Raw genomic sequence first — 238,628 nt, forward strand, 5'->3', positions numbered from 1 at the left:
AGTCAGATCCAGCAGTTAAATCAGCTTACACTCTTGTGAATAGCAGCTATCAGGATGAATTACATAAATGATAAACGTTTGATTTTCAATGGTTGTGTCATTGACAACTTTTTTGATAATCAGTTGTTTAAAGGCCCTGACACATCAAGCCGATAGTCGGCCGTTAGTCAATGCTGGGCCGTCGCTGAGCATCTTGTTGCCCTAGTTTTCGTTGTGTATCCCACACTGTTGCCACTAGTCGGCCATTGTCTGCTTTTCTTCAACATGTTGAGATGGCGTTGTACGTGGTGGAGCCCGCTGGTGAATGAAATCACTCTGGAATGGATGTGAGGAAAGTAAACAAACAGCTAAAGTTAAGAGTCAAATTGTTATATTTGGTTAAAAAAATGCCATTGAGCTCATAATTGTTTGAATAATTGCTTGCATGGTAAATATACCTTGATCTTTCAACATTGGGTTGTGTTGTTAGTGTGCTAACTGGCTAACTAGCATCTTGAATCTGTCCTATTGGTTTCCCTTGTTTAATTATGAATACAGACTTTTGCCGCCTGCTGGTATGGAGAGTTACCTCCTCTCATGCAAGTGTACGTGCAACTTGTTGGCCAAGGCACAGGTAATATGAGGCAAGGCAACAGTCAGCCCCTCACCTCTGATTCTTTGATGCCTATTTTGTGTGTCTGAGGTTTAAAGGTGCAGTATGTCAAATTTTGTTCTATTTAGCAGTGAGGTTGCAGCTTACAACCAACTGAACCCCCTCTATATGGTGAACCTACGGTGGTCTCCAGGGTAAAGTAAAAATGCAAATGGCCCTATCTAGAGCCAGTGTGACTCTGTAAAAGAGGACCGGAGGTCTCATTACAGAATATTATTAGACATTGACATCTTTACAGATGACACCATAGACCTGAAGAGAAATACACATTATTTTCTGATTTATAAACTAAACCATACATTTATTATTAAAAGACATCAATAAAATAATAAACAAAGAAAAATAATAATTACACATCACAGAAATATAAACCTTACACCATGGGAGGTTAAGAGTTAACTTTTTAAGGTATGAGGGACCTCGAGTGTCTCAGCGAACAGTTAAAGATCAGTGAGTTGTATTAAATCATCTGTGTGTGTTTGTGTGGGAGTGCAGCGGGGAGATACTGTACCTTAGCTACGACCAGATAGCCGACGCCTTTGCCGTCCGTTTCCACAGCAAAAACTTCATCATCATCGCCAGCAGTGATGTGGAACTCGATAAGGGAGCTGCCGCTGTCTGGGTCATCAGCGTCTGTTGCTCTTATGGTGAGCACTGTGTGTCCCACAGCAGTGTCCTCTGCCAGAGTGTGACTGCCGTACTGCACACGACACAGGAACATGAAGAAAATCAGCCAAACATCACGAGAAAGAAGAGACAGGAAGTGGTTCACATACTCACATCATTCTTCTCAAACAGCGGCATCTCGTTGTTGACATCGATCACCTTGACGACAACCTTGCATTCTGTGCTGAAAACTGTGAGACAGGGGAGTTAAAACTGACCCACCTCTAGTTACAGGTGTATTACATCGTACAGTTTCGTATGTGTTACCTGGGTCGTTGACTCTGACGTTGAGGTTATACACCTGGTGGTCTTTCCGCTGCAGCGAGCGCAGTGCCTGGATTCTTCCCGAATCACCGTCGATGGCGAAGGCAGTGGGTTCGGTGGGTGGATTCTGGGACAGGATGGTGAAAGTCAGCTGAGAGTTCAGTGTCCCTTCTTGATCGTCATCATGGGCCAACAGCTGTCCAATCAGGCTGCCTGGAACCACAAGAAACACAACTTGAGAATAAAAATTGATCTTAAATTTAAGGGCCTCCAAAGTCTTTTAGGCTTGTTACAGCAGAGTAAATCCTACTGTCAATACAAGTCTTTTATCCATCCATCCATCCATCCATTTTCAGACGCTTATCTCAGGTCAGGTCTCAGGGACAGCAGGCTGAGCAAAGCACCCCAGACGTCCCTCTCCCTAGCAATGCTTTCAGCTCCTCCTGGGGGACCCCAAGGTGTTCCCAGGCCAGATGAGATATGTAATCCCTCTAGCGTGTTCTGGGTCTGCACCGGGGCCTCCTACCAGTGGGACGTGCCCGAAACACCTCCAACTGGAGGCTTGTCAAATCTTTCACCCACCTCCAAAATCAGTTTACATTACCCCCCAAATGATCTGTTCCACAACCTAAGAATAAGGCACTACACTAAAAGTCAGAAAGAGATTAAAAAAGACCCAACACCTATCTAGCAGCCTTTTATCATGGCAATAGAAAAACACTTGCCAAATAGATGTCATATCTTCTACATCTGGAGATTGTTAACAGCTGACATGGCTGAAAATCCCCTCCATGTGAAAGAGAAATTGCAGTTAGAATTAAATTTAACAACTTAATGGTTCATCTACAGTCTCTCGTCACAGCTCAGGAAAGCACATTGCGTTATCGGTGGAACTTGGCTCTGATGGTGATCGATGAATGCCCAGCCTCCACCAGTAACACAGGGATGTACAACCCTGACTTTAGAGTGTTCTCAAGTGTAAATCTCAGAAATGTGATAAATATGGATCCAAAAAATAAACAGGATGCAAACCAACAGAAGAAGCAACAGTGAGTGATCAAATACAAAGCAAGAGAAGCAAAGTTTAGGAAATTCTTTGGCTGAATCCCAGCTTTGAAGCATGTGTAACACTCTACGCCATTAATGGCTTATGCGCTAACCACACACATCTTACCTACAGGTTCGTCCTCCTGCACCTCAAACACACTTTCCTCTTTTGCACACACTGGAGTGTTGTCATTAACATCCTCCACCAAGACTTGAATCTCCATGGGTGGATCCACCTGTTTGTCGTCGTTATCCACTGCGAACACCACCAGGATGTACTGAAACAGAGCCAACACAAGATCAAGAGTCAACCCTGAAAGCAGGTTTTGATTTCTACATGAGAAAACAGAGATTTATAAAGCAAACTGTGTTGTGTACCATGTCTTTGTCCTCTCTGTCCAGCTCCTCTGTCAGAAGTATTCTTCCATCTTCTGTGATCTGGAAGGGGAATTTCAGCTCTCGCTCTTTCTGCACTAACTTGTAGATGGCGCTGGGATCATTAGACTGGACCTGGATAGAAAGGGCCAGAGAGGGATGGTTAGTCACTGCATATAGAGAGTGTACTTTAACGTGTATGCATTTGTGAGATCTGTGGGGAGTTGGCATTCCACCACACCTTTGCGATATCCATAGGGTAAGTTTCCTTTAAATGCTCTCTGATAGTAATAGGTCCAGGATTGACCCACAGGTTTTGCTGCACGACAATTCGCACTCTGGCGTTTCCACTCAGCGCTGTGTCCAACGCTCCGCCCAGATCCTGCACACGCACAGACAGGGTGTAGTCTGGGTCCTCCAGGGGGTCCACATTCCTCCTCCTCAATTCTGACAAAACAAAGGATGACAAAGGCTGCAATTAGAGCCATTGTTTTTATCGTTTCCCAGTGTAAACCTTGTGTTTCATATATTTTTATATTTAGAAATGTGACCAGAGGAAAGTCCAGGTATGTACGAGGAGAAAAAGAGATTAATAAAGTCAAGGTAAAGGTAAAGTTCCACTGATTGTCACACACCTGAATGTGTGAAATTTGTTCTCCGCATTTGACCCACCCCCTGAGGGAGCGGTGAGGGTGCCGCGTTCGGGAATCATGTGGTGATCTAACCCCCCAATTCCAACCCCTGATGCTGAGTGCCAAGCAGGGAGGCAATGGGTCCCATTTTTATAGTCTTTGGTATGACCCGGCAGGGGATCGAACCCACGACCTCCCAGTCTCAGGGCGGACACTCTACCACAAGGCCACTGAGCTGGTCCTTATAAAATAAATAAATAGATAAATGAAAAAACAGAAATAATATTGATAAGTCAATTAAGTTTCTTCACAAATAAATAAATAAATAGTAATAATATTAATAAATCAGCTCAGTATTATCACAAATAAGGAGGACCTCGCACGCTACCCTGGAGTCCACCCTTTTTATTTTTATCTTCCTTTTTGTCTCCTTGTATTTAGCCGTCTTATCTTTCTTCTCACAGGTGTCATTACATGGGCAACAAAAAGTAAAAGTCTGGTGGTTGAATGTCACAAAAACATTTCAGCAGATCTCTAATTTTGGACAGCTGAGTCACATGGATACAATCTTGGTGATTGGTGGTGGCTTAACCACTCTCCCCGGCTGAACTCATCAACTCCGCACCCAATAAATCACAGCACCAGCACTAATCGCTGTCTTCATTGCAGTCTGTGTTTATCTACATTGACACCATCCATCACTCTCAAACGCTCTAGCTTTTACACACCACAAATCCCTTGGCTGGGATCACTCATGACTTTTAAGATTTGAGAAACACATATGTGTCAAACTAAACAAAAGTTTGTGTACACAGTTTTGTGCTGCAGGATTAGTTCTCAGCTCTTCTTGTTTTTTTTTTTATTCTGGATACAAACCTGCTCTCTCCACACAGGTGAAGAAGGGGTTGTCTTCATAGGGGACATTCTGCACTGGACAGTAGTCGTTGAACTTTGTCTTCAGAGCGTCAATACTCTGATCTTCTCCCCTGCCATAATGGATGCCTTCTCTTGCCTTAAGCATCTTTTCCCCTGTTAAAAAACACACAAACACATCAAATACTGTTCAGTACAGTCAGCTGAGAGATAAAAACAGGCATCTTCAAACACAGACCCATTCACATGCTCACACACACTCAAAGTAATCAGCGATCAACATCACGCGACACATTTAGGCAATCTGCCTCCAATCAGCGTTAATCTTGAGCACACAAGATGAGCTGTTTAATCTGGATTTACAGTGGCACTATACTGCCAGATTACAGGCAGGAATGGACAGATTACTGACTTTCCCATGGAACGTGTTCCTAGTTCTGAACGCTGATGTCTGGGTTCATGTCTGTGCGTTATTACCTGCTTCTGTGGTGGAGATCTCTCCTGTGTTTGGGTCGATCTGGAACAGGAGGATGTTTTGTTTGTTGGGGATCTGGCTGACCAGACTGTAGCTCAGTTGAGCGTTGGGAGTCTGCGGGTCGTCCCGATCCAGTGCAAACACGCGGGTAAATGGGACACCTTGAAGAACGAAAAACTGATGTTAAAGTCTTAGCACAGTAAGATGCCAGCTCGAGTGTTTCGACACAGAGAACTATAGAGACTGGATGTCAGTGAACATATAGAAAAACTGTTTAACCCATATGCATGCCAGGAAAACTACCATAATGGTACTTTAAATGCTAAAACCTATGAACACCAAACATATTCAAAAGCATAGCAGTTTGTTGGTTTTATAGAAGAGGTTTTCCACATTTAAGACAGCTACTGTTTTCCTTTCATTTTAGTACAGATTGAAAATCACTCCACAGAGACTGCAGACTTGCTTGAGCTTCCCATCTCATTCCACATTAAGCAGCTTTAATCTCTTTGTTAAAGTAGTGTTGTCATGGCTAAGTAATACGGCTGTAATGAGGGACATTTTTTCTTGTTGATCATCCTAGAAAGCACCTACATCCAATACATAAGAGTCCACTGCCAAATAGCAACTGCATATGTCCTTGTTTTCTCCTTTAATGTCCTTAAATCAGAGGTAGGCAGTTTTATTTTTGGCATCACTGGGCAAAATTCCACAATAAATTTTAAACATGTTGTAATTCAAGAGGACTGAGGCAAAACTGGACTTCTGTACCTTCTCTTGGGTCTGCTTTTAGGCTTTAGAAAATCTACCCTGTGATAGGAGACTTATGATAATCACAGGCCAAGGGCGTTCATATTGGCTGTTCTACAAATGCAGATGTGTGAGCATGTCCCTTAGGTGAAAGCATGATTTAATGTTGGAGAATCCTGCAGAAAAAGTTGTTATTCCAGCATTGGCAACAACTGCCTGCACTGCAAGAGTCTGACAATAAATGAATAAAACATGCCAACATCAACGAAGCATTTCAGTGATGGAGAGAAAATGTTGCCAATAGATTAGCCTTCTACTAGCCAAGGCCAAAAGCTCACAGCTGCAGGTCCATGTTTATGTAGCTAACATAAGCTAGAGCCTTGAATCACAGTGTCCTTTGCCTCACTCCCCACCTACAGCCCCCCTCGCTGGGAGGAGAGCAGGCAGCAGCTCTGGGGACAGACCCCCACTTAGCAACCACAGCAACCCAAATCCAGCCACTGCAAACTCTAGCTCAAGGAGACCGGAAAGACCAGAGTCCCTGCTGGATGAGCAAACTTTCTGTGGCTGCCGCTACACAGGTTAGACCAGGCGCTGCAGTCGGCCACCAGCCCACTGTGACACCCGGTGCTGGAGGGCTTGAACTGGGCGAATTTGAGCCGCAACAGCCAACTACTGCAAGGTCTAGACAGGCAGGGAGTGAAGCGGAGAGACGGTGGGGTGGTGAACAAGCTAATTCTTTTATTTCTCATGTGTGATCTCATAAACAGAAAGAGAGGAGCAAGAAGGGGCTGAGTGAGCTGCATGTAACTGTCGATGAAATAGGATTAAATAAATCAGTGGCTAGGAAACAGGTTTACTGTATGAAGCATGTGCATGTGCCTATGGTGGTCTGGTGGGAGGGCTTTAGGACAGAGAGGGGGCAGCTATAGGAGGGTGTATTTCCTAATTATGCCGGTTTTTTGCCTTTGCCAGATTTCTGCCAACTTTAAGGTTGGAAAAACAATCTTATTCCATGTTATGTGGCAGTATTTATAATGTGTAAATGCTTGTTCTAACTTTACATTGAAACCCTACACTGTTGGCTGTTGGCACTGTTTTCTAACATCTCCACTTGAAATTGAAATAACAAAAACTGAGGGTCTGAGCAAAGTTCGGATGCACAGATTGAGTCTGTAATGAACTGAGGGTATAGTTTTGAAATGCAATGCTTTTTGGGATGCAGACACGCGTGCATGTGGGTGAAGCAATACACAGTCCTGAAAGTGGTTTCACACATTTCCTCTGATCCACAGGTGAAATGGTGCATTACCCTGGCAAAGGTGGGGTGGAAAAACCTGATTAAACCTGGACATTTAATCACATTCAAAGTACAAAAGGTCCCATTACGGTCACCTGTGATGGATTACATATACTGAATATTTACAGCTTCATGTGTGAACGACCTGTAAAGCAATACCAAGTGTTCCTAGGCCACTGTGTGCATTTACATCTAAGCCACTGCAGGTTTTGACTTTTTTTGTATTAGTAATGTTTCTTCTCCTCTTATTTATGAAACACACCTGCTGGATTGTTTTCTCTGACCAGTGCTGTGTAGTCACTCTGGTTGAAGTACGGAGCGTTGTTGTTGACGTCCAACACATTTATTGTCACATAAACTGGACCATCCACAACTTCATCATCTGCCAGTGCCTCCACCTGGATAAAGCCGCGCACACACACAAACACAAGTATGTTTAAATACATGTTTTATAGCTACTACAATGCAGAGGTATAACTTTCTGTGTGCTTATGAGAGGAGGAAGGACCCTGTTACCGCGAGTATGTAATGGTCCTCTCGTGACCAGTCCAGAGGCTTCTCCAGGAACAGCCACCCATCCTTGGAAATCCTAATGTCGTCCTTACCTTCTCCATTCAGCCTGAAATTATTAACACCTGCATGGGTCACCTGAAACTGTAGAGGGGAAACAACAGATTTGTTGACAGCCGTTTGACACTTTATATTATCATACACAAGAGGAAACAAAAGAAAAAATAGAAAAATTGCTGTACAAAAGGAATAAAATGCTAAAAATGCATACATAAGAGGCAACATAACTGTCAGGTACACAGCTCACACATTCAGAGACACGACACACACAGGGACACGTCAGGGAAAACCACATCAGGGGGACTCAAACGCTAATGAATAAAAGTAGGTTTTGAGTCTGGACTTAAATGAGTCAGTGGAGGAGGCAGATCTGATTGGGAGGGGAATGCTGTTCCACTGTTTGGGGGCAGACAAAACAAAGGCACAATCACCCCTGAGCTTAAGTCTGGAGCATGGGACAGCCAGGAGCCCCAGGTCAGCTGACCTGAGGGACCTGGGCATAGAGTAGGGGGTTAGAAGGTCTGCGAGATAGGATATGAGCTTGCTGGTTAGCATGCTCATTTCAGTAGATATCTCTGCAACCATAGACTGTATAAGTCATGGACGTAGCTACTATTGGTTTGACCATGGTTGGACAAGAGGTTGGAGCTGTGGAGGAGCGAGTGGTGCATCTGACTCAGATTGTAGAGACGCCTCAGACAGCCTGTCACTCAAGCAGCCCACCCTTAAATATGCATAACTTTAAGTATCAAGTCCAAGAAACTCAAAACAATAATTGTACTGCCATGTGTGTACTACCTGATACATGGGATATGGCACCGGCGTCCCCTCTGGCACATCCAGCTCCGTGTTCTGAAACGGGCCCTTCTTCTCCTCCAGATCCTTCCCACCAGCCTATCAGAGCGCAGAAACAGAGGTCAAAGGTCACTGAGTGTAGTACAGGAGGAAGTAAAACTGAACCTCTCCCACTCTACGCCCACATTTGCCCTTTCCGCTTTACTCCGTACTGTAACTGAATGTAGTCGGGCATTAAGGACAGGCCAGTTATTTATTGAACCAAAATTACATGTCAAGTGGGAAAACTCTTCCACTGCAGGACAGGAGAGCAAAGTCTACAGAGAAAGGACTGACACTCAGTTTAGTAACAAGTCACACTTATTTTCTAGTGTTTTAAATGAGTTACCAAGGGTTCTCTTGTACACATTTATTAACACTTGTCATCAATGTTTCTTTTGCACAGGATGCTTTAATGACATAAAAAATTATCAGCCACATGCATGAGTCTCTGTAGTCATCTTGAGTCTCTCTGTAGTCATTGTGAGTCTCTGTAGTCATCTTGAGTGTCTCTGTAGTCATTGTGAGTCTCTGTAGTCATCTCGAGTCTCTCTGTAGTCATTGTGAGTCTCTGTAGTCATCTTGAGTCTCTTTGTAGTCATTGTGAGTCTCTGTAGTCATCTTGAGTCTGTCTGTAGTCATTGTGAGTCTCTGTAGTCATCTTGAGTCTCTGTAGCCATCTTGAGTCTCTCTGTAGTCATCTCGAGTCTCTGTAGTCATCTTGAGTCTCTGTAGCCATCTTGAGTCTCTGTAGTCATCTTGGGTCTCTCTGTAGTCATTGTGAGTCTCTGTAGTCATCTTGAGTCTCTTTGTAATATTTTTAAGTCTCTTTGTAGCCATCTTGAGTCTCTGTAGCCATCTTGAGTCTCTCTGTAGTCATCTCGAGTCTCTGTAGTCATCTTGAGTCTCTCTGTAGTCATCTCGAGTCTCTGTAGTCATCTTGAGTCTCTCTGTAGTCATCTTGAGTCTTTTTGTAATATTTTTAAGTCTCTTTATAGCCATCTTGAGTCTCTGTAGCCATCTTGAGTCTCTCTGTAGTCATCTTGAGTATCTTTGTAATATTTTTAAGTCTCTTTGTAGCCATCTTGAGTCTCTGTAGCCATCTTGAGTCTCTGTAGTCATCTTGAGTCTCTCTCTGTAGTCATCTTGAGTCTCTTTGTAGTCATCTCGAGTCTCTCTGTAGTCATCTTGAGTCTTTGTAGTCATCTTGAGTATCTTTGTAATATTTTTAAGTCTCTTTGTAGTCATCTCGAGTCTCTGTAGTCATCTTGAGTCTCTCTGTGGTCATCTTGAGTCTCTGTGTAGTCATCTCGAGTCTCTCTGTAGTCATCTTGAGTCTCTTTGTAGTCATCTCGAGTCTCTCTGTAGTCATCTTGAGTCTTTGTAGTCATCTTGAGTATCTTTGTAATATTTTTAAGTCTCTTTGTAGCCATCTTGAGTCTCTCTGTAGTCATCTTGAGTCTCTGTAGTCATCTTGAGTCACTGTAGCCACCTTGAGTCTCTCTGTAGTCATTTTGTGTCTCTTTGTAATAATTTTGTGTCTCTTTGTAATCTTTTTGAGTCTCTTTGTAGTCATCTTGAGTCTCTGTAGTCATCTTGAGTCTCTTTGTAATATGTTGAGTATCTTTGTAATCTTTTTAAGTCTCTTTGTAGTCATCTTGAGTCTCTGTAGTCATCTGGAGTATCTTTGTAATATTTTTAAGTCTCTTTAAAGCCATCTTGAGTCTCTCTGTAGTCATTTTGAGTCTCTTTGTAATAATTTGTTTCTCTTTGTATTCATCTTGACTCTCTTTGTAGTCATTTGTTTATCTTTGTAGTCGTCTTAAGTCTCTTTGTAGCTATTTTGTGTCTCTTTGTAGTCACCATGAATTTCTTTGTAGTCATTTTGAGTCGCTTTGTAGTTATCTTGAGTCTCTTTATGGTCAGCTTGAGTCACTTTGTAGTCATTTGCATATCTTTCTAGTCATCTTTAGTCCCTTTGTGGTCATTTTGAGTCTCTTTGTTGTCACCTTGCGTCTCTCTATAGTCATCTTGAGTCACTTTGTGGTTGTTTGTAACATTTTGTAGGTGAAGGCGAGGGGGCCCCTGGGCCTGCACCTGGTAGGCCCATTCAGTATTCCATCCATGCACACAAGCACTTCCTACGCATCAATACTGTCCCATAAACTATTCATTAAATCTAAGCATTAATCCACACTGACTGTTTCACACACATTTTTAACGGGGTAATGTATTTGTGCATTTACTATGAATATGTATTGAAGGACAGGAGCAGCAGTTGGCAGTATTATGTACTCACAATGCTGAGCAGGAGCGGGAGCAACAACAGATGCATCATGGGTGTCATGATCACAGTCTGGGAAGGAAGGGGAGAAGAGGAGTAGGAGATATGGGAGATAGGATTATATACAGTGGTGAGGGAAAAAGCAGGAGGTTGAGGAGGCAGAGAGGTGACATGAGGAGGAGGATTTAAGTAACATGGTTAAAATTTACAGAGCATAATATTCACTGTGATCTGCTGTTAAATTCACATCTCACACTTGTAGGAATAATGGAAACTGATGTTGTCCAGAAACAATTAACCGCAGTGTGCCTCACTCTGTTCAGCACACCGAGTTATTGATTCATAAAGACAAAGTAAATCTGTCCTTGGATATCCACACATGTACATGCTATCTCTACGTGTGTGGCACCACCTACACAACCATGTGAATTACCCACCTCGGCACATGGGAGAAACTGAAAGTCAGAGCTTACACGCAACGCACGACTCGAGCAATTTTCACAGTGGGTGTCAATATGACGCAGGTGGCCAAAGGTCATTATGGAGCGTTTAACCTTAGCAACTTTACAGTAGCCTCAGAGTGACATAACAGCCTTCACTGTGTGTTTGTGTGTGCGGGTGTGGCTTTTTTGTTTAAAAAGAATTGACACGTTTTACTGTCTCTCTGCGTGGTTGGATTATAAGACAAAGTCCCCACCACCTCTCCTACGCTGGGGCAAGACACAGACACTGTGTTTTTGCCTCTATTTTGTTGTTGTTTTTCATCTTTTTGCAGTCATAATGCAAAATGATGCAATTTCTTTCTGCATTTGCGTGGTTTTGTGTCTCTTTGAGGTCATCTTCTGTCATTCTTTGGTCGTTTTGTGTCTCTTTGCAGTTGTTTTGTATCTTTTTTGCAGTTGTTTTGTATCTTTTTTGCAGTTCCTTTGCATCTCGTTGTGGTCATTTATGTCTATTCCTGGTCAGTACATTATACAATAATTTGAGTAACATTTTGGGGATGACAGCCAAGGGGGGCCCTGACACTTTGGGCCACAGGGCCTGTGCAGTAATCCATCCATGTCTCTCTGACATCCAAAAGTTACATATGAAGTTTAAATGATAATTCCATGTCATACAGTGTGTCTCAAAGAAGCTGTGAACCCAGATGGAGTTAACTTACTCTAACACCAGTTTGAGTTATGACAGAAAAAAAGTATTCATCATTATCAAACAAGACTAACATAACATGCATAATTGTGCTTAGCAAATATATCTAGGATGTATTGATAAATGACCACGTTCGAGATCTGTTGACTTGTAAAGTGCAGGCGAGAGAGAAGGCTGCCGCAAGAAAGTGAAGGTGACATTGAGTCATGGCCAATGACCTTTTTGTAGCACAGCACACTTTTAATGTCACCGCCCCAGTCACACTCATAATGAACAGGACTTTAACTCTTCTTTGATTTAATTATTATTTAATTACTTTAATTTGTATGTCTGTCTACATGTTGACCACTACTTCTGCTGACTACCATATTTTACTTTTTAGAAAAGCCCACTTTGATTTCTCTGACTTTCAGTGAGGAAAATATTCTGTTAATTGAAATTTTCACTGTATGTGCTCAACAAAACTTTGATGGACGAAGTGACAAAGCTGTAATGACTTGTCTGTTGCAGGCCCTAACTTTCTTCCTTTAGCGCAATGACTGTATGACCTCTGTCAGTCTACATTTCAGCTGCTATGACACCAAATCTAGTGTCCCACACATACACTAATATCCCCCCAAAGCTCGGCTCTGGCAACAACCCAGGAAGCCACAAAGAAGCAGAGGTCAATTGTCAGATATGCCAACACCAGATGCAAAGGCCCTGTCAAAGTCAAGTGAAGATCACAGCACTTCTATAACAAACTAAAAGCATCCAACACATCAAACTCAGCCTGTTAAAAAGCAGAAGCAGTCCAGTTGAGTGTCCTACTCACACCCCAAAATCTACTCCAAATACTCAACATGTCCAAAGCTGGGAGACAGAAGAGCGAGGAGACTTACCTTGGCGGAGAGATCGAGCGAGTCACTCCTCAGACCTCAGAGTGATCTGAGCAGCCCCATCCTGTCTGGTCAAACGTTAACCAGGTGTTAACCAGCAATGTTTTATTGGATCTAATGATTGTCTAATCACCCTGCCCTCATGTTGAGTTAGCCAATGGGGGCGTAGCTGAGGAGCAAGAAGGAGACAGGAAGAATGGAACAATGATACATACAATACTGTGAAAGACAAATCCATTAGCACTTAGTATTAGCCACTGATTTGATATAATGGTTATAGATTATAGAGGGTTACAGAGTCCTGTTGGTGGGTTTAAGTTGCCTAACGTTACTCACAATAGTAGTTTTTAGTCTGCAGGTGTGTTGTTTTGTGAACAAAAAGAGAAAAACTGAAGCAAAAGTAATAAATAATGGGGGAAAATTTCTTTAGGAATCTGCTGTTCAGCGTTAGAGTTTCTAATTTCCCCTCAGACTTTGACCTCTGCACCTCTGCATCGTTTCCTGTCAGATTTTCCATTGCTAGCAGTGCCTGATAAGGAGTTGTGTGTAGACAATAGGACCAACAGATTACACTAACAATGCAATGCATCATAAGAATGCAAACCCACGGGGTCATCTGGTGTTATTCAGCAGGTCAAGGCACCTACTATAAAACTGTTAAATAGCAGGTTTGATTCCAGCTCATGGCCTTGACTCTCGCTGAACTTTCCCACCTCTATAAAAGTGTATAAATGAATGCTCAAGAGAAATGCCTCAAAGCTCCTCATTGATTTATGCCTTATCTATGACCCAACCTCTCATATAGCTGTGACTGTCTCCAAAACATCCCAATGCACACCCTGAGCTTTACACGCTGCAGAAAGCTGCTCAGCAACAAGGTAGAGATTTGTGTGAATCCGCAATTGTAGAAAAGCAGGCTGTGAAGTGAGTCACCATTTCACAGCACTGTTATTTAACCAGAACCTGTGACTGCCGTGTTGATGGTTCAGCAGATGAAGCCATTAATTCAGATGGAGGTGACTCTGTTATGTAAAGCATGGGTCTGCCTTGTGATAGATATTCTGGGCCAACTTGCACCAACACCATCTGCCTGATGCTCCCTGGACCGAACATACAAGCACATACACACACTTCCCGGGTTCCTCTGAATGTTACCTTGGCAACACATCTACTGCTTTTCTGACAAAACGGAGTTTGGGATCTGAGCAGGCGGTGTCTGAGCAGGATGTTCGGTGTCACACTGTGACCCAAATCTCTGATCAGTCCCTGAGCAGTCAGATCACTGCACTCAATCATCTGTCTCTCTCTCTCGCACACACACACTCATACACACATACAGGGGGACTAATTTTGTTTCTGAAAGTTCAGCTTTAATGTCACCTGACTCATCTTTTGTCAGCTCAGTTGTGTAAGTGTGTCCCTTTTGTGTCAAAGCTGAGTCACCCATCGTATTTTCTCATCGGTAAGGTTGAGATGACAGACCATAGGTGGAAATTTCAGGGTGGCGGGGGCGGAGGGGACACGTCCCCCTCACGATATAGGACATGTGCATTAGCCAACCCTCCTACAATAAAAAAAAACATGAAAGTAGCAGAGGATTTACTTCGACAAAATCACAGAGATTCATACAGTCATTATCCGTAACTGCTTGTCCTATTTAGGATCACAGGGGGCTGGAGCCTATCCCAACTGACTTTGGAGTCTGGAGGCGTGGTATACCCTGGATAGGTCCCTGACTATCACAGGGCTGACACATAGAGACAGACAACCATTCACGCTCACGCAATTACATCTACGGGCAATTTAAAGTCACCAGTTAACCTAACTTGCACGTCTTTGGGCTGTGGAAGAAGCTGGAGAACCCACACTGACACATAAGGGCCCCAACCAGCCGGCGGGTTTGAACCAGGAACCCTCTTGTTGTGAGATGACAGTGCTAAAAACTGCACCACGGTGCTGCCCAAAATAAAGACATGTACACCATAAATTGATGCAGAAAAGGCACAAAATGGTGCATAAAAAAAAATCACCAGAATGCAGTAAATTAACCTCCCCATGTGTCCCCTGTCATGCAGAGACCAAACCTACTCCCATGTGACAGACAAAAGCCACATTTTTTTAATCTCAAAACTGGATGATGTCACTTTATTTCAATAAGCAACACTGAAACATACAAGTAGCAAAATACAATACATTATATCAATCTGTTTTTTATTTACAGTAAGTGCAAAACACAACAAGTTATAAATAAATTTAAAGTAACAACAAAATGATCATCGCAAATCATCATAATTCATCGTCAACAGCTTACAACTGGTTATGTTAGCACTTGGGGAATTGACAGACCACACATTTGGCAAAAGGACAAGGAAAGTGAGGAGACAGGAGAGAAGAGGCTAATATTAATGTAACACAAAAAATGTCCTTCTCTCAGTTTCCATCAGTTGATCACTAACTTCCAACATTTATGACACAAGATGCTTCATTTGCAGATTGTCCAGTCCATTACAGAGGCTAACAAACTGAGCTCAGTCCACTGTCTGCTTTAGACTGCAACACATGGATGGCAGTGCAGAAACGTTGCAAACACCTCTCATGTGCACCATGCTGGCTCAGTGTGAACACAGGACTGAGGCTTGAACCGTTTAGCCCTTCAGAACGAGGCTTCCCTCCAGCCCATGTTCAAATGCTCTGATCTCCAGTTCACCTGCTCAAAGGTTTGTTGCAGGGTTAAAAACACAGGAGTCTGTCAGGCTCCTACAGCACAGAGAGATCATGACAGGACTTCGATTTCAGCCAGAATGCCACACTGGGATTGTTCTTTGCCACCACCTTGTCCAGGAAGCGTTTGGCCTTCATAGGGAGGCTTTCTCGGCGTGCACTACAGCTTATGTGCCTGCGACGCTTGTTGGCTTCCTTGGAGTCTCTGCGTAGACGCAGCTGTCGCACTATGCCGTGGAAAGCCTCCCAGACATTGTGCTGCATGGCGGCTGAGGTTTCGATGAACTTGCAGTCAAACACAGCAGCACATGCACGACCCTCTGAAACAGGAAGTCAGTGATCAGTACTTGCACATAGAAAAAAAACCTCACAGTGAACACAAACAGACAGGGATTTGGTCTCCTCACCGCTGACTGACACCTCTCTGCGTCGCACCAGGTCACATTTGTTCCCCACCAGGATGATCGGTGTGTGCTGGGCAGGCCGGAAGCGGCGAAGGGTGATCCGGAGCTCGGAGGCTCGCAGGAACGAGGCCCGGTCGGTCACAGAGTACAGCAACAGGTAGGCATCACCTGTCTGCATGTAGTGTTCCCGAGCCCATTCGTTATCAGTCTGCAAAGACAAACATGCACCGTTAGATGAAGGATTCACAGTGTGGCATGTATAGTGTGCCCTCCTCAGATTCACACAAGGCAATGCAGCTGTTTTTCCACCTCACCTCTGCATCCCATGTGTCGAGAAGAGTTATGGTTGCAGGCTCTCCGTCCACTTCAATTTCCTTTTCACACACTTCATCTGAAATGATTGGGAAAATCATGGACTTATAGTCATTTTGTTGACGGAAATGTGTTGGACATAATCATACCATCAAAATAACTGCAGCATTACGATATTATTATAAAAAAAAAATCAACAAGTGCATGTTGCTTAATAAACATTACAATGGCCTTTTCACATATTATTTTCTCTGTATTTTATAATGTGCAAGTTTGAAATTTCTATATAGGGCTTTAGTTTGCTTTAGTTCGTTTCCTTTTAAAATGTATTATAAAACTAAGACAGATCTGTTTGTCAATAATCACAACACAATATATTTCAGCATCTTTTCCTCACCTCCACACAGCTCACAGTCATCGCTGTCCATGCTGTCCGCTGCCCCTGCGAAGATGCTGGCAAAAGCCGTCTTGCCGACCCCGCTGGCCCCTAAAAGCACCACCCGATAGGGGCCCCCGGGTTCTAACGGCTCTCCGGCCGAGTCGGTGGAGATGACCGAGTCTGAGGACGACCAGCTCCCGCGGCTCACGTCCGACTCCCCGGTGGAGCTGGTGCAGGACTTGGAGCGAGAGATGCAGGCGGGGACGCGGGCCAGGAGGCTGTCTGTGAGCAGGTGGCTGCCCGGGTCGCAGATGCTCCACCGGTGGAGCTCGGTCTGCAGGCGGAGGCTGTGCCGGCGCACACTGGACAGCATGTTGCTGGAGCAGCGATAAAATCAGGATGAAAACACCCCCCAAAAAACAAAGTTGAACGAGTCGGTTTCTTCCTTAAAAGTCGCTTTTACAGCTTCCTATCCTTCAGATACATAAATGTCCATTTGTTTCAAAGAGACTGACTTAAGATAAGGGGAGCATAAACTGTCCTAAAATGATGAAAAAGACAATAAAGTAAGTATAAATATGCTCTGCTGCAAGTATACTCAACAATAAATTACTGCACCCTCAATGAGGCTGATAAAACGCATGAAACTATTTCTATAATCTCGACTTCAGATGCAAAGACGTGCATCCCGCATTAAAAACAAACTTTAACTCGAGCATCGCAAAAACATTTGGTTGGCAAATCCCGGAGCGACATTCACAGCTGGCTTCTTCTCCGTGTGTCTGCAGCAGTCTGTCAGTAATCTCCATCTGAGAGTGTCTCTAATGCTGCGATGGGGTTTCCCTGGTTTATAAAGACGAAGAGGAGGAGGGATCACACAAGTGGAGCATGAGTGTTTACTGTGGTGTGGTGGGTATTTACTGTTCTGACTCACTCTCACACTGTCAGGATGGGCTACTGCTGCCCAGATTATGTTTACACCAAAGGGGCATTGAATTGTGCAACATGAAAGTAAAAATGAATTAAAAAATGTCTTTGCGGAATTTATAGATGAGGTTTTCTGGAGATGAATAGATCTCTCTTATATCCCCCTGAGCCCTGAACTTTTGTTTGGTATGCATTTTTAATTTCTCCTAGCTATATGGGATCAGCAGGAGCTGATAACTATAAAAAAATAATTATTGTCAACGATAATTAAGTCCTAATATCCTCAAATGAGACAACAATAAAGTCCCAAAGTCCTCAAACGAGTACTTCCTAATAAACAGCGTATGAGCTTGTTACTGTTGCTAAAATTGGTCAAATTTGTTGCCATATCAAACTACAAACATTATTAATCATAATTAAACAAGTTTCAACCATAAAATGTGATCAGGTTTTGGACCTGGTCTATTTTGAGTCGGGATCGGCTGCAGACTGACTTGGCAGAGATGGCTGCCGTCTTGTTTCTACATGGATTAGTGTATTGTGCTCTCACTACCACTAGATGGCACAAAAAAGTGTCCACGAATGAGGACGACAGGTCTAAGTTAAGTGGAATGAAGTATAAGGTCAAGTAAACCCAAAATGTGATGTCCTCCTATGAAGACACAGGGTGTCAGGATGTTAAGACATGGGCTGGAGTGGTGGAATGTAACTAGAGGTACTTTTATTAAAGTGCTGTACTTAAAGCGGGTTTATGTAAGTTTTAAGAGAAGAACTAACATTTTTCTGCTTTGAAATTGAACACTGACACACCTTTGCTTAACTCAGTGCACTCATGGGTTTTCTCGCTACAGCCTTTGTTGGTGTGATATGACCAGTAGGGTGGCTAATGTTTGCAACTACACATCACCAGAAAAAAAGGCATTATATGTTTCTGCAAACCACGGATCCGTCACATTTGCACGTAATTATGTAGCAGATACGTTAAAAATTGGGAAGAAAACCCACGCTGACAAGGAGAGAACATGCAAACGTCACTCAGAAGGGCTCCCCCATCTTGGGTTCAAACCAGGAACCATCTTGCTGTGAGACGACAATGCTAACCACTGTACCTTACCAGGGCAGGATGTTGGTGCAGTGGTTGGCATTGTCACCCCACAGCAAGAGGGTTCCTGGTCTAAACCCAGGGTGGGAGGTTCGAATCCCAGGGTGGGGGAGTGTTAGTTAAATTATCTTAAATGCCGCTAACATCAATTAAAAATATGGCCGTGGATGCTTTGACTTATCAGAAGCCTAATTCAATTTGTTGCACAGAAATATTCTTCCTCTACCTTTTAAAATCGGCAGATAGGAGGGAAGGAGACACTTGAAATAGATTTAAGTGTCTAATTTCATACAGAATCCTCGAATATTCTGATGTACAGATGTAATGATTGGTACATTTTAAATCTGCTAACTAAATCTGCTAAATGTGTAAAAGGAGGTGAGATGACTATTTAATTATAGTTTATTAATGATTTTACACTGGAACTATGATTAAAAACATAAATTCAGAAAGACTCAGTAAATGTATGTACTGCATTCTGGATGTGTTTACATTAATTTGTGGTGTCTAAGCTGATGCAGGCTGGGCGGAGCTGTATGGATAATAAAAACTCCATGATTATTGTCAAAACAGTGCATTAAATCTGACTTGATCAGAGAAAAATGTCAGAGAGAAGGAGAAAGAAATACAGAGGAAGTGAGAGGACAGTCCTTAACATTGTGTTCTGTTTTCTGACATTAGAAGGCAGCTTTAACTCTGCGGGAAAAACATCTATTCTGTTCATGCTGTATTAAAAAACAGTTTTTGTAAAACATTATTAGATAGGGAATCTGGTGTGAAATGAGGAGAAAGAGGGGGGATGACATGCAGCAAAAGGGCCAGAGTTGGAAATGAACCTGCAGCCGCTGCCGCAAGAACATAGCCTTTGTACATGGGGCGCCCGCTCTACCAGGTGAGCTTTTGTGGGTACCAAGTCCAGTGTACTTTTTTAAATTCTTTGTAATGGGGCCTCCCTATGCTACAAATGACAGCATCTATTCTGAGTGTGTATTCTGTGCTGAGCTCTGTATGTTTGACATTTTGTCTCTGAGCACCACGAGTTACATACCACAAAGACCAACCATCACATCTAAATGTTCAACTACAATGGAGGAAAACTATGTCAATATCCTAAAGGCTAATTATTAATATGTTTCCTCTCATGAACCCACACAGACCAACATGTCCACCCTCTCTCCCTACGTGCCTCAACCTTCCCTTCATCCAGAGCGAGTAGCAACATTTTTCTTGTGCAGCTATTACGTATCACAGCAACCCGATGCAACCAAAGCATCTCAGCTGAAAAGACGCTGCGTCTCCAAAGTGCTCTCAAACACTCCCAGCTGGGCATTTCCTGAGGAGTGCCTGACGAGAAACACTCTGGTGGACACAGGGCCTTAGTGTAACTTCTTTCCATACTAACAAAATAAACTCAATGAACTCAGGGAAGGTTTTCTCCAGACTCAACATTTGTCTGGCAATGTTCAGCACAGAGTGTAACACGAGGATGTCGAGGGGAATTTTGTGGGGAATCAAAGTATCAAACATCACGGCCTGCAGAGGTGGTGTTTAATGGTTTGTGAGGTGGAATTTTCACTTTCTTCTAACCTAGAACTGCAACATTAACAGATCACTGCTCTGATAAACTCTTTCAAGGCATTTTCAAACAAAGATGTCAAACATTTCCCACTTATCTGCTTATCTTTGTCTAACATGACAGTGAGCAGAATATCTTAAGGTTTCGTCTGCTCAAATTAGAACTGATTTAGTTTGTATATGAATCATTCAATAATTAATGTCTTGTAAGAATTGAATTTATTTATAAATGGAGGTTTGTGTAGGCGCCAACATGAATAATTGATTCAAACCTCTGCTGCTGCCTGTCCAACCTAACAGATGATTAACAGACATGCTAGACTACAACATGAGCTAATAAAGAAAGCATCAATTATTCCAAAATCCTATTTGCTTCAATCTTGTACTCAACAGCTGCGAAAGATCACGTATTAGGAAGCAGTTTTTGGCAGGTTATTTTGATTCACAAAACTGTCCCTCGCTCAGATGAATCATCTTAACACTTCAGTCATGAGTATTACCGGAAAGGTCAAATAAATACAAGTTATTCAAGGCACAATTTCCGGGAGCATCTTGACAAAAACACACGTGTTGTTGTCTCATTAACACCAACAACAAAGTGAAAGACGGAAGATCAGACAGACATTGTAAAGTAAGAGACACAAGATGTGGCTCAAAACTGATAACCGAGGTTTATATCAAATGACTAAACACACCCTGGGTTCATCATAGGGCAGATTTATCAGCTGCATTTCTGTGACTGTTGGTAGTGAAAACAATGAAACCTTCTGCAGTGTCTTTTCAGTATCAGAGAATTTCTGAACATAGCGTCCTATCAAGAGTTACTGAATAGAAGCTTTGCGAAGAGGCTTAGCATGTAAGCCTGAGATCCACTGCCAGCAGCACCAGCATATTGTTAATGGGCTGGAAACCACCGGTTGGTATTTTGTGAATGATCCATCTAGCAACATACACAAATGTCCAGAGAAAGCGCGCATCACATCACTCTCAACTCGTAAACATCAGATTTTCATTTGCCAAAGCACTTTGTGTGTGAGAGAAAGAACAGCCGGGAGTCGAGGGAGTTATTACAGTAATTGTGGGATTACGCTGCTTTTTCGTCTGTTGTTTTTCAGGACTTCTGTATCGGGTTGTGGCCTCATCTGCGGGACCTGCTGCTGTGTATTACAGCGCTGATCTGATCTGCCTGACAGATGATTGGGCGACATTAAATCCTTGTTAAGTGCTGGAGCACGACCAGGATGAGGGTGGAGGGGGAGCTGTGCTCAGGCTGGCTGCAGACTGGCAGGGTCATGGTGATGGCTATAGATGGGAGCTGAGCATGGAGTGACCTCTTTCTTTCGATCTTTCAGTCACTTCATAGAAAACATACTCTGTCTCATAGAGTCAGACAGTTGAGATACGCACAGAACAGCCTAAACACAAGGAAAATGAGCATATTTTTGCTTTCATAAAGACGTAGCATAAAATCAGTGGACACAAGTTCAACCAAAAATACCTTCCTGATTTTGTCAGTAATATTAAGTATGGAGCCTGAGCTTTTCTTACTGGGTTGTTACCCAAAGGAACACATGCATGTATGGTGCACTGCGCTCATATGACGGTTACTGTTGATATTGGGACGATGGTGTTATGGAAAAGCAGCGCCCATCTTGCAGTTCCCCGCCTGGTAAATAGCGTTATCTTAACCAACAGCACTGTTGCTATTGTTCAGTGCTGTTTATGGAGTTAGCACAGTTAAGCGGGATTTATGTTTCTGCTTGAATGGACGCCATATCTATGGACTCACACCGTAGACTGTCGTGCACCTCCGAAACCATTTCTCTCAATGGAAACGAAGCTTTTATTTACTTTTATTTCACAGGTAAGAAACAATAACGTGTGAAGACAATAAAGCCTCCACAAAAACAGGATTTTAAGTCTTGTGTGTGATTTATCTTGGCTTCATGCGAGTAGAAGAAATCTCTGCTATTTGGCTTGCTATAGGCTTGTGCTAATAACATTAGCATGTTATATTTGTTTGGAAAACGTGTTTAGAATAAGAGTTGTTTTGTCAGTGAATCTTGTGAGTTGTAATGGAACCGAATTTTGTAACGTTACCTTTGTTAAATGTTGCTGTTGTCCCTGGTGTCATATGAGCAGAGAAGGTTGCTAGCTGTTAGGCTGATTTATACAATGTAAAATGCTGTAGGCTTGTGCTAATAACGTTAGCATGTTGTATTTGTGGGGAAAATGTGTCCAGATAAAGACAAGTGCTTTGTTTATGAATCTTGCGAGTTATAGTGAAGCTGTTTTGTGTACTTGTGTTTGAAATTGTCTCTATTAAGCCATGTTTAATATGTTTAATGTGTGTTTCTAATCAACTAAACTTTACAGCACTTCACAGAAACCCCACTTCAGCCACCTCCATGTTGAGAACCGTGTCCAGACAACTCATACGTAGTCTGGTTTTTGCATAGAGCCCCTTTAATGTATTTTCTATTATCATTCTTTTTGTCTTGTGTATGTTTGTACACTAATATATATTGCTTATGTTCTTGGGCATCTAATAAAGTGTGATGCTTCTGTGTCATGTTTTTGTTTATTCTTCATTTTGTCCATTTCCTGTTAGTTGATTTTGTTAATCTCTGTCTCATATGATTTCAGGTTCCCACATCCTGTCAAGTTTCCTGTGCGATTACCTGGCCTGCCCTAATGTGTTTCAGCTGTGTCTGATTGCCACACCTGTGTCTCATTATCCTATTCTCCCCTTGTGTATGAGCTTGGTGTTCTGTTCCTCCTGTGCCAGTTCATGTTTGCCTCAGGCCAAAATTGAACCCAGGGTTGCCGCCACAAAGACACAGCCTTCACATGTGGGCTGCCCACTCTACCTACTGAGCCACTGGGCACCCTGTGCCTGTTAGTTTTAGACTGTTTTTTGACTCTGCTGTTGCTTTGCCCTTTTTGGATTTGTTTGCCTTGCTGACTGATTACTTGTGTACTGAACCTGTTTTTGTGATTAAAGACTTCGATTATCACTTACCTGATGTGGCTCTGAGTCGTGCATGTGGGTCTATTCCCTGTGAGCCTGATATAAAGAAAGTGTAAAAAAAAAAAAAAACAAAACTGGCAGTTGTATGTCTCTGTGCACTGGGCAAGTTGCAGTTACAGTTTACATCCATGTCTGTGAAAACATGGATGCTTCACAGACACTCTTTCCCCCCACAGCAGCAGTGATGATCTATACAATCAGCACAGTTTTAAGATGGACACCCAGGATTAGTGTCATCAATTCAGTATCTGACCAAATGTCTCACCTTATGTTCCTGAGATATGATGTTTTGTAATGACCAGAAAAGTTTTCTTTTTTTTTTTTTTTTTTTTACAGAATATTATGATGTCACAGCAAATTTGACTTTTGGATAAAATGTACATATGATATAAAATCAGCTACCTCTGCTTCAGTTCTACTTAGTTGTGGCCACTTCAAAGGGTTCAGAGGTTTACAACACAACAATCAAACCAAGTTACTGCACACACAATAATCTGTACCTGTTCAATATAATAGACTTCTCAAAGCTTGGTATGAAAACAAGTGACTCAAGAGAGACCCCACTGCTGAAATAATCTTAGGTCGGCACAAATCTTTGACATTAGGCTACAGAAAAGAATTTAGTCAATAGACTGTACTCAGAGTTCAGCTTTACAGGACACAGTCCATCCGTCATTAAAATGCACTGCAATGCAAGATGCTTCTTTCTGTCTTAACAGTCTAGAACAGTACAACACCACAGGGTGATCAGAATTTATATTTTGCCTTACAATTATTCATTCAATTCATGAGCAGTCGGTAGTAGTAGTTAGTGTACTGAATAAGTAAAATTTCCACCAATGTTAAGAAAAATAAAAACCTGTAAGTCATTTTAATGAGAAACCTTCTCAAAATATTTACTTAGAATCTGGAAATTATGAGTCAGTATTTTGAGAAAGTCATTCATTTTAGATACAAAGTCATTATTTTGGGATACTAAGTCATAGTGATGGGAATTGATAGGATTTTATTGATATCAATGCCATTATCAATTCTGCTTATTGATCCGATTCTTTATCGATTCCTCCTGTGAATTTTCTGAGTAGAAAAAGTAGACCTTACAGGTTTTTGGTGTCAACAACATAAATTTTATTGAGTTTCTATTCTAAACAAGAGATAAGTGCTAAGTAAGTAAGTAAACAAAATATGAAATTGGTCCACTGCAATCATCTAAAATGGAACAAATGAAAGAATATTTGTACAGCATTTGTTTTCATCTACATCAAATAACGTTACAGAATCTGTTAGTGTTGTCACGGTACCAAAATTGGACCCACGGTACGATACCAGTGAAAGTATCACAGTTCTGAGTAGTATCACAATACCACAGCAAAAGTGAGGCAGATGTGCCTTTTGTCATTTATAAAAAGATAAATCACTTTTCTATAATACAGCAATGATATTTCAATGGAATAAATTACTTATTGACTTATTCATACTTCAAAAACAGCATCAATAAGTGATTAACATAGGGGGGATCAAAATAAAATAAATAAATAAAATAAAAATCAACCAGCCACCCTCCTCCCCTGACAAGTAAAGAACAGTCCCTAAAGTGCGGTGAGGTTTGTGGAAAGGTGAACGGCTCATTTCTACTCTGACACGTCACATACCTGTGTGCCGCCACGACTCAGCTGTTCAGGTACTTTTGGGAAGTCATGACACCAAGAAGAGGAAATTATTGGAGCCGGGCTTCTCAGTTGCCGGTAAGCCTTTATCTTGCGCCGTGGAGCACTATGGCCACCGTATTTGACAGGAATACGTATTCCTGTCCGTGTCTGTGTCTGTGACCCACAACAGGCAGGATTCACCTTTCGTTTCTGCTGCTGGTTGAAATCTGTACTCGCACAGCGTGCTGAATGATTTATTTTGCTCACACAAAACTATTTTAAGTCGCAAATGCGAGTAACGTTAAAATGCTCGCACAGTAGAGCCCTGTAGTGGAAAACAAATCACTGTAGCATTGGTGGTGTTTCCGCCCTTGCATGTAATTACAGTGCTGCATAAATTGCACGTCATGCTGTTGTGATGAGTGAATGTCATGAGTCTTTTTTGGTGAAGTGAAGCCAAGCTTTCGACCGACGACCGCTTCTGTCTCTCCACCATTACTTCTTCTTTGTTGTTGAGTGTACTGCTGACTGACGAGCGTGACGTGCATCATCGACGTAAAGATTCAGCGTAATAAAAAGAATCGATAAGGGAATCGTTAAGTATAAAGGCTAATGATGTTGATGAATTGAACCAGTTGGAACCGGTTCTTAACAGGAACCGGTTCTCGATTCCCATCCCTACTAAGTCATAATTTTGAGAAACTAAGCCATTATTTGGGGATACTAAGTCATTATTTGGGGATACTAAATCATTATTTTCAGAAAGATTCTTGTTATTTCAGTAAAGTCCCTCTTTATAATAACTTCTCCCTTTTATCATCACATTGGCAGAAATGGATGTCTGTACTGTAAGTGAAGGCTGTTGTAAGATGAGAGGAAGCAGGAGATCATTATGTTTTGGCCTTGAGGTTTTAGCTGCAGTGACCTGGTTTCAGATTTTTTTTCTTGTATCTTTTAGCTCAGATGTGGGCCAAGGTGGTAATTGCGCAATCAAAGCGCTGGCTGAGGCTCCCTTTTTAACAGAACAATTACTAATAGCACTGTAGAGCAAGGTCAGGAAGGACAAATCCAATCTAAGTGCCTACCTACATTACTTCCGTCTTCATGGTTTAACACATTTGTGCACACATTTAGTTGGTCTTTTTGATGTGGATCTAGTGAACTGCTTATCACACATGTAACAGTATTTATCTAAATTTTTCAGTATTATAATGTAGTTGCTGCACATTTCAGGCAATAGATTGAACTTATTAACCACCACAGCGCCAACACCTAACCTCACACTGCCTCATGTGTATCAAAAATATCAAAGCAAAGTGAAAAATATTCTGCCTGTGTTCGCTACAACTAATTATTACACTATGAATGTATCTCATATAACTGATTGATCACTGGTCTATAGAAAATCTGAAAAAAGGAGCCAAAGTGACAAATTGCGTTTTTTTGTCCAACCACCAAATCTGTGTGTGAGTACTAAGTAGTAGGAGAAAGAGAAACAAAATAAAGGGAGAACAATCTTCCTGGTGTGTGGTCTCTGTCATCACAAAGAGGTAACAGCATCACGTCTCACACCTTAACATTAAATTTCAGCCCAACTTCAAATGTCTAATCTTATTTTGCGTGAGCACTTATCACTTCATCCGATTTTAAAATGAAATGGAGGTAGAAGGTGTTGTGTATGAGCCACACTGCTTGTGGCTATAGTTGCTGCAGCAAGCACGGCAGTTTTACGACAGTCTGCCAGAAATAAGGTTGCAGCGGGAGAAGTCAAGAAGTGTCTTGAGGTTCTCACGCCCAGCGCACAATAATATTAGCAATAAGTTGAAGCTGCGGTCCGCAAGTTATTGAACATGATGCAAGGCTTTAAAGTAAATTTGGTTAACATTTTGTGGCTTCTTCGACCTCTCGCTTTCTATTTTGTTAATTGGAATTTTCAGGGAATACGCAAATCTATAGTTCAGTGTCTAAGTTTCATTAGTGATTTCTGGACAAGAAAATTTACACATGTAAATACCTTTATACATGGATTGATAGAGAGATATTAACAGTGATGACAAAAATAATAGTACTAGTAGTAGCAATAGCAGTCACAGTTGTAGTCATATTACTTTTACTATTAGTAATAGTAGTTTGTTGTTGTAGTCGTTTAGTGTCTAAGTTTAATGCCAATTTCCAGACAAGTAAATATGTACAGGTAAATATCTTTATACCTGGAGAGACAGAGAGATGTTCACTGTGATGATGAAAATAATAATAGTAATATAAGTAGTATTAATAGTAGTAGTATAAATAATAGTAATTGTAGCATTAGAGGTCATAGTAACAGTATTAGTAGTAGTTTGTTGTTTGTAAATTATTACATAAAACTTTGAATTAAAAACTAATAGATAAAATTGAAATTATATTGAGATATAATAGTGGGAAAAAAATCGAAGTAAAAATTAATTAATAAAAATTGATTCATTCATTTTCCATAATCACTTATGGTAACAGGGTCACGGCAGGGGCTGGAGCCTATCCCAGCTTTCACTGGGCGGCAGAGGTGTGGTACACCGTGGACAGGTCGCCACACTATCATAGGGCTGACACACAGAGACAAACAACCTAACCTGCATGTCTTTGAATTGTGGAAGGAAGCCAAAAAACCCAGAGAAAGTCCACACCGACACGGGGAGAATATACAAACTCAACAAGGAAGGGCCCCGGCTGGTGGATTCGAACCTGGAACCCTCTCGCTGTGAGGCCACAGTGCTAAACAATGCACCACTGTGCAATCAAAAAAAAAAAAACACAATTTACAGTTAAAAAAATAACAATAAAGGAGAAGAGAACTGTACAAAAACACACAACAACAAAAGAAAGAGGGAACTATGCCCTATGTCTCTAAATGTCTATAAAGAGAGAGCAGTGCAAAAGAGAATATGAGGCAGCATATCATGAGTGGGGTAATCAATACTACTATTCCAGCAAACTGAGCCTGAACTATTTCAAAGGACGTTGAGCTGTTCTACCATGTTGACATGAAAACCCCAGTGCTGCTGGGGATATTCACTCTTTGTCACTGATAAATGACGAGATTAGTCTCTTTAAACTCAAGTGCATCCAGTCTGCTGCCATCAATCTTGGAGACTACATCTTTAGATCGGACGGCTGAAGGCCTGTGCAGTATAAAATGTATCTACTGATGTATCTTAATGTCTCCTCTAGAGCCACGTGCAGCCTGAAGGTGAATGATTCTCGGACTGATGATGAATGAAATACAAGAATTGTGACCTCAGTGTGGGTTAATACCCGAGACTTGGCCATCCAGCCTCCTACAGAACATTCAGATCTTCCACAGAGGTCCTGGGATCACAGGGAATAAACTTCCAATCTGTGATTCAGTCTCTCCATCAAAACAACTGCATCGCTTTCTCCCTGCCTCCAGCCGTGGAAAGTCATTCATTCGATCCATACGCCAGGTCTTTGAGCAAGAGTCTGGCTGGAACGCATGGCTTAAAAGAGGGATTGGCAATGCGGCCAGCAGCGGCTAGTAAGAGCTTTATACAGACAGACAGACAAATTCCAGCTCATGCACACACCAGCACATGGCCTCCGAGACTGTTGGAGGAGTGATTTGGATCAATATCCTGCTTGGACGTGTGACACTCATCTGCCGAACACGTGTCCAGTAGCAAAGTGCTGAATGTGATGGCTCTGAAACAACAAACAGTATCTTACATTGCGACAGCCAGGCCAGGGCAGTAGCTGTAGTTAGCTGCTCAGGTGACAGTTGCTATGCCGGCACTGGTTTCTGTCTGAGGCTCAAACATGGACTTCTTGTTATTGTAAAGTTACAGATCATTTTTAGCAATGCTAGAGGAAATGTTGGTCCACCAATTTGGTCCAGACTGAAATTCCTCAACAGCTATTGGAGCTTCTTAAAACTGATCTGATTGATGTATCGATTTGATGATTAATGATCTAATATCATTAATGCAAACTGAAAACACTGATACAAATCCTCATCTTTAGGATATGCCTTTATTTTGAAATTCCCACTGCAAGTCTGTGTCACCATTCACGTCCAAGCACACCTCCTTCCTAAACATTCAAACAGTGCTAGTGGCCGAGCACCAGGCAAAAAATGGTGAGCGGCCATGAAAAAGACAATGAGGATATTAACAGATATTGTCTCATATTGATCGAAGGCCCCAGAATTGAATTGCAATCCATATTGTGCTAGGGTTTAGTAACAAGACTGTTAACTAAACACTGAGTCACAACTCAAATTTCAGTGCCAGAGTGTGTGTGAGTAGCTAGTGAGATCACGTATATGTCATGGTGATGAGAGTATGAAGTTGAACGTAGCAGGGCAGTGTGTGAACAGTTCAGGCTACTTGTCGGTAGGGTTGGGATCTGGATCGGTTCTTTTTTGGAACCGGGTACAAAGTTCCGGTTCCGGAACCGGTTCCATCACATTTGGCGTAATGGTTCCTGCAAACGGTTCCTAGATTGTACAAAAAATAAATAAATAAATAAATAAATAAACCGTCACGTGCATTTCCATTAGAGTGCGGCACGGGCATATTTCTGTCGAACCCGACCGAGCCCGACATTATCTAATCACTAAAGCACTGAGTTTGTGTCACACAGTTGTCATGGTTACAGGCTATTTAACAGGCCGGGCGTGCGCCAGGTGCTCAGCGGAGAGAGACCTCCATGGTTGAGACGGGAGCGGGCGATGGGAGCGGGCGGTGGGAGGTCTGACGCTTCCAGCGAGGGGAGCGGTAGAAATATAACAAAATATGATAAAACAGGAGACACCTGTCTCCCTCTTTTATTTAATTTTTAGCATTTAATCAAGGCGGAGGCTAGCGGCGGGAGGTCCGCTTCCAGCGAGAGGAGAGGTAGAAACAAACAGCCAATGTGTGTCTGTGTGTGTTATGTTCAGGTGTTGTCACGTAAATAACAGTGCCCAAGCATGAATGCATATAAGTATTTTTTATTACATTGTTGTGGTTAATTTTAATAGTGTTACTGTAGAAATCAGAGAATCACTTTTTGTTGTTATTTATTCTCAGGGAGATGATACAAGCTCTAAATCTGAAATACACACCACACACAAATGTGTATTTTCATCTAATTGTACTGGGCAACAGTTAGAATAAAGTTTTGGTATTTGTATGATTGCATTTGTGTTTATTATATACTTGTTTAAGTATAGCAAGTATAATGAATATAATGTAGGAATCGGTAAGAGGAATCGGTAAGGAATCGGAATCGTTAAAATCCTAACGATTCTCAACCCTACTTGTCGGTGAACAAAAATATTAAGTTTCTGTTTGTAGCTTCTGATTAATTTGAAGGGGGTTAGCCCTGAAGTTGGCGAGCGAAGTTAGCCTCCCATTGGAATCTGACATGGCTCACTTAAGGTGGACTGTTAAGGTGCTGACAATAACAGCCACTCCTAAACAGATAATGCAGACATGCCTGACTGCCGAGTCTCTCCTGAGTTAGCTGGACAATCATTGATCTGAACTCAACATTAATTTTGCTGTTATCATTACTGTAACTGTTATTTAAATGATTGTAGGGTCAGATTTTATTTATTATGGGACTTTGCTATGAGAATTTGTTAATACAGAGTTAGTTTGAGTTAAACAAAAAGGCAGTTCTTAATGTTTTTGACCGTTGTTTTGTACTTTATTTTCTCAAAAAGTATCAGGTACCATTTAGGTCAGTGGTTCCCAACTGGTCCAGCCACAGGGTCCAGATTTCTCCTTAGTCATTAGTTCAAGGTCCACACAGTTTAATACAATCAGTGTCATACTTGAATTTGGTCATGTCATTGAGCTAGTTCGTTGTGGAACTAGGACCCGCAACCCACTTTTGGATCACGACCCACCAGTTGGGAACCACTGATTTAGGCAATGGTACTGTTTTAGCACTGAAATTGAAAAAAATAAAGAAACAAAATAACAAAACAAACAAGCAATACCCAACCCTAATCGTGGCAGCAAATACCATACCATTGACCAAAGAACTGATACATAGTCCAGTGATGAAACTTGTGATTTACGCCCCTAATTCTTAGCCTTCTTTGACTGTCCCAAACTGATGAGCTTCTGGAGGCCTTCACTGGAGTCCTCAGTCTCCACAGACTACATAATAAATATATGCAATACGTAAACTTTTGATTCTGGTGTTTGACAGGCACCAACAGTTTAAATTCACACTGTGGCCACAGAGAAACAGCAGGTGTCTGCATAATCGCCACGCTGCCTCCAGCACGCCAAACATACACTGACAGGCCACAAAGCTACAACTGTCATATGCATAAAGGAAAAGCTGAACATCCCACAGACCCATTTATTATACAACAACATTGCTTAACAATCACGCAGAGTGGGGAACATCCAATAAATAATAATAATAATTACCCTTTTTATGTAAAGACGCATTGTATTGGACCTCCGTCAATCTGACAGACCCGAACACAAGTCATATGTGAATTCAGGGCGCACAAACACACACACACACAAACACACAACTACATAACTCCCACGCAGCAGCTTTGTGGTTGGAAAGCATGAACAGAACGGAGTTATGCAAAATAACAGACGTAACAGATCGGACTATGGCCCACATCAAAACCCCCCACTGACATTTCATGAACAAGTGGTCACTACATTCAATAAACTGTGACTTTGTAGCACAAAAACCTCAGACTAAAGACTTCTTTGTTTGCCTTAAGTGTTCAGGAAATTCTGTTTTAAATGGCACTCCTTCTGCACAGACAGCCATGAACTAGATTATTTTCAATGGATAGTTGTGTACACATTATCATCACATCACCAAAGCTTCTATGTCACCTAAACACGTCCTAGAACAACATAAATCCTCTAATTAACAAAATAAATGTCACGCTAATGGACACAGGGCACCTCTCTTACATGCTTGCATCATTCATACGTGTATCTAAGGCCCTGTTCACACCTGGTATTAACCTGAGTCTTGGCTGATAGGATCAAAGCAGACGGCTTTAAGTACAGGAGTGAATGCACCCAATACGTCCTCAATGTGCATATGGCTGCATTATTTGAGCAGTGTGTCCACTAATGTGCCCAGGGACATACTGAGGGGACGCTTACTCAACTGACATCATCGCCAACTCCTCGCCAGATTAGCAAACTTTCCTGTGCTGGCTGCTAACAGCTGCAGCAGTGACAGACCGTCCCTGAAGCCCTCCGCTTACCGGATCCATGAACGGTTAGTTCAATGTCTGCCCTGTGAGCACCAGCTAACATAGATGCAGCTGTTAAACATCCCAACAAACTCACAGACGCTAAAGCAGCTCTCCTTTATCATTAAACCCGTAAATAAGCATTCGTCATGTGATGCTAATAGCCCTGTCACTGTGTGTGCGCAGGCGGACTCTCACCAACTGCCCCCAGCAAAGAGCAATAGGCGGAGGGACCACGAGTTGCACCTGTCTTATGATAAAGAGAGCAACAGAATGACAGCGGGGCAAGGAGGGCTGAGCCAATCAATAAAATGAGATTTTATCATCATCAGATAACTTTTTGTTTGCTTTCATGGTTTGTGTGCTAATTTCTCCAATAATTTAAAAGCCAGACGTCCGGTGAATAAAACCCTTGTTTAAAAATGTCCACTATTTGCAGAATGTTTCAAAGGAGAACTGAAAACCGGGTAAAACAGTTTATGGAGGAGCTGTGTTGACACTGATCAGGTGACTGTCAATTCAGATGCAGAAATCACAGAGGCCTGAAAGAAAGAGGAGAAACAAAACTCGGCAGAAATGGTGTTGTTGATTGTTAAATGATAAGGTGAGACAATTCGATTACAGCTGGCAGCTTCTTGCCCAAAAACTGGGCCCGCTCCCAAGATCAGGCGTGGGTGGGTTTGCGCTGGTGAGGTTTCTCTCACAGGCATATAGCAGGGGTCAGGCGGTTACTCTGTTAACTTTAAATCCAAGTGTCCGATGACTAAAGTCCTTTGTCCATTAAGAAGACATAGATAAAAACAACCACAATCTAAAAGGTGTACGGTTAAAAAGGGCTTAAAAATTGCATAAAAAGTTGATTAATGACAGAGACTGTCAGGGAACACACAGGCGCCTTTTAAATGTTAATGGCTGTAAGTGTGTGTAGCGCAAAGAAAAAAAAAAAAAAACCAGCAGTTAAAAACAACGCATTTGGTTTTCGAAAAGGGGAAATAATATGCCACTCTCTGCCCTTGTCTTGCAATTGCATTTGACACTGCGGCTACCTGAGGAGGGTAAGCTGTCCTCCCTTTCACTGTCACTTCCTCTCTGTCTTTGTGTGGTTCTCATCCTCTATTACATCCTCCTCCTCCTCCTCATCATCATCCACCTGAATATTACTATCTGACCTGCTGAAAGTAGGCCATCTGAGTTATGAAATGATACTGCGTGTCCTGTTCCTCTCTCTTGTTTGCAGATCTGTCCTGCAGGGTGTGCCACATTTTCTTAACTGCTTCAAGGTCAAACCACAGCCTAGGTTTTTGAGGGATGGGAAAATCTGCAAAAAAATTGAATCTTTTCCCAAACCTGGGTCTGTGTGTGAACATGATTGACACAACATGAGGTCTTATTTATTTTTAAACATGCGACAATTTCGGATGGAAAAACAGACTTGGTGTGCAAAGGCTTTTAGAGCTGTCCACCTATGATCCGATCACCCAAGACACGTTATTACCAGGTGCACACAGGGACTCTAAAATGCTCTGCCTTCCCCAGGAAGAATTTTTCAGTCAATAACAAATGTTTAACTTCTTAAAAGCTTTTTTATTACACATATTCCTTTGTAATTTCATTTATTTGATGACGTTTAACAGTAAATTTCCTTGAATAAATTAAGAAGATGTCGAGAACAAAACACAGAATCTCACAAACATCACGTATTGCTGTTGTTGGCAGCAACTGTTGAGTGCTTTGTAATATGATGTAGCCAGACTGCTGACAAAGCCCAGAAGCCTGAAGACAAACACGTAGAAGACGAAGACACATATGTGTATATGTGTGTGTTTGAGTCATCTGTATCGAGAGTGCAATCTGGTGCGCTTCTGTTTACGGAGCTGTGTGAGAGATGGTGGTCTGGAAGGCGAAGGTGATGTGGTTTCGTGCAAGATCAAGATAAGGGTCTGAGAAGGTGTGTGTGTCACCAGAGAAATGTCTCCACTGCATCAGCTCGGACATGCTGAGATGCTTCTGTTGCGCCCCTCCGCGGTCGCCTTGACGACCGAGCTGGCAAGGCCTATCAGACACCTGCTCCTCTTCCTCTATGACAACTGAGGATGAAGAAAGACAATATGAGGAATTAAGTCAAATACTGGTGTCAGTATATGTGGGGCTTTAGTGGAAGAAGTATTCAGATTGTTTACTTCAGTAAAAGTTCTAATACCAAAGTGTAAAAATACCCAACTACATGTAAAAGTCCTGCATTTAAAACCTTACTTAACTAAAAGTACAGGAGTATTATCAGCAAAATGTTATTAAAGTATCTAAAGTAAAAGTATTAAATGTGCATTAAAATGTTCCCTGACAGTTCAGTTCCCTGATGTTTTAAGGTTAATATTACTGCTTTATTAAAGTGTACGTTCAGTTTTTTTTAACCTGGACTCTGTTTTTGTCATATTTTTGTGTCTAAGTCACTTCTGGGATCAACAATGTTCAGACTAGTCCAGTATTGAGAGAGACAGCTGCAGCAAAACAGGCTGCAAGGTAACCACTTGGGGCAATTCTGCGCCACCAATTTACGGCCACTAAAAGTGTTTATTTTTGCCACTGACAGGCTCAGATTGTTATTTAAAGTATCTGACAACATTTTGGAAAGGATCCCTACAGAGATATATCTTTTTGCTTAAGAGTAAGATCCCTTTTGTTTACCCGCAAAGTAACAGCCCTAAAGTTGTCACCGTCAAAGCCACCAGGCTCCATTTAAATAAAGAATAATTTTAGCATCATAAAACACACTTCATTTAAAGTCGACAGAAACAAAGTAAAACTCACAAAAGCCATCTTGGTTTGTTTTTCTGCTGTTCCAACAATTACCGGTGGAGTAAAGGTTTGAAGTTGCAGAAAATTGAAGTACTTAAATCAAGTAAAACTACCTCAAATTTGTACTTGAGTACAGTACTGATGTAAATATACTTAGTTACATTCCATCACTGGTGTGGGGCGTCAGCTATGTGCCTACCCTGGACTGAGCCGTCCATGCTGCAGCTGCAGTTCAGCAGGTCGTGTGTTAGAGACAGCGTGTCTGTCAAGCTAAAAAGATCTCGCAGTTCACTGGTGGAGAAACTGGTGTGTTCTGCCTTCTTGCCCAGGTCAACCACTGTCCCAGAGAGCCCCTGTTTGGACACCTGTCTCTGGAATATGCGCTCCTCGATAGTCCCTGCGAGGACGTAACAGACACCAGGACATAAAGCTTCACATCAGTCTGGTTCATGATGTACTGAACATTCAGGCTCATTGTGTGTTTTCTCTGACCTGCAGTGAGGAGGCGATAGATGTGCACAGTCTTCTTCTGTCCATCTCTCCACACTCGAGCCATAGCCTGGACACAGGACGGAGAGAGGGAAAAGTTGTAGGGGAAAATTACATAAAAGTGCACAGCGCCATCTAGTGGATATGTAAGTGAGTGTGACAGAGTATGGGGTGCTGCTTTGCTGGACTGCAACTTTTTCTGAGGATGACAATCAGCTCAGGTAAAAAAACAAGGACACGAGAGGCGCCTTTTACAAGAATATCACCGGGCTGGCGGATCACTTTTTGATGAACTGCCAAAAGAAACCGAGTATGACACAAACACAACACATCTCTGTTTAACTCCTTTTCAGTTTCTATTGAAAATCCCCCACTGACAAGGTCACCCATGTATTTGTTATTATGGTTACCAAATAATTTGCACACATACTGTATACAGTACAGTGCTTATACAGATTATGTGAGACGGCTTCATTAACAGCAGCTGATTTTATAATCATATATCTACTATCAAGAAATGCTGTGATGTGTCTGCTTTCAGAGCGCACACTACAGGGTAGCTGCACATTTTTTAATTACAAATTTGATGACTTTAAAGATGTTTTTAATACCTCTCAAAGGAAAAACGAAAAGAGACAGAAAACAAAGAAAACAGTGTTACAGACTGAAAATGTTTTTTGGCAGGTCTGAGTGTGTGTGTCTCACCTGAATGTCATTAGCAGGGTTCCAGTCAATATCATACAGCACCAGGTGGGAAGCACCCACCAGATTGAGCCCCACCCCGCCTGCTTTGGAGCTCAGCAGAAACAGGAAGTTCTGAGAGTAGGGGCTGTTAAAAGCATCGACAAGCCGCTGCCTCTGGCCGGTGGGGGTGTGTCCGTCAAGTCGGCAGAAGGTGTAACCCAAGTGTACACACAAGTCCTGGAGCAAGTCAAGTGTCTGCGTATAGTTGGACACTACAACTACCCTGCAGGGGCACACATACTTTGTCAGTATATATGGACAAAAATGCAAACACATACACATACTCATCCACACACCTGTCTGAAGGGCTGATTTGTCTGATGGCGGCCAGCAGGTCCGACAGCACCAGAAGTTTTCCGGAGTCAGCGGTGTTGAATCCACCTGAAGAGTAGGATTCTGGGAAGAGCTCAGCCAGGCCCTCGTATAAAGTGCTCTCCACTGAACCACTGTCTGTTCTCTCCTAAAAAACAGAGCACAGTGCTCACAGTGAAGACTGGTAGTAGATCTGTAAACACTAACATAAATGCAGAATACGAATACGAATTCCAAGGGGCAAAGGGGCACTTGAACAAAAGCAGTAGGGGTATTAATAAGAAATGGGTTTGGGCCAAACTGATAGTTTTAGTTAAAGTACCTCATACAAACCCATTTAAAAAAATCTGAACAATCCCTTTAAGAGGCCAGATGCAGGTTTTACTACCCTACCAACTAACAAAGACCTTAACCTTGACAGTGCAATGGAGCAGACCAGGGTGGTTACACAGCTTCTTCAGTGCAGTGATGCAGGCCAGGTGTGTGTGCGTTTGCACGGAGCCCTGAAGGCAGGCTCTGAAGACTCTGTGGCAGAGGAGATGCTTGTACAGCTCTCGCTGCAGAGGGGACAGGTCGCAGAACAATGTCCAGTCGAGGCGAGGAGGCAGGTAGCAGTTGATGATCTCTTGTGTCCGTCTCAGGATGAACATGCCAGTCAGGCGAGAGAGCTCAGCTGCCCGCTCCTCTCCCAAAACGCGCTCCTCCTGTTAGCAGAGACAGATCAGGTTTAATGCCAGATTAAGTTGTTGATATACAAATTACTACATAGACAGGAGGAAGCAAGAGGGGCGGAGGTGGCACTACCTCTGTGCAGGAGGGCTGTCTGGAGTGTAGAATTGGCTCCTCATACACTTTCCTATATGCGGTGGACGTTCCAAGGATCCCCGGATTGACAAACTCTATAATAGCGTAGAACTCCTGCAGATCGTTCTGTACTGGGGTGCCTTCAAAACACACAGATAATTTATTATAAAACCTGTACCAAAAGGTGCAGCTCTCAGTTTGAAACACCTTAAAGTTTGCCTCCATGTTTCTCTGTCAGTGTACCTGTTAGTATGACTCTGCGACTACAGCTCAAGCCGCTGAGGGCTGAGGACGTTTTGATGTTGCTGTTCTTTAATCTGTGGCCTTCGTCGCAAATTACAAGACCAAACTCCACTTTCTGCACCTGAAAGTACAAGAAAATAATACTGTAGCAAAACAAGAAGATAATACAAGCTGATCTGTTTGTAACATGAGTATCTGACAGCAAGACACAAGGTAACATACCTGTTCCAGGCAGCGCAGCAGCATTTCATAGCTTATCACAAGAACGCTGTGCAGAGGGGACAACACGAACTGCTCTATCCTGTGGTCCTATGTCAACACAGTACGTATATTAATGACTTATTGCATTCTAGATTAAGGTAAATGAATGAATCTGATACTTTAAAGTGCTTTACAAAAAGACGCTAGACTAGGAAAAATTCTTGTCACCTTCTTTTGCTGTGAGCCTGAAATACTGAGCCTGAAACTTTTAGCTAACAGAGATCTTTCTATTTATGCTACAATCATGCTGCTTGAGCTCCTTGTAAAGTGACTCTCTCTATAAGAAAGAATTTCTCCACCTCTTCTCACCTGATCCACAGTGAAAACGCTGATCCTCTCACGGCCCAGCCACTTGTTAAACTCTGCGCCCCAGTTGTGCACTAGGCTGCCAGGGGTGACCACAAGGACACGCTTAGCGACGGGTTTTCCACCGTAAGGTCCTTGTTTAAGCAACGTCCAGGACAGTGCCACGCTCTGGAGGGTCTTCCCCAGACCCATCTCGTCAGCCAGGATAGCCCCGTAGCGACCTACAGCTCTGAAGCACAAACAATAAAACACACCAATGTAGGAATCTTGATCATGGCTTAGAGGTGCATGTGCATGTCCATCTGTATCTGTATTTGGATAGAAGACCAAAAGTGGGTGTGGTTTGTAACAGTCGTCAAGTTAATTCAGGCAAATGTTATATTTTCTAACCTAATATTCATTCGCAGTGCAAACATTTGTGCCCTTGATTTCATAATAGCATATAATTATGAAATATATTTACACACCCTCATACTATACTTTTTTATCTCAGTCTCACTTATTTTTTTTTATTTCTAACTGAACAATTTTTTATGAGCTGTCTATGTGTCTGTGTGCCTTTGAAAAACCTCCTTAAATTAATAACTGAGGAAATAAATATATACATATATAAATAAATCTATATCTGAATACATAAACGTGTCAGTACAGTTGAATAAATAAAAAGGTTTTAATTTTTTTAAGACTGACGTTTTACAAAGGACTACTTTTACTTATTTTGGAGGACTTTCATCGTGCCACATTTACTTACCAGCTCTTTTTATTTCCATCTGTTTAAAGTAACCATGAAATACTGGGTGTTAGTGGACACTAAGCTAAAATTCCCTTAAATTTGGCTGAAACATACAGCATGGTATAACAGATGAATATTGACTGAGACACAAAGTAAAATGGCTTTTTTGTTGGTTGATATTGCGACTGGGTATTTTAAATTAAAAAAAAAACACATACAGCTAAAAACTACAGGTTCTAAGCTTATTTCAGTGTATGATTTGTGACGGTTGCTCCAGCACATAACGCCTCCTCCCACTCAGGCAATCAGAATATAGTGACCATTATCTCTCCCATTTTCTGAAAGTGTAAAACAGACCTGGAAACTCTTTTCCACTACTTTTTGATCGCTAGATACTGGACTCACATAGCTCGTGAGTTATGCAGGATCTTTAGGACCACAATAAGAAAGAATCCAGGGCTATTTCTAGTTTGACCTCTAAAGAAGTAGCACTCCCCCATAATTGTTATAGATTACTAGACAATCTTTTGCTCTTTGCTTGTAAATGCATCCTGTTGAAATGGATCAAAGATACTCCACCCACAGTAACAGTCTGGCACAGGAGGATTTTTAGTGCCTTACCTCATGAAAGAATAAGTGCCATCCTTAGAGATGATGAGGACTCATTTCTTAAGATCTGGAGCCCTTTCCTAAATTATCTACACTTAAACAAACTTTGTTAGAAGGTAAATAACCTTCTGAGTGGAAGCAAACTAGGCCTAGAGCCACGTGACATTTCCTAAATGCTTAGTTTGTAATATTTTGGGATCATCTTTTGCCATATGCTGTTTGCTGAGAGGCACAGAACAATGTACTTCACTTTCTGGGATATCGTCATTGTCAGTACTAGTCCTATGCTGCATTTCTATCTTGTGGCCATCCATAATGACATGAATCGATTTGATGAGACATATTCCCCCCCGAATAATAGCAAGCAACTTAAATAAATGTCTGATTCTATTGCATTACTTGTGCTTTCCCAAATAACGTACCTAGATTTGGGTACATCCCTATAATGGCTGTGGTAACTTCTTCCGCTGTGAGGCTGAAACAGATTCATGTCTAAACAGCATCAGAGAGAATGTCACAGGAACAGGCTCCATTACCTCATGCCCATGACACACTCATAGAGAAACAGCAGGCCGTCTCTCTGGTGGGGTCGCAGCTGAGTCGTCAGGTACGGGTCGACGACAACATCAACCACAGGAAGCCCTGACTTGTTATTAGACCACTGGTGATTCGCGGAGGGACGAGGCATCACCAGTGCACCTGGAAAACACCCAGAGATCCTGAGTATGTACATACACAATGTGAGAAGTGTTCTCACAAACCAAAAGATGCCACAAAGTGTCAAAAATAACAATCATGACATATCTTTTAGAGTTCTACGTACCTGGAGCCAGTGGGTCATGGCGAGGTCTGCAGGTCTGTTCCTCCTCTGATTTGGCTCCTGGATGATCTGCTCTCCCCAGCAGCGTAGGGGGGCAGAAGGGTTTGGACGCCAAGCGACGAGCAGGAGGTGGAGCTGCCTTTGTTTGCAGCTCCTCTTTCTCTACCTGAACCTCTTGAAAACAACGTCCTCTGGCGAAGTCCTCCGCAGAAATGACCCCCATCACCTCCACCTCCTTCCCTCCGATCATCAGGGTCTCTCCCTCGGACAGGGAGGCCAGCTGGGACACTTTGTAACCACTTCCTGCACACAATCACGCACAAGCATACCCACTGAACTCATGACTGTGTATACTGAGAAAAATGATCTCCAGGGGTTTAAAGTGCTCGCTACATCTACTAAAATGTTATGTCAGCATTCAGAGGTTGTTTCCATTTTCCCCAAGTGGCCAACTGCCTTTGTGCAGCAGTAAAGAAGTGTACTCAAGATGTAGTCATGATATTCAAACATCTCTGTTTGGTGTGGTTACACGTGCACCAGAAAACTTGGTAAAATTGAGAAGAGACAATTCCCCCGGAACTGCACAGTGTAAGCGAGATTTGTAGGAAACCAATCTAAACGCTGATTGTGTCATTAGCCATTAAATTTATTATCATAACTTCAAGCAAAATCTTTCACTTTAAATCAGTACTATAACTGACTCATGTTGAAGATTTACTTAAATTTCAGAGGCCGCCTGGGCTGCGTTCACTTGCATTAAAACATGACAATAAGCAAAAGACTAAATGTAAACTGGGGTGTGTCTCTGTCTCACCCTTGCCAATGTCCTTGCCCTCCATATCTTTCAGTGTGGCTGTGCGTCCTCTTGTAAGCAGGACGGCATCGCCCTCCCATCGCTTGTGTTTCTTCTTACTGGCTTTACACCACACCACACTGAAGTAACGCACTCCGTCCTGACTGCAGCCAGAGTCTGAGCCTGCAGCTCCAGAAACACACACAGACCCCACTGGAGGCTGGGGGGGTTGAGAAGAGCCAGGAGTCAACTGAGGGCAACCGTTCCTTCCTGAAACACAAAGACATAAAACGAGGTGAAAAACCACTAGAAATATCTGAGACACAACTCACCAGCAGAGGTCACTGTTGCACTGAGGCGTCACATCGTACCAGATGTTCACACTTCAGATGAGACGAGACGCAACAACCCTTGATCATGTATTCCTTTGCTTATAAAAATGGTAACAATGATAAATATATGTAAACCCAGTTAACAAAAATCATATCATCATGAGAGCAGATGCCTGTTTGACATGTAATGAACACGAAACCAGCCAGTAGAATGTTAACCTCACTTTTTTTAATGGAAATGAGTGGACATATGGACAGAGTGTAAAAGAAACTGACAACACTTGTATACCAACATTACAATACAATCAATGTTGTAGTCACACACTTTAAATAACAGTAACATCGCAAAACCAATTCCACATCTCCCCTCTGTTGATCACATCACACAGCCAGCAGTTCAGCAACCACAGAGAACTTCTGACTTGAACAGATTTCTCTCACTTTCATGTAAATTCCACAATTCACAGAACAAGGTTGGTCATCATTAACATCTTGAGTTTAAGGCCTCCGGCAGTTTAACTTGCGCTTCAGTCCTGGATATCTGAACATCTCTCAGGTCTAAAACAGACTGTTTAGAGTAACTGATAACCAACAGAATTTTGAATAAGCATTCAGTTTGGTTACTTGAAAGTGCTACAAGGAAATGCCTTTATAATTTGTCACAATGTATTCTAATAGATGTCACATCAAGAGGAAATTTTCTTTACAAAAAAAATGCATCAAGCGCTTCACTATCCCCCTGATATGTCGGCAGACTCTTGCACTTGTGACACTCCAGTAAATCACTGTTGCTGGAATTTTTCTAATAAGATCATTAAATGGAAACTTTGGTATTTTTAAACCTGGACTCTGTTTTTCTGTGTTTTTGTGTCTGAGTTACTCGAGGGAACAACAATTCTTGAAATTGGTCGAGTATTGAGAGAGACACGGCTGCAGCTGTAGCGGCACTGTCAATTTACATCCAATAAAAGTGCTTGTTTTTGACACTGACAGCCTCAGATTGTTGTTATAAGTGTCTGACAACATTACAATAAGGAAGCAATGCAACATTTTTTCTTACCTTTCACTGGTCTGTTTGTTATTGTGACTAAGTCTTGCTCAAGGAGAAGTCTTGTTCTGAAATCTAGCAAGAGGCAACTTGTTGCAGGAAAAACAACAGTGGAGACGTTAGTGAGAGTTGGTGAGAGAGGTGCCAGGAAGAGTTTGTTGTGTTACATGTAGCTGATTCGAACAATGTGGAGAAGTTTATGAGATTTCAGAACGAGCTAGACTTGGTTACACACACTAACAAACAGACCGGACCAGTGAAAGGTGCAGAAAAACAATTCACTTCTCTGTTGGGTCTTTTTCAACATGTCATCAGACACTTATAATAACAGTCTGAGCCTATCAGACCTATCAAGCACTTTAAACATAAAGAAATTGTCGGTGCACAATTGCCCGCAGGAATTACATTGCAGCAGTCTCTTTCAATGCTGGACAAATTTCAAATATTGTTGTCTCCATTTGCCGCTTAGACACAAAAACATAGGGTCCAGGTTTAAAAAAAAAAAATACAAAGCTTTCCCTTAAACAAACACCCTTAAACACTACGCTAAAATTCCTATTGATACATACTGGTGGCAGATCTAGACAAGAACAGCTCCATCATGAAATGGTTCACTCAGTTCACAACTACCAATATTCCCTTCTAGAACCCGGACCTTCCCATTTATTTTACCTATACCGGCCTGCCAGTGTTTGTAATGTGAGCACATACAAGTTATGTTACTGCTTCTGCCAATGAGTACTAGAATGATGATACATTTTTAACACCGACAAGCATAAACACAGACCAATGGCAACACGAGTCAGCCTTTCCCTGCAATATGCAAACAGGCTTTCAGCATCTGTACGAGGCACTATGTTTCCAAAAGAAATTCAAGTTCTGACACAGTTCTAAAAAACAGATGAGTTTGATTGCTCCTCAGAGCCTCTCCCTTTCTAACACTGGACACAAATGTGCGTGTTCATGCTTGTTATAGAGGAATTGGCAGTCCGTGTCTCAGACGCGCAGCCTTTAGTTTCTCCACTTTGATCTTGGCTCTCAGAAGTTCCTCCTCCAGGTCCTGCTTCCTCTTCAGCCCCTCCCTTTTCTCCTCCAGGTACATGGCAACCTTCCTGTGATTGGCTAACACCAGCTCGTGCTCCTCTTTGGCCAGGTGCAGAGGGCGAAACCTGTCGGGCTCGTGGTGGGGGTAGATGTCGTTGGGGTAGAGGTCGTGGCGTAAGGGCAGCGGTGAAGTGGAGAGGGGGATATTAACAGACGAAGGGACGGGAGACAGGGATGCTTCGTAATCGTGGACGCTGCCCAAGTCCTGCTCCCCCTCCCGCTCCTGGCCTCCGTCCAGCCCTGGCCCTGTGTGTGTGGCGAGGATGGGGAGATCTGGCGGTGGTTTAACATCCTCTTCAGGGTCCAGCTGGACCACCTCATGGGGGATACTTGGGACAGCTGCTGAGTAATCCTGGAGTCCGGCCAGAGAGGAGCTGCTGCCAGGATGCTCTACAGGAGAGTTGTGCTTGCTGTATATTAATCTACAAATGGAATGAAGGATAAAAACAAGTGAAACTGGAGTGCTTAAACAGCGTTTATTGAGTTTATGTGGGGTGTGTGGAGACCTCTGTCGGTGACGATGCACACTAAATTAATCAATCAAAGGGTCAGTTGACTAATCAGAGTAGACGAGAGGAAATTAAGTGACTCACCAAAGTAAAAATAACAAACCTGTGCTCACTACAGCCTTACAGAGAATACGATGCCCTTGCTATTACACATAATTATGCATACTTAATTAATCTGCAATATGTGTTCTTGGGCAGGTATTTATCTATAAAAAACAACAGTTGCCCAGTAAAATGACACTAAATTATTCAAGTGTTTGTTGGCTTCTGCATCTTCTCCTGAGTCAATATTGATATATTCTACCTAGCCTTATTTCCCTTACTCTCTGTAGTAGTGGACCAAGTTCAAAAATTTATTTTGGGGCTCCATTTGAGATTGGCAATTAAATTAAATGTAAAAAAGAAAAAAACACTATGATTAACCTGAAACTAAATTGGCAGATTAATCAATATTAATAAAGCAGTTGAGTATTATCCATCTAAATAATAACGGCAGGACAAACTTTATATTCCTGTTGAGCCTGATGATGTACAGAGAGTGTAATCTGATTGGTTTTTGGAGCTGTGAGTTCAACCCCTCCCTTCCTTCCTCCGCTAAGAGTTGAATCAGTATTGTGACCACATACTGTTAATGATGTATGTGCTTGCTAAACCCTCACCTGTTCCTTCAGGACTGCATTAAAACGCGTGTTTGTGCTCGTGGGTGCAAATCAGACTGTACCTGCGCAGTGCCTGGTCCTTCTCATGGATGGGCACATGGTGAAACAGGTGAGGGATCATCTCCATAATTCTCCTGGTTGGCTCTGAGATGCTGGCTCTGTACTCCGGCTGGGCGTGTCTCCGCTGCATCACTTCCTGCTTGGCCGACTCCTTCAGCCTCTTGTAGAGGGTCCTGAGGCCCTGAGCGGTGCGATGGGGTCGGTCCCCTCCCAATGCGTTGTACTGCTCAGCGACAGTGTCCCAGCACTTGTTCTTGTCCACAATGACTGCATGCTTGTTGGTGTGCTCCTCCAGGATGCGGATGTGCGGACGGACCAGCTTCAACAGGTCCAGCTTCTCAGAGAGGGTGAAGTTGGAGGAGCGAGCTTTACCCACCATACTGGACAGAAACACAGAGCTGGATGCCATCTTATAGCATAGCGGACTCACACAGACCAAGTCAGGCCTATGGCGGTCACCCTCCAGCAGCCGCACTCAGGACTAAGGCTCCTCACTCTTTCCACCTGTCTTTTTGTGTCCCTGCTGCCGGCTTCTCTTGGTCCACCGTGATAAAGCTCACAGTGGTCTTACTCCCATGTATTTCCCATTTTCCTTCTAGTCTTCTTCTAGATCAAACATAAGCGATGTCTAACATGTGCATGGACTCATACACTACTCGTAGGTTCCTTCTCAGCCACGTTGCACAACAAAAACAGGCTGTGCTGCACACAATAAGAATCAGGCTTAACTAGGCCAGCCTCGTTTAGGCCCCCGCCTACCGCGGAGGGCTTTGGATGAATTCCTCCCAGCTTAGGCTGACGTAGCTAAGCCGCTTAAGCCCAGCCCGACCTACTTACAGCTCGGTCTCTCTAAACCCCAAACCAAGCACAGCACAGAGCACAGCACAGCCACACTGCCTCCACATTACAACACAGGCAGGGCAGCAGCAGCGCCTCTGTGCCCTGCACAAATGAGGGAAACAGTCTTTAAACAGTGTATTACAGGTTATTACGGGTCACGGGTCTATTTTCCAAAAGTGAGAGATAACGCTGGCTTAACTAACTGAAGGGGGGAGGGGTTTGTGAGCGCGCTGCGCATGCCCGCACACACAGATCGTTTATATCCATCTAATGCCGAGTGCGTAAAATAAACCAGAAACAGGGACTCGCATGATTGAGACACGTGTTCAGGGCGCGTGTGGAAACCGTGCCGGGAGTGTAAGCCGCGCGTGTACAGGGTGGAAAACAGCGGCACTAGTTGCTCTTGCAGGAGGAGGGAGCGGTGGCTCACTGATCCTGAGCACAGTCCTAATCTGCCCGGCGCTGCCGCTGCACTACCCCGCTAATTTGCATAATGCTGGACCTGCTGTCACTCAGCTTCAGCACGCCTGGTTTAACATCAGCATGTGTGTGCATGTGTGTGTGGGTGTTATTATTAGCCACAGAGACGAGACAGTGGGGCACTGCGGAATAAGAGAGCGCTGTGACTTAAGGCGTTGCACACGGTTTTTCATGTAGAAAGGACTGAAGCACAGCTGTACTGATTGATCTGCACGCCGGTGCGTAATTATCGTGTAGTTAAATCAACTGAAAGCATCGACCCTGTGTCGTTATGATGGTATAGGTCATGTTTAATATCATATATTAATATTTGTAAGACTAAAATTACGCGGAGAGAGCTGGACTGGGTGCTGTGTTTAAGCTTACAGGTGTTGTGAGTTAAAGCAGACTACATGCTGCCGCTGAAAAGGCAACTAGTTTCATGTGCATCACCTGATAAAAGATTTTGCAACCAAACCTGCACAGGAAGTCGCAGGTGTTTCGCAATAATTTGCCTCTGAACAAGAGATGCAGGCAGAGGATTCAAAATCATGTTCCCATCATTTTGATCATTTGATATTATTTTCCATCAGTGAACCTGGTAAACTAGTGTCAGCTAATGCTCTGCAAGCTGCTAGATCTTTGTGGTATATAATAAACATTGAAATAAGGAAGGCTGACATCTGACATGACTGAGAAGAGACAGCGTCAGTCAAATGTTTTAATTACCTTGTATTATGTTGTATACTGAGGTATTTCTTAATCAATTTTCATTTACATTCATTGTAAATAACCTTAAAAAAGAAAAATTGTATATATATATACATATATATATATATATATATACATATATATGGGGGCAGAGAATTTATAAGCTGTGAACCTTTTACCTTATAACCTTTTTCCATCAGCGATCTTCCAGATTCTGGTTGACTTTTTCCTTCACTACAACCATGCCTATGATATTAGCAATATTATCACAATCCCACTCAGAAAAAACTGCATTTAGCCAGGTTGTCTTCTCCTTTAGAGCATCTCATCAATGGAATTTAGTACCACGATCAATTAGAGATGGTTTATTGAGAACAGTAATGTCTACAATGATGCTACTTTTATCTAATTACTTTATTTTTACTGTACCTGTATCATCTATTTGGATTTTATCCACTCATGTTGTTTAACTGTGTTGTATGTGCATAAATACACGTATAACAGTATTGTATATGTCTTTTTACCACAATGTTGTATGTTTCTAATTAACGCCTATCCCAGTGAGGTTTTTTGTTGCACAATCGCCACATGACTATCCTTGCCCATAACAGGTACTGTCCCAGCCACAAATCTTTGTGTCTTACCTGCTGGTCTGTTGTCTTCTGTGGTCTCTTCCAAGCCAGTGGTATGATCTTCTGCCTCAGCCTTATTCTCCTTACTTTCCGCTGCACTAAGAACACGAGCCAGAGCCCTTGACAAGGCCGGAGCAGGCTGGGCAGCTTTGGGCTGGACATCACACTCTGTTTTTCTCGGAGCTGGTGCTGCTAAACTTCTCTGGACCTGCAGGATGTGAAGAAGAGAGGATTCATAATCTGAAGAAGTTGGATGATAAGAATCAAAAGAATACTGCGAGATCATCCTGAAGGTTAAATTATGTGAATAATTTACCTTTTCCAGTGCATTGCCTAAACCAGGTTTAGGGGTAAGGGGCTTGGATTCAGCCACAGGACGTGAAGTAGACGCTCCAGGGGGCACAAACCGAGGCTTTTTCACAGCATTGCCCAAGAGCTGGCTGGGAGCTCCTGAGCGTCGCATTCTGCTATCCACAATAATCTATATCCTAAAAGCAATTAATACAACACAACAATTAACCTAATACTGGCAACTACTTAGGTCCTATTCAGTATATTATGCTGTCAACTGATGCAGTGGGGCAGTAACACCCCAGGATTTTTCAAAACTATGACAAAATGAGAGTTTTTTTTGTTTTGTTTTTTTTGCCAGAATATACATTCACCAGCAAATGTGTGAGGGAGACTGTCTTTATGGTCCATCCCCACCTATCTCAATTTATTATTTAAGTCAGGGTTGATAAAACATATGGCCCAGGGGCCAGAACCGGCCTGGCAAAGGGTTCAATCTGGCCCACTGGGTGAATTTGCACACCTGATATTGATGCACCCGTGAAGGCTAAGAGGTGTCAGGTTCAAACAGTGAGTAGATACTTAATGTAAAATGCTGCCTCAGAGGCTTTTCCACCCCGACCAGAACACAGTTCTCTTAAAGAACAATGAATACTTACTGTGGTTGTATTTAAACATATTGAACATTTGAAAATATTGTCAACCAGCAGCTTCACTGCAAAAGAATCTGTATCAGACTTCTATCTTAAAACAGTGTGGGTGGAAACCTGTTGCTGAGGCACAGACAAAACCTCAGACTAAATGGTTTATAAGGCAGGAGATGACTTAACCTGCTTCTTTAATAGCTCCCACTCTGGTGGAAAATAATGAAAAACGTCACGTCGTGAAAGTGAGTGGTAGACTGACTGAGTGTGGACAAACTGTTGAATTTGCACATTTTTCTGTGGATATAGCAGGCTGTTCATCACTTGTTTTGTAAACAGATAGACGTTTTCAGAATGTACTTCTTTGGATGAAAGTTGTTAGTTATTATGTAATGGTTTTACTGGTCCAGTCCACTAGAGATCAAACTGGGCTGTATGAGGCCCCTGAACTAAAAGGAGTTTGACACCCCTGCTTTAAGTAGTTTAGTGTGGATGCCCTTGTTTGAAACAGGAAGGTTTAGTTACCAACATTTGGTGTTTAAATTTAGACCAGCTTAGACAGAGAGAACACAGACCCCATGATACTTATATCATGATAAACTAAATCATTAAAGATTTTATACACAATGAATCACTTTAACAACGTAGCAGACACATATACCAAAAACTGTGTCTACATTAATACAACTTTACAACAGGTTTCTGTCATGTCTGTAATGTTAGTTACATGAAGACACCACTTTGACTCTGGTTGCATGTGATGGACATGCAACATTTCATTAGCGCAATCAAAAAAATGATTTGAGGGCTATCAAGATAAAGGAAAAAACACGTGAAAGTAAGAGTTAAACTGTTCTATCATGAAATTAATCGACCATTGCAGCTCTGGTGACGAATTAAGAGAGAGGATGATTTGGCTAACGTTACATTAACCTGTTGCATCCACTGCATGTTAGCAAGCTAGCTAACGGTAACTAGCTGCAAACATCGCTAACCCGGTTGAAACTCGTCCGTAATGTCGTTTTTTATGACGTGTAACGACGTGTCATACATACCGGGACGACTTAAAGGTATCACGACAACATATAATATCACAAAATGTCGCTGAATTCAAACGAAATATATTCGTTTTATCTTTTCTTCCTAAAACTCTTGATTCTGTTCAGGTTCTCCCGCTGGATGATTTGAAGAACGTGATTGGTTGAACTCCGAAAGTGGGCGTGTTCAAAACAAGTGGGGTGCGTTTGATTTATAACACCGCAGTGGTAGTACTTTTCACATCCCTATTGAATTCCCGCAACCCGTCAGTCCCTGAGTAATAAATCGAGCACACCCGGTACCTATATGTGGTGACCTCAGTTCACCACTTTAATAACAGCAGGACAATAAAATATGACGCTTCTAGTAATATTTATCAATATTTATGTGCATATTATTGATTTTATCCTGTAGTATAGTCTCTTTTATCTTGTACCTACCGCCTGCTTTGATGTTGTCATGAATTTATTGTTTATTTTAATTTAGTTTATTAAGCTCCCCATTAGCTACTGCATTGCAGCAGCTATTCTTCCTGAGGTCCCCAACTTCACATTTGTGACTGTACACAAAACAACTCACATAATAAAAACGCAATAATTAACATATATGCATTTTCATGATCTCAGTTGATAAGGTTTGGGGCTAAATTTTGTTCTGATTACCTGATGATGCTCCATAACTGTAATATTAGAGCAAGTATTGACCTAATACTATACATCCACATTTGTATGTTACAATACACACACTACATGTGCATTAAAAGGAATACTTCCTCGGAAAAACAATGTTTTTACCCTGCATGAAGTTAATTACAGCATATGAATCATATAGGTCACCTTGTCGTCAGACCATTTAGTTGATTTAAACTAATTAAAATGAACTAGTAACTGATGTTAATACACCAGAACTGTACTTAAGTACAATTCTGAGATACTTGTACCTTATTTGAGTATTTAAAATTATGCATACTTTAATTTCAGACTGAAATGTTACACATTTCTTCTACTACACTCATTTGACAAATATAATGGGCTACTTTAAAGAATAACACATATAATGAACATATAGGCAGTATAAAAATATGTTAGCTTTACTCTATTACACTATGACAAGCAAAAATATTTAAATGTAGCCTTTATGTTAATGGATGGGTAATTACAAACCAATACATTTCATTATATAACACTGACAGGAGCCTTTTTACATGCACTAAAATCTGTGACCCATCAGATTCTGTGGCTCAGTTAATCTTTAAAATCTTTAAATTGTGTGAGTTGTTAAGTGGTAAGGGATATGATTTAGGGGCTAGGTCATAGATTATGGTGTCACACTGATGCATGATATGTATTTTAACTTTTGATACACAGAGTAGTCTACATTTTGCTGGAAAGACACATTCTTTACAGGTTTTACTTGTAATGGAGTATTTTTACATCATGTGGTATTAGTCTTTTTTTAAACTTAAGAAAAGCATTTGAATAGTTCTTCCACCACTGAGCGTGACAGAAATGTAAGTTCAAAGAACATAAAAAGGACTGGGATGAGTCCAGGGGTTTGGGTTGCTCTTTGAATTTTGTGTTCTGACAGTTTGTGTCATCTGACGTTGTGCAGTCTGTAATCCAATCAGGCAGAGAGAGAGAGAGAGTGTAATCCATGTTAATCCCACATCCAGAGAGCGAGAGAGAAACCTCAGATAGGATGGGTCATTAAAACAGTTGAAGGACAGCAGTAATCTCTGAAGGCACCGCAACCTTTAGCTTTACTGGTGAGGCGGTGAGGAAAACAACACTACTGCAGAATTTGCCTGTTTTATTGAGCGTCTCTCCTCCTGTAATTCTGTCTGTCTCTCTGATCTGATCTGATCTCGTCTGACAGCTGCCTGCCTGTGTCCCGAACCCTGGTTGTCAGGGATACCTCTCCATGGAGACGCAGTCCCAGAGGTAGGGGAGGGCTTTCAGGGAAAGGAGACCCTCACCTTGATGGAGCAACAAGTCAAGAGAGAGGATGAAGGCGGAAAGACTGTAGCAGAAGTGCAGAGATAAGAGGGGAGGTCACCTGTGGGGGAACAAGTGGAAATCAACAGAAGGAAAGAAGAAGAGTTGGATGAAGTGAAAGTTATTTTGTCAGGTAGGAATATTATTATCAGAGAAGAAGAAAATGAGCCAGCACTGTGGCAAGATTGAAGTTTTGTTCCCTTAACTTGCATCACGTTTAATTTTGTGGTTGTAGGATGGGCTATGATCTGGAGAGGTTTGTGGGCTATGTGAATGAGGGTCTTCTGTGCTGTGTGTGTCGAGACGTGTTGGAGCGCCCCCTCCAGGCACCCTGCGAACACGCCTACTGCAGCGCATGCATCAGCAGCTGGCTGGTCCATCACCCCTCCTGTCCCGAGGACAGACTTCCACTGGATGTGGGCAGTCTCAAGCCACTGTACAGGTCCGTCTCTGCACGTGTGTCTTTTATTATCATAGAAAAAATTGTAAATGTTTACTTTTAAAGGGGAACACCACCTAAATTAAGAATGCCAATGTTATTTCCATGGCCTAAAAAAGTAATAGTTGTGAACATGACCTTCTTGCTCTTAAAGTCAGAAACCAGAGAAGTAAGCCTCAAACTTATGATGTCATCAAGTATAAAGTCTGAAGATGCTCTATAGACAATGAATCAGAGCCTGTTTGTTTTCTTTAATTTATACCCAAATCAGCTTTACTCTGTTGTAGTTTTATCAGTTCTGAAACAGAAAATGTACCTGTACTCAGAACATTCACCTGCGCTACTCAGAGAGTTGTTTGTTTACTAATGATTTTTTACCGTCTAAAACCATAGGAGTAATATGTATGAATTTTGTAAATGGGTGAAGTTTCTCTTTAAGTTTTACAACCTCTCTCTATTCCATGGTGTCACACATGAATGCTGCTCTCTGTGCTCAGCCTCATTTCTCTGATGCTGTTTCTGGTCACAGGTACATGCGTAATGACCTGAACCGTCTGCAGATACGTTGTGTGAACGCAGGGCAGGGTTGCGAGGTGGTCTGCTCTCTGGAGAGCTTGCACACACATGAGGATGAGTGTGAGTTTGCCTTTGTGTCGTGCTCCAACACAGGTATGAAACCTCACACTGAGCTCTTCTAATGTGTCATTTGTTATGTTTATGTTATGTTTTATAGTTCTTAAACTGTTATTCATGTGGATGTGGGATATAAAGGTAATGTGACACCTATGTGTGTGTTGGGGAGAGCAACAGGTGGCTCTTTAGTTGTCATGGCTACCTCCCAAACGAGTGCACCTATGGGACTCGTGCAGCTCCCACAGACCTCACACAGAGTGCATTCAGGGTCAACTTTCCATCACTCTTTAATGAGAAAAGTGTGCATGTATATACAAGCATGTGTTCTTGTGCTGACAATGTGTCTGTGACCTGTCATTGGCAGGTGGAGAGTACATATGTTACCACTGTGGTAGGTATAGTTACAGAGTGTGTGCATGCAGTGTGGCTGTTTGCAGTGTTAACATGCACTTACAGCAACATCGAGTTTTACACAGGATTCATCCTGGTGTTTCTGTTGCTGTCTATGACTGCTGTGATCTGTGAGAAGTTATTAAATCTAATCTATAATGAGGCATAAGTGTAGCGAGGAGTGTGAAAGTTAGGGTGATCTAACCTATATCCTCAGGGATGGAAAACAATTATTTTTATACAACACCCTTTTCCTTAACTTCTGCTGTTTTAAGTGCATTGTAAAATTGGTAATTCTATCTTCACTTCAACAAAGTAAAAAGTAGATTTTTTTTAGGATTCATCATGTTACACAATGTTGTCACAAAATCAGGAGCATACTACATTTACATTTGCAATGAAATGAGACCTTTCGACCTTGTAAGGTCATCTGAGACGGCTTTCTCACAAAGACACAATGGGTTCAATGTTTGAAAGCACTACTGAAATGAAGATGATTGTTTGGGCATCTTTGTATTGCATGTATGACCAGATCTGACCTGTCTTCAAAATTAAGTTATTTACTTACAATAACTTTCAACACAAATAATTTGTAATATTAAAGTAGCTCTATATGACATTCAAACATTAATCTAGTTGCACATGTCAATTTGCTATTTAAAGACATAGTGGAGTGATGGTGTCCTGAGCAGAGAATGAAGTCACACTCAATTTGTGTGTGTTGTAATCCAAGTTTAGCTGTGGTTTGCTGTGGCAGACAGTCTGGCAGGTGGCACGTGCATGTGAACGCAGGTGAGTCCCTGTGTGTGTATTCCACTGGCTAGCTCATCGCTGCCACTCTGCACTCGCTCATATGGCGGATACCACTAATAACCACGTCCTAGCCAATGGTGGGACGGCGCTGTAGTGGAGGCGTAGCGCCCACCCTCCAGTTTCCCCGAGGTTAACACTGTTAGCTCTGTCAGCCTTGTTCCCGTTTTTAGCACTGTTCAAACATTTTGCACCGTTAGCGGCTAGCTGCCGGCTTGGCTACCTCCATGTTGAGAGCCATGTGCAGGCAAGTGTGACCAGACTCTGCAAGACTATTAAATATCGCATCATATCAGTCAGTATGTTTACATGACATTAGAGAAAATCCATTAATTGTGTTAGTCCAAATTACTCCTTTATACAGTCAATCTGACCCAAACTGGCCTCGACGCTCTGCGCATGCTCCACATTTTCCACCCTGGGCTTTGACCCAGAAGTCGAATAGCATTAAATGCGTAACAGAAGTGGAAGACCCATTCTTACAAACATTTTAGAGACAGGAAACTAACAATGCAGATGGTGAGGAGAAAGCCTGATTGTAGAAACTGGCAAACATATTTTGGTGCACGCCATTTTTGGCTTTTGTCCGTGAGTACATCTTCAGTATGGATCCTACACATTGTTTTATAGACGAGACCCCGGGTCTGTGTGGACACTATGCCTTTATTTTTAGCGCTGTCTGCTGTAACCCTTCAACAGCTCCAGTTAAACTGCACGTGTCATACCCCATAGCTGCCATGGGGTAATAGACAATGCTCCAGTGTTGATTTAATAGCCTTAAGACTCTGAATCATAGATGTGCTCAGAATGTCACTGAAGGCTCCTTTAAATGTCCTTTAGTAAAATGTTTTGAGAGATTGTCTTCCTGGTGTATGCATTTACATATAAACTGGTTGCTTCATGTCCTGTCAGGTTGCCCTGTGCAGGTGGAGAGGCGGGGTTTGGAAGCTCACCTGTCAGAATGCAACTTCCGCAGCAGGGAGTGTCCCAATGGCTGCGGCCACACCCTGCTCTCCAGTGACCAATCACAGCATAACTGTGTAGCAGAGCTGCGCACAGAGGTGGAGATGCTCAGGTAAACACAGACACGAGTGCTACAGTTGGTATTAGTTTTTTTTAGATCATCATTTTGTCTCACTAAATGTTTACGGCAGGGCAGAGATGCTGTGCAAGGTGGAGGAGGTGAGACGAGAAATGGAGTCTCGGCTGGACTCCCAGAGGAGACACATGGTTCAGAAAGAGTCGCAGCTGAAGAACGACGTGGAGGAGCTCAAGGTGACCTGTCAGTCCTTCTCGTGTATTTAACTCCTCAGTTTTTAAGGTAACAACATTAGTATAGATCTGAGGGACTTGCACATTACTTGAGATCAAGGGCGTAGAGTTCATTTCAACATTGAGGGGGACATATATGAAATTGGGGAGGTTGGGGAAATTTTGAGCATCAAAAAGCTCTCTGCATGTGTGGCATGTTGGAGAGGGGCTGTTGGCCCAGCACCTGCTGATGTGTACTCCCCTTTTTTGTCTGATAGCTTAAGATCCAGATGTTCAAGAGGTTTTTATTTGGAGCCGAAAAATCCAAACAGGTCTCTTCCGCTTCAAGACAAACAGACCCAGTATGCCGTGACACATGATGATGAGTGTTCAATCATCCTGTGTCCTCTCTGTGCAGGGTCAGCTGTCCCGTGTGATGTGTGACATGCGTGCCCTGTTAGGAGCAGAGCGCCTGAGACGACAGGAGCTGGCAGAAGCAGAGCTGGAGAAGAGGGAACTGTTGGAGCTCCTCAGAGACCTGCAGCCAACCAGGAATCAGCATCCCTTTGAACAGGCACCCAGGGAGCAGCATCATCAGGGAGCCCAGCAGACATCTGCGTGGGAGCTGAACACAGAGCTCACCAGACACCAGCAGAGGGAGGCGTCTTTACATGCCTCCAGTCTGTCACTGCATTCAGCTCAGGTCATGAATGTTTCTGGTCCACCTCAGTCCCCTCAGCTGGGAGAGGGGACGCGCAAGGGTGGTACCAGGAGCCTGACTCTGGACTGCATCAAGAGAAAAAGCCGGGAGGTGACGGTCATCTGAGTGGATCGGACTGCTGGGGGATTAGCCAAACCAGGAAAAACTGAATCTCTATTTTTGTAACATTTGGCTAACAGTTTAGTGATGAAAATATTGTCGAAACAGTTAAGTTGCGTAGTTTCTGGGATGAGTTTTAGATTTTTTTAACCAAATCAGTGTGAAACAACAGCTGAGAGAAAAACAGTCTTATGTAGAATCAACCAAATGATGTGTTTGAAAGGTCTTTTTGTGTAATTCTACAAACGCAAGTGATGTTTTGACTGTAGGCGTATATGAAAGTGAATAGACATTAATTTTGTAGACTCACCACTGATCTCATCTGTAAACAGATCGTCGTGTAATGTCTCTGGTTTTGTATCCCTCAGGTTTCAATTAAATAGTCACTTCGATTAATTTTAATGATTTCAGGCCCATGTTATTGCTTGTGTCCTCGTTAGCGATCCACCTGATGTAACATGTTCAGCTTAGAAAATGTTTGTTAAATGTTTTTTGAGAGTCCTGCAATAACTCGGTGACACAAGAACATCTAATTTCTTTTTAAAGTCTAAGCTAACCTAAAACATTGAGAAATGTGTCTTGACTTAGTGTGTAATCTTTTGAGGGATTTTGAGTCTAAAGCACAGTTACACAAAGGATAACCTGTGGACCAATGGCAGCCCTCAGAAACACTTCGTGGGACGTCCTCTAGCTCACCTGGTGGAGTGGGCGCCCTATGTGCGGGGGCCGTGTCCTTGCCACAGCGGCCATGGGTTTGATTCCAACCTGCAGCCCTTTGCTGCATGCCATCCCATCTCTCTCACCCTTTCATGCTCAGCCTGTCCTGTCTAATAAAAGCCAAAAAAGCCATAAAAATAACAATTTAAAAAAGAAACACTTTGTGCAGCCGCCCAAACTTGATATAAAATGCATCCATTATATTTTAATCAGTCCATTTCCATTCCATTACTCTTAATAAGTAAGGGATAATGCCCTACAAGGTGTCCATTATCACTTTTAAACGGCTGACAGGGAGACGTTAACTGTCCTTTAACTTTTTAAGTATGATAAAGGTGATGAGCGCTCTGAGAAAAGCTTGTTTGCTAAAACACATCTGACGTGTGCTTTAAAACAAAAGCGTCTGCTCAGTTACTATGACCTTTATTCTCTGAATACAACTCATGATAACAAAACATAAAACATCAACACAGGGTCTGTACGTCGTCGCGACAACATCATCCCACCACGTTTCCATGGAGACAGTATATTTAATATCCTGATTGGTCCGTGCGTTGCCATGAAAGGCTGCAGTCATTGCCCAGGTGAATTCACCTGGTGAAGGAGCGAACGTGTCTGCCCCTGCCACCTCCGCTCCCTCCCCCACCACCACTGAATTTGCTCCCCTGAGATCCTCTGCCTCCTCCACCTCCCCCACCGCCTCCTCCAGCACTGCCGCCCCCTCCTCCCCCGCTGAGCCATGACAGTCCAGCGCCTCCTCTTCCCCGCGGGGCTCGGTCCCGTGGAGCCAGCCTATATGCGCCTGGCAACAGAGAAGAGGACATTTTGAGTTCAGTGTTTAGAGATTTAAAGTGCAAAATAAAGTTCCGTGTGTGTGTGGGTGGAGGCTTCATACTTGCTGGGGGTTGTCTGGAGGGCAGCGGTCCACGTGTGAAGTTGCTCTGGCCTCCGCGAGGTTCGCTGTAGGTTCCTCTGTGAGTGACAGCTGGAACTTGGCCACTCCATGATGAACCACGGCCTCCTTCTCTGCGTGTGTAGTTACCTACAGAACCAATACAGAGGATTTAGCTCCCTCTACTGGCCAAAAACGGCTCTGACCTGCAGTATGGCCAAATTCAAAACTACCACTAATTACTGACCAGTATGTCAATGGTTTGTCAAAAAGTGAATACGGTGGGTGCCTACCCAAAAATCACACATGATGTCGTCAGCACTTACAAACAATTATGTAATACTTTCAATGATGCATGGCAGCAGGGGAAAGTGGACACATTTCAGCCCTTGGCTTTCCTTAACATGCTGCATCAGTTCAGTACAGCATAATGAGTCCAGGGCTGAAATGTGTCCGCTTTCTCCTGCTGCCGTGCATCAGTACGAGTTTTTGTGCCATTACCCACGGCGCTGTCACACAAATGAGTTGCATTATGAAAGATCAGTATCTGTCAGCATCAAAATCTGAGCTGAGCTGAGGCTTCAAGTCCTTTAACTACACTGATTGAGCAGATCATAAACACAGGTTTTTATCAAAATCAGCTGTGTGTGTCTCTGTACCTACCGGAGAGCAGTACACCTTTGGGTTGTGGTGGAGTGAAAAATCGTGTCTGGCTGTGGAAGGTGCCTCTGCCTCTGTTGCCAGTGAACAGTCCTCTGGTGGGGGGTTTGGGGGAGTTCTTTGGGGGCCGTTTGGGAGGCAAAAGTCCAAGGGGAGTTGTAATGTCTTTAAACTCCGCCGCCACAAAATCATCCACGTGCATACTGGGAGGACGGGAGGTGTTCTGTTTGCGCTGGCGAAAGATATCGTGGGGTCGGTTGAGATTCTGTCCAAACCCTCCTCGACCTCCGCGGCCACGAGGTGCAGCCATGATGTGGGCTCTCTTTGCAGGCTCAATGTAGTCTGATTTACCGCTGCAGAGACGAAAAGGAGATGACATTCAGTCAGTTGATTTAAAAAAGAATCAAGGTCAAAGTTCTCTGCAAAGACTAACAGAACAAATATGACAAATTTAAAATGCAACCAAACACTGCTAGTGTACCTTGATGTAATGAAGGTCTCGTGCTTGTGTTTGCCCAGTCGGAAGCCTTTTGGAGCCTTAGTGTGACCAGGAGAGGAGGGCTCGGACAGGAAGGAGCGCTCCAGTTCTGCCTTCAGGTCCAGTTCTGGACAACACTCCTGAGCCAGACCCACCAGATCCACCTTCACCTGCCCCACAGACAAAGTCACAATTATTGACAAAGTGTCCATTAATATAAAGACTACAGGCTGACATATTTTTTGGAAACGCGTGGGTCATGGGATTCCTGTGGAAAATGGCCAGAACTAACAACTAATGGAAGACTTTTGAAGCAATTATTTTTTCATTTTCAAAAAAAGATGCTTTTCAGTTATATTAAAGGTTGCTTCATACATTTATATGACTGAATTGCTCATTCAAAGATAGTGTAATGATGGACTGAATGACTTTAAAACAGTTTAGTTATTTTTTGTTTCTCTGGCACAAAAATGACAACCACATGCCAGAGTGTTCTGCAGGCGCATGTACACATACACACTAACCATATCGAGATCTGCTTCGATGTCATCAGTTTGGAAGGGAGAGAACCACAGAGTCTTCAGCTGCTCATCCAGAGTTTCAGACAGAATGAACACTGTCCTACAGATAACAAAGCACAGAGGCATGATGTACTTATTGTCACATCCAGTGTTTCCTTTCACTTTCCACAAAAGCAATGCATGAGTCCATTTTAGTACATCATTTGTAAAAGGTTTAGTTTTAGTTGAGGAGGAAGCTGTTGCGTATACACGTCATGTTGATACCATGTTGTCATTTTAATAACTACCTCCTTGTGATTGGTGATTGAATGAAGACAAAAAAAATCTTGATCTAAGTCATCTTGTATCATCCAGGGTCCGTACCTGTGATTAAACTGAGCCGCGAGCGTCTCCGGTGGTGGCAGAATGGGCTCAGTTTCAACTGCAGGAGGTGCATCTGTGGCCGTTTCCAGTGTCTGCCTCAGAACAATCACAGTCTCCAACATTGTCTCCAGTGAATCATCCTCCTTACACAGTTTCTGCAGGCACAGAGTTACAGAGTCAGTTAAATGCCAAGGCAGCATCATCCCTAACTGTGCAAAAACTATACACAGGTGTGCAAAATTTGTACCGTAATCTGTTTCTCTAAAGTAGGGAGCGGATGGGAGTCAGAGTCCTCCCACTGCAGTAGTCCTTTCATCTCGCAGCCTGACAGCAACCGTGGAGAAATGAACGCCGACTCCTCGCCAGACCCCTGGGCCTCATCTACACACTGGATTATAACACAGACAACAATAAAATCCAACTATCACATAATATGTGCAACTCGGCAAGAGGAGTCTTGCATAATTAGCAATTCAGATGCACCTCCCACATGCTTGGGAATTCATACTTGAAGTGGTCGCAAATGTCCAAGTTTAAACTGCTTCCAACAAACATTTTATGATTTCTACAATTACTTTGACAGCATGTACGCTCTCAGTACACATAGCATTAACTTCCGTGTGAAATGTGAAGTAGCTATAAAACCAGGTACTGACCATTGTTTCTGTGTTGACGATCTGTCTGAGGAAGTCAAGCAGAGCTGAGAGCAGATCTGCTGAGTCCTTGTTGAAGGCAAACACCAACCTCTTCAACAGCGTGTACAGACCACCACCATGTTTCTTCAGACCACTGAAACAAAGATAAAGAGGCATCAATGTCTTGTTTGATAAAGAAAAGGCCGACAGGAGAAGGAGAACTGATCATAAAGGGAGGCAGTCGTAATGCCAAGAGACAGAAAGAGAGCATTTACACTTTGAGGTGGAAGAGTCCATAGTCGTGTTCAGTGAGGAATGTCAGAGTCCTGATACAGGTGAGGAGGAGTGGAACACTGCTCTCTGAATTCCCCAAAACCTCCAACAAGGCGTTGCACACTGATGTCATCATCTCTCGCCCTGGGAGTGCATTGGCCAGCTGCTCGGCCTCTGACACACAGGTCTCACCAGGTGGAGAAACCACCAGAGAAATGTCCTGGTGAAAATGGAAATTCATATTTTTTAGGCTGTGTCCTTTACCTCGTTTGCCGCTATAAGAAATATATCAGTGGTTCTGGGCCTCAGAGTGCCACCTAGTGGTGCATGGAGGTACTGCCAATTGGTTAGATAAGATTAAAAATGCTGGTAATTCACTATGCTAGTTATTTTCATATGTACTTGGGAATTCACATAAATAATCAACAGCAAATTAAAATACAGAATTTCAATGACAAGTTACGTTTGAATGTCACCCTGTTAATCACTACACATTGTGTGGTAGGGACAAACATGTTTTGCCACTGTCGGCTTGCTAATGTTCCCTCAGATGAAGTGACATGAAATGGATTAAAAGTGAGTGGTGAGGAAATATGACCCTGAATGCATTCAATTTGGAGTCCTAATTTATTTTAGAAACAACACATATTTAGAGCTGTTTATTCTTCTTCTTTTTTCATGTATGTTTTTTGAGGCACTTGGACATTTTTAACAGAAGTGAGTTCGAAAGGTATAGTTTGGATCTATTGGGGTGGGATTGTGTGGGCTACTTATCCATAGTTGGTGTACTACCTACAGTAGAGGGTATTGGTGGTTGGCACACATCTAGTTTGGAGAAGCGCCAGGAGAACTAACACGGAAGCTACGCAATGTACAGCTGTGGACAGGGGCAGCGACAAAACCTGTTTTGGCCAACAAGTCCAACCTATAAAATTCTATAAACCCAATTTAAGTGTATAATATATTGAGAGTATTTTCACCTCTTTACCTTCCCATCAGACAGCCTGTTCTGGCAGGGACGCCATTAACAGCCTCAGTCCCCCATCTATGCTCTTGCTCCAGACTCCATTGACAAAAACACCAATCTTGGCTTCCTGAACATGGGATCTAGCTAGTTAGTGTTGCTGTGTGACTTTGGTGAATCCAAATTAACCATTTAAAACTCCAAAGTCACACAATACCACATACTAATTGATTGAGGCAGCAGAAGACCAGCAGCTCCCATGTTCAGCAATGTTAAATCACTGTTTTTCTCGATGGAGTCTGGCTTTGAAGACAGTGATATATGGGCTTTAGTTCCCCAATGGAAATTGTTGTGAAAAATATTATAAAAACAGTGACACTTAAACTGATACTGATATTTTTAGGTGGCTAAAATATGTTACATTGCTGCCCTGTCCATAGCAGTACATTTCTTAGCGTCCATGTCTGGCTTCTCCACACTGGAGGCCTGCCGACTGACATCTACTGTAGGTAATACACTGACTTTGGATAAGTACCTCATACAAACCCACTTGAAAAGATCCAAACTTTCCCTTCAAGTCATAAAAGGTTGAGAATTCCTGCACTGTACTACTTACCTGGTCACACAGTGACTGTAATATTGTCCCGACTATTTCGCTGCACTGCTGCTGCTGCTGTAAGGAGTGGTCAGCTGGAGGAACCAACAGAGACAGCAGCAAGGGGAACAGATCGGCCAGCTGTTCATCCCCGGACACAGACCCGGACAGCAGGTGCAGTGCTGCGCTCTTACAAGATTTCTGTGACACCAGAGCGTCCATCAAGGAAAGCAGACGCAGGACCTGGCCCCAGCACATGCCTTTCCCCTCCGCCCTGCAGTTAGCACATTGCATACACTTAAAACACAATTCACAGCATACACACAAACAACTGAGTGTGTGTGTTTTTTCACTCACGGCTGCAGCTCCTCCAGCAGCAGCTCCAGCGGCATCTTCATGATGAGTGTCGCAGTGGGTGAAGACAGGTCTGCCAGCTGAACACACATTCTCCTCAGCATGGCCAGGAGAGGAGGGCAGCTGGTGGCACATACACACCTCAACGCTTCGGAAAACACTTTCCACTGCGCCCGTATGTGCATGCTCCACAGCTTCCTTGTGTTTAAGGCTACGGCCACATCTTGGACTGATATCACCTATGGAGCCAATTTAAGGTCTATTAACACGAGTGTGTTGATAATTTGTAATCATCAGAGGGTGAAGGGAAGTACAGGACAGATGGGTGACCAGTAGGATAGACAGTTACCTGAGTGCTCTGCATTGGCAGTGGAAGAGGCAGGAGTTCAGACAGCAACGTCAGACCAGAGAACAGACCTTCAGGAGCTTTTAGCAGTGAGCTCAAAACCTCCTTTAGCATCAGAGACCAAGTGTTGCTGGCCAGAGTCTCCTCTGTATGAGTCACCTGCACCAAAACACACACACACACACACACACACACACACACACATAGACTCAGAATAATGATGACTAATAACACTTTGTGCACAATATTTCTTGGCCTTAACAAACATGCCTACTTTCTTGCTCATTCACACACCTCTTCATTGACACCCTGCGTGAAGGTGAGCAGTACATCAACGATAAGTGCCTGCACTCTTGTCTCCTCTCCGTCTAGACGTCCAGAAGCGGGGATGGAGCACACTATCATGTGGAGCGACACCAACACGCTGGCCACACGCGTGTCCCTGAATTGGAAAGCTCCCCCGCGCAGCAGCTCCATCAGCATGGTGCGCAGCAACCGCAGTGTGCTGATACATATACTGAGGATCATGCAGCGCTGGGGCGTGGGGCCCATGTGTCCGTGTACACGCCATGGCTGCAGCAACACGCTGCACAGCTTCTGTAGGACACGCACACACGTATCCAGACCCTCGCCAGAGAACAGTTGGACCCCTGCAAGACTCCACTTAAGATCCCTCTGCTGACCTGTAGAAAGAAGACACTGTGATGAACGTGTCCAATATTGAACAACAGCTCCCACTTCTATAACAGCCGACATTAACAAACACGGTAACCAGTTTTACAGCTTAAAGGTACCCTGTGGAGTTTTTGACCACTTGTAACTATGAGCACAGATTCTTGCTAATGGTCTCCTGCTATTCCATTGATCTACAGGTGGTGATAACACTATGAAATACAGCAATGTGCCAGCAAAAGCAGGGAGGAGGACATCTGCAAGCTTGTAATTGTGGATATAAACAATGCAAGATTTAAAATACTTATAAATCGTCTTCTCAAATGTTTTATGAGACAGGAAATCTATTAAACAGGTTTGTTACACACAATGTGCTTTGGTGAATTACACACAAAAGGACACCTCTACAGGAACAGTGTGTAGGATTTAGTGACATTTAGCAGCGAGGACTGCAGATTGGGAGAAACTTTGACCCATGCTTACCAACATTTTTGAGAAAGGAAATTGGGGACACAGATGGTGAGGTGGAAGCCTGATTGTAGAAACTGCTAGATATTTTTGCTGCATGCCATTTTAGGCTTTGTCTGTACGTACATGTTTACTCTGGGTCCTACCCACTGTTTTATAAACGAGACCCCCGGTAAAGACAGTGAATAAAGCAGTTTCACCCTAAAAATAAGTGATTCTCCAACACAGTTCAGCTCGTCCCAGGCAGGCTACCTGCACCTGCTAGTCTGTGCTCAATTTTTCTCTCTGATAACTTAAGATCCAGACGTTCAAGAGGTGTTTCATGGGGAGCCAAATTATTCACAGAGGTGTCCTCCTCCCAAAAACAAACAGACCAGGGGTCTCATTTATAAAACAATGCGTAGGATCCATACTAAAAATGTACTTAAAGGCAAAAGCCAAAAATGGTGTGCGCCGAAAGATATCCAACAATTTTTACAATCAGGCTTCCACCTCACCATCTGCGTCACCAATTTCCCATCTCCAAAATGTTCCTAAGCATGGGTCAAAGTTTCTCCCATCAATTCTGTTTTTATAAATCACAACTTTTGCGTGGGAGGTGGCGTACGCCTCTTTGAGGCCTCGCTTTGTGCATACGCAGTGTTTATAAATGAGACTCCAGATGATTTAAAGCTGTAAATACACTGAATAAGACAATTTCATGTTTAAAAATGGTGTTCTGTCGCTGCTAATTGCAGAGGGGCTGCTAACTATGGTGGCCAATGTAAAACCAAAATGGCCCTATCTAGAGACAGTGTTTGGTTTGGGCTACTGTAGAAAAATGGCAGTGCAATAAGATGGACCATGTGGACGGAACTTGCTCCCTATGTAGATATAAATGACTCATTCTAAGGTAACAAAAACACAACAGTTCTTATTTTCAGGTGATTATACACTAAAGAAAACATACTTCTTATATTATATTCCATTTCTGCCAATAGAGCCCCCTAAATCCTACACACTGGACCTTTAATATTCAAAAAATTAAACAAAAATCATGTTTAGTGTATTTACCCTCTACAGCAGGTGGAGCGGAGGCAATGTGACAAAGGACCCTGAGAGCAGTGACCAGTCCAGCTCCCTCAGCGGTCAAAACATTTTCCACATTCTGAAGTCAAGAGAGGACACATGTTTAAAATGAAACATAGTGCTGATATTTGCATACAGCCTTGACTCAAACATGCTATAGTGCAGTTACATGTGTGAGCAGTTCAGACTTGTCGGTGACATTCCAAGGAGATAAAGTGTTTATCTGACGGCTTAACGCTACAAAATTAGATGAAAAACATATAGTTGAGTGTGTAACTTAAAATAAAAAACTGTACTCTCAGAGTCCCGGTGGAATAGGGTAGGGTGAGAGATCTTGATTTCTTCACTAAAAGAGTGAATGGATTCACTGAATTAAATGTTATCGACAAATCATTGGCAGCTGCCCAAACACAACCAGCTCCAACTGAAGAGATTTATCACTCAATGCATTAACAGGACTCAGAAGTTATTAGGAGTGTCTGCGGGGTGATATAAAGAGATGAAAGCTCACACAGTTAATGAAAATGAAAATGTAGTGAAATATTGCTTTACTTCAGCAGTGCACATCGTGAGGGACAGATCCGTACCTGTTTGATGTAGTCTATGAGGGTGGGAATGCTGCCAATCTCAAAGCGGACTTTTTCCAGAGGCTCCAGCCATTTGCTGAGCTCTGAAGCACAGAGAAAGAACAAAATATTAACAATAAAAAACAAAAACACACCTACCAACAAGTCTAACATATGGCATGATAATTTACAGGGTTCCCACATATATTTTACCCATGATTTTTCAAAACATTTCCATTCATTTTACATTATGTTTAATCCGATTTCCATGACTTTAAGTAGTTTGAAATGGGTGGGCTTATAGTGCGATACAGCCATACATTATTAAACATGCTCGTCGCAGGTATCTGTGGATAAGCAAACTGCTAGCGCTTGCTTACTTTACTTGCTCATCAGATATTGTTGCCACCAACTAGCTGCATATAAGACCAAACTGGCAACAAAACATCAAGGAAGAAAACAAAAGATACTTTAGATGTCAATGCCATTTGATGTGTTTGGATTATAATTTTGACAAGTTTGTATGCATCTAGTTCTTGTTAAACAAACATTTGTTTTATAGACATGTCTGACAGTTCATTTGTGACCTTGTCTGAACCTGGGAGTTCAATATACCTTGATAAATAAAGGTTGTCCCTTCAGGCTTCCCCATCCAAGTGCATGAATGACCCGACATACTGGCTGGATATAATTTATAAGTAATATTTACCCTGCAACTTGGCATTTAGGTCATCAGCCTTGGCTATGGTGAGTAGTGGGGCAGCAAATTGTTCCATCATCCGCAGTTCATTAGAGGTCTGTACCACTAGTAACACCAGCATGCAGGCGTAGTTATATGTCACTGCTTTGCGAGCTTTGGCCTCACTACAAGAGAAGAAGACAAAAAAGTGAAAACATACCCAGAAATCACTGCACAGGTGCCTGAAATAAAACCAAATCATACAGAAAGAGACACGCAGAGAAGGAGAAGACGGCTGCTGTACCCCTGTCCGTCCTTGCTGTGGTGCTGAAGCAGTGTGACCAGACACGACAGGTTGTTATCCAAGCTGAAAACATGGGCCACAGCACTGCGACCAGTCTGTGTGAAGGTCATCAGGTAGAGCGCATGGAGCATGCCCAGTACCTCCGGGTTGTCACCTTCCTCTAGCCCAGCTCCTCCGTCTCCTCCCATGGCCACATGGCTCATGAGCTCTGACACGCCCTGCAGAGCATGCAGCGCCTGCATTAGCCACACGCCGAAGCCCTCTTCACCAAACCCTGGCCCTGTGACACCCCCCTCGCCCCCTGTAATGGTGGTCTCCTCGCTCTCAGCTTCTGCCATTGATGCCAGGAGACGCAGTAGCAGATTTGCGGGAGTGGGCTGGGCGAGAAGGAAGAGCAGGCCTGACTGGGTGAGCGACAGGAAACGTAGGAGCTCTCTAACAGCTTGGGTGACACCGAGGTGACCGGCTGCTGCAGCCGCTGACAACACCGCTGCTGTGCTCTCCAGGAAATGGCACGCATGCATATACCTGAGAAGTGCATAATAACAAATCCAATCAAAGACTCACAACCACATATAACTTTATATCTGAGTGTCTGGACTGTGTGAGGTTTGAGGTAACGTGTGTTTAAATGTGTACCTATACAGAGTTGGGTATGGATCGTCCCTCTCCTGGGGTCCTGTTACTCTTGCAGTCGTCGGAAAGGCTTTCCCAGGTGGCTGCACCATGCAGTGAGGGGCTGTTTCTAACAGGTGATGTAACTCTTCCAAAACTCCCGCCAGCCTATCAAGCTCTGCCTCGCTCACAGGGGAGGAGTTGATGGATGGTTCCTCCTCCATGGGGCTCTCAGCCTCTTCCATCTCCTCCTGAGATTGACAGTCAGTCAACGATTATCATGAAAAATGCACTTTGAAGTCTTTGAAGTTAGTAACATATGTGTGTGTGTGTGTGTGTGTGTGTGTGTGTGTGTGTGTGTGTGTGTGTGTGTCTACCTGCTGTGGTTCACTCAGTGCTGCTGCTGCACGCTGCAGGTCGACCAGTACCTCATACATGTGGCTTTTCTGTAATATGGCGTTGCCAGCTGTAATGACCCTCACTGTCTCTTCACGCAGGAACAGCTGGACTAAACGCTATAAAGGACATACAGCTTAGTGTCAGATAGTAATGAGGCAAAAATTCACCATGTTGTTCAAGTAGTGAGTGTTTCTAAGGGTGTTCTGTAAATGTAAAAAGTGGGCATAAATGTAGCAATAGTGTGTTGACAGAAAGAACATTTGAAAGTTTGTATACTTTATGATGCTAACCTGATAGCCACTCTTCTCTGATTCTCCTGCATGCAGGAAAGCCTCTGCACCAGCAGGAGCGCTGGTCAGAGCACCAAGCGCTTTCAGGATACTCAGCTTCAGTGTAGAGGAGACATGGTCGGCTTGGATCAGCTCCAGCAGCACACCCAGGGCCCCTTCTCGCAGCAGCACTGTGAGGCCCTGTGGGCACTCTGCAAGCTGTGAAGCTAGCTTGGCACCAGCTTTCAACTGTCTGAGGTTAAGAGCAATGGGTTGTGTGAGAGCAATCTCCATGCTCAGAGCTTGGAGCGCCCATTGGACTAAAACTCCGAGGGGTTCCTCCATCTCACTCTCTCCTTGTTTGACTAAATAAGCCAGCCCTTTGGCCAGTAGTGCAGGTGCCTCCTCCAGAGCAGTGACCCAGCGAGCATCTCTGTCATCTCCAATACTAGCTAGGAGCTCTTTAAGCTGGGCAACAGCCTCAGCTTCCTCTCCACCTGCTGGTTCTTCTGTTCCACCAGGGTCTCTGGGTTCCTCCACACTGGCCTTCTCAAACTGGGTATCAAAGCGAGTCTTGTATGGAGGAGTGAAGTAGAGCAGGGGCCTGAGTTCTCGCTCATATGGGTCATACTGGACTGGTGGGACAGATGCCAGGTCCTCAGGAGTGTAGTCCATGTCAAATGTGGGCAACTTGAAGCTACCGTTATCCAGATCATCCTCATCGCTGGAAATCTGCTCATAGCCGTCATCACCTGGAAGATTGGGAGGGATGAAAGAGAGAGAAATTTGACAAAAGTTAATGTTTGAATCGTTCAACCATTGTTAAAATATGTGTGTGAAAAAAAAACGAATGAAAATGGGGAGGCCAGCAACTTCTACATATTCCCTTGATCATTCACAAAATCATACACAGACAAACCTACTCACACACGGTGCCTCACTGCAAACATGCTGGGTTAGTTTGACATGCAGGATGTGACTACAGCACAAGCATCAGCCATGGCTGTGACAATGATCTCCACATGACAGCTTATGCATGTTGATCATAAGCCTTCAAAGCAGCTTGGGAGAAAGGCTAGTTGAGAGTTTGCAGCGCCTGGCGGTTGTAGATGGAGGCAGCATGCCACAGCACACACTCTCTCCAACTGTCACTCAGTCCCAAATGGACCCTGCTCCTGTGGCCCCCGGGGGAGTCTGACGAGTTTGCAGTACCAAGGGGTTCAGGGCCGGGCATCCATTTGGGATTGCAGACTATCCTACTCTCACAAATTAACTCCCCTACCTTCCTCCATCTCCTCTTCCTCGTCCTCACCCTCATCTTCCTCCTCCTCTTCTTCCTCCTCTTCGGGAATGCTCCCCTCAGTTCGCGCATCTTCTTCCTCCTCTTGCTCCTCCTCATCCTCCTCCTCATCGCCTTCTTCCTCTTGTTCAGCATCTGAGTATGTTTCATCAGCTGGCAGTGATCTTTCAGGAGACACGGCCTCCAGGTAGTCGTCACGGCCCTCACACGGCTCCTCTTTGACCACGCCCACTGTAAATGTCACAAGACAGACCGTAGGGCACAATGTTAGGCGAGCATCCCCACAGGGCACACATAAACATGCAAACTATACATTTATCTACACAAGAAGAGGCCTACTTAGGCAAAACAGCTTAAGGATCATACCTGCCATTTTGGATGTTCTTACACAATGCTTTTGCTGTACATTAATGTCAACCACTGTCAGAAGGATAACACTTTTCATATATGTTTTAGCGACTGACAGGCAGCCACTGCTTTTCATTCATTTCAGTACATTGTGAGAATCAGCATGCAGAGACTTGCTCAGGAACGCATTATCATGAACATTATGTGCCCTTCACTTGTACAAGAACACTTAGTTTTCAAATACACTTAAAACACGGCAGGGATTTGCATCTCCGGCTACCTGCTTGAAGGTGTGTCTTCAACTGATAACGCGCTTGTCGTGTGTCCATGACATTTTAAAGCAGCAGGCTGATCCACAGCTTTAAGGTCGTTATTTGGCTTCGAGTGTTTTTCCATCACACAGCACAGCAGGTAAAATAAGTTCACCTGCAGTAGGTGAGCTATTTGCAGAGGTGCAGTGAGAGCCTGTGGTCTGCAACTCTTCTGTTTCTGCTTGTACTCTTCCTCCCTGCAGTTGCTTGTTTTTATTGAGGAATACCTGGTAACAAAGTCTGGCTAATTTCATGACAAACACATTCTACTTCTTTTATATTTTTCAAAATAAAAGTCCTGTTATTTCACATTTAAAGCTTTTATTGTGAAGCAGCAACCTAAGGAAATGTTTTCATCCGCAGTAAGTTACATGACTCCTGTACAGCTGAAAGCGAGCATCAAACAGTAAAATAAAGCAGATGTCTAAAGTACAAACAGGGACGCAGTACTCAGAGCTAAAAACACAAAGACTTTTAAAACATCTTTCTGTCTGGTCTCCCGCAGAGAAATAAGGCGCATCTGCAACCCACGGTTGTTTAAGGGGGAGAATGGGGGATTATCGGGGAGCTACAGTCGATGGGACATCACTGCTACCCACTTGGAGGTGGTATGGTATTCTTTTGGCCCCGACTCGGGAGATGGTCCATCTCGGGCACGACTTGGTGTGTCTAGAAGGCAAACTCAGCGCAGCCAAAAGTGCCAATGGAAAAGCCCTATTACAACTGAATCACCATGCAATGATAAGGTTACTGTGAAAAATACAGGACGAGCAAGGTTCACCTCTGTGTGTTCATCTTCTTATTCCACTGAGCTAGAGGCCTGCTGTGATTGCATCAGTGTAACTGATGGTGAAAACACTGGCAACCCTCTGAGATTAACTGCCACATAACAGGGACGTTAAATGACTGTTGTTACGAGGTTATTGCATTGTTATTGCTTAGAAACGCTGCCCGACATGTATGTATTGGATTGGACACTGTTGTATTAGATGTCACACTTTTGCCTCTAGGATGCCGTAAGGCTATCTGAAATCATCATCATCTGAAAATGTGTTTGGTTCTGAATAAAAAAAAAAAGCCGGAGTAATGAAGGGTGTTAGCTGCAGCCCTGTCATAGGCTCTACAGTCACTTCGCTGTTCTCTGCTACTAACAAAGACAACAAGAGTCGCCATCGTCATGCTAAAACCTTTTTTATATGTATTGTTTAATAAAAACTGTAAATTTTATGCCCTCAATGTAAATTGGTACTGATAATGGTATTGAATATCGACATTTTTTCAAGGCATTGTATCAAAGTTAGAAGTTCCAGTATCTTGAGAACAGTATGTGACAGCAGAGTACAGATCTGCAGTTCTCACCTGTCACTGGGACCTGCTCTTCATCATCATCATCTGGGGGCGGAGGCCCAGGAGGAGTACGGGGCCCTCTGGGTGCTGGTCTGGGTGGGCTGCCATTGTACTGGTCATCTTTTTCCCACTCTAAGAAAACAAACCGTACAATAGATTGACAGTATAATAAGCAAGTGATGGAAAAAAGGAGATAACCTGGTCACTGGATGTTTCAGTTTCAAGAGGTGGGTGTGAAGGAGAGCAAATTCGCCAGTTTCGTTTTAATGATGCGCACCTTGTTTAATGATCCGCTTGGGCCCACTTGGCTGTTGAGGGGGTGGGGGTGGAGGAGGAGGGGGCGAGGCTTGGTCATGTCCATGTGAGCGCTCTGCTGTCCCGTACACTGCTATCGTCAGACTGGTGTACCAGCCACGTAGTACCAGGCCGTCAGTGTTCACCTGAACGCACAAACCCCATTTAATTATTCACAAAACAACATAAAAAAAACCCAATGATCTTATTTGTGGATTATTATTATTATTTACCTTTCCACTGGGTCTGAACACGATGGACTTGTTCTCATCATATTCCAGACTGAGGGCAGAGAGAAAGACAGGGCAGATTAAAACATCAGCTCAAATATACACCAAGGCTGAATGATTCTTGAACTTGTGTATGTTTGCTCATCATATTAGAGATTTTAGTGTAGAAAAATAGCGTGCGAATGCAACAAAGCTAAGCAGCAATCTGTTAAGTCCTAGATAAACCTCTTTCCAAACAGCACAAAATTGCTTTGTAATTATGTCTGAAAACCACTCCGTCATCATGCCGTACATCCTTATCTTTTTCTCCTCCGCTCTGTATTGCCCAATGGCCAATAAAGAGCATAACCTTTAAAGAGAAATGGCTTATTCAGGTTTCACTATGGTAAATTTAAAACTTTTAGAGGAAGCTGAATATAATGTGTTTCAAGACACTTAAAGACCTGCAGATACTTTGAGCAGAATTATGTTTTTCCCCTTCTAATTTAGTCTTTTCTTGTGACTTACAAGCACCTTGTTCTTTTACTGCTGTTTATGTGTATGTATGTTACGTGGCAATATTGTATCAACCATGGATGCCAAGTATGGATATTTGTTATTGTAAAACTTATTTATATTGCATGTACAAAATAAACATTTCTGCCTTCTAGAATAATAAAATTAGTTTCTTTTTTTAGTCAACGAGATACATTTTGCTGTAATAAAAATGGCTGAAGTGAGATGAACAGACTGAAACTTTACCTTGTTAGATAAAACAGGTGCTGCTTTAAGTCAAAGTCTCACTCATTGTCACACATCTGAGCGTGTGAAATTTGTTCTCCGCATTTGACCCATTGGTGAACAACAGCGGTGCCGCGCTCGGGAGTCATGTGGTGATATAACTCCCCAATTCCAGCCCCTGATGCTGAGTGCCAAGCAGGGAGGCAATGGGTCCCATTTTTATAGTCTTTGGTATGACCCGGCCGGGGATCGAACCCACGACCTCCAAGTCTCAGGGCGGACACTCTACCACTAGGCCATAATTTGCATTTGACAAAAGGTAATAAATCACAACATATCGAAATATACATTATCGCAATACTCAGCATAACGCAAAACATAATACTGTATCCTGACTTAATTATCGTGACATCATACTGTGGAGCCTCTGGTGCTTTGCACATATTTCAACACTCTGTTTAACCCACATCCCATCAACAGGAAGTGGGCGCCATATGGTTTTCCTGGATTATAAAACTGAGATCAAACAGTAAAACTAAGCAATGCTGATCAAATTTCAATCAGATTCAGTTACTGTGTTGCCTGTTTGATTTAAGAAACACGTTTTAGCTTAGTGTTTGACCGTAATTCAAGATCATTCGTTACCAGCCAGCCAACACTTTCTTTTTTGGACGGGCAACTCGTACTAAGTCACCTACCAGCAGGAGCATTAATTGGGCCGGTGCGGCACAGTACATTCTGGTATTTGAGCATTTTCTACCTCTTGAGCAAAAGCAAATGCCACAGCTCTTTTTCTCTGTTTTCTCTGGTCACGTAGCACCAATTTTTATAGAATTTGCATCTTTTTACTGCATAGACAGCCTTATTTTATTTAAGACCATTTTGCCAGCAGTGGAACCTCTAAAAATTATTCAGATAAAATAATCTGAGAGGAAAGATTCAGTGTTACATTGAACTGGTCACATTGCACTGGCAGAATGCAAATGGTCCCAAGCAGACATATCTGAGTTTTATTGGGTCACAAATCAAAAGGTTGGGAGCCACTAGTCCTAATCAAACATCATGTAACTGTCATGGATTGGGTGCAATCAGGACCAGGAGGCTTTGCAACATGGTAGATAACACACCTATACTGTCATATTTCATGTCACAAAAAGGCAAAATGTCATGAAAAACTCATCTGTAAAAAACAGTATTATCGGGGTTATCTGGATCACCCAGATCCTGATTATCACCTCAGCTGACAAAAGGATTCTTGTGTCAAAGACATGTCGGTAAAATTTGTCTTTGACATTTAGAAGATACTTTAATAGCAAACAGACAGGTAAAAGATCTACTCCAAACTTTCCCAGCAGAGATAATAACTCGGGTGCGTCGTATTTACAGTTTTAAACAATCCTTACACAACGGAAGACTCTAAATACAAGTTCACGCTGTGCTGCTGCTGTGCACACTTCAGTTGTTATGACAGTGCAATAAAAAGGTTGGACTCAATCATTCCACTATTCATCTATTCCATCGGCACCTGTTAGTTTTTGCGTCACTTTCAGCTACTGTGTGGGTGGGGTTGAGTTTCTGGACAGACCAGTTGGCCAGCATAGGAACAAAGGGACTTGAATAAGGGTGGGTGCACAGACATAAACACACCCATCGCTCCAGCCTGTGAGAACAGGGCTCAGATGCTACCATGACTGGTTCTACAGGTGAGACAGACACCTGCATTTTAAGCACTTTTGAGATTTGACCAGGTTAAGAAGAAATAAAGGAAAGTCTCGGAGCAAACCCAAAACAAAACGAGAGTGATTCTGACCTGCCCAGTCTGTGGAACACGGGGTTGTTGGGTTTGGTGACATTATTAAAGAACAGCTCCAACTGGAAGGCGTGAGGAGATGTCTCCCTGGAAACACAGAAACATACACATGCACATTACTATGGCAGTCAGGTCCTGATTCAGTCCTGTTCTATACAGCAGGTTTTACTGATTATTACATTATACATCAACACAGGAGTGGGCAATATGACAGTATAGACTCAGCGGCCATTTTGTTAGGTACATTTATACAATCTATCCCAATTCAATACAACAGCTCTGCCATAAATTCAACTTTTTTTAAGTCTATAATGTTCTGTTTTTGTTGATACTGTTTGACATGTGTCAACTGAATTAAAAGTCTATTGTTGTGGTATAGTTTAAAGGTTTAAATTTTAAAGTTCTGCAATGACAGCACCACATATTTATGCTATGCTACAAACAGCAGCGGCGCTACAAGGTGCTAAGTGTCAATTCTGTGTTGAGCGATGCCCGTTTTTCCCCCTGTGCACCAAGAGTTGAAAAATGCTCAGCGCCAGGTAGAATGCTGTACTTGTCATTTTCACACTGTCACTTTTGACCCAGCTGTTCATTCACAGTGGAGGAGGGACAAATACCACAAAGACCAAATGTCACATCTTACATGTACTCGTGCTAAACAACAAAAACAATGGAAGAGAAATATGTTAACATACTGTAGGCTACATAAATTTCCTCTCATGAGCCTACATAGACCGGCGGGTCTGTCATCTCTGCCTACATGCTTTAGCCGTCCATTCATTCATACATTTTTACTGTCGCAGAATTTCTGTATCATAGCAACCAGATGAAACCAAAGCATCTCTGCTGTAAGACGGCATCGTCAAAGCGCTCTCAAGCACACCCAGCTGGGTGATTCCTGAGGAGTGCCTGGCATTTTCAACCAAGAACAAAAAGCTTTGGTGGACACGGCCCTTTAAAGAGAATCAGTCATTGGCAATGACAGTCTTAAGTCTTAGGCTCCCATCAAAAATGCTCGTTAAATATGTTTAAAATGAAAGTTGTCATATGGTGTTGTACTGGACTACATTATATTCAGATGAGGGTTTCTAATTTTTGTCATTACATACATGATGGGCTAGAACATTAGAAGAACCTCCAAATATGATTCAGTCCAGAACAACACCACTATGAACTATGACCTCACTCATAAACACATAATTAAATGAACAGTTCTATGATAGTGTTATCAAAAACTGAACAATATAATCATTACGATCTGCTCAGGTGTGTGCATTCGTTCAGTTAAATTACATCACACATTACCCAACAGGCTCTGCGGGAACCAGGATCCACACAACAATGGAGCTCGGATGTCAAACTACTTTCTTACAGGCACACACATACAGCTCAGGTATCTGCAGCAAACAACCATCGCCAGAGGCGACACATCAGTGGCAATGAGGTTAAGTATTTACTGCAACCTCCTAATTCTTTTCTCTCTCAATCCAGTGCTGATACCTGGAGTCTGGGTATCTGCTGATACTGAAGAGTATCAATATCATACCAGTGCTCTATTTTTCCCAAATTTCAATCTACATACCACATATTGTATAAATCATTTCAATGTGAGGTTAACATGTGGTCAGGGAATGCTGTAGCACTAAAAACAGAGTCAGCAGTGCACCATGAATGAATGAATGAAACCAATAGTGGCAATGCTGAATTTTAATATCAATATAAATATTATTAGCCACATGTAAATTATAAAATTTGTTTATTAAAAAGAGCTTAAATTAAACAGGAATACTAATACATATACAGTACAGGCCAAAAGTTTGGACACACCTTCTCATTCAATGCGTTTTCTTTATTTTCATGACTATTTACATTGTAGATTCTCACTGAAGGCATCAAAACTATGAATGAACACATGTGGAGTTATGTACTTAACAAAAAAAGGTGAAATAACTGAAAACATGTTTTATATTCTAGTTTCTTCAAAATAGCCACCCTTTGCTCTGATTACTGCTTTGCACACTCTTGGCATTCTCTCCATGAGCTTCAAGAGGTAGTCACCTGAAATGGTTTCCACTTCACAGGTGTGCCTTATCAGGGTTAATTAGTGGAATTTCTTGCTTTATCAATGGGGTTGGGACCATGAGTTGTGTTGTGCAGAAGTCAGGTTAATACACAGCCGACAGCCCTATTGGACAACTGTTAAAATTCATATTATGGCAAGAACCAATCAGCTAACTAAAGAAAAACGAGTGGCCATCATTACTTTAAGAAATGAAGGTCAGTCAGTCCGGAAAATTGCAAAAACTTTAAATGTGTCCCCAAGTGGAGTCGCAAAAACCATCAAGCGCTACAACCAAACTGGCACACATGAGGACCGACCCAGGAAAGGAAGACCAAGAGTCACCTCTGCTTCTGAGGATAAGTTCATCCGAGTCACCAGCCTCAGAAATCGCAAGTTAACAGCAGCTCAGATCAGAGACCAGATGAATGCCACACAGAGTTCTAGCAGCAGACCCATCTCTAGAACAACTGTTAAGAGGAGACTGCGCGGATCAGGCCTTCATGGTCAAATAGCTGCTAGGAAACCACTGCTAAGGAGAGGCAACAAGCAGAAGAGATTTGTTTGGGCCAAGAAACACAAGGAATGGACATTAGACCAGTGGAAATCTGTGCTTTGGTCTGATGAGTCCAAATTTGAGATCTTTGGTTCCAACCGCCATGTCTTTGTGAGACGCAGAAAAGGTGAACGGATGGATTCCACATGCCTGGTTCCCACTGTGAAGCATGGAGGAGGAGGTGTGATGGTGTGGGGGTGTTTTGCTGGTGACACTGTTGGGGATTTATTCAAAATTGAAGGCACACTGAACCAGCATGGCTACCACAGCATCCTGCAGCGACATGCCATCCCATCCGGTTTGCGTTTAGTTGGACCATCATTTATTTTTCAACAGGACAATGACCCCAAACACACCTCCAGGCTGTGTAAGGGCTATTTGACCAAGAAGGAGAGTGATGGAGTGCTGCGGCAGATGACCTGGCCTCCACAGTCACCGGACCTGAACCCAATCGAGATGGTTTGGGGTGAGCTGGACCGCAGAGTGAAGGCAAAGGGGCCAACAAGTGCTAAACACCTCTGGGAACTCCTTCAAGACTGTTGGAAAACCATTTCAGGTGACTACCTCTTGAAGCTCATGGAGAGAATGCCAAGAGTGTGCAAAGCAGTAATCAGAGCAAAGGGTGGCTATTTTGAAGAAACTAGAATATAAAACATGTTTTCAGTTATTTCACCTTTTTTTGTTAAGTACATAATTCCACATGTGTTCATTCATAGTTTTGATGCCTTCAGTGAGAATCTACAATGTAAATAGTCATGAAAATAAAGAAAACGCATTGAATGAGAAGGTGTGTCCAAACTTTTGGCCTGTACTGTATGTGTATGACTGGTGAGGGGGAGTCAGTGTTAGGAAGTGACCTCATTTATCATCCTTGAGCCTCAGGGTAGAAGCTCTTTCTGAGCACAATCTATTGTGCATTAAGCCAAACAAGCCACTCTTTGCAGGGTGTTGCAGTCATGTTTGGTGCAGCGATGTTCCCCATCAGGATGCTCATGATGGTGAGGTTAAACCCAGAATTACCTCAAGCATCTGGTGAAATAGTCTGCCTTGCCAATGACAGAGAAACTGTGTTTACTGCAAATTGGTCATGTGCTTCATAGAGTGTGCATCTGCTTCAACAGTGATACAGATCTGGTGTATCAATTGGTGTGTCCCATTGACCCACCTAATATTGCGTACACCCTTGTTGTTATGATGGGATGGACAAATTATTTGAAACACCTCTCATAATACAGAACTTGTATACTTTGACAGCACCAAATGAGCATAGAGGTGAATGAACAACTATCTAAAACAGTTTAAACAAAAACTGTATATTATGACCTTCATGAAGGAGGATTTATTGCAGAGTTACTTTATTAGACTGCAATGGCTTTATCCAGGTGGACTTTCTGTACAGTATGCCAGCCACTGAGTGTTTGAGGGTGTCATGTCACTCTTACCCAAATGCTCTGCTGTCGGGCAAGTTGCTGTGTGCTTTGATTCCTGGAGGAATGACCCGCACCTCTGTGATTAGCACCCCGCAAGGAAACCGCACCACATCCACGTTGGTTAACTGCAGTGCGTTAAACATCATAATTAATACAACCATTTAGATAACAGAATGTCTTCACTTACCATACTAATCACAACTTAATATAAAGACCAGAATGGTCACTTTGGCTGCCTGCTATGAGGTAAACACCGCCAGGTTAAGACTTTACAGTTAGCATTAGCTACTCAGCTAACTAGCAAACAAACTGCGCAAGGATGCAAAAGACAACAGCTCAGTGTCGTTCTCTGATAATGTTGATGAAAATACATTTGACAAATATTTCCAGGAACATTAGCTGTACATTTAGGCAACACTGTAGTGAAATAAAAGCTGTGAGTTGCAATGTTGTCATAACAATCATTATACTGCTGCTAATGTTAGCCATGTTGACATCGTTAGCTTGGAAGTTTAGCATCATTCTCCAAAACTCTTTATTAAAACCGATTTAAGTATTGAATGCATGCAGCTGCAAAGTAAATATACAACAGGGTGGTAATGTGTCAGAAATATTACCTCCGCACTTTGGTGCTTAAACGTATCTAAAAAAAGAAGCTCCGTTGAGGTGTCCCCCGCCATCGCTTTCTTGCTCTCTGTCCGGCCAGGGGTACACTTCCGGGATAGTGATTACTTCCGGGGCATGATTTACAGCGCGAGCGCTCCTCTGACATGAACACAAACAAATGAATATAGGAAATAGATTTTTATTTCTTTAATTTAAATTATTATTATTATTAGAAAATTTAAAAAATCAAATCTAAAATAGATTAGTTAATCAATACATTGTTATTTTTATTTTTACCATTTTATTGTTATTATTATTGTTATTATTATTATTACTGTTGTTGTTGTTACAATTAATAATATGATTAATAGCTCCATATTTCATATAAAAAAGTCTACTTTACAATAACTTTGTATAACAATACACTTTAACTTTTCAGACAATATAGATTTTTTTTTACTTCAATTTTTAAAAAATATTGAACATAAAACCGGTACATTTGTGACAAAACATGAACAAATGTAAATAAGAAATAGATATACATATTCATATTCAAAATATAAATTAAAAGGAACGTAAAAAAAAATTTAGAAAAAGAAATTAAAAGCAATCTAATTCAGATTACTTGATTATTAAATATCCTTATTCTTATTTTTATTCTTACTATTATTATTGTTATTATTATTATTATCATTGTTGTTAGACTGCAGGAAAATCATAGGCTAAAGCTGTAAGACTATTTATAATTGTATAAATTTAATATCTACATCTATCATATAATAAAGTATATTACAATAACTTTGTTTTTAATGTACCTTAACTTTTCAAGAATATTTATTTTTTACTTTAATCTCTAAAAAATTAGACATAAAACATACATTTATAACATGTACTTAAACCAATGTAAATAAGTAATATACATATTTATATTATGCTGAATAGAAAGTAAAAGGAACGTCTATTTAAATCTACTTTTTATTATTAATGTTGTTGTTGCTGTTAAACTACAGGAAAATCATAGGCTAAGGCTATGAGCCTAATCATAATGATATAATATTAATATCTATATCACATAATAAAGTATATTGGAATAATTTTGTTTTCAATATACTTTAATAGTTCAAATATATTTACTTTTTACTTTAATATCTAAAACAAGTATTCAATATAAAACAGGTACTTTAAAAAAAAAAAGATAGGCTAAAGGAATCACAGTGGCCAAACTCCTGAATTAATATGGAGCCGAAACTTTTTGATATTTTGGGCGCTGATTATTCAACTCAGGTAACTTGTAATAGTTTTACCCGTCATGTAAATATCCCACATAAAAACACGTAAAAAAAAAATAGATATATATAAATCTAGAGATATTTCTGTCCTCCATGGTCTGCCACGTCCTAATCTGTTCACCACCTGAAGGAGGGAGGGGGCAGGTACAGAGTCACGTGGTCACACAGGTAGATGCACTAAAAAACGAGAAACGTTCAGCCATTACTCCGCGATGGTGACTGCGGGAGGCTTCACATAAAACCTAACACGCGACGAAACCTGGATTTACGGACCTCACCTTTACGCTCAGGTGTCAAAGTAAAGGTGTTTATACCTCTCGGCTCCCGCGTGCGTGTCCTCTCCGGCTTATCTGCAGTTACCGTCCTTTACTTTAGTGCAGTATTAGAGTAGTTTTTTGTTGTGTTTTTGGGCTGTGTTTGTGTTCAGATGACGGCGCAGGTAGACTACCTGGTGGTGGTTTTCACCGCCACATCTGGCGCGAGCGGAGAGCTGCTGGGATCCGACGAGAAGGAGCTCGTGCAGTTGGTTTGGCAGCTGGTGGATGTAAAGAACAAACAGGTAAAAACTCATTACTACACTTCTTATTACAGCTAATTATTGTTATACTTAAGCAGGAAATGTGCTGGTGAATAAAAGAGTGGGCAGGTAAACAAGTGTAAATATGGAAATAGACTCAAACACAAACGACAGCCGTTTATAATAATGTTGTGACTCAGGTGAGTAAACATTTATGAGCTGAATAGACCCTGAAGTTCAGTACAATGGGAGGACAATTGTTTTCCACAAGCTGATGGACAGTTAACATCAGTTATATAGTGTCAGTAACTCTGAAACATCTACTGTGCTTCACTGAAACTGTAAATTAAATATTCTTGTAGTTTAGACACACTGTTTTTAACATGCAAATATTATAACTGTTAATATATATGTATAAATTGAGAGTAACATCACATTTACTTGACCAATAAAGCTAATTTGAATTCTGACTATCTTGTCCTAGTTCTGTCTACATTGTAAGATGTTATGTCACAGCCATTTAACGCTATTATATCAACCCATGTCTTGTGAGTTTCTATATAGGCTTCTGTTTCAAGACTGACGTGTCTTATTTTTCCCTGAACCAGTTGGGCAAGGTGAATGAGCTCCTCATTAAGCCTGACCTCTCAGACTTGACAGAAGAAAAAGAGGTGGAGGATGTGGTGGAGGAGAGCAAGGAAGAGGAGAACAGATCCGGAGCAGATAATGTCTCCACCGCCACAAGTCTTGAGACCGCATTAAACCTGGTAATAACCTCACTAGAAGTCACTTGAAATAAGTGCTCTTATTACACAGTAATTATGGAGACACCTGAGGATAGATCATGAACGTCTTCATTTCTTTTTTGCAGTTTCATCTACAATTGACAAATGAGGTGAACAGCGCAGGCGCAGGCACGTCAGTGTGTTTGTGTACAGACGGGCAGCTCCACATCCGTCAAGTTATTCACCCCGAGGCCGCGAGCAAGGTGAGCGAGCTGGGTGGGTAAACGCCTCACAGCCAGGGCGGATGTTCAGCTCAGTGCTGCAGGAACCTTCAGTGCTCACACAGTCACAAAGGGATGTGTTGTGTCAGCACTGTGCTCCCAGGTTGAATTTAATGTTAACGATGAAAGTCGATCCACTCATGCAAGCCTGTCTAATGACACACGCCCATGCACATACCGTACCTGTGCACATAAAACGCCACCTACACAATGAAGCTGATGAAATTCTCCCGCATGTCTTAAACCTGCGTGAAGTGTTACACAGAGATTATTCTGCTGGCTTGAGCAAACAGCGATATGATGGCAATAAAAGGGCAGCTGTTGACAGGCCACATGTTCACATCCTTTCATTTCACTTCTTCCCTCCTCAGAACATCCTGGTCCCGGACTGTTTCTACTCCTTCTTTGACCTTCGGAAAGAGTTCAAGAAGCACTTCCCCACATCTGACCTCAAGGCTTTGAATGTACACATCATGGCAGAGTGTATCCTTTCAGAACATGTCACCTGTTGACGTTTGCGCCAGTGAATGTCTGTGAACTATGCTGTTTTTGGACAGTTTTAGGTTCAGCTTGATCTCTTGAGCACACACATTGCTCAGAAACACTCACCATGCATGTCAGAAGTTTAAAAGCCACGGGTGTTGGCTGCAGGACTAGAGGTTTTGAAATGCAAATAGGGAAACAATGGCAGCACCTTACTGAGCACTCGGTGAACAAGTGTGTGTTTAGCCAACAGGGCAAACCCCACACACCCACTGGAACAGGATAACTAACGTGTGTGTGTGTGTCTTGCCTCGCTTGCTTCTTATTTACCAGCCACAACAATGTTGCAATGGCTGGTATTGTTTTCACCTTGAGAGTTGGTGTTTGTCATCATGGCAAGATGTGGTGTTGGAGACACTTATTGTAGCGGGAGCTACCACAGAAATGGTTGTGAGTATTTTGTCTGTCTGTGGACACACTTTGTCACCGCTGTGGTGTCACAACCGTGCAAGATGCAGTCACGAAACTTTATAGGTGTGTTGTTCACATGCAATCAAGATCAAATTCGAAGATGGGTGTGGTTTGAGCAAGGGAGTGGGTAGTAAGGGGGGTAGTAAGGGGGTAGTCATTAAGTCGGAGCTGGGAATGACACACCCACAGCAGTCACACCTGAGTTGAACACATTCCAATACAACTAAGATGTTGTTAGCAATACCAGCTGATAAGAACACGCCACGCTGTGTTTTGAACATTCAAATACCATAGCAACATGTCCACAGATAGAAGTTGGACAGTACTGTGTGTATGATTGTTTTAAGGTGATAGTTCCGATCTTTGAAGTAAGGTTTTATAGGGTATTTTATCCACAGTCGGTGTATTACATACAGTAGACTTCAGTCGGCACGTTTGGAGAAGCAGCAGGAGCATGGACACAGATGCATTACCGTTCCGTCAGACAGCCCACTTCAACAGACAAGATGTTAACGGCTTCTGCTCCCCACCTATGCTGTCGTCAACGCCACCAGACTCCATTGACAAAAACAGTCATTTTAGCTTGCATAACACAGGAGCTGCTGGTCTACCGCTGCTTTGATCAGTTAGTCAGTTTGTGTAATTGTTGCTTCTGTGTTTAGCAATGTTAAATCACTGTTTTTCTCAATGGAGTCTGGCTTTGAAAATAGTGATGAAACAACTTAATTTTCCCATCAGAAATCACTGTCTGATAATAAGGTAAAGCAGTGAAAATATTCTAAATATAGCATACACTTATAGCGTATTTATTTTTTTAGGTGGCCAAAACACATTTTGTTGCTAACCCCTCCACAGCAGTACATTGCCTAGCCTCCATGTTGTACTCCAGACTGCTTCTCCAACTGACATCTACTGTATGTAATATACTGTCTATGGATAAGTTCCCCACTTTAAAAGATCTGATTTATCCCTTTAATGAAACACAACTATGACAGAAGTACTACTAACAGTATATTACTACAGCTTTCACTGCTTTTAATGCCCGACGCAGCCATCTTAGAATTTAAGGTCGAGGTCGCTGAGGTTCCTCTGGTTCTTCGTGGCAGAGACGCGACTTCATGAGGCGTTCCAGTTGAAATTTTTGACTTGGAGCTCAGAAATTCAGACTTCCTTGTGCAAATGAAATGTACAATAAGAAGTAGGGAAGGGGCCGTTGTTCCCCCCACTTAACACCCTTGGACCACTTTTATTTTAAGTTTATATCATGTCTGGAGGGATCCGATCGCAAAATTGTCTCTAATTGTGCCTTCTTTCTGTTATCATTATTTGTTCATTTTGCACTTGTGTGTGACTCATCATACAAAAACCTTTTTGCTGTCTCCGCACTGTTAGACTTTTTTCTCTTTTAGTTGTATATTGTTTGCTTTCCTTGACCGCCTCCTCCTCAGCTCTTAGTATACCTGTTGATGTGCCCGCCATGTGGGATCCCTCAGCCACACTGGATCCGTCAGCCATATTGCCTCCAGAGGCAGCAGTGCAGCAGGTCCAGATTATGGGCAGCATTGTCCTTGCCCTGCTTTCTGAGCCATTCAGTGAGTAAACTCTTCGTGGTTTTATATAACCGTGAAACATTAGGGATGAGTCAGTTAGTTTGACATAAATTCCTCAGAAAAGTGTGTCACTTTAAGAGCACTGTTAATATTTTAGGAAATTAGAGCTGAAGCAGAAAATGAATCAGCAACTATTTTTCCTTTAGTTATTCCACTTAGAAAAGCCTGTTATTTGATGGTCTCAGCTTCTTCATTGTTGGGACTTGCTGTTTTTCTGTCGTATATGATAGTAAATTGAATATCTTTGAATTCTAGACTATTATTGCTTTAATTTCTGGCATTTTCACTGCTGTCTGACATGCTCTATGTCAAACATCTAATCAACAAACAGAGATAATAACTGGCAGATTCACCTGAAGTGAAAATATTTGTGAGTTGCAGCCCACAAGTGGTTTTCTCTTTATATAGAAACTCCAAAATATAGTCTAATTTTCACCCGTTAGACTGTTATCTTGTTGATTAGAAAGTTCTATATTTAGGTTCACTCATGGGATCTAATCTGTAATCTCGTTTTGGAAAACCAAGCTGTTGCTTTCCCATTACAGACCACACGTTTTCTACCCAGGAGAGAGTTAGTGAGAAGTTTGAGACTGGCACTTGGTGAGTAAAGTTTGTTCAAGATAAATATTCTTTTTGTTCTCTGCCTCTGAATTCAACTTCAAGTCCACTTCTGCTGTGCTAATGTCTCTATGTGTGTGTGTGTGTGTGTGTGTGTGTGTGTGTAGCAGTAAGATGGAGAAAGTGAGTGACAACACAGTGATCAGAGCCAGAGGGCTGCCGTGGCAGTCTTCTGATCAGGACATTGCCCGATTCTTCAGAGGACTCAACATTGCCAAGTATGTTGATGCTATATTATAACTGCATTCTCATTTATGGAGGGTCAACCTGCTGTTTACATAGGGTTTAATGTCCTCTATGTTGCTCTGTATGTTGTGTAGAGGAGGGGCTGCGCTGTGTCTCAATGCTCAGGGGAGGAGGAACGGAGAAGCTCTTGTTCGTTTTGTCAGTGAAGAACACAGAGACCTGGCGCTGCAGAGACACAAACACCACATGGGCAACAGATACATAGAGGTAACCTGTCTGAATTGGTATTAAATAAAGACATCCTATGCAGGATTTCATAAAAAGAAACAATGTATTGACTCATGCAGATGTAATCCCTCATCACTTATGACCCACTAGAAGTGTGTGGCAGTGTGTTTTTCTGCAGAGACTCTGCCCTCTACCTGTATTTCCTTATTTCTTGTTACTTTCATGCCTGGGACGTTTTTGGGACTCAGGTGAGGTCGGGGCTTTATAAAGAGGTAGCGACCAGGTGCCAGACCTTAAGCAGCAAGCATCCAAAAGAAACAGCGCTGAAAAAATGCAGATATAGCAAGGCGAAACGCCCAACGACAGTGACTCTGGGGTTGGCTTTGACTGTCACTTTTGTTAGCAAGCGTGTGTACAAACAGTAACCAACAATCCTGCATAGTATACCTTTAAGTAAATGAGCTACACTACTTAATCACCTATGTGTTTTCATTTATTCCAGCTACGCCTATAGTGACAGTAATTCTTAATTTCTGTCTTGTTCCTTTCTGATGGCAGGTTTACAAAGCAACAGGGGAGGACTTCCTGAAGATAGCAGGAGGTGAGAAGATACAACCATTTGTAATATACAGTATTTTGCCTTTCCAGGAACAAATTGAGACATGTCACCATGACTTGATGCAGAAAAGGCACAAATTGGCAGATAAAAATTCCCCAGAATGCAGAAAATGAAGTGTTTGATGCTCAAAATTTTCTGGCAATGGATCCCAAACCCCTTGTTTTATATGTGTCCCCCCAATGTTGAAAGAAACCTACGGCCTGGGTATCAGAACTTAAAGCTACAGCGTGATCATTTCTGCTTTTAACTTGTGGTTAAAATTGTGTGTCTGTGTCCGCCAGGTACCTCCAATGAAGTAGCAATGTTCCTGTCCCGTGAGGACCAGATCATTGTGAGGATGCGAGGTCTCCCTTTCACCGCCACACACGAGCAGGTGCTTGCCTTCTTCTGCCCCGAGGAGGGCCTTAAAGAGACGTGTCCAGTCAGTGGTGGGAAGGACGGCATCCTATTTGTTCGCTATCCAGACGGGCGGCCCACTGGCGATGCCTTTGTTTTATTTGCCTGTGAGGAACACGCCCAGTGTGCCCTGAGGAAACACAAGGAGATCCTGGGAAGGAGATATATCGAGCTTTTCAAAAGTACAGCAGCAGAGGTCCAACAGGTATGTCAGGGTGCCTGCCTGGATGTGGGTGTGCAAAGTGGATATTTGTGTGCATGTGTTCATTTTTAACTTGTAGAAACTCTTCCTCATATATCCCCTTATTTGAATTGATGAATGTTTGTTCTGTTTTGTCCTCCTGTTTGTTTCTGAGGATTTTAAGGAGCTGTTTGAGTTTGTGTATGCACACTGTGTGAGTGTGAGTGACAATGTGTGGGTGTGTTTCTCCTCAGGTAGTTGTATTGGAGTAGGGCTTATGGGTGGGGACCTGCCTAACAAGGTTGACTGTGTGTGTGTCTGTTTCCCTTAAGTATGTAGGTACACACAAATACTGCGTGAGAGGTCTCTCTTTCTCCTTTGTCGGTCTTCCTCTGTCTTTCTCCCTCTCTTGTGAGGTGAACAGATGTGGACTAATTTTCTTATCTTCGCGGACCGATAAGCTCACGGCCCACATCCATATCTATGCAGAGGCTTCTCCTCATGCTTTTATGTAGGACAGAGAGACTGATGTGTTTTATTGGCCCTCTCCAGAAATGCAAACAAGCCAGCGTCTGTCTGACATTGCAACACACCTTTAAACACAACGTGGACATGTCTTTGCTGTGTGCTAAATGTTGGCCTATACTGCATGTTTATCAGTGTGTATGAAGTTTTTTCATTCTTCAGTTTTTACTGATGATAGTTAGTGTGTGTTATAGTGTCTGAGTGTATTATTTTATCCTGAAAATGATCCTCTAAAGAGGAGAAAGACTAACTAAACTAGACGAAAATCAGTTCTGCCTCATTGTCAGTCTTTGCTGCAGGCAGAATATGTTATTTACTGTCTGTGTGTTTTAGGTGTTGAACCGATACTCGTCAGCCCCTCTGATCCCCGTGACCCCTGCCCCCTTGGTGTCAATGCTGCCCTCAGTGTCTCTCCTGCCCCCTCCTGTTGGTATAAGGGACTGCCTGAGGCTAAGGGGGCTGCCATACACAGCGAGCATAGAGGACATTCTCACCTTCTTGGGCGAGTTTACACAAGATATCAGACCACATGGCGTGCACATGGTCCTCAACCAGCAGGTACATGCCGCAACCGCACTGACACACCCTTGAACTGACATGCTCTCTGACACAATCCTGTAGAGTAATATCTTACTGTCTCTGTCTCCAGGGTCGCCCATCAGGCGACTGCTTCATCCAGATGACCTCTGCAGAGCGAGCTATTCATGCCTCACAGCGGCTCCACAAACACATGATGTCCAGCCAGCGTGGGGCCAACAGCCGCTACGTGGAGGTGTTCCCCTGCAGCGCAGAGGAGATGGGCCTGGTGCTGATGGGAGGCTCGCTCTCACACACACATACACACACACACACCCGGAACAGGAGTGGGACAGGGCTCAGCCCGCCGCCATGTAAGTCCAGACGTAAGTGCTGCTGGGAGCTGGGGGTGCTTCGGGACTGCAGGGTAGGTGGGCTCCTGCCGTTGGGGGCAGGGTTGCTGGGTTTTCTCCAATCTAGTACTGTGGGAGGTAGGGGACATCTGGTCTGACCGGGAGGATGCAAAACTGTGTCTGTGAGAGTGTGTGTTGGCGTGTGTGTGTGTTTGTGGGATACCTCTTTGTAATTTAGTGAGAATAAATCACCCATCTGCATGCACTGAGAAACCTCATGTGTTAACTGTTTGTTCTACCTTTTCACCTGTGTTCACAAATTCTGATTGTAGTTGATCTTCTTCAGCGGCATGTTTGTCACTCATTCTTAATTTTATCACTTTACCACTGCTTGATCATAAAGGGTTGGAAAAGTGTAAGCAAAACAGCCAGTCTGTGATATTTCAAAGTGGCTTACAACTCTCCAGTCTTATCAGATTGGTAGTGGTGGTTGTGGGATTTAGCCTCAGTAGACCGGCGCACCTCAGGTGTGTGAGCGTCTTCTGTGCTTGTCCAATCAGTGGAGCTGTGGGAAAGGTGGGCAGAGCTGAAACGCTGGTGCATAGAAATGTTGTTTGTTTTCCGTGTCTGTAGTCCTCCACCATGAATGTGCACTCGTGCGTGTCTAGTTTTCAAAAAGAGGTCTGATGTTTGTGAGTTGTTCAATATGAAGTGCAGATGTTCCATTGAGTCAACAGTACACATCACAGGGACTCAAGGCTAGACATGTGTGGGTAGTCTATGGATTCCTGAGTAGGGGTGGGAATTGAAAACAGTTTCCAGTTGGGAACCGGTTCCAAATTGTCCGATCTCATTGTAATCATATGCCTCAGAGCTTATCACTTCCCTTTATCGATGCTGGCATGTTTTTCTGACAGCAAAACAATGACGGCAAAGTCATGTGTCTAAGGTGCTGGAAACTTGTAGCAAGAAGGAGTCATGGCGGAGAATAGGAAATGCCCCAAAGCTCAGCTTGACAACAGTGCTGCTTGTAGAATCTGTAGAATTATCATTTCAAGTAAGGGAGCAAACACCAGCAATAAGCCGAAATGTCTGTCTATGCAACGTGAGCTTAAACATCAGGAACGCCATGAATCTGACACTACTGTACTGTATGTTCCGCTGCCTCCCAACCAAGGGTAAATAGCCTCTTAAAACAACATTAGTGCCACGCAGGCAGGCTGAGCAGTTTCTTTCTTTGACTAAGAAAGCCTGAATGAAAAACAAATGCTGTACAAATACTCTCTCATCTCATCCACACTGTGTTTCCACTCAGAGATAATACAACAGTAGTGTGTGTGTGTTGATATGGAAAACCTTTGTGGTCCTACTTTTTTTGTACCCAGAAAATTGATCAGGAATCAGTAAAGAATCGAGCCGATAAGCAGGCTCGATAATGGCATTGATAACAGTAAAATTTAATAAATTCCCATCCCTGTTCTTGAGAAAAAATACATGTTAGATAGAGAGCAAGTCCCTGTTCCACATAAAAACATACCGAGCCCGTAGCCATAAACTCAGACAATATCAGACAGCACTGATAGGCCTAAAATCGTATAGAACGTAAATTGGGTCTTATTATCTAATTGTGTTTCTGCTGAATTCATCCACAACCACTTCTGGCATCCTAACGATATCTCTGTCCTCTGAGGGCAATGTTGCTCTCATTTTGCTACATAGGAAATATAGATGCATTTATCAATTAGACATGTGTCAGGTGCTGAGTAATGGTGGTCATTGTTTGCACGTTTGCATGAGCGCCTCTCTCAGAAACAAACAATGACCAGACTTCCCCATCACCACTCTCTGTTTCTGTTTTTGTTTGATTGTTTTTAAGTATTTTGTTTCTCCCTCTGTTCTCTCCTCTCCAGGTTTATCTCCACCGTCCTACTCCTTTGCCCCTGCTCCACCTCTCATGTCCACAGAGGCTGCTGCTGCTGCCCTCTACCCTCCCATCGGTCAGGTGTTGCTGGCCCCACGCCCGCTGCCACCGGGACATGCCTACTACCCCGCTTCAGCTCAGCTATACATGAACTACGCAGCCTATTACCCGAGGTAAGCAGTGATGGTCACAGGTGTACACAGACAGACACATGCTGGCATCCAACTTTTAAAAATGTTCTCAATCTCCCAATCTTAAACCAGTTCTCTTAGGAATGGAACGATATAAGAGTTTAACGCAGATCACGATAAAAAATACTCCCAATAAGTTCATTGTGAATTTTTCTGGTATCAGAATAATTGTGAATATTGAGTCCAGCTCCACCCAAAGAGACTGCTGGGCAACCAACAGTAAAAGACACTCTGTAAAAACAGGCTGTGTCCACATCAACTTCAAAGAATGTAAAAGATCTCAAACAAGCATCGGCATGTTTTATATCAAGAGATATGATGCCATTTCAAAAAAGTTTGGTTGTTTTTTTTTGTTTTTTTTTAACTTAAAAGGATGTTCACTAAAAAAAGATGTGGGTCATATCTGTGATGCAAAACTATTTGTTTCTTTATATAAGGTAAAGTGATTTAAGCATGTTTTAGTTCCATTTTAAGCGTCTTAAGCACATTTTGATGATTATCAGGATAATATATCAGGATAATTGTGACATGAAATTTTCCGATTTACCCATGCCTCCCTCAGATTGTTTGTGACAGGCTTCTTTAATATTTGGATCAAGCAAAACACCCCAGAACTTTACTCAGTTTAAATACTTTCAGTACTTTTGTGTGATATTGATGCTAACATAATGTTGTGCTGTTTCATGATATCTTGCTTCAGTCCAGCCCCCACAAAAAAATGCCACATGCAAATTCACTGTACGTGAAAGTAACATATATAATGAACCTTTTCAGAACTATTACAGATCGATTTAAACAGCAAAAGTATTTCACTGCAGAGAGGAAAAACTAGGCTGTCTGTGCGGCATTTGCTTTTGCTCAAGAGGTAGAAAGTCTACAACTACCAGAATGCACTGCAGTAACCAACCAATAAACGCTCCCACTGGTAGGTGATGTAGTGTGAGCTTGGCAGTTTTAAAACAGGAAACAATATGGCAGCTGGCTGGTTTCTTAAAACGTTGTAGGTGAAAAATAGGCAATGCAGAATCTTGGTTCATATTTAATCAGCGCTGTTAAGTTGTAGTGTTTGATCTCAGTTTACTTAAGAGTCCATTTTTACAGGAAACAGTATGGCGGCCACTTCCTGTTTACAAAGTCTTCTTTTATAGATAAACAGTGCAATAAAATATGTTTTCGAAAACACTGTAGATGAGAAATTGGTAACACAGTAAGAGAATCTGCTTAGTTTTATGGTTTGATCTGAGTTTGGTCTGAGAGAGGCCAGGCTCTGTCTGTATCCACTTCTTTGTGTCCATGGTGGCGGGCATATAAAAATGCCAAGTACAACCTGTAGTTGAAGCAACAGCCCTCGAGCCAAAGAACACCCGCCTGATGACAAGAAACATGCATGAGCTGAGAGATAAGCAGGGAGATGTGCTGTTGAGATGGAGGGAAGTTTACCACAGTTCATTTACACATACTACCCACATTGTTAAGATACAAAGCTGGTTGAAAATCAGCAAAGTGTCCCTTTAGGAGCTAGCGGACTTTCTTGCCCTGAACTGAACCTGTCAGACAACTTGTGTTCAATTGCGATCTGTTTGAGTAAGTGAATAAGAAACATAACCATTATTGTTTACATGTTTGATTTCCTGAGCCCTCTGTTTGCATAGGTATTATTATGGTAACTTGAAGAGTGTGAGCTCACCAAAACAATTCAAGATCTAGTTACATGTTATGTATACTGGCGAGCCCTTAAAAAAACTAATTTTTCCCTTTTTTTTTTTACTGTGAAATAATAACGAATGTCAAAAACTGCTCAGCAATTTATTTGGACTTTAACAGTTCGCAAGATACCCTTTATTGTATCTGGCATTTTATTGCATGCACACCAAAAATAGACTCTAAGAGGAGCAGTTTGGTTAAAATGGATCTTGGCAAGGGGAACGGCCAGGACAAGGGTAGTTAATAACTGAACACTGTGGTATCAGCGTACTTGGTAAACATCAGTGACCTCTGTTTCTCCCTGGTCAGCCCTCTGTCATTGAGAAAACATTTTATAGACGACGCCCAAAGTTACGTCTGGTTCGTGATTCATACCTACTTTGTTTGCTAAGAAACATGCAGCCTTTAAGTTATGCTGTTTTCTATTTGTGGATGTTTTCCTGATAATAGTCTGTCTGTGCCTTCTCTCCAGTCCACCTGGCTCACCTACCACCGTAGGCTTCTTCCCCTCCCCCTCATCCCTCTCCTCCCCAGGGGGGTTGGTGCGCATGCCGGGTCTGACCTACAACAGCAACGGAGTCAAAGACCTCATTAATGCAGTGCAGGGATACCAGGTAAGAGCCTGTTTTCTTCAGATGCACCATATATGCGTAATAGCAGGTTATTAACACAGCTCCTATACATGCAAATACCCCCAGAGCTCACACACCTCTCTGTAGGATCCAAGTGTTGTATTGAAATCCTCTCCTGTTGTGGGTGTGTATTGTCAGGCATCCACTGAGTTTGCCCCGAGGCTATCAAACTAGTTTATCCTGTCTACTCTCCCTGTTCTGTCGCACATGCACTGCTGCTTGCTTAGACTTGAATGGGAGGAACTGGAGTCTTATTTGAACTTGGAAGAAAGTGAAGAATCCCAGTGATATGATCCAAAAGAGTTTATATTTAATGAAGAGACAAACTTGGAGTGAGAATGTGCAGTATTTTTCTCTTATGAACAAACTCCTCTTTAACCCCCAATGCTGGAGTTCACAGGTCCATGTGGCCTTAAGGTTTGTGTCTGTGGTTGCTTGTGTCTCAGTCCCCTGACTCTGTCATTCCTCCCCCTTCATCACACCACAGTATGCCCCTGAGGATGCTCTTGTGCACGCCCACGGGCCTCTGCACGCTCACGACCCGACCGGGACATTGCTAACGCAGCCCAAAGAATGGGTGTGTATTTAAGGTGTCTGAGGCAGGTGGCAGGTAAGGATTGGCTGAAGGCTGAGTTGGGGGGATTGTAGATTAGACAGTGGTTGTAGCCGGGGTTTGGGTCTTGACTGGTCACCAGGGGTAACAACTCAACAGCCACGCTTCCTATGTAGACAGGGAATTTTCCACTAACCACATGCAGTGGCAACAATGGACACATTTTTGATTGGGATGAGTGGTTAGAGGAAATTTCTTGGATTTTAATTAATCGGTGGGTTTTGTTTTCAATTGTTTGGTCTTTCATGGCAGTGTGCTTCATCTAACACTGCCTACATATCTGTCATCTCAAGAAGTTATTTAGGCCACAGAGGGCTAATTGACCTTGTTTGCTAAACCCCGCCTCCGGACAGAGATTGCCCAATCATAGCTTAGCAACTGTAACTAGGCACAACAGACCTGTCAAGCTTTGAATTTCTTGATATGCAAAGAGCTCCAACGAGAGCTCTGTATCTCATGAGATTTGGACAGTAGTGTTTTTAGCCCTGTTTACATAGAGATCACGCTACAGAGCTACTACTAAGTCCCTTCTTTATGCCTCCTTTGCATTTTTACACAGAACAGAACAACGGCAGCATCATGCTGCTCCATTGTGGGATTTTAAAAAGCATGCTGGCATATTGGAACCAATAGAAGCATGACAGGCGTAACATGTCATATAGCAGCGTCTGACTCTGGTGTGACATATAACACATGAGTCGGCAGTGCATTAGATATAAAAAATAACAATGGCGTAACATGGCAATAACAATCATTTACCGTCTCTGTTACATGGTGGCTGATCTCGTCCTCTGCTCGGAGAGTAAGGAGCTCCCGAATGTTATTGTTTTTCCAATTTGCGGACATTTTTGGCCACGGTGCTTCTTATTTGAGTTAGCCGTTTACTGCTCCTAGCTGCTTTTAAATCTCGTGGTGGTTCTCACACATAAGCTGTCCTGTTTATACAGACATCGTTTCAGCGCAGTTACAACCTCTTGTGGCAGCTTCAAGGCAAGACAATGCTGTCCCCCCATTCTGCAATCGTACCGTATGTAAAGAACAATGAGGCGGCATTAGGTGGTGATCACACAGAAATGAGACGCTAGAGACACGGACGCTTCAAAGACGCTTGAAACGCTGGAAGCACTTATTCATTCTTATTCATTCTTATTTAGCTACTGGCGTCTGACTCTCAAAAAGTTGAAAATATTTTAACTTTTCAGCGTCTACAAAAACACGTGTCTAAAAAGACGCTGGGAAAACGCCCGTCTAAAAAGAGCTTGAACGCCAGTCAGACGCGCCGTATCATAGGAAAATAATGGTTTTACTGGCGTTGCGTTTCTAGAATTTCATCTCGGTGTGATCACTCCCTTACGGCGCGATATTCCCGGTTTGAACAGGCAGTGTAAAAAGGGCTTTTTTTCTTTTTTTCTAAAAACAATAACACAACAGTAAAAGTGTAGGGGATGGATTACACACTGTGTTTATCTGAGCTGGAATCCTCAGCATGTCCAGCTAGCTAGCTTATTTAATAGAAGCAGAAGACACACTTATGTAGGCTTCATACATGCTTCAAGGGAGAAGGTACTCCCAAGGTGCATTTTGGAAAGAAGCATCTAATCACTAAGCTTAAAATTATATCATGGCGTCACTAACTGCTGCAGCTGAAAGTTTTGCTGTTGAGAAAAGATTTTTTTAATTTGTAGTTGAACAATTGGAACAGCGAAGCATTGCAGTTACAACTGGGTTCTTTTCTATGCCAACACCGGCTTAGGCTTATGGGTATTGTAGTATTGTAGTATGTAGCATCGTTGGCTGCTCCAAAAAATGACAGATGAAACATGATTTCTTAGAAGTAAAGTTATCCCACAGAGTTTCACTGTTAAGCAACATGTTGAAAAAATAATTAAAAGAGAATACAGAATGGAGAAAAACACGTAAGAGCTAGCAGTGCCTCTCACTTTACCACTCTAAAGAAATCACTACAAACTTTATCGCCACAGTTGGAAACTTTTATAAAAGGAATTTTTTGTCATATTAGCTGAAACTGTCACTATTTCCACACACAGTAACACGGACAGGTCATCCGTAAAAACAAATCATGTCACTCTGCCTCCTCATAGCGCTTCTAATAGCATTTGCAGGAATCCACCGCATTTAAATAAAATAATAACCAGTCAGAGCAGAGGAGTGTCTAACGCAGCTGTCAATCATGTCATTTACTGCTCGTGAACTGTGGTCAAACAGTCAAGCTAGGCAGTGATTCAAGATTCTGTTACTGCATTGGTTATTTCTCTTCTCAGATGTTTTCAGGAACGTATTTTAGTGCACTGTTTAGCTGTAAAATGAGAAAGTTTGTGACTCTGCCGCCATGTTGGAAACAGTGGACCGAAAACAAAGCATCGCCCACCGGCTGGAGCAAACTTTATCAATCTTTATCAATGTACAGCTAAACAGTACATTAAAATCTTGATTCATATGTCTTTTTTCATATCAGCGCTGCTTAGTTTGAAAGTTTGACTGCTGTATACAAGCGATGACTGACAGCTGTGTTTGAGACTCCTCGGCTCTGATTGGCTGTTTTCGTTCAGTAGATTCTTGCAACAAGGAGGAGGAACTTGTTTTTTTTCACAGACTATCCGTCGCAGTAGTAGTGACAGTTTCAGCAAATATGACAAAAGGTTAAAAGTTATCAGCTGTAGCTTTAAGTTGTAAATCTGCCATGGTTTTGTTGTGCAAGAAGAAAAGCTTGACAGGCATAGCAACAGTAACTAAGGGAGGCGAGGGTTAGTGAATGGTCAGTTGGTGCTGTTGTCGTGTAATAATAGGTAATAACAGCCTTCAGGTGGTTGAGAAGGTGACGGGTAACATCTGGTGCTGGTGTAAGGGCTCTGTGTTCGACGCTGCAACACTGGGATAATACTCTTCTCTCTCTGTCAACCCTTTCCTTACCCCAATCTATCCTTCCTCTCCTCCTCCAGAGTCCCGTGGAGTCCGTTTCTCTCCTGAGCAACAGCCTGATGGGTCAGTCAGGCGGAGGCGACGCTCCTCTCATGTCCCTCCCCGCTCTCATGACCAAGCCTGCAGGGCAGTACCTGGACCTGACCCTGATGTAGGGTCCCAAACATACAAAGGTCACTTGGTACATGTTAAAGACTTGTAATGTATTTTTAGGTTTTTAAAAATAGTCTTTTAGATGTGTTATTTATATCGTTAAGAACAGAAATTAATGTATTTTATACCAAAATCATTGTGGCCTTAGCCAAAAATAGCAGTTTTTGTCTTATATTGCACAGTGTGTATTTTAAAAGCTTTATAGAGATTTTTTTAATGTGTTATATTATAATCACTATGATATATTTGCTAGCCAAACTAGAGAAGAATGACCTAGTAGCAGCCAAGCTAAATCTTTTCTGTAAGCTTCTCTGTGAAGAGTGAAAGTGAGCGTGAGTGTGTTTCAGTGTGAAAGAGATGAAAATGAGTATTATGCATGGTTGTGTCGATACGTCTTAATACCCAATCTTTTTATGCAATGCATTTAATGTGTTTATATACGTTTTATACAGTACACAGTGATTGTATGGAAGCTTTAGTGCATGAAGAAGTTAGTAGTAAAACTTTAAGATGTTTACATTATGCCAAATATCAATGCACTGCTAATCAATAAGGCTACTAATGAATATAATAGCAGTATCTTTGAATGAGAACATACTGTATATGTTACACTGTGAGTTTGTCAAGTAGTCTGATCCCTGCATCAAGATTCACTTACAAAAATGTGACATCTCACACTCATTAGCCCCTTCCTTTGCTCCTCTACGTACCCTATATGGGTCTGTTTTCATGTTGTGTAATGCCACTGTAGTCTTGCCCTTTGTTATGGACTCACATTTGAACAGAGGACAGCCCCAGTTCTCTGTAACCTAACCACAGGGTTGCGATCTTCAAGAGGACTCATGTCGCAAGCTCTCATTTTACTGAGTGAATCACAGGAGACGGAGGATGATTCTGACAGATTTTATTACATACTTTACTCAGAGAAAACCACATGGATTTATCAGTCTGTCACACTTTCCTTGTCTTCTTTCCACCATCTACGCTGATGCGATGGAGCAAACAGGGTCACCTGCCCAAATACCAGTTCTCTTTTTAACTTAATCATTTACAAAGTAGGTGGAAAGCAGTGGTGCCCCCAGAAATTTTTCACAGTGGTTGCCAGATGGGGCCACTGAAAATCTTGAGTTGGCACACAAACACTCATTTACGCTGGCTAGTTCAAAAAAATATGTCAGTATGAGAGTTAACAACCTGCATACTGAGATACTTAGGTTTCTTATTCCACAGTTAAAGGGATATTTCTAATTTTTGGTAGTTGGGTTGTGTGAGGTACTTTATCCATAATCGATATATTACCTAGAGTAGATGGCAGTTGGCGTGCCCCCAGTTTAGAGAAGCAGGATGGAGTCTGACAGAGAAGCTAAGCAATGTAGTGCTGTGGACCTATAAAAGTTCTACCTGAACTAAACTGTATCACTTTAAGTGTACACTACATTTAGAATATTTTCACCTCTTTACCTTTGCGTCACACAGCCTGTTCCAACAGGGAAGCCGTTAATGATTTCAGTTTCACATCCCTCATCAAAGCCACCAGACTCCATTGAGAAAAACAGTAATTTAACATTGCTAAACACAGGAGCTGCTGTTCTCCCACTGCTTTGATCAGTTAGATTTTTTGTGTTATTGTGTGACTTTGGTAAATCTGAACTAACCTTTTGAAATGCCAAAGTCACACAATTACACAAAAAACCCAACTGATCGAGACAGCGGTAAACCAGCAGCTCCTGTGTTCAGCAATGTTAAATTACTGTTTTTCTCAATGGAGTCTGGCATTGAAGAGAGCGATTTAATGGCTTTAGTTCCCCATTGGAAATTGCTGTCTGACAGAAAGGTAAAGCTGTGAAAATATTCTAAATATAGCGCTTACTTTAACTGATAACAGCAGTACATAGCTTAGCTTCTGTGTTGGACTCCAGCCTGCTTCAACAGAGAGGCGTGCTGACTGACATCTACTTTATGTAATGCATTGACTATGGATAAGTACCTCATACAACCCCACTTAAAAAACTCTGAATTATCACTTTAATATTGCTAATTATCTCATGTGCATAGACTTATACCAGTACATTTAAGATTTTGATTGAATGTGTCATGTATCTGTACATGTTAGGTGATATATTGTTCTTGTCTCTTTCCTTTAAAAGACAAATATACAGCCTTTTTGCCATAGAGCTCATTTTCATTCTGATTTCTTGAGGTGAGAGTTAAAGGGACCCTTTTGAAAGTGGCCATGCCAATTGCTCCCTCGCCAAAATTTACTTCAGAGCGTTATTTGGCCCTCTTCCTGACAAGCTATGTCGACATGGTTGGGACCAATGGATGCCTTAGGCTGTTTATCTTCACGCTAGCTTAGAAAAACGAGCACATCACAGCCTTTAGATACAGTTATATCAGCCTCCAATTATTTCCGCCAACAATTGTATCAGGGCGGCCATGGCCCCCTCTGGCCCGCCTTTGGGGTCACCACTGATGGAAAGTTGAGAAGGAAAGGAAATGAAGGACACCTCTGATGTGTATCTTGTGAATTTAATTGTCATTTATGCCCTGCACAGTCGCTGTTTTGACTCTGTGTTGCTGTATACACTTCCTGCAGTAGGACTTCAAACTCCTGCTCAGGACGTCCTGCTGTGGCAGTGCTGAAACAACAATAAACATAACGTGAAGTCTCTTGGCTCTTGGGTGTTTGATTTCGCTATTTGCCTTAACTCCACTTCGCTGTGTACTTATTGTCTCCGTCTGTACTTTGGGAGGGTTTGTGAAGAGCAGGAGCGCAAACACACAGGTGGAGTTGTGTGATGACAGAATGTGGCCAGAGGCAAAACTGTGGGAACTCCCTCACACTGTGCTCAGTGATCACCTCTGCGATTCCCACACACACATATATGCTATAGCAAAGAAACTATTGTCACTCAGACACACTGAACACATTATCTGAGAGGATGGATTTTTTTTTTTTAACAGGGTGGAAAAGTGAAGAATAGAGAGAGCAGGAAGGGGGAAGCGAGAAGGAAGGCAGACAAAACCATGTCGGACCCCCTCAGGGCAGATTTGGCATTGTGTAATACGATCTTGTGCACCCCACCCAACCTGATCCCTTTTAAACACACTCACTCTCCCAGTTACAAAAAACACTGTCGAATCCAGCATAGCAACACCATTAGTATCTATGCAACATGGCCCAAAATACTTTTTTTCTCTTTAACTTTCATCACCTCACTGACAGTTAAGTTGGAAATATACCGTATGTAATCTACCGAGGGATAAAAGCAGTGTGATTACACAAGAGGTTATATTTCATGATTTGACAAAAAGCATTTCTTTGTAAGTGAAGTGCAAACCCTCAGGTGCAAGCACTTTAGCCTTGTTAAAATCTTTGTACAGTTTAAAATTAGCATTAACATGAATTGAAGTGTACAGAGCACAGATTAACAGACTTAGAGTAAATTAAAGTAATTTTGTCTATGATTAAGTATAATCCAAAGAATAATAGACTTTGAAAATTATTAATAAGGGAGGATTTCTTTCTTTTTGCTAAAGGGAGGGCAGTTTGATTGAATAATTCATTATTTCTGAAGGAGACCAAGGGATACTCCTCAGTTTTTCCCTTTTCCCCAGGTTTTTTTATTTTATTTTAGTACTCTCCTGTGATATTTACTGCTAAAAAAGATTTAAGAGAGACAGTTACAATAAAATACTTAAAAAACACTTACTACACCACTGTGACCTATATCAGAATGGGGCATGGTCTTCTCTCACATATCTCATAGATGGGAAAAACATTGTCTCCTTTTTGTTTATAAGGCATTGCTAGGAAAGCTTCTCTTTAAAAAGCAAATCCATCTCATCACACACACTCACAGGGATTTGTCCCTGTCCCCGTATCCCTTGAAACTCCTCAGATCTATGGGGTGCCACATTTTTTACCACATTTACAGCAATATTTGTTAACTTACAAATATATTAAATAGTTAAATCTAAATATTAAATGTGGTGTCTAAATGTTAAATGTTAAATCTAAATATTAAATATAAATCTAAATGTTAAATCTAAATCTAAATGTTAAATCTAAATATTAAATATAAATCTAAATGCTAAATCTAAATCTAAATGTTAAATCTAAATGCTAAATATAAATATAAATGTTAAATCTAAATATTAAATCTAAATCTACATGTTAAATCTAAATGCTAAATCTAAATTTAAATGTTAAATGTTAAATCTAGTTTCCCTGAAATTTCATTGTCTCTGTCTCGGTCACCAGGTGATGAGGTGGTTATTTTTTACATTGTGATCTGTAGACTAGCAATAGCTTTTATCTGTATCTTTTCAACCTGTTTTTTATTGTTGAGTGTGTTTTGACACCCTGAATAAGAGTGTGGGCTCAGTGCTCGCTCTGACAGCTTGATGGAGCATCATAAAGGGGTGGGGCTTGGCAAACAGTCAATTAGTAGTGACCCATCAACATTTTCAGCTTGGGGTTGAGTTTAAAAATTAGGGATGATGATGTTGCAGGTCCAAAGCACTTACACTAGTAATAACTCGGGATGGTTCACCCCCTCCTCTGAACCCCAATAATTTTTATACAGTCCCTTAATACATAAAGCAGGATGTGCTTTGAAGGTTTTGTTTGTTGGCTCATCCACATAATTATCTGTCAAGGTCCACATTAATTATGTCAGATACAAAGATTTGCAGCACATTCCTTAACTCATACCAACTCTCCACTGCACCTTGCCTTGAAGATTAATTATTTTGCCTTAAGTGTTTCACCGAAGGACAGAACAGGGGTGCAATTACAGGCTGACTCACTGCACTATACCTGATAGGTGTGTAGAGGCAGATAAATCAGTAATACCCTTTATAACAACATTCTCTCACAGGGTGGGTGAGGCCTACATACACTTACCGTACAGGCTTGCAGGGTGAGGCTGATCCACATTCCCATGTCAGTGCAGAGACCAAAGATGCTGTCAAACTGATGATGTGGCCTTTATTAAGATCCAACCGTGGGCAGGAACAACACAATCAACACATACAGTACAGCAGCTGATCATCAGCCGCCTCAGATGTGGTTGAAGTAAAGTTGTTGAGCAGCAGGGTTATGCTTAAACAAGAGCTTATTTCCAAGAACAGGACGTCTGAGATCAGTTTTGCATTTTGACCTGTGATGAAAACTGCATATAGAAAAATAGTGATCCACGACCTGTAACGCGGGATCAATGTGCTCAGCTGTGACTGCAGATTTGTCTCCTTCTGGTGGTCACACTGAGACTGCAGCTGCACAGTCTCAAACCAGTCCAGTCTCAACATCGCCTACACAGAGTCAGGATTCATTTCACTTTAAATTCACTCTGTTCGGGAAGTTACTCAAATGCTGCAAATGTTTTGGCATCTTAAAAATGGACGTAAGGAAGAAAGCATTTACAACGCCTGCTCTGTTATCAGCATATTAATTACAATGTCTATTTACATTTTGAAAAAAATGATTTGAAAGTGAATTGAGTTTCACTTCAACCTCTGTTTGTTTTAAGTGTAGAGATCAGTGCTTCAACAGTCGCTGTCTGAAATACAGTTTAGGCATCAACGTGGACACGGTGTTGACGTGTTGATGACATAAAAGTTAAACATAACCCCAAAGCAAATCAGATAAATATTTCATCATGTAACATATTCATCATGCAGGCAGCACCAATCACATCTGTAGCTTGTCTGTAACGTGTGTGAGTCAGTCAGTGAGTCCACTTTCCTCTGTCTCACTTACAGTTTTTACAGTTTCAGTTTGATGAATATAAAGAACCGTCCCTCTAAAATAACAATTAAGCAAATATAACAATTGCTTTTATGCAAATATATATTTATAACTGCTGAATGCTTTATGCAAATGTACAAATGTCGACTGCAGCGAACGGTTTTGGCTCCTCTGCCTCTACTTTCCTCACTTGACAGCAGGTCTGCTGCGCCTGGTGGTGATGTCACAAGGGTCAAGGTCTCAGAGCTCCGTCATCAGGAGGGCTCTCAGTATCTTCTCTCGGTCCAACCTCATTTCCTCTCCGCTATAAACACAAACAAACCTCATGTCATGAGAACTCTAAGGAAGTCTTTGTCACACGTGATAGTAAACTGAATATATATATATGCCGTGAGACAATGTATTTAAGGCCATAAACTGAAGGAAGCTTTGTTTAAATGTGTTTTAAATCACTCACATGTTACTATTACGCACTGATTAATGTTCATGCATTTCAAAATGGTTGTTATGGTTAATGTTGTGACATATTGCTCCAAGAGTTAAGTTGTGCACATAATTAGTGACCTCTCGTCTGTGTAGGGGCGATGATGTGAAGTTAGAGGGTGTGCAACTGTTAAATAAAAGGCAGTTTCTGGTTCAGAGTTCATCTCGCTGCTGCTTTATTCGTACCAAACCCCCCAAGCCTGCTACAACATTTAAATTTTTGACTCTTGGTCAGAGGAAACAAGACATTTAAATATATCACTTCAGGCTGTGGTGAGTTACAACAGATATTTTTGTGCTAATCTCATATTATGGACAAAGGTATTAAAACATTAAAGCAGCTGCAAGGAATTTTAAATTGGTTATGAAATAGTTTCAATTTAAAGCTGGTGTAGGCTGTTTAGTTTTGGCATCACTGAGCAAAAATCCCTCTGTTTTCAGGCTTTAGAAAGTCGGACCTGTGGCGGGCGTCTTCGGCCAATCACAGGTCATTTCAGAGAGAGGGCGTTCCTATTGACTGTTCTACAAATGCGGATGTGTGTGCACATCCCTTTGGTGAAAGCCTCATTCAGCAAGTCAGAGATAAGTTGCTATTCCAGCATTATAAACAACTGTCTACACTGCAAAGCAACCCATAAAAGAGAATCTGTAAGAGAGTCTGACAAGAAACGTAACAAAACGTGTCAATAACGAAGCGTTTCAGAGGTGGAGGGAAAATGTTGCTAATAGTTCAACCTTCTGCTAACCAGAGCCTAAGCCTCATGGTTGTGGCCTCAACTTCATGCTTATGCAGCTAACGTTATCCAGAGCCTTGAATCTCAGTGTGTCCTGTGCTTCACTCCCCTCCGCTACAGACAACAGGCAGCACCTCCAGAGACAGACCGCCATCCTGCAAACAGCTGTGTTTAAAAAAACTGTATTAACAATAAGTTGCATCTTTCTTTTACTCATTTCCAAAACAAGTGCTAACGCTAGCCAGATCAAGATCTTTATGACAGCAGGTGGTGATAATGGGAAATTCAGTTTTCATTCTGGAAAACACTACTGCTTTTCTCCACAGGGGGCGCCAAATTCAACACAAAATAAAAGTTTTTTAAATGAAATTGCAGATTAATTGATAATGGAAATAATTGTTAGTTGCAGTATTAGTTATAGGATATGCATCTCAACTACTAGACCAACAGGAAGCTTCAGCTCACTGGAGGAAGGTTTTGGCAAATATAAATGTACCTGAGGAGCGTTACCTGTCATTATGGGCAGCAAGGTAAGGGGCCAGGTGAGGGATGGAGCTACGGTAGTAAGAAGGGGAGAGATGGGGAGAAGGCAAAGGAGAGGGACAGCACGGACTACCAAGCTCCAGTGACGGCATATTATCCACCTGGAATACACATTAACACACACACACACACACACACACAGTGATCTGTTGACTGACAGGTAATCCCAAGAGGCTGATTTACTGTAACTCCATAAGTGGAGTGTCATGCTTTCAACAAACAGGCATTCAAATTGCTTTTTAAGGTGTGTGTGAGAAAGTTCGTGTTACCTGTGGGTATATAGACGGCTGTATCTGTTTGTCCAATGAGCTGGTCGATCCTGACTTTCCTGTACTCTGGGAGGAGATGGCTGCAAGTGCTTCTGGGAGATTATCTTCATCTTCATGGTTACTATATGAGCGATACATTGAGAGACGCTCAATGACTTACATGACCTGCAGGTCGATCTGAATAAATAACTTTTTTAAAAAAGCTATGGTGCTACAGTGTTCAGGTGAAGTGTACTCACAAGCTGAACTGTCTGACCAGTCGTTTCCTGCGGTTGCTGCTCGCGTTGGCTTTGGGCTGCAGCCTCTCTGGCGTTGGGTTGCGGTCTTGCCGATGTGGCGTCTTGTCTGCGGTCAGACTGGATGCAGCCGAGTCTTGCGACGAGCTCTGATACCTGAGGAGCAGAGTCACAACACATGGAGAGTTAGTCTTAAACACACGTGTAGAAACATGCATGTGTAGATAAGATGAGGACACCTGCCTGTCGCTGAGGGTCTCATTTAAGTTCTTCCCTCTGGGTGTTGTTGGAGCTTCCTTCTTCATCGTGGAGGAGAAGAGGAGACTGCTGTTAGTTATACTTCACATTACACAAGGTTTCTAAGTTAGGTGGAAGTCTGCTTTGGTACTCACCCTGAAAGCCGCCTCCATCTGGGCCTTGAGGATGTTACACTTAAGATGATCAGGGAGCATCGCCGGAGAGGCAGGAGGGTGCAGAGACTTCTCAGACAGCTGCTTCTCCTCTCCCTGGAGAGGGAACGTGCAGCAAAGGAACAAAACTTTGGTTAAGATCTTATCATGAGCAGAACAGGACAACAGTGTCTGGAGAAAGAGTCTGACCTTGTCCATGTTGACGTGCAGCGAAGGCCAGGGAGGAGAATCGCTGTCTGACTCCAGAGCTTTGAGCAGAGACTGAGAAATGTCCAACTCATCTGCAGGGCAGGGAGGAGCTCGACGCTCTAATGGACACAAAGTTTAATGAGAAAAATACAGTATGGGCTACATTAGTTATTATATAGACGTACTTTGGTTTTTTAGTGTGAACATTTGATTTGATGAGGGAGGGATGGCCAATTTAGTGTCTAAATCAGGGGTAGGCAACCTTCAGCTCCTCTCCAGTGGCTTTGACAGAAAAATTATATGGAAATAGTGTGGATGTTTACTGTTCATTTTCATTTATAATTGGCAGTGATGAGGGAAGTCTTTAGATCTTTATTGAAGTAAAAATACTAATACCACACTGTAAGAAAACTCTGTTACAAGGTAAAGTCCTGCACTGAAAATGTTACTTAAATAAAAGTATATAACTACAATCAGGAAAATGTATTTAAGAGTTATGTAATGTAAAAAAGTGTGTGTGTTAGCTCCATGCTAGCAAAGTGCGCTTGTAAATAGCATTGCGCTTTAGATTACATTGCAGGAAGCCGTAGGGGTGACCTGCCATTTTTTGTAGCTATGCCTACTATTGTATTTTTGTTTGCTTCTTTTGACTGTAGGGCCTATGCAGCACTCTGGAGGAAAATAGGTGGGTTTGTTTGTTATTTTGGCCGTGGTTCACCCTTAAAGTCCTTGCCTCATACTGTGCATGAATTTCTTGTATAACCTGCGTTTAACAGAAAAACATTTTTTTGAATAATTAACTCTCGGATCCATTGTATTAGCAATAAATTGCTCAGTGTTGTTCATAGATAGCATACATGCTCTCCAGTTCACTTTTTATGTTACGCTCTAACACTCCCAGACTGGGGCGTAACAAAAATGTGTGGACAAATTTAACCGCCAGTACCAAATAATTGTAAATGATTCGCTGCAGAGTACACCTTACACTTACATACAACCATGCATAGATTTTAAGTGCCATAAAAACAACAATATACAAAAGAGGAACCCTGAAAACGTTAGCCTTCTATATGTTTTGTTTCAGTCAGTTTTGTCTTGTCCAGTCTGAATGCTTTAGGACGGGTTGCTGCTTCCAACCCAGCATATTAAGGTTAGCTCATTTAGACCTATTAGTAATGTGGGAAGACTCATTTAGACACAATAGTTACCTTCATTACAGGCTCAAGTATGTTTTGAAGGTCCAGACTGATTTTTTTTTTTTAGCCAAAATGGTCTCTTTTGACAGTAAAGGTTGCCGACCCCTGCTCTAAGTGGTTTAGAAAATAGAACAGAAATGAAACTACTTTGTGACAAGGCAGAAAATTGTCTTTGGTTTGCATGTGTAAAACCTGCTATTAAAAAGGCTACATTAAAAGACACCATATTCCATCCAGACAGAACACATTAAAACACATTTACATAAAAACACGACACAATAGAAGCTACATTGAAAGGAGCACCAGGTACTCGATGGTGAGGACTGAATCAAGGTTGAATAAATAGATAGAAAGTGCTGTGTGCTGAGGTGGCAAGCTGGCTTCAGAAAGTGGCTGTTCTTTGTGACTCAGATATTTTATAGCAACAGGGAAAAATATATTTTGTAGACATTTTTCTTTGCACACAGGATTCTGTACCTGAAGGTGGTAGCTGAAAGTGGTGATTTAAGGATGGCTGTGGTCGTCTAAGATTTGGCCACTTAAGCGTTGGACAGCTTTATTATATTAATGTGTTATATTAATGATTTATACCCACAGAGGCACATTTTTATGGACACTTTTGTACAGAACAAATCAAAATTGTAAAGAACGAAAGGAAGAGAACTCAAGAAAATGTGCTTAAAAGCGGCAAATCAACGAAATCACGAAAACTTACTTTCCCACTGAATGCTGCTGCTATCTATCTAGCCAGATCAACTCAGTACAAAGTTTATGGTGCACAAAGTGTCAGATAAAATAACCTGTAAAACTTAACAGCAACACTTTTACTCAGAAATGTTTTTCTTGGTTACTCTGGATGATACACAGAGCTCACTATTAACAATTTCTACTCTTTTTTTAACCTAATGTCTTAAAACTGACACCTTTTACGGAACAAAATGTTAAATTACATTAAACTCCACTGTATTTGGCAGATGTAAGCAGTGGATATTTCACACCAAAACTATCTGCATAGATACCACAAGGGGTTAAAGGATAGGATAAGTATGCTTTAAATAATAGTTGGCTGACAATATGAACAGTTAAAATGTTTTTCTTGCTGTAATTTCCTTTATGCAAAAATATCAGCATTTATCTGAAGCTAACCAGAGGCTTCATCAGTCTGATTTATACAAAGCAAGAAGGTATCTTCCAAATTTGCAGCCTCTTCGGTGCAAATTCTGTCCCTAAACGGGCTCTATGTGAAGTTTAGAGTTATCTGGACACAGTTATCAACATGGCAGCTGGCAGCTACCAGTGCTAACTCAATAAACAGTGCTAAAGAATGGCAACAGCACTGACAGAGCTAACAATGTTACCCAGTGGGGAGCTGGAGGGTGGGCGCTACGCTTCCAGGACAACCCTGTCCCGATATCAACACTAACCGCCATATGACCGCAGTGCAGTGTTGGTGGTGAGCTAGCCAGGGGGATACACACATGCACTAACATGCATGTGCAGCTGGTTTGGCTTACCACAACAAATCAGACAAGATTACAGATTACACATGACAACACACGCAGAGGGAGTGTGACTTAATTCTCTGCTCAAGATGACTCCACTATATCTTTACACAGCAAATAGAGGTTTGCTATTGTGTTACTGCTCTGAATGTCATACAGATCTTTCAAAGCGGGAAAGTATAGTTTGTGTGTGATCTGAATAAGCTGGCACTTAAAGAAAACACAGGATGCTGACCAGCAGACAGCGACAGACATGAGAAGAGCATCAGTGTACGTACGGTCAGATCACAGATGGGACTTCCTCCGGCTGAGAGAGAGTACTCACTGTTCTTGGTGTGTGTGTGGCAGAGCGTGTCCTGGCTGTGTGTGTGGCGACGGTGATGGTGGTGGATCTTGCCAGAATACGAAGTCTCATTCTCTTCAACACTGAACTGATGGTCTGAAGCAGGACCGCTCAGAGGGAAACTGAGGACAACATGTGCAATCAAAACAATTTTTTTCCCTTCTCTACAAACTGTAAACCGTTACCTAACTTCTAATCACTCCATCTGCATGACTCAAGGTTTTAAAGGAATTCTTCACCCACTGAATGACCATCTCTGTATCAATTACTCACTGTGTTACCTTGAGTTTGTGAAGAAAACCTTTACTCGCATGCCTTCATGGTGAACGTAGAATCCAAAAAAGATCAGTCTCATTTATTCAGTTGTGCTCAGTTCTTCCCAAACACTCAATTCAAGGTAACATGCAGTGAGTAACTGATATACAAATGGTCATTTTGCAGGTGAAGTATTCCTTTAAAGCACATCACACTGTTACAATATGGAGCTTGTTATAAAACAATAAAGGACAGACCTTTACACAGTTTTTACATTTTTGCAATTATACACATTGTGTTTATTTGAAAGGCATCGTGTGATTCGAGTAAATGTTACAGAGCAAAAATCAACACACTATGACAGCAAAACATTGGCGACATTTTGTGTAAACAGTTAGTTGATTCAGCAAATCCGTAACGTGCTGTAACAATGTAAAGTTAAGTCAAAAACCTCTTCTTTAAAGCACAACACCAAATACGCAGGATTCTAGTTCATGCTTCTACTTCACACTGAGCTATGACTATATATCTAAAGCAGCTTAATCCCTAAACCAGCATACAGTATGTGCTTCACTCGACCCCTTCCACCTGTTGAACTTCATATCACTTCATCTCACTCAGATTAAAGTGGTTTGGATAAATTAGCTGTCATAAGATTTCCAAGGCATGAAGACAAATTTAATCTGTGAGAGTAGAATTGTGATCTTCTAGTAAACAAGAATGAAAACACCGACCATGACGACATGACAATGTACACAAACAAAAAGAGGCACAAAGCTGTTAAACCTGGTCCTGTCTTTATTTTATCTGTGTTCTAGTGGTCCAGTTTAGTCCAGTGGTTCCCAACTGGTCCAGATTTCTCCTTAGTCATTAGTCCAAGGTCCACACTGTTTAATACATTCAGCGTCATACTTGTATTTGGCCATGTCGTCGAGCTAGTTTGTCACTCACGCTACAGCAGGAAATGGCACTTCAAAATAAAAGCTCTGTGCCAGAAATTCACTGTACGTCAAAATTAAGTGTCTTTTAAAAACTTAACACATTGGCAGCCCATTCAGATTGGACCTGCGCCCCACCAGTTGGGAACCACTGGTTTAGTCTCTTAGTGGTTTCAAAGTCGGACACTTTATATCTGTGTAAGAATGGGTAGGGAGGGTGTCGTGTCTGAGGAAGAGCCATCCCAGCTGCCACCAGACGTCAATATGACATCAGAAAGACATTGGACAGACATTAAATTTTGGTTGAAAATATGGTTTACGATATTTATAAGCAACATTTTGTGGACTTCAACATTATGTTTTGCAGACACTAGGTTTTGTTCTCCATACCTCACAACTAAATATTTTTCTGCAGATGATGTTGGCATGAGACGTTTGGAAGACGTTGGCTTTTGGTTACATTCCAGCAAAACTTAAAGCCAACAAAATGTCAATGTCATCTATCATCAGGGCTGCACTGTGGAGCAGTGGTTAGCATCACAGCAAGAGGGTTCCTAGTTTGAACCTGGGGTGGGGGAGCCCTTCTGTATCCCTCTGTGTTCTCCGCGTGTCAGTGTGGGTTTTCTCCGAGTACTCCGGCTTCCTCCCACAGTCCAGACATGCAGGTTAATTGGTGACTCTGAATTGGTCGTAGGTGTAAATGTGAGTGTGAATGGTTGTCTGTCTCTATGTGTCAGCCCTGTGATAGTCTGGTGACCTGTCCAGGGTGTACCCTGCCTCTCATCCAACGTCAGCTGGGATAGGCTCCAGCCCCCCTGCAACCCCAACAGGATAAGCAGTTACAGAAAATTAATGAATCTATTGTCAGTATTTTAAGTCAATTGGCATTCAGCGTTGTCCTGACAAATCACAACCTAAATTAACCAAATATAAATGTCTGACAACACTGGTGGCGAGCTGGGATGTTGAAGAAACATTCTGAGCCTTAGTAATGTAAAAAACATATATACTAATAGTGTAACTTGAAAAAGTCTATGGCTTTTGTCACTTTTGTAACTTGGTTAGTATCATCTTACTTTAACAGGATAATCGTGCTCTAATTTCAGAACAGTTCCCATAATTTAAGAGCTTTGGGATCTGCAAACAGGAAGTAGCCTATAATGTTACCACAAGAGTGAGTGAGTTAGCTGTGGGGAACAACTTGTGTACATTTTGGCAAACTGGCACCATTAAAAGTATGCCGAATTAGTGGTTAGCAGTTCCTGTTTGCGACGTACCCATGAGCATACAGACAAGTATCACTACATTACTTTGACACTGAAGATTTAAAAAACGTGATAATTCTGAAGCAAGTTCTGCCGTTATAAGGTGCATCTTTTTTCTCTGTGATTACTTGGTGGATTTATGCACATTTCTCTGAGACGCTGACATCATTGAAAGTGTTAGTCACACTGACTCTAAAGATTTATCATATCTCACATATCATGTCTGTGAGTTCATATTTGACCTCAAAGAAGATTTTTTGACACCTACTGCAGAAATCTTTTACAAAGGATGATCAGTTTTAAAGTGCCTTAATTGCCTTCATCAGCTGATGATACGACTGTTGACCGCGTTGATAAACAGGCCAAACTAAAATAACTAACTTCATGTTGTTTCCAGAACACCTGTCCCTTTCACCTTACGCAACATATTCGCCTCCCGTCTCTCTCTCGGCACCTTTTTGGGATATTACATGAAGGTGTACACTGAAAACACAAATAACGGGATGTGACAGATGGATGATGACAAAGGTGATGAGGATGACAGAGCTTCTCTCTCTGGGACACCAGTCTTTTTAATTCTCAGATTTAAGAGTCTGGGTTGGAAACAGATTCGTAGTTCAAAGTGCAGTCATGACCTTATCCCTGTAAACCACACTGATGGATCCTGGGATGGAGCCGCTGGTCCGCTCAGGGACGGGACGATGACTGGAGACGGGACTCACTGACTCGAGAGAAGGCCTGAAGGGAGACGGAGGATCACGCACACACAAGCATGGAGGCAGACAAGACAGACACATGAGGTTTATGAGTGACATGAGGTGTGATGAAAAACAGACAACTTGGAACATGAAATGAGTGACTTTGTTTAAAAATAGAAACTTGCCCTCCCGTCAATTTCTGATCAAGGACCCCTGAAACTGACTCGCATCATCCTCCTGAACAAAAACATCCTCGAGTATCTCTAAACATCGCTGTCTGCGTCCTCTGCGGCTGGTTGTCTTACCTGTGTGATGGCGTGTGTCCAGAGGGCTGCAGGTAAACTGGAGGCGTGAGAGCCGGGTGGGGCGGGTGCCACGGCTCATGACCAATAGGAATGTTGTGCCGGTACTGGAGGGGAGGAGAGGAGACAGATTGAGGAGACGCTGAAATTAAATGTTGTCACAAGAGTGGAGCCAGATCAGTGGCTGCTGCATGTGTGTGTGTGTGTGTGTGTGTGTGTGTGTGTGTATGAAAGTGGGTTATCTGAGGTCACTCACTGGATGTAGGCTGGGATCAGGGCTGGCGTGAGAGCTGGAAAATACAGACAATAATCACTGATAGCAGATTAACAAACCAGCCGAGAACATTCATGTCTTGTGTGTGAGTCTTTGAACATGCGAAGTATCCTCAAAAGATGTGGAGAAACCTCAGAAGTGACGACCGTTTTCTTTCTTTTACAAAGGGCTGTTGGTGTTAAGATTATCCAGGCCGTTATGTGGATTAGGGTCAAGGTTAGGGGATAAGGAATGAATGTAATAAATGGAATATCCTCACAAGTACAGTAATATGAATGTGCATGTGTGTGTCATGTTTATTTTTGGGTGTTTTGGTGTATTTTACCTGATGTGTGGCTTGGCTGGAGAAATGGCAGCTGACAGAGAGAGAGACGTGATGTCAGTTAGAGAGGAAAAGACGAGCTGAAGGAAATATGACTATCGTTTTATCTACATTTATATGCTCGGCTGTCACCAGCGGAGGAATGTAACTAAGTACATTTACATTTATAATCAAGAACAATTTTGAGGTACTTGTACTTTGAGTATTTTCATTTCATGCTACTTTATATTTCCTATCCACTACATCTCAGGGGAAAGTTGGCATACTTTTTACTGCTACATCTGTCTGACAGCTTTACTTCTTTTGAAAATGAACAAAATATAAATCAAATAATAATTGAAGACATATTTTCAAAGGTACGATCCCCGCCAGGATATAAAGCATTTAAAAATAGCCTCATCTTTACCAGCTGCAACATTAAAGTCATGTACACAATAATGCATCAATAAAACAAATAAATAAATAAAGACCTACATTTTTAGCCTGGCCTTTAATTAAACTTTATGTCTTTTCTTTATTTTGCATTTATCATTTTTGTGTATTTATTTATTTTTATTAATCTGTTTTTCCTCGGTGACATATTCTTCTATTTCAACTTATTTATTTACTTATTTATTGACAGGCAAACATGCACGCGGCTCTGTTTTGAGAGGCTACAATTGACATTTAGGCTAAATACATGGTGTAAACTGCTTCTTTCAGGTCAAATTTGAATGTTGCAGCCTACGGACACACACATGTTGCCCACACGAACATCACCATTCACTTCAGTTGTACTGGATTTGACTGCAACACTGTTTTCCACTGAAACTCTGGGAGCGTTTCGTGAACTGGAGATCTTCACCCATCCTCACATCAGCACAGGGGTGAATAGATATTGCGTGAATTGTCATTTTTGGTCACTTAATGGTGGAGAGACAGGGTCAATATTGCAATGGTCTTGTAGGAGAGAGCTCCAAACGTGGGGAGCAGAACGGCTGACAGCTCTAGACCCCCTGGTGGTCAAGCTGGCAGATGTTGAAGGGAGTTGGATCTCAGAAGAGGATCTGAGAGTACGTGAGGGTGTGTAAATATGAAGGAGTTTGGAAAAATGTAACAGGGATAGGTTATTAAGGGCGTTTAAGGTGAGAAGCAGAATCTTGAAAATTTCAAGACAATGTAATATTAGTACGTTTAGTCAAGTAAAATATCTAAATACGCCTTCCACCTGTTGCCAACACTTCAATTTTCATTAATTTTTGTATTGCAGGCTGAATGAAAGCTCCAAATCTAATAAAAAAAGGTGTGTGGAATTAAATACACTTTCTCAGTCTGCACCTCATCATTCATGTATGATAGAAAAGAGGCTTTTGGGCCTGTTAAGCTGCTGTAGCTCACAGACGGTGGGAAGTATGGAGGTTTTTGGCCAACCCAGAAAAGTAACACAACCTGACTTAAGAATAAGGAGCATAGAGCTGTTTTTAAGTTTTTATAACCCTGTTAAATTACTAAATTTTAGAGGTAATCATATTGTTTGCCACAGCACACTGAAGAAGGGCCAGACCCGAAACGTCTGTGTGGCAAAATAAAATTTGATAAACTTAGAGTGCTGTTCCTCTCATCTTTTTGAATTTTACACCTTATTTGGAATACAGCACCCAGTTTTTTGTTTGTGAGTTGAGCGCATTGTAGACGTTTTTAAATAAAATCCCTTGACAGTTTTATTAGCTGCAGCTTCTCCTTTTCTCTGCTATGATAACATTTTTCATAAATGCAGTGAATTAAAAGAGTATGTGACCTTCATGAAAACACATTCAGCCTGTAAAGAACTAAACAGGTGCTGTTAGTCATTAACGTTTGCGTGTGCTGATAAGACTCACCTTTGCCCAGTGACTGTGTGCGGGAGGGGTATCTCTTGCTTGGCCTTCGCTCGAATGTGCTGGCTCTCCTCAGTCTGCCTCCGTGAGTGGCCTGATACTCTGTCTTACCGCTGAGACAAACACATGGAGGAAGATGGAGAGTATAGAAGTTACTATACAGCAACCAAATTACTTTTTTGTGTATGTGTCGTGGTTTTTTTGTTTAATTCATGTGTTAATGTTTTCTTGTTTTTTTTAGGAAGAGTAGCTGATGTATCATAAGCGCTATATCGTAGGCAACTGGACGTTTTTTGCGTTTCTTGAACACGTTTCACCTCTCATCCAAGAAGCTTCTTCAGTTCTAACAGACTGGTGCGGAGTCGCAGGCTTTAAACTGTGTGGGTGTGAACCCTTACAGAGTCGTTAAGGTCACATGTGAGCCACTGACCCACCTGGCCATCTTGTGTGTTGTTAGGGTTAGATGGTCCAGGTATGAATGGGTGTTAAGTCATTTGGAGAGGGATCCCAAGACTGCATTGAAGGTGGGTGATAAGTGGTGTCATAGGCCACCTCCTCTGTTTAACGATGGTCGCTCCAGTTTGACGTAGATGGCTTCTTTCACACCTCTTTAAAACCATCTGTCTTCTCTGGCCAAGACGTGAACATCGCTATCCTCGAAAGAATGTCCCTTAAATGGACAGCTGAGTCTTGACCTGAGGAGCTGGCTCTCCTGTGCTGTGCCATGCGCTGGTGGAGTGGTTGTTTTGTTTCACCAATGTACAATCTGTGCACTCCTAGCTGATGTATCTGCATCAAATAATGACTATCCTAATAAATACAAATACAGTCGGACTTCAGCTGAATTGTATTTAAACTTTAGACAGTTGTTATTGTGCAGCTGTCAGGAAAACTGTCTCTATAACAGTTTGATATGCAGACTTTTTGATGAGACTAAATTGTTTTTTTTAATTTGGGATGTTTATTTGGAAAACACAGGTTGGGTCAAATTATATAAAATGTATAAAAATAAAAATAAAAACAAAATAAAAAGAGCAATTTAACAATTGGTGTCATCAATCTGAAGGGATTTCTGTGATTTCTGCATATATTTCAATTTAACTGACTTGACATCTCTTATTTTTTGCTCAAAACTCATTCATTTCTATCACAAAATGCCTCTAAATTCAGACACTGGCTGATGACAAAAAGCTCCAGGTAAGTGACACTGGCATGCTTATTACACTGGATTATATTACATTGTGCAGGTGTTCCTGTTTTTACTTCCACCAGCTGTAACTTGAGTTTTTAATCCATTGACTTCATTGTGAGACAGACTTCTCGCTGCTTTGTTCAGCTGCTCTGACACATGACAGGAAGTGCTCTTCAAGTGTGACAATTTGCTTTGACCATCTCCGATAATAGTCAGAAGAAAACAAACAATATGAAGGGAATATCTCAGTCGCCATAGGAACAGGTCCACGTAACCATAGATACACTGTAACCATAGATACAAAGGCTCTGTTTTATGTGACACACTATTCCCCATATGCTGGTACGAGTGCTGGCCACAACTACCTGAGTGAGCCAACTTGTCTTATCTGTCTTCAGTCAATACTACACTTTATGAGTTTGAAGAGCAGGCGTGAGTTTGCCTCAGAGCCCCACCTGAATCTGAAGCGCGACCCGAGTCGTGTGAAGTCGCTGCGGCTGGCCTTGCCTGTGGTTGGCTGGCGCAGGCGGAAGAAGGCATGGCTCTCAACCGCACACTTCCACAGGTGTTTGCAGCTCTTGGAGCTGGCCAGCTGGAACATAAATGTGTGCTCCTGCTCGCGACCCTGCACAGTCAGAAAACAAACAGTTAGCCGCCCTGTGTGTGTTTGTGCCTGCGCTTGTTTGTACACAGGGTGTGTGTTTGTGGCAGGATACAAACCTGATCGTCATCCTCCACCACGACCAACGTGAGTCGACTCTTTTTAAAGTCCAGACGAGTGATTTTGGGCCTGGATAACACACAGAGACACACAACAAATCCAAGGAGGATTAGTGCCTCAGGTTTGATAAGCGCTACTGAGGTTGAGATGATAAGAGCAGTGGCTCCTAAATGTTTTGAAACCATGGCACCACCTCACTATATCCACCTTCAGGTATAGATTTTAAAGTCCTGGTAAAACAAACAAATATGCAGTGTTGGGCAAGCTACTTTGAGGCCAAACGTATAGGCAGGTAAAAAATGTTCAGTTGAACTGTTTACTATAAAACAACAGACTTAAATAAAAATTTTCTTCTTTTCTTTTTTTGAAGACTTTGTGACATTTGAACATGTCCTCCAATAACATCATCAGTCAGCCTATTGCTCTCTCTTTCTCTCCTCTTCCTACTTAATACATTTCTCTGTCTTGGCTTCTTTCAGTCAGCTATCTAGCTATGTCAGTAACTCAAAAACAGACTTCTAAAATACATTTTGCAGTCAATAACACCATTATAAATAAAAGACAGTAATATAAACAATAAAAATATATTTTTTTTGGCATCAGAACATGAACATGTCTCCTCCATCTTCATACTGTTCCCTGTCTCTTTTCTCGGCCCTTGTGTCTATTTCTCTAGTGTCCATTGCAAATTCACTAAATATAAAAAGCTGAAAGGCAATACACATGGCAGTGCAATGTAGCCAATCAGAGGCAGAGTAGGGCGGGTGTTGCCAAGGAAAGCCAATAGCGAAAGCAGCAAGCAGAATAAACTGAAGGATTAGTATGTGATGTCGTACAGAAGTGCTTCCGCTTGTCTACATGCCTTGGTGTGGCACTGTCACACCAAGGCATGTCACTCACATATCCTCAGTTTCATTACCCTTACTTTTATCCAAACCTCCGCAGAAAAAAAGTCTGCTGCACTTTAGAGTGTTTCCTGGTAAAAATAGCTTGTAACTTTGGTGGATGGTACTGTGCTACTCTATCCATTAAGCAAAGTAGTGACATAACCACCATGCTACTGAGAAATTTTAATGATTAAAAAGGTCGCCAAGTGTAAAAAACAACATTCAGAATCATGAAAAAATAGGTAGTATTCTCTGTCTCTCTCAGTCTCTGAGATGCCGGGGTGGTGTCCGTTGAATGTGATGAAGCCACACCCACTTGCAGGATAGGCTCAGCCTCTTTTAATTGTAGCACTATAACAGATGCCAGAATCAACCAGAATCAAGTTTGGAGCCAGAGGACACTGACCTGCCCAGTTCTTTTCAGTCTGCAACAACAAAACTCAACGGCTCCTGTTTTATATAATGTAAGGGCTGGGCTTATGCTAAGGGTTGCTCCATTGTGTCATCGAGCAGGCTTTAAGAGTCGCCCAAAAAATCCTCGACACAGAACTTTAACAGTCTAACTCCACAATTCAGTACTACATATAGTTCGCAGTCTTTTCACATGTTTTCAACAAGAGTTTTCTAACTCTTAGATTTTACTCTACCCTGACGTTAAGACGTTATCACGGCATATGACATTACACATTTTTAATCATCATCAGTTACAATGACCCTAAAAGGAGTGCAAACAGAAGGCTTTTGGTTGAACAAACACTTTTATATCTATTTTATAACTTCTATAAATATGTTTTTTATAGGGACATAAGTGCACGTTTGAAAATAAATAAAATAATGGACTCTCCATTCAGTCCCCCCCCCCCCCCCCACCAATATCATAGATACACCAATGAACAGTATGATAACCCTCAATTTTTCATAGCATAATATAAGGTATATCATGGGTAGGGTAAACTGGTTTAGGTTGGGTAAACTGGTTTCCCTACATGAAAGGAGACAATGCTTCAAATATAAATGTTGCTGCAAAGAAGCAACATATTCTAAAACATGGATACTTCACACACATCTTCAACCCAGCAGCATAGGAGAGCTATACAATCAGGACAATTTTAAGGTGGGCACCCAAGATTAGTGTCACCAAGACTGTGACGTTCACAGTGATGTTGACCTTTGACTTGGATGGACAACCCAGAAACATAATGCCTCCTGCCATGTCTGTTGCCAAAGCGGAGTCATAAAGACGTTTTAATATGGTGACATGACAATAAATTGTACCAGAAAAGGGTCGTTTGCTCAGTACTTCCTAAAACTAATATTTAAACACTTTCACATAAACAGTCTCACACAGGGAGCAGTGCGACTGTGCTGTTCACGCATAAGTGTTTGAAATGTTAGGGTTTCAGCGAATTGCACGTGTTTGGGAAATATTGAGCCTACAACTGGATAAATGAGACTTGCATTATGAGTTGTGTGAGAGTTTGGAGACAGATGTTTGGATTTAGTTTTGCTGTTGTTAAACTAGGTTGCCTATGACTTTAATTCATTAAGAATGTCACCATTATTGGATTCTTTGTTCAGCGTGAAGGCAAGTGAGAAAAACAAAGTTTTCGTCATGAATTCGACATAACACACTGAGTGAGGTGAGTAACTGATATAAAAATGATCAATTTTGGGGTCAAGTGTTCCTTTAACTGACTCTAAGGTGCCACAGAGCCCACTTTGGCAACAGCTGGTTCAGAGATGCATTGGATGTACTTACCAAAAGAAGAGGCCGATTTTGTTGGAGCCTTCAAATACTAAAATACCAGTTGGAGTGAGACCTAGTGCGTATTCCCCTCCATCTCTGCCCTGAGGACACAACACACACACACACCTTTAGTTGTCAAACACACTAATGTAATGTAAAAAAGTGACATGTGATAATTAAGTACACTCACAAACCTTGACAAAGTGCATATCTACTCCATAAAGTTCCAGCCACTTGCATTTGTTGAGAAAAGAAATCTCTGCTTGAGACGGACTCTTTCCCCTGAGGATTTAAAACAAGACACCATGTTGAGTTTTCACAATAAAAACATAACTTTGTCTGTCACCACAGCTCTGGAAACTCACTCTGAGAAAGGCTAACTATCAAAAACGGCACTCACTGCATGACCTCTGCTGGTAATTGGTGTTAGCTCTGAGGGAAACACTCAGTGAGCAACCCTCTGTCTGCATCTGTGACTCAGTCTTGGTGTTGTGAGTAAGAATGACTGTGAACTCACTGTGAGTTCGTCCTTGTGATGGCACAGTGGGCTCGCTGAAGCGCAGCATATGTGTATGTAATCTAATCCGAGATGGGAGCAATCAGACCGCGGCTGGGTTAAATACTGCCCAGAATCAATCAAGACCCTCTAAGGATTAATCCCTTAATCCTTCATACAAACCAGTGAGAGCGGGGCTGAGGCAGGGGATGAGAGGACCGAGGGAGAGTGAAATTTAGACGCCCTCATCAGTAGAAAGGCTCGCGCTGAAAGGCAGCCACAGAATGACTTCCTTTTCTTCTCAGTGCTCAGCCCAATGAAGAGATAAACCTGGACCTGGACGCCATCCAATAAGTTGCTTTGACAGAGTAAATGTTTTGTAGGAACTAGTGCAGATGCATGTGTGGAACCGTCCTGGATTTTAGTGGTTGACAAAGTCCCAGTTTCTACAACAAGTCTGACACTGAGTTCATGATAACCTTGAAACTCACCTGAGATCCAGCCACCTGCTGAAGATGTCCGCCTCCATGGTCTCGCTCTGTTTGGGAGTGAAACGAAACTCGGACACCAGCTCAGGAGAGTGCTCCAAGGGATCACAGTCTCCCAGCTCACCTAGATATAGATGCACACAAACACACACCAAGTAAAGACACAAGAAATTAAGTAGTTGTAGGAGAGCAGCAGTCTGACTCTTCCCTACTTGGTACACTATCTTGCAATTGTCACTTGTGGCCACAATTGTTGCTGCTGAGCAAAAAGTTACATCATCTCTCTTTAAAACTGCAAATTCATTTAAGGTCACACTGCACTACAGTACATGAGCAACTAACTGCAGATACTAACTAACTGAAAATATCTATAGAGTATTAATTGGTTTGACTTAAAAACACTTAAGCTGTTTACTTGTTGGTGCATTTCTGACTGCAGAGGGGAAACATTTTTAAAGGGATAATTTGGATTTTTTGAACTAAGGTTCTATGAGGGCCTTATCCATGGTCAGTGTATTACATACAGATGGCGGTCAACATGCACCCAGTTTGGAGAAGGAGACAGGTGTACTGCAAGAGAAACTAGGCAATGTACTGCTGTGGATGGAGGCAGCAGCAAAATGTCTTATATCAATCTACAATCTCTTCAAAGCCTCCAGACTCCTTTGACAAAAACGGTATTTTTACATCTCTGAACACAGGAGTGGCTCACCTGCTGCTGCTTCGATTAGTTCGTTTTTGTTTGCATTATTGTTATTGGTGAATTTGAACTGACCCTTTGAAACACTTAAGTCGAACAATAACATAAACAGGATTTATACTTCTGCGTCGACATGGAGCGTACACATCGCAGCAGACCTCCTGTCTATTTCTGTAAGCTGAAACAATTTCCTGAGTGGAAACAAAGCTTTTATTTACTTTAATTTCACAGATAAGAAACAATAAATTGTGAAGACAATAAAGCCTCCACAAAAATATCATTTTAAGATTTCTGTGTGATTTATGCTTTGGGGATTTATACTTAGGGATTTATCCTGGCTTCATATGAGCAGAGGAAATCTCCACTAGTAGCTAGGCTAATTAATACAATGTAAAATGTCATAGGCTTGTGCTAATAACGTTAGCATGTTCTATTTGTTTGGAAAAGACATTTAGTATAAGACAGTTGTTTTGTGAGTTGTAATGGAGCCTAATTTTGTAACTTTGCCTTTGTTAAATGTTGCCGTTGTCACTGGTTTCATATGAACAGAGGAAATGTCCGCTAGCCACTAGGCTAATCTATACAATGTAAAATGCCAGAGGCTTGTGCTTAAAACGTTAGCATGTTGTGTTTGTGGGGAAAATGTGTCCAGCAAAAGACAAGTGCTTTGTTTGTGAATGCTGCCAGTTATAGTGAAGCCGATTTGTGTATTTGTATTTGAAATTGTCGCTACTGAGCCATGTTTAATGTGTGTTTAATGTGTGTTTTAAATCAACTAAACTTTACAGCACTTCACAGAAACCCCGACGCCGACTAGTGTTTTGGAGGTGAAACTGCAGAGTGACACACACGCACCACCACACAAGTATAAATGCCCACAACATGGCGTAGGGTCTGCATTGAGCTGACGCACAAGTATAAATCCCGCTTAACTGATCGAGGCAGTAGACCAGCAACTGCCATGTTCAGCAAATAAAATCACTGTTTTTGTGTTAGTCTGGCTTTGAAGAGAGCATAATTAAGTTTCACTTTCAGTTCAGGTCATCATCTACTGTAGGTAACACACTGATATTTACCTCATACAACCCCAATTTAAAAAATCCAAACTAGTCATTTAATGCAAGGAACCACCAAAGTACTTTCCCATCTTAGCTTATTGCTTTTCCTCTGGGTTTAATTTTTAGATGACACGGATCATAAATTTCTTCCTTTCCTCCAAATCATAGACGTCAAAGTAAACGCACCACGAAGGAAAAGAAAACAGTCCCCGCTCACAACTGCTTTACCACATAATGAAAAGATAAGATAAACCTCTAATGATCCCCAGCGGGGAAATTTGGTTGTCGCAGCAAAACAATGACATAAATAAGTACAGATAAGCATGGGAAGTAACAGAAATAAATAATGAGAGGAACATAAACTAAAATGAGAATAGAACAAAAATAGAGACTAAACAAGAGGAGACAAGACAATAAATAATCACATACAGGGTAAGATGGGAGAAGATGCCCCCACCTCCTTAATTTCTCTGTTAACCAATATAAGGCACTAAATCTACTCTCAACACATGTATTGAACGGCTCTGCTATACTGAATTGTGACATTTCATCTGAATTTCTGCAGCTTTATTCCACCAAAATGGCTTTAGGGTAAACTGATCTAATTTTTGGCACTGGAAAATAGTGATCTATGCTATTATATTAAGGTGTACATAAAAAGCTTTGATGTATGATGATAGGGAAAGCCATTTAATTTATTTTGAAAGAAAAAACATTCTCCTTTAAATTAAAAATGTAAAGTTACCTTTTAGTGGAAGAAGCCCCTCTTAGAAAGGGGGCAAACATGCCCAGGGGCATCCTGCCTCAAAATACTATTTAGTTAGGTTGTCTAGTAGTTGCGACTTGAAATAGTTAAATGTTTATACTTGCTTGAATCACTGAACTCTACAGGCCTATATTTGGGACAGATGTCTGTATGTGACAGGCCTATAACTCCTTTTTAACAAAACTGTTGCTCAGCAAAGATGGGAAATACGTTCAAATTGGGGTTTTTTTATATTAGTTGTACAAAAACTAGTCTTTAAATAACATATCAATCATGACTGATTTGATTAGTGACCTCTTTGATTTTTTTTATCAGCAGACCCTTACAGACTAACAGAATATGAATAATTTACTGGGTTATCGAGGAAAGGACAGATATTCTCACTGAACTGAACTGAATGACTGAATCGTGTTGAATCTAACTAAGCTAACGATGTGTAGCATTTCCATACTGACATAAGTCAGTTATATCCGTATGAGCAACCTAAACAGCTAGCTGACGTTAGCTTAAGTCGGTAGCCAAAACATCCAAACAACTTCTGTAAAAATATACTGTTTGGCAACTAGACAGGTGTTTAATTGACAAAATGTGTAGCTACAAAGGGACTGGGTGTTTAATTAAAGTTCATCTTTACATACAGTAGTAGTAAAGTATTATAGTTTCAACAGCTTGCTAGCATTATTAGCAAGTGAGCTAGCAATCATTAGCATTGCTAGCTATCTAGAATTAGCCAATTAGCTATTAGCTAGCTTGCTGGAGGAAGACACCCTGAAATAAAAATTATTAGCCTGAAAGAAAGGCTAAAAGGCTTCTAGATAATCCATTAATGTGTCAGGGTTGTGATTTGAATTTATTTTATTGAGTTAGGTAGAATGTTTTATAGCTTGAGGGTTTCTTGCCCAGAGTGGGTGCATCTTGTCCCAATAGTAGGGCAATTATTTTTGTGCTGTAACAAAAAAACTGACTACTCTACCAATTTATTTCTCCCAACTGTGTCGGTTTATGCATCATCATCCTGCACATGCTTAAATCATATCCAGTATATATGAGTAAATTGGCTTTGTTCCAGAGGGGGGCATCTTCTCCAATCTTAACCTATAAGTGGACTAAATGTTGCATGTTTATTTTTATATCACAGTGAAATAAACAGAGATTAATGGCCTCCAAATACATCAGAAATAAATTAAAAAGTGGACTTACTTTGTAAACAATATGCCGCCAGCTCTACTGAGACATCGTACGGACATTTCAATCTGACCAGAGAAAAAGAGACACTGGTGATGAGCTGTTTATCGTGAGTGTATTCATAGTGTACATGTTATCGTGTTATTAAAGTGTCTGTATGTCCTACAGTGTGTGTGTGTGTGTGTATGTGTATGTCAAGGAGAAGAGGAGCAACCCTTTTCCTAAAATAAGCAGCCCTCTGCTGTTCCTGATCTTGAGCTTTATAATAGAGCTGGACTCGGGGGATCCATGGCCCAGATAGAGTCAGGAGGAGGGAGAGGGGGAACACGCTGTCTCAGTGTGTGTTTGTGCATGCATGTTTATGTTTGTGCAGAAGAAAGCAGGCAGGCGCTGCTGTACAGAAGTCCGCCAAACTCTAATGTAGGTGACCTGTGTGTACGCTCCCACAGGTGTGTGTGTGTTTATACACCAGGTTTGACGCCACTTGTGAGAACCAGAAGTCTTCACAGATGAAGAGAAATTACCTGAAAATGACTCACGAGGACTTGTTTAATACTTCTTTATTTTAGGGCGAATGTTTTTTACTTCTAGTTAAGATGAGGTCAGAGTCAGGCACTTTTGCTCTCTTTAAGTATTCACAAGACTTTTCAGTTTTAAACACATTTAGTCATTTCCTTTTACTCTAACAATCAGTCTGAGCATATTTATCTTCTGTCACACTCCAATAATGGGGTCAACATTTCCTACAGACAAAGAGGGTGTTTAAAAGTTGCATTTTTTTCATCATTCATTATCTTAACTTTTAAAACCTTTACATGACAGTTTTCTACTTTATCCTCAAATAGTTTTGAGATTGTTAAACTATTTATTGTCTGACAGAATCTCAAATTTATTCTGTATCCACTTGTTCCAGCACTTAAAGCAATAAAGTAAAATATCCATCGCCAGGAGTCAGTGTTTTGTATTATATATTATTGTATTATATCATATTTAGATCGTTGTAAACGTTTGCTTCTCCACTACAATTAAAAATAAGGCTCTGTGGGTTTGAATAATGTTTGGCTGCAAATTGTGCGTTTGTAACGACCCACCAGCTGCCTGAGGGATTAGGAAACATCTTAAACATTGATGACCTGACTTGACCTCTCATTGAAGACACAGTGTGCTCAGTTTGTCATGTTATAATACATATGAAAAATAAAATAGCGTGGTTGTCACGTGTATCACAAAAAAATTCTGTTACGCTAAATCAAAAATGAATGCACTATTTTGGGGTGTGCCACATGTTATATATAAAAATAGTGGCACATATGTTCATATATACATCTGTATCTGTTCCTGGGTGTATTATCATGTAAAGAAACTTACTTGCCAGACAGAATATCTTGTCGAAGCTGCAACACGAACAGATACCTGATGGTGTAAAAAACAACACGCATGGAGTGAGAGGCTCGAACTGAGCAAGAGCATAAATCAATTGCTGTATCACCAGCTCTTCCTCATCTCTGACACATCATTTGTTTTAACAAGTCTCCGTCCGTTTGGCCTTGATTTGAATCTGCCCACAGCAGCAAAGTAATTAGCCTGTCGTCCCCTTTGGACCTCGGCACTAGGCTCCTGAGAAAACCATGTGTGTTCATGTGTGTGTGTGTGTGTGAGTGTGTGATGTTTTTACCTTGTAAATTCCTCACGCAGGTTATTTGGCTCCGAAGAGTAAAACTTCACCCTGAAGAACAGTCTGTAAGGAGGCCCGTCTAAAAAAAATAAAGAGAAAGAAAGAGCGTGTTTGAGTGTGTGAGACAGAGAAAGAAGCAGAAAAAGACTGAGTAGTAATTTATCGAAAATTAATTCAATCAAATCTTCTTATGATCTATTTTATCTCATCCATCACTGCCACACAGGCTATAAATCTTTATTCACCCATATTTCTTTTTAACCTACTTTATTATCTCTTTCCTGTTTCACTTCAACATCGATCAGACTCTTTTCTCTTTTTTTTTTAAGGCTCCTGAGCTACAAAAGGAAGCTGCGGACAAGTAGGACAACATCAGTCACTCCTGTACCATTCATCCCCCTGTTACGAGCTGGAGAGCAAACAAGGGTACGGCTCCTAATGCACGTGCTAATCACCATGTCAACATTGGATAATGCGCCACCTGCTCCCCACTTACCTGCTTCCACATGCACCTACTGCGCATTTTCCTGCACACACAAAACACAAGAGGGCCTAATTAGGAAAACTTACCTCTGATCTGTTTCTTTATAAGCTTGGTCATATCCAGCCAGTGCTAAAAGAGAGACAAGAAGGTGAGAGTGAGTGACAGGTACATCAGCTCGTGGTCGTCTGTGAGAGAAGTAAGAGCTCACCGAGACTTGTTCTGTGTCCATGAACTGCAATCCAAAGTAGTCCGACTCCACCAGATCTATGTGGTACATGATCTGGTCAAAAAGGTCCTGGCCTTTGGATTTACTCTGCAAAGAGGAACGATAACTTAAATATTTTCAGATGAGCTTCATGTGTGTTCATTCTGATCTCTCTGCTGCAGTAACCTGATCTTCTTGAGACAAATTGAGTCTGAAATCTTGAGTTTAGGCGTGAGAAACCTGGTGTCCATGACAGAAGCAAAGTGACTTTAGGGGTGTGTGTGTGTGTGTGTGTGTGTGTGTGTGTGTGAAAGTGACTGATTTTGTGTGTGCATGTGGGTCAAAAAGAGAAGCTCCTGAGAGACAGGTCCTCATTTAGGCCTTTGTCAATAACACACACTACCAAGAGCACCAGTCATCGCACTTAAAGGGATCGTTTGCCGATTTTCAACCAGCTTTGTGTCATGACATCCCCCAGCTCATTTTCGCTGGCTTATGGGTTGTTGCTTTAACTACAGCTGGTACTTCCTGCATTAGAATACAAAGAGTATCCACCTTATTTTTCATGGAAACACGGAGGCAAAACAGAACGCAGCCCGCTTCCGGTTTTTTGTGCGACACTTCCGGTCCAGCACTCTTACCACTGTATAAATGGGAATCGCCTTGTTGTTTATCTTGCTGAGTTTAGCTATATATATGTATATATCACATTTTTCACATCACTATATCACCGTTTAGACTAATCTGATGTTAGTAAAGTCTATAAACACAGTGACTGAACAAACATTAGTATTTTCTCTGTGTGTAATTAATAACATGGTTATTGTAGATTAGCTGGGCTAACCGTTAGCTGTTAGCCGTTAGCCGTGTCTGTAATAACTCACTAAACTCACAAAGTGGCCCGTGAAAAAAATATTTTCTTCAGCGGATGTCTTAATTGCAACATGATTGAGCTAATTGGAGTAGTTTCATGTCATATCCGACAACGGGAGGCTTTTAACGGATGACGATCCTGATGTTAGTTTTGCTGCTAGTGTTAACGTTAGCTGTCCCTGTCAGCTGCAGCCATTGATGCTTTCTAGACATTGTGATTTCCCAAAACTGAATAAATACCACACATAGCAACACAAAACTGCTTTGCTAGCTCAATCATGTTTTAACGGCTGGATGGTTGATGCGTACATGCTGATTCAGGTGCTATCAGAGCCGATCCGCGCATCACTATGGCTTAACGATCAACTCAGTCAATTAAAACAACCCGTCCTGTGTTAGGAGTGTATGTCGCTGACAGAAAGAAAGAAAGAAAAAAAGAAAAGGGAAAAGAAGATAGAAAAGCAGCGTACACCTCACATATTTATTTCTCACAGTTGCGCACACGTTTGGCTGGCATGCAGAAGCACCGTCTGTGTGTCGAGGGTGCGAGCCGCAGCTTCAGCTGCTCAGGAGAGAGGCTGTGTAGCCAGGTGTGTTTTTTCGTTGATTCGGTTTTGCAGGTTCTCTGCTGGTACACTGGAGACGGGGATCAAGCAGTTTGTCTCACTCGGGATAGATTGTGCTTTTTGGTTCATAGTTTATGATTGACGTGCGATTTATTCGCGTTTAGAGGGAATAAATTTCCGTTATAACGGAAACGTGGGCACAGTTAGCTAACGTTTTACAAAATACACAGACTAACTAACTAACTAACTAACTAACTAACTAACTGATTGACTAACATAAACAACTGAAAATTGAAAAAAAAATTAGCTTGCACCGTTAGCACCGGTAAGGGAAAGCATGAGGGAAAGCGGTTGACTGGAAGTCATGCACAAAAAAACGGAAGTTGATCACTATTTACTTCCGTGTTTGAAAATAAGGTGGATACAAGCAGATGGGGAGAGAAAGACCCGCCCCCTCTGCCTTGCTCTCTCAAACTCAGATGAAACGGTAAAACTAAGCAGTGCTGATCAAATATTAACCAAATTCTGTAACTGTGTCGCCTATTTCACGACTAAAATGTTTTCAATGGCATATTTTAATGCAATGTTTAGCTGTAATTTAAGGTTGTTTGTTACTAGACAGTCGCCATATTGTTTCTGAGTAAATCGTGTTGGCTGAATCCAAATGTCCACCCTCTGGACTTGCGGACCTCGCGGACATTTGTATGTAGTGTGACATATTTCCCTTTATCACGTAGAATCCATGAGGGCAGAGACTGCAAGTGGCTGACAGACAGCCTTCAAGACTGATTAACTCGATGCCATGGAAACGTTCAACTATCGCTGCTGTCATATTCATATATATGTCATATAAGTTGATGAATCGTGCCTACTCATCTGTCACTGCAGATAACAAAATACAAATCCCATGTATAGCCTTTTTTTTTTTTATCATAAACTGAGTATAACTTATATAAGAAGACCTTCTCTTGTGTTTTTCGGACATTTTTTAGTCTATATCACTGCGTAGCCTGATAAGCTGCAATGTTAAATGCATTTTCAGTTCTTCTACAGCCTAGACTTCCACATATTTCTGTATCATGATGTGGTTGAATATCATATCTGGCCCCCACAATTCAAGTAGCATTTTAATAGACCTAACTATCAATAACTATTTAACACATTCATACATTTTTTTCTGCAGTTGAAAAAACCACAACGTTACGTCCATATTGCAATGAATTATGGGTTATTAAATTAGTAAGGTCTGCTGAAATCTGCACCCCAAGCGGACTCTCTGGAAGTCTGCAGAAAGGCCACTTGAGGCCCCTTGTGGACTGGATGAATTGTGGATTTGGACACTCCCAGACTTCCCGTGAACCCGCCTGCAAAGTCTGCAAGTGCGGTGAAGTCCGGCCACTTGGATTCAGCCATTATGTCACCCACCAGTGAGAGTGTTTGTGAACAGGAAGTGGAAGCCATACTGTTTCCTGTGTTGTAAAAATGGAGGCTGATTGGACGGTAAAACTGAGCAGCGCTGATTAGATTTAAACCAAGATTCTGTTACTGTGTTGCCTATTTCACTCCTAAAATGTTTTCAGAAACATTTCACTGCAATTTGACATCATTTGTTACCAGACGGGCATTATGTCACCCACCAGCTGGAGCGTTTACTGGCCCAGTGCAGAGCAATGCATTCTGGTAGTTGTAGGTGTTCTACCTCTTGAGCAAAAGCAAATGCCACAGCCCTTTCCCTCTGTTTTCTCTGGTCATGTAGCACCAGTTTTAAATGTATTTGTGTCTTCCCACTGCGCAGACAGCCTAGTTTTATGAGAAGACAATCCCTCCAGCAGTGAAATACTTCTTCAAGCACAACTAGGAACACTTTGTCCCAAACTTCCCCTGAACAATTCATGAGCACATGAGCCTCATCGCCCCAGCGTGAAGACCTAACCCCAGTCTGACCCACATAACACCCAGCGGGTGTGTAGAAAGATGACAGCCTTGTACTTTGGATCCTGATAACCAGTCTAAACTTCCTGGTGAGTGTATGAATGTGTGAGGAAATCAGTGGTATTAAGGGATTGGGCACAGAAAAAAAAATCACGCTCCTGCTCATTCTGCAGCATGTAGTTTTAGAGAGGCTGATTGAAATCATAGCCTCTATCACAGGGGTGCGCACACACTGCTGGCAACACTGTCACACAGTCTCTTACACAGTGGAGTGAATACTGTACTGTTACTGTAAGTGTTAGTCATATATATCAATTTATTGATACACATTGATTCTGAATACTTGAAATGGTTTCACTGTTTACTGCACACAAGACAAGGTGTCTTCATTTTATAGCCGTGTTATATTTATCTTTTAAAGGAGCAGTGTGTAAGATTTAGGGGGATTTAGTGGCATCTAGCAGTGAGGATTGCAGATTGCAAACAACTGAAACTTCTCCCAGTTAGAATTCCTTCAGTGTTTATTGTTCAGAAGGTTTTCAACAGGAAACAAATGATCTGTAGATGTCTCCCTCTCTCCAAAACAAACATACCTGATGATTTACACCACTAAAAACACTGAATAAAGCAGCTTACGTTACCAATCAGTGTCTCTCCTCTGGTGTTCACTGCTAGCCCAGGACCTGCTGATGTGCGCTCACCTTTTTTCTCTGGTAACTTAACATCAAGATGTTCAGGAGGTTTTAAAATGAACTATCAGAATCAGCCACATGCTTTTCCTTAGTCTGTACAATGAATAAATATGACAGACATTGGAAAGTATTGTAATTCATGTCTCCATCTGCTGATGACCCATCGTGCTAAGAGTATGCATGCATAATATGATGCTTATTCCACTCCAGAAGAGACTTGATGACCACTAAAATAAGGTGGGGAATAAAGCAGATATATCGATATCGGTATTGGCTATCGGCCAAATAAGATGTTAAATATTGGCAAATCGGCTATCAGCAAAAAACCCAATATCGTGCATCCCTAGAACCCGGGATTCAAACCAATAAAATCACTGATGAAAGCAGTTTCACGTTAAAAAAATCAATGTTTTTTCAAAGCTGCTTGTCGCAGAGTGGCTGCTAAATACAGTGGACGACGCAAAAACGTGAATGGCCCTATCTAGAGCCAGTGTTTGGTTTGTCCATTCTGGACTACTGTAGAAACATGGTGGTGCAACATGGTGGACTCCATAGACGAGGACCTCCTTCCCATGTAGATATAAACGGCTCATTCTAAGCGAACAGAGACATGATGATTCTTATTTTCAGGTGATTATACGCTAAAGAAAACATAATTATCATATTATATTCCATTACTGTCAATATATCCCCTACATCCTACACACATTTAAGTTGTTTTTAAAGTGCAAAATCTCTTGTTTAAGTTTATCAAATGTGAAAATTGGACATTTTTCCTTGTCTTAACATTTCAGTAAAGTGAGTGTTTCGGGGTTTAACCTCTGGGACACTATTGTCAGCATTATTTTTTATTTTTTTCTAAACTTAAAAAAGCCGTGGACGAGGACCAGCTACCTACGTCAATATGGACGGCTCATTCTAAAGTAACAAATACACAGAACAATTCTTATTTTTAGACAATTATACACTAGGAAACCATTTCTGCTAGTATATCCTTCTAAATCCTTCACACTGGACCTTTAATAAAACTTAAAATTTCATGCCCTCATTGTCAATATCTTCATGTGGTATCAAAAATAGTATCGAATATCGATATTTTTCAAAGGGAGCTGTATCAAGGTTAGATATTCCGGCATCGTGACAACACTACTTCCTGCTTTTTTTTGGCTGCAGTCAGCTGGGAGTGAAAGACTAATACGCTTTAATAGGCGAGTTTCAGCCCGGTTCAACGCACCTGACCTGACATGAACAAACTTGTTCCAACACACCTGTGACTAAGTGGCCAGCTTAACAGGCCCTGTGTCATTTGTTGCTGGAGCTCGGCAGAAGCTGTGGCATTGTGTTATTGTTGTAATCTCCCTATTGGACTGTAAATGAAATATCCTGTACCCTGATAACCCACTGTACACTGTCTGAACGTTTCATAGGTGACGCAACCACACAGCAGCTTTGGTGACACATGCAACCTTTGAACATGAAAACATCTTACGAGAAGCCACTTACGCACGAATACCCACACACAGTCACTCATCATCCCACCTACCCCTCACACACTCGTAGCACTCGTCTGTGACACAGAGTCCGCACAGCGGTAAATCAGATCAGGGAGTCGGGGAATAGAGGGAGATGGATGGAGAATAGGCAGAAAAGGGAGAAGGAGAGGAGGGAGGAGGGCGCGGAGTGCGAAAGAGTAAGACAATGAGCGAGGGAGCAGGCCACAGAGGGAGTGTAAAAGAAGATTAGGAGGGAGGATGGCACACGGAGGGGAGGCAGGGGGGAGAGCGGAGATTGGAAGATCAGATAGAGGCAAATAGACAGAGAGAAGAAGAACAAGAGAGAGGAAGGTGCTGTAAAAGAGCAAACAGGAGGGGGCAGCTTCAGGTCTATCTTAGATTTCCCAGCAGTCAGAAATGGGGAAGTAATGTGATGAATTGGCTGATCATAACACCATCTGGAGCTGTACCTCTCACTGTACAGGAAGAGGCACACACACACTAACACTATATAGGCCAGTATGACTCTACAGGCAGGGAAACTTTGGTAACTTATCTGTGCCAAACTTTAAATAGACACATTTTAAATACACATCGTTGTTGATATTCACTGGGGGTGAAACTACCAGTGATTTGCATCATTGATTACTCTTTTTATAATTGTTAGCCCAATAAAAGTCCAAAATATAGTATAAAAAAGCTAAAACCTGTGTTTCAGAGCCAGAGATGAGGTCTTCAGGTTGCTTGTTTTGTTTGTCCATCAGTCCAAAAGTCAAATGTATTTAAATTACAGTAAAAGCAGCTAATCTTCACGTTTGAGAAACAGGAACCAGTGCGCTTTTAGCACTTTTTCGCATGAGAAACAGTTAAATAATCACAACTGCTGCTGATTAACTGTCCTGTCAATCCACTAATCATCTGATAGACTAGGCAAGTGATACTTAACTAAATCTGGCCCCACCATACAGTGCCAGATGCCGTTTTTTTTATTTTCTTTTAATGTACAGTGCCATGTGTGTAAAAAAAATTAATGTGTAAAAAAAAGCATCAAAATAGAGCTTGTTAATCAAAAAAGAAGTGACAGAAGGGATCCCACAGACCCCCTGACAGAAATCTGGGCTAAGACCCGAGTATTCTAGCAACACCCTTGCGTACACCTGGTCTGTGCAGGGCTGCTGCCACTGGCCCCTTGACCTCCTGACATTTTGGTAAAGCAAGCTGAGTATCCCTAATTATTGAGCCTTAATTTGAGCTGCTGTGTCTGCTGGATAAATGAGGGAATAAAAAGCAGCAACAGGACAAAACACTTTTCCAAATTCTCTAACCAGGACTGTGCTCAATTAAGTTTTTACTGTGATTAAATTAGGTTTTAATTTTTCAGATCAGCCTGAGTCATAGGGCTGTAACTAAGGAATACTTTTACTGTCAAATAATCTGTCGGTTATTTTCTTGATTAATCGATTAGGTGTTTGGTAACAAAATGTTAACAAGTGTTTCCCAAAGACCAAGATGACGTCCTCCAACACGTTCTCATCGCAACTAGTTAAATATCGCTGCCTTGTCAGTGGCCTTTCAAGTCTAAATATGATGCACTAGGTACCCTCCTGCATCTGTCATTGACGTTCCAGGACGACCTCTCAATTTACGCTTGTTACATGTATAGTGTCTTTTAAAAAATACATTCTGCTCGTTAGATGCAAATACACTTGCAGTGTTGGTAAAACAACTTGTTTTAGGTTTATTTCCTTGTGTAACTAAAGCATGTGGTTAGGTTTACAAAAAAAACATCATGGTTTGGCTCAACATTCACATGGGAATCAAACAGCTGGCTCCTGGGTGAAAGTCCAGGATTTGTTGGTCCCACCCACCTCCACAGGGACTTTCCAGCTGTTATATTATGTTGTTACCGGCTGTGTTTCAAGCTGACACCATCTGGCAATGTTAGAACCTGACACCTACCGTGGGTGTATCATGCTGCAGCGAAAGGTGTCTTTTGGCTTTGGCGTCTGTTGCGGAAATCACTGACAAAGTTGCAGTATTTGACAAGTTGGGAATGAGAACAGGATGCATCCTCAAATGTTTTGTTCTGTGCACAACCCAAATATGTTATATGAGAGGAGTAATGACACAAGAAAATTTACATTTAAAAAGCTGGAATCAGTGAACATCGACTTTTTTGCTTGAAAAATTACCCAAACAGATTAATCCTTATCAAATTAGTTGACACATGATCAATTAATTGTTGCATTGTTGTGAGTTGCATTGAGTTTCTCCTTATTTTGAAATTTAAAAAAGTTGCAAGTAAAATCAAACAACCCTGAGTCAGGCTAAATAGGACACACTGAGGAACCCTGTCTTTTATTTTTTACAAGGGACCACCAGGAGCCCCCACAGGGTCCCCACGGGGTCCCCGGGCCGCACTTTGACACACACTGACCTAGGCTACCACCTCGCCCTGCGACATGGACTCTGTTTACACACAGTGTAAACACACACACCGGACAGGCTTCAGCTCACTCACAGGCAAATCCACATTGACATCGGAGCCGTCCAGCAGCAGGACACGGCAGGTGATGGTGGTCCTCGCCGTCCCGGCCGCCGGGATGTGGACCGCCGCTCCCCCGGTGACCACGGCGGGCGCGTGTACGACCTGCTGCTGATGTGCCAGGAGCAGGGGGTTCCCAGTCACCCCTCCTGCCCCTCCTCCTCCCCCTCCTCCTCCTCCTCCTTTACCGTCCCGCTCGTCCCTCTCTCTCGTCTGGAAGCGGCTCCGGGACCGGCGGCTGAACGTCCGGCGCAGAAAGCCCATCATCTTCCTGATCCACAAGGTGAGGAGGTCCGTGCTGTGTCCGTGAAAACTGTTCCACACAGCAGCAGCCGGGGTCCTGCTTCTGCTGCCGCCGCCTCCTCCTCCTTCTCCTCCTCCTCGTCCTCCCCGGGGCGAGGAGTCACTTAGCAGGCACGGGGGAGACTTCAGGGCTGCCGATCAGTCCTCAGGCTGAATGTCGGCAGCAGCGGGGGGACTCCAGCCGCATACTAATGAAACTAACACACATCGACCACCGAGGCGCCAACCAGTTGATTTCCAATCATTGGGCCCGGTGTGAACGACAGGACTCCCTCACGGAAATACAAGCAGCCCTCCTCCTCCCCCTGTCCTGTCCTCTCCCGTGCACCTGCCTCCTGCTTCGCTCGCTGTTGCGCACCGACTCTGAATTCCCGGAGAAATCCCGTCCGACGCTCCGCAATGGGAGTCACACGGGGCTGGGGAGGGAGGAGGAAAGCCTTACCACCTCTGGACCGGACCCCGGTGGTTGTTGTTGCTTAATGCCACCGGCGAAGCGAAACTGGTCTACCTCACAGGTAAAAGTCAACCAGTGAAACTGGACAAACAGTGTGATCTGCGCCTGCGTAAAAACACAGCGCAGAACAAACTTCTGTTCCTCCCGACTGGCCGACCCATCAGCGCCGGTGAACCAGCGCCACCTGTCTGCCACCGGTCAGCTTGGGCAGGGAATAGGTCATGGCCGATCATTAGTGGTTCCCAAGTTGGGGCCCACGGCGCCTCAAGGGTCGTTAAAGGGTTTCCTGGAGGTCCCCACATGATGATGATGATTTATGTCACTCCATTTATCAGAGCCAGAATGCTGAGAGTCCTAGTCAAAACAAAACACCGCCATGACATTTAAATAGATAGATGAATGAATGAATGAATGAATTAATTAATTAATTAATAATAATAATAATCTATTTAATTACTCTTTTTGCAAAGATGCTCAAGTTACAGTGCAGAAGCAGTTCCAAAAATATATCAGGTTTCCATTCATGCATTTGAAAATATTATTTTAAAAAGTAGCCTAAAAGTAAAAGGACAAAGATACTTATCCAAAAACATAACAAAAGAGACACAGGGGCACCTCGGCAGTGTCTAGGAGGTCAACTGGCACCTCTTTAGCTTCCAGTTCACACTCCATACTTAGTCCATGCAGAGACTTGAGCCTGTGACCCTCCAGTTCCCGAGCCTAGTCCCTATGTCCCTGAGCTACTGCTGCCCCAAGTTATACAACATACATGGGTTATATTAATGTAAATGACTATATATACATTTCAGTACATTGGTACCATGTCCAAGGAAAGGAAAAACAAAATGATGATTATTTATCTCCCTCTGTTTATCAGGATCCAGGACTGTAGGAATAACAATATTTTATAGAATTTTTATTTTTAAAATACATATTCATTTAGTTATCTATTCAACTATATTCTCTTTCTTTTTAAATATATATTTCTTTCTCTTTTTTACGCAAATATAGTACCAGAAAGCACAAGTATTGCTAAATTATAGTATGATAAATAAATTAGACAACATTCATGGATTGTGTTAATGTAAATGACCACATATACAGTACATTTTTTACACATAGGTACCATGACAAAGAAAAAGAAAAAATATGACTAATTTGTTAAAAATAAAAGCACTGGTGCCTTTCCTGCAGCAGGCAAACACGTTCACCAGGATGATAATCAAGGAAGGGTTGCAAAATATTATTAAGAAGTTATTTAATGTAGCATTGAGGTGTTCCACGTGAAGCATGATCCTTTGTACCACTTATTTATATTTTCTGTGAAACATATGAAGGTCTATGGGCTCTCTCTACACTGCCAGGGATGCAATTATGTCTGCTGAATATTTTATTAATTTTCCATATTCAGTTTTATTGCACCTAAAAACATCAGAATCTGCCTATGAATTATTTTTATGACTGCGTGTGACTACCTGTAAATCAAAGAAAGAATACACTGTAAACTTCCCACATTTCCTATTTCCACATTAAATATACAGAAAAATGCAGAAATAAATGGGGTCAAACAAAATAAGTGACTTTCTTGGATAAGAAGGAAAAAAAATTCTAAGAGAAAGTACAATAGCACTCTGATTGAAATCAGTGTCATCAGTGTGCTTCCACCTCATGCTTACTTTCTACATTTACAAAAGAAACACACACCCCCTACTTCAGGAACTATTTGTTCGTGTTGCTAACCTATATGACATTCTTTCATATTCAGCCACCTTTCCTTTCTCTGTAACAGTCCTTTGAATAAGACTCTCCAGGTGTCTTCCACTTCCTGAGAGTAATTTTCTGGGCAATCATTATAGCTGTTGGTGTCCAGTACGTGTGTAAATTTAAAGGGAAAGTTCTGTATTTTTGAACCTGGACCCTTTTTTCATATGTCTTGGTGTCTAAGTGATGAATGGAGACAATTTTTTAATTGGTCCAATGTAATTCCTACGAGCAGTTGTGTGCCGTCAATTAACATAGGGCTACATGATATGCAATTTTTGTGATAGTGCGATTGGTGCGGCCTTTGGACCTTCTTCAAGATCAACAAGCGTATTGAGACATAGCTACATTTACCTGTTATATGGGCCACACCTTTGTTACACACCTGATGGTGATTAGGTCATGCTACACCATTAGGTTGAGCAAATCAGTCACATACAAGTCACACAGCTGACAGTGGTTGGATCATTATGCCACAGCATTATGTTGAGCAAAAAAATAATTTTGAGGCCCTCAACAGACCTAATCACGTCATCAAAGCAAATGACATATACTGCGATTGCAACATGAGTTGTGATTTTAGTAGGAATAGTAATTTTTGCATTTCACTTCCACCCAAAAAAAGTAAAAAAGGCGATGTAATTTTTGCTGAGTCCTGTATAAAACAAGCATATTCCCTTATGTCTGGAATATGATTTGTAGTCTGGAGCATCTCTGTAGCACTACAATGCTTCATTTATGATATGCTGTGACTCATTTTACCTTTTTTAAATATTGCAGCTCCTGTGATTTGGATAATATTTCAATTAATTGCACAGCCCTACGTTTACATCCACTAAAAGTGCTTGTTTTTGCCACTGACAGGCTCCAATTTTATTTTAAATGTCTCTCCTAAGGAGAAGTCTCGCTCTGAATGTCACGGAACACGGAACAAATGAAAGCCTTTATTCATCAGGGCCGAAGCACCTTGCCTGAAGTTCATTTTTTCTTTCCATGTGCTGACCCTGTCCTTCAAGAGCACCTGCGTTTTTTCCTTGAGTGTCAGCTGATAAAGACAGACCTCTAGCACAGCGCTACCTCCTTCTCAAGAGTATGACATTGAAAATCTTTAAGATAACACTAAGCTACGCTCTCTGTACTCCAACACAACTCCTCCTTGTGTTGTATCAAAGCATGCTCTCCCATCAAATAGCATTTCCCTAACGTTAACATGTAGCTCCCCCCTTGGTGGATATATGGCAAAGGCTTTGGGTAAAGTTTAGGTTACGGGAAACACTGGCAATCATCTCTCCAATTTTCACTAATGTGTCCACCGTATTTTCCTGCAACAAGTCACCTCTCACGGGATTTCACAACGAGATTCTCCTTTAACGAGACTTGGTCACAGTAACAGACCAGGAAAAGGAAACAAAAAACATTTCATTTCTGCATAGAGTCCTCTCCATAACGTTGAAGTGGCAAAACAAGCACTTTCAATGAACATAAATTGACGCTGCACGACTGCCTGTAGGGATAACATTACAGCACTCGACTGATTTAAAAAATGGTTATCTCCATTAGGCACTTAGATACAAACACATTGGGAAATATGGTCCAGGTTGAGAAGCACCAAAGTTTCCCTTTAACTGTAGACTGAAAATATGACCTCACCGCCTTCACATTCAAACCCTCAGATGTGCATCTCTTACACAAAACCTCTTGCAGATGCTGGTTTCTATGCGTCAGTCTGCTGGACACGACTGATAAAAAGCTCCTGCATCAATTTCTCACATATTTTTGTAGCAACAGTCGTCCTACTTTGTAAAAAGCATACCAGCTCCTCATGCCTGCATTATACTGTATGAAAAAAGAACTACAGAATAAGGAGAGCACACATATAGCAACACAATGAATTATGCATCATCATAAAAGAATATAAACCTGCAGAGATACTCAAATCCTCACAGCAGTATTACATATTGCTATAGTGTCTTTCTTTGAGAGCAACATTTTGTCCTAACCAGACACAGTTTGGGCTGATTTGTGATGGCGAGTTAGTTTCACTGATATGATGCCAGCTTTAGAGGCACTCAGCTTAAGGTTAAATAAGCAGACGACTCTTCACTTCAGTGAGCAGTTTCATCCTGCGAGGAAGTGTGAAAAGGTACAGAGGCTTTAAAGACACAAAGAGACACATCCTCATCTGATGATCTAATGCATGATGTTCGCTATCAAAGGAAATTACAAAGCAGACGCACAGGTATAAATCAGTGTGTTTATTTAGTGTCTTAATAATTTAAGAGTGTTGAACAGTGGGGTTTGGTGCTCCTCTGGCGGACTGCACCACCATGACCTTACAGTATCTGCTGTAGTGATCTAAAGCCTGCCTTGCTCTTCGTCTTTGGACACACAGATGAACTACAGATTATAACGATCCAGGTCTGCCTCCGCCGCTCCGTTCGATCCATCGACTGGGAGGCGTCAGTCTAAGGCACATGTAGCTTAATAAGTAGAGACAACATTCCTGAGTGGCCTCTTGGACAGAAATTAGCAGCTCACATCAGACTTACATCAGTCTCTATGGAGACCGCAGCCTCTACAAGCTTAATGCACTATCAGCAAACACTAAGGCCGACTAGGTATAAGACTCATACACCCACATTGAATCTAGGCTACACAGATCACAGACAGCTGTGCTCTGAAGCTGGTTATACTCTCATTATCCAGTCTGTGTACCAGTCTCAGAGGCGGTGACAGAGGTTAATCTGCTATAGTCCCTCCGTGGCAGTCGCCTGCAATGAGGTGAGGCTGAAACGTTAAGTGTGTCTGTTCTGGTCCTGTTGCTGATTTGGGCTATGGTGCTGTAGATCCCTTTTGTTTCTCTTTGTAGACTCGCAGAATGGCCTCACACACAAACTGGAACTGACACTGAAACACACAACATACAAAGTGTTACCAGCAGTTACACAACACTGCTGTTCTTTAAATGGTAGCACTGATTAGTTTCTTTATTTCTCCTTACATTCTATGAAAAGAACAAATCAATAATGAACTGGTCCTCTAACAGGTGCTGCCTGAGAAACCAAAAGCCTGTTTCATTGTATTCTTCTGTGCCATAGCGCTCTGCTGTTGTCCAAAAACTATTAGCTATTGAAACATATCAGTGAGCCAGCACTCATTAACAATTACACATAACACATGTGGCTGAAAGCAGAGTGCAGAGTGTACTTTTTTTTGCAGGCTGATGTGAAAGTTAGCATCACCCTGGATCCCCTCGTCAAAAAGCCACTGGGATTCTTCCATCAGGTTTTGGATGATTGCAGAAAATAAGCTCGGTGGCAAACAAAAGCTTATGATATTACACAGTTGTGTTCAGCAAGATAATCTTCACAGATGAACACCACTTTTATCATGTCTGAAGCGTAAATGCAATGCACCATGGTCACGTGACTTAACGTCGCTGCAACAATGAGGCTGCAAAGCCCTTATCAGTATGATTTCGCCACTTTTTTGCAACCAATATTTCAAGACTTCTAAAAGCTTCACAATTCACAAGGGGGAAATTTACTGACGTGTTTTATGCCATAGAACAAAACATTAAAGTCTCATAAGCGTGTGTTAACCACAGGTACCGAAATCCATTAAAAAAAAAACCCACTGAGTGCGTTTACATGGACATAAATAACTCCTGATGAACGGGTTTTGGAGTATCCTGTGTGTGTATTTGAGCTTGTAAACACCATATTTAATTTATGAGAAACCAGAATATGCTAGCTGGAGTACTCTGAAAGTAACCGGGATGTATACAGGGAGTAGAAATCTCTGTGTTAATTTAAACACCATATCCCGAATATGATAATCAAAATAAGCCTCATAAACAGGTTATTCACGTCCATGTAATTGGACTCATTGACTTTGAGACAAGGGAATCAGGAGTGCCAAAATGCTAACTCATTTCTATGGTCCCTGTGGTCCCCCAGCTGGAGTAACATTTGATAAAAATTGCAGCTGTTTTAGCCTTTTTATAAAACAATGCGAAGAGAGTACAGTCATGCTAACAGCAGGTATAGTCCCGGGCTTTGAAGCCAATTTTACATAGTGGCAAAAAGTGGAATTACTCCGTCCAGGTCCGTCACGTGACACCATGGGGCTGAAAAATACTTTTTCCCATAGACTTATACTATGAAAGAGATGTCTGTAAATCAGTGGATAAATTGAGTGTTAAAACTGCTGAAAAGTTGACTTGTTTCAATATCAGGATTTGATCAATTTGGTACAATAACTGAGCAACTTCAATTAGAATGAACGGGGGCACACCTCAAATGCTGTGTCAAGGTCTGGGGTCGTGTTTACCGTGTTCACTAGAAGTGACCTTATAAACACACCCCTGAAGTGGCATTCTTGCCTTTGTATGTGGAAATTTGAGAGTTCACGACTTCATATACATGACTTCCCATGTCATAAACACAAGTTCAAGAGTTCCATTTGAACGCAGCATCTTTATCCATGGTTATGACCATACTCTCGGAAAAGTTCCACTTACAAGGTCGTGCATACCACAAGAGGGGGGCGTACATACGGCCTATTCCTGTGAGCATTTTAATGCAGCAAATGTTTACCATGTTCAACATCTAAGATTAGCATGTTAGCATTTACATTTGCTAATTAGCACTAAACCCAAAGTGCAGCTGAAGCCGATGGGAGTGTCATTAGTTTTGCTGATATTTGGTCATGAATCAAAGTATTGGACAAATTCAATAATTTGACCTGATGGGGGACATAAACGTGTGCCAAATTTCATGGCCATCAGTCCGATATCTTGTCAAGACATTTTACTGAAACAACTGATGTGAACCTCATGATGGCACTTCAGGAAAAGGTGGAGGGTCACCACATTCAATAGGATTTGTTGTCTTGAAATCACTCAATAGTAGTTGTGAAATTTCCGTCTCATCCAAAGCAGTGGACCAACCAACTAACCAACATTGCCATCAATACAACCATGCTGCTAGAACTGCTAAAAATAAAACTCCATCTGCTGAGGAAGTTTGTGGGATACGATCGAAAGCTCCAGATCAGAAACCGAGTGGACCCTGTGGTGAGATTGGTCAACTGTGTATTTGTGACCTAGTTTTATTTTATTTTTTTTTTTATTATTTGTAATGTCAGAAGCTGGAAGGTATTGAGAGACTAACACATTTGGGTTTTTTTCATGGGATTTGTTGACAGTAGGAAAAATACAGAATAATGTCAGCCTTATCCTTCAACATATGGCTCCTTCACATCAAGGTCTGTCCTCTGCGCATGTTTTCCATTACAGTCAGGGACACAAACATATGAGGGGAAACCTGAGGAAGCGTTCCATCAGCACAAAAACATCAGAGAGTAAAAGCCTCAGGGACTGGATCTCCTTTCACAATAAGGGTGATAGTGGTAGCAGCACTGGCCTAGAAGCAGGCTTGTGACTGGAGCGCTGCCATATTCCCAGCACTACCTCGTATCAAAGCAATGAGTAACACTTTCCCTCTCCCTCGACAAATACCGCTGAGGTGCCACAGAGAGCGGCTTCCAACCTCAGCTCGCCTGCTCCCGCTCATCAGCCATCACTGTAAAACTGTGGCAGCCACGTCTCTGTGAACTAATGAAGGTTAAAGATGACAAGACCTCACAGATGTCAAAAACTGGGACATTGGCCTTTATAAAGTAATTCTGGGCACAGTGAAGTGAAGTCTCCTTTCCTTAATCAAAATTCCTTACATTCTTTATCCGGTATTTTTAGATCAACTGACAGATTTTTTTAATCTTCCAGAAGCTTTGACTCCATGAAACCAAATTTCTGACATTTCATGATAATTGCAGTGTGCCTGATGAAATATAAAAAAGTTCTTTTTTAAAATAAATACATGCATTTGAACAGCCTGAATTGAGCCAAGAGAGGCCAATTTTCGGACTACAATGTGAACGTGCATACATGTTCAAGGAAAACAAAACAAATAGACCAAAAAAGCACCTCTCAAACTGCGACTGATGTTTACTTGCACTCTTCTGTTAATTGGAAACTTTAAATAGCGAACTAAACGAACTAAAACAAGGCACCAGTTTAAAGGGGACCTGTAATGCTTTTCCGTAGTTTGCGTCTTATAGTGTTTCAGTGAAGGATGTTCATATTTAAAGTGGTCAGAGTTTCAAATAATGAGGTAAAAGTATGGAGAAGCAATACCTGTGAATAAAACCCAAGATTTCCTACAGTTCTGAATACTCTACAGCTTTTCTACTCTAGCTACAGTATGACATCATAGCAGGCTGGATTTCCTTATATGGTGATCTGCCTAATGCCCTTCACTGCTATATGAAGCTGCATGCTAATGTCAGGGAAACATGTAAACTTAGTTGTGAATGAAGAACCCATCACTGCAATGTGCAGTTCGATTTGGGACTCAAAGTGGGCAGAGTCAAACACTTAACTCCGCCCAGGTTGCACGCGGCCCTTCTCATTTGACTTAACTCAACGGCACCACCTGAAAGTGGACATCAATACTGCATGAAGTAATTAATTATGAACACTACAGTGTGGTTGTAATATTATAGGATACGCATATTAAGAAACAAGGACGCTATTGCAAATTAGCCTCTTACTCCTCCAGCCTTGGTCAGCTGGACGGAGCTTAGTGGCTGTGGGATAAAGCCAGGTGGCTAAGATTCAAGCAAGGGCTCATGGCGCATGCTGGAGGTTTTATCAAGGCTGGAGGGGCAGTCATAGTGGGTGAGAAAAGATCCATCCAGGGGTGTGTTGACTCCCACACCCCCTCTGGTTCTCCAACATGTTCTGTGGGTCCTGGCTTTCCTCTCGCCTTCAGCAAGCCCCTCTGACTCAGGCTGTGCTCCTCTGCCAGAGAACCAGAGGGAGGACAGGCGGTTGGCAGGGGTCGTGCCCACGGCCCTCTGTTGGTTTTTCTCCAGTGTCCACATAATCCTGGATGAAGAGCTGTGGATGTCTTGTCTGTTTTTTCAGGGATTTTGCATAAATTTATCATATTCAGTGCTCAATGCTACCATTGTCTTATTACTTGGAGGCGGACCGTACCACACCCCGTGGTCCCTCCACCTCTTTCCCGCCTGTGAGACTACTCAACTTAAAGGAGAGCAGACAGCAGCTTTGGCGACAGACATTCAGTTAGCTGCTGTAGCTCGTATTCAGACAGCACAAACACAGTATTACTATCCATGTGTGGTGGCTGATGACGCAGGTTGGGGGGGGTCGCTAACTTTCGGTTTCTTCTATTTTTAATTTTCTTGTTTTTGTGTTGTGTATCAGTCTGTGTCTGCTCTCCAAATTCAGAGGTTTCTGTCAGTCCGTGAACGCAATGCAGGAACTCTTCTGTTTTTTCCTCAGCTGCAGTTTGCAGAGTTCTGAATCGCAGCGTGGATATTTGATCAATCGTTTAGATCAGAGCTGATCAGATCAATGGACGAGAGGAGGAGTTTGCGAGTAGAAAATAACTTTTAGACCCAGTGCAATAAATGGTTACGTTTCCCTAGTGTTCTGCTGCTCCTTTGTCTGTGCACAGAGTACGTTCTGTGCTGTGAGTGTGTTGCAATGAATAACCCAACAGTAGTAGCCAACCATGTTTTAATCATGGCAGGCTGCCACAAATAAATAAATATGTGGAAACCCTGAAAACCCAACTCCCCACCAGATCAGAGGAACTGCGGGGTAGCAGCTGGCCAGCTAACTAGCAGGTAATGTGGTCGGACTTGCTAACACAGGGCAGCAGTCAATGTTTGACTCCGCCCATGTTGAGCACAGCCCTGAACTGCGCACTGCAGTAAAGGGCTTCTCTGCTGATGTTGTTTACCCCGATTTCGGATCACATTCCTGCTGGAAGTTGTCCCATTATGTTTAGAAGCTTTTACTGGTGTTTTTTCACAGTAGCTGGTGTAGCTTTTCTCTGTTACAGTCATTCCCTTGGCTGCAGGTACACCGTTTAAGTACATGTAGCTACATGCTAACATCAGGGAAACATGTAATCTTAGTTGCTGATGTTGTTCTCCCTGATTTCAGATCAAACTCCTGCTGGAACATGTCTACTTGTGTTGAGAAACCTTAATTGGTGACTTGTCACAGTAAAAAGTGCTGCTGTTCTCTGTTACAGTCATTGCCCTGGCTGCAATAGAGTGCTGCAGGGATGACGTTTTTCAGTCAACGTGGAAGTTAGCGTCACCCTGGTTCCTTTATCAAGAGGCCGATGGGATTTTCTTATTGGATTTTGGATTATTGCAGAAAATAAATACCCAACTCGTGACTGCTGAAGCTATTACGCTTTTTTCGGGAGCAGGGCTTAAAGAGAGTGGCGCTAAAATGGTGTGTTTCAGGCAGAGGGTTAATACAGGTGTTCCAGCACAGACAGTATGAGGAAATTAAAGTGTTTTTTTAACATTAAGGCATGTAAACATGTTCTTGTAGAAACCTTAAAGTTTCTGACCACATGTATATGACAAATTGGCTGAACCTTATGATAATTAAAAAACTCCAGGTTATCATGATGCAATAAATAAAAATAAAAATAACAGGGAGAAAAACAATCACTGCAGCATTAATAATGGTTCTGTTTATCTGTACCGTGGTCTGAACCATCATGGCTCGCTGATCTCTCACTGTTTTGACAATGTCCAGCGGGAACACCGGCCGGCCCTGATCCAACAGAGTCAGGGCCGTTTCCATGGTAATCAGAACACCTGTCCGTCCAATACCAGCGCTGTAATTCAAAACAAACACAGCATTGAGTGCATAGTAGAGGCGGGTACAGAACATGCCGGCAGTGTTCAATTAGAGTACACCCTGTGTGTGTGTGTGTGTGTGTGTTACCTGCAGTGTACCATTAGTGGCTCTTCACCTCTCCTCCTCTCCCTGACGGAGCTGATGAACAGCAGGAAGTCGGAAGGGTCATCGGGTACACCGTGGTCGGGCCACGCAACATACTGCAGGTGTGTGACTGCACGTTCCTCACCCCGCTAACACACACACACATTAAAAAGAAAGGCAAATAGACACAGAGGGAATTTAAGTATCTCATAACCTGAATTTAAAATGATAACCATGTAATCTCTAAGGAGAATAAACACCCACGTAAGACTGACTAGGCAGCCCTACAAGATCAAACACTCTGACAAGATTCAGCATGTGAGGAAACAAAAGGGTGTCGTGGAAAAAGCGGAGCAGGTGAGGAGAACAAAACTGCACGTGACCAGTGGGTGACACCGAGAAGTGAGGGACACGGGAAGATAAAAACAGAAAGACAGGCGGGGAGGAGAATGGCTGAGTTTAGAGTTTATAATGGTCATGTGGCCTGTGACTCCATGCAGGGATTAACTCGCTCCGCCAGAGGAACAGATGGGCCCACACAGCAGTATCTGTGTGTATGCATGTGTGTGCCTTCATACTTCATGCCTCCCTGAGCATTATATGTTTACTTACCTGTTTGCTGTGGAAGGCAATGTGGAAAGCAGCTAATTTAATCTGATTATCTTCCATATAAAGTGTTTTAAACTTAATCAGGTTAACTCCTCAGAATGCCCGGCCACAATACACACAGTTAAAGGAATGGTCTGGATTTTTTGAAGGGCGGTTGTATGAGGTATTTATCCATAGTCTTTGTATTACCTATAGTAGATGGTGGTCACCACAAAGCCAGTTTTGAGAAGCTGTTTAAGTTCATTCAGAATTAAGGATATTATCACTGCTTTACTCGTGAAATAAAGCCGTTACCTATGCTCTCTTCAAAGCTACCAGACTCCTTTGACAAAAACAGTAATTTCACCTTGCAGAACACAGGAGCTGCTGGTCTATCGCTGCCTTTATCGACTAGTTAGTTTGTGTTATTGCGTGAGCTCCATGAATCTAAACTAACCCTTGAAAACACCAAAGTCACACAATGGCACAAACAAACTCAACGATCGAGGCAGTAGTGGACCAGCAACTCCCGTGTTCTGCAAGGTAAAATTACGTTTTTTGTCAAAGGAGTCTGGTGGCTTGGAAGATAGATTAGGACACCAATTTTACATTACCAATTAAATACTACACTACAAAAATGGTGGGTTCGAACCCAGGGTGGGTTCCTGCCTTTCTGTGTGGAGTTTGCATGTTCGCCCCGTGTCAGCATGGGTTTCCTCCGGGTACTCCAGCTTCCTCCCACAGTCCAAAGACATGCAGGTTAATTGGTGACTTTAAGTTGGCTGTAGGTGTGAATGTGAGTGTGAATGGTTGTCTGTCTCTATGTGTCAGCCCTGTGATAGTCTGGTGACCTGTCCAGGGTGTACCCTGCCTCTCGCCCAATGTCAGCTGGGATAGGCTCCAGCCCCCCGCGACCCCCAACAGAATAAGCAGTTACGGAAAAAATGAATGAATGAACAATAAAAATGGGGGGTGGGGGGTTTAAGAGATAGAGTAGTCTTATCCATAGTTGCATGGTATCTTATAATACTAGTGTGGCGAAAATAGTCATTCAGTCATATGGGATAAGGGATTTTTCATATAATTAATAAGGTTGCCATATTTTATAGAAAGAGTGTATCTTATTCTTTAGTGAGTAGGCTATTTTCTCTAGAGGTATGCAACTGTTCACTTCTGGGAGATGTCTGATATTAGAATTTAAGAGGCTGCCCAAAAGCATACTGCAAGAGACTCCATGGATTGTGGATATGGCAAAAATAGCGTACATTTAAACTGGTTTTGATTTTTTTTCAGGTGGGTAAAATATGAAGCCCCACTTCAAATAAATCCGGACTATTCCCTCAATACACACGAACACACGTGTCCACCCACGCAAACATACAGACCAAGCCAGCCACACGGAGGTGACTGTAGTTTGGCTGCAGATAGTTTGCTGCCTGTGGTGACCTCTGTTATGTGACATATGGCACAAACATGGTACATGTCACTGTAAACATTCAAATGGAAAAGATCCGTGTTGTGTGACCACTGGTGATGCTTTGCTCAGGGTTCATGTGGATATGAAATCAGGTGTGAATTGGATGAATTTCATCGATTAAATGGCAGACTATTTTCTTGATGAACTGTTTGGCCTGTATAAGATCAGAAAACAGTAAAAAATAATGCTGACAATAGTGTCCCAGAGGTTAAGGTGACCAAAAGTCCAAAACCCCAAAATACTGACTTAACTGAAATGTTAAGACAAGAAATGCATCCCATTTTTACATTTAATAAACTTAAACAAGAGATCTTTGGGGATAATTCGGCTCCCAGGTCAAACCTCCTGAACAAGGAAAGCTGAAGGAATTGTAACCAGTAGTTCACGCTTAGCACTCAAGAGAGGTTTCAGCTGGTTGCAATCTGCAGTCCTTACTGCTAAATGCTGCTAAATCTTACACACTGCTCCTTTAAATGATCATTCAATTATCAAAATAGGTACCAATTAATTTTCTGTTGCTCAACTAGCGGACTAATCATTGCAGCTCTATTTGCTACTGTACCTGTGTGTGTGTCAGAGTGAACTGCCGCGTCACATACGCCAGGTTACACTCCTCAGAGTGACACTTCACCCGCATGTGTCCGTAATCCTTCACTTCCGGTGGATGTGGCCAGTACTGGTGGCACTTGGTCTGCAAGCGTGTGACATCACAGAGAAATTACATTACATGTGACATGAGTCATCTGTCAGGATACAATTTACAGTGCTGCTGCGGCGGCTGCTACATCAGCTGCGCTCTGCTCTCATGAGATCAAACTCATATTCAACAGCGTGGTATGCTCCAACCGGCAGTCTGAGGAACAAAAGCAATTCATCAAGAGCAGGATGTGAACTGATTGTCAATTTCTGTGTGTGTGTTTGTGTGTGTCTGTGTGATTGTCAAGAGGAGAGAAACTCAGGGCACTTGACGAATATCATGAAAATGATCAATTAATGAAAGCATCTGGTTACCAGGCAACAGCCAAGACAGAGACATCTTCATTCAACGAGACCTTGATATGTCGCTGCCTCTGTCTCTGTGTGGATGTGTCTTCCTCACACTCAAATTATTTCTCTCATCAGCATCCTGCTCACACTTTACAGTTAGCTATTCTCCACGCTGTGAAACCCTGTAATTAGTCACAACTGTGCCAATTTATTACTTTTGTGTGCAAACATCGCCGCTGAACCTTGTAATTACAGTAATCATGTTTCAAATAAAACACAAAACTGAATGTAATAATGTGCTACAATAATTACTGTGTTAAATGCACTGCTGATATTGAGCTGTGTAATTTCAAATCCCTCTACTCATTTTCATTCCTGCGCAAAAGTGTGAACAGCATTAAAGTATGAACGCATGTATACCCGTCCCCTCTCTGTCAGAGTCGTTAGCATGATGATGGTGTGTGTCTGTTGCTCCCAAACACTCTGCCAAAAGTGAGTGCAGGTCTGTGGCAACGGACCCTGAGCCGCGACATAACGTAAACATACACCAGACACTGGGGGCGCCACCTACGAGACAAATAAACACACAGAGATACACACAACACACAGAAGATGAGTTTATATCAAAGGTACAGGGTGCAGGATTTAGGGGGGATATATTGAATATATATGTACATTTTCTTAAGTGTATGATCACCTGAAAATAAGAATTGTTGTGTTTTTGTTACCTTAGAATGAGTAGTTTATAGCTACATACAGAGCGGGTCCTTGTCTATGGAGATCGCCATGTTGCAACACAATATTTCTACAGTAGCTCAGAACGGACAAACCAAACCAAACTCTAGATAGTGTCTGTGTTGGCCGCTGTAGTTAGCAATCCATCGACATGCGGTGTCGTAGCGATCAAGCTAGCTATTCCATGATGGATCAGAAATGTGCAACATTTTTTGCCGATGCTAGACATCAAACAAAGCCAGAGACTGACTTTAGTTGTTCTTTTATCTCAGACATGTGTTAGGATGTTACATAGCTTGGCATGTTTCGCTTGGTGTCACTTGGTGGTGGTTGTGATGCGTCTTTATCAGCTGATCTGTCAACTAGCTGGATGGTCACACCTCCCTATTATCAGCTGATTGACAGATCAGCGGATAAATACGCGTCACAACCACCACCAAGTGACACTTGTGAGGAAGGTGGAATTTTCCACCGAAACACGCCAAGGTATGTAACATCCTAACACATGTCTGAGATAAAAGAACAACTAAAGTCATTATCAGAAACTGCAGACATAATGAACACCACTGAACTAAAGCCAGAGACTATATCTCAATGAGTTGTTCTGAGCTGGAAATTCACCACTTCTACGCAGAAGGTCGAAGATAACGTTACTCAGAGCCTGACCAGGAAAAGCTTCTCTTCCTCTGGGCAGCTGCCTCCGTCTACGCAGCTACCTGTACAGAAGAGCAGCATGAATGCAAGGAGCGCTCACTCTGAAGCTAAAAGTAGGGACCAAAATGTTCCCTGAAATACACCACACACTAACTGACAAAAAACGACTGCTTGACTGATGATTCGAATCTCTGACTTTCAAGGGGCAGCCCGACACCGAAGGAATCCTAATCGGGAGTTCCTGTTTAGCGAATGGGAGAAGTTTCAGCCGGTTGCATCCGCAATCCTCACTGCTAATACCACTAAATCCTACACGCTGCTCCCTTTAAATGTCAGACAGGGACAAGACAGTCATTTTCATATCAGTGATGCGCACCGTGATGTGGCTGGCGTTTATGTAGTCCTCCTGGCCCTGAAGCACCACTCTGGTGGCATCATCTGAAAGGAGAGCAGGATAGCAGCGTGTGAGGGTCACAACAGAGCCGTCGACGCACCACAGGCTAAACCAATTAAATTTCATGAGGTGTTACAGCGGTGAGCTCCAGATCAAGGTTAGGAAGGTAGCACAGAGCTGTGGGTGGCACCAGGTAGAGAAGAGACGAACGGCGGGGCACAGACACACAGACAGTCAGAATAAGCAGCACTTACAAGGTAAAACATCCTTATATCGATTCTTGTCCATGTTCTCAGGGAGCCGAGCACAGTTTAGTGTCAGACCAGGCTTCCTCCTGTATAAATTCTAGAAATTAAAAGCATACAAACACGCATGCGCTTTAACCCACACACAGGAACATACACAAAGAAAAACTACACATTCTAGTCCAGTGACGGCATCTTTTGTTTCAGATTGTCAGGAGTCCGAGTGAAGATTAGGGCCAACATCTGTCTGAAAAACAGCACTTAAAAGGCTCATTATGATCCACAGTAACTCAGTGGGATGAACTAAATCCTGCTTAACTTGTAAATACACTTTAAAGACCCGTTTACTGTTTAGCTCCCACCTGCATTTTAAATACCTCAAAGTGGAAACAGAGTGTGCCGGACTGTATGCTTCTCTCCAGCTGTCTCATTGATTCCTCCAGTGTCGTGACCTGCTCCGACTGGCCAGGTGACAGCTTGTCTCCCTGTGACTGGCCGGTGAGCGTGAGGGCAGGGGGCAACTGCAGCAGGGGTGCCACCCGGCCGGGACCTGGAATCCAAGGAGGGTTCAAGGCTGTGATAAATATTCATAGAAGCATGAGCAACAGTGCGCACACTTGGATCACATGCTGCCTCAGCTGTTTGTCTGTCATCAAACACACACCTCTACGTCTGATGAGCAAGGCCAGCTCTCTGGAGTGCGACTCTCTGCTGGCTCGTATGAACATGACAACCTGATCGTGTGTGTGTTCGGAAATGTCTCGACCGTTGATGAGCACCACCAGGTCTCCCTCCAGGAGTTTGGGCTCACATCGACCCGCCTAGAAACAACACAGGGTCATTTCACAGTTGAAATCACAGCGTACATCAATCTATATTTCAGTCTAAAGCTCAGACCTAGATCTCATTCGTTATTGAAATGTATTATCCTTGACAGTTTGGCAATAATATTCACCTGACATTCATCTTGATAAAGCATGTTGAAACTGTCAAACACTGTCAACGCGGCTGATGTGTGTTATTGCGCCACAACAACGAGGCTGTAGAGCCATGATCAGCGTGATGACGTTCTGCAGTCTTAGTTAGCCACCTGTTAGCAACGGTCTTTTTTGAAGACACTTAAAAGCTTTAAAATTCATGACGTATTTTATGTTTTAGAACAAAGGTAACCACGGACCTTAATTCAAATGCCATTCAAAAAACCCACTGATGTCAAGACGAAGGAACTGGGAATGCTAAAATGCTAACTTCTTTCTGGGTTTAGGACTCATTCCTGCACCACTCTATACACACAAACACACATACACAATCTTTAAATATATATCATAATATTATGCTTTTTTTTCTGGCAAGCAACATGTAAATGAATTGACCAATCATTACAGCTATGTCTCAAAATATCTGTGTTGTGTTGACATTTGATCATAACGTTATTTTGACACCACCCGGAGAAACCAGGCCATCAAAACACAAACACATCCGAGTCCGTTCTTACCGGGGAGTCAGGTTTAACGTGGGATATGGACAGCGGCATCTTCTGATCCACCCCACCCTGGGAGGAGTTGGGAAATTAAATGGAGCAAGAGTGGAGGAGTGATGACACAAAACATAATGTGTGTGTAAATAAATTAAACAGAAAAGCTTAAAAGGTTGCCTTAAGCGTTTAAGAGATACACAAAGAGTGTAAGAGAGACACCCACTTTAACATTGAAGCCAAACTTGCCATCATGATCGGGGGCGATACATATCAGCATCAGGTCACCATCGCCGAGAGCGCCCTGCACACACACAAGCACTCACAGTCAACTCACATATGCCCACACATGGCTGGATCTACAGTAATACACTTATGTAGAGATGACAATGATGAGATAACGGACCTTATGGTAGTTGTGTGAGCTGTTGTCACCATCCTCCTCTCCTATACTGTCATCAATTTGCGACAAAGCCTCATCTGTGCCCTGGCTGTAAGAGCCAGAGAGGCTGAAAAAGATGAAATAATGAGATTTTTCACAGTGATTTGTAGATTAACAGATGATTTTCAGATATGATAACAATAATAAAATTCCCACTGAATTGAGAGAGACAGACAGACACACATTCCTGTTGTAATTGATACTAACTGATGCGGTGAAGCGTCTCCCTCACTGTCCTTACTGCTGCTTACAGATGCTCTGTATGTGTAGAAGACGTCCTCCCCCTCTGACATGTCTTTCAGGTCATTCGTAAGTTCAACTGAGGATGGGCGAGGTTTACGGATGCCATGGCGAACTCGAGGACTTCGCCTAGCAGAGGGACAAAACAGTAGTCAGGTTGCTCAAAACCAAGTGTAAAAGTTTGTGTTACAGAGATAAAATGAGAATATATTCTAAATAGTGTGTGGTAGTGGATTATACTACGGTTATGTTTATATTTACTATTATTTCTGTGTAAGAATACAGCTATAATTTGTTATTTACGACAGGTACAGTGCCGTAAGGCCGTTTTGTGCGCATGGCAAAAAGAGATTGGTGGCACATGTGAAAGCTGTGTAGGTTGGGATTGCAATACATTTTTCACTGTGGCATACGGTGTTGTAGCGTGTAAAATTGTGCAATACATGTGAGCTTATAAGAACAGGACATCAGGTTGAGCAAGATGTAAGTTAGAAGGACTTCACCTGTCGTATTTATAATCTCAAATAAATCTTGTTCAAGTTTTCCCTGCCTAATATGAGTACATCTGGGCTTCACAACAAAGAAATTGGAACAAAATGCGAAAACCTTGCAGACCAAAGTGGCCTGGGAAGGTGAGTATAGGATTTTATTAGATGACACCATCTGAGTTTGTGAAAAAGAAACAAGAAGGGCTGCAAAATATGCAAAAATAATCACATTGCAATTATGTTGAAAGATATTGCGAATGTGATACGGGTTGTAATTCAAGTGGTAACACAAGAAAAAATTATCATGATGTCAGTTCTGCTGGGGTCTGTACCAAAGAAGGATGTTCCCTTACATCTGGAATATGATTCGTAGGCATCTCTGTGGCACCCCAATGCTTCATTTATAATGGTGTGTTGTGGCACATTTTACTGTTGTCAAAAAATTGTAGCTCCTTCTATTTAAATATTGCATTTGGCCATATTGTACAGCCCTATAAAAAAGTGTGACTGATCCTGCAGGTCTTACCAGTTGGGGGTGTTTGGGGGCGATCTAGAGGGCAGACTCTTGGTCTCAAGGTACTCTGATGAAATTGACCTCCGCAGGACTGGATTCCACACCATCCCTCCCACCACACGCTGGCACACTGGGCCGCTGCAAATTAGAAAGGAAAAGATAGAACATTTGCAGGACTTATCACAACAATGTACATGTGAATAAAAAGCAGCAACTTTTGAGGCTAAAAATTAAAACCAACATAGTAGTGTCAAAAACTGCAGTTCCTCTAATGGCCACATGAGGCTGGCTCCAAGAGTGAGTCAATCCTCATTATAAGATGAATCACATCCTCATATATTATGAATTATAAAGTGGATTATTGCTACATTTGATCTCATTTATTCACTGCAGTGTAGCATGGTAGCAGGGTTTAGATAGCTGTTGCAATGGGGGGATTGTTTTGTACTAGCGGTGGCAGCAGTTTGTAGGGGCGTGTCGTGTACGCTACAAACAGAATATGTCTGTAGCTATACATGTCTCAAACTGTCTATGGTGAAAACACATACAGGCGCAGTTACCTCTCAGGTTTACTGTTGCTGAGGCCCAGGTGTTGTGTTATCAGCTTTTTGTAGGACTGAACCGTGCTGTTGTTGTGTTTGGGGCTCCTGGCAGTCCGGTTGGAGCTGAAGAAGGAGTGATGATCCACACAGGACCTCCACAGGTTCTTACAGGTCTTGGGACAAGGCAGAATCAGAGATACCTCACAATCCTGGGTCTCCCCCTGAAACATGCAGAGTTCCATTTCTTTTAAAATAATGCTTTATAATGTCAGAGTTCTTTACAACTGAGATACTCAAGGTCACATTCTAACTTAAGCTGCTCAGGTGGATCTTATCATATTTCTTATGAATGATTTATTACTTGTCACACACAAAGACAAGCTGCCAAAACTGTGAATATGAACAACTTAATCAGTGCTACATTCACATCTGTGCAGACCATGCCGTAGTCAGGCTTGTGAATTTTGTTAAAAACTGACAGTGTATACATTTTTATGTCCTAATTTTAGCTTTAATTACATCACAGCACTGAAAAAAAGGTGCAGACTTCAAACTTTCAACCAACCAGAAACCTCCAAGGCAGAAAAATTAAGCCAACGCGTAAGTGCCAAATACTGCAGTTCTTTAAATGGCCACTTGAGGCTGACTCCGAGAATGACTCAGTCTCCACAGACCCTCATGTTAAAGTCCACGAAACAATGGAGTCTATGAAGTCTACATTTTAGATTTACCAGTGGAGTGTGTGGAGCAATTAAAAGCAGCAACAAGTCCAGAGCAGATCTTTAAACTATCAAGAACAAATAGTCGAAACAGTCGAGGGACTCACATGTTTACGTTTCAGATGTATAAGAAAGCGTTTCCTCTTGAATGAAATCTTGATGATGTTCCCCCTACATGTGAAGAACGCAGTCGGTTGAAGAAAAAAAAAAAAAAGAAAAGAAAATACAATAACAACATGTGTAATTAATTAGCGCCATCATCACTTACCAGGGGAAGAAACTGGAGCAAATCATATTACAGAATATCGCAACGCCGCTGGAGGCCAAACCCACCATCAGTGGGGCGTCGTTAGTGTCCTGAGAGACAGAATAATGAGGGAGTGACAAAAAGTGTCTCACATGAGAGGAATAAAATGGATGCAGGGGAAGTTAAAGTAGAACATGAGGGTTAACATGTAAAGTTTAAGCAAGGAAATCACGCTACCATGGCAGCATGCAGCTCAACTCCATACAACTCCAGCGTCCGTGCTGTGTTGAGGAAACACAGCTCTGCCTCGCTCTGCTTCAGCCCCCTGGGAACACACACACACAGAGTCACATACAACACCAGGAACCAGCTGCACAACAAAATGGTTGTTTGAAGTTGGTAGTTGTGGGTGGGTCTATGCCAGAATATTCATACTACAGATACTGCATTTTCATGTTTAAGATTGATCATTGTTTCAACAGGATTGATACCAAAAAGGGGATTACTTTCTCTCTGCTACGTTGCACCTCTTTGTATTTTAAGAGTAAAACTGTGTGCAAACAACGTTGCACAGAAGCAGCACACCGTGGCGCACATCCTGACTAGTTAAATCCGACACATAATAGCAGTGATGGACTAATGAAATAGACAAAAAAAAGACACAGCTAGCAGAACTTGGAGCTGCAACCGAAAAGAAGGGAGGAGGAGGGAAATTCCTCAGAATCGAGACTCCCGACACAGAGACAGAGGTCACTGACAGTCTGTTCAGAGAGACTCAGACAATGAATATCTGTATCGTAGTGAAATTAATACTTTAGTCAAATCAGATCATCAGCAATGGTAATTGTTACATTTTCAAACTGTAATTGGTCATCATTAGCTGAAGCAGACTGATTTTTCACCTCATACATCATGACACACTGCTTTACCCGACATGAAAATACGTGAGCCACTTCTTCAGGTCGAAATCAAATTTTGTGGTATTGCCTACCCCTAGTCGCTCAGCCTTGCTTCCAGTTTTTTCCAGTGGCCACTTGCCATATTGTAGTGAAAAAATCCCCCAGGGCCCAAAAAGCCTCGCCCCCATAGACCACCATTATAAAAGAGAAATCTGTAAAACTGCTGACAGGACACCTCAAACTGCAAACAAGATGAATTATGACTTTCTATCATGATTTTTTCATCCATGGAGGTTACATATTTGTAAAACTGTCTGTGAGCCGAGAAAAGCGATTTATTACTCCGTGACATCATCACAACATAAAGTCTATGGGCCCTCGCACATCAAACCGACAGTCAGCCATTGGTCAATATCCTGCTGCCAGTGAGCAACTATCGCGTGTGTCCCACACCGTCGGCACTTGTCAGCCTTTGTCTGCTTTTTTTCGGCCGATTCAGCATGTTGGATCGGCATCGGAGACAGCAGAGCCTGTCGGTAAATTAAATCACTCTGATTGGTCGTTCAACTCAGTGCACATGAAGAGAAACAGAAGTGAGGAAAGCAAACAAACATCCAAAGCCAAGACGAAGGTCAAAACAAACTTGTTATATTAGGTAAGATTAGGTTTTTTAAGCCATTGAGCTCTTTAGCAGAAACAGTTCGTAATTGCTCGTGTAATTGCTTGCTGGCGCACAGGAGACATCATTTGTTCTTTCAACATATGTTGTTTTTTTTAATGTGCTTACTGGCTAACTAGCATCTTGAATCCATCCTGTTGGTCTTCCAGGTTCCCTTTTTGAATGACGAATACAGCTTAACACCACCTGCTGATATGGAGTGTTATTTGTACGTGCTAGCTGATAGTTGGCCGTTGGCTGTAGTCTTTGTGGTACCTTCAGGTGCAACCTTTTGGCTGAGACACCGGCGACGTGAGGCGATGCAACAAGCTTTTGTCGCAACTAGTTCTTTGGTGTTGATTAAGTGCGTCTGGGCCTAATGAGGCGCAGCCAGCGGGAGAAACACTTATACGCATTTTCAGTGGACCGCATGTCCCAGAAATAAACACGATAGCTAAAAAATCTTTTTGATGTGAATCAGGCGAGCATTCCATTGAACTGAATAGGCACCATCCTGGAGTCTGGTATCAAGTTATTGTTATACATCTATGGTCAACGGCAACTAGATGTAATGAACTGTCTGAATTACTTGTGCTGTGGATGCAGATCCTCCACATTAGACAGGAAGTCCTCATCCTGCTCAGGAATGAAGTGGCACTTGGAGAGGTAACCAGGAAGTCGTGACGGACAGTGATCCCCCATCTCCGCTGCAGGTGATGGAAAGAGACACTGAGCACCCACACATTTACATGGTGACATCTGGGGTTTTGTCAGAGAGCTGTTGCTTATCAAGAGCATCCTCAACAGAACTAATTACTCACTCAGTTATTATTAAGTCATTAATCATTTGTTTTCTCGAGGAAGAGATGGGACTCACATTGCACGGCGTAAGAGGCCAACACTACAGCTGCACTCAGCGGACACTGCAACCTGCAATCATACGCCATGATTACACATTGTAGCGGCTAAACACAAACTGTGCACAGGGGGATGTGGTGGTGGAGTTGGTGTTTTACTAACCGTCCGTCTCTAATGTCACTCCTGATCTGGAGGAAGTACAGGTGCCTGCAGAGACGAGACAAGAGGAACTTCAACAACCCACGCCTTCATTTCTCTCCATAATCCCAGCGAAAAGATCCTTTCTGAGTCACACAACTTCTCCAGATCAATATCTGGTGATATATGACTGCTACAAAAACACAAATAACAGAGAGGCACATATACTAACCTCGTCTGTTCATGCTGCAGAGAGTTAGGATCAGAGATGAAGAATCGCACTCTGAAGTTCAGATAAAAGGGAGATGCAAGACCTGCAGAGAAATGGCATACAGTCGCAAGTTCACCTCAATCCTCTTCTCTCCTACGCCTCCTATCTATAGATGTATTGAAATATAGTTCAAAACTAAAATGTATTTGTCTAAAGAAGTAATTTCTAAGTGAAGACAGTGAATGATTGCGAGCCAGAATGAGCCAGATACCTTTTATCTGCTTCTTCAAGGGTTTCTCAGGCTCCAGCCATCTCTGAGAGAAAGAAATTCATTAAGTTTAATGGCTAACTGGGGCTAAAAAAAACATTTATGTAAGCATACCCTGTGGTTATCATCGCCTAAACGGCAATCAGCGAGTGCAATACATTACAATCCCAGCTCGAATGTGCAGCAGATGAACAGTGAGCTCACAGGAGAGTGTGTGTTGGCTGTGACTGAGGCGATGGCTGTGCTGGATTCTCTGATCTGCAGACTGAAGAGCTGCCTCTCCTGCAGGCCCAGGTGGTCACATACTGTGTCCAACAGAACCACACCTTCATCCTGCTTCTGAAAGATTGGAAACAACAAACAAAAATTAATATCAGCCAAAACTTTGAGTGACATTTACCGGTTGCGTATTTGTACATGTGAATATACCGTGCCATATGTTGCAGCAATGCCCAAAGATATACAGTGCAGGATTTTCCTAAAAAACTATGGACTCACACAGAAGTGATGTCTCTCAGTCATCTCTCATGACCCACTAGGAGTGTGTGACAGTGTCTTTTTCTGCAGAGACTCTACCCTCTGCCTGGTTTTTCTTATTTTCTTCTTATTGTTCTGTGTTAAGGACAGAGGTGTGGTCACGCACAGCACTCAGGTGAGCTCAGCGTTTTATAAAAAGGTAGTGACCCGGTGCCAGACTGTTAGCAGCAGACATCTAACAGACACCACCCTGGAAAAATGCAAATGCAGCAAATGGGAATGCCACATGAGAGTAAAACTGGGGTTGACTTTTTATTTCATTTTCATTGGCAACAACAAAACTAGGCTGTCTATGCAGGAGAGAGGCGCCAATACTTTTGAAATTGGTGCTACATGACAACAGAAAACAGAGGAAAAGGGCAGTGATATTCGCTTTTGCTCAAGAGGTAGAAAACCTACAACTATCAGAACCCAGTGCGCCGCACAGAACCATTAAACGCTTCCTCAGGAGGGTGACGTAATGCGAGTTGCCTTTCTGAAAACAATATGTCGGCCGGCTGGTAACATACAATCCCATTTTACAGTACAACAATAAGCTACATGTCTCGGAAGACATTTGAGGTGAGAAACAGAATGGTTTGATCAGCACTGCTTTGTTTTACAGTTTGATCTGAGTTTGGGCCACTCTGTCTCTCTCAATCTGCTTCTACACTCTTTAGCTGCTTTCACACATGCACTGCAAACCTGACATTATCTAGGTATTATCCGGAGAAGCTGCATGTGAGAATGCAAATGTCAGAATCAGCTGGATCGGACATTAAACAGTCTTTACCCTGCTAGTTCCCCAGTGCAAAGTCTCTGTAATGTCCAGTTGAGCTCATGTGTGAAAAGAGCAGGTAACTGTCTGTAGAATTCACAGCAAGTGAGTGGGCATGTTGATGATGTTTCTATCATGCAGCTCTCACAAAACCGGAAAAAAACAAAAATAATAAGGGTGAAAAAGACAGGTTGTCTACATTAAGATGGCAACAAAAATGTCTCACTGGAGAGATGACAAGATTCGGGAAGTTCTGTCCGTAAGGGCAGATCAAATCAGACAAATTCAAGAACAGCAAAAGACTCTGTTTGTTTATGACTAACTTATGAACCACCTACGTGACCGCGGTGTAATCCATATAATGTCCTGCCCTCTGCTTGCTTTACCAAGGCACCACTCCTTGCCTGAACCAAACAGATTTAGGCAACCTTCCAATAGGTGAGAACGCTTCTGACACAGACAGTCTCCTGTTGGGTGCTATCTATCTGGACCTGATTCTCCGGACACTGTCCACAGTTCATATCAAAAAATGGCTTTTGCGTCACAGGTGGCAACAGGTGTACAAAACTGAGGAAGCAGAATCAGTAGTTCGAGCAACAACCCTGCTTACACGTCCTCCGGCAGATTTTCAGTGGCAAATAAGCAGGAGATCGGTGTGCCTGCAAGGTGGAGGAGGGTTTAACATAGTTCATTTACACATACTTTCCACACTGTTATGATACCAAGCTGGATGAAAATCAGCAAAGCGTCCCTTTAATGTATTGATAGGGAAAATTATTGTGTCTCCGTCAGTTTTTTTTTAAAGGTCCAGTGTGTAGGATTAAGGAGGATATTTTAGCAGCAATGTGATTTAATATATAAAGTATGTTTTCTTCAGTGTACAATCACCTAAAAATAAGAATTGCTGTGTTTTCGTTACCTTAAAATGAGCCGTTTATATCTATATAAGGAGCTGGTCCTTGTCTACGGAGATCACCATGTTGCACTGCCATGTTTCTACAGTAGCCTAGAACGGACAAACCAAACATTGGCTCTAGATAGGGCTATTCGCATGTTTGCATGAGCCACCGTAGTTGGCAGCTCCTCCGTGATTTAAGTGTACTTTTTTTGGTGTTTTACTGGTTTAAATCAATGGGTCTGTTTGTTTTGCTAAGGAGGAGACCTCTGTAGATAATTCAGATCCTGGTAAAAACCTCCTGAAGATGCTTTATTCGGTGTTTTTACTGGCTTTAGTCACCTAGTTGGTTTGTTTTGGAGAGGAGGAGACGACCTCCGTGGATAATTTGACTCCTGGTTAAAACCTCCTGATCAATGAACACTATAAGAATTCTCACCAGGAGAAGTTTCAGCTGGTTGCAATCTGTAGTCCTCACTGCTACACACCACTAAATCCCCCTAAATCTCACAGACCGCTCCATTAAATATCAAAAATGGTTGTGAATAAGACAGAAGGGATTAATAATGCATTGATCCAGGTGAGAATATGATTTCCATCTGCAGTACAACACTGTAGTTTAACTATTAATCACTCTGAGGGCTAACCCGCATCTACACTTTCTCCACACTTTCTATTACCGGAAGCGCACTCACATCACAGAGCATTATGTTTACTGTAAACTGCGATGACGAGCGGTGAGTCCTTGCAGCAGAAAACACAGTCATTTTTGATGTGTGTGGACACAACATCAGAGCACTTTAAACGGGCCGCGCCTCCGTTAAAAAAAAACACATTCTTTGTCAGTGAAAATCTGTAAAGCAATAAAGCTTATCCAAACATGAAACTCAGCAGCTGTAAAATAAAGAATAATGAGGGGTTTAATATTGGAAACAACCGCAGCGCTCTCCCTGCATTCACATAAAGATGCCACACAGCTGCTGTCCTAGAAAGCAATATCTGTGATTGCCTTTCTGCGTGTGTACGCCTGTCAGTGTGTGTGCTGTCAGGCTGCGTACGACATGATATGCTGATCATGTAAAAGGCACTTCAGTGTGAAAAGCTGCGTGAGCTGCAGGAGGTGAGGATGTCCTTCAAACCAAGGTCACGGTGTTAAATAAGAGATGTGGATCGATGGGAATAGGAAAGAGTAGTCTGTCACTGTACCGTGCACTGACGCTATGATTGTTAGCAGAGCACAGAGACAGATAGGAGCAACATATGATCTCCATAATGACACACAGGAAACAGTGTGTGTGTGTGTCTGGGTGTGTATGTGTGTTACGCACGCTGACTCTGAAGGTCTCGATAGTGCCGTCCAGCAGCTGAACTAGGCAAAGCAGGTCCGGTTTTGGCATGTCTGTTACCACGGTAACTCTGCCTCCCTCTCAAGACAAACACCCTGCCCTCAGCTCGTCACTGAGTGGGGACCTGGAGACACACACGTAGACAAACACAAACACACGCAACCAAAACAGTGTCAGATGTTTCCAGGCTGTTGTCTTCCAATGAAAGCACCTCCCTCAGGATGACATTGTGTGGTGAGTAATATATGTGCTGGATGGAGCATTGGGCTGCAGTGAGTAATGCACCATGAATGCGAAGGAGTGACTGTGTGTGTGTGTGTGTGTGTGTTTGTGTAATTCTTTATTATTTGGCCTGGGTCTGAACATGTCCCTTCCCTCTCCCTGCTGCTCTCCCTCTGCGTCTCTCCGCCTTTCGCAGGCAGCTGAATGATAAGAATGTTAAACATTTTCAGAGTTGAACACGCCCATCTACAACACACTACGACTGATCTCAGACCAGCCGCTGCAGGGACACAAACATGCACTACTAATGCATGCTCGGAGCCAATAACTTACCCCGGCTTTGCTTAGTGTGTGTGCATGTGTATGTGTGTGTGCATCCTTATGCATGCGACGTGTACGTACATGTGTCCTGTCTTGGTTTTCCAGGTGAACGATTATTGGATCCAGGCCGGCCTGTCTCGCACTGATTCTGAAAGGACACACAGTGTTTGAGTTAATGTTTGAACACGGTGACACACTTTGAATACATTAAAACAGAGCTGGTCCCAGTTTGGTGACTTGTTTTCCATAATGACCCCTCTCACAGGCAGGCCTCTAATGAATTTACAAGTCAATGCTACATTTAAAGGCAGATTCATGTGGATGTGGAGAGGTATGACTTCACTGGGTGTCTTGCATCTTGCATCTATTTCTAGTATGTTGCCAACATGACAGCTACAGATGAAGAAATTAATCTAACTTCATGGTACTTTTAACATATTTCTGCATTAGGTATACAAGTGTAGGACACAGGAACACCTAGCACAGATGGCCTCTGCTGCTACAAACGTACACATACCAATGAATAAACAGGGCCTATCTCAGTGTATTAGGCCCATGTCTCTGTTGCCCGATTGTCCCAGTTTGTCGATAATGAACTCTGCCGTGACCTCGCTGTACTTTGAACCACAGCGCCAACAAGGAACCTGTTGAAGTTTTTCTACAGCTACACCCAAAAGGAGGAACACTTCACTGGCAAACTTTCCTCCAACCGCGACAGTGCTCGTAAACTACAACTTGGCCAAGTGACTGCTGCCTCTTTTTTTTGGAGAGGGAAGAGAAGGTTTAAAAGACAAAATAAAGATATGTGTACCTCGGTCGTCCCGCTTCAGAGACGGTTCATGGTCCTCAGACAGTCCGCGGTGGAAACCTCGGGACGGGGCGCGTCGGAAGAGCCAGGTAGAGTTAGGTAAATATCCGGGACAAGTTTCTCATCCCTGGCTGCGCTGACTCCGCGCGGCCCCGCCCCTTCGCCGCGCGCGCTCCCGGCTGGGATGCGCGTTCCGGGGGGCGCGCGCGCAAAGCATAGGAAATAGTGTAAAGAGCAGTATAAACCAAAACAGACCCTTTACTTAAATAAAACTACAAATACCACACTGTAAAAATACTATCTATCTATCTATCTATCTATCTACATTATTATACTATTAAACTTGGCTATTATATCAATATGGATTGATTGTTTGGTTTAAAAAGATCAGAAAAGATCCAAATAAATGGCCGTGACAATTCCCCTGAGCCCAAAGTGATGCGTGTTTTGTCCACCCATTGAAAGTAGATTTAAATTATTACAGTAATTAAAAGGAAAAGGACTAAATTCTCATATTTGAGAAGCTGGAATTATAAAATGTTTTTCCGATTACTTTTTTGTCAATCAACTAATCGATTAATCAGCTAATTGTTCAGCTGTACTTGTTGCTTACTTTAATCTAATCTATAATAAAGGATCATACTTACCCTGTTTTGAGTGTTAAAATCTTCATTTGCAAAGTAACTACTGATTAAAGTTGTCAGATAATGATACTGGAGTAAAGATTACAATGTTTGCCCTTGAATTAAAAAAGTATAAAGTGAAAGTAAAGGAAAATATTTAAGATAAGTACAAATATCTCAAGTCTTAAGTCTACAGAGCTGATTAAATGAGCTAAGATAGTTGTAATTGTTGTTATTTTAAGAGATGCAAGTAACTGTTAATTTCATCATTGATTAATCTGTCATTTATTTCTCCAATTATTTGTTATTTTTTATAATGATGTTAAACTGGGGAAACTGGAACTTGAGGTTGTCACTGTCAAACATAACTGTTGATTCATAGTCTATTGATCAACTCATTGTCGAATCATCTGCTGTTCTGCTGTTACTCAAAGGGAGTAGTCTGCTGATATAAAGACACACATTCCTCCAGAAAGAGAGGAAAAATAAAGGAGTCAAGTCTTCTTCACCAAGTCCTCTGGTTTGCTGTCTCCATCTACAGGACAGATGAAGGACTGCTGCTGTCATGTGTGAACTCACACTGTAATATGTAATATATGTAATAATTAAAAACCTCCCAGTAACTCAGAGACTCTGTAACACCTTGACAGAACACTATAAAAGCATTTGTTAAGGTAATTTATTTCTATTTACCCCTAACATATAGAGCACACTTATGCCTAAAATAAAATTTAATAAAAACAATTTTAATGTTGTAAAATTAGTGGTGGATGAAGTATTCACAGCCTTTATTTATGGAGACATAGTGTAAAATATTCCAGACATGTAAAAGTCCTGTTTTGAAAATACTGCCTAAGTATTAATACAAAAACATAATGATGGAAATGTATACTTTCACCATTAAAAGTAAAAGTACTCATTGCAGAAACATGGTCCCTGTGAGTTTTACACTGCTGCATGTTATATTGCAGAATTATTGTTGCATTAATGCTTCAGTAGCTTTTGAACTAGATATTTATATGAATGTATTAATAATAAATATAAAAGCATTTGTCATATGCAACAATCTTTAACACTAGTAAATAAAATATTTAAAAATATGTGCATTACGCTACAATGTCTATCACTAGTGAGTAAAATATTTAAAAATATTAAAAATGTGTGCATTATACTACAATGTTCAACACTAATAAGTATAATATTTTAAAATATTAAAAATATGTGCATTATGCTACAGTGTTACATTACAATGGTTAACACTAGTACATAATATATTTAAAATTACAAGAAATATTGGTATTATGCTACAATGTTTAAGACTAGCAAATTAAATATTTAGAAATATGTTAAAATATTAAAAAATATGGGTATTATGCTACAATGGTTAACACTTGTAAATAAAATATTTTTAAATATTAAAAAAAAAATATGGGTATTACATTACAATGTTTAACACTAGTAAATAAAATAATAAAACTGTTTTAAAAATATGTGTATTATGCTCCAACATATAAAACTATTGTGGAAAGTTTGAGAGATATACAAAAATATACATTATGCTAAAAATTACAGGAAAAAATATTTATGGATAGAAAATAAGAATTAGAAATATGTACAATGGAGTGTAATTACAATATATCATTTGGACATGTAGCTGAGAGAAAGCATGTTGTAATATATATCTAATAAGTATCAGAACAAATGCAGTAATCTTTATCCTACACAAATTTAAGAAACCAGGAAATGTATTTGTGCTTCAGTGTGCTGTAGCTTAAAGTCGAGATTTTCCTGCTGAACCAGGTCTGAAACCAACATTTCCCATTCCAACCACAAATCTGACTGTGTGGACACAAGCATGAGTTAAAAGAAGAACAGACGTGACAGAGACATCAGTGATTTAAAAGTTAATGACAGTTAAAGGGATGAAAATGAGATTGGTTTCTGAATGAGGTAATTAAGCACAGAGAGGGTGAGGGCTGGTGATAATTGAGCTATAATGAGGTCAGAAGTTAAAAGGGGCTTTGGGTGTCATTCAGACGTGGAGTTTGAATGTTGTTCAACTTTTCTTCCTGTCAGGCCTGAAGCTGACGCACAGTGCCCGTCCTGTGTTGGGCAGTTGTGTCTCTGGTGGGTCTCCTCTGCTGTCCACTGTCACCTGCTGCATGCCTGCAGAAGCAAAAACCAGCCGCGGCCAGTTCCCCTGCTGTAGAGTGACTTGACAAGAGGTGTCAGACTGAGGGTGGTGGGTCAGACCAGCAGAGACCAGTTCACTTTGGGGAGACCGGCGGAGAGCTCTCCCCCCGCCCTGCCACCACTGTAACAGAGAGGGACCTCCCCCCTGTTGCTGTTTGCAGATCAGCTTTCTGCAACAGTAACCTGTAAGACACCCTGTCCCAAATCTGGACTCAGCAGCTCCAAATTTAGACACAGAGACACAGGGACAGATTTGACGTTAGTTCAGTATCTGCACTTCATGTCCCGTTTATCTGATTCACACCCTCTTATCCTGACCTCACGCCGTATTCCTCGATTGCTCAATTCCAGTTAAAGGCAATACTTCCTGTTTGACCTTTGGCCTCATCTCGTGACAAAGCCCAGTTTGTGTCCTGTGTGAGCGTATTATCTATACCTTTAGTTCTGTGGTGGAACAACAACAAGATTAAGTTTACGACCTCTCTGTCTCTCTCTCAGAGGAATTTGTTTACAATGAGCTGTGCCAGACTCTTAATAGTTCCTCTTTCTACTCCCATTTATTATATAATCACATGTTGATATAAAGTTCTGCTCATGTGATTCAGTCCCCAGCAGGAACATTTGGATTTAACAGTGACCGTGAATGACTGGAGTATCTATACACTGATAAAACAACCAGCCACTATAGCTGTATGCAACAGTATACTGATCATATATCACAAGCATAAAATTGGGTCTGTGGCGGTGTGGACAGACCCTGTCACATGAGACAAGAAGACAGAGTTGTCATATACTGGAATGCTGTAGTGACATTGCACACGTAGGCTATAGTTTCCATGACCCATTAACTATCTTTAGGCTCAAAAGTGTGCTGGGCATATAAAAGTAATACCTGATCTGCACATGTGCTTTCATCCTCCACACCGTGCCTTCAACCATGTAGGTCAGTGAGGATGATTTGTTGATTATACTTTGTGCTGTAGGCTACATGTTTGGCTCTCATACACACACACACACACACACACATTAACTCAGTACTTGTCCCATTGTCAGTATCCCTCCCACTCATAGCATACAGTGCTCCTGACAACTGAGTGTGATGAAGAAAGAAAGAAAGAATGAATGAAAGAAAGAGAGAAAGGAAGGGGAGGAAGGAAAGAAGGAGGGAAGGAAGAAAAGAATGAGGAAGAAAAGAAAGAGGGAGGAAGGAAGGAAAGGAGGAAGAAAGGAAGGAGGAGAGGAAGAAAAGAACGAAGAAAGAAAGAGGGAGGAAGGAAAGAACGGGAGGAAGGAAGGAAGAAAAGAATGAGGAAAGAAAAGAATTAAGAAAGAAAGAAAGAAAGAAAGAAGAAAGAGAAATACAGAAAGAAAGAAAGAAAGAAAGAAAGAGGGAGGGGAGGGAGGAAAGGAGGAAGGTAGGAGGGAAAGAATGACGAAAGAAAGAAATCAAGGAATTAAAGAAAGAAAGAAATGAAGGAAGGAAGGAAAGAAATGAAGGAAGGGCAGAAAGAAAGAAAGAAATGAATGAAGAAATGAAAGAAGGAAAGAAAGAAAGAAATTAAGGAAGGGCAGAAAGAAAGAAAGAAATGAAGGAAGAGATGAAAGAAGGAAAGAAAGAAAGAAATTAAGGAAGGGCAGAAAGAAAGAAAGAAAGAAAGGAAGGAAGGAAAGAGAAATCAAGGAAGGGCAGAGAGAAAGAAAGAAAGAAAGAAAGAAAGAAAGAAAGGACAGGTCTTTCGATAGGGACGTCAAGTGGGTCACTTCACTGAGCGCGTGGCTGCAGGGTAGTGACCTCGTGAGCACTTCTCTTTGTCAATGGGGCACGAGCCCAGTCTGCTGCCTTCAAGTGCAAACAGCAGCTCGTCTCTCCAGGACCTGAAATATTTCGTTAGGCTACTCATTGCCTACTCTTCCTCTTGCCGCCTGTAAACGCATTTTAAAAAGATGTATCATTACCTCACCATACAGCCTACGAATTTATATTTTGTGTCTCTGCTGCAGCCATGAAATCGATTCAGTCAATCAGGATTTAATGTAACTACAATCACTTTAAAATCACTTATGGTCGCTCATTAGCGCACGCTTTTATAGCCGACACATCTGAGGGTCCTTAAACGCAGCACTACTCATACGTCATTGGTCTTTAAACTGAGCTGCTACACTGTGAAAGTTCGGGACAAGCGGTGCGTCTCTGCTGCTGGACAGTCCGCCTTCACTGTCAGCCCACTGCTCTCTCCTCTGTCTAACCTTTACCAAATCTTCCAGACAGTCGTCAAAATGACCGTGACTCAAGACCAGCCGCTGACCTATGCCAAAATGAGAGGGCTTATGTCGTTTTTCTCAGGTAAATAACCGGCGTTTTTTTACGTTACGTTAAATTTGACCGTTAACTGCTAACAAGTGAATCACAGTCTCTAACGGTTAAAACTAGCTTGCAGAAATCCTGCTACTAAGAGACAAAATCACTTTAAATTAGAAAGAGTAGACCCCTGGAGTTTAAGGATATTATATTAAAGTAAAATATCAAGACTTAGCCTTTTTTAAATCGTTACAAAAAGTTGAAGACATAACTTAAAAGTTTAATGTAATGGTTTCATAACTTCATTCAAGTGTGTCAGATTCATGGCAGCTTAACCTATTGGCTAAATACAGCTGTTGAACTCTTATGTAAGGGGCTGGCTAACCCCCTGCCTGTCTTACAGCTCTGCTCAAGGGGAAGAAAGTTGGCTTCAGTGGCTTCTTACACAAATGTGTTTCCACTCAGCAATTCTGCCAACAGTAAGTTCGCAATTTCATGTTTACAGCTTTTAACTTCACTGAATCTGATGGAAAAATAACTTTTGTCTCTGACCTCCTGATTGAAGCCTGGACACCCAGAAAATCCTGCAGCGACAGAGCAAGCTGAAAAGAGAGAAGGAGAGAGGCACCTTGGTGAGTTATAGAGGAGTTTTTTGAAAGTACTGAGCTAAGTGTTGACAGGAGATGAAACTGAATCTGACCTCCTGACCCTCCTGACCCTCCTGCCCCCTATTTGTCTGTTCTCTCTGCAGAGCTCAGCGAGCACAGCAACCTCACAGTAAGTCATGACAGAAAAAGCTTGGCTTCACATTATGGGGCAACTCTTTCTGTCCATAGCAGTCTGTTGAATTACACTCAAAAGATACTGTTATATCTGGTTTACATCCCGTTAGTAATGATTATTAATAGTCTACTGATCTGTAATTACTTGTCACAATTCAAAATTTCAATATGATATGGTGAGTAGTTAGTAAAAGGATCAGTATGTATGATGTAGGGGGACTTAGTGGCACCTAGCAGTGAGGATATCAGATTGCAACCAGCAAAAAAACTCCTGGTTGTTATTACTTTATTGTTCGTTGTTTAGATGGTTCTTATTGGGAGCTGAATTATCTGCAGGGGTATCTGCCTGTCCAAAATAAACAGACCTGGTGATTCAAACCAGCAGACACACTGATTAAAGCAGTTTCATGTTAAAAATCTGTGTTTTTCGGACCCTGCACCAACTCAGGGCAACAAAAAAGTTTGTCTTTGGTGTGTCTGTACAATGGACAACCAACAAAGGATGGCAGAGGAGATACCCGCACACCAGTGCAACTTGGTTGGACAGCTACAAAAGGGTTCACAGGCTGAGATCAATGCAAAAAAATGTCAATTTATTTAGGACAGCCATTAACAAAAAAAGCTGCTCAAAGTGCAAAAAAAATAAAAAAAATAAAAAGTGAATTAAAACAGCAACAAACATTTCAGTCCTTGACTATTATGAATGCTTTTTTGTGTCCATCTCCTCTGCTGTCCTTTCTTGGCTGTCCATTGTACTGACACACCCAAGACAAATTTTTTTGTTGCAATTACTGAAATACGGACCAGGAGTATGCCTCACAACATATAGCTTTCATTTTCTTTCATTATGTGAACTAGGATGAAGCCATCAGATTTTGACTACCTCAAAGTTATCGGTAAAGGAAGCTTTGGAAAGGTAGGATTTGTTTATTCTTGATATTTTTTGTGTTGATTTTTTTTGTTGCTGTTATTGGGATATTGAATGACAGGTCAAACTTTTACAGGTGCTGCTGGCAAGACACAGAAAACGTGGAGGCTACTATGCTGTCAAAGTGCTGCAGAAACAGATGATTGTCAAGAGGAAAGAGGTAAACTATCTATCTATCTATCTATCTATCTATCTATCTATCTATCTGTCTGTCTGTCTGTCTGTCTGTCTAACTACTTGTTGTATCTGTTGTGTCTCTGCAGCAGAGGCATGTGATGGTTGAGAGGAACGTGCTGCTAAAGGGACTACAACATCCATTCCTAGTGGGGCTCCATTTCTCTTTCCAGACACTGAACACGCTCTACTTTGTCCTGGACTACGTTAATGGAGGGGAGGTATGTGTATAAAAAGTTCTTCTCTGTCAACTGTGGGTTGGTAAGAAACTGCCCACAATCATTCAGAATATGAAAACTGCTACCTTGGTATTAGATATTACATAAAATTGACATAATTCTCAAAGGGGAACTTTGGTATTTTCTGACCTTGACCTTGTTTTCACATGTTTTTGTGTCTAAGTGACTTATGTGAACAATCATTTTTGAAAGGGGTTCAGTACTGGGTGAGACTGCTGCAGCCAGCAGCAGTGAAACAGGCTGTGATGTACTTCCTGTGGGCACTGAGCACCGTCAGTTTACAACAACTGAGTGCTTCTTTTTTTGCCACTGACAGGCTCAGATTGTTATTTTAAGTGTCTGACAACATTATGGAAAGGATCCCTACAGAGGGTGACCTTTCTGTTCAACCAGAAACAGACCTGAAATTGCCATCGCCTAATACGCCAGACTCCTTATCAGTAAACTGTAATTTAACTGTGTAAATTAAGGGTTTATTTCAACCAAACCAGAGTTCTATTTTGTCTCTGTCTACTTTGAATGAAATGTGTTTTATAATAATAAAATTACAGTTTATTTAAATGGAGTTTGGAGCATTTGACTAAAGCAATTTCGGGGCTGTTTTTGGTTTAACAAAAAGGATTTTACTCTACAAAGAGGTCCATCTCTGAAGGGATTCTTTCCATAGGTCGTCAGACACATATAATATAATAATAATCTGATCCTCCAGATGAAAAAGGATGTTGTGCATCAACAGTGATGATACTCAGAGTGCTAAACCCAAAACTCCAATATGATCAAAAATGTAAAAATGGTAGCACATCTCAAATTGCCAAGTTAAGGAGGCGGACAAAGTACTCACATTTGACTTGTTTTAATGGTTTTTAAAATTGTTGTTGGAAAATACCAGAGCTACCCTTTAAGACTGTGCATTCAATTTAATTTTAGAGATGTCACAACTCATCTGTTTGTCCTCAGCTTTTCTACCACCTTCAGAGGGAGGGGTCATTTCCTGAACCCAGGGCTGCTTTCTACGCTGCAGAGATGGCCATGGCGTTGGGCTACCTCCACTCTCTTAACATAGTTTACAGGTACATACACATACACAAATAGACAAGCCATTACAGAGTCACTCTTCCAAGTTTTTCTTGGTTCAACGCTCACTGACTCATCTTGAAAAAAACAAAATCCATCCATGCCCTGATGAAGGCCAGTGAGCATGGCCGAAACATGTTGGTGATTTTAATGTTCATCATGAACTAGCCATTTAATAAAGGCCTTTTAACTTTTGCACCAGAGAAGAGTTGCCTTGGATTTTGTTTTTTTCAGGATGTACTACACTTCCTGACCAAAGAGCACCTTCCTGGATACCATGATACTGCAATTCACATGAGCACTTCATCTGCTGTTGTCTTCAAGTCTGCTCACTGACTCATATTTGATTTAAATGTGTTCCTCATGTTTAATTGATTCATGTAGGGAAATCCCAATAAAGCATTCACTTTGATTAGAGAGGTCTGCATAAAAATGTTATCACTAGAAACAACCATGTCTTCCAACACCACATTAAAAATAAACTGTTGAGAAAAGTGATAGGAACCAAGACGAAATTTCAACAAAAACAAAGTCACTATCTGTTTTTGTTGGAACCCGTAGACTAAACCAACGCTTTTGTCTCATTTGTTCGTCTTCCAGAGACGTCAAACCAGAGAACATCCTGCTGGACAGTGAGGGCCATGTGAAGCTGACTGACTTTGGGCTATGTAAAGAGGGAGTGGCCATAGGCGGGATCATGCATACGTTCTGTGGGACTCCTGAGTACCTTGCTCCAGAGGTGCTACGAGGCCACCCGTACAGTCCAGTGGTGGACTGGTGGGGCCTCGGCACTGTGCTGTTTGAGATGATCTATGGGCTGGTGAGTGCTGCATGTGAAACAATCTTATCATCATCATATAAACCTCTTCATTATCTTCACATTACTCAGTCTCCTTGTCTTTTCTCTCAGCCTCCATTTTACAGCCGTAACAAAGTGGAGATGTTTGAGAACATACTTCACGCTCCTCTGCAGATGCGTAGTGGGGGGTCTCAGGCTGCACGCTCACTATTAGAGGGACTGCTGGAAAGAGACGTCTCCAAACGCTTAGGAGGGAGCCGTGACCTTGTAAGTGCTCACACACTCACACACACACAAAAAAAAGACACAAGCAATGATGTGTCTGATCACACCAACCACAGAGGGTCTGATTTCAATGTGTTTCCAGGAGGAGCTGCAGGAACATCCCTTCTTTGCATCCATCAACTGGGACGACCTCCTGGCCCGGAAAGTTAGACCCCCGTTCATCCCCAAAGTGGTAAGACTGATTCAGAAATGAATGGGGAGCACCTTTTTTCCAAATCAAAGCCCATAGGACCTGAGTGTGTTTATTCCTCCCCAGACTGGTCCCTGTGATGTCAGCTACATTGACCCCGAGTTCACGATACAGCCTGTCCCTGCCTCTGTGAATGAGTGGTGCCAGAAGGGCGAGGTCAGCGAGGTCTTCCCAGGATTCTCCTTCATGAACCCATTGGAGTACGTGGCAGCAGAGCCGATTTTATAACAACGCCAAATCCTCTGGGAGCATGTTTCTTCAAATATTTATTTTTTATGTCATAAATTATTAAACCAAAGTCTATTTTTAAACACTTAAGCAAAAAGTTTCTTACACTAACACTGCATGTTTCATTGGTTACTAAAATATAATATATTTTTTAAGTTATTACTTTGACATCAGTTCATATTGTGAAACAGGCTGGTCACTATTTCACAAGTCTTAACTACCTTAACATGTAAGAGGGTGGAAGAATAAACAATCTGAAGCAGCTTTATTGTTTATGCACTTTACATTTATATCTTTAAATATGTACAACAAGCATGTATTGCAACTTTCCCGTTTTGCTGTTAAATTCACAGTTTACAAAGGTACTGAAAATACTTCACAGGGTGCCTTAAAACCCTGCAGTGACAGAGGCATTGTGCATCACAAGCAAAATACATCTCCTTGTGGCATTTACATAAAAACAATAGGATGCCAGTCTGTTGACAACCCTGAAACACAAATTGGACCCAGCTCTGACTTTATGTATGATGGTGAGGAAATGGTGTCTTTTTTTAGTGTACAGAAAAAGTCCATCACCGTGGAGAATCTAATGGATGTCTCCAGGATGAGAGCATCTGGTCTGATCCTTTCCACCTCACTTCACAAGACTGTTTATGAAACAGTTTATACAAAGAGGAGCTTCCTGTCTGTCAGTAGATGCTGAAGGAGGCGTAGCTCTGGTCACTCTGGCAGGTGAAGTAAGCTATAAGCTGACCGTTGCAGATCATCAGAAACAAGCCGCTGCCTACGTAAAAACAAAAATGTCAAACTGAGCTCATAAAGTTAAACGCAGGAAAGATGCTTGTGTTTTTTGTTTTACCTAAAGCCAGCCACCACTGCCACACCATGGGAAACTCCAACATCACTGCAATGTGAAAGCAACACATCAACTTTCACAAAACATTCTGCAATTTGTGTGTGTGTCTAGATGTTTCCGTTAGATCTCCACTCACCTACACTGGTGATCATTACATGCAGTAGTGTGACAGTGAGGGCGTAGTCCCACACCCGCCTCCTCACCACTGCGGCAAACAAAAGGCCGCTGCAAAAGTAGGTGAGCTCCAAGGACAGGAGGTTCACTGCAAAAAATACAGGAAGTGAAAAAAAATTCAAGCTCATTGTTGATCATACTGGCTGTGTTTAATGTGCTCACCCAAGTATTTGGAGTTGGACTCAGCAGGTTCGGTCTTAAAGTCAAATGGGATCAGTCCGTCAAAGTGATCCAACCTAAATGAGGGGTGGGTTAAATATACAATAAAGGGGAAAACTAATGTCAGCAATTGCAGGACAGTGTGTTAAACCAGTGTGCCATATCATCTTGTTCACAACAACACCAGTATAAGTTTTAACATGATAAGAACAATTCATATCTTGATAATGGCAATATTCCAACTTGTTGACATATTGACGTCATAGTGTTACACACGGCAACAACAAGCATGGCTGAAACTGAAACCTGATGGTCAGTGTTGAGTGACACAAGATACAGCGGGAAGAGAAGGGAGGAAAAAGCAGAGCGTGAAGATTCAGATGGAAAAGACAGTCCAGTCTTTATGGATTTTTCCCAAAGAAAAGGAAATTTCCTGTATATTTATTATGTATACACAATGGCAACTGTTAAGATGTGACATTTTAAGTTGACTTTATTTTGTTGTACTTTTTTATATTTCATACAGAATCAGAATCTCACTGAGAAACTGTTGTTTACAAACTAAAGAACTGAGATCATTTTTGCTTAGTTTGTTCTGTTTATTTGAAGGCAAACTGTTGAATTTATACTGACATTAACTATAAAACCTATTTTGTTGCACTTGTATCTCCTTGAAAAATATTTTCAGTATCACAAAAATCCCTTAAAATATCATGCTGTTATTTTAGGGCCATGTCACCCACCCCTAATGTCTACCTGGCAACAGGTAAAAGCAGGCTCCAGATATAGGCGACATGGTGCAGAACTAAATCCCCAAATAACTAAATCTAACCACTGCAGTGGCTGCTTCAAAGGTGGATCCATTACCCTTGTCAAAAATAAGCTGTTTGGCCCTACTGACCCAATGTCTGTCACGTTTTCTGCATGTTTTGTATGCATGCCACAACCCCCAAATACACACTGCAGACTACACGTGGCATCATGTTTCGCCTTAAGAGTCAGTAAAAATACATACAATTTTTTTGTTCTTGGCATTTATGCAAAGAGACATTGGGCAATTTTAATAGACGCACGCCTTCTAAAGCCAAGATGTTAAGCATCAACATGGAGAAGCACCCAGAGACAATGTATTGGGCACTGGCTTAAGGAAATGTCTGTGTTTTCCTTTGGAACATATGAAGATAAACAAGAATGGTTTCAGTGTATCTGGCACCCATTTATAAGATGTTTTAGATGTTAGAGATCTCTCTCGTATGTTTGACATAACAAAGGACTCATAATCACAACCTCTGCATTAAAACTTACTTGTTGTATAGAGTAAATGTAATATACAGTATGCAATGAAGGACTTGTGTCAGCATCTGTCATATCCTCCTGAGACCCCACATTTTGGGTTTACTTGACCTTATTATATTCTACTTAACTCAGACCTGTTGTCCTCATCCTTGGACACTTTTTTGTGCCATGTAGTTGTAGTAAGAGCACAATACACTTAGCAATGTAAAAACAAGATGGCAGCCATCTCTGCCAAGTCAGTCTGCAGCCGACCCCGACACAAAAGTGGACATGGTCCAAAACCTGATCACATTTTATGGTTGAAACTTTGTTTGCAGTTTGATACAGTAACAAATTTGACCAGTTTTAGCAACAGTGACAAGCTAAGATGTTTTTAATTAGGAGGTACTGCACCATAAAAAGCATAACTGAAAATTAGGAAGTACTTGTTTGAAGACATGAGGACTCTATTATTGTCTGTTTGAGGACACTGGGACTTCAGTATCATTGACAATGTTTAGTTTTTTATACTTATCAGGTCCTACTGATCCCAACAAGCGAGGAGAAATTAAAAATGTACACCAAATAAAAGTTCAGGTCTCAGGAGGATGTAGAACCCTCATTGTAATTTTTTTTCTTTGCCTTTTTCTGTTTTTATTTAATGTTATTATTACTATTATTAGTTTTATTTATTGATGTTGTTTGTGTTCCTATTTGCTTATTTTTGTTTACATGCGTGTGAGTGTTTGTTATAATTTTTCAATTGCTTTAATATGGCTGGTCAACATGGATGTATTTATTTTAAAGAAAAGGCAGGACTTTTGTTTCATACATTTGGTATTCTACATGTTCTTTTCTATTTGTATAATGTTGACAAATTAATAAAAAGGTTGTTTAAAAAAAATATATGTGCTATCTTGTTTTTTAGCCACCATTTTATAACATCAGAATATTCACTGGGTGTGGATGATATTAACTAAAAGAAGAAAGTTCTCGCAGGAGAGGTTGGTGATGCTTTCAAGGGCTGGTTTGCCTGTGCGCATGCGTGTGAGAGACTCTCACCTGAAGGCTCCGAAGCACACACTCCCAATCATGTAGAAAAGCGAGTAAAATATGAGCAGACACAGCAGCAGGTTGAAGAGCACGGTCTGTGGGGTTGAGACAGAACATTTCACAATACGGTATTTTAATTTGTGTAATGAACAACACATGTTTTCCACGCAAACATGACCCTGGAGCTGCATATTGAGGGCGACCGGGCTGCAGTGGGAGGCAGACAGCGACTGTACACTGACCTGCTGCACTCAGTGGAGATTATAATCCGCATTATTGCAAAAAAAATAAGCATCAGGCGTTACATATCTAGTCATATCCTCCTCACTATTTGATCGCACATGATTCCCCCACAGCCGATCCCGACTGACAGTCCACACACCACACATGACACCTTCACTGTCCTCTTACCTTCGAGTCGACCGCTTTGCTTTTGAATGCCATCTCATTGTTTTTCCTTGATGTTACATTACAAAATAATCCAGGCTGCTGCAGCACGGTGCACGACCCCGTTAATCCCCCGGAAAACTGGACTTCTTCCGCCATCTAGCGACAAACACGGGACACAAAACCAGCGCCGCCGCTTCTACAACACTGAACTCATTTCACCTCGTATCAGGGCGGCCTTTGTTGGCTCAAATAAAGACTTTCCTCTCCTTGTACCTGTTAGCTAACACCTGAACGTGCAGTCAGGGGTACTTTAATGTTTTCTGCCTAACCGGAGTCAATTGCATACAAAAAAAATGGCTAAAACGACGCTTAAAAATCTGCAGCTTTATTATACCGGAGAAACCATAACCGCCCTATGTGGGAGGGATTGAACACTACTGCAGGATAGCTGGGGATGATGTGCCTCAACATAACCATCAGCGACCCCACAAATACTTCAAATCAACCTAGAAACACCAGAAAGGAATAAGCACACAATCCTATTACTGAGTTAAATGGATTAGCTGTCACATTAAATCATACATGCAGTAATGGTATTTGAGGTGATGCCACACAGTCCGATACAGTGCCTGCATGCATGTTGGATTAAAGACAAAATGAAGCCATGTGGCTGCGTTTCTCTGTGTTAAATGTGTGTTTCATTAAGCTAAACTCAAATGTGCATTCATCCTGTACGACTTTATGTGCTGGATACGCACCAGCCGACATGACTGTGGATGTGTTTTAACGGACAAACCGGTCCAGATTGTTGTGTTGCATCGTATTTGGGTCCTTTTAGGTTAATAAAATGCCACTTAGAGGCCTGTGTGTTTAATCCTACTGTTAGCACCGGCGTTAACAAACTGATTATCGCTCGTGCTCGGGTTGCATGTACATATTTAAGCCATTTGGCAACTGAGGATGTTTTTTAACTGAAAGGGGGACAGGCAGTTTGACCAGAGGGGAACCAACCGCTCCTCAACGGTTATGGAAGACACTGCGGTCTCTGCGCTCCATTGAAATACACTCAGTCGTACTTCTTTATGTGAATACTTCTGTGGCTGTTGCGAGCAAACCGTGGATACGAGCACCGGTCCATCGGTAGTGCTCGTTATATCGGTGCCGAACTGAGTTTTTGGGCGTGTTGTGAGAGTAAACAGGCCCGGTATTGACCACCGATAGTAAACTGAACTTTTCCGAGACCCAAAGTTGTCAGGCAGCGCATCTTGCACGCATGCGCATCCTCCTATCCAGCTCTAAATAAGAGTTAAAACAGAAACGAGGTGAGTTCCACATTTTTTTAAACAATACGGGCGTTAATACTCATTTATTGCCGCTAACAGTGGCGAAATTTGAAAAAGCGGCCTTCGTTTCGCTTATTGGCGTTAGTTCACATTATTTCCACTCTGATTTAAAACGGCGAGAATAAATCGTTTTTTTCAAGTTTCTATTGAAGAAATTAATCAAGCAACAATGTTGAAGCTCGTAACAGTGGCGCGGTGTTATTGCGACTGTGTGTGCTGTTGTGCGAAATGTTGACGTTTCGCGAAATGCGTTTTCCTATTGTTATTAACCGGGAAACTTATTTATTACAGATTGTCCTTAGCTGGCTGCATCCAGTCACAATGCTATGGCTAGCCGTCTAGCAACCCCCAGTGCAGTTGAACGGAGCGGAGCTAGCTGGCTGTTAGCTTCGTGTCAGCGCTAGCTAGCAACCTGGGCTGACATTCCGTGACAAGGGGAAAGTGAAGAAAATAACTCGAGTGGCGGAAAACACAAAGTCAGGAAATTATACAGCAAGCGTTTGCTTTTGTTCGACGCGTAGCGGCTTTGCATGATTTGTTTAAATGGGTAACTTGAGTAATTTACATAGTTTAAACGTGTTGGTGGCCTCTTCCTATGCTCCGCCATTTTGTATAAGACGAATGCTAATCATGGGCGCTCCTACATTCACTTTATTTATGGCTAGAATAAAACTGAGGCATCAAGTGCAAACTCAAACTTAATCAAGATCCATCAGCTCGGGCTGTTGTCTACTTTTCGCATGCTTATGAGCACAATGCAAACAGAAAATATCACCTTAATTCAGTGTTGAACATGCGTCAAGACTAAAACGTTATATCGTAATATTAGTCGCCTTGAAACGCTTTTAAGTTTGGCCAGTCAGTGCAGAAAACAGTGTTCTCTTTAAAACGGATAACCAAATCACCCTCTCACTTGTTCATAACCAGGCAAACAGTCGGTTTTAGGAGATACTGTTAAAACAAGGAAAAGATGAACTTGTGTGGTTAACTTCAAGTTGAGACATCTTTCCTCATGTTTGTCAATGGTCCTGGTGAAGGTTCACTCTAATGGGGCCATTTGTGCACATATTCCCCTGTTAGTTGGCCAGCAAAACAATATTATTATTGACTGTTTGGTCTGAAATCGAAGTGCATGGTGTATCCTGCAAGCCAGCACACAGTCGCCATCCAGCGGTGATGTCCGGCAATGCTGTTTACAAGTGCAGGTAGAAACTGCATTTGACGTTTGGGAGCACTTTGTAGGTAAAGCCATGCAGGGGGCTGCTTCGCTGGGATTATCACACACAGTCAGCACAGTAGACGGAGAACAACGCCATAATATGAGACAAAGATGTGGACTGAACCTTCTTTAATCAACCTTTGTTACATTTTGAACATCTGTAATGTTGTTGTGTCAGTTTTCATCATGTGGCAGTGTCTTTGGTATTTGTTTTATATTTCATCTTTGCAGGTTGGGGATATCAGAGGAGTGGGAATGACCGACACTCCGCCCAGCGATGGCCCCTCTCAGGGAGCTGAGTTTGATATGATGGGTGCTCTGGACTGGAAGGACGGTATTGCCACGCTGCCGGGTAGTGACATCAGGGTATGGGAGTAATGTTGGTGTAAAAGTCTGTGGTCAGACACAAATTTGGAGGAGCAGGGTTTCACGTTGTTGCACAGGGTATACCCATGGGTGGATTATGAGACAGTGGGCCCCTGGACACAGATATCCAAAAGGCCCCACCACATCTCCTACTTAGGAACGAGACACACAGACTTTGTGGTTTCTCTTTGTGCCTTGAGGTAATGTGGGGTTTCTTTGAGGCAGCTTTGAGTCTTTTGGAGATTATCTAGTGTCTCTCCAAGACAAATTTAGGTCAGATCTGGTCTTTTTGTTTCTCGATGTATTCATTTTGTCCCTGCCTGTGGTTGTTGTGTGTGTCCTTTTGGTTGTTTTGTGTCTTAATGAGGTAATTTTGTGTTTCTTTGAGGTAATTTTGCATCTGTTTGAGGTTATTTTGTGTCTTTTTGGTTATTTTGTGCCTTCTTGTAGTTGTTTTGTGTCTCTATGATGTCATTTTGTGTCTCCTTGTAGTCACTCTGTGTCTCTTTGAGGTAATTCTGTGTCTCTATGGTAATTATGAGTCTTTTCTGGTTGTTTAGTTTCTCTTTGTATTCATTTTGTGCCTCATTTTGGGATAATTTTGAGTCTCTTTGAGGCAATGTCGTGTTTTTTGGAGCCAGTTATGTGTCTCCTTGTGGTTGGTTTCTGTGCTTATAGTCATTTTGTGTCTCTTTGAGGTCACTTTGTGCCTATTTGAGATAATTTTGTGTCTCCTTGTGGTTGCTTTGTGTCAGTATGTTAAGTGACATGCAGGTAAAGGCCAGGGGGGTCCTGACACTTTGGGCTCCTGGGCCTTTGCCTGGTTGCACATTTAGTAATCCATCCATGGGTATATGATATATTTATTCAGTGTGAATATTATGTAGGTTGTCCTTAATGAAGTACCTTCATCAGTAGACACCATGATCAGGATTAGGGCGATGTACCAGCTCAATAATTTCCTGGCAGAAACCCTGATGAACATACCAGTTTCTACCTTGCTTGTGTTTTACAGTTCCGCATGACAGAGTTTGGGACTCTTGAGATTGTCACAGACCTAGAGGTCAAAGGGCAGAAGACAGAGCCTAAGCCTGAGACCTTGGACCCAGCACAGTCTCACACTCCTACACCTCCACCAGAGGGCCAATCACAGACTGGCACAGCCACAACTCCAGCCACTCAGAGTCAGCCTGGATCGTCTCAAGTTAAATGTATGACAGCACATGTTGAATCCTCACAGTGCTGTTATTGTAAAGCAATGCAGTGTTGACTTTTTGATGCTCTACTTGTCAGTTTCAGACCTTCTTTCTGCTTTGTCCTCCAGCTCCTGGTCCTGTGCTTCTGTCTTTAGAGGAGGGCCCCAGTATGGAGGGCCCGAGTGTGGAGGTTGGTCCCAGTGTTGAAGTTGGCTCCAGCGCAGACATGGGCCCAAATGGGGAGCTGTCAAGGTGCCGAGCCTGCGGTAGTCGTGTTGCCCGCGATGCCCTCCTTCAGGGCAAATTCTGTAGCTCAGTTTGTGCCCAGCCCTCCAGCGGCAGGTGAAATCACACGTCCAGTATCGTTAAACACCTCTGTGTCCTTCAGATCATTTTGCAGTTTCACCTGGAGCCAAATTTTTATTTTCTACAGATCATCTCCAGGGGAAGCAAGGGAGAGTCAAGCAGTTGAGGGTGAGAGGCTGGGGAAACGTGTGCGCAAAAAGAGGAAGATCTATATGGATTCTGGTGATGAAGAGGAAGACAACCAAGAGGAACCAGAGGTGAGGAGCATACCCTCATACTTCATTTCCCTTTCTGCAGTTTCTGTAATAAGTGAAGTTTTGCAACAAAGCATTTAATGAAAATTTTCTATTCTTATAATTACTCTCCTCAACGTTAAGCCAAGAAACCACACAAGATAGGTGGCGGGAATAAAGCTGATAATTCAGATTATTGACACATTTTTTTATTTCACCTTTTGTAGGAGAAGGCCAAGACCACCAAAGGCAGGAGAGGTGCCAAAATTGCCAAACTGGGTATGTTAGACTGCTGCCACTGTAGAATGGGGATAAGGATAGAGGTGTTCTCTTGTCTCACAGGGTTTTAAAAGCCCATAACAGGCATTAAAGGTCCAGTATGAAGGATTTAGTGGCATCTAGCAGTGAGGTTGCAGAACTCAAACCTCTCTTGTGACCCAAAAGTGTTGGAGAACTACAGTGGCTGACATAAAAACACAAATGGTCCTTTCTAGAGCCAGTATTTGGTTCATCTGTGGAAGAGGACCCACTCATTATGTAGGTATAAACGGGTCATTCTAAGGTAAAAAAAAAAAACACAACAATTTGTAGTTTTAGGTGATTATATACTCATGAAAACATAGTTATATATTATATACCATTTCTGCTAGTAGATGCCCTTAAATCCTACGCACTAAACCTCAAAATGACTGACATGGTCAACTAAAATCAAGGCCTTTAATGGGTATCAAATACAATTCAAGATACATTTTATGTCCCTAACTTCAGTTTTGTAAGTCGTAAAATTGCTGGAGCGAAATGATGTGCTGTTGCCTTAGTGAGAAACCAACCGTCTTACAGATTGTCGTCTCATCTATCAACTTTTATTTTCAAATCTTTAGTGCATTTAGTATTGAAACTTCTTAAAATATCTTAACTCTAACTTATAAAGTGTACAGGCACCCTGGAAGTGTGACACAGGACAGGCATGGATGACAGCTTATATTAATTTGATACCGATCTATCAATAGTAAGATCATGTTTCCAGGTGTTAGTCATGTTTTTCATTGACATACAGAGTGATAGATTAAAAAACTTTTTTTTTTTTTTTTTTTGCAGGTCCTTAAATAGTCATTAAATAGTTTTAAATTTGAATTTGTGAAGTCTTGTTTGCCACAATTTTAATTTTAATGTATCTAATCTATCTTGAATTAATCCTTTATTTATTTATTCATTTTGTCAAAATGAGTCAAGCTTTTCTGTGTAAAAGTTCACATTTCTGATGTTACAAATCTTTAAACCCACCGGTAAACGTAATACTTTATACTCATACTTATTTGATGACAAAATGTAGATTTACCCCACTCACTCTAATAACCATATTCCTACTTAAAATCCACATCTGCAAGAAAAATATGACGTGTCCAAACAATTTAGTCTTAAATTAAAAAGTAAACTGAACTGATCTGAATTAAAAATATTTCAAACTTGCATCTGTATGTTTGTCATGAATGTGATGGAAGTCCTCATGCACTAACTTCAGTACATCATACTTGTGTTTCTGACTGACTCTCAGTGACAGCACCAGCCAATAAGAAACGCGCGTGGAGCTGGCCTTCTTACTTGGAAGAGGAGAGAGCCATCGCTGCTCCTGTGAAACTATTCAAGGAGGTACATTTTCCCCACATACACACTGGCCAGTTTTAGTGTCGATATATTTAAGTATCACCAGATGGTTTTGCTTTTTTGGTGTCAGATGAACCAAATCATGACCGAGCTGTGATGTACATTTGTCCTGCAGCACCAGTCGTTTCCTCAAAGCAGGAACAGTTTTAAGGTTGGAATGAAGCTGGAGGGGCTGGACCCGTCTCATCCGTCTCTGTTCTGTGTTCTCACGGTCGCAGAGGTGCGTGCACTTATAGTCGTTTGTAACCTTGGTTTAGCATATGACCACATCCATATTAATCCCTGTTTATTTAACAATTTGACTGTTCATCGCCTCTCAGATCCAAGGCTATAGGATTAGGCTCCACTTCGATGGTTACCCAGAATGCTACGACTTCTGGGCCAACGCCGACTCATGGGATATAAAACCAGCTGGCTGGTGTGAGAAGAACGGGCATAAGTTATTGTTGCCTAAAGGTAGTCACACACACACACACAAACTTAAAAATGTATGAAATATTTTACAAACAGCTTTACTGAGCAGGTTTGTCTTGTAGGTTGTAAGGACGGAGAGTTTAATTGGAGCATGTATGTGAAGAATTGTAGGGGTCAGCTGGCCCCAAAACACCTTTTCAAGAGCCTCAACACAGTGAGTATGAAGCACACAGTAATATTCCTATTATTACCTTTATTTAAACAGGGAAGGCAACTGAGAGCAAGGACACCCTTATTACAGTACATAGAAAACAATACAAGCACACAAAAATTACAGTATAAATCAACAAGTTATTAAATTGAGGTTTTATGTGAGCTAAACGTGTATGTTTTTGTTTTTTTATTCCAGTCTGTGACTCCGTCTGGATTCAGAGCAGGGATGAAGCTGGAGGCAGTGGACAGGAAGAACCCATCGTTGATCTGCGTAGCAACTATTGCTGCTGTCGTCGACAACCGGCTGCTCATTCATTTTGACAACTGGGATGACACGTATGATTATTGGTAAGAGCCTGATTTAAGGAGCACGTCCATCTGTCCTCTTAACATGTTTTTAAAATTGAAACCCCTCCAATCAGAGGTACAAGTAACTAGTAGCTCCTTGTTCTCTAAAAAAAGGATCACCTAAAGAAAAACAACATCACTTTAAGTGTCAGCATCAGACAACCCTTTCTGATTTGAAACTGAAGCTGTTATATCTCCTTCTTCAAAGCCGGCAGACTCTGTTGACAGAAACAGTAATTTTACCTCACATTACGTGGAAGTTGCTTGTCTACCTGCTGTCTCGATCGTTTAGTTTGTTGGTTATTGTGTGACTTTCTGAACCGAACTAACGTGGTGTCCACAGCAGTGTGTAGGTTTATATGTAGCAGCCACATTGTACATTAACCTTCATCTGGACATGTGAGAAATGTTTTCAGAAGAGCCTGGGAACATAGCATTTTGAGGGTATAACGTACATACTTCAACCATATTTAATTTTTCAGATCTGAATACATTAGGAGCACTACTGGGAACTGTATTGGTGTGCTTTTGCTATGGAGAATGTGGAAATGAACATGAGGTGGATTGGAAATTGGACATAAAGTCTGGAAAAGTTGGACATGCATAACTAGAGTTTATGCACCTGGAACACATTTGAAAAAGTCTAAAATTGTGCTGAAGTCATTGTCATGGTTACTGACATCCAATTCAGCATAAACATATATTAGAATTAATTTATTCTCAGAAAATGACTTTTAGACAAAATGTAGTTTTATAACTGTGACTCGCTGTCATCTAATGTGCAGCACTACTAAAACTGGACCATGTAACCACAGGCTTACCGATTTGCTACCAAGATGTCAATGGACTAGTTTTTAAAAGTGTGAATATGACCCCCAAAAAGTTGAGTGCCAGATAAGAAACTGGCATATCATAACTCTCCATTGAGTCTGGCAAATCACCTGGAAACTCTATGGAAACATCTGTCTTTAAAGTATTTTTTCTAGCTATTATGGCTAATGTTACTGCAACCTGAGTGCTAACAAAGTGGCTCATTGTCACATTATTTTAGGTGCATTAACTGAAAACTGTTGTTTCAAGATAGTGCAAATTGTGTCCTTGTCTCTCATGACAAAAACTGGCATTTGAGACATCCCTTAATACGTGCTTGTTCACCTAGTAGCTGTTTCTTATCAAGGTGTGACGCTAGCAGTCCATACATCCATCCTGTGGGATACTGTGAAGAGGCTGAGCTAACTCTGACCACTCCAGCTGGTAAGACACAGACCAAGACACACGTGGGTCAGTATAAACTCTTTTAATATACCGTAGGGAATGCAGAATCTAACATTACTAGAGTAAATACTAATCCATATCTAGATTCTGCTGACAAAGCTTATAATGTGATTCTTTGCTTGCGTGATTGATGTATTTTGCTGTAGAAAGTTTACTACTTTTATTACATATTTCTGGTGTTAACAATTTTAAAGTAAATATACTGAAGCTAGTTTACATTAATGGTGAAATGCATGTCACTGTCAGTTCCTGTGGATGTTCAGATTGTCACCAGTGTTTGATCTACAGGTCACGTGTTACATAACTGAATCTAACGGATCTAATTCCCTCTCCTTAGAATATAAACAACCCAAGAGTTTCTCATGGGAGAAGTATTTGGAAGAGACGGGCACACAGGCTGCTCCTGCTCGGGCTTTTAAACCGGTACAACTCATACACATAGATTTATAATATGTACAAGCGTAGTCAAGATGTAGTCATGTGATTGTTGGTCTGCTCTGTGTTTGCAGCGACCTCCACATGGCTTCCAGATTGGGATGAAAGTGGAAGCTGTGGATAAGAGGAACCCCATGCTCATCCGTGTTGCAACCATAGCAGACACAGAGGACCACCGACTAAAGGTACAACAGGTCTCCTCATCTGGGCGTGTTTCACTTGGTGAGCTCTGTCTAATTTGCTTTAACGGCCCTCTCTTCTCATCTAGATTCATTTTGATGGCTGGAGTTCGGAGTATGACTACTGGGTGGAGACAGACTGCCCTGATCTGCACCCTGTAGGCTGGTGTCAGAAGACTGGACACCCACTACAATATCCCAACGGTGAGACACACTCTTCCTGTCTGTCAGGCCTGATATTCAGAGAGGTCAGTCGAGGTTTCTGAGGAGAAGAATCCAAAATTGTAATTTCAACAGATGAGTCAGCACAGTGTGTTTGCTTTCATTTCACTTCTGGAGGAACCTATAATGAATTAAAAATGGAAATGGTCTTGCAGTTGTTTGCTTAGTTTTATGAACATTGCTCTGTGTGTGTGTGTGTGTGTGTGTGTGTGTGTGTGTGTGTGTGTGTGTGTGTGTTTTAGGCTCCAGTGATTTAGTGACTGCCCCGGGCCAAGGATGTCCTACCCCAGGATGCAACGGGGTTGGCCACATTAGAGGACCTCGCTATGGGACCCACTACACGTTAGTAGCACAAACTCAGTCTCTTTTCTTGTTCTTGTTTCTCTCTTTCCTATTGTTTCTCAGTCTTAATGTCGTGTGGCACACATATGGTTGTTTTCTAAATCACTTACTCCTCAGTTGAAGCATCAAGACTCCAGTATTATTAATCAAAAATCGGTCGAAATGAGCTTTCGATTTCTATATTCAAAATCAAAAGTAGGATCGGAGCCTCCCCCATAGCGGCGGTGTAGCTTACTGGTAGCCTGCAGAAGCACTTTTCCAGACACTGTGGCTACAGCCGGAGTCGGGGATGACGGAGAAATAACAGAACAGGAAAACCCTTTTTCTTCCACATTTTACTTTCCCAACAACAAACACGTGATTATCAGAAAAACTACAGTTTGTCAGCTACACTAGAGAAGTGACAGCGAATCAAGGATGTGATGTCTTTTGCTGCATTCCATTTACCTTGGAAGTTAGTGGTCGGAGCTGGGAATGATGTCACACCCGAGTTGGCTGCATTCCAGTACAAGAAGTCTGAAAATCATTATTTCACAGTGGGGCTTGCTCTAGCCAGGATAGGAGCGCAAAGCATTATGCTGTATTTTTACACATAGAAACACTGTTGCGACATTTCCACAGATAGAAGTTGGACAGTACTGTGTGTGTGACTTATTTACTGAGAGACAATAAGAAAGAAAGAAACAGCTTTCACTACTGTTGATGTGCGGAGAACCCATCTTGGGTTTTGAGGGCGGGTTAGTGAGGTTCTTTCGACTTTCTGAGTCGGAAATCCAACCACAGGGGGCATTCCAGTTGATATTTCCGACTGGGAACTTGGAAACTCTGACTCAGTTTAAATGGAACGTACCATTTTTGCAGGCGAGGAAACTCAAAATGTTGTTGTAAAGAAGCCTTTGGCCATCTCTTGGCTACTCATTTTGTTCCCACTTGACAGTGATAGATAGACAGACAGACAGACAGACAGATAGATGCAACTTTATTGATCCCGAAGGAAATTTAACAGTGAAGCGATTTGTTCGCTTCTCTTTCATTGCTGAGTGCCTTGCATTTCTGCAGGAGCGCCCCGAAAACACCTCGAATTGAAAAAACTTGAGCTCAGAGCAGAAAAAGTGCTGGACCAGCTGCGTACTTCCCATGATTCTTCCTCTGTTTGAGGTTCTCATATACCCACATGGACCTAAGTTTCCCTGTGTCCAACAAGAACCGCCTCCCCCCCTCAGAGTGAAAGCAGGTGTCCTCTGTCCATTTTTATGCTGAAAGATACAGATGTGTGATTTTAACATTACTTACAGCAAAATAACATTTATGCTATGGCTGTTCGGTGGTTATCTTCAAATAAAGAAGGCATCTTCAACAATAAAGGCAGTGCGGTGCGCGTTTTGAAAACCTCAAGACTCGCTCTCTCTGATCAGGACCTTAGTAGGTAGGGCTGGGTGGTATGACAAAATTTTCATATCACGGTTTTAAGAAAAAATCATATCGGTTTCACGGTATTTCATGGTATTTTGCTCAGGTTCGGTCAACTTGACATGCTGCTGTGTTGTGCTATGGCCTATTCAAGTGCCGGAATTTGTTATTTACCTGACAACGCCTGAACACAACACACGCTCCGCTCCATTCATTTTGGCTCCACTGACTGTGCATGGAAGCGACACGTAGAGAAGCCAGTGGGGTTGTTTACCGTTTGCTGAGCCGAGAGGCTGCATGAAATGTTAAAGCATTTTCCACCTAAGTTATTACATATATTTGAGTTATCTACAAGTTTACTGTACTGTTTGTCATCTACTCGCTTTCAAATGTCCGCCACAGACATTTACACAATGTCACGGATAAACATGGGTAAATGCATGAAAAAAAATCATCACATATCACCTCTGACAATGGTTTATTCATTTAAAAACACATGGTGCTCGTTTAGCACACTATTTCATGTAGTTTTTATCTGCTGGAGGGTCGCGTGGGGGAGCGTAGCGCGACAAAAATAGAAGAGCCGCGTAAAATAGAGAGTTGTCGCGCGACAGACGGGGGTTGTCGAGCCGCTCCCGTTGCCGGTGGAGCCGCTGTAATTGATTAACAGGGGGCGAGCTGCTGCGGGACTCGTGCTGCAGATGTGCCGCGCTGCTGATGTGCCCGGTGGAGCCCGGCCTTAACTGTCTCGGACTCGGGACGGGTTGTCTTCGGTCAGGAAAATGCGGTCCGAGCCGTGCTCGAGTGTGCTCACCTGTGTGTGTGCGCTTTGTCTGTGTGTGTGTGTGTGTGTGTGTGTGTGTGTGGGTGTGTGCGCATCGAGGCGAAACTCCGCCGTGTGCGATACAGAGGGCAGAGGAGAATTGTAAACGGCGGTGCGCCACTGCTAGTTGCATATAGGGGAAACACTGCTCTTTTTGGTATGAGTTCTTCTGGGTCATCGTGTACAGTTGCTTTGCTTTCAGGACTCTCTCCGGCAGCCATTCTCGCCTCTAAACTTTTCTATGCTCTCATTCTCACCCGCTCAAGCGTGCCTGTGGTGTACAGCGGTGAAATGGGTCCCCGCTGAAACACTTTGCTGCTGCGCACGTTCCGGACGTTGTTTGGGCGATTCACCGGTATGGCGGTATATGAAAAATTCATATCATAACGAAAATAAATACCGGTTTTCGGTGCAAACCGGTATACAGCCCAGCCCTATTAGTAGGCGGTTATATCAAACTTGATACCATGTAGCATCTGTGTTTAAAGAAGTCATAAAACTGGGCATAAAACGAATGATATGTTGATCTTTATGAATCAAGACTTGATGGTTTAACAATGGCACACCTGTCAGTGCTGGAAAAAAAATTTAAATGGAAAATTGAATCAAATCGTCACCCAAAAAAGAATCTTAGGCTTTGGTGTAATACTTCTTAGTATCCCTTCCATCAGTACATTCTAGCCTAAATTCTGGGCAAATTTCTGTTTATGAAAACCACACTCTAAATTATTCTGATTTCGTCAGTGTTGCTGTATCACTGTGCTCAAACAGCACATCAGTGTGGGCACTGTGTATGTAATGTGCACAGGAGAAGAAGAAAGAATCTTAATGTTCTTAAATTTCATTTATCCTTGTGTGGGCTGCCTGCAGTGTAAATGTGTTGCTTGTGAGTGTGGGGGGGAGTTTTGAGCCTTTAAGGTGATTTTTAGCTGTTTTCTCTTCCTTTTCATTGTAACCTGTTACATCGCAGAGCATCAGAAGTGAACATTTTGGCAGTTTTGTTTTAGGCCTGGGTAAAGGTGCCGTGTCTTTTGTGTGTGTGCAGTCAGGTGAGTTGTCCCTACTCGGAGATGAATCTGAACAAGGAGGGCTTGCTGCCAGACCGCCTCAGCGGAGAACGACCCCTCGCCCTCAGTGGACCTCATCCACGTGGCCGACGCCCGGACCCTCACGTGAACACTACAACACAGACATCCTCGATGCTGGACCAGCCAGACGGAGCGGAAGACTCCCAGAACAGGTTTGTGCATTTAGCTCCACAAAAACAGCACAAACACACTTTAAAAGCTACTTAAACTCCCGAGAGAACTCCTCTCAGTGTTTCACATGCAAGTCCATCCAGTGGTCTGTACCTGAGAGCAGTTATCTGTGTTGCTAGGAAACCAGTGACAGTGGAAGCTGAGCGTGTAGGACGTAATGCTCAGCCTGAGCCAGCAGGTGGAGCCAGTGAGCAGAGCCACAATGGAACAAGGCCTAAACGGTACAGTCTTGAAATCATCTCACCAAGCTCTGCCGCATGCAGAAAGTGTTCCCCTGTGTTGGAGAGTGACTCTAACTTCTGTGTTTCTGCAGGACGGCTCCAGTCCCCAAATACCTGAAAATGCACTACGTTAAAGAGGAGATTGGCGACAGTAAAGGTGCGTGTGACTGTGTGTAAAATTAAACATGGTAAAGCGTCAAAACCTCACTCCCACTGACTTCTGCCCTCCCTCTGTCCTCAGCCTCTCCAGACGCCATCTCTCTCCAGCAGGCCCTCCACGAGTCTGTGTTTTCCCCCGGCATCTCCGCCTCTCCCCCCCACCGGGTGGCTCTCTGCTGGGACAAACACTGCCAGCTGCTGCCCGAGGTTCTGGGGCTGACTGCCAAGAGAGTGGCCACTTGGAGCGCCGAGGAGGTCAGACATGCTCACACACTCGCACTGCGCTGACACATGAAAAGCAGACATGCTCCTCCTTCACTCATCTGACATGAAGGCGTCTAGTTGTTCTGGGGAAACCGCAACTGTGCATGAATATTCAAGGAGAGCTTTTCTGGTTCTGAGTCGGTGCTCTCTTTCGGCCTGTTGGTTCAGTAAAGGCCTACGAAGCACTTTGATTAGTGGATAAACGTATTGATTGAAACATCTTGTGTTTGACGGACTGTCTGTAGATTTTTACTTAAAGTTATTTCTCTTTTTTTAATCAGGTGGCCTCTTTTGTCAAAGGACTCCCAGGATGTAAAGAACATGCTGCTACATTTAAAACTGAGGTAGGTGCTTCATTGCTATTTAGGACCTCAACTTACTGATGAACTCGCCAAGACTTACGATAAGCTGATGATTACCATATTTAATGATTGATAGATTATTTTTTAATGCTTGATTGATCTTTGCTCAAACATTTAAAAAAAAGAGCCAAATATCCTCAAGTTGCTTTTTTTGTCAGTCAACAAGTCAGTAGTGTTGTGCCATAATGTCTACTAAGCCCCCAGTTTGCATAGAAAATACACTGAACAAAAATTCAAACACAACACTTTTGTTTTTGCTCCTGTTTTTTTTTTTTACAAGATTAAGTTAAAGATCTAAGAATTTGTATGCACCCAACAGATGTATTTCTCTCGAAATTTGGTCCCATATTTGTTAAAATCTGTAAGTGAGCACTTTTCCAAGATAATCATCCACCTGACAGGTGTGGCTGATCAAGATGCTGATTAAAACAACTCCACATATTGGTCACATACTCCAAAGAATCAGCCAGTATCTGGTGTGACACCACTTGCCTAATGCAGTGTACAGGAGCCATCCATGGTGTTAAATGTGTGTAGGTTGCTAATTTGTCCTGTAGGGGTCACTGTATCATCATGGGTGTCTGCCAATATACAGTGGTGATCAAAATTAGAGAACATTGTGTGAACACTTTTACAAAATAACCAAGGCACTTCAACAAAAAAACCTTTATTTTGTCGAAAACACAATGATCCAAAGTAAAGAACAGCAATGTCTGTAGCAGAGAGAAAGATTACAACTAAACTTTCTGAAGGTTACAACAGCCAGCGGTTAGTAGGAAGTGTACAGGCCCTTGCTTTGGATGACATCAGCACATCTGCAGCCACAGGACATCACTACTCTCTCACTCTGCCCAGTGCAAACCAGTTGTTGCATCAGCTGCCCAGGTGGCTGGTTTCAGACAATCCTGCAGGTGAAGACACTGGATGTGGAGGTCCTGAGATAGTGTGGGTACACATGATCTGCAGATAAGGAGGCCAATATAATGTTCTGCCAAATTCAGGGAAACAGCATTGGGGATGGCTTATGGTAGTGAAATGAAAATTCAGTGAACATGGATAATCTTGGAAAAGGAGAAGTGCTCACTAACACAGACTTCAACAAATGTGGGAACAAAATTTGAGACATTTATCTATTAAGTGCATTTTAAAAAAAGTCTTAGATCTTTAAAACTGTGAAACATGGAAGCAAAAACAAAAGTGCTCTTTTAATTTTTGTTCTGTGTATACATGAAAAAGCTCTTTTTTTGTGTAGTGGATGGATGGCAAAACTTCAAAACCAATACATGAAACATACACACAGGTGGCAGCAATACATTTGCACTGACTTAATCACTTCAGTGTTTATGTATTGGTGCCATGTGTGTGTAGTCTGCCTGACATGAAGCACGCAGAAAAAAGGCCCGACCACAGTGTGAATACTTTTTAGGTGCCTCATGTGTGTGTTTGCTCTGCAGCTCTGCTTAATTCCACGCAGTTTCTTGCATTTTCATAACATTTGCATACATTTTCATGATAAGACATTTAGATTTTTGTTTGAGACCTTTGATTCATATCCACAGTTAATGCTGTCAATTGATTTACATGTTGAAAGATATGTAATTCTTAGGAGATATAATGTACAAAATTTAAACCTCATTCAAATATATTAACTGTAAATAATGATCGCATGTACAGTTAGAGTTACACACTAATGTTTATTAAAGCCCAAGGAGTGCAGAAGACTCAGAGCACAGAGCAATCACACACATTTTCATCAGGCAATGCAATATATTTTTGCTGAGAGTTTAATTAAACTGTTTTATGGAAAGAGGACAGGCACAGTTAGAGACGAGCTGGTGAACAGAGTGGAGCGTTTGGCAGCTAAAGAGACACATATTCTCTCAGGAGTTGGTAGAGACAAAACAGAGCTAAAAGGAAAGTGAATATTGGATTTATATTGCTCAAGTGACCAGAAACGTGACTCCAAATGAATAATAACGATGCTCCGTAACTGCTGGATGTGTGAATAAGCAACCGTTTGCTAACAAGATGTCTCTGCTGTTTCATGATGGATCAGCTTCAAAGCTTAAAAGAGTCAGAATCTGAGTGAGGGCCCTGAAACATTAAGCTGACTGAGCGTCTGTCGCCCCATTTTTTAGCCGTGTGTTCCACTAGTTGGCTCTTGTCGGCTGTTCTTCAGTCGATTCAGCATTTTGAATCAGGGCTGGAGATGGCAGAACCAGTCAGTGAATGAAATTAAGGGGGATTTATACTTGTGCAGCAGACCTTACGCATGTTGCCTACGCTGTTTTGAGCATTTATACTTGTGCGGTGGTGTGTCTGTGTCACTCTGCAGTTACACCTCCAAAACACTAGGCTGCAGCAGAGATTCTGTGAACACACCCAAAACACACTTTAAACGGCTTCACTATAACTCGCAGCGTTCACAGACAAAACACTTGTCTTTATCTGGACACATTTTCCCCACAAATACAACATGCTTAAGTTAGCCTATGGCATTTTACATTGTATAAATTAGCCGAGCGGCTAGCATACTTTTCCCCTACTCATATGAAGCCAGGGACAACAGCAGCATTTAACAAAGATAACGTTACAAAATTCGTCTCCATTACAACTCACAAGGTTCACCGACAAAACAACTGTCTTATACTTAACACGTTTTCCAAACAAATACAACATGATTAGCACAAGCCTATGGCCTTTTACATTGTATAAATTAGCCTAGCGACGAGCAGAGATTCCCTCTACTCATATGAAGCCAGGATAAATCACACACAAGATTTAAAATGCTATTTTTGTGGAGGCTTTATTGTCTTCACAATTTATTGTTTCTTATCTGTGAAATTAAAGTAAATAAAAGCTTTGTTTCCATTGAGGGAAACGGTTTCAGCTTACCAAAATAGACAGGAAGTCTGCATCACCGCAATGTGTAGTTACATTTCTGGGGAGGTGCATGTCAGGCTATGGCTATGGTCTTAGGAATGGCATCGATTTGACCCAGAAGTATAAATCCCACATTACTCTGACTGGCTGCTAAACTCACTGCAGAAGAAGAGAAACAAAAGTGAGGAGAGCAAACATATGGCTAAACTTTAAAGGGCATGAGATCGAAACATGTTATAGTAAGATTGTTTTTTCTTAGCCATTGAGCTCTTTAGCTGAAACAGTTTGTAATTGTGTTATTGTTCACAAGCGCACGGTAAATATCATTTGTTCTTTCAACACTAGCGTCTTGTATCTGTCCTGTCAGTTTTCTGGATTTCCTTTTTTTGAATGGCTGTATGCCTCACAGTGTGTTCAACTGCAATTTTTTGGCCAAGACACAGGCGACAGGACAGTCTGTTTAATCACCACTAGTTCTTTGATGTCAGTTTGGTGTTCAAAGTCCTCTAGTCTGTAGACCACAGTGATATGGAGCAAAACATTTTCCTTCTCTTTGTAGCAAATCGATGGCGAGGCCTTTCTGCTGCTCACCCAAGCGGACATCGTCAAGATCCTGTCCATCAAGCTAGGACCTGCCCTGAAGATTTACAACTCCATCCTCATGTTGAAGAACGCAGACGAAGAGTAAGACCGGACTCTCAGGAGGAATCGCTCCCTCTTCACTGGTTTCATCAACACTCAGCTAAAGACATTTTGATAAAATCAGCCAGAACAGTTTTCATGTGTCGAGCTCTGCAACAGTGCAGCTACACGAAACAAGTGGAAGCCATCATCTCTACAAACGTCCATCCCTCCCCCCTCTCCCTCTCCCTCCTCTCTCTCTCCCTCCTCTCTCCATGATGGACAGTACAGATCACCCTGAGGGAGAGTTTTACATGAGGATTCCTTGACTTATATCGTGTTTGTTTACCGAATCATTTAAAAAAAAAAAGAACTACAGGCACCTTCAATGCTTCTTAATATTGTACAGATTATGGATTGGATCTAGTGTCATGATTCTGTTGCGTTTCCTGTTTTATTTGAACTGTAATGGTGCTTGAGCTCAGAGCAGATGGAACAAGAGCGTTTGTGCTTTGTTGCATTTTACCAGGCAACAGATACTTTTTTTTTAAGCTGCAAAATACAATCGTGAGGTGGCGAGAGGTTTTTAAAAATGTGAAACCCAGTGGAGCAGAAGCACTATGTAGTTCAGCCTGTAGATGGCGCGAGTGGGCCGCTCCACAGGCCCGAAGGCAAAGGAGTTTGATTAAATTGGAGTTGGCTGGAGCTTAGATTGAATGGGGGATGGTAAAGACTTTGTGTGTGTGTTTGTGTGTGCAAATGTGACTAAGAGTGTTTGAGAAATGAGGGTGCAATTTCCCACCAGCCTGCGTGTGTTTTCCTTTTCTGGTCAGAGGATTGTTTCGTGACGAGCAGGGCTAAGGGCTAAATGTTAAATCAAGGAAACGTGCAGTCTTTTAAGGTGGAACAAGACAACGAAACAGCTCTGTTCTTCTCTCTCTGCTTTCTCGTTTGGAACGGCACATGGATATGAATGTTTAAAACAACAGCTTTTAGTTGTTTTGTTGATATCTTTTGTTTGGTTTAAAATAACCTGTCATTCATAATGTAAATAATATACAGCTACAACAGGACTGTCCTCCCTCCCTCCCTAACAGAGTTTACTCCTGCTTGGTTATGCAAAGGCTTGACATCTGTCCACAGGGAAGGACATTGTGACAGTGGACTGGAAACTACGAGCCTCAATTCATACAAAGATTTTGAGAAAAAAAAAAGAGGAAGCGAAACATTGTCAGTGTCTGTGTAAATGCAAACTGCTTTTATTTATGTATTCTAATTTAAAGGGGAATGGTACGCTGTTTTTGGCTCCGAGGCAAGCTGCGGCTGTTTGATGGAAAATGTGTGAATGGGTGAAAATAAATGAGATGCACACTGTCTGCCGTCCTCATTTAACCTCAGTCATCACACACACACACACACACATGCACAGATAATCTGTAACTGCGGTCTTTATCTGTACCTGTTTTTATTTATTTATTTACGCAAGTGGAAAACACATTCACTCAGGAAGTACTTAAAGGAACAGTTCACCCCAAAATATTCTCCCTCCTACTGGCTTTTTATGAATCTAGATTTTTTCTGGCATGAGCTTCCGAGTGTTGGCGATATCGGCCGTAGACATGTCCGCCTTCTCTTCAGTTTCATAGAGCCAGAGTTGATGGAGCGGCTTATTCAAGATAATCCACAGATCTTGCTGTGAGCAGTTTCGTGTAGGAACTATTTTCTTTCAACCAAACTACACCCACCAACTATATCAGCGTGCAGAAGGAAGTGTGAATCTGTTCATGGACGAGAGGCTCGTGCTCGAGCTGTAGCTACCTCACTAGGTGACCAAGCAGTAGATGCACACTTCCTTCTACGCAGTGATTCGGTTGGTGGGTGTAGTTCAGTACACAGGAAATAAATCCCACTGTGGAGAAAACCCCAGCCTCAGACAACAGATTCAGATGCCGTTAAGGCATATACACTCCAGAGTCAGCTTCATAGAGGAAGAAACAGGTTGATTATTATACCCAGCAACACTATGAATCACGCAGTCCCATAATGGATGAACAAGGCAAAGAAACACATCAGCCCAGTGCAACAGGAGCTCACAAGCTACGCCCTCAAGTGTTAAATGTTGACAGGAGCGATGTAGTACACAGGGCCCCAACGGGAGGGAGGGGAGGCCTCGAAAAACATGGAATAAAAAGTGGTTTTGTTTGCAATTTAACTAATTGCTGGCCTTAACTAAATTAAAACTGTCTAAACAATCCAGTTCAAAATGGTGGAAGCTCTCTGAGGACCCTCTCAAGCTTAAAGGGGAACACCACCTCAGAATTCTAATATATTATTCCCATGGCCTAGGGAAGTTCAATCAATATTTGTGAACTTGAGCTGCTCTCTCTCAAAGCCAGGCACCAGAGAGGTACGTCTTAAACTTGTGATGTCATCATGTGTAAAGTCTGGAGCTGCTCCATAGTCAATAAATGGGAGCCTGATTTTGTGGACCCAAAGAAAGATTTTTTAAATACTTAAATGAGCTTTATTCTGTTGTAGTGTTCTCAGTTCTGACATAAAAAATGTTCCCATATACTCAGAACATTCCCCTGGGTGCTTTCAATCTCATCTAGAACAGTGGTTCCTAACTGGTTGGTCGTGGGTCCATTCTGAATGGACCTCAAGTGACTCATAAACATGTCAAGTTTGTAAAAAACACACTTTATGTTTAAGTACAGTGAATTTCCAGCACAGAGCTTTTATTTTGAAGTGCCGTTTCCTGCTGTAGAGTGAGTGACTAATGGACAGCTACACATGCATGATGCTAAATATATTAAAGTGTGGACTTTGAACCAATGACTAAGGAGAAATCTGGACCCTGGTGCTGGACCAGTTGGAAGCAGCTCTAGACGTGATACCCTATGACATCACAAATTTGAGTTTTAGCACTGTAGCTTTTGGCTTTGGCAGAGAGTTGTCCGATTTTTCTAATATTTTTGTGGACTGTCTGAGACCACAGGAATAACGTATGAATTTTGAAATAGGGTGAAGTTTCCCTTTAAAGCTGCAAAATGTTTTAGTCTGCCCCTGCACTAGGATTCGTCTCAAAATGCAGCTGGCGCTGAGTGAGACACTGGTCGTGCTGCTGGAGCCCAGAATTAGGTGCTATGTCTCTGGCTACACAGCAAACCCCAGTTCAGATTCCCCCTGATTACTTATCAAACTGTCCAATACTACTCAAACTGCTCACGTCAAGGTCTGTGGACCATCTTGAGTAACCAGGTAACTGAGTTTTTTCTTTGAGCACCACAAGCCAAGTGCCATCTAGTTCCATTATACTGGAGAGAAGGCAGACATCTCTGTGGCCGATACTGCCAACACTCAGCAACTCACACCAAAACAATCTAGACTGATAAACAGCACTACAGGTAAGAGGACAAATATGTATGTTTGATTTGGGGGTGAACTGTCCCTTTAATGCATTTCTGAGGTACAGTAGTTTGACAAAACAACTCAAGGTCCACAGCTTTTGTTCTGGAGCTTTAAGAGTATCACAGACTTCAGCAGCAGATGGAGTTTCTTTAGTTATAATGAAGATTAAGTAGCTCTTAAAGTTTAATTTACATCTCTTGTACTGAAGGACATCTTGTCCGTGTTGGCTTCAAAGTTAAACATCAAAGTGAGAGGTGGAAAGTAACATCGTACACGCTTTACAACACAATTTATAAGATCAAATCAACTGTTTAATCTAGGTCCCTCTACGTGGACAGCAACTAACGGTTACAATCTGATACCATATTACAAATTACATGTGAGCAAATAACTGACAATGTAGCAAAGGAAGGCTCGCACACAGAAGAAAAACAGATTCAGACTGAAGGCTGGATTTCCAAAATCTCTATTTTACATGTTGCAGGGCTGCACAGACAGGTAAATAATGTGCAAATGTGCATAAAGTGCAAATGATTCAGTCCATTTTGCACTGAGGAAAGTCAAACATGGGCCAAAATGCACTTTATGCACATTTGCACATTTTTTCACTGTCTGTGCAGCCCTGCAACATGTAAAATACAAAGTTTTTAAATCCAGACTTCAGTCTGAATCTTCTTTTGCTCTGTGTGCGAGTCTTCCTTTGTCACATTGTGACATTTCTCTGACTTCTGCACCAGAGAAGAAGATTAAGATTGGATAGTTTATTAAGGTGCAGCTCATTCCATCCTTACCAAAAAATTGACATGCATATGTGAATTAATAAAAAGGTAATTCCAATCAACCAAACATATATGACATCAACTCAGCTTCCTGTTTACGAAGATTTTCACTAACTTTCCGAGTTGTTGTTCCAAATTTTTACAACTTTTCCGACACCACATGAATGTTGAATTAATCATCTCACAACTCTCCTCGATATATGACCCCTTAGATGTGCTCTGACTTCTAGGTTGACAGCTACTAGACTTCACCACCTAACTATACACTAACCAGCCACTTTATGAGGGGAACCTTGATAGTACCATGTTGGCCCCCTTTTTGCTTTCAGAACTGCCTTGATTCTTTGTGGCATAGATTCAACAAGGTGCTGGAAACAAGGGTGGTTATTTGAGTTCCTGTTGCCTTTCTATCATCTTGAACCAGTCTGGCCATTCTCCTCTGACCTCTGGCATCAACAAGGCATTTTAACCCAGAGAACTGCTGCTCACTGGATATTGTCTCTTTCTGGGACCATCCTCTGTAAACCCTAGAGATGGTTGTGTGTGAAAATCCCAGTAAATACTCAGACCAGCCCTTCTGACACCAACAACCATTTCTCGGTTTGAACTTCAGCAGGTCATCTTCACCATGTCTACATGCCTTAATGCATTGAGTTGCTGCCATGTGATTGGCTGATTAGCTATTTGCATTAATGAGCACTTGAACAGGTGTACTTAATAAAGTGGCCAGTGAGTGTATATAAAGTAATTAAAAGTAGCTCCAACCCAGCAGCTAAACACAGTAAAATGCTCCCAACACAGTAATGCATCGTCAGTATTAACAATCTAATGATGTCATATGATAATTTATCAGTCACACTGCAGAAGCAGTTCTTTTACTTTTGATACTTAAAGGAAATTTTGCAAATAATACTTAAGTATTTTTACTGGAGTAAAATTTTGAATACAGGTCTTTTACTTGCAATGGAGTATTTTTAGATTGTTGTTTTGGTACATTTACTAAAGTAAATAATCCGAATACTTCCTCCACCACATTTAGTTTGAGGAAAAAAATCAAACTCAAGGTCAGTTTACTAACATTTCCCAGAATGTTCATCTGTATTAAAAATGGATGAGGAGGTTTACTCAGCTGTCAACATCAGAGCGTATGTGCATAGAGTCATAGCAGCACGAAGCTCCGGAGCTGTATGTTTTGTTTAAACAGATAGCTCTAAACATTGAACTGTAGCTACCTCAGCGTTGTAACCCACATTTTCTGTAAATTTGTTGGGGACAGGATGTTGCAATGTGGTTGCAACCCTCAAACTGGCTGGTTGTGTACTGCTTATACGTGATGACCCACATGCAAACAGGCAACAAACCAGAGTGCTGTGTGGGCCGTATCTGGCTAACAGCTGGCTGCTGCTCACCCTAAAACCACCATGCTGTGTATTTGTTACACCTGTTCTCTATGCAATGAGCTAGAAGTCACATTAATGCAGACAAGTGGTATGGGCCATAGCTGTTGGCCCAAATCTGGTCCAAGTGACACCTGTTGCCATTGAAACTGTGCCATGGCTACCAAAAATGGCCCAGATAGACGTGAGCCAGAATGTAGTAAATGAAACCATGTCACACACATTTTGTGAGCACTGCTATGGATTTTACAACTTAAAAGTGTTCTCCACTCTAGGCAGTAATTGAAATATACACTGATAAGCCAAAACATTAAAACCACTGACAGGTGAAGTGAATAACTTTGATTATTTTGTTGTGGACCAAGAACCCCCCTCATGGCAACAGCACTCCCCAATGGCAGTGGCCCCCCAGCAGGATAATGCACCATGCCACACTGCCACTGTCAGACTCAGACAGTTTGAAATAATAAAAAATTGATGCAGAAGACGCAGAGATGTCGTCTTTTTTCATTCCACACATTCTTCTTCTCTTGTCAAAACTGCATTAACTGCAATGCAATGCAACCGTAGTTGGGTAACGCAGCCTCGAGCCACGCGCCTCGGGCAGAGATGAAAAGCGGGCTACAGTCCGAGGTCTGGTGAGCTCTCCTCTTTCTAACTCCCCATCCACAAATCCTTTTCACTGTCAAACTTGTAGTCTTCAGGCCCAACAACACTGACTCTACTAAGTGACACTACTCCATGTAATTTAGCAGGCGTCATCATGCAGTTCCCTCTGGAGCAGACAGCAACCTCCGGGGCTAAAAAATGCACAAGTGCCAAAAAATACAGTTCCTTGGAAGGCCCCTTTAGGCTGGCTCTAGAGGCGAGTCAGTCCCTATAGACACTCATGTTAAAATGCTCAACTTTACAGCAGAAATAAACATGTTTACAGCCTGGTACAAGAAATGGTTTCAGTCTCTAGCTAATTTCAATAATCATGACAACTGTAGAGAGGATGGATTTTTATATAACTCACCCAATAACATCTGATTAAAGCTTACATGGTTGCATGTTTGGGCTGTGGCTAATTTGAGGCTACCAAGATGACAGCGTTGGTTAGGCCTAAATAAGTCTTGTTCAGCATTTGGTTGTACTAAAAAATCTGCTAACGAGTCTGTGTTCTGTTTTTCTGGTAAATACAATTTGTTTTAATTTTTTTTAAGCCTTTTTTTTACTAGCAAAAGTTAGCATTAGCATAATCACAGTTAACCGTGGCTATAAATGCACCATGCGAACAAAGCTAGTTGGGTTTGGGTTAGCACTACACTCTTGTCCAAATGTGGTCACTGCTGGCTCCAAAAATCCAAGATGGCAACAGCTAAAATGCAGAATTTGAGACTTCAAAAAATGGATCTATAAAGAGAACTGGATACAGTGTTGGAGGCGTGCCCCTGTTCATTCCTATAAAAGGTGCTCAGTGGCGTATGGAGCCAAAAAAGCTCAATGTATGCGGTATAAAAATTACCTAGATCTTTCGTATTGTGAGGCCCATAGAGCAAGCACACTAGAGATGTATGGCAGCCGAGCACAACTGAGCGGCTAACTTCCATAATAGCCCTCTGCAAACATGAATGACTGTGAAATGTGCGACTCGTCTAGACTTTCAAAATGTTATTGGACTGAGACATTCAAAAACAATTGCTCCACTATTTACAACGTCTCTATCACAATGTAAGTCTATGGGGAAAAGTATTTTGGGGCCCAATGGCACCTCGCGACCAACAAGACCAGTGAAGTTCCACTTTTGGCCACTATGAAAAATTTGTTCGAAAGCCCTGCGCTGTTACTGGATTCTTGCTTCAAAATGGCAGTCAACAAACCAGTGGGTGACGTCATGGTGGCTACGTCCATTATCTTTTACAGCCTGTGCTCTGGAGCCACAAAAGGTTTTTTACAACTTTTTTTTATTTTCCACTGATGCAGTGTTACTCCCCAAGACTTTGAACTGACTTTAAAATCTGCGTTCCCCCTTTAAGCAAAATTCAAGCATCTGCTAAGTGATTTTCAGACCATGCAGAGCTGAATGAAATCATATTGGCTGTCTGAAAATAAACCTGCACATTATGTGTTTGAAAGTATTAATAAAAATGTCAAGTGTATTGTTGTTAAGGAGATAAATAGATGGCTGGTGATCACTGAGAATAACTGGGCTCACCGTGGGACTGGCCTGGACCAGCCACAGATTCCCACGACCCCTCCTCTACACACACACCCCCACACACACACACACACACACACACACACACACACACACACACACACAAATCAAAACACAGGCAGGCTGCAGAGGCGCACAAGCAGCGAGGACACGGAGAGGCAGAGCGGCTTTGCACCACTTTTAGTTAGATTGGTATTTACTATAAAAGCTTCATTTCAGGCTCCGCAGTGCTCGCTGTTGAGCTGCACACTGACTCACACAGTCAAGAAACGCATAAAGAAAACCGTCTTCATGTGAGGAGGAATACGGTGAAAGTCTGGATTTAACACACGCAGGAGTGGGAGGAATAACGCAACTCAGGGGTATTCATCTTGATGATGCCGAGGAGCCAGTTTCTGCTTCGGATTTGCGTCCAAAACAAGGCAAGTACTCAATCTGATTATACATGGACTGCGTTAAAGTAACCGGACAGTAAACTGCGGTGAATTACTGTGGGCAGCAACAGTGCTGTAGCGCAACGTGAATTACAATATACCATGAAAGATGCATGCGTAAAAGCACTCAAAAAACTGTATTTATCACCAACGTGTGCGTCCTGTTGAATCGCCCGTTGTGTTCACTCGCTCCGGGAGGAATGAAATCATGAGTTCAGTTGGAGCAATAACCGTAGTAATGGGACTGTTTTCATGACTGCAGTGAGACTGTGAAGTGAAATCACAAGGTCTTGAAAGGGGTCACTTGTATTTATTCCCATGATGATGAATGAGCGGTTTGATAGCAGTTCAGTCCGGGTTCAGGGAAGCTGCTGCAGGGTAGAGTAGAGAGACTGGAGAGAGTCTCTGTGGCTCCACAGAGACACTGGAGGAGCTGCAGAGAGGTTGGCATCTCATTAACTCTGCCACATGTCTTATTAAAGCAGCTATTTCCTGTTGTGTGCAATGCAGAGCAAACTATCTTCTCTCCAACACCCCCAGCGCTCTCCCTCTGGTGCTGCATGCAACACTTGGTTACTTAATTCTTGTATTTCTGCTCTTTCCTGTCTTCTCTCTGTCCAGTGTGAAGCCAGAGGATGACAGAAGCCAGTCCTGTCTGCAGCCCCGCCTCCTCCCACTCCTCCCAGTCATCACCCGCTTGCCTCCCAACATGCAGGAGACACCTGAAGAAAGGCAAAGCCCTCAAGACCAAGCTGCACCTGAGCTCTGCGCCAGGCGTGTGGCTGCTGTTGGGTGTAATGGTGGTTTTGGTGGGGATGGCTGTTGCAGTGGCCGGCTACGTATCTGCAGCACCAAAGCCAGTCATGGACAGCCGAGGCAAGACCCACATTGATAGGATGAAGCTGGCTGGGCCCGCGGTCATGGGAGTGGGCCTGTTCATCTTCATCTGCGCCGCCACACTGCTGTACGAGAACCGGGATCTGGAAGTCCTCAGGCGAGATGACCTTGAGGATCTGAAGGGAGGAGACGGCTGGGAGGATTCGCAAGATCAGCCCAGCTTCAGTTGTCAGGAGCAGTGGGAGCATAAAGATAGAGAGCAGGGATCCTGGGCGGCTCCGACCCACACACTCCCCCTCTCAACCCAGAACTGTGATCCTCCACTTCCTTCACCTCACAGGAACACGCACAACACCAGCAGCAGGCCATCGTCGCCGCCGCCTCCTACGGATGCAGGAGGTAGAGATGGAGAGGAGGAGGAGGAGGAGAAGGAGGGAAGATCAACCCTGCTGGCCCGAGTTCTGCACCACCAGGAGCCAACTCCTCACCCTCCCTCCCCCTGCCCGTCCATCTCTCACTCCGTCTACTCAGACTCTTGCAACTCCAGTGAAATTAACTTCAACATACGAACAGGCATTCCTCAACAGTGAACCCCCCGCTGGTTCAACTTGTCTCATAAAATATGCATGATGAGATTCATCTGGAAGTTTCACGTGCAGACACACACTTAAGACAAGACTATGCATTCCTCAATAAACAAGTGAAATGTTTGTTGGTATGTTTTAGTGCCTCCGAGTGGCGCAGTGGCTCTGAGTCACTGTCTGTGAAGGGTGTTTTTGTCCTACAACGTTCTCTGACTCACCCACGTTTGAAAGATTGGAGCTATGCCGTCTGATGTCAACTCGCCATCTTGTTGTCTTTGAACTCAACCATGCCCCAAATCCCTAAAGCCACTGCTTGTTTGACCATATTTGGACCTGAGGAGGATTGCTGAAAACTTACTTGGGTGCCGTACTGAGAGATGGACGCTCACTCCTCTCTCTTACACACACACATGCAGAGGTGCAGGGTCTACATTTCCTTTGCTGGAGAGCTTTGTTAAGAGGATGAGCCAGATTAGGTTTTAAATGAGTCTTTATCTAATCTCACACATACTGTAATCTACTCTTTATCTGAGGAAATTGTGTCTCGCTATAAACAAGAGAAGCACACGAGGCCACACTCCTCTCACTCGACACCTACAGCCACGCTATAAATACCAGCTGCTGCTTTGTACACATGCGAGCGTGGACTCCAGTTTTCACTGTAATTCAACTTTTTTTTTTAAATCACACTGTCAGCTGCTCAGTTTTATTCTTTTCTCGAGTGTGATGAAGCGAGATCTTAAAGAATTTCAATCAGATGGTGGAAAGAAAGAAAAGAGCATTGACTGACCAAAAAAAAAAAAAGCAAAATCTGGTGAGGCTGTTCTGAGTTATTCCTGACGCAGCTTAACTGAGAAAGCGCTCCTATGAGTCGCTTTCTCTCCCACCATCCCGACCTTTCATCTCCTCTCACTTCATCATCCAATTCCTACGCTTTATTCAAACACCCCGTCCTCCATCTCGATCCCTGGCTTCCGCAAAACAGAGCAAAACAATGCAGAGTAAAATGTTACCGGGTCCAATTAAGCTAAAGTGAGCATGTTTGAGAGGTAAAGGGGGTAGGATTTTAATTATCGCCAGCATTTTCTCCTCCAGCCTCTAATTACACAGGGGATCAGTCTGAAAGTTTTTATAGGTGCTTTAGCACCGCAGAGTATTTCCTTGTTGTTCAGGCCCATGCTGGGATCCTGCCATCCAGATGAGGACCGAGACTGAAGTGTACAGTAATTTCCAGCCGCACATTTTACTCACTTAAACGAGCACTCATCTCACTCTCACGCACACGTACATACATTATGCTGTTTTAAGATGCTGAATGTATATTTCAGTAGCAGGTCGACAGGGAGATGTGTCTGATTTTTCACTGAATCATGCAACAAGCTGCAAGCAGCCTCCTTCACACTTACTGCTCAGAAAAGCAGCTCTCTCCTCGCTCTCACACATACACGAGTCCTTCTGGCTGTGAGAGATGCTCTGATGTATTTACATTCAGACAGAAAGATGCTGAATGTTAGAGCGGCGACCAAAGATTAGTGCTGATTAATCTGCGGATTATTTTCAAGATTACTGTCAAATCTTTTTGTCTCCAATAAACTGCCAGTTTATGAGGTACAGCCAGTTTGAACTAATGCAGTCTAATTCAACAGTCAGTGTACGGAAGCTGAAAACGGCCCTGCTTGCTTTTTTTTCTCACTGCCATTATCTGGAGATAGAAAACAAAGCGTGTGTTAATCTGTGTCGATTTTGGATAAAAACAAAAGGTAGATTTCTCAAGATAACCAGATAATTCATCAGGAGAAAACCACTTTTTCTCGAGACCAAAAAAAGACAGCTCACTTTCAGTTCTCTAGAGATAAATTATCTCTTTATCTGCCTTTTGGTTTTTTGAGAATCTACATAATTTAACTCGTTATCATGAGAAAACGAGCTCATGACTCACGACTTCAAGATAACTGCATTGTCCGAACAGCCAAAATCTTAAGAGTTTACTTTTAGATCAAAGCAAGACATCTTTATTTTTCATTACCATTGCTAAAAAAAATATTCAAATGATTAATTAGCCATCCGTTTCAGCTCTGTCTGTAGCAGGTAGCTTTTTTCTCATGACAGTGTTACTCTATGTCGATTTTCGAGAAAACAAGACAGATTTCTCGAGATAACGAGAAATTTTATAATTAGAAAACACCTTTTTTCTCAAGATCACGTTTTCATGAACATCTCACTTCTCCCGTGATCTTGAGAAGATAAGTAATTTTCTTAGGACAAATTATCTCGTTAACTCGAGAAATTGGCTTTTTGTTTTCTTGAGAATATCGAATTAACCTGCTATCATGAGAAAACTTTGTTATCTCGAGATCGGGAGTTAATTATTCGGGAGGGCATTAACTGCATTAAAGGAATAATTGCAAACAAGGCTCTTGGATTCAACTGTGTGGTCATTTTGCAGGCTGCAGTTTGTAGTTGACAGTGTTTCTATTATGTTGTCCATCCCATTTATATCAGTGAAGGTAGGCTAAAAAATATAAATACCATCACCACAAACAACAGCCTACAAAATAATTATAAAGTTGTCAGAAAAATAGCGAAAAATGTCATCACAAGTCTTTAAATTGCTTCAAATTGATTGTTTTTTCCAGTCAAAAACTCAAAGGTACCAACGTTGTTCCTTAAGAAATCACTCAAATGATTAATCGACTAATCATTTCAGCTCTGTCAGCACCAGGAACAGATTTACTCCTGTGTCATGTTAATGTACAGGCCTAGTTTGTTCTACCAGGCATCGATCCTGATGTTGAGATTAAATTCAGATGTAAAACCCCTTTGAATCTGACTCCAAACTGACCAGAAGGGATTTCAGGATCTCTACACGTGCAGCTGCAGCACTGCAGACACACAGAATACAAGAAACCTTTGAGGGTCCTCATGTGTGCATCAGTGAGTGTGAGTGTGCGAGAGCATTGTTACATAATTCAGCACCGCACGTTCTTTTTTGCTGCATCGGGAATGTAACTGAATCGAATCCCCTCCTCTGTGAGATGAATGTGTTTGTCGATACATATCTAAGCAGATGGACGGGAGGCTGTAAGCTGCTTAACCCTGCGCTGACTCAGGACACAAGCAATTTCTCTGTTCCTTAAGAGAGAGAGGAGCTATGATCAACATTTTTTGGTATAAAAGATGTGTGTGACTGAGGATAAGGAAGATGCCAGTTTAAAGAAGTGTGTGTGTGGTTTTTTAACGTACATGCTTAACCTGTTACAGCAGGAAGTGGGATTCAGTTAAGAAGTCTTTGTAATAAAAGTGAGACGCATCAGCTTTATGGAGAAATGTTTCCACCACTAAGGAGTTTTAACCTTTGTCCACATCTGGCATTCAGTATTTCATAAAAACAGAGGGATGAACCTTGAGGTTCTATATGTAACATTCACAGTGTATCCTCTGTTAAAACAAGCTAATAAACCAAATGACATTTTTCTGGCATTTAAGGAGACGTAAAATCTCTCTGGTGGCCACATTCCACCGCTCCTGAGTTTTCTAATTTGCAGCTTTCCCTCAAAACCTTGTGTTGTTTGATCATCTTCAGCCTCTGAGCAGCTGTGATCAGTGCACGATAAACAGCAGGTGTATTCCTGATCTAATCCAATTTCAACTCTGCTATCGGCTCTCCTCAGCAGTCCACATGGTGCAGTCAATGGAAGAAGGATCCCGCTCACAATGAAAGGACTAATATTGTGTGTTTTGGCCATCATGATGCTCACACCTGCTCGAGGTAAGATGACGTAGTGCCTCTGGTCATAGTAGATGTAGTTAAACATCGTCTTCTGTTCTTCGACAATGTCACGACTAAAACTTTAACGTTTTACCCTGTAAAGAGTGATTAGATAATGAATAATTTACTTAATTAATGTTGATATCAAATTATTAGCCTTCTTGATTTGTGAAATATCAACAACTCCCACTTTATTTAATTTAATGAATGAGAGCTGCAGCTACTGATTATTAAGGATTAATCTGCAGATCCTATTCTTCATTATTTTATTAATCATTTGATCAATAGGCTATGATAAAACTTTATTTATCTCGAGGGAAACTGATGTGCAGCAGCCGTGCAAATGTAAAAGTCTAAGATAACAATAAGGTGCAAAAGTCCCTCCCAGTTCCCAGAATCCAAGGTGACATCTTTTAATATCTAGTTTTGCCTAAAACTCCAAACTATTCGATTTATTGCGATGTACAACAACAAAAAAAGTTGAGAAGCTGCAGGGATCATCAAAATTTGGGGGTAAAAAGACTCAAAAGATAAAGTTACTATCAGAATAGTTGTCGCTACATTTTCTGTCGATCGACTAATCAATCAGGCGTCGCAGCTCTGCAATAATTCCTAACTTCATGCAGGTTATAATATTCAGCTTTTGTTAAAACAGTTTTTGGTGGCTGCAGTTTAATCTACCCTCATCGATATAAATCGGGTGAAGAAAATATTACAACTACACAAACGTCCACAACACCTCTCTTACAAACTGAGCATGATGACATGATCACGATGAGAGGATTTATTGCAAGACGGTTGCATAAGACTGCACTGGTTAGGTTTACCTAATAAACTGGCAACTGAGTACAAATTTAGTCAGCCTGTGCTCTCCTCACAATGAACCCCGCCTCACTACTCTTTTGTCTGCTCGTTCCACTAAGCCATCACTAGCTAACAAGATGAGAGGGGATAAGGATTGTGACTCTCACTGAGACTCATCTTATGGCCCTGAGGAGGGGATTAGTCCTTTTCCAGCAACAGCAGCATCCTGTAGCAACACTGAAGCCAACCTTTTGGCAACTGGATATACTCTGACAGTGACCTCTATAGAGCTAAATCTCACACAACGATGCGCTGACCTCCAAAACTACCTGGGTAATCAGGTTTTTGTATCCAAATATGCTGTCCGTACAGTTATTTGAATATATAATGGCACACTTAATATGAGCTTAAAATGAAGAGTCAAACTTTAAGGGGATTTACAGCCACATTTGATGAACAGTTAGAAAACTTTCTGCTCAGTCACGTACTTCCCACTGCCAATAAGTCACTTACTTTAGGAAAAAGCCTCTCTGCACTTCAAGAGCTAATGTGTGACACAAGTTTGAGGGATTGTGCAGTACAGTGTGTTAGGAATAACTGAGGATTTGTCCCACTCCTGCACTGCGTTCTGCTGCCAACTCTTTCTATTAATTCCAGTATCTGTCTGGTTAATAAAAACACGATGTTGCCCTAAGACGTGGAGCCCTCCCTGAAACAGACAAGTCATCCACTCAGAGAAACAAATTCCAGACTGCTGCAGAATAAACAAAATATTTCTGAGATGCTCGAGTGCTCAGCAGAATGTGGATCATCAGTTTGGCTTGATGCCCTTCGACAGCGCTCCAACACCTTCACACTCTCAGCACCCCCTGAATAATAAACGTGTCCAACAACACATTACGTAAATGCCTCCAAATCTGAATAATTCAATGTTTTTCATCCATTAAACTGTTAATAAGTGTTCTCTGTTCTTAGCTTGATTGTCTGTGTAACGGTTTATCCTGCTGTCGCTTGCTTTTCTTGCAAAAAAAGTTTCCTAGCTCAGTGTGACTTGTCTGCTTAAAGGTATACTACGCAGGATTGTGTGATACTGTTTGCAAACAAGCTCAGCAGCAAAACTGAAAGTAAAAACCAACCCCAGATTCACTCTCTTTTGGTGCTTCGCCTCAATATATTTGTGTTTTTCTCTGCGCTGTGTCTCTTGAATGCCTGCTGCTTTCAGTCTGGTTCCTTTTTATAGAGCCCTGACCTCACCTGAGTGCTGTGGGGGTACACGCCCATAAACGTTACAAGCACAGAAATTAAAAAAATACTGGCAGAGGGCAGAGTCTCTGCAGATAAATACACCATAGTTTGTCATAAGTGATAATTGGATTACTTCTGTATGAGTCTATTCATTGTTTTTTGGGACAATCCTGCATAATGTACCTTTACAGAAATGTCAATTCACAAAAAATCAGTTTTACCTATTACAGTCGACATAATTTTGATAGTAAAGTTGATGTATGTTTTTCAGTTATCTCGTTGTTAGACACTGTATCCTTTGTCAACATGTTTGTTCAAAATTAATACCAGTAAACCTTAACTGTGGCCACATCCACACTGAGACATTTTCCTTTTAAATTGTGTTTTGAAATGAAAACAAACTCCATAAACAAAAGTGTTTCAGTACCGTTTCAGAAAAATATCTCTGTTCATGTTAATGGCTCATTTGTGCTTAATGTCAGATTCGTATATGGACCTGGATGGAGCTTTTAGTCCATATTCATTTCGTCCATATCTGTGCACATTTTCTGACCACTGACAATCATGTGGCCAGTGTAGCATAGTCCAAGCAAGCTATGACTGTAGGACATGACAAAGACATTTAAAAAGTTGTGCAATTTGTAATACAGTGAGAAGAATTCTCCGTCCACGTGTCCCGATGGCCTCACAAACAACCGCCTTTTACAATGCTGGCTGATACATTATCACAACCTCCTCCACTGTTGCCTTGACTGTTGTTGTTGTAAACTTTTGACTCTACCCTCGAGTGCCATCTAACAGATGAATCTATGCCAACATGAAGGACACATGGAAGTATGTGGGCCGTGACGGTCATATCTTTTGAAATGACTGTATCTATTTTCATACGTAAAAGAGAATAAATGAGCCTCAAAGCGACTGAAAACATATTACACGACCCCTCGGGCACACTGGGTATGCAGTTTATCTACTCTACTGTCTGCGGTTGGTTGCTCAGTTACAGAAAATACCATGGAGATGGCGCAAAGTAAGACCAGAGATTTCTTCGCTTGGGCTGACAACAAGCTGGAACTGTTACTAAAAGTATCATGAGCAGAATGGGGTTAAGGTGGCGGAAAACAGATTGGGAATTGTTACAAAGCAAATTCGGTGACATATTAGAGCAGTACCGGCAGCATTTGCCGTTACTGCAGGAAGTCACTGTAATGGAAAGGAAGTACCCCGACTAGAAGGATGTTATCATGACAGATATGTCAACCTAGCAGCCCTGGAGTTTTCAAACTAAAACCAGGTCAGCAGCGATTTTAAAAGTTCCAAAATGCCGGAGTAGTGTGGACTCCAGGCTTACACGTTATAAAGTTATAAAACAAGAATGTATTAGTGTGGATGTAGCCTGTATCAAACTCTCCTGTTTCTCTGGCTCAGGTGAGGAGAAGGAGCAACCACAGCAGCTCATGGAGTCGATGGGATTTGAGGAAGAGGAGCTTCTAGAGTGTTTCCGTTGTGACCTGGGATTCTGGGATGCCTGCTACACAACCGAAACCAACTGCAGCGCCGGGGAGCGCTGTTACACGGGCCGAGGGAAGGCAGGTGTGTTGAATAAGACTGTATTTCTACTGTTAACTAATATCTAAGCATTAGAAGTAGTGTAAAGGTTACACTGAATAACATCATCTTGTCTCCACAGCTGATAGTCTGGACGTTAAGACTCTGGGTTGTGTGAAAGCAGACGAGTGCGGAGTGGAGACCACAGTGGAGCTCTTCTCTAACAACACCATCTTTGTCATGACCAAACACTGCTGCGACACCCCCTTCTGCAACTCGGCACACAGACTTTCAATCGCCACACTTCTGTGTCTCACTGTGGCTGTGCTAACTACCTGGCACCTCACTGAAGCCTCAACGGGCTCACGATGAACAACCTGCATTTATTTATTTATGTTGTCAGAACAAAAAGAGAAACACTGAAGTGATGCTGAAAGGACTTCAACCATATGGTGGGAAAAAAAATCACCAGCTTTGTGGAATTTTTGTACTGTGCAGCTGACTACTGAATTAGGAAACACTAATTAGATAATTATGGGATAAACATATTTAGAAAGACTTTAATTCAGCCAAGGAGCAAATCTGTTTGTACCATATTGAACAGAACTGACACTTTTGCTAAACATAAACGCCTGGAACACATGCAGTACAATAAATAAACCAGCTGAAAACATCCGATAGTGAACGAGTGAACTGACCACAGATCTGTAGACACGTTTGCAGCACAACAGTTCAGCTGCGGCTCAGCAGCTCCCCAGCAGAGGGCAGGAGCTCTTCCTTCATGAAGTGCTGAAGGTCCAAATCTTTGCCGTCCAGGTCAAGGCTCAAGAACATCTCCACCACAGACCTGCACCTGTCAGTCACACAGACACATCTGTTTCACAAACTCTGCTCTCTTGTGTTGGTTTTCTTTGTTGTTTTGTGTTGATGGAGTTTAACAAACCTGTTTGCCTGCTCATCTGATGACGCCTTGTCGATGCGTTCAATTAGCCGTCCTGTCCGGTACAGTTCAGACACCTGACCAAACACACACACAGGCAGTCAATGTGAGCATGCTTCTTTGTATCTCTGTGTGTGCGGGGTTCCTACACATTTTCCATTTCCAGTCTCAAATTTCCAGACTTCTCAGTAGGTTTTTCAGACGATATTTGACAAATAACCAGCAAGCCCTCTGAAAATGTGCATTTACCTATTGCAGCCGTTCAGTCCATACTCGTATGCAGAAAGTTGGACGAGTCAACTAACCAACGCTACAAATACTTTTATTATTTTCCTTAAACATTTTGAATAATTATTATTATATTATTGTCCCCTCCCCCTATTTTTAGTCTCTCTTATAAATAGGAACTGAAAATGAATCAAAACATCTGAAGGTGCTCTACGTGACATTCATAGCCTGGGCTGGTATTGGCTGCACACGGCTCTCACCTCTGACATCACAGGCAAACATGAAGGGTCGCTGAGCCAAAATGGCGGTGGCTAGCAGTGTGTAATGCTTCCGTGACAATACCGTCCCGCCACCATGGGTCAGGAGCGCATTTTCAGCTAACCAGACTTACAAGAAATAAGATACAAGCTTGGCTAGCCAGCGACCAAAACAGAAGCTCAGATTACAAAACACAGATTACATTACTCCACTTTATTTTTACATAGCAAATAGTGGTTTGCTGCTATATCATGTTCAAAATCTCATCAATAGAACCTTTAAATATTTAAATTTTCACAGCGTCAGTGCAGTCCTGTTTATTCACACAACAACGATGAGCGCAGTCATAAAGGTTTCCTTATGCAGAACAGTCTAAATCACTGCCTACCTAAGACACACTAAGACAAACTTAATATTATGGTTATTTGTTTCAATAATTTCAAACTAATTTGGGCACTGATGCTTGGATTTGGTTCAGTTATAAGGCATTTGGGGTAGAGCTGGTTTGCAGACTGTGTTAAGATGCATGCCATACTTCTTGCGTTGATTCTGACAACATCAGGCTCGCTCTGGCCTGTGCTCTCTCACACAGTGGTAAACATTTTGGCTGCACTGGTTGCCTGCTCCAAACACCATGAAAAACACTCTGCTTGTATGGGCAAGATATTTTTTAAGAAATTCAGAATTTTATATTTTAGAAAACAAAATAAATGAAAACACAAATATTTTTTCATACTCTCAAATTTCATACTACTCCTTACTGTGTAGGAAACCTGTGTGGTTGTGTGTGTGTGTGTGTGTGTGTGTGCGTGTGTTTGTGTTTACCTCCACTCCTCTCTGCACGAGGCTGGTTGGCAGGCCTGCCAGTGTAGCGATGTTGGCAGCATAGCTGGACTGGCAGATTCCTTCCTTCAGGTGGTACAGAAACACCAACTCATCCCCGTCCACTGCGGTCTCTAGAGTCTAACACAGACACACGCAATAATACACAACCACACAACACAACACACTCACATACACAATAAAATAAACTTCTAATGAGGTCTCATTAGCTGGATGATCATTTGGAAGTTTTGCTGTCAACATTTTTTCTGCAGTACATTCGTTTTTCCATCATGAAACCTCAGTGAACGCTCACAAAATGCTCCGGGCTACATTTCATCACTGTGCAGTCGAGTGTCTCTCAGTACCAGAAGACACAGCAGGCCAGAGGAGGGGAGCAAACCCAGCTGCAGCAGACTGTGGAAGTTAGTAGCCAACAGGACATGAGGAACATCCACCAGAGGTTTCCTCAGCCAATGAGAGATTGATGCAGCCAGCAAGGACAGTCCATCCACCTGAAGGGGAACATTACACAGTCAGCTGTGTTTGTGCACATGGATGAAGCTCCCATGGGTCAAACTGTTCGGTCTTAATTCAGGTTAAGCTCTTTACATAAACCCTTAACAGCCTGAGATTGAGTTGTTGCTACAAATAAACCAATTAACATTCCTGTCTATTGTTCTGTGGATGAAAAGGTCCACCCAACAGATGTCCCTGTTATTTGTGATTGAGCAACAGTATTACAAAAAACAAATGTTAACTGATGCTAGTGACGAATACAAGTATCACATTCACACAAGAATAGAAATTCTCTGTTTCTGTAATCATTGTCTATTTTAATTCTTCTCAAAAAGACAAAATCAAAGTTTCTATGTTTACACTAAAACTTTTGCACAATCTCTCAAGGGGGAGCTGTTCCATCATTGTACACCCACCTGGACCACCAACAGGAAGAGAAAGCAGCAGCAGTTTCAATCAGCAGATTTGTGACGGACAAGGAAAGCAATCTTGCTAATGACTACCACGAAATGATGTTACATTTTCCATTTTCTTAAGTGCCATGTCTGTCTCACTGCCAGCCAGGCAGCATCTGTCACCTATGGCAGGTTTTATTTTTCATTGCCAATATCATACAATACCAGCTGGTTAAACACAACCAGCAGCCTCTGGTACTGAAAAATGAAGACAACACCAAGTGCCAAAAAACTGCAGTTCTTTGAACGGCCACTTGAGGCTGGCTCCAGAAGCCAGTGGACTTTACAGCAGAAATAAACATGTTTAAAGCCTGGTACAAAAATGGTTTTGGTCTCTATGGTTAATTTCCCCTTCATGACAACTGTACAGGAGGGGAATTTTTACATAGGTCACCCTTCTACATTTTATTAAGGCCTCTCTGAGTGACAGGCTGTCTGCCACCTATCGCTCCTCCACAGCGCCAGCCTTGTGCCCAAACATTATCACTTCTGGCTACAAAAAACAAAATGGCGACATCCGAAATGCCAAACTCAAGGGTTCAAAACAGCAGTCCTTAAACCAATGGGGGACATCACAGGTGGCTACTTCCATTATTTTTACAGTCTGTGGTTAGACACAGCAACAATCACTGTCTTCTCCACACATACTTCTCGGCTATTGGTTGAGGCGGCATCTTCACCGGTCAAAGTTCAACTCTACACAATGAGTAGATTTAGCTTTGCTCTGCCATTGGAAGCAAATGTTTTATTCATCCCTGCATTCGTCCTTGCACTGAATGGAAGTGAACTGGAGGTGAATATCCAGCAAAGTTAACTTTGTGGATGTGTGACCATGCTAAGATCCTCTTTGGGAGGCATTTAGCACTTATTTCTGATGACAGAAAGATAGATTGTAAATATGGGGAAAGACAAAGGGTGGGGCGTGCAACAAAAGAACCAGGCCTTGCAGTTCTCTGGCATGTCACCACCCACAGGCAAGGGAAGCAACAACTGCCTAAATTTGAACACACACACACCACCTGCAGTTAAAAGTGTTACAGATGCAGTTTCTTACATTTTTTTTAGAGCTGTTGTTTTTAAGCTGTTGCACTTTTGGGGTTTTACATTTAGCACTGTGTCACTCTTACCTCCAGCAGATATTACTAATAATATTTAGATTAAACAGAAGTACAGTTTGGTTTGTGGCTGTAAAACACCATACTTGAATAACCCTAAAGCAGATTTTTTTTATATTAATGATAATTAAAAATATACCTTTTAACTTGATATTGTAAATTTGTTAGCAGTCAGTTGCCTATTTACATATCCAGCAGTGACAGAGCAATATCATTATAGAAGTCATTAGAAATCATGTTTTTGGCCAACTGACTACTCACTCTGTCGTAGCTTTTTTAGGTCTCTTCCAACTCCTGAGGGAAATATGTGGGTCTTAAGCTCCTAAATGCTCCACTATGTTCCCCAGCTAGTTGCTAACTGTTTCTGCCTGCTGTTTGGTGCTGAGCAGGTATTGTACAGTGGGTTTATAGCCCCTTTAAATAATTTAACGAAACCCATTCAACCTACGTTGGTAATTTTCTTTTATTGTTTTCTTCTGGCCTCTGCCTCCCACACCTGCATTTCTTTTTTGGACAAATAAAATTAGTTTGGACCCTCTTCTTCCCTCTCCAGAGGAACCTGGCAGACAGTGATGGAGGACAGAGAACATAATGATACTCAGAGCAGACTCTGAGTATCCAGCAGTTGCTAAAACTAAAACATCAAATGTAAAAAAAAGCATATATGAAACTACATGGAAAACAGCAGTCTTTGCCTGCAGGTTGCACAAGTTTTAGAACTGCATTGTCACTGCTGTTGCCTATAGATGGCGCACATCAACACCTCTGTATCTGCAAATCTGAACAGCTGCTGCTGTTTTCTTGCTGATAGGTGGCACATGTTGGGCTGAACTGGAGGTCTGTTCGTGCTGCAGCTCTAAATTAGATAATATTGGCTGGAATAAGTTTCAGGCGCTTCATATTAATGACACTGTGTGTCCTTGTTATGTGTATACATATGGATTTCATTCACAAATCGCTGGAACAAGTTCTTCTTACTGTGTTAGTTCCCTTTCCAAATTCATCGATGAGAACTAATGAGTTGCCAGTACTGCTGTTGAGAGCCTGGGCCATCTGGAGAATAGAGACACAGAGTGTTACACTGCATTTTGTTATATTTTGTGTGTGTGTGTGTGTGTGTGTGTGTGAGTTTTATAGCTGTAGGCAGTAGTTTCTTTATAAAAAAATGTCTTGACAGGTGGAGAGTAGGAGTGGAGCTGGAGGACAGTAGTGCTGGAAGTTCATATCTTTTATTTCCACACCCACACACATTGCTTGTGTGTGTTTCTGTGTGTGTGTATGTGTGTGTGTGTGTGTGTTAGTTACCTGGTTGAGGTCTATCATAAAGGTGCTGAGGCCAACAGACACAGACTCTCTGCTCTGCATGCGGGTAAAAATGCCATCCACCAGACCGATCTCTGCCTCCTTCGCGGGCACGTCTGAGCCAATCAGAGCCATGAACACAATCAGACCCACCTGACAAAGTCAGATCAGAGCAAGTCAGGGTTGGATGACAGGTGCTGTGGTGTAAACTTAACCAAAGGGCAAAGAGGAGTCACATCAGTGATTCTCAGTAGTAGCCTGGAGGTCAAAACTCCCTCAAATGAAGTGTAAAATAAAGACATTCTCATTAAGAAATGAAATTGTTACCCTTAATTATGGCGCTCTAAATGTGTTTTCTGATTAAGAAGTAAATTACAGCTTTAGGGCTTCTTCTGATACCAGTAATTAATAAAGTTGGATATTTTAGAAAGGGAAAATACAAATCCTGTACATCATAACAGCTTTAATCATCTCGGAGAACGCTGGGTTAATTACCATCTGTAGCGCAGCTTCTGGTGCTGAAGAAACAGATGTTAAAAGCAGATTATGTGCAATTATGCAGATTTTTAGAGCCAGTAGTGTCTCCCACTTGTCTAGCTTCACTGGTCTTTTGTTTTTTAAAGCTCTCTGTTACTGTTTGCCTGACCACAGCTTATCACTGAGAGTAGCAAAAGAAAAACAAAGAAAAGAGCAGATTTGTCCTCAAAACACCAAATGACAAAGCGATTTCAGGTAAACTGGAGACGGAGATGTACACACTGGGTCACACAGCGAGACAAACAAGTCAACACAGTGGCAAAGTGAGACATAAGGTAGACTATATTTGAGCTCGTCAGGACCAGGAGCAGTTTATCATTGCACCTGTTACTGAGAAGATAAAACTTGTGTGTTATTGCCAAGAACAGAGAGTTTTTTTTTCTGACCCACCTGTTTGAGGTAGATGCTCTTGCCAGATGAGTTAGGGCCAGTGATGATCTTGACTCTGCCCTGTGACTCTGAGCTCTGGAAGGAGTTCGCCACAAACACAGGAGAGCACAGCTCTAACAGAGGGTGTCTGGAAAAAGACAGATATATGTCCTGTACTGCAATGTTATATTAAACACATCTTCTGCTTTACTAGACTGTATATAAAGATGGATAGCATGACAGTGTCCCAGGCAGCTGGCTGCAGTATAGATCATAAACCCTGCCCCCTCCATGTTAGAGGATGGGACATGGGCCAAACTAAAAGATCATAAAACACATCAAATACATTTTTCCCCCAAATGGTTCCTGTCATTTTAGGTAGTTTTCATCATGCCGATGTGTGCTCAAATGTTCATTTTTAAAGTTTAGTTGTAATCATGTGTTTGATGCTATAAAAACAGAGTTTGAGGTCATGATTCACAGCTGTGTGTGTCACTCAGTGTGCTTATGATCAGTGGTGCTGCTCACAGTTGGTCAGACAGGTGTGTGGGCAGGAATTCGATACTGCAGACGTCACCACCACCAGATGGCAGCGGCCATATCCGGCATATTTTGGCTTCATTTTTGTACAGTGGGAGGAAGTGAAGATTTGTTGTCCATCTTTATGTACAGCCACTGGTGTGTGTGATCAAACAAATTTTAGATGAGCTTACATGACGTGGCACATAAATGAAGAGTTCTAAATTACATCAAGAACTGGAGTGCCTGGATCAGTGTTTACATCTACAGTGCCTACCTGCCCTGTATGACTGTTATCTCCCTGTGGCTGGCTAATTTGGGTGAGGTGTAGCCATACTCTTGGGAGGCGCTGCTCATGGCCATCAGACAGTCCAGCTCAGCAGCAAGATCCAGAATCTACACAACACACACATTGAACACACTGACTGTCCTGAGCAGAGAAGCTTTGACTGATGAAAGAGTAGAAAGTGTTCACAAACTCAGTTTATTTATCCATCCATTAATTTTCATCCGCTTATCCAGGGCCGGGTTGCGGGGGCATCCAGTCAAGCAAAGCACCCCAGACGTCCATCTCCCCAGCAATGCCTCCCAGCTCCTCCTGGGGGACCGCAAGGTGTTACCAGGCCAGATGAGATATGTAATCCCTCCAGTGTGTTCTGGCTCTGCCCCGGGGCCTCCTACCAGTGGGACATACCCAGAACACCTCCAGCTGGAGGCATCCTGATCAGATGCCAAACCACCTTAACTGACCCCTTTTGATACGAAGGAGCAGCAGCTCGGCTCCTCTGAGCTCCCTCCGGATGTCTGAACTCCTTACCCTATCTCTAAGACTGAGCCCAGCCACCCTACGGAGGAAACTCATTTCGGCCGCTTGTATCTGCAATCTCAGTCTTTCAGTCACTACCCAGAGCTCATGACCATAGGTGAGGCATGGGACGTAGATGGACCAGTAAATCGAAAATTTCTTCACCACGACAGTCCAGCGAAGTGCCCGCATCACTGCAGACACTGCAAAAAACCAAAACCCAACCAAGAATCGCCACCTTAACATGGTGGTTTGCGTGTCCCCGTGATCCTGGGAGCTGTGTTGTCCGGGGCCCAAGGCAAAGTGGTCCCAGGGGAGGGACCAGACAAGGAGTGATTCAAGAAGACTTTGGTGTTTTGGCCTATTTGGACTTCAAGTACCTCGCTTAGTATGGGGACAATGGGCCCCACCCCTAGAGCCAGACCTGGGGGAGGAGGCCCAGCCTTGAGCCAAGGAAGTCGCTGCCCTGTGGTCGGGTGAATTGTGTGCCAGGTGGTGTGCAGGGGTGGGGCCCTGGGTGTGCTGATGCGTGGCGAGTGCAGACTGGCTCTGGAAAGTTTATTTGTATATACCACATTTCACCAGCAAGGTTATTCTAAGTGCTCTTCATAAAACGGCAAAAACATCAAGACAGAGTGCAGAAGCACACTAAAAAAGGACATGTGAATGCAATTAAAACAGTCGTAAAGGGGGCAAGAAGATGGAAAATAAAAATAAGCTAAAATGGATTAAGACAGATAAAAAGGGGAGGAATAAAAGTTACAGTGCAATGTCAGAAATGAATAATTGCAGCAAACAGAAAAGCATTCAGCCTTGATTTAAAAGACCTGAGAGTTGCAGCAGACCTGCAGTTTTCTGCGTTTGCTCCAGATATATGCTGCATAAAAAGAACCCAGCAGGTCTGTACATGTAAAATGACAGACTGTGTATTTAGTCACATTTGATGGAATATATGAGCATTTGAAACACACTGAGCATACAGACAAGGAATTGGATTGTGTTGCAGGAGCAGTGTGGTAATTTTCTTTGGATGTTTGGATACATGTTGTTCTGGGAATCCATTGTAACCACAGTGAGGGTGGGTGGATTTGAGTGTTTAATTCTCAAAAGAGAGATTCTGAGTGGAGTATAACAATAAAACCGTAATACATAATGCATAAAACTAAACGCAGCAAGGAGGCACTGTTGCATTTAGTGTTATGCATTATGCATTATGGATTTATGATGTCTTTCTTCATTTCATAATGCCTATGTATTTATATCTTGTATCTTTCAATTTCTGTCATATTTAAATTATGACTGTGTCTTTGTTGTACCACTGTACTGTCTTGTTGGCTATGTCTTGTTTCTAAGTTGATTGCAGCTGTGTGTAGCACTATTGCCCCCCCCCCCCAAAATTCCCCTTAGAGACAATAAAGTATCTTATCTTGTCTTAGTATCACTTTAATGAAGCTTAACAAGTTTGAAACGTCTGCATTTTAATAAAGCTTGTTGTTTATTTTACATTAATTTAATTGCCAAGTTGCCAGTAAATTATAATCACAGCTGCACTTAATGCTCATTCTGTCCCCAAAATTAATAATAAAATTTGTAATAAAAGGCGGCAATAGCAGCACGCCCATCTGTCATGAGACAAATAACACTTGTAATGAAAAAAAAAAAAAAATGTAATGGGATTTGTACCTATTTCATAATCAAAATGTACAACATAGCTGATCAGAACAAACTCCACCTCCACACATTAACAGAATTACTTTCATGCACATAATAATTTTATCAGAGTGGGAGTTGTGTTTTAAACACTGGGACCTGGAAGTGCACGGTGATGCCCACCCACCTTGTAAAGGGAGGCGCTCCTCTCAAGAACTGTGTTCTGCAACTGTGTCATTACTGCCGTCTCCATGTCTGAGAAACAGAAAGTATATGAGCAGGAAAAGTGTCAGTGGTTGTGGTCATTTCTACAATGTCAGGTACACAACTATCACGTAAACTAACCACTGAGTGAAAAGGTAAAAGACCTCTAATATCACAGTGCAAGTCTCCAAGAAGGTCGTCTAGCTCCTTGGTTCTCTGGCTGCGGTAGTGCAGACGGTCCTCTGACAGAAACTATCCCACATGCACACAAGAACAAGGTGTTAGAGCACGTTTGTGAGTCTGAATGACACAAAACAAACAAAATTAACATGCTGACAAGATCACACACAAACCATAAAATCAAGCCCCTCTATCTCAAAATCCTCTTTCTCCACCATGCTAGGCAGGCGAGGGACAGAGAGCAGGAATCCAATCTGTGAGGACAGTTAAAAGAAACATATATGAGCACTGATATATGTGGTGCTCCAGTGGGGGGGTCATACCAATGTTCTCAGGGTCCTGTATTCCAATAAATCCACACTGTAAGAGATTACTAAGGGCTATCCACTTCGCTGAAATAGCAAAAAACAGAGGGAGATGGACACTTCAAATGCAGTTTGAAAAGGGATGGGAATGAAGATTTATTGATTCTGTTTTTCAGTCCGACGCCTTTACGATTCCTTTATTGATTCCAAATCAATTTTCTGTGTATGAAAAAACGTAGACCTACACAGGTTTTCAGCATGATTATAAAATTGAAACCCACCCTCTGAAACAGACGTGCTGCTCGGTGGTACTCGTGAAAAGAGTGTCAATTACACGGTGTTCCTGGAATTTAAGACCGTGTTGCTTGGGGAAGATGTGTCAGCATATTGCATATTTACAGACATTACAAGCAGCACAGCTGTCATCTTTGTCCGTGAAATGAAGCTATGTTTTGGACTGTTTCTTTCTCTCCACCATGACTCCTTCTTATTGCAAGTTTCCAGCAGTGTGGATGCATGAGTTTGACATCTTTTTTTGCAGTGCATAACTGTCAGGAAAACATGCCAACACTGATCAAAGGACATACGACTGTAATGGATCGGACAATTTGGAACTGGTTCTCAATTGTAACCACTTCACGATGCCTACCCCTAAGTGTGAATGGTAAAAATCCATTCAGCCATTGTGGAGATATCAATGTCTAAAGTCAAAACAACTGTCTTGCCTGCATATTTGAGGGCACAGGTTTCAAGGAGTATAACCTCTTTTGGCTATAAGTTGCAGGTGGGTGATTTCCATATATTGACCCAGGAAAACATACCTTGAATATTTCTCTTACAGGGAAAAATTTTGCTGAGTACATAAAACCCTTTATCGGGTCTCCTTAATGTCATATTAAGAGGATACCGAGCTGGAAAATAAAGGACCCCCTGAGACTGTTTTCACCATATCTAATTGTATGATTCCCACCAATAATACCGTACATACCGTTCACCGTACAGATCAGTTGGTATATATATTTGTCAATATGAAGCTCAGACCAGAGGGATGTAGATGACGCAGCAGGAGGGGATACGAGCATCCAGGTGCTCCAGCTCTCTTCTGGCTACATCTGTCAGGAAGTCGGACAACCCCATCATCCTCCTCTTCTCTGACAGAGAGAGGGGGAGAATTAACTTAAAATCAAGCACCGTATAAACTTATCAACACATAACATGTAGAAATTTATGATGAGGCTTTTATGTATCATATGACTGTTCTAGGTTTGAAACGAGGGCGCAGGCGCTTACTCTCATCAATTGCTGGGTCCACGTTCGGTTTGATGGTGAAGCGGTTCTCAGCTATGCTGGTATCAAAATCCACCTACACGTTCCAAATCAAACATGGAGTCTGAACACTAAATTGACTACAAACCAATCTTAAGAAACGGCAGGAGATTTCTCAGATTTGCAGCTGTGTGTTATTTAGTTTGCGTCTCACGACTCGGCTGATGAGGGAGGCGATGTGGTGGAGGTCATCTGAGAACCCTTCGCTGATATCCCGAAAGAGATGAATGGACTGAGGCAGGTGTCGCACTGTGTCCCTGATGCACACCGCATTGTACACAGTCTGATGAACACACACAAACACAACATTTCTCACACATTTAACAAAGCTTGACATGTGAATAAGGTGTAGGTGTAGCTCCAACCTTGTAGAGACTCTGCCAGTCGGTCACTTTGGTGTGAGAGAGAGACATCCTGCGCAGAAGAGTCTGACACACACACACGAGCACACACACATACTGGCTTTAGGCTTTCACAGATTCTTTGTCCAGGTGGTGACCCAGCAGGTAAGGGATAAATGGTCACAGATGTGGAGGAAACAAGGAAGTAATTAGTTAAAGTTTTTACTGGTATGTTAGTGATGTTGCGAAGCGAGGACTGCAGGGTGCTCAGGACGTCGGAGTTCGGAGGTGATGTGAAGAAACGAATCACTTCCTGTCTCCTGTGTAACACGGTCAGATCCTGTGTAGGCCGCAGAAACCACTGGCTGAGGGAAGAGAAGACATCACAGACACTTTAAGAAGCAAACAGTACAAACCAGCAAACTTCACGACTGTGACAAAACCCAGAGTTACCGGAATTAACCAGATATTGTGTGCATGTAGAAAGTAATTGTTGTGTAAATAAAAATGGCAGAATTATGTAATTCCCACAAGAATCACAGCATAGAATTAGACCACCATAATGTGATTGGTGACAGTACTAAAAACAGATGCATAATGTTGGAAACATTAAAACATTTATCTTGTTGCCATAGATACAAGCAGCGGAATGCAAACCTTGAAATTCCTGGGACAAACAAGAATCTTCTGCCTGAATCACAAAACAGCAGCGCAAACATTCATATGGAAGCACATAAGACAAACTTTCATTCTGGCCGCAAGTTAAGCAACTTTTAGAAGGATGTGTTAGACGCCCTGAGAGCAGTGCTCCATCCAAATATCCCCAAAGATCCAAGGGTGATTCTCTGAGCAGCAATCCCTGAAGGGTTTGAGGGGAAGGCAAAAATGTTGCTATTACAAATCCTCTTGGGGGCTGCGATTAAATGTATCACAGTTAGATGGTTGAATCCTGAACCTCCAACGTACAATATCTGGATTAAATAAATAAGCCAGTTGTATGAGATGGAACAAATCACATATGTATTGAGGTTGCAAAGACTGAAATTCTTGAACAGGTACATCTTCTCGCAGTTGAACACTTCACTGTACTTGTCTTAAACCTGGATATATGTTACGGCAGCTGAAAACTTTGTACATTGATCTGTACTGTGTGAGCTATGTAATAACTGTATTGCTTGTATAGAATGCTGAAGTTGAAACAGAAAATGAGTTTTAAAAACTTTTATTTTGTTGCTTTGGTAGTTGTATGGTAATATAAGGTAAAACTTTATTTATCCAGAGGGAAACTGTAGTGCAGATACTAAGAGTGCAAAAGGTAACATTTGTCTCTAAAACTCCAAATGTTCCTGTTTTAAAATACTTTATGTTCTTACATGACCAGACAGTTATGATTATATAATTGCTATATTTAGTGTTACGTGATGCAGAGCCCTTTGAATCTCCTCTATTTGCCTACCTATCAAATACAGGATTGATTTCAAGGTTCTATTATGTTTTTTATAGCCACATATGGGCTGGCACACCAGTATATTGTTGAACTTCTCTGCCCCTTTACCAGCTCCCGACCTCTCAGATCCTCTGAACAATGTCTTTTAAGTGTCCCGCGATCGAGGCTGGTGGGTAAGGGAGATTGTGACTTTGTGGTAGCTGCTCCAAAGCTTTGGAACAGCCTTCCACTCTCAATTAAATCCCCCCCTCCACTGATACTTTTCAGACAAATCTTAAAACGTACATGTTTTTTGTGTACGTTTTATATTGCTATATATTTGTGTGTCATTCTTTTATTTTGTACAGCACTTTGATCAAATGCAGTTGTTTTTAAAGTGCTACATAAATAAACTTGATTTGATTTGATTTATTAGATTAGCTAAAACTATGCCCTGCCTTTTAGAGGTTGTCATAATGCCAGTAGTAATGGTGGTGCTGCAGCATGATAGGAGGTATCTGACATCAATATACCATGACACCAGCATAAATTATGGGCCACTGTTATACAAAATGTTGGCAGAGTTTAGTTTGTCTGAATGATGAATGACACAAATATCAGCCTTTTCCACTACAAGCCTTGTATTCTCTTTTAATGAAGTAAAGGCCACATTCATTTTTTTGGTTTTACGATTTCACTCTAGCAGGAGGTGTTTCTCACCGTAGCAGTTTGGAGCCAAACCTGCACCTGCAGCGGTTCAGTATCCCTGCAACAAAAGATAAGAACAAGTGGTTCGTGTAAACACCATCAGATAAGATGGACTGATAATGCTACCTTCAGGGCAGCGTACCGTAAAGACTGAGTCCTTCCTTTTCACCTGAATGCAGTTTGTACACTGATGGGTGAAGTTCTGATTTGAAGATCTGCAGTACACTGGAACAAATACAAAATCAACGGTTATCCCAACCAACCCATATGTCTTGCTAAGTGTTCTTTCATGGCTCACATATACCGTATTTTTATGCAATTTAATACATTATATTTATTTCTTTAGCTTTATTCATATAAGTTGCAAAAACATTATTAAAATGTACGAAACAGCTGTCCTGTAGGTTCTAGTTGTAAAACAAGGAACGATTAATGAGATATTTAGGAGATTAGTGTCAGCATTTAAGGACATATTGGGAGATACTTAATAAAGATCATATATATAATGGATAAACACCCTTACCTGTAAGTGTCTTGGTCCATGCAAACAACACCTTTACTTTATTGAGAAGAAACAATACACGTTTCAGAGGAGCAACATTTTTAATTCATGAAAACATGAGACAGGATTGGTTGGCTGGTACTAAAATTACAGAGAAGTAGAGAAGAGAAAAAGAGAGAATAAACCTACTCATTGACAAAACTCTCTCAAGGTCCTCATTACGGAAAACGTGTGATCACAGCCCTATTTGTGTGTGTGTGTGTGTGTGTGTGCAAAGCTTCATTAGTGTGTGTCTTACAGTGTGTAGGCGAGGAACTGTAGGATAGGAACTCCAACACTGCTGTCTTCCAGCTCCACTCCCACTCTCCTCCTGTCCAGACATTTCAGCAGAGCGCCCACTGCCCTAAGCTACCAAACGGATGTACAAACACACACACACAGACACAGACACACACAAAAAAACACACACATTAACAAAAAGTGATGGACGGTTCATGATCAGCTCCTGCACGATAGACTGATGGATAGGATGACATGTGGACAGCTGGCTCACCATAAGGGGTGAGTCAAAGGAGATACAGGAGGAGAGGTAGGACATTTTGTCTCTCTCTGAAATGGAGGCAGGAAGGAAAGGCAGATGGGCAGACAGTAGCCTATGCTTACCGACCTCCAGACCTGCAACATTCAAAATTGACTCAAAATCTGTTCATTTAAATTTAATGCAGAAAGATCCTGCCTGAAATTGATGAGGATAATTGGATATTATTGGTGTTTACCAAAGTCAACATAAGGATAAGTAACCACCTCTGGTTTGTAGTCTGGGTTTGAACCTGCGATAAGACAGAGGAAAGAAATCAAAATAGCTTATTGTATGAAAGAAAACACTGACATGGCAGAACTGTGTCACTTTACTCTCAATAAAGGCCTCATAAAGTTGTGCATCATAGCTATACAATCTACTCCTCTCCTTCTTATCACGCTATCAGGCTGCAGAGTCAAGCATCCCTAATCTCATTTCATTCCCTTGACCTAGAAACTACTTGTCTCATACCACGTCAAAACAAAATTTTCTCAGTGTGACATTTTTTTGTTTCCCCACCCCATGCTGTGATTATATCTCAGAACTCACCAAGGTGTTGCAGGAAGCGTGTCATGCAGCTCTCCTGCTTTGCACTGGTAATAATTACATGGGGACTAACCTCCTGGATGACTAGACAGAAGAATACAAGTACTAGGGCACATGCAATACAGCAAGGCAAGCACAAGTGTCAGCTCATATACAGTACTGTCATTTCTAAGCTATTAAAAATGTATAAACACCATAAACCTACTCTAATTTGGGGACAAGGCTGAGATTATGTAACAGGCTGTGTATTGTTCACCTCTGGCCAGCAGGTGGAGCTCGTAGTTGTCAAGAGTGTCTCTCATGTAGTGTAAAGAGGAGTCCTTACTGTCATAGAAGCAGAGGCCCATCTGCCCATGTTGGGTGAAAACACTCAGTAAAACCTGCCAACATACAAATACATGAATGTGTATTTTACTGACAACTATTCACTGCTCTGCCAGGCTGAGTGGGAAGTTTGAGTTTACCGCAGGTGAGTCTTCTTCCTCTTCTTCATCTCCATTAATGCCCGGCGGACCAAACACGAATCCTCCTCCTCCTCCTCCTCCTCTCAGACTTCCTAGTGCCGCCATGATGCTAATAATTTAACAGTAATAATTTAATGTTCTACATTAGGTATTTGAAAATATAAAAACGCACAATGTATGAATTAAACTTTCAAAAATAAAAAAAAGTTGAGTTAGTTCGCCCTCTAGGTCAATAAACTAGCCAACAAACTGAAGGTAATGCAGGTTAGCCGTTAGCTAGGCGAGCTACCGTTAGCTAAGGTAAGCTTGAGCAAAGGTAACCAACAGCAACGTTAACTTAGCAGTTTAGTTAGTTAACATATTCTTACAGGACGGGTTGGGGCTTTGTAAAGTCAAGATAATGGGCCTTAAATATCATTATAAAATCGGATTTATAATTTAAGGGGTTGATAAAATCTTAGCTGTTAAAATTGGTTGTCAGTGTCAGAGGGAGCTCACCTTCACATAACGTTATGCGCTTTTTCTCGCGCGTCTGTTCCTCTGTTGTCATGACAACACTGTACCGGATGTTAGTTCTTGTCTATGTTGTTTTAGGTTTTTATTTTTGCACAGTTTGAAAGTCACAAAATGACAAAAAATAAGTGGTATATAGAGAAGGGAGAGGCAGAAAATCAAGTTGGCTTATTTAAGCCTCCACTTAATATAAGTTCAAATTTCACTATTGTAAAAAGAACACAAAAATTAACATACAAAGGTAATATGACAACATTAAGGTGATAGCAATCAAATTTTGTTTGTATATAGATAGATATTGTAAAACTTCAGTCAGTACCTCAGGCTGTTATTGGCTTTTTAAATCACTGAACTCAACAGGCTTATATCTGACAGGCGTCTATATGGGACAGGCCTTTAATCCCTTTTACACAAAGACTGTTGCTCAGCAAAGATGGGAAATACAATCAAATTGTTTATTTGAACCAGTATGAATATAGCTTGTATAAAATTAGGCTTTGAATAGCAAATCAATTATGTGTTATATTATGACACTCACTTCATGGCACTCGAGGATTAAGGCACCTGGCATACCGACACAGCACCACTTTATCCTGTTAAAACTATACTCATAACATGGATTAATATTTATGAAAACTATTTTTGATTCTTATAAGCGGTGGACCCTTACGGACTAAAGAAATATGAATCCAGGGAATCGAGGAAGGGACACATATTCTGACTTAATGACAGCCTCAGAGGTAGGGAGTCACTACTTATTTTTTTCATCATGTCGGTAAACCTGAATGAAATACAGTCTTCTCTGGTGCTCATGGTTTCAGCTGACAATGTGTAGCATCTCAGTATTGATAAAAGTATAGACATTTATATTTGTATGTGTGATCTAAACATCTAACTAACATTAGCTCAGGTAGATAGTCAACAATCTGGTTTTATACATCCAAAGAACTTCTATAAAAATGAACTGTTGGCAACCAGAGCAGGCGTCTAATTGAGACAGCCGTTTATTTGTCAAAATGTGGAGCTACACCAGGCTCGTAAAAGGGACTGGGTCTTTAAATGGGACTAGGCATTTTATTGAAGTTTATATATATATATATATATATATATATATATAGATATATGCATATACATATATATATAAAATATTCTACAATACTAGGAAAGTAGTCGTTCTGCATACTTTTGGTACTTAAAGTACATTTTCCTAATAATACTTCTGTACTTTTACTTAAATTAAATTTGGACTTACTGAGTGATTATAGACCATAGTAATTCTACTTAAGTAAAGCATCTGTTGAGTCCTGAGCAAAATCATAATAGGCTATATGTCACTGAGTCAAACAAATAAACATGGATACATGGACAGAAGTACATGGAGAAAATCAGCTACAAAACAGCAGGTAAATGTTCTTTTAAGTGTTTTATGTTTTTATCATTTTTATAGAGGAACAGTTTTTTGCCAGGTGAAACCATTCAATGAATTTGCACCTCTTGACCTCTGCAAGTGAGAAATTTAAGAGGATGAACATCTGCGGATTGACGAGTTGAATAAGAATGAACCTGTGACTTGGCTTAAAAAGTAAGTCCTGAAATACTCAGGAATACTCCCTTTCCACCTCCGACAACAGTTTAATTCAAGATCTCCTAATTCATCCACTTTTTGCATTGTGATATTGCCACTCAATAAATATTTTCATAGCTGGTAGACTGAGTGTATACTTCTCACCTTCTAAAGGCTGGCCGTTGGGAAAACATGTTAAATACTTTAATTAAAATGTTATTTATTTTAATGTACTTGGTACAGTAGCAGCTGAACGAGCAGCCAAGAATATGAGTCATCTTAAATCTAACCACGCAGATGCTCATTTAAAGATGCTGAGTTGAGACAGATTGTTATCATTGAGCAATATAGAGGAATACCCAAATTCACTTCATTCATAGTGTTGCTTGGGAGCTATTAATAAATAAAATAAGCAAATGTATCATGTCATTTAAGAATCACTGATGAGTTTATGACAGTTTTATAACTGACAGAGGGTTTTTAACAATAGGTTTATTAATATTTTTACACACATAAAAAATAATACAAAATGAAAACTAAAAGCAGTTTAAAATGGGTTTGACATACAAATGGGTAGTCAAATAAATTATGAAATTAATATAAAATAAAAGGCACCTGTCATGACACTCATGATAGCCTGATATTCTCATTTTTTAAAGAAAATATTCTATATTGTGATTGTTTTGCTTTTCCTCTACAGTAAAACTACATGTCTGCCTCTCCAAAGAAAGGTAGGTTGCATTCTCCTTCAACCACAAGCTCACAGACAGCTTTTGTATATATTTTTTAAAGAGAGCAATCATTCTCCTGGCCTGAAGACTACCATCCATTATATATCGTGCATAATACTTTCCCAAAATGACTGCACCTTTGAGCAAAGTGGAGTAATGACAGAGTTTAATGAAAATATTTAAATCACACATCTTAGGCTCTCTGAATCTTTACAGGCATCAACACAATTTTAATTCCCTAACTGGCGTCATTTGGTCACCCCTTAACCTGGGAGACTGAGCTGTAATGTTGTCAGTATTATTCTGTTATTTCTTCCACCTGTATATCAGGCAGGTTTTCAGTCAGTGAAAGCAAATGGGTATTTATATAACCCCCTGCAGGGAAAGGTTTTAGCTTAATGTTTGTTGTTTTGCAGGAACAGCGACAGTCACTCTTTCTTCAGAATAATTTTCTCCTGAATGTGATGTATGTTTTCTAAAAGCCTCTAAAAGCATCCATGCCACCAAACAAGACGACTGAACTGATCTTATTCTCCCTCCTTCTAACATTCACAAAAGGATTGAAACAGCAATAATGATGTTAGATTTAAACGGGAGCCATTTATTTTACACACAAAGAAAGAAACAGAGTTAAAGAGACACTCCACAAGTCAGGAGTGCCTTTAAATTCCTCTCAGCTCACTGTGAATGATTTAAAGCTTTTGTAGTTTACAGAAACATTTCAAAATCTCAGCAGTGAACTATATATATTGCAATAAATAAAATGAATAATAAATACATTTGTCTGGCAATAATATCACATGGATGTAATAGTTGGGGTTGCAGAGGGTACAGACAGTGTTAAAGTGCATAGGCCAGTTTGATCAAGTGGGATTTGAGACGGGATTTGAAGGATATTATGCTGTTGAGCAGAAGGTTTTTGTAATCAATCCAGTACTGAACAGAGAGCCAGTGTAGTTGGATGAGAATGAAGGTGATGTGGTCGGATGATTTGGTGCAGGTAATGATCCAAGCAGCAGAGTTTTGAATGATCTGAAGCCTGGTAATGAGTTTGGTGGGAAGGCCAGAGAGTACTGCATTACAATAGTCAATACGCGATGTGACAAATGTATGGACCAAGACCTCAGTGCTGGACTGGGACAGTGATGGGTGGAGTCTGGAAATGTAGTGGAGGTGGAAGAAAGCAGTGCATCACTTCATATCGACCGTATCACTGTGACGCTAACACAACAATCACACAGATTTCAATTGCGGAGATAAGAAGAAAATGCATTTCCTGCCTTAAATAAATCATTTAAAGATACATATATATATATTTAGTTAAACATGGTGGTCAGACCTATCTGACATGTCTGCTGTGCGTATTTTATGTACTTTGTTGCTTCAGTAGTGTCTTTGATAAAGCAAATCTATTGGCAAAGAAGATAAGTAATGTAATGCTGTGGACAGGGCCGCAGCAAAAGGTATTTAACCATCAAAAAAATCAGTTTCAGTGTAAAAGTGAGTGAATATTTGCGCCGCTTTATCTTACACACTAACAAATTGAGGCTGTGGAAGACCAGCAATCAGTTCTGCTAAGTAAAACTACTCATTTTGTCGATGGGGTCTGAGGGCTTTGACTTAATGGCTTCAGTTCCTCTCCCAAAAGGCTGTCTGGTGGCAAGGTAAAGTGGTGAAATACTCTAAATGTAACGTACACCTAAACTGATTTTTTTTGGTAGGCCTCTTTTTTAGGTGGCTAAAAACTAACTGAGGCAGCGTTCACTCAGTGCCATTTGACTTTATGAATTTGACACAAGGGTTTTCTACCTGTACGTTATTGTAAATAAACATTGTGTTTCAGTCTATAACACTTAAGTGATTGTCAAACTGTTTCCTATTGTGTGTGTGTGTGTGTGTGTGTGTGTGTGTGCGCGCGCACAAGTATAATTGTACATTATTGACTAGAAATCAGGTAGTGCTGGAGATGAAAGGGTAGAGGCAGCTTGCCAATTTGATTCTGCCTCTGTTCCCCTAAAAGCTGGCGAATTGACAGTCCACATAAAGCCATCAGTGCAGGGGGATCACCTGGGAAGGAGAGACAAAGAAAAACTCTGTAAGTTTATGTGTCTTATAAAACCCAAGTATTTTATCAAAGCAGATTTATGTTCACAGCTGACACTCACGTGTGGCGCCGTTCAAGTATCGTAGTCGTATGCTGGCTCCTCCTCTCACGCTGCTCACTGCTGGGAACAGCTCCACTCCACGAGGAAGGTCTCTAAAGGCTACGCCAACATAGCTGCCATCAACAACAAATCCCAGAGTTCCTGCATCAGCATCCAGGACCAACAAGACACGCTCAGGGATTGGGAGAGGTGTCCTTGCCACTTTTGTGTGTAATGAAGTGGAAGACTGTGTGCTTAAGTCCTCAGCGGCCTCAGAGTGGCACCTCGTTCTTGTTCCTGGGTAAAGTCCCAGTCTCTGTCCAGCATGCCACAGCTGATTGGTTTTGAGTTCCCAGCCCCAGGACTGTGAGTCTCCACCAATCAGCACAGTGTACCCTGAGGCCTGCAGAGGGCAGCTCTGCATAGAGATGCCCATGACGGCATGACTCCCTCTGTGGTCGGGACTCCACAACACCTCCCAAACATGAAGCCCGCTTTTCACCCCCATCTCCGCCCTCACCCCGTCGCTGCTCAGCTCAGCGGGTGATCGTGTCACTTCCTGTTTGCAGGCAGACAATAGGAAGTGAGGAGAGTGGTGGACAGAGCTCCAGTGTGAACGACTGTCTCCCGGAGCAACAGGAGAGGAGTTCAGAGTGACAGCCAGACGAGAGGATGTGGGGACGGCCAGTGGAGGGAAAGCTGATGAAGAGGAGGGAGGGCTATCGTCTGCCCTGCTGTACAGCCGAACTGACAGTGAGACACCCATTGGTACAAACAGTCTGTACAGCTGAACACACAGGCAGGGTCGCTGCTAAGTGTTGTCAGAGGAGAACTGTGGAGAAGACAACAAAACACTAGGTTACACACTGGAACAAAATATATGATTACTTCCACAATAAGCAAGTGTGACTTTGTGTAGAACTTTACTCACATAAGTCAGCTCCAGTCAGTTTAGTTTACAGTTTATTTGTGATAAAAATACCAAGAAAAATACAACTTCATTATCATTATTATTATTATAATTATTATTATTTTATGCTGTTTTAGCTCTGGATTGACCTGCCCGAGGATGTAAGGCTGTCTGAGTCACTGGCTTCGTTTAAGTCTCTCCTGAAAACATACTTCTATCAGAAATCATATCCTGACTTTACCTGAGCTGACTGTCTATTTTATTTTTTACTAGATGGCATTTTATGACATGTTATTTGTTTTATTCTTCTTGTATTTTAATTGTGTTTAGTTTATTGTACAGCACTTTGTAACTGTTTTGAAAGTTGCTATATAAATAAAGTTTATTATTATTATGCTTATGATGGGAGTGCAAATTTAGGTGGTTGCAGTGCTGGTATATTTTATATACAGTTGGTGCTTTTAGTTTACTTTAGTGTGCATTTACCTGTTATCACATTTTATATTCTAACTATAGGCTTCTAAATGATAAAGCTGATGAATGCAGTGGAGCAAAAGGAACCATAATTACCTCGGCCAAGGAGGTTATGTTTAAGCCGGCGTTGGTCTGTTTGTCTGCAAAATAACTCAAAAAGTTATGAACGGATTTTGATGAAATTTCAGGAAAGGTGGATAATGGGACAAGGAACAGATGATAAAATTTTGGTGGTGATCGGTTGAAGCAAAGTGGATAAAATAATAAAAAAGTCTATCATCTGACAGCCTCAGCAGCAATTCCAATTTCTAAAGACGGTGAAAATAGCGCCATCTGGTTGCCGGAAAGCATGTCTAGTTCTACTTGCTTAATGTTGTAATTCTTAAGTTGAAGTTAATGTTCTGTGTTGGGAAAAAAGAAAGTGAAAAATACAAAAAAAACATATTATATTCTGTGTTGGTACAAAAAAAACTGAAATAAATACACCACAGTGTCTCCATGGTGAAGACATATTATAACCTAATAATGATAGTGATGCAAATAACCTAATTGTGATGCAGGCTGCAAAATCTGATGTAGAGGGGGAGGGAATATCACCTACTTGGCGGAGGTCTGCACTCTCTGAGTGCTTTTCTAGTTCCCTCTGAAATTAAGTCCTTAAATTATATTTACATTATACAAAAAGTATAGTGTTTGGATCACCTTTTAGGCTTAAACCTTAACCGCAGTTTAACCTGTCGGTACAGGGAGTGCCTGTGGGACAGGTAGAGCAAACCAAACTCCTCTGGGTGATATTAGACATCAGATTGAAGTCATCAAAACAGATGGAAAAAACTGTTGCAGATATGGGAAGAGGTCTGGCAGTTATTAGGAGATGTGCTAAATTCTTACCACAAGAATGTATCTCACACGTTCAATCATTAGTTCTCACTCATTTGCATCAGTGTGCATCAAGTAAAGACTGAGACAAACTACACTTAGTCCAGAATAGAGCTGCACGACTCGCCCTAAACTGTAACAGAAGAGCTAATATCATCAGAATGCATACCACCTTAGGTCGGGCATTGGTGAAGGACAAGATGGTTATTTCTTTGCTCTGTTTATGAGAAATATTTCATCACCCAAGTCCCCAGCTATCCTTTACCATTTTTTTCTTTTAGCAACAACTATAAAATGAATACTAGGCATGCGGCAAGAGGTTGTTTTTCACTTCCTGTTTCAAAAACAAATGAAATTATGGAATGGTTTGCCATCAGACATTATACATGCAATAAGTGCAGCTGTTTTTAAAAAGAGATTGAAGAGATACCTGATGGCACAGAACACCAGCGCCTCACACATAGGGTTTGTTACATGATGCCTGACTGTATGAACCTTAATGTGAAACTTTCCTGGTCTTTAACTCTCTCAATCACTGTATATGCTGTTTTTAGTAGTATTAAAATTACCTTTGAGCTGTAAAATCCTTATTATTATCACTATTATTACTATAATTATTATTTTCTGACTATTTTGTGGTTAATCTAATGGACTTGTCTGTTTATTTTCGTTTTGTTTAGTTTTTTTAATTTTTGGTTTTGCAGTTTTCTTGTATATTTGTTGTCTTTGTCTGCCTTTTAGTGCCTAATGGGGATCCAAATGAATTAATTAAAGTAATTGTTTTGAAGTAAAGTACTTGATCAAATGTGCTCACTTCCCATCACTGGGTGAGGTAGAGTAGATAAGGTGATGTTGACAATATGATGAGTAAGAATAAAGTGAAGTGAATAAATTAGTAGAGTAATAAAAGTAAACATGCACACAAACATGGGAAGTGACTCAGGTTATTTCACCTGTTGGAGCAGGTGAGTAAAAACAAATGAATCTTACCGGCTGTGTCGCTGAATCCTTCGCTGAGGCTGTTTGCAGACATCCTCTCTCTGTGTGTTTATAACAGTCTCTTATCACACATTTCGTGCGTCTTATCGCAGCTCGCGAACGTAACCGCGCCTCCAGCTCCGGTGTCTTGCTTACAGTATGTTTCTGTGGACGACCTCCGAGACGGGAACAGCACAGTCCATCATCTCAGATTGACGCCACACAGAGCTGCAGAGACAAGGACGAGACGAGACATCTCATGACGTGTTTGTAAACCCATAAGAAATCTTGGTGATACCAAACATCCAACTGTCAAATGATAAGATATCACGAGCCATCATCATTTCACCTCTTATAATTATTCCCCTCTGGTTTTCTTTCGTCTATCGCGTCCTGTAATGGATGTAAACATAAATGGCAAAACACAAGAAAAGGATCAAACTCGGACTTTTATACAACAAGAAGAGAAAAATGAAATAAAACCCAAATCGACTCATTATTCCGGAGAGCGCATGCGCATTGAGAGGATCTTTGATATGATCTTTAAAGCCCTGGATATTGTCTTACAGGCAACCTGGACATATTGGTCCACACTTTTCTTGTGAAACATTGAATTTATGAATAGAAGGCCAAATGATATTTGTCATGGAAAGATTAAAAGAGAAGGACAGCACTAGTTGTAGTTTCAGTTTAAAGGTTCAGTGTGTAGGATTGGCAGAAATGGACATGTTAATGTTTTCTTCAGTGTATAATCAACTGAAAATAAGAATTGTTGTGTTTTTGTTATCTTAGAATGAGCCGTTCATGTCTATATAGAGAGCCTCCTCTACAAGGATGTATCCACCTTATTCCTAGCCGCCATGACACCTTGCGCGAATCATGGGTGCAACTTCCGGTGTTGAACCGAAACCGGCAATTTCCAATGGTAACAGTTTGTATACAGTACTCTATTCTTCTTTCCAAGGGCAATTGGGAAATAAAACGTGGAGCACGCGGCCTTTTATCCACCTTATTCCTGAGGGCACTACTGTAGAAATGACTATGTGCGCAACTTCCTGTGAGATAGCGGAAGTAGCAGTAAGCTAGTTAGTCCCATAGACTCTCTGTGGTTAGTCCCAGTGGCTACTCTTGGTGACTGGTTCTTTTTGTAAGTAATTTGCCTTCAGTTTAGGAAATACTGATTTATTCTTTAACAAATATTTAACTAATGTTAACTTAGTATTTTCTAAAAATGTCTTTGCAGAGCTCTGGTACCTGTTGCACTGTCCGTGTCTGTAACGACTAAGGGGGTGATCACACTGAGATGAAACGCTAGAAACACGACGCCAGTAAAACCATTGTTTTCCTATGATACGGCGCGTCTGACCGGCATTCAAGCGTCTTTTTAGACGCGCGTTTTTGTAGACGCTTCTTTTTAGACACGCATAGACGCTGTAAAGTTAAAATATTTTCAACTTTTTGAGCGTCAGACGCCAGTAGCTAGCGCACATTGAATAAGCGCTTCCAGCATTTCAAGCGTCTTTGAAGCGTCCGCGTCTCTACCGTCTCATTTCTGTGTGATCACCCCCTAACAACGAGTCTAAGCTAAACTTTTGTCTTCAGCAACTGTGTGTTGAACATGTGACCAGAACAAAAAGGGATTGCTCCTGTTGCCAAAGGTACTATTGATAAGAATGAAACCACAAGAGTTTCACGAGACATAGCGAAAAAGTTTTACATCAGAATTTGTAGAGGAGACTGACACCTAGACTGACAGGTCCGCCTTTAGAAAAATGGCACCTCTGGAGTAGGAACGTGGAAGCAGTGTATATTTGACATTAGGGCTGGGCAATATATCAAAACTACATCTGTTGTGATATGAGACTAGATATCATCTTAGATTTTGGATATCGTCTTATCAAGTGTTGTCCTCTCCTGGTTTTAAAGGCATCATTACAGTAAAGGGATGTAATTCTATGAAATTGCCAGACTCTTTTAGCTGTTCTCTCATTTCTCTTTTCCCACGAAGTCATTATATCTACATTAATGATTAGTTTTTATCAATAATATCATTTCTAAGTATTTAGTGACAGAACCAGTAGACAACTGTACAATATCGTCGCAATATTTATATCAAGGTGGTCAAAAATATTATATTTATATTTTGCATGTGGATTAAATGATTAAATAATTAGTTAATTAAAAACATTGATTTTCAGCCAATCAACTAATCAGTTTATTGACTGATAGCTTTAGCTCCACAATCAAAATTAGACTTAAATTAAATTAATAAAAGAAAGCCATAACAGTTGTTCGGTACAGGAGCTACACATTGATTAAATGGTGAGATAACACTTAATAGCTACCTGCACATTTTCAGCAGCCTTCCCGTGTCTCTAACTCTGAAACCCTGCCCCCACAAACCACATCACATCAACACATTAATGATGGGAATGAAACATTAACAAAGTAAACCGGTTTATCCCCTGTGGTGGGACATAGCAGAAGACAACCCACGCAACATTTTTACTGCCACACAGCACTCTAAAACAAAAACCAGCAAGTCGGGTTTTGTTGCTTATGTTTGCCTTTCTGATTCCTACTCCCAGTCCTTTCCCCTCCCAATATTTACCGTAAGTAGAAACAAGGTTAGTGTGTCTAATCTGTTCAACCTTGTCGAGGGCTAACCATGACTGAGGGCTGAGTGTCCACAAGCCTGACCTACTTTCATGGAGTGAAAGTGTGTCATGTACAGTAGGTATGTACGGAGGACATCCACGGCGCTTTTAGGTATTTCAGACATTAGGATTTTTATTCTTTGGAATTGTTGAGCATTTAGGCTTGTTAATTGTACAGTTGTATATAATAACCTATTTTTAAAGGTGTGTAGAGTAAAAATGACAAGAATGAGTCATTTTAAATCAGCATACACACATTGACTCATCGGATTTGATAAGGGTACTCATGAATCCCCACAGGCCTCTCTGACTCAAAATGCACCAACACCCACCCTGCAAAATCTAAAATACAATATACATATTGCGTACTGTACAAAGACTGTTCCAGCACAGGCAGATTTTTCTGTCCCAGTTATGTCATGTTTAGAGTTTTTTTTAACTGGATAGTTTGTCTTGTTACTGAGTTGAAGAGGCTCACGGGCATGTGTTAATTATTTTATGTTATATTTATTATCTATGCCAGACATTAGCCTGAAGGGAATCATGCGTTGGTCGTCTGTGTGTGTGTGTGTGTGTGTGTGTGTGTATTTGTCTGTCTGCGGCTAATCTGGCATACTACTGGACCAATCAGCCTAATATTTTGTGTGCACAAGCATGCCTGTGTGCCCAAGAACCTGATTGTGGTGAGTCACAGTTGCTGAAAAATCTGTATTGGAGCCATAATATAGTTTTGTTTGTTTATTCTATCTTATCTTAACAAGATAAAAATAAATTACACGTGCAGTTATTAAACTGAACACAGGGTGAAGGGCATATAGGTAAGCTCCAGGTGATGAGAATCAGATGTGGAATGGAGAAAATTGACTGTGTTATGGAAGCATATTTAAAAGCTTGAATTGCTGAATGGAATAATGATTACATATGGACAATGCTGTTACCCTTTTGTGTTATGGTCAGCATGTATATATTGTATTGAGGATAAATGGATCGCCAAATCCAAAGAGATAAAGCGCTCTGGACATTGGTTTATTGTTGGCCCAGAATACTTGTCGCGAACAAGGTCACCCGTTCGCCCCTCAGTGGCTTATTTAGACATTTTCTTTTTTTTGGAAGATGCAACATGCCTCCACACCCTTAAAAGATGGCACAAAGGAGGCACAGGGGTAGCACTCAGCGCCCAGCCTCGCATTTTTTAGTGACTTAAAAACAACTTTCTTCCTTGAGTAAATCAACCCAGTAACTGAGAAG

The 238,628-nt window shown here is 41.9% G+C and overlaps 16 protein-coding genes across 27 annotated transcripts in view; 6 read left to right on the forward strand and 10 right to left on the reverse strand.

Annotated features, from left to right (window-relative positions):
• Positions 1 to 12,856, reverse strand: part of cdh17 (cadherin 17, LI cadherin (liver-intestine)) — a 21,898-nt gene extending 9,042 nt beyond the window's left edge. The window contains exons 1-13 of the mRNA XM_033641680.2: positions 12,753 to 12,856; positions 10,738 to 10,794; positions 8,403 to 8,498; positions 7,551 to 7,688; positions 7,297 to 7,432; positions 4,987 to 5,145; positions 4,513 to 4,665; positions 3,246 to 3,451; positions 3,008 to 3,139; positions 2,757 to 2,907; positions 1,586 to 1,795; positions 1,433 to 1,509; positions 1,164 to 1,352 (exon numbers count right to left, since the gene is read on the reverse strand). Coding sequence (XP_033497571.2) covers positions 1,164 to 1,352; positions 1,433 to 1,509; positions 1,586 to 1,795; positions 2,757 to 2,907; positions 3,008 to 3,139; positions 3,246 to 3,451; positions 4,513 to 4,665; positions 4,987 to 5,145; positions 7,297 to 7,432; positions 7,551 to 7,688; positions 8,403 to 8,498; positions 10,738 to 10,785 — 1,695 coding nt within the window. The 5' untranslated portion in view covers positions 10,786 to 10,794; positions 12,753 to 12,856. The remainder of the gene's footprint in view (positions 1 to 1,163; positions 1,353 to 1,432; positions 1,510 to 1,585; positions 1,796 to 2,756; positions 2,908 to 3,007; positions 3,140 to 3,245; positions 3,452 to 4,512; positions 4,666 to 4,986; positions 5,146 to 7,296; positions 7,433 to 7,550; positions 7,689 to 8,402; positions 8,499 to 10,737; positions 10,795 to 12,752) is intronic.
• A 2,024-nt stretch (positions 12,857 to 14,880) lies between these two features.
• On the reverse strand, positions 14,881 to 17,398 carry gem (GTP binding protein overexpressed in skeletal muscle). Its single transcript, XM_033640147.2, has 4 exons — positions 16,584 to 17,398; positions 16,189 to 16,265; positions 15,878 to 16,082; positions 14,881 to 15,790 (listed from the first exon to the last, which is right to left on the reverse strand). Exons 1-4 carry the CDS (start codon positions 16,936 to 16,938, stop codon positions 15,507 to 15,509), a joined length of 921 nt encoding a protein of 306 aa, XP_033496038.1. The 5' UTR covers positions 16,939 to 17,398; the 3' UTR covers positions 14,881 to 15,506.
• Positions 17,399 to 33,648: 16,250 nt separating this feature from the next.
• rad54b (RAD54 homolog B) lies at positions 33,649 to 49,459 on the reverse strand. Its single transcript, XM_033639806.2, has 16 exons — positions 49,329 to 49,459; positions 47,655 to 47,826; positions 47,351 to 47,546; positions 41,006 to 41,254; positions 40,195 to 40,494; positions 39,908 to 40,070; positions 38,033 to 38,258; positions 37,685 to 37,771; positions 37,463 to 37,583; positions 37,220 to 37,359; positions 36,829 to 37,119; positions 36,400 to 36,563; positions 36,065 to 36,326; positions 35,363 to 35,429; positions 35,070 to 35,267; positions 33,649 to 34,161 (listed from the first exon to the last, which is right to left on the reverse strand). Exons 2-16 carry the CDS (start codon positions 47,799 to 47,801, stop codon positions 33,941 to 33,943), a joined length of 2,832 nt encoding a protein of 943 aa, XP_033495697.1. The 5' UTR covers positions 47,802 to 47,826; positions 49,329 to 49,459; the 3' UTR covers positions 33,649 to 33,940.
• LOC117265358 (fibrinogen silencer-binding protein) lies at positions 41,524 to 46,696 on the reverse strand. The gene is made up of 2 exons (XM_033639807.2): positions 44,699 to 46,696; positions 41,524 to 43,890 (listed from the first exon to the last, which is right to left on the reverse strand). Exons 1-2 carry the CDS (start codon positions 45,103 to 45,105, stop codon positions 43,335 to 43,337), a joined length of 963 nt encoding a protein of 320 aa, XP_033495698.1. The 5' UTR covers positions 45,106 to 46,696; the 3' UTR covers positions 41,524 to 43,334.
• Positions 49,460 to 50,867: 1,408 nt separating the features above from the next.
• On the forward strand, positions 50,868 to 56,050 carry rnf41l (ring finger protein 41, like). 2 transcript variants are annotated; one of them, XM_078171524.1, is made up of 7 exons: positions 50,868 to 51,084; positions 51,187 to 51,438; positions 51,541 to 51,747; positions 52,274 to 52,413; positions 54,490 to 54,652; positions 54,732 to 54,852; positions 55,247 to 56,050. In XM_078171524.1, exons 3-7 carry the CDS (start codon positions 51,542 to 51,544, stop codon positions 55,652 to 55,654), a joined length of 1,038 nt encoding a protein of 345 aa, XP_078027650.1. In that variant the 5' UTR covers positions 50,868 to 51,084; positions 51,187 to 51,438; position 51,541; the 3' UTR covers positions 55,655 to 56,050. The 2 variants fall into 2 exon arrangements, with proteins under 2 accessions (XP_078027650.1, XP_033496463.1); XM_033640572.2 differs by having other exon boundaries at positions 50,868 to 51,076.
• A 725-nt stretch (positions 56,051 to 56,775) lies between these two features.
• virma (vir like m6A methyltransferase associated) lies at positions 56,776 to 78,615 on the reverse strand. Of its 2 annotated transcripts, none has more exons than XM_033640569.2 (27): positions 78,509 to 78,615; positions 77,904 to 78,016; positions 73,847 to 73,933; positions 71,320 to 71,368; positions 71,070 to 71,232; positions 70,805 to 70,924; positions 68,799 to 69,017; positions 67,508 to 68,238; positions 67,196 to 67,333; positions 66,843 to 67,069; positions 66,204 to 66,731; positions 65,930 to 66,084; positions 65,242 to 65,324; positions 64,640 to 64,733; positions 62,741 to 63,129; positions 62,450 to 62,605; positions 62,104 to 62,339; positions 61,768 to 62,020; positions 60,190 to 60,407; positions 59,936 to 60,068; positions 59,527 to 59,667; positions 59,280 to 59,434; positions 58,920 to 59,016; positions 58,399 to 58,565; positions 57,921 to 58,270; positions 57,261 to 57,407; positions 56,776 to 57,167 (listed from the first exon to the last, which is right to left on the reverse strand). In XM_033640569.2, the coding sequence occupies exons 1-27, from the start codon at positions 78,569 to 78,571 to the stop codon at positions 56,956 to 56,958; spliced, it is 5,424 nt and encodes a 1,807-aa protein (XP_033496460.1). In that variant the 5' UTR covers positions 78,572 to 78,615; the 3' UTR covers positions 56,776 to 56,955. The 2 variants fall into 2 exon arrangements, with proteins under 2 accessions (XP_033496460.1, XP_033496458.1); XM_033640567.2 differs by having other exon boundaries at positions 68,769 to 69,017.
• A 1,371-nt stretch (positions 78,616 to 79,986) lies between these two features.
• On the forward strand, positions 79,987 to 98,318 carry esrp1 (epithelial splicing regulatory protein 1). 4 transcript variants are annotated; one of them, XM_033640852.2, is made up of 16 exons: positions 79,987 to 80,345; positions 80,912 to 81,070; positions 81,175 to 81,291; positions 81,681 to 81,792; positions 83,712 to 83,855; positions 84,419 to 84,473; positions 84,599 to 84,709; positions 84,812 to 84,944; positions 85,464 to 85,506; positions 85,806 to 86,125; positions 86,960 to 87,184; positions 87,276 to 87,528; positions 89,406 to 89,589; positions 91,784 to 91,925; positions 92,431 to 92,520; positions 95,517 to 98,318. In XM_033640852.2, exons 1-16 carry the CDS (start codon positions 80,214 to 80,216, stop codon positions 95,649 to 95,651), a joined length of 2,355 nt encoding a protein of 784 aa, XP_033496743.2. In that variant the 5' UTR covers positions 79,987 to 80,213; the 3' UTR covers positions 95,652 to 98,318. The 4 variants fall into 4 exon arrangements, with proteins under 4 accessions (XP_033496743.2, XP_033496744.2, XP_033496746.2 ...); XM_033640853.2 differs by having other exon boundaries at positions 87,276 to 87,516; XM_033640855.2 differs by having other exon boundaries at positions 92,431 to 92,553; positions 95,517 to 95,651.
• Positions 98,319 to 100,622: 2,304 nt separating this feature from the next.
• Positions 100,623 to 133,781, reverse strand: epb41l4b (erythrocyte membrane protein band 4.1 like 4B). 3 transcript variants are annotated; one of them, XM_033641189.2, is made up of 23 exons: positions 132,898 to 133,781; positions 124,824 to 124,928; positions 124,702 to 124,744; positions 124,132 to 124,210; positions 123,825 to 123,869; positions 122,472 to 122,524; positions 118,751 to 118,871; positions 117,958 to 118,045; positions 117,776 to 117,864; positions 115,129 to 115,198; positions 114,864 to 115,033; positions 113,220 to 113,329; positions 111,364 to 111,394; positions 111,021 to 111,054; positions 110,768 to 110,871; positions 107,289 to 107,428; positions 104,266 to 104,384; positions 104,059 to 104,172; positions 103,910 to 103,962; positions 103,670 to 103,822; positions 103,431 to 103,551; positions 103,129 to 103,262; positions 100,623 to 101,705 (listed from the first exon to the last, which is right to left on the reverse strand). In XM_033641189.2, exons 1-23 carry the CDS (start codon positions 133,186 to 133,188, stop codon positions 101,642 to 101,644), a joined length of 2,331 nt encoding a protein of 776 aa, XP_033497080.1. In that variant the 5' UTR covers positions 133,189 to 133,781; the 3' UTR covers positions 100,623 to 101,641. The 3 variants fall into 3 exon arrangements, with proteins under 3 accessions (XP_033497080.1, XP_033497078.1, XP_033497079.1); XM_033641187.2 differs by having other exon boundaries at positions 103,910 to 103,965; XM_033641188.2 differs by having other exon boundaries at positions 100,623 to 102,783; positions 103,910 to 103,965.
• A 3,898-nt stretch (positions 133,782 to 137,679) lies between these two features.
• ptpn3 (protein tyrosine phosphatase non-receptor type 3) lies at positions 137,680 to 162,088 on the reverse strand. 2 transcript variants are annotated; one of them, XM_033640722.2, is made up of 27 exons: positions 161,949 to 162,088; positions 161,219 to 161,285; positions 160,577 to 160,718; positions 157,264 to 157,398; positions 157,063 to 157,105; positions 156,813 to 156,894; positions 156,605 to 156,649; positions 156,462 to 156,514; positions 156,174 to 156,291; positions 154,265 to 154,352; positions 154,049 to 154,137; positions 153,888 to 153,951; positions 153,080 to 153,282; positions 152,532 to 152,657; positions 151,485 to 151,646; positions 151,242 to 151,344; positions 151,062 to 151,139; positions 150,857 to 150,913; positions 150,026 to 150,182; positions 149,739 to 149,911; positions 149,371 to 149,461; positions 149,099 to 149,160; positions 147,754 to 147,900; positions 146,909 to 147,037; positions 144,285 to 144,430; positions 144,039 to 144,174; positions 137,680 to 138,346 (listed from the first exon to the last, which is right to left on the reverse strand). In XM_033640722.2, exons 3-27 carry the CDS (start codon positions 160,643 to 160,645, stop codon positions 138,272 to 138,274), a joined length of 2,631 nt encoding a protein of 876 aa, XP_033496613.1. In that variant the 5' UTR covers positions 160,646 to 160,718; positions 161,219 to 161,285; positions 161,949 to 162,088; the 3' UTR covers positions 137,680 to 138,271. The 2 variants fall into 2 exon arrangements, with proteins under 2 accessions (XP_033496613.1, XP_033496612.1); XM_033640721.2 differs by having other exon boundaries at positions 149,739 to 149,935.
• Positions 162,089 to 166,914: 4,826 nt separating this feature from the next.
• On the forward strand, positions 166,915 to 172,023 carry sgk2b (serum/glucocorticoid regulated kinase 2b). Its single transcript, XM_033641212.2, has 12 exons — positions 166,915 to 167,105; positions 167,464 to 167,539; positions 167,626 to 167,692; positions 167,812 to 167,837; positions 168,701 to 168,758; positions 168,847 to 168,930; positions 169,034 to 169,165; positions 170,141 to 170,253; positions 170,858 to 171,077; positions 171,168 to 171,323; positions 171,424 to 171,513; positions 171,598 to 172,023. Exons 1-12 carry the CDS (start codon positions 167,039 to 167,041, stop codon positions 171,757 to 171,759), a joined length of 1,251 nt encoding a protein of 416 aa, XP_033497103.1. The 5' UTR covers positions 166,915 to 167,038; the 3' UTR covers positions 171,760 to 172,023.
• On the reverse strand, positions 172,008 to 176,066 carry LOC117266181 (putative transmembrane protein 244). The gene is made up of 6 exons (XM_033641214.2): positions 175,688 to 176,066; positions 175,286 to 175,371; positions 172,952 to 173,025; positions 172,752 to 172,877; positions 172,619 to 172,663; positions 172,008 to 172,543 (listed from the first exon to the last, which is right to left on the reverse strand). The coding sequence occupies exons 1-6, from the start codon at positions 175,820 to 175,822 to the stop codon at positions 172,449 to 172,451; spliced, it is 561 nt and encodes a 186-aa protein (XP_033497105.1). The 5' UTR covers positions 175,823 to 176,066; the 3' UTR covers positions 172,008 to 172,448.
• Positions 176,067 to 176,687: 621 nt separating this feature from the next.
• On the forward strand, positions 176,688 to 194,798 carry l3mbtl1b (L3MBTL histone methyl-lysine binding protein 1b). 4 transcript variants are annotated; one of them, XM_033640542.2, is made up of 22 exons: positions 176,688 to 176,988; positions 178,460 to 178,594; positions 179,610 to 179,805; positions 179,919 to 180,132; positions 180,224 to 180,353; positions 180,557 to 180,608; positions 181,885 to 181,979; positions 182,110 to 182,214; positions 182,315 to 182,450; positions 182,531 to 182,622; positions 182,818 to 182,969; positions 184,147 to 184,250; positions 184,582 to 184,667; positions 184,754 to 184,864; positions 184,948 to 185,062; positions 185,323 to 185,422; positions 188,701 to 188,895; positions 189,034 to 189,135; positions 189,228 to 189,292; positions 189,377 to 189,549; positions 189,840 to 189,902; positions 193,363 to 194,798. In XM_033640542.2, the coding sequence occupies exons 2-22, from the start codon at positions 178,484 to 178,486 to the stop codon at positions 193,489 to 193,491; spliced, it is 2,526 nt and encodes an 841-aa protein (XP_033496433.1). In that variant the 5' UTR covers positions 176,688 to 176,988; positions 178,460 to 178,483; the 3' UTR covers positions 193,492 to 194,798. The 4 variants fall into 4 exon arrangements, with proteins under 4 accessions (XP_033496433.1, XP_033496434.2, XP_078027656.1 ...); XM_078171530.1 differs by lacking the exon at positions 176,688 to 176,988 and adding an exon at positions 177,008 to 177,485; XM_033640543.2 differs by lacking the exon at positions 176,688 to 176,988 and having other exon boundaries at positions 177,007 to 178,594; positions 184,147 to 184,223.
• Positions 190,743 to 226,635, reverse strand: msh5 (mutS homolog 5). The gene is made up of 26 exons (XM_078171207.1): positions 226,531 to 226,635; positions 226,323 to 226,446; positions 226,070 to 226,150; positions 225,717 to 225,770; positions 225,494 to 225,615; positions 225,239 to 225,348; positions 224,962 to 224,997; positions 224,581 to 224,663; positions 224,451 to 224,496; positions 222,531 to 222,669; positions 222,329 to 222,391; positions 222,118 to 222,246; positions 221,928 to 222,000; positions 221,679 to 221,788; positions 220,500 to 220,586; positions 220,317 to 220,404; positions 220,136 to 220,203; positions 217,771 to 217,889; positions 216,996 to 217,122; positions 216,072 to 216,221; positions 215,745 to 215,819; positions 213,046 to 213,192; positions 212,681 to 212,818; positions 211,373 to 211,446; positions 211,128 to 211,282; positions 190,743 to 190,880 (listed from the first exon to the last, which is right to left on the reverse strand). The coding sequence occupies exons 1-25, from the start codon at positions 226,633 to 226,635 to the stop codon at positions 211,162 to 211,164; spliced, it is 2,469 nt and encodes an 822-aa protein (XP_078027333.1). The 3' UTR covers positions 190,743 to 190,880; positions 211,128 to 211,161.
• LOC117265821 (uncharacterized) lies at positions 201,304 to 205,480 on the forward strand. Its single transcript, XM_033640546.2, has 2 exons — positions 201,304 to 201,633; positions 202,267 to 205,480. Exon 2 carries the CDS (start codon positions 202,281 to 202,283, stop codon positions 203,070 to 203,072), a length of 792 nt encoding a protein of 263 aa, XP_033496437.1. The 5' UTR covers positions 201,304 to 201,633; positions 202,267 to 202,280; the 3' UTR covers positions 203,073 to 205,480.
• Positions 205,613 to 211,157, forward strand: LOC117265822 (sperm acrosome membrane-associated protein 4-like). The gene is made up of 3 exons (XM_033640547.2): positions 205,613 to 206,835; positions 210,310 to 210,474; positions 210,572 to 211,157. The coding sequence occupies exons 1-3, from the start codon at positions 206,781 to 206,783 to the stop codon at positions 210,799 to 210,801; spliced, it is 450 nt and encodes a 149-aa protein (XP_033496438.1). The 5' UTR covers positions 205,613 to 206,780; the 3' UTR covers positions 210,802 to 211,157.
• A 2,449-nt stretch (positions 226,636 to 229,084) lies between the features above and the next one.
• On the reverse strand, positions 229,085 to 235,218 carry LOC117265661 (SPRY domain-containing SOCS box protein 4). Its single transcript, XM_033640283.2, has 4 exons — positions 235,073 to 235,218; positions 234,736 to 234,951; positions 231,504 to 232,314; positions 229,085 to 231,405 (listed from the first exon to the last, which is right to left on the reverse strand). The coding sequence occupies exons 3-4, from the start codon at positions 232,246 to 232,248 to the stop codon at positions 231,275 to 231,277; spliced, it is 876 nt and encodes a 291-aa protein (XP_033496174.1). The 5' UTR covers positions 232,249 to 232,314; positions 234,736 to 234,951; positions 235,073 to 235,218; the 3' UTR covers positions 229,085 to 231,274.
• Between the last annotated feature and the right edge of the window lie 3,410 nt (positions 235,219 to 238,628).

This window comes from Epinephelus lanceolatus, chromosome 10 (assembly GCF_041903045.1).
Source record: "Epinephelus lanceolatus isolate andai-2023 chromosome 10, ASM4190304v1, whole genome shotgun sequence".
Classification (NCBI taxonomy): domain Eukaryota; kingdom Metazoa; phylum Chordata; class Actinopteri; order Perciformes; family Serranidae; genus Epinephelus; species Epinephelus lanceolatus.

Coding starts and splice junctions, on each gene's coding strand:
- rnf41l (XM_078171524.1), top strand. CDS start 51,542: ATGGGCTATGATCTGGAGAGGTTTGTGGGCTATGTGAATGAGGGTCTT. Junction 51,748..52,273: donor AGTCTCAAGCCACTGTACAG/GTCCGTCTCTGC, acceptor TTCTGGTCACAG/GTACATGCGTAATGACCTGA. Junction 54,853..55,246: donor ACGACGTGGAGGAGCTCAAG/GTGACCTGTCAG, acceptor CTCTCTGTGCAG/GGTCAGCTGTCCCGTGTGAT.
- l3mbtl1b (XM_078171529.1), top strand. CDS start 178,340: ATGTGGACTGAACCTTCTTTAATCAACCTTTGTTACATTTTGAACATC. Junction 185,063..185,322: donor CCCACTACAATATCCCAACG/GTGAGACACACT, acceptor TGTGTGTTTTAG/GCTCCAGTGATTTAGTGACT. Junction 189,293..189,376: donor GGAGATTGGCGACAGTAAAG/GTGCGTGTGACT, acceptor CTCTGTCCTCAG/CCTCTCCAGACGCCATCTCT.
- LOC117265661 (XM_033640283.2), bottom strand. CDS start 232,248: ATGGGTGTCTCACTGTCAGTTCGGCTGTACAGCAGGGCAGACGATAGC. Junction 231,406..231,503: donor ATACTTGAACGGCGCCACAC/GTGAGTGTCAGC, acceptor TCTCCTTCCCAG/GTGATCCCCCTGCACTGATG.
- LOC117266181 (XM_033641214.2), bottom strand. CDS start 175,822: ATGGCGGAAGAAGTCCAGTTTTCCGGGGGATTAACGGGGTCGTGCACC. Junction 175,372..175,687: donor GCAAAGCGGTCGACTCGAAG/GTAAGAGGACAG, acceptor TCAACCCCACAG/ACCGTGCTCTTCAACCTGCT. Junction 172,664..172,751: donor TGTAATGATCACCAGTGTAG/GTGAGTGGAGAT, acceptor TTCACATTGCAG/TGATGTTGGAGTTTCCCATG.
- sgk2b (XM_033641212.2), top strand. CDS start 167,039: ATGACCGTGACTCAAGACCAGCCGCTGACCTATGCCAAAATGAGAGGG. Junction 167,540..167,625: donor ACTCAGCAATTCTGCCAACA/GTAAGTTCGCAA, acceptor TCCTGATTGAAG/CCTGGACACCCAGAAAATCC. Junction 171,078..171,167: donor TTGAGATGATCTATGGGCTG/GTGAGTGCTGCA, acceptor CTTTTCTCTCAG/CCTCCATTTTACAGCCGTAA.
- rad54b (XM_033639806.2), bottom strand. CDS start 47,801: ATGCGACGCTCAGGAGCTCCCAGCCAGCTCTTGGGCAATGCTGTGAAA. Junction 41,255..47,350: donor AGAAGACAACAGACCAGCAG/GTAAGACACAAA, acceptor TTTGTGTTTCAG/GAAGGAACGGTTGCCCTCAG. Junction 40,071..40,194: donor CCATGACCCACTGGCTCCAG/GTACGTAGAACT, acceptor GGTGTTTTCCAG/GTGCACTGGTGATGCCTCGT.
- epb41l4b (XM_033641187.2), bottom strand. CDS start 133,188: ATGATGGGCTTTCTGCGCCGGACGTTCAGCCGCCGGTCCCGGAGCCGC. Junction 111,055..111,363: donor CCAGCCAAGCCACACATCAG/GTAAAATACACC, acceptor TGTATTTTCCAG/CTCTCACGCCAGCCCTGATC. Junction 110,872..111,020: donor CTGATCCCAGCCTACATCCA/GTGAGTGACCTC, acceptor CCTCCCCTCCAG/TACCGGCACAACATTCCTAT.
- msh5 (XM_078171207.1), bottom strand. CDS start 226,635: ATGGCGGCACTAGGAAGTCTGAGAGGAGGAGGAGGAGGAGGAGGATTC. Junction 226,447..226,530: donor AGGAAGAAGACTCACCTGCG/GTAAACTCAAAC, acceptor GTATGTTGGCAG/GTTTTACTGAGTGTTTTCAC. Junction 211,283..211,372: donor TCAGATGAGCAGGCAAACAG/GTTTGTTAAACT, acceptor TGTGACTGACAG/GTGCAGGTCTGTGGTGGAGA.
- virma (XM_033640567.2), bottom strand. CDS start 78,571: ATGGCGGGGGACACCTCAACGGAGCTTCTTTTTTTAGATACGTTTAAG. Junction 73,934..77,903: donor CCCGACAGCAGAGCATTTGG/GTAAGAGTGACA, acceptor CTGTGTTTCCAG/GGAGACATCTCCTCACGCCT. Junction 69,018..70,804: donor AGAGCAGGTCCCAGTGACAG/GTGAGAACTGCA, acceptor TGACATTTACAG/TGGGCGTGGTCAAAGAGGAG.
- gem (XM_033640147.2), bottom strand. CDS start 16,938: ATGCTGTCCAGTGTGCGCCGGCACAGCCTCCGCCTGCAGACCGAGCTC. Junction 16,083..16,188: donor TCGACACATGGGATGCAGAG/GTGAGGTGGAAA, acceptor TTGTCTTTGCAG/ACTGATAACGAATGGGCTCG. Junction 15,791..15,877: donor CAGAGAGGTGTCAGTCAGCG/GTGAGGAGACCA, acceptor TTCCTGTTTCAG/AGGGTCGTGCATGTGCTGCT.
- LOC117265821 (XM_033640546.2), top strand. CDS start 202,281: ATGACAGAAGCCAGTCCTGTCTGCAGCCCCGCCTCCTCCCACTCCTCC.
- ptpn3 (XM_033640721.2), bottom strand. CDS start 160,645: ATGCCAAAACCGGACCTGCTTTGCCTAGTTCAGCTGCTGGACGGCACT. Junction 156,895..157,062: donor CTTGAAGAAGCAGATAAAAG/GTATCTGGCTCA, acceptor ATTTCTCTGCAG/GTCTTGCATCTCCCTTTTAT. Junction 149,936..150,025: donor CTTGCTCATCAGACGTAGAG/GTGTGTGTTTGA, acceptor TATTTATCACAG/CCTTGAACCCTCCTTGGATT.
- LOC117265822 (XM_033640547.2), top strand. CDS start 206,781: ATGAAAGGACTAATATTGTGTGTTTTGGCCATCATGATGCTCACACCT. Junction 206,836..210,309: donor GATGCTCACACCTGCTCGAG/GTAAGATGACGT, acceptor TCTCTGGCTCAG/GTGAGGAGAAGGAGCAACCA. Junction 210,475..210,571: donor CACGGGCCGAGGGAAGGCAG/GTGTGTTGAATA, acceptor TTGTCTCCACAG/CTGATAGTCTGGACGTTAAG.
- esrp1 (XM_033640852.2), top strand. CDS start 80,214: ATGACGGCGCAGGTAGACTACCTGGTGGTGGTTTTCACCGCCACATCT. Junction 81,292..81,680: donor ACCCCGAGGCCGCGAGCAAG/GTGAGCGAGCTG, acceptor TTCCCTCCTCAG/AACATCCTGGTCCCGGACTG. Junction 81,793..83,711: donor TGTACACATCATGGCAGAGT/GTATCCTTTCAG, acceptor CCTCCTCCTCAG/CTCTTAGTATACCTGTTGAT.
- LOC117265358 (XM_033639807.2), bottom strand. CDS start 45,105: ATGGCATCCAGCTCTGTGTTTCTGTCCAGTATGGTGGGTAAAGCTCGC. Junction 43,891..44,698: donor AAGGACCAGGCACTGCGCAG/GTACAGTCTGAT, acceptor TTCCATTTGTAG/ATTAATATACAGCAAGCACA.